Source organism: Tasmannia lanceolata, unplaced genomic scaffold (genome assembly GCF_043159265.1).
Source record: "Tasmannia lanceolata isolate RefF3 unplaced genomic scaffold, GAP_Taslan_0.1 ptg000013l, whole genome shotgun sequence".
NCBI lineage: Eukaryota > Viridiplantae > Streptophyta > Magnoliopsida > Canellales > Winteraceae > Tasmannia > Tasmannia lanceolata.
The window spans coordinates 45,130,173-45,392,500 of NW_027518690.1; the positions used below are offsets into that span (position 1 = coordinate 45,130,173).

The 262,328-nt window shown below is 38.7% G+C and overlaps 18 protein-coding genes, 1 long non-coding RNA gene, 1 other non-coding gene and 1 pseudogene across 28 annotated transcripts; 9 read left to right on the forward strand and 12 right to left on the reverse strand.

The window, feature by feature from the left end:
• Positions 1–1,066: 1,066 nt before the first annotated feature.
• On the forward strand, positions 1,067–10,262 carry LOC143890256 (uncharacterized protein ycf23-like). The gene is made up of 9 exons (XM_077394864.1): positions 1,067–1,311; positions 5,487–5,552; positions 6,779–6,853; positions 8,075–8,137; positions 8,296–8,355; positions 9,321–9,410; positions 9,515–9,622; positions 9,816–9,938; positions 10,053–10,262. Exons 1-9 carry the CDS (start codon positions 1,111–1,113, stop codon positions 10,179–10,181), a joined length of 915 nt encoding a protein of 304 aa, XP_077250979.1. The 5' UTR covers positions 1,067–1,110; the 3' UTR covers positions 10,182–10,262.
• A 2,598-nt stretch (positions 10,263–12,860) lies between these two features.
• LOC143889243 (HMG-box (high mobility group) DNA-binding family protein) lies at positions 12,861–16,810 on the reverse strand. Its single transcript, XM_077393417.1, has 5 exons — positions 16,430–16,810; positions 14,036–14,093; positions 13,888–13,932; positions 13,395–13,475; positions 12,861–13,125 (listed from the first exon to the last, which is right to left on the reverse strand). The coding sequence occupies exons 1-5, from the start codon at positions 16,591–16,593 to the stop codon at positions 13,063–13,065; spliced, it is 411 nt and encodes a 136-aa protein (XP_077249532.1). The 5' UTR covers positions 16,594–16,810; the 3' UTR covers positions 12,861–13,062.
• A 1,934-nt stretch (positions 16,811–18,744) lies between these two features.
• On the reverse strand, positions 18,745–35,211 carry LOC143890258 (uncharacterized). The gene is made up of 11 exons (XM_077394865.1): positions 34,839–35,211; positions 34,650–34,741; positions 34,001–34,167; positions 32,994–33,313; positions 29,342–29,492; positions 28,859–29,105; positions 25,283–25,354; positions 24,877–24,955; positions 23,157–23,274; positions 20,083–20,182; positions 18,745–18,997 (listed from the first exon to the last, which is right to left on the reverse strand). Exons 1-10 carry the CDS (start codon positions 35,107–35,109, stop codon positions 20,155–20,157), a joined length of 1,545 nt encoding a protein of 514 aa, XP_077250980.1. The 5' UTR covers positions 35,110–35,211; the 3' UTR covers positions 18,745–18,997; positions 20,083–20,154.
• A 2,320-nt stretch (positions 35,212–37,531) lies between these two features.
• On the forward strand, positions 37,532–46,590 carry LOC143890259 (DNA replication licensing factor MCM3-like). Its single transcript, XM_077394866.1, has 17 exons — positions 37,532–37,761; positions 37,843–37,955; positions 38,044–38,252; positions 39,747–39,877; positions 40,000–40,238; positions 40,330–40,566; positions 40,654–40,808; positions 40,894–41,102; positions 41,263–41,428; positions 41,516–41,718; positions 42,259–42,318; positions 42,417–42,509; positions 42,843–43,069; positions 44,182–44,262; positions 44,368–44,509; positions 44,615–44,703; positions 46,286–46,590. The coding sequence occupies exons 1-16, from the start codon at positions 37,696–37,698 to the stop codon at positions 44,669–44,671; spliced, it is 2,388 nt and encodes a 795-aa protein (XP_077250981.1). The 5' UTR covers positions 37,532–37,695; the 3' UTR covers positions 44,672–44,703; positions 46,286–46,590.
• Positions 46,591–49,364: 2,774 nt separating this feature from the next.
• Positions 49,365–51,638, reverse strand: LOC143889244 (F-box/FBD/LRR-repeat protein At1g13570-like). The gene is made up of 3 exons (XM_077393418.1): positions 50,661–51,638; positions 49,824–49,985; positions 49,365–49,736 (listed from the first exon to the last, which is right to left on the reverse strand). Exons 1-3 carry the CDS (start codon positions 51,564–51,566, stop codon positions 49,443–49,445), a joined length of 1,362 nt encoding a protein of 453 aa, XP_077249533.1. The 5' UTR covers positions 51,567–51,638; the 3' UTR covers positions 49,365–49,442.
• Positions 51,639–54,287: 2,649 nt separating this feature from the next.
• TRNAR-ACG (transfer RNA arginine (anticodon ACG)) lies at positions 54,288–54,360 on the forward strand. The gene has a single exon. It is a non-coding gene; the product is annotated as a tRNA-Arg (tRNA).
• A 2,156-nt stretch (positions 54,361–56,516) lies between these two features.
• On the reverse strand, positions 56,517–63,641 carry LOC143890260 (GDSL esterase/lipase At4g10955-like). The gene is made up of 2 exons (XM_077394867.1): positions 63,226–63,641; positions 56,517–57,927 (listed from the first exon to the last, which is right to left on the reverse strand). The coding sequence occupies exons 1-2, from the start codon at positions 63,339–63,341 to the stop codon at positions 56,934–56,936; spliced, it is 1,110 nt and encodes a 369-aa protein (XP_077250982.1). The 5' UTR covers positions 63,342–63,641; the 3' UTR covers positions 56,517–56,933.
• A 1,294-nt stretch (positions 63,642–64,935) lies between these two features.
• On the reverse strand, positions 64,936–69,787 carry LOC143890263 (uncharacterized protein At4g18257-like). The gene is made up of 3 exons (XM_077394871.1): positions 69,340–69,787; positions 66,537–66,854; positions 64,936–65,488 (listed from the first exon to the last, which is right to left on the reverse strand). The coding sequence occupies exons 1-3, from the start codon at positions 69,603–69,605 to the stop codon at positions 65,326–65,328; spliced, it is 747 nt and encodes a 248-aa protein (XP_077250986.1). The 5' UTR covers positions 69,606–69,787; the 3' UTR covers positions 64,936–65,325.
• Positions 69,788–71,451: 1,664 nt separating this feature from the next.
• Positions 71,452–77,987, reverse strand: UREG (urease accessory protein G). The gene is made up of 7 exons (XM_077394869.1): positions 77,806–77,987; positions 77,482–77,673; positions 75,546–75,606; positions 73,523–73,724; positions 72,361–72,482; positions 72,102–72,206; positions 71,452–71,769 (listed from the first exon to the last, which is right to left on the reverse strand). Exons 1-7 carry the CDS (start codon positions 77,865–77,867, stop codon positions 71,686–71,688), a joined length of 828 nt encoding a protein of 275 aa, XP_077250984.1. The 5' UTR covers positions 77,868–77,987; the 3' UTR covers positions 71,452–71,685.
• A 1,941-nt stretch (positions 77,988–79,928) lies between these two features.
• Positions 79,929–82,588, forward strand: LOC143890264 (myosin-G heavy chain-like protein). 2 transcript variants are annotated; one of them, XM_077394873.1, is made up of 3 exons: positions 79,929–80,217; positions 81,972–82,037; positions 82,122–82,259. In XM_077394873.1, exons 1-3 carry the CDS (start codon positions 80,043–80,045, stop codon positions 82,133–82,135), a joined length of 255 nt encoding a protein of 84 aa, XP_077250988.1. In that variant the 5' UTR covers positions 79,929–80,042; the 3' UTR covers positions 82,136–82,259. The 2 variants fall into 2 exon arrangements, with proteins under 2 accessions (XP_077250988.1, XP_077250987.1); XM_077394872.1 differs by having other exon boundaries at positions 79,935–80,217; positions 82,143–82,588.
• A 722-nt stretch (positions 82,589–83,310) lies between these two features.
• LOC143890262 (cytochrome b561 domain-containing protein At2g30890-like) lies at positions 83,311–86,283 on the reverse strand. The gene is made up of 4 exons (XM_077394870.1): positions 85,626–86,283; positions 84,834–84,995; positions 83,928–84,076; positions 83,311–83,816 (listed from the first exon to the last, which is right to left on the reverse strand). The coding sequence occupies exons 1-4, from the start codon at positions 85,764–85,766 to the stop codon at positions 83,513–83,515; spliced, it is 756 nt and encodes a 251-aa protein (XP_077250985.1). The 5' UTR covers positions 85,767–86,283; the 3' UTR covers positions 83,311–83,512.
• An 18,808-nt stretch (positions 86,284–105,091) lies between these two features.
• On the forward strand, positions 105,092–119,319 carry LOC143890265 (large ribosomal subunit protein eL20-like). Of its 2 annotated transcripts, XM_077394875.1 has the most exons (6): positions 105,092–105,405; positions 106,395–106,473; positions 109,638–109,752; positions 113,804–113,919; positions 114,123–114,186; positions 118,743–119,319. In XM_077394875.1, the coding sequence occupies exons 1-6, from the start codon at positions 105,225–105,227 to the stop codon at positions 119,082–119,084; spliced, it is 897 nt and encodes a 298-aa protein (XP_077250990.1). In that variant the 5' UTR covers positions 105,092–105,224; the 3' UTR covers positions 119,085–119,319. The 2 variants fall into 2 exon arrangements, with proteins under 2 accessions (XP_077250990.1, XP_077250989.1); XM_077394874.1 differs by lacking the exons at positions 105,092–105,405; positions 106,395–106,473; positions 109,638–109,752 and adding an exon at positions 113,342–113,495.
• Positions 119,320–125,033: 5,714 nt separating this feature from the next.
• On the reverse strand, positions 125,034–126,622 carry LOC143889246 (arginine--tRNA ligase, chloroplastic/mitochondrial pseudogene; annotated as a pseudogene).
• Positions 126,623–128,924: 2,302 nt separating this feature from the next.
• LOC143889248 (aspartyl protease family protein 2-like) lies at positions 128,925–131,242 on the forward strand. The gene is made up of 2 exons (XM_077393420.1): positions 128,925–129,092; positions 129,194–131,242. Exons 1-2 carry the CDS (start codon positions 129,085–129,087, stop codon positions 130,803–130,805), a joined length of 1,620 nt encoding a protein of 539 aa, XP_077249535.1. The 5' UTR covers positions 128,925–129,084; the 3' UTR covers positions 130,806–131,242.
• A 1,591-nt stretch (positions 131,243–132,833) lies between these two features.
• On the reverse strand, positions 132,834–144,510 carry LOC143890266 (persulfide dioxygenase ETHE1 homolog, mitochondrial-like). Its single transcript, XM_077394876.1, has 9 exons — positions 144,091–144,510; positions 140,225–140,353; positions 139,933–140,040; positions 137,930–138,064; positions 134,576–134,617; positions 134,410–134,469; positions 134,280–134,333; positions 133,301–133,325; positions 132,834–133,223 (listed from the first exon to the last, which is right to left on the reverse strand). The coding sequence occupies exons 1-9, from the start codon at positions 144,346–144,348 to the stop codon at positions 133,111–133,113; spliced, it is 924 nt and encodes a 307-aa protein (XP_077250991.1). The 5' UTR covers positions 144,349–144,510; the 3' UTR covers positions 132,834–133,110.
• Positions 144,511–160,139: 15,629 nt separating this feature from the next.
• On the reverse strand, positions 160,140–175,472 carry LOC143890268 (C2 domain-containing protein At1g53590-like). Of its 4 annotated transcripts, none has more exons than XM_077394879.1 (9): positions 174,954–175,467; positions 170,498–170,572; positions 170,212–170,353; positions 169,624–169,721; positions 169,358–169,489; positions 168,216–168,368; positions 168,069–168,110; positions 167,718–167,766; positions 160,140–162,552 (listed from the first exon to the last, which is right to left on the reverse strand). In XM_077394879.1, the coding sequence occupies exons 1-9, from the start codon at positions 175,077–175,079 to the stop codon at positions 162,464–162,466; spliced, it is 906 nt and encodes a 301-aa protein (XP_077250994.1). In that variant the 5' UTR covers positions 175,080–175,467; the 3' UTR covers positions 160,140–162,463. The 4 variants fall into 4 exon arrangements, with proteins under 4 accessions (XP_077250994.1, XP_077250993.1, XP_077250996.1 ...); XM_077394878.1 differs by lacking the exon at positions 160,140–162,552 and adding an exon at positions 162,585–163,421 and having other exon boundaries at positions 174,954–175,472; XM_077394881.1 differs by lacking the exon at positions 160,140–162,552 and adding an exon at positions 166,690–167,374 and having other exon boundaries at positions 174,954–175,460.
• Positions 175,473–177,831: 2,359 nt separating this feature from the next.
• On the forward strand, positions 177,832–195,272 carry LOC143890269 (C2 domain-containing protein At1g53590-like). Its single transcript, XM_077394883.1, has 12 exons — positions 177,832–178,208; positions 180,734–180,808; positions 180,953–181,096; positions 182,035–182,130; positions 182,265–182,393; positions 183,423–183,575; positions 183,681–183,722; positions 184,025–184,073; positions 192,548–192,640; positions 192,742–192,925; positions 193,578–193,701; positions 193,786–195,272. Exons 1-12 carry the CDS (start codon positions 178,083–178,085, stop codon positions 194,989–194,991), a joined length of 2,421 nt encoding a protein of 806 aa, XP_077250998.1. The 5' UTR covers positions 177,832–178,082; the 3' UTR covers positions 194,992–195,272.
• A 21,577-nt stretch (positions 195,273–216,849) lies between these two features.
• LOC143889249 (cytochrome P450 710A11-like) lies at positions 216,850–219,025 on the forward strand. The gene has a single exon (XM_077393421.1). It carries the CDS (start codon positions 217,255–217,257, stop codon positions 218,767–218,769), a length of 1,515 nt encoding a protein of 504 aa, XP_077249536.1. The 5' UTR covers positions 216,850–217,254; the 3' UTR covers positions 218,770–219,025.
• A 5,657-nt stretch (positions 219,026–224,682) lies between these two features.
• On the reverse strand, positions 224,683–232,013 carry LOC143890272 (uncharacterized). The gene is made up of 4 exons (XR_013255150.1): positions 231,786–232,013; positions 230,500–231,709; positions 228,066–228,363; positions 224,683–227,023 (listed from the first exon to the last, which is right to left on the reverse strand). It is a non-coding gene; the product is annotated as an uncharacterized LOC143890272 (long non-coding RNA).
• On the forward strand, positions 230,414–235,382 carry LOC143890270 (potassium channel KAT3-like). Of its 3 annotated transcripts, none has more exons than XM_077394886.1 (11): positions 230,414–231,304; positions 231,391–231,606; positions 231,774–231,929; positions 232,029–232,086; positions 232,177–232,494; positions 233,298–233,537; positions 233,647–233,745; positions 233,852–233,884; positions 234,039–234,230; positions 234,338–234,607; positions 234,952–235,382. In XM_077394886.1, the coding sequence occupies exons 1-11, from the start codon at positions 231,135–231,137 to the stop codon at positions 235,009–235,011; spliced, it is 1,812 nt and encodes a 603-aa protein (XP_077251001.1). In that variant the 5' UTR covers positions 230,414–231,134; the 3' UTR covers positions 235,012–235,382. The 3 variants fall into 3 exon arrangements, with proteins under 3 accessions (XP_077251001.1, XP_077250999.1, XP_077251000.1); XM_077394884.1 differs by having other exon boundaries at positions 230,419–231,304; positions 234,338–234,710; XM_077394885.1 differs by having other exon boundaries at positions 230,421–231,304; positions 234,039–234,224; positions 234,338–234,710.
• Positions 235,204–256,841, reverse strand: MNS3 (alpha-mannosidase 3). 2 transcript variants are annotated; one of them, XM_077394887.1, is made up of 6 exons: positions 256,550–256,841; positions 251,596–252,581; positions 249,833–250,094; positions 236,426–236,623; positions 236,150–236,298; positions 235,204–236,004 (listed from the first exon to the last, which is right to left on the reverse strand). In XM_077394887.1, exons 1-6 carry the CDS (start codon positions 256,625–256,627, stop codon positions 235,764–235,766), a joined length of 1,914 nt encoding a protein of 637 aa, XP_077251002.1. In that variant the 5' UTR covers positions 256,628–256,841; the 3' UTR covers positions 235,204–235,763. The 2 variants fall into 2 exon arrangements, with proteins under 2 accessions (XP_077251002.1, XP_077251003.1); XM_077394888.1 differs by lacking the exon at positions 256,550–256,841 and adding an exon at positions 254,369–254,493.
• Positions 256,842–262,328: the final 5,487 nt, after the last annotated feature.

The window sequence follows — 262,328 nt, forward strand, 5'->3', positions numbered from 1 at the left end:
GGCGTAGTAAAGTCCCATTATCCTAACCCTCCAATCTATACAGTCCGAAGGGTTAGGATCAACCTATAAGAAATGATTTTCGAGGTAAAAACCGATGTACGTTGTGGCCCGTAATTGTACGGTTTGGATCATCATATGAAGTGGGCTCCACTGTGATGTTTGAAAAAGTGAACTTTAGGCCGAGACACAGACACTACAACAAGGGATTTGCTAGCGTCCATTTTTGAATGCATTTCGCAGATGGGCTGTTGCATGTGAGAGGAGGCTCACTTTTCAACTGATTTTGTCTTTATTCATGAAACTCACCTTTCAACTGATTTTGTCTTTATTCATGAAGTGGCTGCTCTCAAATGCAACAGCCCATCCGCAAAATGCCTGCTGCAATGGACGCTAGCAAATACTACAAAACAAATATCTCTCTGTTTCTTTTCTTGTTCTCTTGACCATGGTTTTAATTTCGACTTAGCACCGAAACCGAAATGGGGAATACCCGAGATTGTACCTTATTTCAGCCGAAATTTTGTTTTTTCCCTGTTCTTCAACTCAAAAATCTCGATTTCTTTAATATATAATGTTCTCCAGAAATTTCGACCGAAATTTTGTATTAAATATAATTTTATTCTTATTTGGTGTATCGGATTTCGACCTGAATTTCAGTTTCAGTGAGGACAGAAACTCATTCCGAGACCGAAATTTGAAACCATGCTCTTGACGTAAGAGGAAAATCAAACGGTAAAAAAGAACTAACATTTTAAAATTTACCGCACACAAGGACTATAATGTGAATGGTAAATGGTAAATGGTAAATGGCTACCAAACTGGCAAACCATACCACGAAAGGAAAGTATGTCCTTTCACATGTATTTTTCTTATTTTGGTGCAACCAAACGGACTGTAAATCGCGTAGAATATTGTTTCCCATGCTAGATGCTCAAACAAAAGTAGAGTTCAGTGGCCAAAACCATCCATTTCCATAAAAGGATACAGATTACAAAGGTGGGTCCCATGAATTAACGGTTAGGATCTTTGTCCATTGCAAATGTTTTAAGCGGCACCATCTTATCTCCTCTCCACCCTAAGAAACAGAGAGAGAGAGAGAGAGAGAGAGCAATGGCCCATGGAATAGTCTCTGTACCCCTTTCATCCTCTCCTCACACCCTTCTACAACGCAAACACAACCCTCTTCTTAGCCTTTGTCCATCAAGCAACCGTTGTTCTGTTAGAAAAGCTATTTCTTTTACTACAAAAGCATTGCTTTCTTCTACAAAGGAGTCAGTTCTAAAAGATTTCCATCATCGAAGGGCTCTCAAGGTTGGATAACCCCTCTTCAAGTTCTTTGTTCTTCTTCTTTTTATATTTTTCTTCCTTTGTTTTAGTTTTGTGTGTATTGAAGATAGAGGTGGAAATATATGAGAAAAGAAAGGAGAAAGTAATTCATTTTCTCTTGATTGGAACAAAAAACATGGTCTGTTTGAAAGGGTTCTTTTGTGTTTTTCTGTTGGAAAAGTTATGGGAATTAGCTGATTTCTGTTTGAAGAAAAAATAGCAATGGAAATCGATAAATGATAGAGAAGAGGAAAGTAGCCTAGTGCGCCTAGTTTAAATTTCCTTGATAAGAAAAATAATAATTACAAGAGGAGGACATAGAAGGAACCTTGCCTCTAACCCATCAAAATGCAAGAAGAGAGAAAAAAATCCCCTAGCAATATTTAATTAGTGCGGATATAAGGGATACATAATTGATCACATCTAACAACTCCTCTAGAGTTTTTGGGTAGAGTAGCCCAATCCCAGTAAACTACATTAGTGTTATTATCACGAACATGATTGGTTTTATATTTATGCTATCAGCAAAGCTCGGCACTTGAAGTTGAGACAGAGGAAAGAAATTTGTAGGAGGGACGGGAATTGGGAAGGAGATTATGGCTGAGATAGAGGGGTTAGATTGCGCTTTTGAAAACAGTGTTTATGTCACGCCTCGACCCCACTGTGTAGATATTGTCCGGTTCTCGGTCATCTACCCTCCCCGGTTTTGTTTTCCAACAGCACTAACCGTGCCTGACCTACTCCGCGGGGCCCACCCCTTGGAGATGCTGAAAACGCGTCTACATAGGGATAGGGGAAATCCACATATATATAGCCCAGTAACTTTTCCTCCCTTTCTGATGTGGGATCTTTCAGTTTATATGGAACTTTTCATCCCATGAATTGTTTTGTCTGTTCATGCTTTTCTTTCTTGTATATATTGTATATTTTCTTGTCATTACATCATGGTGCAGAGAAGTTTATCAATGTCTCTTGCGCATAACAAACAAGTGGGATTGCATTCTTGTCAATAGTATGCAACCATCAACAGGTAGGATTGCATTTGGTTGCGATGATTTAAGGCCTGTTGATGGTTGCATTCTTGTCAATAGTATGAGATGACGGATAATATTTATGGAAGCTGTTATGGAATTTCTAAAGGTTTCCAAGTGTGTATTAATTGTACTAGGGTTGAAAACCTAGCAATATATTGGCCTTTTGAAGAAAATGATTGCTGGACGAATGAGATGACTAGCAATATATTGGGAATGTATTACTAAAAGCTAGATAGAATTCACTAGTGTTACACGCCTCTTAGGCTGTGGATAGGCATGGGATCTGCTTATTTGTGTAGAAGGTCTGTTGACCTAACAGAGAGAATAGATTAGGTATCGAGTAACATTTGTTGTCCCAATTGATGGTAAGCAGGAGAGTGATGGTGGGAGCTGGCTAATGGTAGTCAAAGAGTTCTAAGTAACAAATTCTAAAGAGTTAACTTCCAATCAAGGAAACATTGAGTTTTAAACTCTAGGATGCTAGGGAGATCTATCTTGTGCTGAATTCTGGTGTAGGCATGCTAGTTTATCTTGTTACTATCCAAGTTTTTCTATATTGGCACTGGGTCATTGATGAAGGGTTGTGGTTTGTGGTTTATATTGCTAGGGAAGTTGCATCATGAATTCTAAAATGTCATTTGATAATTTTTTGTGAGCAGCACTTTGGACAAAAGAAATTTCCTGTGTTATTGGTCTTTTATTCTTGGTGCTCTCTAAAGAGTGATAATGCTTTTGTGATTGTAAAGGAATACATTTTATCTGGATTGTCATCTATCAAGTTTCTATGGGAGACTGGTTATATAAAGGCATTATTTGCCTCTTGTTGTCGCTGGGGTATAATGACAGAGGCTAAAAAACAAGTGCTTAGTATCTTCAGAGACAAACACTACAATTCTTGAGGCATTACTAAACAAGCACTTAGTATCATCAGAGACAAACAATACAATTCTCGAGGCAATAGTGCTAACTATCATTTTTCTTTAAGGTGATATTTCCCCCTACAGAGACAATTCTATTGGTTGTAGAATGGTTTTGGCAAGTCGGTCTCTAGATCTAAGTAGCGCACTTCTCAACTGACTGCAATTCTCTTCACAAATTCAAAGAGAAAACACAGGATGTTTGATCAAATTCATTATGTGCAGATAAAACAGTAATCAGAGCATGATATAACACTAACCAAAAAAAAACTAGGAAAAAACAAGAATATTTTGCTTGTGAAAGAGCCTAATGACTAGATAGACTTTTGGGGATTCATTGATTTTCTAAGTATTACCCGATCTTTCTATAATCTTGTTATTACGCATTTATACAACAACGGGTGTCCCTTCCTGTGAACGGCGGTGTAGTCACAGCAACCCTTTTAAGCACCCTCCTAAACTGACCCAAACTTTCAACACATCTCAAATTCTGAATTGACACACATTTTAGAGGAAATATCTAAAAAAATTATTTGGATTTGAATTTCAAGTGAAATTAGCAAATTTCCTTTATATACAACTAAGACTTCTCCAAATAAATATTAAAAAGACTTGAAACCAATGCATCTTGCATAAAGAACAACCTAACCACTCTTCCAACCACACATATTATGGAAATATATTGAAAATGAATTATTTGAAAACTATTTTCCTAATAACACTAAAATCTTTGTAGTTTGTAAGGGATGGGCAAGGAATATGAATGTCCTTTGATCCTCATAAATATTCTCGTATAACGTGTCACGGGATGGGCAAGGAATATGAATATCCATTGATCCTCATAAATATTCTCGCGTAATGTGTCACCCTTTCATTTGGAATCTTTCATCATGTCTGTTCTCCTTTCACTGTTAAGCTTTGGTTGGTCTGGAGGCTTATTTTGGTAAACAAGTGATAAAAATGCTTTGGTTTCTAACCGTCTTTGCCATTGTCTGGAGGATATGTGAGGAGAACAATAGAAGCTCAGAAGGGAGTGTTTGATATTTATTGTGAGTGGTGGATGGTTATGGATATTTTTGAGATAATAGTACTACATTTTGACAGAGCCAGCAATTAGTGATTTGCTATATTAATTCCATCTTGGATGGACTTTAAGCCTATAGAGGCCCTCTCAAATTCTCAATACCTAGTCCATGACCTTCGCGTTACATTGATCTCAACTTTGTTTGTATTTGTCCACTGGTAGAGGTTCAGTAAAGCTCACTATTGTGGAGCTTCACCGACATTTTTGCATGGAATTCTTACCATCATTGTGCTGCTGTTGTTTTGTCAGTGCTATCTATTAATTGAGAGGTGAACGCAATTGAGTCTGACAAGCTCTGCTAACTCTTTTCTGAAGCCTCATTTAGTTTTGCTAACTAAGAGGGGCTTTCCCACTTGCAAAGTCCTCATCCTTTTGGAGGTATCCTTGCCTCAAGTGGTTTTCTGATTCATTTCTTTCTTCATGCTATAAATAGCTCTTTCTTGTTTGTAACAAAAAAATTTGCAATTTTCTTATTGGCATAGTTTTTAGCTGAATGCACTTCCAGTTACTTTATAATATCATTAGATAATTTTTTTTGTTCCATGACCTTACTGCAGTGACTTCATATACGGCAACCTGGAGAAAACCCACTCCAAACTTTACAAGTTAGTAATTATCATTCTTAGAAAACAAAGCCGAATCATTCAGGCCAAATCAGCTTTGCTATGTCCTATGTGTGAGATGTGGAAGCCTGCATCTGATCCAGACTCGGGAAATAGCATCAATATGAAGACCCTACAAAAGTTGACACATCAACACATTTGTACCTGATAATATTATAAGAGGCATATACAATTTTCAGTTCATATAAGCATAAATGTATGAAAATGGTACCCAAAATAAATAGATATATACTATGTACCATTGTATGCATACTGTACCGATAATAGCAGAAATTAAGAAAGAAATTATCTTTCAGTGTGTCAACATATTTTTGACATTTCAAAAAAAAAACCATATTTTTTGACATTTGCACCCAACATGTGCCTGCCAAGGATTTTAAGAAATGTTGCTATGTAGCTTCTATTTAGTGGATATTTTATGATGGTAAGAGATCTCTCCTGTTCTTAAGACATTTTCGTTTTTTAATCTACTGTATTGCTCCAACGTCGCTTTCTGTTACAGATCATCTCGGGCCTTCAAAATTTTGATAGAGACAATGTGGCATCAGTTGTTATTGCTGCAGATAAGGTTGGTATATCTTCTCAGTACTGATCTTGCTACTCCTGGTGAATGTCATAGTTTTGGAAGGAATTGAAACTCTATCATGTTTTCTTTGGGGAGAGAAGAAAAGATACGGTGCTCCATTGACGGAAACTAATTAGTATATCTAAATGTGAAACTCGCTTTGCTGAATGCTGAATGCTTTGAGATTATTTTACATCTACTATAGTCTTCTACACGCCCAAAGTGAAGGTTTAAGTCCATTTGTGGTAAATTGCTTGATTTGTCAGAGTTCAATTCACTCTAGCACTGCTGCAGTCACACCTTTGGAGTTTTAACCTTTTTCCTGTCAGATCCAGTTCTGTTCATGCCAGTTTTGAAAAATCTAAAGAAAATGCGGGTTTTTTATCCAAGGAAAATAACTTACTTGGTCTATGTAAATAGAGTTATAAATAATCATGGATAAAATATCCTCTGTAAAAGGTCAGTGTATGGATTGTATCAATAGATTGTATTTGGTGATCCGGTTTCTGGATTTGTATTTGCTTCAAAAAAAATGTGAATTATTCATCAGGCTTGTAATCTTTTTTGCAAAGAACACGATTTGTTGCTCACGTCTCCCTTGTGCAAAATAGCTACTTAGAAGTTTCATCCATTAAGATGGTTCTGTGACTTTTCTACCAAGACCAGGGAAAATTGGCACAACTCAGTTAAAGAGGTGAAACCAAGAATTTTACCAAATTATCAAGCACGGGGTTAGAAGTGGGTAACTTTGTGATGCTCTAATACCTGGGCGAGGCAAATTCCTTCATCCAAAAAAATCTTTAGATGGAGTTTCTTCACTTTTAATTCTTCACCTGGTTTCTATTAATTGGCCGCACTGCTGCTTAAAAACCCACCCTTGTCGACTCAGTTTTTCCCTTAGCCAAGTTCTTGTCCAAGTACGAGTTCTCAAACATTGGCCCTTACCTCTCCATAAATGACAAGTGGTGAGGAGCACGTGTAACAACCCTCTAGCGTACAAGCAGAGCCCAATGATTAATCTTGCAATAAGTTTTGTTTTTTTGAACCAATTAGCCCACCAAATGAGAAGGTTACTACATTAACTATCTGATTGGAAACCTTTTCTTTATCTTTGCTAAGATTCTGAAGCAGCTTCATGTTCTGGCTTTGTTGAAAGATAGTGTTCTCTATGGCTGATCTTGTCTCTGCTCGGTATAATTATCACTAATATCTTATTGGACACATGACAGGGTGGAGCAACCCATGTGGATATAGCTTGTGACCCAGAGTTGGTAAAGCTTGCTGTGAACATAACTTCTCTGCCAGTAAACTCTATACACTTTGAAACTGGACATTTATTATATTTTAGTTTGTTGATGCAAAGACACTCAATAGGAACTTTTTCTGTGATCTTTCTCGTGCTGATCTAAATTATGCACATCATAAACATGGACATAGTCACATGTGTCCACATACATAATTTTTTGTGTTCACATACATTTTACATACCCGAGATTGCAAAAATCCTTGCTCAATGCATATTTAGTCGTCTTGCTGCAAAAGTCCAAATCTCCATGCGTGCATACACTGAGTTGCCACACACATCGTACGTATTTGCATGAAAAATTGAATGCACATTTAATATTCTTCTATTCCATAACACCCTCTGGAAGAACCTTTCTGATGAATCTTGGGCATTTCTATCCTCTAGGGCACTCACAGAACATGATTTTTCACTAAATTTTATCAAAATTGAGCTTATACAAAAAAGTAAATATGATGTTCTAAAGTGCGTGCACACATGCACGTGCACAGGAAAGTGTAAAACAAATGATTGGAGCTCAACTCAACTCAACTCAACTAACCCTTTGTCCCAAACTAGTTGGGGTCGGCTAATGAATCCTTTAGAAAATTTTCATGAAGAAGGTGAAAGGATCTACCCGGCTCAAATTGACTACGTCTAATCTTGACACTAGTTGGGTTCGTCTACATGGATAAATTTCTTCCATTCTCTCCTATCCAAGGTGTAAAACAAATGATTGGAGCTATTATCAAAATATGGTAGTGTGCATATCAATCCCCTACACACACAGAGGGAGGGAGGAATGCTTCAGTAGGGTGTGACCTTGTAATACAGCGAGGCGTGCCCGCTGTGGCACAATGGATCTCACCTTTGACTGATCTAAACTGTCTATCTGATTGGCGTTGCATTGGATCTCCTATGACCCAAAAATCGCTCTAATCATGCAACACAAACATTCCAAAGCTGTGTATTTTTAGCCGTTGAATGTGAACTGTTGGATATAAATATTTCTCAACCATCCATGTTCAACAACAGAAATACACATTATTTGATGTTATAATTGGATGTCTGACTTGATGTTTGGGCCATAGGGGATCCAAAGCAATGCCTACCAAATAGATGGTTCTGATAACCAAAGGTGGGACCCACTACACCATCGTTGGTGCGCCTCGCCTCATATGTATATGTATATCTGTCAGTAGTTTCATTGATTGTTATCTGTGAAACATCTTCTCTTTTGCAGATTTGTGTTTCTTCTGTAGATCCTGAAGCATTCTTTGCGGCAGTTGAAGCAGGTGCTCTGATGGTTAGAATCATAAACTTTTAGATCATAAATAGTTCCATTCAAATCCTGAACCAGGTTCAATGTGTCTCAGTTGCATATGCATAGTATGCTACAGGAATGGTGAAGAAAACTATTGGACAATGTGTTATGCATATTCATAAAGCTAATGATATGTGCAGGTGGAGATCGGGAATTACGACTCATTTTATGACATGGGCAGGATTTTCTCTCCAGACCAGGTATTGGAATAGATTTTGGTTTACAACTTAATTTACATTTTTTCTTTTTATCGAGGACAGTTAAATAAGCAAGACCAGTACATGATATTTGTCAAGAAAGCTTATGTTTGAAACTTCTCTGAGAATCTTATGATGTCATCTGTAGTTTTTCATTCAACTGCCATAGTTTCAAATTTAAACTGGAGACAGGTTTGGTTACAGGCCTATATTTTCTTGTTACAACAAGAGTTAAATTTCTTGTGCATTATACTGGGAAATTTGGAGTATGTTTCACCTGGAAAAATTGGCAGTATCCTTTGCTGAGTCTCGTTTGTGTTGGAGCACAGTGCTTCATACATGTTCAGATTCTAGGGTTACTTGTTAAAGAGAATTTCTTTACATTGATCCTTCTTGATTGTCAAAACCAAAGCCTTTAAATTCTACCTACACATATGAGGAGTCCAATATCATCCTATCTAACTTTGATATTGAAACCAGGGAATATAGAGAAAGGGATTGCTTCTTTTTAAAGATATTTATCCGAGAAGTGAACATGAATAGCTTTCAAATAATGAATACTTCTTTGTGTTTGCATGTTTATTCTATGGTTCTCAACCATACCCTTCATGCCCAACATGTTTTTTTTTATCCGGGCTTTTTGGAACTATGTATGTTTTGGGGTTGTAACCACTGATAGAGAAATCTTTAATAGTGCTTGTTTGAAACATCCTTGCAACACGTTGGTTTTTAAGAGTTTTGGTGCCACTTTCCTATGACTTTTTTAATATAAATATGTACGAAGTTCTAAACAATGTAAATTTGTGAAGACTAGTGTTCTTTGCATCTCTCTAAATTAATTCATTTTTTCTTGGTTCACGTTTTCCTTTATATCTTTGGGGCACTGGAGATTTTCATATCGGTTGTTACTTTTTACAAGGGGTGTATTTTTTGTTCTCTTCTCTCAGTCCATGTAGTGATTTTTGCAGATACTGAAGCTAACAAAGGAGACAAAGAGGATTCTTCCATCCATTACACTATCGGTTACTGTGCCTCATAACCTAAGCCTCCCTGATCAGGTTATTGCATCCCACTTTGAGAAAATATTTTTCAGAATGTTTAGATCCATCTGAGCGTGTTTCCATGGATGTTTCATTTACAATTCTGTTTGGTTAGTCAACAGGTCAAGCTAGCGGAATTATTGGAAAAGGAAGGTGCTGACATTATCCAAACTGAAGGTGGAAAATGTTCTAATCCTTCAAAATCTGGTGTTCTAGGCCTCATTGAAAAGGTAAAGAATCTTGAAGGAAATTAGCTCTCACCAAACATTAGTTGCATGGAGATTTATAAGCTGAAATAGTTAATTTTTTAGGCCAATGGGTGCTTTTCTCATTCATGCTGATGTAACAAAGACACCCATTTTTCGGCTTGAAACAAACTTTTAGTAATTGATTTTTGTTGGTGGTTTTCATTGGTGTTACTAGGCAGCTCCAACACTTGCAGCTGCATATTCTATTTCACGAGCTGTTAAAATTCCTGTTATGTGTTCATCTGGAATTAGCACTGTTACAGCACCGATGGCCTTGACAGCCGGAGCATCTGGGGTGGTACGTAACCTTTTACCGTCATCGTTACAAACCTGTTTCCTTTGGCCTTATCTTTGGCTTTAATAAAGTTACCTTTTCTCCAAAAAAAAAAAAAATGTTTGCCTTTGAATGCAGGGTGTTGGTTCAGCAGTGAACAAGCTCAATGATGTGATTGCAATGATCGCGGAAGTCAGAAACATCGCAGATTGTTTAGGCCTGCCTACCCAGCTACTCTTCAATAGCTCTTCTGCATATTTTTCTTGATTGATCCAAATTCCATCTTCACTTTGTTTAACTTCAATACCGAGGAAACTATTAATAGTATCATTTTCTTCATTTTAAGAACTGAAATTTTGAATGTATGTTTTTGGTATGAGAGGATCCCATATGCTGGCTCCCAAACTGTTTTTCATATTAAAATAATCTGTGTATTACACTCCAAATAGCAAGTTATAGGCTCCCACCTCAGTTGGGCCTTTGCACACAACACCACCCCCCCCCCCCCCCCCCCCCCCCCGGGCCACCCCAAACCCCCCCCAAAAAAAAAAAAAATGCAAAGAGCAGACAATTCGAGTCATTCTGTGAATCAATGGTTTAAAGGGACAAATAAGAAGGTGATCAAAGTTCAACCATCAGCATCATATGCTGTGCAATTTTCAAGATGTGGCCAGTCCTTATGGGCCCACAATTTGGATGGACAATGCCTCACTGAATGATTTCATCAATCCTGTGTGTGCCCGTGGGTGTTGCATGGGGAAGCACCCATAGAGGATAAGAGATCACCAGGATTCTGTTGATGTTTCTGCTTTAAGTCTTAATGTGACTTTTTGAATTTTGATTGGTTCTGTTACCCTTTTCCTTGGTTGATGCTAATAATTTTTTCATGTTCGTCGTATAACAGCTGCTTTGTTTCAAAGAAATTTGTTGACCCCATAGAGAAATGAAATATAGCAGAGTACCAGACATCGATATCTCTTGAAATGCATTTCAAACCTTTTTAATAAGAAAGAGATTGCAACTTCTTTCGTCCTCGTGATAATTCTTGTAGATAATGTGTAGTCCATGGCATCAAAACTTGTCATTGTGTAAAAAGCCAGAGTGAAAGCCGCTGTTAGAGTGAAGTTACCACAGAGTAGGCTTGACATGTGGTAAGAGCTACCTCGAAGTCGGAGTGACATTTCATAGAGTGGGCTGCTGTTAGAGTGAAGTTACCACAGAGTAGGCTTGACATGTGGTAAGAGCTACCTCGAAGTCGGAGTGACATTTCATAGAGTGGGCTACAGAGGACGGCAGATGCAAAAGCATGGTGGAATGTGATGGTCTTAAGTGGGAGCATGCATGGGTAAGAGACTAGGTGGAACCAGTCGAGTATGAGATAGGTTTTAAGGGCCTAGCCTACCGCATTCCGTCAACTCTGGGGGTTTTGGATATTGGTTAGGTACGTAACGGTGTGACAAAATTTATTGAAAATAACCAAAATCTGCTTTGATCGAGGTTTATTAAACAAAATTCTTTTTAGTTTTTTTGTAATAACCAAAATCACCTCCAAACAGCCAAATGGTATAATGCCACTATTGATAATATTATTTTCTAAATTTATCCTTTCAAATAATTTAATTAAATCAATTAGATTTTTAATTGACAGGCATTTAATATAAGTATTTGTTAAATGTTTTTAATTGCTAAGCATTGGAGGAATGAAGTGAACACTATAACTCATCATACATCAAGTGGACCTACTATATTTGGGTGCTGGACTGCTGGTTTTAAATTTCCGTCAAAATATTTCCTTTTTTATGGGCAAGCTGGGGTTAGGCAGGACCCTTACCAGAACTTTAAAGGAAGTCAAAATATTTCGTTTCGGATGAAATATTTCAATTTCGGCTACGGCCAAAACAAAATCGACTTGGAATCGTTAAAAGAGATTTTATATAGTGCCGTGTAAGCCCTTATAGTCTATTATTTTTCTAAAAGTACTGTACGGACCACATCATAGGATGATCCAAACCGTTCGATCTAGGTTGGTCCCCAAAAATCATATCCATAGGATAATCCTAGCCCTCCGATCTATAGAAGTTTCTATAATATGCAGTTCCTCTATAGATCGGAGGGCTGGGATTATCCTAAGGAAATGATTTTTGGGGACCAACCTATTTGCGTTGTGTTCCATCGTATGCAGGGGCGGAGCTACATGTAGCATAAGGGGGGCAGCTGCCCCTCTTGAGTTGGGCCAAACCCCTTAATAGGCCCAACTCAATTGGGCCCAGCCACCTTTAAATTTTGAAGCCTGCCCCACTTATGTATAAATCCTGGCTCCGCCACTGCTCGTATGGACGGTTTGGATCATCCTATGATGTGGTCCATACAGTACTTTTTGGAAAATTAACGGACTATGAGGGCTTACACCATATAAAATCTCTTTTAAGAATCCCCGACAAAAATGAACTTCACTTGTAGAAAAGAGAAGAACAAGGAAATTCCTTTTAGATATTTCTAAAAAAAAATGACAAAAAATAAAAAGAAAAACTACTTGTGAACAATCTTACCAAAATTTCGGTTGAGATTTCGTACCGAAATGTTTCCATGATTTTACAAGATTTTGGCCGAAATTTCGTACCGAAACCAAAACCTAAACTGAAATTTAAAACCTTGGTTGGATACTGTCACTCATTTAAAATAGATGATTAATAGTGGAAGAAAAAACATTTAAAATAGTTAATGAATATTTGTTTGACAAGTTTTTATTTTCCCGAATGATAGATCATTCCATTAGGGAGAAAAGAGCATATTGTATCATACTGCAGGGGCCATATTTTTTCTATAAGTTGAGGTGATGATTCTTTTCATTATCGACTATCAAAGGAGTTTTTGAAATTCTCAAAAAATTAATTTGTTCTGATTGAAGTGGTTTGAATGCTAAGATCATTGGGCAGAATTCACCTAGACAAAGAAAAGGAAACAGAGACGTCTACATTTGAAATGGACATACAACTAATCTCCAGTTTTCCAATTGAAAACAGGCTCACCTCAAGAGGTTTGCTGCCTTGGAATGAAATTATAGACAGGAAAAAAAAAGGTGTCAACAAGATGAATTCAGTTTGAAGCTGAGAACTGGGTCAAACCCATGAAGGTAATATACATCTCTCTACTCCATCACGTCTTCACTCCCGTAGTCATCATCAGATACCTTCAAATCCTCACCGCTTTCCTTTAAAAGAAATAAAGAGCTGATAATATATATAATAATAGGGAGAATAAAAATATGCAGACATCAAATCATTTGCTGCTTTCCTATAAGGCTGTGTTTCTTTCGACTTAAAATGGGCATAAAACAAAATTTACACCCATTTTAAGTGGGAAAATGGGTGCAAAATTTGTCTTATGCCCATTTTACGTTGAAAGAAACTTATAAAAAGTTTATAATATATACAGTAATGGGGAAAATAAAAGGATGCAGACATTAACAGAAGGAGTTACCTTTCTCTTGACGTATGCTGCCGTAGCCTCCTCGAACTCTTGCCTTTTTTCCGTGGCTGTATCATAGTACTGGACCTTTTCCTGGTAAATAAGCCAGTAAAAAAAGGCTTATCAGTTAACATTACACATTGGTTCAGCCTCAGTAAAGGGATCATCTTTTTTTTTTTAATCTGGTCAGTAAGTGGCATGTAAAAGAACTTGCTGCCTTTGTATCAAAAAGATCAATTGTGACAACTTTGCCGTTGTACTACTGAGTTGGTTGTCACTTTGTCATAAAGTCATCCGGACATTTATGTTTTGTAGATCATTGGATCTATTCAATAATTTTCAAACTTGAAAATTTATACAGGAACATGGCCCTTTTAGGCAGAGTTTAAAAACCAAGAAAGTGTTTGTATACAGCATCCCAAGTCTAAAACTTAACACCGGTGAGAAAAGATAAACTTGGACACAATACAACAAATGTATCCAAAGTTTCAAAGAATTGGCAAACCTCAAATGTCATTGTTTTCCACTTCTCTCCACATGCCTTGCCTATCTGAAACATGGAAGCATTACAGATTTCATAAACTAAGCAAAGCAAAATAATCGAAAAGCCAAAATCAACCATACAAAACAAACAATGAAGTGCTTGGGCATACATCACGCATCGACTTCACCTCTGGATGCTCTTCCTGGTAACCCTTACGAAAATCTTCCCTTCAAAACCAAAATACAGTGTCAATTCAAAATGCATGTTCTTACAAAGATTATGATCTTTTTACAAAGTCAACATCAAAAGAGGAATTATTCATGAATCCCTTGTGTAAGACAAAATATCGTAAAACAATAACTAGTCGGATAGAGTACCTGTAGTTCTAGCTATAGGAAAATCAATCTGTTTATCGTTAATAGGGAAAGGATGTGTCACTCATTAGATAACTAAGAACCTTAACCGAGGAGAAACCTTTGGGCACTAACTAGCAAGTTTACAGACAACTATATTACTGTAATAATATAAAGGATGTCCACTAAAGAAAGGAGATAACAAAAAGAAGCCGCCTGCAACAAGTAGTCAAGTAAGCAATAACATCTTCTTTTCTCTATTGATAATTATAATTGTCGCAACAGCTGACTCATTTTTTTTCTTTTTTGCTAATAAAATATGCCATTCAATAAATAATATGGTTGAAACATTTGGGCTAGCATAATTTGATGGACCAAATTACTTAAACACATTTCTTGAAATGAAAAAACATGGCTATCACTTGACGACCTTGAGACCAAGTGTTAGGCTATATGGTGTGCAATTTTAAACCAGCGAAAACAATATTTAAACCTCCACCATTATTTCAGTATTAACGTTCCCCAAGATTTTCTAAAGAGTTACATGAATATTAAGTTTATGAACCCCATGCTCCCCAATCAAATCAACTAAGTTGATGTACCAAAACTTCTTACACAGTAAAGCCTAAGAGATAGTGATGCAGGGAGCGTGGAGCAGCAACACCAATATGAAGACCAACACAAGAAGCAACTTAAATAATCTCGTAGGGGGTTGAAAACCCATGCCACGGTTTGGAGAAAAACTCCAATATAACACGTGTAAGGAGCCAAGCTCCTTCACCGACGGAAAAGAGCTAATGCCCTCTTCACAAGAGATGTCCCAAAAATAAACTTTATTCAATCTATCTTTCTTTCCTCAAGTCATTACATTATATAGATAGCCAAAACCAAAAAATAGAACCCCTAAAAGCTTGCCAGACAATTATTCTTAATCTTCTGTCTAAAGCAAGGTAAATAAGAATTAGAACATGGCTAAAATATTCCTAAAATAGTAATCCTATAATAGACCTATACCACATCTGTAAAATGGCTATAACTTAGCCAAATCAAGTGATCTTAGGATCTTTAGATAGGTAATCGAAAAACCTTTCTAAAAATACCAAAATTGGGCCAAAAGAACAAGATTTGATGCCCTAAAAAACAAATACTGCAAATAAAATGACGAAAATAAAAAATAAAAGACTTGTTCAACTCCATGCGTTCCGCATCAGATAGCTAGCATGGTGTTTTTTTATCCTCTGATCCTCGCATTAATACCCGATGCCAACACTTGTTCATCTCCAAAAATTCTATTGTTTCACCCCACCCATAACTCCACACAAGATAGCCATGGACCAAAAGTCCTCCAAAGAACTCTCTGTACTCATAGGGAAGGCCAAAAGGGCCACAAAAAAGAACCACTCGACATATAGGAAATAACAAGAAAGCCACATATCAATGTGGCTACACATACGTGTAGCTAACTTAGCTACACCGACGGCTTAAAATACAGTGGGCCCACATTGTTTGGGTGATCCAAACCATTCATTTGATAGGCCCTCACATTGATAGGGTGTGCCCAAAAAATCAGCTCCATTGGATAATCCCAACCCTTCAAACTGTGGAGGCAAAAATGGACAGATTTGTGAAGGTTTTTACATGTCCATTTTTGCCTCCACAAATCGTAGGGTTGGGATGATCCTATGGAGCTGATTTTTTGGGCACACTATATATTTAGTTGCTACTCGGTCTTGTAGCTGAGCTTATCTACTCGGTCGGTTAAATACAGTGGGGCACACATTGTTTGGGTGATCCAAACCATTCATTTGAAAGTCCCTCTTACCTAGATAGGGTGTCCACAAAAAATCAGACCTACAATATGAAAAACTTCATAAACATTGGTTAAAAGACAACATGGGAAAGGGAGGGAAAAGAAAAAGTCTTTTTTCCCCAGTTAAGAGTGTATTAATGCAACCATCATCTAAGAACAAACGTACCCAGAATTATGCCCTAGAAAAGAAGACGAACACATTTATCTTAAAACCCAAAATCACCAAAATAAAGAACCATTCAAAAAAAAATATATATATATATATATATATATATATATATATATATATATATATATATATATATATAAAGAAAAACCCAAAACGAAAATCACATCGAATCCCTGATTAAACAAAGAGTCGAAAAAGGAGGGAAGAGTGAAGTAGAAATGGGGAACTTACAAGAAGTAGAAGAAAGCAGTAGGGGGCTTTTTGGGCTTGTTGAGATCCTCTTTCTTTACTCTCTTCTTTGCTCTGCTAGTCTTTGGCTTCGCTTTGGCCTTGGTCTTTGCTGGTTTTAGTTTTATTTCTTTTTTGTTAACCTTTCGCTTCGCCTTCTTCTTCATTCTCTCTCCCTCACTTTCCCTACCACACCTTTGTTTTTCTACAAATGACACAGATTAGGGCGAGTGCGAGTCACCGATCATTTACTAAACTTCAAAACAAAGAGTGTCATTATCAAAACAAGGGAATGCCATCTGAGGCCGGGCTCAACCCCCACTTGACGGGTTCAACCTGATTTTGGCACGGGTTGGGTTGGAATTTCTAGGGTTCAGGTAGGGTTAGGGTTCAGAAAAGCCAACCCGACTTAATTTTGGGTTGGGTTAGGGTTGGGAAACTCAAGCCCGTCCTCCTAATTTTAGGGAGATGATATTATCACCCCCTGTAGTACGCATGTCCCACGCCAAATCACGTTTAAAGGGGGGCGAATGCGTACTACAGGGGTGAAAATATCATCACCCTAATTTTATCGTGATTTCAAAATCTTTGGGTTATGACTTTTTTTTTAGGGCGGTGATAAATTCACCCCCTTCTATGATGAATTCGCCCCCTATTTTTCAAAATGGACGATATCGCCCACACCATAGAATGATCCAAACCGTCTATTTGATGGGCCACAATGTAGATAGGTTTTACCCTAACTATCATTTCAATAGGATGATCCCAACCGTCCGATCTATAACATTTCCATAATGTGAGTCCTTCTTTATATAGGAGGGTTAGAATCATCCTATGGTAATGATTTTTGGGGCACAACCTTGGCCCACAAATGGACAGTTTGGATCATCCTATGGTGTGGCCGGTACGGTCACTTTTGAAAAATAGGGGTGAATTCATCATAGAAGGGGGTGAATTTATCACTGCCCTTTTTTATAATTCTTTTTGTTTTTGCCCCGGTCCAATCCGAGCCCAATTCGTTCCAATCTGACCTATGAAATTTTCAGGCTGGATTAGGGTTGAGAGATTTAAAGGTGGGTTTGGGTTAGCGTTGACCCTTCTTGACCTGAAGCTCGGGTTAGGGTTAAGGTTTTGGGTCCTCGGTTTGGGCTAGATGGCCCCAACCCCACTATTGTCCATAGACACTAGAGTGTGCCATTATCAAAGCTGACGAGTTGCTTTCCTAGTTGTGATATAATGAAACGTGCCCTCTATGACAAGGTGGGTCCACCTCTGATTGATCAGAACTGTTCATTTGATAGCTTTGGCTGTGGATCTTGTAAGACCCAAACATCAAGCCGTTCATGTAATCTTAAAATCCAACAGTGTTTATCGTTGAATGTAAACCGTTGCTTATATGTATATCTTGACAACAACAAAAGTACATATAATATTAGTTGTTAGGATTGGCCGGTTGGCTTAATTTTTGGGCCACAAAAAGATCCAAAACAAGTCCTGCCAAGTTAACGGTCCAGATCAATCATGTTGTATACACTACCGAGTCGAGGTTTATTTTATCCTTGGATAGGTTTGCTATCCTACTCTTCACGACAATAACAGCACCAATGAGGAGGGTATACTGCAAGGCAGGATAGCTAATCTAGGGTTTTATTCAAGATAAAATTAGTCAAGCAAGGTAGGTGATCCCAAGAATAGGACCATAGACTCATCAAGACTAGAGTATCAACAGGCGAACCCACTAGCTATAAAGGTGTGACTTGAGGCAGGCCCATTTGACACCCATAAAGACAAAGGGTCTCTCTTTCTATCACATCAGAATTGGTCTTCATTTGCAAATAGAATGTCTTATTTCTAAATAGGAAATTAAATCATCACAAACCCATTAATTATATCATCTCTAAAACTATCCATTATTTGCAAATAATGGATAGTGAGACCCCCTTTGCCGCTGCAGTTTTGATAATGTAGAAAGAATGAAATATGCCAGTTTTGATTAGTTCATGAAGCTCTAACAGAACCTTGTTTCATATGTTAATGTCATTGTTCGAACATAAGCTGCATTGTAGTCTGAGAGAAGGCAAGTTCAATCTAGCACTAGTCTATGAATCATTTCCTTCATTGGAAAGAACAGTAGGTATGTGAAGCTCATAATAGGTATAGTAGTCTTTTTCTGAATGGTATGATTATATTAAAACTATAAACTCCCCCCCACCCCCTAAAAAAAAAAAAAAAAAACCCACCCACGCAACCACGCGCGCACACAGAGAAAAAAAGAAGAAAAGCAAAAAGAAATAAAAGAAAAGAAAATAACAACTGGGTAAGGTATACACCAATTGCATTACATCAGCTTGGTTACCTACATGGCTTTGTCCTTCAGGTACTCTTCTGGTCCATACATATTGGCAAACTGAATCTAAGGAAACCTCTCTGCCATTTCGTCAATTTTTACAACACCAGTCTTTTCTGTGATTTTCAGATGAAGATGGCAATACTGAGCTAACTTGATAGATTTAATCACACTTCCTGTGGAAATGCTCACCATAAGAACCATCAAACGATTCATCGATGCAGCTGCAAATAATCAACACCGATAAATAGCATCATCAAATTACAAAATGAAGCCAATACGATATTATATGGCTTAATAAAGAAGAGAATGACAAGCAAGAAAATACACGGTGAACAACTGGAACAAACTGGCCCAAGCATAACCATCAGAGAGGTCACACAGAAAGCCACATGACCCCTATCCCTAGCAGACATAAAATCTAACAAGTCAAGATCCTAAAATAATGCCACAGGTTAACTTGTGCAATGTAGATCCAAAAGTAAGAGTCTGAAGATGTTCAAGCTCATGTCATACACAAGATGAGATATTTGAAAAAACCATAACAATAAAACTGAACGAACTCAAATTAACGAACTCAAATTGACGAACTCAAATTTCGGTTTCGTAATGCGTTTCGTTCCTCACCGAAATTTCGGACGAAATCAAATAAACTAATATTTTATACCGTCCAAAATTTCGGCGCCGTCGGTACTATCCAACCGAATCCAATTCAATCGTTTACTCATTCAATGAGTAAATTTTCAAGTTTAACCAACCCTTTTTCAAATGAAAAATATCATATAAAAAAGTAGATGAATAAGAATCATGCTGTCATTGGATTTTGAGCCCTTTGCTCTCTTTTTTGAAAGGGCTCCTGTGAGTTTATAATCCCTCATAAAATTAATAAAACCATATTCATAATAAAGTAACAAAAGCACCACAAACAACTACATTTTGGTGTAATTAACTTAAATTTTATCTTAAGAACTAAAAAAAATGAGCAATTTAAAACAGCAAACAAAATTTAAAGGGTAAGCACACATACATAAAGTACACAAGTACGCCTAACATATACAAAATTGCAGAATATTCTAACCACAAACCAATGCATTAAAATGTACAACATTATCAGTTGTCAATTGTAATTGTTGTTCGAAAACATGGTATGCAGTATATTGCCGTCTAAAGTGGACCGAGAACAGAACAATTAAGATTCCTACGCTTAATTTCAGATTACTTAAATGTTCCTAAATTCTTCATTGATTTCAACCGCACAAATGTAGGTAATTGAAAACCTCATACGAGAACAGAAAAACCAAATGAGTACCTTCTAGTCTTCTCTTTATTCATCCGAAGCGGTACTTGAGAAAAAAAAAACATAGGTTTCTTGTAAGGAGGATCAGTGGACATGTGCAGCAAGATCCGACCTGCAATGGAACCAAGATATAAGTAACACAGAATAATGTGATGTTGAACTTGCAAGTCAATATATGAAGGTAAACTGAATCTGGCCGACTAAAATGATGTGCAAACAATAAATCCAGGACACAAGGTTCACATCCTGCAAAAGTGAACTGAACAATAACCTTCATAGTATGGAACACCCTCACAGAGACGAGATGAAATACTGCAATGGGCCAAGATATCTGCCACACTATTGGCACGCATCAATTTTTTTCTGGTGATAATGTTCACAGTTTCATGCAGACTGTTACAACTTTGAATGGAGTATATGCCTCCGGCCCATTCTCCTGATTTTTGGCCTCGACATAAAGCTAGTTTTCAATGGGAGTAGCAAAGAAAATATAGGTGATGCAGAATATGTTGATGCGCTACATTCTGAAGAGCGTTAGCTTCTTAAATATGCTAATCCTTTGGGAAAAGGGAATTGAGGATTTTCTTGTCGTGGGGTGGAGGTTTTGTTGTAGGCTTTATCACCTTCAACTGTTTGATCATATCCTTCAATGGATTGAAAGATACTCTCTGTTTCTTCAAAAAAAAAAAAAAGATTCTCTCACTGTTACTTCTTGGGTTAATGCCTATATGGCTATATCCCAACACAGATGGCAGTGGACATTTTTTAAGAGAATTTGGTATTATTCATGGATGGAGTCCTTTTATAGCTTCTCATACCCATAGAGAACTAAATTCCATGAGTTAACTTGATAGAGACATGCCTTCATCAGATCATAGAATCCCCTAATTAGTTTTTGTTTTTCAGAACTTCTCGTTTTGCAGCTTTGGACCTTTTCTTTATAAATTTTCAACCAATTTAATTAGAAAATAGATAATAACAGCCCCATATGATGATATGGATGGAAAGACATAATTTATTAGAAGTTTTTCATCTTTTTTCTTTCTTGTAAAATCTTGTAAAATGATGAAAATTCATTAAAATCAAAAGGATTTTACAAACGAGGAAGAGATTGATTGCCCCAATACAAGAGAGCTTCTATGGGTACGACGCTTAGCCAACATATCAGCAGTATCGTTGACTTCTCTCGGGGTATGAGAAAACATAACATTCCTCTATCAACCAATGTGCCAGAGTCCATGGTCCCAGACTATGGTAACACAGCCAAAAAATTGACTGCACATGAGTCACCTCCAACACAAGATCTAAATCAAAGCAGAAAGACCAAATCACAAGTAGAAGTCTTGAGTTGAATATGTTCAACTACATAGAAGCTTTTAGGAACTGCAGATTTATTGGGAAATTATTGCATTAATTTTTCTCAAAAAGGAATGAATCAGATCAAATCTATATCAACGTTCTTTCGTCAACCAATTTTATCGCACAAGGGGGAAAATGTGAAAATTCTCCAAAACCTATGAATTTTTTTGAGCAATAACAAGAAAAATAATATTTAATAAGAGGAAGCCAAACATATGAATCTTACAGAGAATAAACCCTTAAAAAGTATTTTTTTTAATGGTAAACCCAGAAAAAGTAATTGTTTTCATTCAGCGGAGAAATGGAAACACACACGCGCGCGCACACACACATGGAAGTGTTAGGATGATCCAATGGAGCTGATTTTTGGTACACACCCCATCCATGATGAGGCCTTTCAAATGAATGCTTAGGATCGCCCAAAAAATGTGGGCCCACCATGTTTTCTGCACTCGAGCGCGGATAAGCATACCTGCACTCGAGCGCAGATAAACTGCTCTCTCTCTCTCTCTCTCTCTCTCTCTCTCTCTCTATATATATATATATATATATATATATATATATATATATATATATATATATTCGAATAGCTAGCAAAAGGATTGATTAAAAGATTGATTTTATCAGTTGCATACATTAGAGGGTATTTATGTAAGTATATATGTTTCTCTGGTAAGATTAGACAATTGTTCATATTTGTTGACCCCACCTAGCCTATATAAGCAAGAGTAATGGATCTCTGCATGGGATGAGCCACTCCTTCCCAATTATCCAAAACAGTCTCTTTCTTCCCGTTAAATAATATGGTATCAGGAAAAACTAGGAACCTTCATTCATTCAGGGCTGATTCAAGGGTTTCATTTTAATCTTTCTTGAAGATCTCATCGCACAAGGACAAAAGGATTGGCTGCAGTTTTTGAGTGTGTGAAGCAGGGTGGGGCCCAACGCTAGATACTACAGCCATTTGACTGGCATCAACAGTGCGAAGTGCACAACTTCTGAAAGCTCTCAATTTATAGGTATTGTGATGGACCCTGTTTGGGTTTGTTTGATTGGTGTTTGCAACCTCTTTCTTGGACAGTTCAGAAAAATCCATAATTGGGATTTAGCAGTACTCCACTGTGATTTGTGGGAATTGATTGTCACCACGAACCTTGAAATGCACCAAATCAGATATCATGTAATTTGGAATCAAATTAACATTATTTTGACAAAGGCTTTTCTTGATGGTATACATGATTCCATCACGTATGCTACAGAATCAGGAGGTGCACCCTCTCCAGAAACACCTAATTGTCTCCTAAGATCATTCTCTCATGCAACCAAGCATGCAATGATCCAATGGCACCACAACCAACCATGCAAGTGTCTTATTCACTTACTCCTCCAATGGGCAACCTAAGATTTAAAATTTCAGGACTTAGCACCCATTTGGCCAATGATATGAAGGTTCTCACTCGGAAGACTATCTTTTAATGAATCACTAAACATGTTATTGGGTACAAAAAATGGAAATAAAGGAAAATTGATTCATGAAACCACATCGAAGTGCTAAAACTGTATGCATATCTTAAGAGATGAAACATTAAATAGTAAGAACCAAAAAGATTCATGCAGAATGGCAAATTATGAACGTAAGGGCAGAACAAAAGAAATTTCAGTTAAATTGTTCAAAGGTCAACCCAGAAAGAATGCATGTAGATTGAACAAAAAAATCACTATAATACCTGCATGGGCAGAAGTTCTTGCATAATTTTGAGATAACTTCACTAGCAGACATTCGAATTTCATTCCATGCTTCATCTAGATTGGAACCTTCATGAAGTAAGAGTTGCAAATTGTAGTCTGCGGAAAAATTTGTTAATATGACTATTCCAGAGACAAAATTGCGTGTAGCATGAAAGTTCTTTTGATTATAACTACAGAAAGAATACAAGACAAATTTATCAGCAGTTGCTATACACATAAGAGCAAATAACCATCAATGATGTTCCACCAACCATTAAAGCAACATAGCAGTGATGGAAAATAGACTTTATTGCAAATAGTTACAGAAGGTAATAGAAATATCATTAAAACAAGGTTATTGAACCAAGCAATCTTACTCACACTCATGCAGCCTGCCACCCCAATCAGGAGTCACGATTCTAATGGACACCCTACTTGTGTCAAATATGTACACATGGAGAGTGCTTTACAAAACCAAATGTCAGCTTAGTAGCAGTCTCATCAGATTAACCATCGTCATGTCATGTAAGATATTTTGGGGTGCAACTCAGGTCGTTTATTGGGAATTCGGGTTGAGTCTTACCATAATATTGGGTCGAGTTCGGGTTGATTCCAATTCATTTTTTAGTAAACACCCGGCCCGACCCAAGTAACAACTATTAGACTTTCTACATGAAGTCTAGGACACTCCTAAAGGTTAACGGTCATCCCAATTAATGAGTTAAGGGTCCTTTCAATTAAAAGTGTACAACATCTCATTCAGTTGCCATTCAAAAAAAAAAAAACATCTCATTCAATTAAACAAGGCACTCTACCATTAGTTATTTTGTCAAGGAGGCACTCTACCAATGGTTCTCCAAGTAGTAATCCTCTTATATGTTTTTTTATCCTTAGTAATCCTCCTCTATGTTTTAAGCATAGTTTCCATAAACTTCCTACTTGGATAGGAAGCTTGCTTCCCCAAAACTCGCCTCAGAAGTAAAGTTCTTCTCACAGCGCTTTCCAAACGTTTCCTATGTGTTTCCTCTTAATTAAGAGTTTGTTTCCTATTTAGGTGATTACATCTTCCTCAAAGTATTGTTCTATTTTTTGATAATGTTGAATGAGCGCAATTTTTTAAAAAAATTGAAAAAAAAAAAAACTTGAAAACTCATTTTAAGTTTCAAATAAAAATTATGTAAATCTTTTTCCAAAAACTTAACATTAAATATACATGAATAAAACATGTGAAACTGCAAATTCCTAAAATTTGTGCGGCTAATTAGTTCTGAAGTCTTCTTTCCCACTCGTAATCCCTACCTATATTAACCCTTCCTCCTCAACCTACCACAATCCTACTCTTTCTATGTACTTCTTGTACGCTTCCAATGAGGCTTCTTACATGCTTAATGTTCACTTTGAATGACGCGTCCCACACATTTTCTCTTTACTTTAAAGCTTTTCGCTTCCCGCATTTTCCTCTCTCTTTTTTTAAAACTCCTCGCTTCCCACTCTAGCAAATATGGTTTTAAGTGAATTTTAGTTTTTGTTAATATATAAAAACAATGGGACCAGGCAAATATTATTAAATAATAACTTGTACAAGTTATTAAAAGTCTCTACAGTTCCGTCACAAAATTCACTTGTTTTCAATGAACTCCCACATATGCTTCACAAAAATCAATGTTTTAAGAATTATGCAATTATCAGAAAATATGCTCCATCTAACCACAGGCTTACCTTGCCCAGAAACAGTAGCTGTTAGGAAGATTCTCCCTTTTCCATTAACAGCACGCATTAGAGATCCGTTCAGCTGAGACTGTACAAAGGATAAAACACATTACTACTTACTACAAGTTAGGTGTAGCAACTATCTCAAAGAAATAGATGATTTAAAAGAAAACCCCAATCTCCAATACACTACTACTTACAACAGTGAAAATTCATGCAAGAACAATGATTTTGGAAACTAGGTTACTCTAATACACAGTAAATGCCGGGATGAAAGTTTCCAACAACTTTCCTGCTCCAGCATGATTATTTCAGGTTTTGAATTCTTATCCATACAAACTATTTACAAAATAAAGCAACAGAATCAAATAATAATAATAATAATTAAAAAATAAAACTATATAAAAGTACATACTTCTTTTATTCCACGTAAAGGTGAACCTTTGAGGCCAAATATGATGAGTGGCTCCTTTTCTAGGCAAGGCTCCTACAAAACCATTTACCATAAATGCTTTGAAAGGAACATATAACCAAATTCATTCATGAAATAGAAAAGGGTCTATTTATATTGACAAGAGATTGATATGAAAGGAACATATAACCAAATTACCTGCTATCCATATTAACAAGAGATGATAAATGCATCACAAGTACGTTGTCAAGACCAAGGTTTTAAATTTTGGTCAAGACCGAAACCGAAATTGCCATTTCGGTAATTTCGGCCAAAAAAAATATTAATATTTTAATACTTTACAAAATTTCATCCAAAAATACCGACATTTCGAGGCCTTTTACCAAATTTCGGCCGAAACTTCGGGATTTCAGTGAGGACCGAAATTAACCCCGAAACAGAAATTTAAAACCTTGGTCAAGACAGAGAATGGGAAATGAGAAGAGATCCATTCATCAGAAACTAGCAGCATTAAAAGCATTCTTAAAAAGAAGTTAGTAGAGCTGTATAACTCTAGTTTGAACTTCCTAAATGAATCTGACCTTTTAAAGCAGTTTACATTTTACACTCTATTAGCCTGACCAGGAGTATCATGGAATGCTAGGTGGCAATAAAGAGAAGAAACATAAACATACAGTGGGATGTAAGTGGTCACCTGCTACTACCAATGCACAGCTTATATCTGGGACCTACCAGGCGATATGAGTAATACTCAAACTTTACAGCATGTGTGATACAGCTAAAGACGAAAGCTTCTACCACCTCGAGACTTGTCTTAGACCCTAAGGGATGGGAAGCAAAAGGGTCCGTAGAATTCAACATGGGAATGTCATGTAATCATTTAAAAGGGATGATTCGGTTGAGGGCTTCCCGTTCAGCATTCACAATGTACACCTTATCATTCTGTAGTCTGTACAAACTTGTGGCGTGGGAGCTCAGGAATACTATAACACACTGAGTGCCTTGGTATTAAAAACCTGGTTCCAAATCTTCCACCATAGATCTAAAGGAGCAGCATAAATCCTCAATCAGTGTCTAAGAATTAACCACTACAATTCTAAAACCAATTGAAACTAGCCACTAACAAAATAAAAACTGAAAGCTGATTGGCCCATCATCACGGGAACACCACAAAAGGGGCGTGAAACAGGCTTCTAAGTTATAAGGTATAATTATAACATATAAAATACAACCTAATGTCCACAAAAGTGTGATGCTATTCTAGCATCAACTTAGAAAACTCAAAACACTTGAAGCAAGGCCAAAGTGCATCCCTCTGCAGATGTAATAATTTCCACAAACATAATGCTTTCCCTGAGTTTTCACCCCCAACACTTAGAAAGTCTTGAAGCACAAGTTTCCATCATATCCATGTCATCAACAAAATTAGGCATCCAAAATTTCTACCAATTGACGCTAAAAATATGACAAGACCACTTATAATAAACTGAACATTAGCTCATCATTTCCACAAGGCACCTATCGACCATCATGGAAGTTGAGTCTTTTACTCTGTATGTGCTTTGCCATAAAGAATGTATCTCCTAAAGACAATTGCCCTTGCACCCTTTGCATGTCACTGATGTTTGTTCCCATATTAACCATCCAACCATAAGATAAAATCATGAGTAAAAACATAAGCCACCAATCCCCTTCATAATAACCATTAGGCTGGTGACAGGAACATCCAAGGGGGAACATTGAAGGCCGGAGAAGAAGGTTTCATTGGAATGTTACCGGCACATGGGTTGGTCAATCTTAAGATGGGGAGCCTGTTAGGCAGTGTACAAGCTTCAAAGGGGAATCAGGTTAAAATTCTTGACTTGTAATAGTTTATGAAAAAATTAGGGAGTTCAGATACATTAATGGAGGCCCTACGAACACTTATCATTTTTGTTCATTTACCAGCTTATGCACTGTGGGAATGACTCATTTGGAGTTAGGGTCCAGCTGCTATGCCAATGAATGCACTGCACAACACATGATGTCCGGTGTGGGCACAATCGCCCTTAAAAGTCTTGAGACCACGTGACTTCACTCCCAGAAGTACTCACAACCACGTCAGGACTAAAGGTGAAAAACCTCTACTTAGTGGAACAACATAATCAAAAAAGCCAGCAAAATGGATTCATAATTCAAGAAAGTTTTGCTCTAAGGGCTAGGCACTAGGGTGCTTACCCCAGACCTGTTAGCTGTCAATGGATTGGTCGACCTGCTTCCGCAGAAAGAACAAGTCGTTTTGTGCTTGCTGGGTTGGGACAGGCCACTAATATTTTCTTGCAAAGAAATCTTCAAGAATATACATCAAAATTTTCATGATATAAGAGATACAAGTGAACGGTGCACAAGCAATGAAAACGGCAATTTATTAGACCAACTCCCTTCCAGATTTCCATTTCCTAGCGTTTTCCATTAGAAAGGAAAATCACAAAAGTATAACAAAGTCTTGTAATTCAGATAGAATATTCACTTTAGACAGTCTCGTCCACATAGATGTTAATATAAAAATCACTTTCACATAGTCATTCGGGGCATATGGAAGGAACACATTACAGGATTGTTCAGAGGGAACATTAAATCTTTGGCTTCTCTCATCTTCAACATCAAGATTGACATCATTCGTTGGGCTAAGGATGCTGATCCGAGCTCGACTTTTACTGTGTGGAAACTATGAGAAAATGGTATGAAGTGGCTTGGGACAGAACTGGAGATCTGAAAAAGTTGGTGAGCTGTATTCCTCCTCACCCCAATATGGTGTAGCTTAATGTTGATGGAAGCTTGAGAGATAACCCAGGTATGGCCGACATCAATAGTGTGCTTAGAAATGAATTCACAGATATTTTCATATCCTATTCTAGCCTTACAGAATTTCAGATTCTAACAAGGAGAAAGTTAAGGTTCTTCTGGAAGGCCTTCAGATTATCTCGGACAGTCCCAGAGGTCTTTTTGATTGAAGGAGATCCCGCTAATGTCATTTCTTGGGTGATTAGAAAAAGAAACAGTCTCCCCCTCCCCCTCCCCCCCACCCCCCCCCCCCCCCCCCCCCGCCCAAACCCCCCAACCCCTCAGAGATATTCGTTTTATAATAGATTCTAGAATTAATCTCATTCCTAGATCTGCCAATATCATTGCTGAAGACCTTGCGAAAAGTGGAACTAATAGGAAAAGTTTAGTTGTCTCTAATTTTTATCCGATTCCCTAAGTTGATTTGTTGTGAGCACTTGGTGCTGCTTCCTTATATCACTAATTCAAAGAATGTCATGACTATATTATCAAGTATAGCTTTGAGATCCAAGAAACTTTCTGTGATGATCCATATTTGTATCCTTATATCACTAATTCAAAGAATGTCATTGCTATATTAGCAATTATAGTTATAGCTTTGAGATCCTAACTCCTAAGATGAGTATGCATCTCTTGAAGTTCAAAATTTAGATATACTCAAGAATGAAGATCATGGAACCCATATTTTACAATATTAGCAACTGATGTAAGTGGCATTTTTACTTTACAGCATTAGGTAACGCCAAGTTCAAATACCTTAAATCTTCCATCTTGTGCAACTATCATGCTAAAACTTTTAGCAGTCTCTTTGGAACCTTCAATATATGATGCTCTATGTGTTTGAGGATCAGCTGAATTTGATAGTTGTTCATTGATAGCTTCAAGTTCAGATCTATCAGTGCCAATAAACACAATGCAAGATTTTGGTTGACTTTCCCAAGGTCCTCCACTAACAGCTTCTACCCTTTTAACACCACTCCACTGAAAAACAAACCGATTTTCTCTGAAAAATGAAAGAAAATGGCTTGTCAGCTTCAAGTGATTCCTGTATACCAGATTACATTGATAGAATTTGTTTGCATAAATGGAAGTATGGGACATGAAAAAAGGATAAATTATTAGCTCGACTATTAGTCTTCTCAAGTCTCAACTACACAATAAAATCAGAGTGAGTAAGAAAAATTAGGACAATAGAAATGGACTGCTTGATACACAGACAACAGATATAGGAGCAGATACCTATCCTCCGCAAACCACAAAATGCCTTTAGCTCGAAGAAGTCCAGTCATGCTTCTCATTCTCGTCATGACTATTGACTGAAATAAGGCTAATGACAGGGGAACTTCACTTTCAAATGTAAAGGATGAGAAAGTTCCCACATGTGACAAACCTGAAAACAAAGGAGAAATTCAAAGCTAGTTAGTTAGGAAATGAAATCCTTGTGTAATAAACAACCAAAAACTAAAAAGAATTAGATGGACCCATGGAGGGACCTGTTCCGATTACAAGGGTCATACAACTAACTTGGCTTAAAAGCACCCTCTTCAGCAGTAAAATAAATATTTCAAATTTTATTTTGTACTCAAACTAAAACATTCTTGAGATAAATGGCGCATGGAACCAAGAGACCCTAGTAAACAGTCTGCAGCTTAAACAGCTAAAGATATGTCGTGGTACAATAGCTATTTCAGTATGAATCTGTCACAAAGATGTATGGAGACTAATTAAAAGATATGCAATTAACTATTAGAAAAATATGCAAATGGCTATTACAAAAATCTTAATACATTACATTTTCCATTATTCTGACCCAAAGCCAACTGATTTTATTGAACGTCTGGGATGACATACATATTATAATATAAATATATATATATATATATATATATATATATATATATATATATATATATATATAGAGAGAGAGAGAGAGAGAAGTGTATCTACTCGATCGAGTGGATAACTTATCTACTCAATCGGCTTAAAACACAGTGGGGCCCACATTGTTTGGGTGATGATGCAAACCATCCATTTGATGGGCCCTCGCATAGATTGGGTGTGCCCAAAAAAACAGCTCCATAGGATTATCCCAACCCTTCGATTTGTGGAGGTTTAAATGGACAGGTAAAAACAGTGACACAAATGAACTATTATTCCATTATAAAGTAGACCAATATTTTCAAAGCCCCAGACAACTAAAGGCAAGGGAAAATCCTGTATGTTTACCATTATTTCCAGGGCATTGTTAGACACTAACACTCATGAGTCATGTCTAAGTATGTTGACATGAAACTAGCTGAGAGATTTAGAGTTGAAAACTTCAACTTGCGTATCTCCCATTTATAGTTTTTGGACAACGCTTTTCGATTTGTGGAGGTTAAAATGGACGGGTAAAAACAGTGACACAAATGAACTATTGTTCTATTATAAAGTAGACCAATACTTTCAAAGCCCCAGACAACTAAAGGCAAGAGAAAGTCCTGTACGTTTACCATTATTTCCAGGGCCTTGTTAGACACTTACACTCATGAGTCATGTCTAAGTATGTTGACATGAAACTGGCTGAGAGATTTAGAGTTGAAAGCTTCAACTTGCGTATCTCCCATTTATAGTTTTTGGACAACGCTTTTTGATTTGTGGAGGTTAAAATGGAAGAGTAAAAACAGTGACACAAATGAACTATTATTCCATTATAAAGTAGACCAATTTATAGTTTGAATCCCCCTGGGCTTGCCTGATGCACGTGGTTTACTGGTGATTGCGCACATCCAGAGGGAATTAGTCCCACTCTACAAAGTGGGGTGGGGACACCCTACGTCCTTAGAAGCACGAAGCGGGGGCGGGGGCGGGGGCGGGAGCGGGGACGGGGAAGCGTGGGATCTAGAAGAGTCTAAGTTTGGGAGCGTCATGGGAGCGTGTATGTAATATTTTCTTTATAAATCTTTCAAAATTCAAATACATCAAAAAATAATAGTTTCTAACCATTTTCATATGTATCTTTCAAAATTTAAGTACATCTAAAAGCTAATTTCTAACCATCTTCACGATCTTCATTTGTGTGCACTCGTGCCTCGTGCCTTCTGAAGATGCACAAGCCTTTGTGCTTGCTCAAACGAAGTACTTTAAAGAGTTGGAGGAGTTTGATATAAGGAAGTTGGTGATGATGGGACTTATAGAGTAATAGAAGCAGGCTGGGAGCATCATTAGAGCGGTCCCGTCTCTCCCTAAGGTCGAGCTCCCTGGAAGCTCCTTCCTAAGGAGAGCCGAATCGAGGTTCCGAGGTGGGAGCGGCACCCCGAGAGGAGGTTCCTGCTTCTAAGTCTACGTCATAAAAAAATATTAAAAAATAAAGTAGACCAATACTTTCAAAGCCCCAGACACCTAAAGGCAAGGAAAAATCCTGTACGTTTACCATTATTTCCAGGGCATTGTTAGACACTTACACTCATGAGTCATGTATGTTGACATGAAACTAGCTGAGAGATTTAGAGTTGAAAGCTTCAACTTGCATATCTCCCATTTATAGTTTTTGGACAACGCTTCTGTATTGCAAAAGTCCTCCATCTAAAGTGCTCCACCCTTGTTATTAATTCTGTTCCAGTGTGCATTTCGTTTTGCTTATTTGAATGCCGCTGTTTCTTTCCAGAAAAAGTACCACAACATAAATGGTTAAAGTTTAAAAAAAAATCAAAAGAATGAAGAATATTTAGAAAAATATAAAAAACAAATGCATAAAATTGGCTCTTTGTAAGCCTAATTCTAATCAAATTCACTGCAAACACCAATAACCATAGTTTCAAAACTCCCCTCACGTCATCGTTGACTTGCCCGAGTCGACTCTTTTTTACCTTGGCCGCGTTTCAAGCGGAAAAAACAAAAGATCACTAAAAGAGGGTAAATAGTTAAAACCCAAAATGGGCAATTCTGCACTGCTCCATCAAGAACATGGTGCTTCACTCTGTTGTGTTTATACTGAAACATAACAAAGGTGGCCAGATTTCTAGGCAAGATGTTTCATTCTGTGTTTTGTTCTGTTTTCTGAAATGGGACTAAACGTAACAAAATCAATAACTATGGCTCCACCTGAAATCAATCCTGAGTTATTATGAAGTGGTGTTGGGGCAGCATCTAAACCTTCGAGAAATTGAGAAACATCAGCCACGGGCATCAACTTAAAGGATGATCTCTTACCTAATTGTGCTTGTTAACTTGGTTGTAACTTGTAAAGCAAGATCCTGAAATGTAATGAACAGCTTCCACTGCATTGATAAGCCTCCTAGAGCTCTATAGTTGGAATTAAATCATGAAAGAGTCAATTCCTCCCTTTTGGGGTGGATAACCTACATTAAAACTTTGGTACTAGTTTTGCAATCTATTTAATGGCCTCTTTCCGTTCCAGGATAAATGGTGGATCACTTGGAATGCATTAAAAGGTAGGTCAAATGGAATGGACGAAATCATACGAATTTCCATATTTGGAACCAGGAAGAAATTGGTAGGCACAGCAATTTCTAGAACTGAAGTGTTGTTGTCACATCTTTCACAAGATATTTTCCTCTGATGAAAGTCATCAAATCTAAATGATGTAGGTCAGATATTAAAGCAAAAGAGAATAACTTAGAACTGATAGTGAAAACAATTTGACACAGAACTTCAAAGCTCATGCTTGATGAGCTTAACACATCAAAAAAAGTAAATTCAACAAATGTTTCTTCAATTTTGCAACATCAGTCTAACAAGTAAATTCAATAAATAACACATCAAATAAATAGCAAATTAAAATAAAGTAAATTCAATAAATGTTTCTTCTGTACAAATGCAAATACTTCACATTAAGGGGAGTCATAAATTTACTATGTGACAAGAATAAAGAGAAGAGAGTAAGACCTACCATTTTGCAAATCATTTGACATCCGGTTTTTACGAACTATTGAAGATTGGTCATTGACATGGTCAGATGGCAAGATTCCTACAGATGTGTTGCCAAATGTATCTCCTCGGAAAGCCATCTTGGGCAAGGCTTCATGAGAAAGAACCGCAGGAGCATTAATGTCTTCTTTCGGCTCTGGTTGAACTTCAATCTTGCTAAAATCAATCACAAGTTCCAGAGGAACCTTACAAAACTGTGAACGCACAACCTTCGCACCACCCGTCAGTCCTTCTATAATATCTTCTGCATCAGAGATTTGACCAAGGGTGGCCAAATCACATCTGGATAACAGCAAATTGAAAGTGGCTTAGACTAGGAGGCTAAATTGACATGTTGTTCAATCATATGATAAAGGCAAGCTACAAAATCAACCAATAAAGAGTTTTCAGGGCGCTTAAACACGGCCATATTCTTGTGAGAGATGATGCCGTTTAAGATTATTATAATGGCACTTTCTAAATTCTTATAATCTTTAAAAGAAAGGAAGATGCCATTCAAAAAAACAATAAAGGAATGATAGGGTTTACTACATGTATAAAACTGCAACTGTAAGGTACAAATAATGGCCCACTATCGCAAGATGAATAGCAATATAATTTACTAGTGTACAAGCAACCTAGTTTAAGCATTACATAGTCAATTGACACGTTAAAAGAAAATCAATACCTTAAATGTACTTGTGACCGATAAGACATTGAAGCTTCATAGAACTTATTGCACAGATAAAAAATATAAAAACCTGACCAATTGAAGTAATACTGTGGATGCCCTCCCTCTACATTACCTCTTATCAATGTATTGAATCGAGAATTACTGGCTTCCATAGTCAATTTATCTTCAAGTATAAAATTTACCAGATATGCAAAGTAAATAGCACAGTACAGATAGGCAATTGCTATGCTGCAATATCCTCATCAATTGCCTTAAATGTCACTACTGTCAGAAGTAACAGGGAAGAAGAAAAATACTTGTTAAGCAAGACAAGATCCACATGTTGCAACTGCTGCTTCACGACATCTATGCTTAAGATCTTATCAAGTGATTCAGCGTCCACAACAGTGACTGTGAGATCTAAATGTATGCCAACTTCCTCCAGCTCTGCCACAAACTTATCCGGCGTTGCCAATCCCGAAGTCTACAAAATAAACTTGTTACTTCAGGTATGTAACTAACATTACTTTAATCATATTCTATTAACTTGTAAACCCATTAATAAAGCCCAAGCATCTAGGGTTCAGGCTTTAATCATCAGATAATAACCCAGAATAGCTATAACACCAGCCCCAATTAATCAAATTACGGCATAAGCAACAGAGGAAATGTCACAGAATTGGCGCATTGTTCAGAAGGTTTCCCACTAATATCACCTAGTCTGGCTACCTTAAACTAAAGCTACTGATATTGGCACTACCATGTTTTGATAATTGGACTAAATAATCTTGTCTTTTTATTATTTAAACAGCTGTCAAAAGTTAATACAGTCCCCAAAAAAGCTAAAAAACAAAATAGAAGCTGAGTTTGTGCAATTTCTAAAACATGGTAGTGCCAATATCAGCTGCCCAACCCAAATTAAGTAACAAAAATGTAATATTCTTAGAGAAAGAAGAAAAGGATTGCCTCGATGAGGAGGCAATCGAAGTTGTGCTTGCTATCAACGATCCGCTGTAGGGATTCTCTGAAGGGCCCGCTTACATTGCAACAAACACAACCTATTAATTCAGTAAAACAAATAGATAAATAATAAGAAAAAAATAAGAATATATAGATAGAGAGAGAGGAGGGAATTGGAATGAGGAGGGAATAGACCGTGAGTGAGAGAGACGGTGGAGAGATTGAAAGCGGCGTTGAGATTAGTGGAATTGAGGAGAAGGGAATCGACATCGGAATCGGCGAATTCGTTTACGAGAACGGCGATTCGGAGGTCTCGCCGGTGGTCTAGGATGTGTTTCATCAGTGTGGTTTTGCCGCTGCCGAGAAAACCGGTCACGAGGGTGCAACCCATCCGGCCCCCACCTAGACCGGATCTCCGGTTGAAAACCCGGTTCTCGAACGCTATGCTCATCTCGTTCCCGTTCATCTCTCTCTCTCTCTCTCTGATTCACACTGGGGCGTACTGCGTAATAACGACGCGCATATAACTCATAAATGAACTCGAAGGGGGGTCTGACCTAGGAAATAAAGAGTGGAGAATTAGAATATATCCCCTCCCTGACGCACCAAAACTTAGGAGATAGTGGATGTAGACAGTCGTATGGAGTATGGACCATCCGAATCCGAACTTAAACGGTCAGGATCTAGACACACAAATATCCATGGACATGTTTTGGATCGAGAGCCCGTTGGACAGTCCAAAATTCGATTCTATTATATTATTTTATGAAAATACCTTCCAATATTTTAGGGGAAATGATAAATGCGCCCCATTATATTTATTGGGACACCCAGCTGCACTTTATCTACGGCTGCAAAAGGCTGGCGTACATCATAAGCGATGGATTTCGGTGAGGAACGAAATTAAATGATGCCGAAACCGAAATTCCTTAAATTTATCAAATTTTGTTCGGAATTTCTTAAATTTCGGTAATTTAAACTTATGATAAAATAATATTATTTTATTGCGTTAAAGAATTTTAAACGAAATTTTCGATCTAAATTTCGTCCTAAAAAAACGAAATTTTGTGCGGCAATACCAGATTTCGGCTGAAATTTCAGTTTTGGATAAGTCCAAAATTCTAGCAAAAATCAAAATTTAAAACCATGGTCTCAAGCATGGTTTGAAATTTCGGTTTTGGCATAAATTTCGGACCTAGTCGAAACTGAAATTTCAGCCAAAATCCTGACATTTCGCCCGAAATTTAGTAAAGAGGTACGAAATGTCCACTTGCGTCGCCCCAGGTGCAGCTCGACCTTGTCTTCTGATGAGAATTTTAACCTATTAAGACACTCCGATAGATGGTCCAATTTAAAATGGATCGTGGTCAAGACATTAGAAGTGGAATCCTAATAACACTCCAAATTCGATCAGACCAATAAGTGATAAAATTAGAGGTTCTTACCAATCGTGGTTAATTTACAATGAACTAATGAGCAGGGGTGCAACTTGGGTTGAGCAGGTCGGGTTTTCCAAAACCCTACCCGTACCTGAGAATTGTCTCACGTCTGGTCTAATTTTTTACAGGAAAACCCAAGATTCATAAAACCAACCCTACCCAAGATAGTTTCTTGGGTCAGGTCGGGTTTTCATTTTTTCAGCGTAGGATAGTGACTTATTTTAAAGATTGTAGAAAAAAAACAAATCTTCATACAGAAAAATTCAAAATTTATGTGGGAAATGATAAATGCGCTCCTTTTCATCACATGGGACACCCAAGTGCAGTGCACGCGACAATCAAATCCGTTGAATCCTTTTGATGTGGAGTACATCAACCCTGTCTGCAGACATTGATACACTGATGATGGGTGTCCCGAGTGATGAAAGGGGCACATTTATCATTTTCCATTTATGTTATTAGTGTATAAATTTAAGAAGCACATTGTATGTTCACATAATAGAGATGATCACCTTAATTTTTTTTGATATGGTGACATGATCACCTTAATGAAAACAACTGTATCAATATATTGGAAAATAATTGCTATGTTATTCAAGAGATATTTAAGAAAGTCACAATTCACCCATACGAGTCGGGTTGTTTTTTTCTTATTCTTTAAACCCCGCCTTATACCCAAGACTGAGTCGGGTTTTCCAATTTAAAACCCAACCCTACCTGATACCTGTCATTTCTAAACCTGACCCATGCTATTTCTATCTCGGGTCGATGCGGGCAGGGTAAAACCCGACCCAAGTTGAAGCCCTACTAATGAGTGTTTAAATATAAAACTTAAGGGATTTGCTAGCATCCATCATTTAGAGTCCTTTAGGAGCCTTCCTCTGGATACCCGGATTTTGATCCCTGACTTTTGTAGTTATGAATCTCACAATTGAATTTGACTATTGATTTGATTCTATTGATAAATCAAATCAATGACCCGAACCTATCAGAAGGGAGAACAAGCACACTGGGAGAGCGCAGTACAATGGAGAGTTGCATGCTGCGTTCCGGAAGGCATTTTGCGGATGGGCTGTTTCATGTGAGAGCAGCCACATCACTAGTGAAGATAAAATCTGCTGAAAAGTGAGTCGGTGCGGCTGCTCTCGCATGCAAAAGCCTATCCATGAAATGCCTTATGCAATGGACGCTAGCAAATCTCAGCACTCAAAAGGATAAACATGGAAATGATTTGAGATGAGAAAGGAGAGATACAACATCTCAATGTGGGTCCCGTATGCTAAGGCAGGTGTCAGCAGGCCCATGTGTGCCACTCAGATGGGATCGAAACCGTTATTCCACAGACACACAAGTTCGGCTTATTTGTAATCTGATGATCCTGGGCAATTCTACAAGTTATTCTCGGGCAAGCGACAGTTTTGGGCCCCGCAAAGATACAATCGTGGCCGTTGGATTCCACAACTTACACCTACAGCTTCACATCTTTTCCCGCCAAAGCCCGCCAGAAAACACCATTTGTTCCCGCCAAAAAAATAAAATAAAAACCCAAGGTAAAAAAAGGGGCGAAGCCAGCAACCATCTCTCTACTGCAGAGCTCTCACACACAGGCAAAAATGGACATCAGTGAAGAAACCATGGCTACTCACAAGAGAGATTTCATGGAATTCTTAGATCAAGATGTAAGCCAAATCTCTCTCTCTCTCTCTCTCTCTCTCTCTCTCTCTCATTCTCCACTGATGTTTTTTCTTATTTGTATTTAGGTTGGAAAAGGTATTTACATGCAAGCTGTAAGGGACATGATCCACAACAAGCGCCACCGTCTCATCGTCGATGTCTCAGATCTACGTGACTTCCGCCATGATCTGGCCCGAAGGTCCTAGAATCCCGTTCTCTTGAACTCGATAGCTTTTATTTTTCATTTTGTTATCTAGATTTCTCAATTTCTATCCATGATTTTTCAGGCTAATTAGAAACCCTAGTGAGTGCTTGCAACCCTTTTCCGATGCACTTACTGATGTTACGCGCAATGTGGATCCTAAGTTTCTCAAGGAAGGGGAACAAGTGCTTATCGGATTCGAAGGAGCCTTTGGATTTCACAAGGTCACACCAAGAGATCTTCTTTCTGGATTCATTGGTACCATGGTCCGTGTCGAGGGCATCATTACCAAATGTAGGCAGTCCCCTCTCCTTGTTTTCTATTCTCTTTAATTTGCTTTTTTGTTTTTATATTTTTCGGATTTTATTGTTTTGTATGATGGGGTTTTTGTGGGTTCTGAGGCTTTTGATAGTGCATGTTGCAGTGAATTGAAAAGTTTGGCATAAATTGGGTTTTCTATATGCATAAATTGTATCATAGAATTCATCCTATATAGTGCTGAATCGTGTTTTAAAATCTTAATTAAGGGCCACAATCTTCTGCTTGTTTCTGCTAGGTTCTCCGATAAGGGCGGTTCAGTGCACGAGGCTCTAGCAGGGCTTCTGTGATACGTGCATATAATTATGGTGTTTCTGGGATCGGTGTAATGTATTTATTATGTAGTCGTGGGAATGTGTTTTAGGGTTGTGGGTGTTAGTTATTGCTTATTGTCTTGTAAGTTGGTCAATAGGGTAATGATGTGTCAATCCTTCGTGTTCGTATTTAAGGAGTTGTATCTTAATCAAAATTAGAGAATTTGCTACCAAAACAGAAACTAACGTTTTAGGAGAGTTATGGTTCCTCTTGAGGTCTGGTTGTTTCAAATCAACCTCTCTCCTCTTCCTTTTCTATCTTTTTCCTTGTTTCTTTGTGTTATGGCCAATTAGGCACGTACCGTTCTGACTAATTGGTGCATCTACTGTGACATTCATACTTTTAAACATAAACTCAATGTTGGCTGTTTTATAATTCCTATGCACAACTATTGTTGATTTTCAGTGAACATCAAGGGCTTTTAGTCAATGTCTCAGTAGTCCGGAATAACCCATTTCCTTGAATATCTTGTTTGCGTAGCTAATCTCCATTTCATTCTTATATGCTCACATTGAAAAGTTTGGCATGAATTAGGTTTTCTATATGCTTACATTGAAACACACAGCTTATTTGAAATAGTGCTGAATCATGTTTCTATATGCTGAATCATGTTAACTCTGAGTCTGATAATCGGTTTGTGGCTTACAATCAGTCGTCACAATCTAAACTGATCATGGTCTTAGGCCCTATTCGTTTTAGATTGTGACAGCTGATTGTGAGCCCCAAACCAATTATTGGACTCAATAACTCCGAGTCAATAATCGATTAGGGCTTACAATCGGTTGTCATAATCTAAACTAAGATTATGACAGCTGATTGTATGCCCCAAACTGATTATTGGACTCAGAATTATGCTTAATTCTGCATCCAATAATCGGGCTGGGGCTCACAATCGGTTGTCACTATCTAAAATGAACAGGGCCTTAGTTAAGGGCCAGAATCTCATGGTAGTGTTTCTGCTAGGTTTTGACTAATTGGTGCATCTACAATGGCATTCATACTTGTAAGCATAGACTCAATGTTTGAGTCTGTGTTGCAATTCTTATACACATCTATTGTTGATTTTGATAAAGCTTCAAAAGGTTTTAGTGAATGGCTTACCCTGAGTATCTTGCTTGTGTAGCTAATACAACATTCTTTTTTTTACTGTTGAAGGCTCTCTCGTAAGGCCGAAGGTTGTAAAAAGTGTTCATTACTGCCCTACAACAGGATCCTTCACAACCCGTGAATATCGGGACATTACATCAAATATAGGTCTTCCCACAGGGTCTGTGTATCCTACAAGGGTAATGTTGGGTTTCTTTATGCCATAACATGATATGCAATTGTTAATGTTCTTATATGTTAAGCAACAGCATGTATCTTTTTTCCAAGACAATAGTATCTCAACGATTGAATAACGGGCCAGGATGACAATGGCAACTTGTTGGTTACTGAATATGGATTGTGCAAGTACAAGGACCACCAAACACTATCCATGCAAGAAGTGCCTGAGAATTCCGCCCCGGGCCAGCTTCCAAGAACAGTGGATGTCATTGTAGAGGATGACCTTGTTGATTCTTGCAAACCTGGAGATCGTGTAGCCATTGTGGGGGTATATAAAGCTCTTCCGGGGAAAAGCAAGGGCAGTGTGAATGGAGTATTCAGGTTGCTTTATTTGAATTTTGTTGGTTCTTTTCATAGCCTCTTTATAGCAAAGTTAATTTTTCTTCTTTAAATCGTGGTTTTGGTATCATAGGACTGTGCTTATAGCGAATAATGTCTCTCTGCTCAATAAAGAGGCAAATGCACCAATCTACACTGCTGAAGACATAAAGAACATCAGAAAAATAGCAGAGAGAGATGACACATTTGATTTGCTTGGCAATTCACTTGCACCATCTATTTATGGGCATTCATGGATAAAGAAAGCAGTGGTTCTATTGATGCTTGGTGGCATGGAAAAGAACTTAAAAAATGGAACCCATTTAAGAGGGTAAGAATTCTTTTCTCTCTTGTATCACAATGATCCCATCTTACCTGCTATTAAAATCTTTTACCGTTTAATTTCTCTTATCTCTAGGGACATAAATATGATGATGGTTGGGGACCCTTCAGTTGCCAAATCGCAACTCTTAAGAGCAATTATGAATATTGCCCCTTTGGCTATATCAACCACAGGTCGTGGATCCTCAGGTGTTGGTTTAACAGCTGCTGTTACCTCTGACCAAGAAACTGGTAATGCACCACTCCCTAATGGGTTCTGTAGGTTATTATTATCTTGCAATTTTTGTTGGGTTTCTCAGGGGACTTGTATGATCAGGTGAAAGGAGGCTAGAAGCCGGTGCAATGGTTCTTGCCGATCGAGGTGTTGTTTGTATCGATGAGTTTGACAAGATGAATGATATAGACCGTGTTGCCATACATGAAGTTATGGAGCAACAGACAGTAACAATTGCCAAAGCCGGTATTCACGCTTCACTAAACGCTAGATGCAGTGTAGTGGCTGCTGCAAATCCAATATATGGGACCGTAAGTTGTTATTTGTGTGTTTGAATTGGGCTCTCCTATAACCATTCATTTAACTCCAGCTTTGTCATATGACTATATAATATGATTATTACTTTGTTCTTCTCAGGAAGAGAATATAATATATTTAATAACCCGATTATATGTTGGCTATGACATGCAGTACGATCGTTCACTGACTCCAACAAAGAATATCGGGCTTCCGGATTCGTTGCTTTCTCGTTTTGATTTGTTGTTTATTGTCCTGGATCAAATGGACCCTGATATTGACCGTCAAATTTCGGAACATGTCTTACGCATGCACCGATATCGTCCTGCAATAGATGGAGGTAGAACCGTGCTACAAAGAATATAAATACCCGATATTCTTTACTATAAATGATAAATCTGGCTTGAACTAACTCAAAATATCACAGGAGCACTAGATGGAAATTCTAGATATGTTGAAGAAGATGATGCCGATGATGATGCTAATGCATCAGTTTTTGTCAAGTACAACCGTATGCTTCATGGTGAGAAAAAACGAAGAGCACTTAAGCGTGAGACACTAACCATCAAGTTCCTCAAAAAATATATTCACTACGCCAAAAACAGGATTCAGCCAAAGCTGACAGATGAGGTAATATCTCATTATGTTTTGTCCTCTTACAAGTGCACGTCAACTGGCAAAGATTGCCCAACATACAAGTAATCATGCAAGGCCCCTGATTTGGCCAATCAATCTTCAAGATCATTGGCACTTCTAGGAATATGGACAATAGAAATAGATCCATCATCATACAATGTCAAAATTTCATCCAAAAACCTAGATAATCTCCAAGGACCTACACTCTTACCCGCCACCCAAGAAATAACATTAGACGAATCGCTTTCCACCTCTATGTTACCTTCCATTTGTTCCCTAAATTTGTGCATGCCAAGGTGGATAGCCCGAACCAATCTGTTAAACCTAGCTAATGTCATCCGGTAGGCGTCCCCGCTAAACCCCAGCTTACCATAATAAAAACCTAGATAATCTCCAAGGACCTACACTCTTACCTTACATATGTTGTATGTGCCTGTTTCAACTATCAACCAAACAAAAGTGGCATTTAGACAGCCAAATTCTTTCTTTATCATGCAAATTGTCATAACTTCTCTCACGATAATCTCTGTACAGGCATCTGATCATATTGCAACAGCGTACGCCGAGCTTAGGAATGCTGGCACAAATGCAAAGGTTGGCATTCTTGTTAATAGCCTACAATCTAATGAACTGTAACTAGCATGGAATGCACTTTCTCCAGATCATCTTTATATCTTATAATCCTTTTGTAGTCTGGAGGAGGCACACTTCCAATCACTGCCAGAACCCTGGAAACCATTATCCGTCTCTCGACTGCTCATGCCAAATTGAAGTTGAGCAATAAGGTATTATGTTTCATATTTTTGAAAGATTGTGTTCCTAATGAGCTATTACACTATGAAATTTGTGCCTATCGTGTCTTCAGTTTTCAGAAGTTATTGATCTTCTAGAATTTGAATATAAGATGGAGTATTACCAAGAAAAAGGAAGAACATAAGATATAAGGGAATACTCAATTAAGAAAGACATGTAATATGCAAACTAATCTGGAGCCATTTGGAATATATTTCTTATATTCTCCACTCTGCAACTTCCCATGTAATAGGACTTGATCACCAATTTGGCAATTTCTGCCATCTTTCCTCATTTTTTGATAAACATTCATTCTGTTGGTGTAGGTTTCGACTATTGATGTTGAAGCTGCTCTGAAAGTGCTAAACTTTGCTATCTATCATAAAGAGTTGACAGAAATGGAAGACCGTGAGCAGGAAAAGGAGAGGGAGTTAGAGAAGAAACGCAAAGCCGATCATGATAATGCCGACAATGACGGAGCTGACAATGGTAGGGGTGCTCCTAGGGGACGTAGGGGTGCTCCTAGGGGTGGTAGGGGTGCTCCTACGGGAAGGTGAGTGCTTGATATTAGAAATAGTGGTGCTATTCTAGATAGAGGAGCTCTAGCAGGACGCTCAGAGCCAGGATGACCACTCAAGGCACACGTGTGGTTAGCCATCTCTGACCAAACATGCCATGTGCAGGAAGTGGCCGTCCAGGACCTAATAACACCCTCCCTGCATGTCCTTGCATCATTTCCAGATATATGCCAACTTTTTTCTAAAATAAAACATTCTTCTCCTGGTTATTGAGTAGATTGAAAGCAAGTATCTCTATTTCTTTTCGGGCTGCCTGGGTTATATCATGTTGATGCACACCTATCAAGGATAGTTGAATGTTCTTGATTTTATTTATGATTGCATGCAAAAGGATCAGACATCTATGTGTGGAATCGGACATAATTAGACTGACTATAGTGTTTCAAACCGAACTAGTTACTATTTAATCTATATAGATGGATTGTGATAAGTTTATGATTAACATTGTTGCAGCCAAATATGCACCTTGACAAACTTTTAGTTTCTTTGACATGCATCCAACCAAATGAATATTAAGAGAATCACAAACTGATTTCTGTTCAGTATTTCATCATATCACCCTTAAAAACTCCATGCCTAGATAACATTCACAGGCTAAACTGGTAAACTGTGAATTGATCATAAATACAACCTCCATATCATTCTTCGTGGCAGTTTTAGTCAATCCAATCTCTATGAAGTTCAAACACAGTCATCAGCCTTTTCTGATATTAAACTCAATAAAGGGAATTGATATCTGCACTCCTTTGTTTCAGTAAAGGCACTCCATTCCCTGGCTGTACTTTTCTAATCAGCTTTTAAAGGCTGTTACAATTTCCAAGATGCTCTCAAGAACCAACCAAAATAGTAGTTAATAAAGTATGGAGTGCCATTATCAAAACAAGGGCGTGCAGTTATCATTTCCCTAACTAAATATGTAGTGTTTGTTGTAACTCTTAAATTAAAATTGAAAATTTCTACTTTCAAATCTAGGAAGTCATTTCAACTCTTTTAAATATCTTTGAAGAATTGTTCTTAAGATATCTTGGAAGAATTTGTCTAGTAATTCAAGTTCTCTGACTTGTCCTCTTTTTTTTTCTTGGTTCAGCGACCCTATGGAAGTTGATGACTCTTCTGCTGCACAAGCTGATCCTGCTGCACAACCTGATCGCGATATTTCTGCAGAAAGGTTTGCATTTCGTTTCTGCAAACACAGACTCTCTTTCAGTTCCATCATATTTTGTTCTAACTTCTAACAGTAGTTTTAAGCCTTTCCGTTTATTGTGGCTTACAGAGTGGAAACATTCAACACCATATTTGGTCAGCATATGGCCACAAACCGTTTGGATCTCATCTCTATTATGGAGATTGAACAAATCATTAATCAGGGAGTTGCTGTACCTTACACAAGGCAGGATGTAGAATCTCTGTTAGAGGTAATTATATTGATGAACGATGAATTACATTACAAAATTATTTCAGGCCTTCTAATCTTTAGATGATGTAAAAGGTTAAATCCATTTCCTTTTTTTTTTGGGCAGAAACTGCAAACAGATAACAGAGTAATGGTAATTGATGGAATGGTCCATATTATTTAAATGCGACCAGCAAGGGCATCTCCTACGCTAAGGTAGGATGAGCAACTTGTAATTACAAAAATCATTTCCTTTTCTTTTCATTTTATTCTCTTTTCTTTTTAAGCTTGTACCGGTTAAGAAAGGTAGGAATATAGAAGAAGAAATAATAGGCTTCTAATTCCATATCTTCCTGCAACATGGATGTGCTTATGTCAACTGGAGCCAATCTTCCAGCATATGGGCTTTTTTGCATTTAATTGGGTATTTACTTCATACAGAAAAGGGCGCAACATTTATTAATAGCAATGCTACTTACTTTTTACCTTCCCTGGCTCAGGAGTATGCTCCTGGCCAGGTATTATCGATACTATGTAATGCTAGATGGGACCTCTGGTCCCCAATGTATCTTTCACAGTACAAGAAAATAAAAAAATTTAGTAGCAATGTTAGGTAGTATGCGGTGTGCACAGTAATGAAGACAATAGATAGAACAATATACTTGGCCGCTTGACTCAAGTTTACTGGGTTGATTCATTTTGCTGTTTTTCTTAATTAAAAACTGAAATTTGAAGAAGACATATCACAAGAGCATTCATAATTTGAAATTAAGGTTTAAAGTGTCAGTTTCGGTATGTGTTTTGGTCATGGAAATAAAAACTGTCTGACTTCATATGAAAATTTTGGCATAAATATTATAAAATCAGAGAAAATGTATTAAAATGTATGCAAATAATGAACATTTAAGATGAAACTTTAGGAAGTGCTAGAATAAGTACAAATACACACTCAAAAACTACCCCATAAAAAATCCTTAATGGTATGACAATATCGAACGGCTAGTGACACGTGCTGTCATGCATGTCTGATAACTCAGCATGTTCCCCATTTCACATGTAATTCATATAAAATGTTATGCATAGTATGCACGTCACATTTCATATGCAATTCATACAAGGGATTTTCTAGGCAATTTCGCGTAAAGCCATTTTGTGGCTCTCTTTTTCAGGAGACAACAGCCACCTCGTAGCATATTCTGACTTACTCATAATTCAGCTGAGGTGTCTGTTCTCCCTTGAGAAGACGAGCTGCAAAATGGCTTTATGCGAAATTGCCTAGCAAGTCCCTTCATATAAATATAATAATGTAGCACGTGTTGCTAATACCACTAATACACTTGCAGTTTTGGTTTTGATTGGAATGACAACTAAAATATTTTGGTCTTTTTGTATCGGTTTCGATAAGAATTTGAGACTGTTCGAAACAACCATATCATCTAAAAAGTAGATGAATTATTTATACCCAAACGAAACCACCATTTCAAAGTGCAGCTGAGCTGCAACATGGAACTGAGTCTTTTTATTATTATTATAATGGGACTGAGGTGTTCTACTTTTTGAAGAATAAGGACTCACTTTTTACTGTCAACTTCTTTTAGTGGCTGGACTGACTGAGTAGTGAGTTTGAAAACAAGACTTAACTGTAGAAGTATACTGTTAATACACTAGTTCTTAAAGCTATATGTGTGTTGTTTTTATTTGTTAGATACCATAAAGTTTCTCTATTACGTATCGTTTTGCAAAATAAATTGTACTTTTTGAACATACAGATCTCATGCTTTAATTGCCTGACTAACAGCTATGGATTTCAAGGAGTTCAAGAATGCTGATTGTTGAAGCAGCTTTGGTGGAGGATCAAAGAATTCACCATTACGAGGAACGCTTGCACATAGGTTTCTAATTAGCAAAAACCAGAGACTGGACAAAAACAGAATGCAGTTTTCATTTTTAAACTTTTCTATGATGAACCTACTTGAAAATTTCTGATGCTGTACTAGTTCATGCTGTCTGGTACATGTTGAGAAATGACAAGTCATTACACTGAATGATACAAACATTCAAGGGCTTTTGGTCAGATCAATATATTTTTCTGGTACTTCAATTGAGGGAAGCTTTCTGAGATGTGTAAATATTTCTGAATAATGACTTGATGTATTGAACCATATAGTGGGTTCAATTCCCAGGCTGACAAAATATCATTCACAAGATAGAGACATGCAAAACAATCGATGACTTGGAAAAAAACTGGAAAGAATGCATTTTTCCTCACCCTTTATCAAGGGCCTAAGATCGTCCCTCTGATACTGTGACTAGAGACAATGGGCCAACCTTGTGAGTTGTGGTGCAAACAAGTACACAAACCCAATTACTGTACTTACTGGCATTTGGTCCATGGCGACAGCCACATTTTCTTCCCCTACTATATGGTTACCCATTCCAATTTGCAATAGACCTAGTAGTTTAATGTTGTGGACAACATACATGGAGTCATAAAGTTCTGTACAGATCTACAAGGTTAGCAACTAGCTGTCTCAAAGGGTGTAAGTGATAGAGGAACATATACAATAACTCCAGAAGAATGATAAAACTATATTTGAATGTAAAATCATTTTCCCTCAATAAATTGTAGGGTAAAAAAAGGGAAAAAAAATGTCTACCTATTCTATGTTAAAATGGTCCAGACTCTACTATACTGCCTTTGGAGTGAAAATGGAAACGGACTACAAGGGGGAAGAAGTTGCAATGAGGTTACTTTTTGCGGGCTTCTCGATAATTTTCTATGAAGTTAGGAGATCGGCCATTAGTGATGCTGATAGACTAGGAGTTGATCTTTGATTTCCTCTCTCTCTCTCTTCTTGACCTTCTCCATCGTTGGGTTTTCCCCTTCATTTCCCTAATAAAATGTCTTATAAATAAAAAAAACCTGTTTTGAAAATCTTAAAGTACTTGTTAAGTCTGAGCTAAGTTGAGGGTTGTCATAAACATCAACTGTTATGGGCAAATTAATAGTGATTATGAATTAGACATACATGGACTTCATTAATTGGGTTCACAATTTTCTTTTGAATGAAATTCTCCTTGAAATCCTTGTGGAGTGACTGCTCGGAGCGAGGTTATATTTCAAAAAACAGATCTAAGCAACCACAATCGACTTGTGACCATCCACCCTTTAATTATCAAATGGATAGAGTGAAGGGTATAAGAATTATAAATGGTTTTAGTTCTAAAGCAGTTTAAAGAAGGGGCTTATTTGCAGATAAAAATTATTTTTCTTATTTGCAAATATGACATGAAGGCCTCTTTGGAAGCCATGATTTCCAAATAATCACATTTAACTTCAAAACTTAGCATTTTGTTGTTGTGTGGTCAATGTATGCACGATACTCTTATACATCAATGAACAGGAAAAGAGGTAATGTATGCTAGTTTATAGATCATGAAGAATGCAATAGGTTCGTGCTGATTTTAGATTTAGTTAGATGGCATGATTGTCTTAGCTCAGAATCTTGAATGGGTTACATAAAAATCCGATTAAAGTTAGATTAATGCATATCAAGCTCTGTAATGTTGTGAGCTGCAGAAGGCTAATGCCAATTTCACTTCAGATACGTCAAATATAGGATGGAAGAATTTGAATAGGACGTATGGTAACACTTTCAAAAGGGAAAAAGCCAGTGCATGGAAGAGAACAAACAAGAATGGGAAGAGAACAAACAAGAATGGACAAACCTCTTGCGAGGCATGCATCAAAAATATAATTTACAGTCATAGTACCTTATACGGTATGGGACTCGATATGCAAAAGCAGGCAAATTAACTTAGAGCGAAGATCGGCTCCTGAGTTTTTTGACTTTCTTTCTCCTAGAGATTTGTAGTTTTATCTGAGTTTTTTCTCTTGTCCCTTTGTACTCATTGCAGCCTCAACTTTTTTGGTGCGTGCTTGCGTTAGAGGACATATATGAGGTTAGAGGCACTCTTGAATCACCTGTAATGCTCCTGATCCTTTCCACTTCACAATTCCCAAGTGCATGGTGAGCAATATAACTAATATGAAATATCTCTATCATTCATGCAAAAACCAAGCATCTCAAGGTGCAGCATTGTTTTTCCCCATCTCTTGCCAAACCTGAACTAGAATACCACCTCTTGGTCGGAAAAAAAATAATTCTGGCACTTCTTCCCCTGGTTTCAATCCCCTCCGTTCATTTATCTACATGATTCAAATATTTAAAAGCATCTCCTTGCAGTTCCTAAAGAGTGACCTTCTGATCATGGTTACAGAAATGGACAGCTCAAAAATGAGATGGCCGTCGCAACTCAATTTTAACCATCAAACCTATGCTGATCAATGTGATCACAAATGAAAGTTTTAAATAATAGACTTCAGCTTAAAGAAAGAAGCTATCACTCACGGTTTTTTCCTTCTTTTTTTTTTAACGGCAATGAATTTAGTGAAGGAAGAAGGGAAAATCGTCGGGACCGAGATGGACAGAATGGCCAAAACAAAAATGAAAAAGAAAAGAAAAAGCACGGCTTACATCTTACATGGTTATTCATTGCAAGCTACATACTAATGAAAATTTGAGATAATTTTGCATATCAAGTATAGCTCAATATGTTCATGTTGAATTCAAATGAGTAAGATGCACTGTTTTTCTTAACTCTAGAGTCTCATAAGGGTTATATACTTATATTTATCAAAATACTTAGAATCTGATCCATTAGATATAGTATGATTTATAATAGATGATTGCAACCACGCTTTGGTAGGGTAAAAATCTGCAGTGTTAGTATCAATTTCTTCCTAAATTTATCACAAACTGCATAAAAAAAAGCAAACAACTTATATGAACAAAGATTCTGACGAAGACATGTACTAAAGCGAAACTCAACATTTATTACTTTGTAGAAGAAGCATTGTGAACAAGTTTTTTAACAGATGGGCATTTATAGCTTCAAGAAGGCTTGATTGTCACCACAGCACAAGGAGAAGCCTTCCTCAAGAGTAAGAACTCAAATAACCGATCCTTGGCCTTTTCCCCTAAATGTGGGTAGTGACTAATACTCATTCTCTTGAGAACATGTGCACTCATCAATAAGTACTTTACAAACCCCATCACATAATCACAGTCTGGATACACCCCATCAATCTGAACTTTCTTAAGGTGATATATCAAACACTCTGAAGGCCTCTGTTTCTCCCAGTAATCAAGTTCAACAAAGTGACTTGGTGGGTCAAACATGGAAATCTGACAATATATCAAATACAGCAAATCAATTTACAAAATCATGCATTTACTTAAGAAAGGTATTTGCAATCATTGGGACTAACTAACCTCTATGACAAGATCCTCCAAACATGGACAGCTTCTAAGCAAGCAAGACAAAATAGAAGTAGCACTCACATCAGTCAAGTTCACTAGCATGGTTAACTTCTTCAAATTAACCAGCTGATATTGTGCAGGCAAACGTTCTGGCAATTTCTCACCCAACAAACACTTCATAAAGGAAACAGATAGTCAAGTAATAAACTGTGAAACAACCAGTTACGCCAAAAGCTTAAGCTGTTGGAGTTGGTGTTACTTAATCATTTAACACTCCCCCTCATGTGTGGCCCTTTTTTTGGGGTTGGCCATACACGTGAATTTTTAATATAAAGAAGTTGTTGCGTTTTGAACCTAGACCTTCCATGAGGCAATAGCTCTGATACCATGTGAAAAAACTAATCACTCCAAAAGCTTAAGCTGTTGGAGTTAGTGTTACTCAATCATTTATTATGCTTCAACACTCCCCCATCACGTGTGGCCTCTTTCTTTGGGGTTGGCCATACGCATGGATTTTTAATATCAAGGAATTGTTGGGTTTTGAACCCAAGACTACCGTGAGGCAATAGCTTTGATACCATGTGACATAACCAATCACTCCAAAAGCTAAGCTGTTAGAGTTGGTGTTACTTAGGCCCTGTTCATTAAAGATTACGACAGCTGATTATGAGTGCCAAATAGATTATTGGATTAAAAAATATGTTTAAATTAGAGTCCAACAATCAGGTAGGCACTCACAATCAGTCGTCATAATCTTAAACAAACAGGGCCTTAATCATCTATACTTCAACATAAACAGATGCAAAAATTTGAAATTTTGGATAGCGAAAATCGAAAATCTGAACCAACCTCAGCGAAACTTTCAACAAAATATAAGGAAAGACTCTGAACATGGTGCAGGCTCATCAGTAACTTCACAATCTGACTAACTTCATCAGTCCTCCCTTCTTCCACCTGATCCACCACCTCCTCCCCATCAACCACTTGATATCTCTTATATATAATCTTCGTACAAGACCACGCAAACCAAAAGGAAGCATGATCCAAACTAGAGACATCCTTCAAAGAAATCCCTATCGGGCTACGCGTATCGATCTCTAGGGTTTTTAGATTGGGAGCAGAAATACAAAGATTGCTTCCCCACACACAAGCATCCAATCTCAGTCTCTCAAGAACAGGACAACAAGAAATCAAACGCTCCAACTGACCATTGGTTATAGCAACACTACATAATTCTAGGGTTTTTAGGGTTCCAAACCGTTTAAAAGAAAAGGGAAGATTCACCTCACAATTCCACAATTCCAATTTTTTCAGAGAGTTACATAAAAACGCGTAAGGCGTGATTTTATAGAAATTGATGCCTGTGTTAAAGAGAATGAGTTCTTGAATTCCCTTTTTGCTTAAACAGAGTATGAAATTGTGAAAATCTAGGGTATAGGGTTCGACAAAATTGATTGAAAAACGACATTTTTCGATGGGATGTTGGTGAGAGAGGAGGATGTGGTAAACGACGGAGAGCCATCTGTTTAGGTCGATTTCGTAGACGTAATTGTCTTCGTGAGGTAAATCCATGGTGTCTGTGAGTTCTAAATTAGGGATTGAGTTCCAAAGATACCTCCATTTTTTGGATAGAATGGAAGTTCTAACTGCTTGTTCGATTGGAAGAAGAGAGAGGATTGATGTGAGAATTGGTTTTGGAAGATCACTCATTCGATCGAGGCTTAAAATTTTCTGAAATCTCTTACTCGTTGCCATTTCTCAGAGAGAGAGAGAGAGAGAGAGAGAGAGAGAGAGGATTAGAATTATAGAGGAGTCCATGGATTTGCTTCCGACTGATCCACTTGTATGTGTATCTGGGTCACCATCAATTCAGATACCTTGGTCGGATCCTTGTCGGATCCTACTTTCTTGGCCTGGATCATGTTTGATTTGGATACAGTAGGGGACCATCCACTATGAGTATATCTTAGGTCCGACTTACATTCTTCATGATTGAGGGCTTAGGCACTTTTTGTTTTGGATTTTGAGAACTGATTGTGAGTTCAAAACAGATTATTGGACTCAAAATTAAGGTCCTGTTTTATTTGAATTTTGAGAATTGATTGTGAGCCCGAAACCAATTATTGGACTCAAATGGGCCTAAAGCTAATTTTGAGTCCAATAATCAGTTTTGAACTCACCATCGGTTCTCAAAATCCAAAACAAATAGGGCTAGTGTTAAGGAGGAAATAGGGAAGGAACCGAAGAGAGAAAGGAGAATCGCCATTGGAATAAAAACCGAAAATATGAAATATTATGTCATTTTTGTGTAGGTTTTTAAATTCTACAAAACTAACTCGGGGTGCGACTTGGACCGGGATCAACTCAAACCTGATGGGCTCAACCCGGTTTCGGATAGGGTCGGGTTGGCGTTTCTGTAGGTTAGGTTGGGGTTAAGCAAAGCCAAATCTGATTTTAATTTCAGGTTGGGTAAAAGTTGAGACCTTGGACAACTAGACCCAGCTCTGTCCCTTAATTTTGTCATGATTTAATTGGGGAAGTAATATATCCGCCCCTTTTGATTACTTGGGACACCCAACAGCAGTGTATCAATCAGCCCCATTGAATCCTTCTGACATGAAGTACATTAGCCCCTCTGCAGTCATTGATACACTTGGGACACTCAGCAGCAGTGTATCAATCAGCCCCGTTGAATCCTTCTGACATGAAGTACATCAGCCCCTCTGCAGTCATTGATACACTGCTTCTGGGTGTCCCAAATAATCAAAAGCGGCAGACATATCACTTCCCTTTAATTGCAATTTCCAAAATCATTTGAGTATAGTTTTTGTGTTTTTATTTCAAATATGTGTCTTCACCCAATGCGAACCCAACCTGGCCCAATTTTGGAAAGTGGGTTAGATGGGTTGAGTTAGGGCGAGATCTAGAGACAGGCTGGGTTAGGGTTGACCTGAGGCTCAGATTGGGTCGGGTTATGGTTGAGGTAATGCTACCTTAGGTTGGGCTAGGGTTGGCCTTAACCCCGACTCAACTCGGACCCAGCTGCATCCCTGAAATTTACCTTTATAAATATACATAAATAATCGAAAATAAGAAGCGTACTATTGCACATTGGCACCTTCCATTCAAATATTTTTGGTCTCTTATTCGTATGATTCAACTGCGGATGAGATAAGCTACTTGGAAATTGAATGAAATACATCCAAAGAAAACTCAAAAGTCTAAATGGCGACTGCATTTATCATCCAGGGAATTTCGTGGAAAGGCATTTCACGGCTGACTTTTTCATGAGAGAACAGCCGCCTTAAGTGAATAAGACGCAGAAAAGTGAGCCTCTGTCCGTGAAATTTCCTAGGAAAACTTGGGTGGATTAGAGGTTATTTGAAACCTTATAAATGTAAACTTTCCTTAACTATTAAATATTTTATAAGGTAAATTTCTTCACACCTATTAAATACCTTATCAATGTAAATTTTTGTAGCTATTAAATATAGCAATTACATTGAAGGAAGCAATATATTATTGTATGTTATATTATAATGTGATTTCAGATATTTGTAAACAATTAAAATCCTTCCATCTGACCAACTGTCCTGATCATGAAGCACACATGCTACGTTTGCATTAGAACATGGGCATTTTCGTTCATCAAGATATTGTCTTGCTACTTGATCTCTTCATTTTCTTAAACCCGTCCCGGTCCGTTTCATACATCAGTGTGACTAGAGAGAAGTTTTATTTGGGTAGTTAGAGGCATGGTTTAAAATTTCAACCGAAATCCGAAATTTCGGTAATTTCTGTAATTTTGGTCCGAAATTTCGGTTTAAAGACATTATTTATTAAAATAAAAAGTGTTACAAAATTTCGGCTGAAATTTTGAAATTTGGGTCCGGAATTAGGAACCAAATTACCAAATTTCGGTTTTTGGTGGGGTCCGAAACGGTTACGGAAACCGAAATTTTAAACCTTGGTTAGAGGTAGGCCCTATTTGTTTTGGATTTTGAGAATTGATTTTGAGTCCAAAACTGATCCTTTGATTCAAAATTACGTTGAGATAGTTAATTTGACTAGAAACATAATTTGTATGGTTGAGATAGTCCGATCGCAGCAAGTTTTCAGTTGGATCATTATAAACATGTGAATATGACTTTCATAGGCGATCAGAAAATCATCTCCATAGGGTGATCTGTACCCTCCAATCTGTAGGGATTTCTATAATGTGCTGTTTCTCTACAGGTAGAAGGGTTAGGATAATCGTCGAAGATCACTTTCAAGCCATGGCCTATCCAAGTTTGGCCCAACAAATGAATGGTTTGGATCACCGTCTAATCATCTCCATGGATGGAAAAACATAGGTTCTGCTTTTAATTGGATCGCTGCTCATTGTCTCGCGTTTCTTCTCTGATGAAAGACCCATAAGAAGCACAGAATATTTTAAATATTATATATAATTAGTCAGAACCATTGTTCAAAAATGACTCTGTGGCCCAATGGATAAGGCGCTGGTCTACGAAACCAGAGATTCTGGGTTCGATCCCCAGCAGAGTCGTTCGGTCGCTTTATTTTTTTTAAATTTTTTGGTAGGTAAATGGGGTTAGGCAAGAACCCAACCAGATATCATATAAAACACAAAAGGATTACAATAAGAGAGCTACAAAACAGCCAGAACGAAGGGAACACACTCAGCTTCTAATCTAGGGGAAGATCTTGAAAACATCAATATCTAATATATATTTTTCCAGAGAAATCTTCAATGCAATGCAGATGGACAAAAGATCCTTTGGAAGGCTTTGCTTGGGGATGTCTTTTCCTTTGATCGGGCAGTCAAGCTTGGAGAGGAAATCATCACCTCAATTCGCTTCTCTCCATGTATGGGATATGATCCAGTTCTGAAAAGATCCTACTTCAGATTTTATCTGGTGCAGTGTGTGTTTTTTCTTCCAAATGCAGGGAATGAGGCCTCTAATGGTGTTAACTGCAGGGTGGGAATCAGACTCAATCCAAAGATTTGTTATGTTTTTTTCCCTTGCCAGCTTAATACCATAGAATATTGCATCGATTTCTAGATCTTGGATTGTAGCAGCAGCAGTGTTAATGGAGAAGGCAGTTAAGGGCTCTTCAGAGTTATCTCTCAGTAACCCTCCAATAGCAGCAAGGTCTCCTACCAAAGCAGCATCAGAATTTAGTTTACATCAGCCTGTTTCTAGAGGGGACCAATGACAGTATTTTGGACCAATGACATTCACAAAAAGAGAGACCTGAAGGTTCTGACAGAGGGAATAGGCTCTGGAGGAAGGGAGGTCGTTTAGACCCAGATGAATGCACCTTGATCTGATAATAAGGAGAATTTCATTGAAGACTGATTTCTTGTGCTGGAATTTTTGTTCATGAATTCTACTGTTTCGTTCTGTCCAAATGTGATAGATGGAGGCATTGAAAGCAATCCGGAGACCAGTTGCTGATTGGGTTTTTCCCCTGGTGGTTTGCCTGATCCATTCTTCTTCCAATTGTAAAGAATGAAGGGGTTCCCCTGGAGGTCGCCTTATTTTTCCCCGCTTCTGGGACTTTTTTTCCCGCTATTATATACAATTAGTAATGAGCCCATTGTTCAAAAATGACCCTGTGGCCCAATGGATAAGGCCCTGGTCTAGGGAACCAGGAGATTCTTGGTTCGATACGCAGCAAAAAGTCGAACGGTTTGGATCAATTCTATGAAGTGGGGCCACTGTACTTTCTGAAAACTATTGCAATTAATACCTTATTATATCATAAGCTATGTTGTTAAATAACAAACTCGAAATTCCTGCCCTTACTAATTCAGATTCTTTGCAGATCAACCAGAATAACCACATTTCTGAGGTATATTAAAGCTATAAGAAACTCCCAACAAATAATTTGAAAAACAATAGAGTACATGGTAGCTACATCCTTTTCATACATAATAATAATATGAGGAGGAAGAAGAAGAAACCAATACCCTTTTGAAATCTTAAACCCACAATTCAGAACAAAACCCTGCATCAATGTAAATCGAATTCGATTTCCTCTAACCGACTGAACACAATGCCTACAATGGAATATGGGCTACAAATGTCGCATATGAATAATTAACATGGAAGCAGTGCATAGAAACCATGTAAGTTGATTCAACCGAACAGCCCTAATAAGATAAATTATTGAGAAGGCAAATTTGTTTACAGAAAGGTATTCTAGACTGAAGGGCGCCCTTGTAGAAATGGGGTGAAAGGTACCGCCCCTTGCAGCCAATGGGGGCGCCCTTCAGTTTAGAATACCTCTGTTTACAGATATAAGAATTGCTTAAAGAAAATTAAGTCAATAGGGGTTAAATTGCAGATGTGGGGCCTGTTATAATTGACAGAGTGCATAGTACGCACAGTGGCATTCTGGCATGTGGTATCACTGGCCAACTCAATGATCAATTCAGTTAAAATACAAGTCATACCATGCTCTAAGATTTTGCATGGAAACTAACAGTAGAATGTGGTAACATGCAGAAAATGGGGTTCTCCCAATTTGGGAATTATCATTCGCCAACATTCGTAAAGTGTTCTATGCCAGATCAGTACAAAATGAGATAGGTAAACTCAACAAAGAACGAACCACAAGAAGATATGAACACCAAAGTAATCTCTAAAAACCTAGGAAAAAAAGAAGTCTTGCAATAACCACAAATTAGCTCAGGGAGAATACAAAAAAAAACTTTAACTGAACAGCATGCTCTTAGGACCAAATGCTGAGAAAAGTTTGGGAGGTACAATTCAAGTACTACATATAGTTTAAAAGGATGAAGTTGATCACTTTACAAGATAAAATCAATAAAAGAAGGGAACTCAAAGTAATTAAAGGGACAGGCAGATGAAGAAATAGTAAGTCAAACTCAAGAAGAGCTAAATAGCAAACACTACATACATAACCATATCAAAACATAGTAAGAAACTGGAAATGCCTTGAACTCAATTCTCAAAATGAGTACTGACATTGCAGAAAGTGGTTACCCGCCTTTGATACAGTTGATGGCATAAGGAATCTAAACTCAAGAGTTGCACAGCAAACAATGGGAGAAACAAAGTGAAAATGCAAAACCCATGAAAGCTGTTATTATTAAGGCTTTCCCTGAGTTGGTGGTGGGAGGTCGTACAAGGACCTAAGCTGCCTATTTATGAGCTTGCTATTGTGGACAGCCAGTTGAAGTTCCATGTCATCAGACCACCACTGCTCCAACCCATGAGCCTCAAGGAACTTCTGTGGACCCTTAGACGTCACAAAAAGCTTTGTGGACACATTTCCATGAGTGACAACCTTGACCTTTGCAGAAGGATCACCAGTGCTTCCATGGCTCTCAGAATTCTCCACCGGATTAGTGTAGTAGCAACATACGTAGTCACTGCTATTCACATATAGATGTGGGCCCCACTTCTCAATATCCGAACACACCTTTCCGACACTCCCAGCCGTCTCCTCAGTATTGGGAAGAATCCCAGCGCTCCTCGCAGGAAATATCGATTTGATTCTACTATAAACAATCACAGCTTTCTCTCCAATGCTTCTCAAACTCATAGCCAGAGAAAAAGAAGGTGGGTTGAACAGATGAGATTCTACAAACACCCCTTGTTTTGCCAATGCTTTACCCACTTGGAGAGCAAAGCCAGCTCCTAAAGAATGACCAGCAATGCATACATTGGAGCTTCCAAAGTTTTCAACCGCCGATTTTAGTGCCTCCAAAGCTACCTTAAATCTAACAGACCCCTTCAAGCTTTCCCATGCCAAAAAACGAAAATCATCCTCAAAATCCCTCCTAATAGTTTGGCTATTAAGTAAAGTCCCCCGGAGTGCTAGAACAGCCTTTGGAGCACAGCTTGGTCGGATTATTATGAAATCAGAAAGTGCAGCAGAACGGTCCCACTCTATAAGTGCTCCAAAAATAGAGCCATCTCTTTCATCAATGAGTGTTTTGGCCAACCTGTACTTGAAAGGCTTCCACCATTTCGGAGCAAGGCCATTTTCTTCTGTTTTATTCTCTTGTCTGTCAAGTTCAAGCAAGTATGCTGCCTGTATGAAGCATGCAATTACCATTCTTTTGTAGTTATCATCCTTCCTGTCATACATTCGTTCAGAAGAAAACTGAGATCATTAGCAGCTAGTTTATAGATAGATTTTCTGAAGGGGCAATTGTAACATGATTTATTAGCCTATCACAAACAATTCTTGCTGAAGGTGCACCTCATAAAATTCAAATTTCAATGTTTCATCACGAGGAAAATTAAACTGAAGGGCAGCCATGTAAAAACCCAGCCACAAGGGTGCCCCATTGGACCCATGTCACTCAACCACATTTACAATTCCTTTAATTTTGCATTCTTCAATGCTGTTATAATGTGGTTGGGTGACGTGGATCCAATGGGGCGCCCTTGCGACTGGGTTTATGCAAGGCCACTCTTCAGTTAGCATACCACTTTCGTCATATAGTATGATAGATATCAAAGAGAAACCTCGGTCAGAAGTTTCATGAATATTATCTGGAAGAGGAATTTAGACCAACTAATCAATAGACAATCAAGACACAACCTGTTCTATATGCAATTACTGGAACTACACGAGATAGATATCGAAGAGGAACCTTGTATTTCAGCTTGTTTTGAGATCTGCCAATAGTGAGGGTGGTCGGTTGGCTTGGTTGGGTACCAATAGAGCAGCCTTGAAACTCTTTCACTTCCTTCAGCCTTGATTGTGCCGGGCTGTATGATCTTTTGTATTTTTCCGTCTTCTTGGTTTTGGTTTTGTTATGACCATCTCGGTCCCAGGGCGTTTGGTACTTTCTTTTGAATGCATAGTTACCATTTAAAAAAAAAAGTAGTGAGCTACTAGTGGGGTATGGAGGTGCCAATGACATAAAACCAATGGGGACCATTGATAGAAACAAGTTATATGCTAGTGACAAGTGAGGCCTGCATGGAGGGCCTAATGGCTACAAAAATGGACCCCATGTGTATATTAATAATGATCTACTAGTGGGGCTAAGATGGAGGGTCTAATGGTAAAAACACTAAGAGGGGGCGGGGGCACAGATATTATAATAAGTTACATACCAATTACCAAAAACTAATGGACCCAACATGTGCGGATGTTGCCCAATAGTTGTTTCCACGCGGAAAGGAAAGCCGCATCCGATGAGGTTTTAAGACAGAAAACTATATGGCAAAAATTGGTGTTTTTCTTTTGGTAGGACATGTCTCTTTCCACCTTGGAAAGTGTTTCCTTACGCAACCAAACAAAGGAAAGTGGTGAAAATTTAGAAAAGGTTTTCCTCTCCATTAGTTTCCAACTTTTCATGCCAAGCAGATAGTCCCTTATGGTAAAACTATCAAAAGTGAATGTGAAAACACAGTCAACATCATAAGTAAATTGAGCAATCAATAGCAAATTTTTCTTAGTAGCTAGAACTCGCAATACATTGTATAACAAAATCGACGAGAAAGGTGCAGTAACATGCACAGTACCAGTGTGAGTGATAGGTAGCAACATGTCGTTACCAACTAATATCTGGTCAGAACCTTGATACTCTGGGCTCGTAGTTGGCACTTTGTGCAGCATTGCCCTCTCTGATTTTGTATTTGGGACATCTTGTCCCCATGCCATCATCTTAATAAAATTTATTGTTACCTTTCAAAAAAAGGAAAAAAAATAACCTTGATACTCTGAGTGGGAAAACAAGCTTTGGGGCTTGGTGGTCATGTTATTAGTGGCACATGTATCGAGGTACCACTGCTCATCATCAGTATTGAAGTTCATGGCCGCAAAAGATTGAGGGAGATCCTTAAGTTGATATGGCTGATTAAACATATTGGAGCGGTGGAGTGCAGAATGTCCGTGGCCAGAACATATCTGGGAAGTGGGCGGAGGTGGACGATTCTTGTTGGATGGGGACAGAAGGCCACTGATTGAGATTGGGTCAGGACTGCTTGTTGCGCATGAGCAATGAGTTGTTCATGATGTAAAAAGTGGAATGTATTTCCGAAAAAGGAGATCGGAGTGATTCTCATCGTCACAGTAGTTTCAAAGGATGAAATTTGGATTTGAGAACATTAGTAGCAAAGAGGACAAGATTCATAGGAAAAGCATTGAGAGAGGGAGGGGGAAGATAAAAAAACAGAAGATTTCATGGAAGCAAAGGTGGCTATGGATGGAACAGAAGGGTAGCAAGATGAGAAGGGAGAGGGATCGACTAAAAGAACAAAAAACCTTGTTCGTTCTTTGCAAGTTGTGACCATGTAAATAAACAATATGGGCAAGGTTTGAAGGGACTCTTCTCCCTTTAAGGAGACCGTGCGCAAGAACCAGATTGCTTTTGTCTAGCTTTATTCCAAGAATGCTGGGAGGTGGTGAAAGGAGACTTACTGGCTTTTTTCGAGACTTTTTATGATAATTTGGAGTATAATACAAGTATGGGTGCCACTTCCATAGCATTGATCCCCAAATACAATGGTGCCGATTGGATATCGGGTTTCAGACTGATCAACTTGGTAGGTTATGCTTATAAAGTGCTGGTTAAGGTTCTAGTGAATGGGATAAAAAATGTGTTACCCTCAATTATATTTCGTAACCAGTCGACTTTTATGAAAGGAAGACAGATCCTTGACGGAGTGTTGATAGCGAATGAGATAGTAGAGTATTTATTTATGTTTCAACAGAGAGGTATAATTTGCAACCTAGACATGGAAAAGGCCTACAACCAAGTGGGTTGGAGTTATTTAGTTTTCCTACTGGGGCAAATGGGCTTTGGATGCAGATGGCGAGAATGGATCTACAAATGTGTTTCTTCGGCGTGATTCTCTATCCTGATAAATGGATCCCATAAAGGTTTCTTCAAATCTGAGAGGCGTCTAAGACAGGGAGATCAGCTCTCCTCTTTCTTGTTCACGATAGCAGCCGTATGTTTCAGTAGAATGATGTGGAAGGCCAGGAGTACTTTAATTATGGTGGCTTTAGCCAACATCCCGATCCATCACTTGTCTCTCTTTTGGTGTCCAATAGGAGTTAACAACCCCATAGAACAACTTCAAAGAAATTTTCTCCAGGGAGATTCTAAAGAGAAGAAGAGATTCCACATTGTGAGGTGGGATGATGTGCGCAATTTGCAGGTGGTCTTGGCTTCCAAAATCTTAGAACAATGAATAAAGCATTACTTGGAAAGTGGCTTTGGAGATTTGCATACAAGAGGAACCGGTTGTGGACACCAGTAATTAAGCACAAGTACAGGTATCGTCCAAGGGATTGGAGTTCCGATGACAGATATAGGCAGAGTGGGGTGACGGTGTGGAGAGACATCTGAAAGTAGACATCTAATTTTTCTAGAAGGATCAGATACCGTGTGTATAAGGGAGATAGAGTCAATTTTTTGGAAGGAAAGCTGGTTCAAAGAGAAACCTTTGATGGGCTTGCTTCCCAATTTTATGTTGTGGCAGCAGATAAATTTAGCTTCAGTTAGAGACTCCTTTGATCGAGTCAGGGAGGAGGTGAACTGGAAAGTTTGATTCAGGCGGAATTTCTTAGACAGGGAGTTAGACAGGGTGGCTTTGCTCCTAGAATGGTTGGAGGTCACATATATTACGAGGGACGGCAATGACAAAAGGGTCTTGATCTAGAACTCCATCGGAGTGTTTAATGTGAAATCCTTGTACCATTATCTCCTTCCAACTGCGTTGCCAGCTAAGGTGAGAACAATGTGGGGCTTCCTGGCTCCGCCTAAAGCGTGTAACTTTGGTTGGATGGATGTGATGGATAAGATTATGATCGTTGACTCTCCCCACAATAGAAAGATGTTGATCGTGGACCATTGCATCCTTTGTTTAGAGGCGAGGGAAACTGTTGATTGCCTCTCTATCCATTGCAGAATTACTAGGGAGGATTGACATTGCATTCTTTGCTGGTTAGGTATGGTTTTGGGCCTTCTGTGCCTGGCTCATCTAACTGCTTGAAAGTTGGATATCCATCGCTTGGCCTTAAAAAAGGAAGGATTCTGTGGACACTGGTTCTGCTGGCAACAATGTGGGTAATTTGGAAAGAGGAGAGCAACTGAATCTTCAAAGTGTATTTGACCTGCATATGTGTGCAAGCTCTGTCATGTTTTAGAGATGCTTCCATTTATGCTTTGCTCCATTTTTGGATGGATGTGTGTGAGCTTGGAGAGGATTAATATCCATACTCCTACGTAGACCCCATCGAACCCCAAGGAGTTGAAGCTCAACTTTGATGAATTGAGTATAGGCAAGTTGAGCCCTTCAAAAATTGGAGGGATCCTTAGAAATGAGCATGGTCAAACAAAGTGAGTGTTTTCTGGCCCAATCGGAGTTAAGGACTACAATGAAGCAGAGGTGGACTATTTCACAGAGCATTAAGCTCACAAAAGGTGGAGATATAGATCGTTTGATAGTGGAAGAAGACTCAAAAAAATGTGATTAGAGGTTGGATCATGGGAGTAGAGATAATTAGAAATTTGATAATGCTATTGAAGAAATTTGGGATCAATTGAGAGGACACGAGACTTATTTTCAGCATGTCAGTAGATCGGCTAGCTGCGATGCAGATCAGCTAGCTCGAGCAGGAGTTGAGAGAGTCCACTTGGAGTTGTTTGATTTTCTTCCTCCTTGGCCTCTCTTACTTTTAGTTACTTGTTGTCATGCTGGTGTTTCCTCTGCTTTTGTATTTGAACATCTCGGTCTTGGGGTTTCCTCGCTCTTAATAAAATTTCTTCACCATTCCAAAAAAAAAAATCGTGGGCGCAAACCAATATTTATTGACTTGAGCATCTCCTAGAGATTGCAACAGGCATAATTACATGTAAAGAATAGACACTGGTTTGAAATAGAATCTTTGAGAGGTTGCTAAAGAAGAGATTACCAAGAGTCCAAGAGAAGAAAGACTTGCTAATATTCGCTTGGGAAATCACGTAACATACAATACTATTGAAGTAAAAGAGCAATAAACAAAAAGAGATACAAGTATTGATAAACCAAAGGAAATCAATAGAGGAAATTAGCGTTCCTAAACATTCAATCCCAGTTAAACAGGACAAGAATCCTTGCTAGGATACTAGTGTTTTTAATCTATTCTCCTCTTGTGAGCTCATTTCTATTTCCACCAAATGCTGAAAACAGTTAATCCAAAAGTTCGAAATCCCAAAAGACTGTTAAAAGTCAAGTCACTAAATCGTAGCTTATACCCTGAAGCTCTGTATGACCCTACATAATCTATACCACTAACTTAGAGTTTTATACGACTAGAATTCATTAAGCTTGGAAACCCAGTAATTTCAGATGACCCTTTAAACACCCTCAAAACCCCCAAAAACCCAATTTCAGAATGCACTCTAAAGAAGCGAGAAGATGGGTATTACCAGCTAGAATTGATTATATCCTTCCAATTTGGTAAAGAAAGGTTTCGAGGTCCTGAGACATGGAAATCATAGGGATGACCCTCTGCTGATGTCTCTTGCGAAGGCCGTGTTGCCATCAGACCTATGCTTCCTTTCCCTTTCTCAATTCTTCTTCTTTGCAACTTTTTACAACATAATTAAGAAGATGAAAGCTGAGAGAGAGAGAACAACGGTCCGAATTACAAATGAAAGAAGGGTCGCTCGTGAAGAAGAGAATGAGAATTTGCTTTTGCTTGGGAACTTTTCAGGATTCGATTAGATGCTGTTTTGTAGTGGAAATGTCTAGAAAGTTTTAAATTCCGGCTTCATATTTCGATCAGAAAGGCTCTGGTTTGTTCCTTCTTCTTCACAAAGCAAATTTTGTTTGGATGCCAAAAAAACGTATGGACAGGAACAAACACAATCATACAAATTTACCAGAAAACCCGTTACTGCCCTTAATCCTGCCAACGTCCAAGCTTATTCTTAATTAACAATATCAAGGGCATTTTGGCGACTAGATAAAAGCATTTCCACCTACCAAAAAACGAAGACATTTGGGTATTGATAATGCACCATTCAATTTGTTTTACACTATGTTCAAGGCTATTGATATTGCCACTACCCTGTTTTAGTGATAGTGACTGGCATTTTTATATGGTGTGTGGTATATAGACAAGTATTTTTCAAAAAGTATTGTACGACCCGCTTTTCGTAGGACTATCCGAAATGTTCATTTGTTGGGCCACAATGTAAATAGGTTATGCCCCAAAATCATTTCCATAAGATGATCGTAATCCTCCGATCAACTACATTATGGAAACCTTAAAGATTGGACGGTTAGGATCATCCTAGGAAAATGATTTTTGGGGCACAACTTATTTACGGTGTGACCCAACAAATGAACGGTTTGGATAATCCTACGAAAAGTGGGCCGTACAGTACTTTCTGAAAAATACTGGACTATACAGCCACACATTATTGTCTCAAATCTCAATTAGGAGTACCAATTTAGGGATTTACTAGCGTCCATCGCAAAAGGCATTTCTCAGTTGGTCTGCCTCATGTCAGACCAGCCACACAGTTAACGCAGGCAAAAGTTGTTGTCTCCCTTGCGTGGCTGGTCTGACATGTGACAGACTAGCTGCAAAATCCCTTTTGCGATGGACCCTAGCAATGGCCGCTAATTTAACTACCACTTTAGACCCTCTTTGAATTGCAGGAAAACGTTCTCTGCAGAAAATTTTTTATTAAAAAAATTCTTGTTTCCACGATTTAAAGGGGAATGATACGGTTATAGCTTATTTAGAGGGAGACAAATCATAATAGTGGTTGATATTTCAATTCCCTTGTTTTGTTTAGGGGTGCCAAACTGCCAATGGGCTGTATCCACAAGCTCATCAAAATCAAAAAATTTCCTGCAATCAGATCGGATCCCAGTTGGGGCTATTCATCTTTTGGCTAAACCCGTGATGAAGTCAGGCCCATTGAAATAATTTGAATTGTTTTTATTGGTTAGAAAATTCTTAAGTAGGGGTAGTTGAAGATACCAAAATAGTAGGATGGAGATATCAGCTCCTCCTTTAGAATAGGTTTCTTTTAGAACTTAAAAAAAGGTTGCATCTCTGTTAACCAGGCAGTTTTAATAAGTGTGAGTATGGTTCTGGTGTCATTGGAAGCAATCACATCACAGGACCAAATATGTGTTTCTACTAAAAGAAGAGGTACACATTAATGAAGCACATTTCTTTCGGTGTATACATAAATTGATGCATGATATACCATTCGCAGGCAGTGTCTGCAGAATGAAACATGTAGATCTCAAAGTCAGTGTAGGAGTATCATATCACCAGGTCATAAGAAGTGGGCCTCTCCTGATTTTAGCATTTAAGCGAGTGACGCGATCAACAGGGCTTCTTTGTCACCACTCACCAAGGATCAAGGACTACAATTACAAGGATTGCTTCCCTGTATGAGTTTCCCATAGATCATTGCCCATCTATTTATAACCCACCCAGCATGTTTGAAACAGGGGATTTACCTCTTTGGCTTTCACAGCCTTGCTTCTGATATCACCACCATTTACTCATTCGATTGTTGTGTATTTGCACCTTTCAATTTCTCCAGCTGTTTTCGGAGATAAGCCTGCTTTAGTTTCTCCCTATGCGCCGCCACCTGTGCTTGCCTACGCAACTTGAGGACAGATGTCTTCTCCCTTGCTTGGTTTGCCTCTTCATGAACTTCCCTGAACAAAAACACCCAAAAAAATAAATCAGAAGGGAATTAAATTGCAGATTGCAAGATGACAACCTTAACCATGTGAATCCATAAAATGTACCCATATGAGAGAAGGGGAACAACATCCCGGTAGTTTGATTTAAAAACTCAGACTCAGACGAAAACCTGGTCTGCTCAGGCCAGTCAATAATTAACAGAGTCAATTAATTTCTCATTAACTCGGATGAGTCAAAGGAGTTTTTTATTACACGACAGTGTAAAACTTGGACTCGGAGAGAGGCTAAGGTAAAACCAAGTTGACTCAGGTGAGCCGATAATAGAATTGGGGAGCTTTTAAACACTGATAGAAACACAAGCTGCTCCGTTTTTTTAGAGTATTTCTACAAAAGTTCAATAGATCTTCAAGGAATTGTGTGGTAGTAAAGAGATGTTACTACATAGCACATAATAGGAGCTTTCCCTCGCCTTCCTCTACAGTCTTCTATATATGAGCAACATTAAAATTATCATACTTCCATATCACTGACTCGGTCGCAATTCCATATCACTGACTCGGTCGCAACTCACCCGAGTGGGTGCTCCGTCGGTGGTTTTGGACATTGCAACAGAGAATATGCAGCATTGTTTTGTGTTCTAGAATTTTGAGTAGGGAGTAAAGAATTTTTGGTGGGGAGTAAAGAAATATGTACTACATAGCACCTAATAGGAGCTTGAAAGAAATGTGTGGGGAGTAAAGAAATCTGTACTACATAGCACCTAATAGGAGCTTTCCCCACTCCTTCCTCTACAGTCTTCTATATATGAGCAGCATTTACATTATCATACTCTCCATATCACCGACTCGGTCACAACTCGCCCGAGTGGGCACCCGTGTCAGTGGTGTTGGACATTGCAGCAGAGAATATGCAGCATTATTTTGTGTTTTAGATATTTCTATATTTCTTTTCAAATTGGTGAAAACAAATGTTGGGCTCAGGAAGGATTGAACCCAGGATAGAAAAAGCGTGATCTTCATTATATTATACATTTAGTGTCACATGGCTCATACGTCATACCTCACTATGCGCTTATGTTCATTATTGTCCATTGTAATGCTTGTCCGTCCAGGTCCCACTGGTATTGTGTTAAGCAATGCCTCATCAGTATCATCGTCATTGTTTTCCAGAGACACTCCAGGAGAAGCGTTTTGGTCTTTGGGCTGTTCAGAGTCACCCTGAATGAGATTCTTGTGGAAAAAATCAACGCAGTATTTCTCCTTCTCTTCCTCATCGGGGAGCTCTCCACTTGCAAGCTTATCATATAACTCAGCCTTCTTCTCTAAAGCCGCATAGCTAGCTGAACCATCCTTTACTGCTTTTAGCTCGAGTTTGTCCCTGGATTGCCACCAACAGTCCACGTTAACTGAGTCATTATCAATTCAGAAATTAGAGCTAAAGATCAGGATTCAACTAAGTGTTAGGAGGTAGACAGTTACAACTAAATTACAGATGCACGAAAATTGTATAGCAGAAATAATCTTTCATTGGCATTACTCAAAATAAAGGTATAGAAGTTGCTAAAAGCTTATACATGAAGGGAAACATTTGGAAATAAACTCCTCTATTTTTCTTAATTTTATGCTGTTACTATTATCTCATTTGGACTAGTCATTAGTCTGTACTCAATTTATTACTATTATTTTGTTACTATTTCTCTTAATTTTATTTTGTTAATTTGTCATTGAGCTCCTAAAATCCTGGTAGTTATTCGCGAGCCTCTGGGTTTGCACCAATCTCTATGCCCTGGACTTCAAAAGGTCGCTTCTTATGGAGAGCATCTATGCTAGCAACGATTTGGATCCTATGGAAGGAGAGAGATGCAAGGCTTTTCAAGAATCGCTCAAGAAGCCCTCTATTTTCAGTCACTAATACCATTCCCCTCGTCATATCTTGGGTGAGGATTCTCCCTTCAAATTGTATTATAGCCTATGATTTGGCCGACACTTTGAATTTATTGCTGGCACCCGTGTCCACACGTGTCGACACTCCTTTAGACACTTTTAAGTGTACTGCTAGAAGTGTCAGTAACTTTATATGTATGTACGTGTATGAGTGTGCCATTATTTCTAGATTTTTAGGGGTTTCCATGTCAGATACCTCGTATGAGTTTCGAAACTCGGCACATGAATCTATGTCCACACATCATGATTCTATGTACTTTCTATTTTAGCCGTGTCCCCGTTTCTAAATTTTAGGAGTTTGCCGTGTCCAACACTCAGTGTCGACACGCGACACCTGTGTCCACAAATCATAGATTCCAGCTCCGATCTCAATAGATGCTGGAAGGAGATCTGTTACACTTCAGAGAGGGAGGAGTTGCTTTCTCCTATTTGGTCGCTGCTCCTGGGTGGCTCAATTTAAATTTTGATGGGTCTAGCTTTGGCAATCTAGGGCCGGCTGGGGTAGGAGGTCATTTGAGGGATGAGGGAGGTGTGACCATATGGGTTTACTTTGGCCCAATTGGGACCAAGGACTCCAATGAGGCCGAAGTAAGAGCGGTGCTTGAGGGCATCCGGATCGCTGAAGATAGCATTTTTGACAGACTAATAGTTCATGGAGATTCCCTTAATACCATCAAGATGTATTGATGGGAGCAGACGAGATTCGAGATCGATTAGAAGGTCACCTTGTCTGTTTTCATCATGTTCGTCGATCGGAGAATAGAGAGGCAATGTTGGGCATGATCAGTTTAGAAGGTTGCTACTTTGATAGGTTGTTGCTATTAATTAAGAGAATAACATTATTAGGTAGCTAGTATGATCGATTGTTGCTATTAATTAGGAGTGATCTTATTTTTGAAGTCAAAGATGTGAAAGATCTTTCCTCTGCGGTAGGATTGTTTTCTATTTTATTGGTAGATAGAACGCTTGATTGTAATTGGAAGAGGATTATTGAATGAAGAAATCATCTTAGAATTTGTGTCAGTTTGCACAAAGAAGGACTGATCCTTCCCTCTAAGAAGATAAAATCTATTAAGAACCGATTTGGGTTTATAACAGATTATGTAAGGAAGAATTTAAAGATCCGTATTACTTTAGGAAATAGCAAGCGTTCTATATCACCGTTATCAACCTTTCATAGTTCACAACATTAACAAAATCAACAAAATATAGGTCATCAAGAGAGCAGAAAGACAACACATTGCAATTTTTAAACCCTCTGATGCGTACCTAGATGGGTTTAGCAATATAGAAATTGGCTTTTGATATTAGTGTGATTGTTGGCAATATTTTTAGTAGTTACCTATATTCAGTAGGAGATAGAGATTTGATAGATTCTTAACATATTGGCTACTCTTAGAATAATAAGCTATTATTTAAGAGAAAAGTGTTCCTGCGCTGCAGCGGGGGGAGCTTCCCTGCGCTTTAGTGGCTTATAAAGCCTCCTATTGGTTCGTATATCGTGTCCACCTTTGCGGGTTCACAAAAAGTGACGAATGGGAGGCTTTATAAGCCACTAAAGCGCGGGAACACTTTACTCATTATTTAATTAGAAAGTAGATTTGGGTAGGAGTCGTTCTCTTCTTATTATGTAGGAAAGTTGATTCTGGGATATAAAGAAGTTGTAATCTTCTATTTCATCAATTAAGAAAATATCCTAGAAATTGTGTGTTTCTGCACAAAGGAGGATTGATACTTCCCTCGAAGTGGATCAAGAGGCCGATCTTCCCTCTAAGAAGATCAATCTCGTTGCGAACCGAATCGGGTTCGTCACACCCTCATAAAGGAAAAGAAAGAAAAAGAAAAGAAAAAAACCACATAGACAATTGAATTGCAAGAAACGTAAGCAAGAAAAGAGAGAAGAGGAAGAAACCAAATACCTGTTAGCGCGGGCATCAACACCAGAATTCTTCTGAGAGAAGACATTATGGGGCACGATCTTCTTCTTGGCACGGTGATATTCAACATCGGGAGCCAAATCCTTGGCCTTCTTGGCCTCTTCTTGGGTTTTATAAAGCTGAGCTTTGAGTTCCAATATAGAAGAAGCTCCAACACCTTCGATCGCCTTATGCTTCTTCGGCATTACAGATGACTCAGTCAGCCATCCCATCGATTCCACCCTCTGCTTTTTCGCCTCTTCCACCATCTTGATTGAAAAAATTGAAAAAATAAATAGGGTTTTAGAGTTTCTTCTCTGTTTTTAGGGTATCTTCTCTTTGTTTTCAAAAGGAAATTGGAATTGCCCTATGTTGGAATCGTGGTCCAAATGTCCAATTATACGCACAAGATACCTAATTTCTGCAGTTATGTCTTCAATCATCCACAGACCTCTAATTTTATTTGAGGCCCAAGCCAACACGTTTGTGGGACCGACAGAAGATATACCTCTTGTGGGACCGACAGAAGATATACCCCCTTATACATCCTACCGGAAGGCCTTAAAATAATGGACCCCTCACTAAAATGGCCAGTACATGTGACTATATGACTTGATGCCTGAGTGAAAGGGGGTGATTAGAACGAGACGGTGGAATTTGCAGAACGAAAAATAATTCCAGGGCTGGGTTAATTTATATAGGATGCAACGAGTTTAACTCGGGACCCGAGAAACCCCTGTTTTTTTTCAACCCGAACCCGCCCTGACCCGATTTCCAACCCGACCGAGGAACCTTTTTCCAACCTGAACGCAACTGACCTGAGCTCAACCTGACCCAACCCGAGTTTTAAAGCCTACAAAAAATAAATTTCATAAAAATTATCTGGTTCCACTCGGGTCGGGTTGCCCGACGGGCAGAGCCACATGTAGCATGAGGCTGTTGAGTTGGGCCAAACTCCTTAATAGCCCAGTCCCCTGTAAAATTTGAAGCCTACCCCCGTTATGTATAAGCCTGCCCCCGTTATGTATAAATTCTGGCTCCGCCTCTTAGCCAAACCGTCAACCTGAATATGACCCTGACCCAAGCTTTTTTCGGGTTGAACTCAACCCAAATTGCACCCCTAATTACAATTGTAGGGAAATTTTTTTCCATGGAAAATGGATTTTTGAGCGTTAGGTTTTTTAACTGGAATTTTTTTCCAAACCCCACTAGACCCCAAGGATTTTTTCCCCATAATTGAAACGATGGTTACTGATATTGGCACTACCATGTTTTAATACTTGCACGAGCTCAGCTTGTCCTTTCTTTTTTAATTGGCTTTTGAGATCTTTTTAGGGAACTATAATAATTTTTTACGGCTCTTTAAATAATAAAAGACAAGATGACTTAGTTCAATTATCAAAACATGGTTGTGGTGATACCATTTCCCAAAACGACCCATGGTGTCGTCCGATCCGTTGATCTTGTTGGACCCACCTACAACGGTCTCACTGCAGTTGAATGACTGTAGGCACTTCATCAAAGGTGATAAGGAAAGATCTTTTGAATTTTTGCTTAATTGCAGATTGTTTGCACCCTATCTATGAGAGGGCCTTAAAAATGAATGGTTTGGATTACCCAAATAATGTGGCCCCCATTGTATTTTAAGCTAGTGTGTAGATAACTTATCTACACATGTGTAGAAACCGTTCTCTCATTTAGTAATCAAGATTATTGATTTCATAGGACACCATCAGGTGACGTTGTGGATCCTGGTTCCATGCTGAATTTACTATGTAAAGAAATAACTATGTAATCAAGGATTAGTTATCCTGGATAAGATAAGTTGCGAAGTTTTTTATTAATTCGTGAATAACCCAGTTCCAGAAAATCAAAACTAGTTAACACATGTATATGGTTATCAAAGGGGTCATTGGGTCAAGGTTTAGAAGGATAAATCCAAGACTAAATTGAGTTTAGCAAATCTTCCAACTGAACAGCTGAACACAAGCTCATCTGCATAGTTGCAGACAGTAATATAAGAGCCATCAAGTAGAAGAATCAGCCCATGCTACCATTCAAATTAACCCAAGCTAATGCTGATGGGTTAGTTTCAGGGACAAGGATAGCCAAATGAGTGAAATCGGCCGCTAGAGAATTTGAAGTAAATTAACACAGATTGTTAGGCCTGAGTTCAATCTCCATGCTTCGGAAGCCTGGTCATAATACTTATTTGTAAGAAAAAAAAACACATCCACCAAACCATTGAAGCCACATCTCTAGAGAGTTTTTGGCTTCAATTAAAACTAAGAGCGGTAATCTCAATGGTACAACACCTGATTCAGGAACAAAAGCAAAAAGCATAATGGGTCAGTGGCGTTTCTTCCCGGTCACAACTTCCCAAGCTTGTAATATGTGATTCACGATTTCTTGTACACCCAACCCATGCTTCACCTGGAAACACCATGCCACAAAAATTCACATCAGACACGTGATTGAAACTTAAAGACCTGAAAAATTCATCATTAGACGACAAATTAAGAAGGCTGGAAGATTGATGTATCAACGTCGGAAAAGTGTATATTTTCTTCTATTTGGGAAAATAAACCATAATAACAAACAGGCCTTCAAGAAACTCAAACCCAACGCTGCGGAATGACTAGCATGTTCATGAGATAACATCAGTTTAACTGACTCAATAAATTTTTTTTTTTTTTGGAAATAGACAACTTTATTAAAATGAACTAACAGACTCAATCTTCAATAGGTTAGCTACTCAATAAAACCTGAGCAAAGACAAAAGGCCCTCCATCCCGCATCCGAAGAGCATCACGCTCCATAACTGCCAAATCGGCCCCAACTGCTGGTGCAAGGTCAGTCTTGTTGATTACCTGAGGTTCAAATTTATAATTCAGATATATCAGAGAACCATGTAGTTCAGATGACTCTATGATGCAAAGATGCGACATATACAAATATAGCATCAAACATAAACATGCAAGATGAGAAGCCAGAGTAAGAGGTAGGGTGGTGAGATTCTCTTACAAGGAGGTCTGCTTGGGTGATTCCCGGGCCACCTTTTCGAGGTATCTTATCGCCACCAGAAACATCAATAATGTAGATGATATAGTCTGCCAACTCCCTGCTAAAGTTAGCAGCTAAATTATCTGCATGCATGAGTTTAAAAATGTCTTAACTTCTTGATCCTTTGTGTTCTTCAGCTATGCGAACTACTCATGGATAGTCTTGTCATCTTAATTTTTCTTTTCTAGAGCAAGTTTAAGGATATAATGTTCCTAGGCCAAGAAGACTATGACCCATAAGTCCAAAACTGCAATCATTATGCAACTCCAAAGAGTGGGCAGGCTTGAAATTAAGTTCTTGAATATGACACCTCTCTTATTAAATTATTGAACCTTCAAAAGAGGAAAAAACTTCCCTAGAAGACTAGGTAAGTAATTTACAGCACCTGAAATAGTTGATAATCACAAAATTCAATGTCCAGGAACAGCTCAGAGAGAGAGTGTGTGAAGTTTCAAAAAAACTAGCCTTTCTGTTTAAAAATTTGCCAAATCCACCATTGACTTGTCAAGTTTTTCAACACAGTTGGAAAATTCGCGACCTTTTGAAAACCAACCATTTCCAACCAATTCCAACTTGAGTGTGAGTTTTACAAAATCAGAAAATATCAATATAAGCATAATATTCAATGTTAAAAGTGTTAGAGAGAGAGAGAGAGAGCATTAAGTTTCTACAAAAACCAGCCCTTCCGTTTAAAAAATTGCCAAGTTTTTCAACACAGGTGGAAAATTCGTGACCTTTTGAAAAAAACTAGCCCTTCCGTTTAAAGATTTGCCAAATCCACCATCAACTTGCCAAGCTTTTCACCACAGTTGGAAAATTCGCAACCCTTTGAAAAACAATCATTTCCAGCCAATTCCAAGTTGAGACTGAGCTTTACAAAATCAGGAAATATCATTATAAGCACAATATTCAATGCTAACAGTGTTTGTCAAGGAGAAAAGATACTGTTTTCACGAGGTTGAAACCCATGACCATGGCCAATTTGACCAGATTTCAACCTCTACCAAGTAAACTTAGCCAATCATCTTTCATATCTAGCTCATTGCACCAGACTGCCCACTTACCAATTTCTATATATCACACAAGACTAAAATACCAAAAAAAAAAAAAAAACAGCAAATACCTCCTCCAGATTCACATAGAAGTATGTCTGCTTTGTATAAGTTGGACAGCTCCTCAAGAGGGCCCAGATTAATACTGATATCTTCACGGATTGCAGCATGCGGACAGCCTCCTGTTTCAACGGCACGGATCCTTTCTTCTGGAAGTGCCCCATGCTTCACCAAGAATTCTCCATCCTCTTTTGTGAATATATCGTTAGTCACCTGAAATGAGTTATGGAGATCATATAATAAACAGAAAATCCTCGATGATTAGGGGACCAATGTTGATGTAGTTGAAGAACACAGCTGCAGGCCCTCCAACACTAACTATTGATAAAAATAATTCTTCTTTGATCTAAAACTAAAATTTGACTAAAAACAGAATAAATATAATGGATACTGATAGCTAGTGTGAGGAAGTGCATGCAAAAATCATTGCTCGAAGATTGTCTACTAGTTATGCAATATGCACACTTAGGAGACAATGATGGTCTACTTGAAGATTCGAAGTCTCCATAAAAATCCTGAGTACATTTACCGAGAATAGTTAGAATATGAAACTCAATTCAACATAATGTTATGTCAATATGTTGGCTTTGATACTTCTAAGCTGAGAGAATTGGGCCCAACATCACTCATGCCATCCTATATTTCAAGCTTGTCATCTGCATATAGGAGCCAAAGTGTAGGTAGAAAACCACATATCAACCAACTGTAACAATTTTGGTTCCTAGGAACTCTTTGCCTTCTCAGCCTGGGGTGTCTACCTATGTATACATAACAAAAAACCTATTAGAAGAAACGAAAAACATACAGAAAGGAATATTATTCCCTATTGCCAATGATGGTCTAAAAATGCCCCCTCTAGTCAAATAGTCGGTCATATCATTGGCACCTCTTACAATTTGAAAGAAACAAAAATAAAAAATTCCACATAAATATCAAATTTCATTGATAATGTGTGTCTCAAATAGCCCAAGGTATGTGATGAAGCCAAGCAATAGCCATTTAAGAATCACCTTCCAACCAAAGTCTTCATCCTAAGCTACTGCTAAAAATCCTAACACCTATAAGTAGTACTCTTGCTTCGGCTTCATTAGAATCTTAAAAATATTTGGAGGGATGAGAGACCCTTCTCAGCATTTTATTTATGCACTAGGCTGGATTTAGATAATCTCTCTCCACTTTTGATAGAGATTCTTGCCAGAAATGGAAGATATTGATGCCAAAAACACCCACTTCATGTTTTTCACAGGACAATTCTTACACTGATATTTATCTATTTATCTCAGGATTTGTATTTTGTCTAAAACATGTTCAATTCAAATACTAGTATACTTTTCACAAAGGATTCATTTATTATCAACATATCAATTTGTTAACTTACGAACTTCTCCAAAAGCTCAAGCTGTTGGAGAAAGGCGTTATTTATCTTTTATACTTTAACACTCCCCCGCACGTGTAGCCAACTTGGCAAACACGTGGCACATGTGGTCCCACTTTGGGCCGACCATCGCATGTGGATTTTTGCTATCCGGGAGGTTTGAACTCGAGACCTTTGGCTCTGATACCATGTTAACTTACCAACTTCTCCAAAAGCTTAAGCTGTTGGAGAAAGGCGTTATTTATCTTTTATACTTTAACACAATTATTCTGTACTAAGTTTATCATTGTCAACGCTTGTGTGCATTTTTTTTCATGCACTTGTAAATTAATGACATTAGAAATAATTTAGCAGTAAGTCAGAATGTCATGTTACCAGCAAGGGTGTTCCATTTGAAAAACTCTAGTAATTCATAACTGAAGCCACCTAATCACTTCTTTCATATAATGGCAATAAAATGTTCAAATTTTCCCAAGGCACTCGACATACATAGTTAAAACCAAACTGCTCAAAAAAAGTCACTAAAGCATGAAACATGTCTCATTAAAACATACACCTTCACAGAAAATAAATGCAACCTTTTGAACAATTATAAAGACAGTCACAGAGAAATCCAAGGGGTCATGTATTTCTACAATGTTTAGTAGATGATACCATACCGCAGCAAGACTGTATTTGTCACGCAAGAATTGGCAGAGGGCCAACATTAAAGCTGTTTTCCTGAACAATATTAATGATACCAAATTAGTATGTATGCACTAAGTCTATAGCATGCCAAAGACACCTAAATGTTCTAGATACCAGAATGAAATGTTTTCAAGTAAAACTGGGTGTGCTAGTAACTTAGAAAAAACAATATACCCGATTCTTAGCTGGATAACGAATATAAACTATTGAACTAATTTGACCAAAGATGCTAGAAGTGATATACAAAAATGCCTAAAGAACTAAGAAAAACAAACCAGAAGTAGACATAACTGACTCCAGTAACTAAGGATTATATAAAGACATTGAAATTACACTTAGAAAATTTTGGGTGGATATAAGAATATCCAAAAACTAAAAGCCACCACAACTATTGACCAAGGGATACTGGCAGAAAACATAGGAATTTTACTGTGTTGGTGTGGCACTGCAAGCCACATCCCTTGTATATGCACCCTTAATCACAGCTGTGCCCTGTGCCTAAAATTGTACAAAGTGCATTAAGGTCAAGGATCAGCTTATAATTCACACCATTTCAAAAAAAAAAGAAAAGATCAGCTGATAATTCACTCATTATAAAGTTGTAAAGTGTCCATTTGCAACTAATTGAAAAATTCACTCCGTTTTTGGGGTTTCAGCATTCAGATTTTTCCATTTTAATTGACTTCCAAAAAAGCTGCACCCGGAAAAAACATGATTAAAATGCTAGGTATACCCATAACTTCAAAAAACAAAGAACTTCCCATCTACCAATCTTTTCATGGATTTAATAACACAAACATCCACCGATTGAAAATCATATACTGAAATAGAAAGAAAAAGATTGAAGATGCTATGCATAGAAAGACATAATAACTGTTGGGGGTTCCAAACAAAAGCAAGATCCCACATCGGAAAGAATGAGTGGATGTGGATGGGTTTATAAGGGAATGGGCACCCTCCCTCTAACGCCTAGATTTTAGGGGTGAGTTCTACCTGATTAAAATCCCTACAAAATGGTATCAGAGCTCAGGGTGTGGCAACCCCGATTTCCCTCCGAGGCCGGAAATGTCCCTCGGGGAAGATCTTGGAAACCCCGGTGCAGTATCTCGTGGTTCCCACGTTGCCACCGCGTAGAGGGGCGAGATTGTCCACGTTGCTTCCGCATGGAGGGGGAGATTGTTGGGGGTTCCACCCAAAAGGAAGAACCCGCATCGGAAAGAATGAGCGGATGTGATGGATTATAATGGAATGGGCACCCTCCCTCTACCAGCTAGCTTTTAGGGGTGAGCTCTACCCGATTAAAGTCCCTACAATAACAATGCTAGACAAGCCAACGATTGGCAATAAAAATATTGAACTATGATCTACCAATTTTATGTATGAACTTCTCCAGATTTTATAAGCCATCAAACATTGATACACTTGCAAGAAAATTAAAATAAATCTAAGACAAAGTAATAAATGATCAAACACCAGTTGCACCAATAAAGGTAACTCAATAAAATTGAGAATGCCATAAATCAAAATCCGTATAAATTTAAATTTGATAATAAAAACTCGGGACAAAAAAATATTAGTAAATTAAGGGAAAAAAATACTATGTAAAGCCATAAGAGAATAGGTAAACCACCTACAACTAAATAAAAAATTAAAATTTCCACCAACCAATCTTTTTCATATAAGATACCAAACAAACAAGAAACTTCATGCCAAACATTCTAAACTAAAGCACTAGGGCATAAAGATTTAAAAGTCACATCTGTATTCACTGTGTGTCAACCCAAGAAGAAGAAAATGTCAACACAAAACATAAAAAGAAAAGAAAAAAAAAATTGTAAATAATACAATAACCATTCAATGAATTTAAAAACAAAATACCCACAAACTAAAAACCAATAAATAGCATACCCAGTTCCAACAGGGCCACCAATTCCAATTGTAAAAGCTCGTTCATTGAAATCCCTAGTTTGAATTGGAGGTGCCCTTCTGGTAAAATACCCAGGAGAGTATATGGGTTCATGTGAATGGGGAGCCAAACCATCGTGAGAATGATAAACCTTTCCATCAGGGCCCACCCATGTTGATGTTCCATGAGACTCCCTAGCAAGAAAATGGTTGAGAAAAAATAAATAAACCCAGGAATAATTAATAGGAAAGGATTTTTCAAAGAGTACATTTGATTGAGGCCTAAAAAAAATTCCAACACAAGCATATAAGACTGATAGGGATTACTCATGGGGATGGTGGTGGTGGTGATCATGACTATGGTCATGATGATGATCTTCGGAGGCCATTGATGGGCTTCAGACTTGCTATTTTATTGAGCAGGTGGGTGTGAGGAAGCAACGGGATCGTTGCTTTGATGATGAGGGCTACGAAAGTGCTGCTGTAAAATGGCAGGAATGCCCCCTAAAACGGACCTCGGTCGGGTAGGGTCGGGAAATCAGTGCTGAACAGGTGGTCGGGTTGGGCTCGGTCGACCCGACCCGACCACCTGTTCAACACTGATTTCATCGCGTCGGGTCGAGAACCAACCACCGGGATTTCGGCTTGGGTTGGCATTTCGGAACCCAATGTGGCTAAACTGGACCCGATTTGGAGAAAAGAAAAGAAAAGGATATACAGATCGGGTTAGGGTTAAGAGATTTAGAAGCGGGTTGTATTAGGGTTGACCATCCTCAACCTTAGTGTCAAGTTGGATCAAATTTGGGTTGAGGGAATGCTATCTCAAGTTGGACTAGGGTTGGCCTAAACCCGGCCTGAGTTGCACCCCTACTTCGAAGGGTTAGGATTTAGGGTTCATAGGAAATCGCCAAATGCTGGCATCTGGCTATCCAGATAGCACGATCTCATACCACACTTTCTTTCCACACGGCCAAAAATTAAATCCCCAAGGCCCTGTTTGGTTGCCACAGAAACAGCGCTTGCCTAGAAAAGGAAAGTAAAATGATAGTCATTTTCCATTTTGCAGAGATGTTTGGCTGCAGGGGTTGGGCCTCTAGTTTAATCCCAGCTTACCTACCCAAAAAAGAGAGATGTTTGGATGTCATTCACTACTTTCCTTGTATTCAGGGAATATTTCAAATAGGTTTTATATGATGTGTGCTTATGAAGTTGAGTACTTTTTTCTCTTTTTTTGATGACGTAGGGTGTCTCCACCCCACTTTGTAGAGTGGGACTAATTCCCTCCATATGCGTGCAATCACCCGTAAACTACGTGCATCGGGTAAGCCCAAGGAGATTCGAACTCTCGTCTCTAGTGAGCATACCCAAGACTTTAAGCCAAAGAGCCACACCTGTACGGAAAAAAAATTGAGTATTTATCTTGGAAAATACGGTGGGGTCCATTTGTTAGGATGATCCAAACCATTCATTTGATGGGCCGCCATTTAAATAGGATTTACCCCGTAAATCATCTTCATAGGATGATCCTACCCCCCACCATCTGCACACACGCGAACCTTTCTAAAAAGGGAGTGTACACTATTAAAACATGATCGGAGGGCCAGAATCATCCTATGGTTATGATTTAAGGGGTACAAGCTATTTAGGTTGTGGCCCATCAAAGGAACAGTGTGGATCATCTTAAGAAGTGGGCCCACTGTTCTCTCCGAAAAATACATTATATAAAGTCTAGACTAGGTCTGCAACAAGGTCGGGTTTTGCAAAACCCTAGCTGCCATTATCTTAGCCCTGGCCCGTCCTGACCCTGAGTCAGGGCCGAAAATCATCAACCCAATGCCTGCCCTACAGGGTTCAGCCCAACCCTTGCCCGCCCTGATTGGCCCTGATTGGGCCGGGCCGGGCTGGCCCTGCTTGGGTCGGACCGAGCAAGGCAATTTTACATGTTTTCAATCCGTTTTATTGTCAAAAATCAAAATACTTCTACACAATCTATTATTCTAATTGATATATGATTTTTGGTGATAAATACATAACCAAAACCCAATAGATGGAGAAATGAAAAACAGAAAGGCTCAAGGGTGGGCCGCGGGTAAAGTGTAAACAGGGTCGGGTTGGTCAGGGCGGGCCGGGGTAAAGTGTAAAGGGGGTCGGGTAGGGTCGAGTTGGGTCGGCCCGGGGTATCAACCCTGAACCCGACCCGACCCTGAGTCAGGGCCAAAAAACTGTACCCAAACCCACCCTCACGGTCAGATTTTCCAACCCTGACCCTGTTGGGGCTCAGGACGGGTCAGGGCTCACAGGGCCAAACTTGCACCCCTAGTCTAGACCATGATATGGTCTCTGCCCAAAACAAATTAGATGCAATATTGTTGGCTGTTATTGCGTCTTTCAATTTCAATGACCAAACGCGTCTGAGCATATACATCTTCTGGTCACGTTACATTTTGAATTTGCAAAAGAAAAAAGAAAAGAAATTAGAAAAGCAATATATGTGGTGGTGCTGATTTTATCAGTGAGAAGTGAATATAGCCAATGGGAAGATTCGAGAGTTGCAGAGAAAATTCATGGCCTTGAATTTTGCAGCTTCCACTTCTTTCCCAGCACCTTCTCTTAGAGCTCCGGTTTTTGTGTTTCCAAAGCACAAGGCTACGTTTAATAAGCCCATTTGTTCAGATAAGCATCACACTCCATGCAGAGCTGCTCAATCAGGAGGAGTTACAGAGGACCCTGATTTAACAGGTATGCTTTTGATCTGTTTAAAACTGGAAATAAAAGGAATCTGTTAAATATGCTATACTCCTAAAATCAGACTAATAAGCTACATGTTGAGGATGTGAGCTCATTAATGTTATTAAGATAATGTTTATGAGCTTTAAGTGTTCAGAGTTGTCGGTAATTAGGTATAGTCTCATATATTGCTTACAATTGTTCACATCACTCCAAGTCCTCTGAGTGAAAGCTGTTGTCCTTTGTTTACAGCTGAGGTTCACCCATGACCCAACATAAGCTCCAGGAGATGGGAGATTTTTCACTCATAAAACATGTCTAGCCATTAATATTCCATTTGTGCTGCCTCTTGTGTTCATCATTTGTCTTGACTCTGGGAAATATATGCTACCTTCATTCGATCTATCTCATTGAAGACCAGAGCATCAGCCATCGGGAATTTTCGTGTATTTAAATGCTGCCAATTTCTTGATTCCATCAAACCCCCATCATCAAATTGTTTCATGGTTGCAGAATATGGATGCCTTTGCCTCATTTTAACATAGCCCAAAATCCCATCCATGTTTCCATAGTTCCAAGTTAGAATAAAACGGCTGAAAGGAATTTAACCTTTTTGGCATTAAATTTCCTTCAGATAAATTTGAAGCTGGGCAACAAGACAAAGATATGAAATGGGAAGCAGATATGACCGAGAAATGGTTAGCGGGGAATGTGATGTGTGGCAAAAGATGTTTGGGCATAGAATCGAGTCCTTGTGAATGGGCACAGCCAGGTGCTCTTATTTTATGACAGTAGGGACGATTGCTTCCATTACTGACCATAAAGACCAGTGTTTAAAAACTCATTGACACGACAAGGAACTCGCTTGAGTCGACAAGGATTTCTTGGCCGCATTCCGAGATGCACTACATCCGCATTCCACGTTTTACCCTATAGAGTCAATAAAAATTCCTTTGACTCTCCCGAGTTATGACCATGCCAACTGCAGCTGGGCAACAAGACAGAGACTGGAAATGGGCTAGCAGATGGGACCAAGAAATGGTTAGCAGGAAACACAATTATATGGAAAAAAAAGAAGAGATTCATTTTTCAAATAAAAGAGAGAGGGAGAGAGATTAGGATCTGGAAGCTCCATGGAAAATGGGGCAGTGGAATGACAATGACTTTTATTTTTGCCTACTTGCTCTCTGGTGATAAACTAACAAAACCATGTATGAAAAAATTTGTCCATGTCCAAATAGCAGTCGATTTCGAGTAAACGCAGAAGAAGATAAAATTGACATATGCTCTTATCATTCCAGACAAAAGCATGCTGGAAAAGGAATGATCCCCATAGGCTGATATCCTTAATGTCTTACACATAAAGAACCTTCAAATTTATTCCATCTAGTGATTGTGATTAGAACGCTTTTTGATGTAGTATAATCATCAGTGCTCAGGGATTGAAGTAACAAATGCACGGAAGAAGTTCAGTTCTAATAGAAAATAGGACTTTACATGCTTTTCATAATCAGTTTTGTAAATTACATAAAAAACAACCAGTTGCATCAGATGATTTTGTTTCTTATGTTCGAAATCTTGCAAGTTGCAAGTGTTACCCTGCTTCTGCATGCTTAACTCATGCCTTTCATTTTCCTTTAAACATGGAATCCAATTTATATATGCATGTACTTTTACTTATTTATATCAAATTACCCCTCACGTTCTTAACTTGCTTAATTCAAAATGTGATTTATGCACTGACAACTTTGTTGATTTCTTAAAAGGGTCTTCTGCACGCACTCAGTTGGATCTCTTGGAACAACTGACATCTACCAGCTCTTCTGGTGGTGGTACGTTTGGCTTCTTTCTGTTACGAGTGTCCTTCATGCATCTCATTTTTTAACCATTTTGAACTTCAAATTGTTCTAATGCAGCTGACTGGACTTAATGACCAGGTTATGAGAGTGACTTGGACTCACTTAGGCCTACAATCCGTGATCAACTTTCTCAATTGGTTGGAGACAGAGATGATGATTTCAGCCTTCCATTAGGTAAAAAACTGCAAGCAAGCTGGAAGTCTTTAACCATTTCCCAAAAAAGAAACATCAAACGACAGGCTTACCTGAACAAAGTTTCTCGAAGGAACGATTCCCGTTTCTTTGCAACAATTGGTGCATTTGTTATTCTTCCACCACTTGTCATACTTGTTGTGGCTGTATTAACTGGTAATGTGCAGCTCCTTCCCTGACCTTAAATATTTAGTCAATGGCAACAATAATCTATTAGTTGTGTAAGTCAAAGCACAAAATTCCCTGGATATGGTGAATGGATATCCTTCTTCCATCATGTTACTGTACAGTGTACACAGTGTTGCATAAATAGAATTTTGTTGTGGGTGGCATCTATCTCTGGCAGAAAATGAATTATGGGTTCCAAATTCAACCCAAATGGGCAAAGGTTCCTTTAGGAGCTCTTCTTCTTTCATCACTGTTCTTCATTTTGCTACCTCCCCACATCACCGCAGCTGCAGGGATGTTAGAAAGTGTTATTTGAGCAGAGCATTTACACAGCTCTACATAAAGGATTTGCTCTGGTTCTACCTGCGAACTGCTTATTTCTTTTGGAGAACGACTGCATAGAAAGTCACTTTTACGTATTAGGCAATTTTTGGGTCATATTTTCGACCAACTATGTTAAATCAAGACTGTTGATCTTGTAAAACATCACGAGGCAAAACATGTGGTTTTGGTCTCATACAAAATAAACATCTCAGCGTAAGATAAGCGAAAAAAAATAAACCGTTTAGCTTTTCTTAGTGGAACCAAACTCTGTTCAATGGGTCAAGGTCATAGGATCATCTGATCAAGACAATGGCATTGGCTTTATAGTTGCCTCAGATCAACCGATATGATCACCCGAGCCCCCTTGCGCCCTCTACCATGAAATCATGGGCTTCATAGAATACAACTGTTTTTACATACAATTTAACCAAAGTTTTAGGAGAATAATCATGATCAGAGGCTTTTGCTTTGTTTTCTTTTTTCCCTCCTTTACTAGGACCTGGGATAATTAAGAAACCCCATCTCATTACACAAGCCTAATATTATATTGCAAACCAGCAAATGCCAATCCCCATACTTCATTATACAAAACTATTATACAAAAATATCCCATCTCATTCTCATTCGATACACCAATGCCTTTTCTGCTCCAAGAACTAATATTCTCATATCTGAATAAGAAACCCAAAAAGGGGTAAAATAAAAAAGTAAAGGCAAAATACCAAATTTCAGTTTGAAAAAATCCTAGTACCCATTGGTTCTCATCAAGGCATTGTCAACTCCTTTTGGCTGTTTCTTGGAGAACTTATTTGTTCTGTTGGCTTGATTTGCTCATCACCCAAAATCACTCCTTGCTTCTGCATATACTCCCACCTATCTTGGAAGAGGTAGAGGAAAGCAATGAGAGAAATTTCAGCAGAGAAGAGAATGCTCCAAAGCCTTACACTTTTTGAGGTCTTTGTATGATAGGCATGTAAACCAGTATAGATGTTGATGATTCCCAATATAGAAACTCCAGTTCCAAGTATCCAATGTACAAAATACCATATGCTCCTTCTTTTACTTCCTCTATAGAAAAAGAATAAATTTAAGAGGCACCCAAAGAGGCCCACAGTAGAGTCCAGTAGAAGAATCTTTATGAGAGCTAGGGAATGGCAAGTGACAAAGTAAAGGATGTACCTTTGAGGCCTGCAAAAACCAATCAAGGGTTGCAACCATATGATGGCATAAAGAGCCAACCCTATCCTTTGATGAGTATTATTGAAGGAATTATCAAAGTTTTTGATAGACATAACTGCTCCAGCAGTGGCAAGAAGAACTGAAGCTAGCTGTTAACCCAACAAAGATCCATTTCCACATTTCAGTACAATAGAAAAAGATAGTCTTGTCTTAAGTAGAGCATTATTGACATGAAAACCTGATTTGATTATCTATTCATAGAAAACCTATTTAAAGATCTTTTCTTCTCTTTCCATTTTCGGAGATTGCCGTTCTTGAACTCCAAGTATCCTTTATAATCTTAGTAATCATCTTTTAATGGTCAGAAAGTTAAGTGGGGATAATATTTCAGCAAACTGTAAACAAAATAAAATATTTCAAAAGTAGGACTCAATTTTTTTACCATTAAGACTTTTGTAAGCAAAATGAAATATTTCAAAAGTAGGACAACTTTTTTATCTTTTTATGACTTTTTTTACTATCATAAAAAATTGTCAAGGGAAAATGATCATGGGTTTGATCATGATTCATGAATATGAAGAGGGCAATTTGGGTCATCCATAAAATTTGAAGATGATGTTGTCATTTGGGTTGTGGAACAGAAGAGAGACAAGCTAAAATATTTCAAAAGTAGGACTGATTTTTTGTACCTTTAAGACCTTTGTAAGCAAAGTGAAATATTTCAAAAGTAGGACAGAACTTTTTACCTTTTTAAGACTTTTTTTACTTTCATAAAAAGTTGATAAGGGAAAATAATCATGGGTTTGATCATGATTCATGAATATAAAGAGGGCAATTTGGGTCATTCATAAAAATTTGAAGATAATGTTGTCATTTGGGTTGTGGAACGAAGAGAAACAAGCTCACCTGCAGAATAACATGGCTGTAGAACAGAACCTTAAGCCTTTTCCCACATTCCTCTCTATTGGACATTCTAATTATAAGGATCCCAACAGGCATTAAAAAACCTATTGAAGCCCATAGGAAAAAGCCATGGAGAGTAATTTGGAATGAGAGCTGAGGGCTGAGCTGTAAACATAAGAAAAAAATCAGAAAGATTTAAGTCCCTTGGACCCTGTCTGGATTCCAAGAAAAACTTTTATGATAGAAAAAATTTTCTTAGAATTTTTTTGTCTATAACTTAGAGGGGAATGATATGATTATGGCTAATTTAGAGGGATATTATCATAAATTGATGGTCCTTCTAAGTAAAAATTTATTTCCAGAAAATTCCTGTTTTCCAAACAGGGCATTAATTAATTAAAATAGCTAATTTATTAAGTTTAAGACATGATTACATAGAAAAATTCTCGTATCCTAAAAATTATGAAATGCACAGCAAAAAAGCATATTTCAGAGCACAAATTGGATATGAAAATTTGGAGATAGACTTGAAATTTATTAGTTTAAGCTGCTACATGAGATTCTAAACATAGAGAAATAAAATTTCTTTTTTATTTTCAATTGTAAGTCTGAAATAACAAATGAGACTCTGGAGATTGAGGCTTGGAATTATTGTCTTCACAAAAGACATTAGACTCTTGTCATTCAGAAAAGAAAAGCCCACAATTCTCTTCATATGTTTGAAAGAAAGAAAAAGTCTGGGATTGGTATTTTACTAAAATTGAAGGAACATTTGGTTTATGATAAATTAAATACCTTATGAACGATATGCTTGTTGCTTTTGTGGCTGCCAACTGGTTTCTCTGGTTCAGGAGATGATTCCACAAATGGAAGAATGGCAAGAATAACAAAAGTTGCAGAGATTATGAGAAAAATCAGCCTCCCAAACACTGACATTTCCCTGTCTGTGATAAAAACAGAGAAAGTCCAATCAGAGAACTACAGGAACTGCTCCTTTTATGCTGTTGCAGCTTTGAATTTCGAACTCTCAATTCCAATACAATGACCAAACTACTTTTTGCACCCCAATGTGTTCAAGCAATGTAAATAACAGGATACCCAGTTCCAGTATAATAAAAAACGATCTCTCATAAACGGATAAATTCAAAGAAATCTCTACCAAAATCTTAAGCTCTTCATCCTTTCCCAATCTACAAATAAACCCATTTGAATATCTTCAATAGAAAAACAGACCCATACTATATAAATCCTTCATATCCTCTTCTCTTAAAAGTGCATTTTCTTTATGTCTAAAGAAGACCGAATGAACATGTTTGTCAATAAAAGATGCTCATAAAAGCAAACTGTTTCTGTCTTGAATTAGTAAAAGTACTTTTGAATGGATTTTGATGAGTTTGGTGAGGGCGTTTGAATATAAAAGAATGTGGGGATTGGATTTTCAGCTGCTGTTTGCTTTTTCAGCTTTTTGGTTTGATAGTGGTGAAAGGATTTGTAGTGTTGCAGGCTTTAATGTACAGGCAGAAGGAACATTTGTGGGAATACGGATTTGAAAATAGTGAAAAGTGGAGATACAGTGGAGTTTTGGAGTATATCCTCTGCATTCCCATTACACAAATGGGAGTGCCACAATAAAAAAAGCACCCCTACATAAATACAAACAGTATGCACTACATGTATCATATGCTATTGGATTTATTTAAATGTATGTATATGGTACAATGTACTTCACTTGTGTCTCTTCTGTGAAAAGAACCAAAATTAAGGAAATTTCTTATTTCAGCGAACTTATGCCCGTTTGTTTTGGATTTTAAGAACCGATTGTTAGTCCAAAATTGACTACTGGGTAGGGAATTTAACCGGGTAGAACTCACCCCTAAATGCTAGCCGTTAAATGAGGGTGCCCATTCCGTTATAACCCATCCCCATCCATTTCACTTATCCAATGTGGGACTAATTTGCTTTTGCGTGGAACCCCAACAATCTCCCCCTCCACGTGGGAGCCCAACAATCCTCCACGTGGAAGCAACGTGGACAATCTCGCCCCTCCACGCGGTGGCAATGTGGGAACCATGAGATACTACACCGGGATTTCCGAGATCTTCCCTGAGGGACACTCCCGCCCTCGGAGGCAAACCGGGGTTACCATGCCCTGAGCTCTGATGCCATTTGTTAATGGGTTACCGCGGATTTGCACCCCATTTCCGCAACATACTGGACTCAATTTTACGGTAGTACAGAAACCAATGCAAACCGGGCCTTTGGACTTTCAGAATCGATTTTAAGTCCAAAACTGATTATTTTACCCGGTGTACCCGGATTTAAGTCTATCATTCTACACTGCTTGAACGATATCATATAGGTGTGGCTGAACCCATATCCACCATCTAATCAAGAGGATCAAACATTGGTGAATGGTATATAAGACGAAAATACAGTCAAACTTTGTGTATCCACTTGCACTGGGTCCTATTTAGAAGTTAACTGGTTAGTGTGCTAATGCGACTTAAAGAACGAGGTTCACGTGCTTAGATGGGGCTCACTGATATGTAGGCTCTACAACAACAAAAATAACAGAAGGGCTCACAAGTCGAGAGAATAATTGCTGAGACATACGTCAAAATACGACCATACCCACAAAAGAACGAAATTACTGGAATAAGGTTACTGTAATAAGGTTACCACTTAATCACTTATCATCCTCTAACTGCTACTGTAGTCCCTGTTTTAAACTACTGATGCGAAGCTTTCCTCTTACCAACATAAACTATTAAGGTAAATAAAGCATCTCCCTAACAACTTAAAAACACAGAAGACCAAAATGAACAAGAAAAATGTTAAAAAGATAGTGTGCCACATGCACATGATTGGCTCCTTTGATCAGACTGGGGCCACAATTCTGACCCATTTCCTTTAACCCCACCTTAATCACATGATCCTAGCCTGTTGATCCATCAAGTCTTCTTTAGGGTTCCGTCAAGAAAAGTTGAAATGTTGATTTTGTAGGCTTTTATATTATGGATGGGGTGCCCATCATGATAAATGGTCTCAATTATACATGTAAGTCCCCATGTGGGATCATAATTGATTGTAAAGATTTCATGTACAAATATAAGCAATCTTTAATTACATATACATTTGATCATATATGTAGTAGAATAAATGGGTGATGATATTTTCACCCCCCTTCATTACTTGCACGCTCCCCTTATAACGTGATTTGACATAAAGTTGCCCACTTTTCAGGTCAAATCACTTTATAAGGGGAGTGTGCATGTAATGCAGGGGAGTGAAGATATCATCTCCCTTAATGACGATGATTATCAATGCGACGTATAAAAGCATATCTGGGAGACACATGTGCTAACTACTCTATGGTTCGGCCTTTAGCAGGTCTATTGATAGAGATCTTCCGTATGGTGACTGTCCATTTGATGGCTCTCCAAACTGTTCTTTGTCTAGGCCCCACAATTGATGTTTCAAATTGCAAATTACACAAGAACCGATCTTAACAGCATCCAATCTACTCCTCATGGGCAAGGCAAAAGGATCATTATTCAAACTCAAAAGGCAAAACGCCATTGATTGAAGTTGAACGGTTAGGATCCATAGATTTAAAGGTTAGGATCCTCCAATCGGGTTGATATTTTTATTGTGATCCATCCGATATAGGGCCTACTAAATGGACTACAATCGATATGGCAGAAACTAAAGCAAGCCACCAATTGGGGTGGCCCTAAAGACTATTGATAGCAATGCCTAAGTTGCCTACTGCTCTTAAAATGACAGACATGAACTTACTGCAGAAGCTATTTACTTGGAATAATAACATACCTTTAGTCAGCAGTGATGGTAGAAGAAAGACACTTTTGTACACTGGATTGATAGATGCAAAGGAACCCGAAAAGGTAGCTCATAAAACCTTTAATCTCCAATAGCCTTGCAGTGATTGTAGAAATTTACCCTACTTCAGTGGACCACGACACTATTTCTCAAGAAATATGATGATGTTATGAAAACTATAGCTTTTGATACATCTGTAAAAATCCATATCCTTAAGCTGATGGGGCCCGTGTCATCATCATCACTCAACACATTGGGGGCCACAATACTATTTCTTATGTTTTGCTGTTGACATGTGACATCTGGTTACAACACCCATGTCTACCATGAAATAATGAGCTTGAAAGAATACAAGCATTGGAATCACAAGTTTAATAAAATAGAAAAGGTACCCTCCCTTTTCACCAGGAGGGGAGAGAATATCTAACTAATGAAAGCAGACATTGACCGGTGGTAAGAAAGACGCTGTTAATGGAGGAGTTGGTTTGAAGAATAATCATGTCGTGAGGTGTAATTAAAAAGATGACAGATTTCTCTTTAGAAACATGACAGATTTCTCTAACAACCTCCAATTGAAAAAAGAAATCACCATGATTGTGGGTGTTGGTACCATTTTTCTACTCTCTAAATCAGAGGAATGTCTAGATCTGACAAGAAAGATAATCAAAAGAGTAACCCCACACACTCCATGATTCTACTCAATTATCATTGTTTTATTTTTATTTTTGGACAAACACCATGGGTTTGAATGGCTTGTTTCAGCAAAAAATGAATATATTAATTATAAGGTAGTATGTAAAACCCTTTTCTTGCATCATTATAATCGGCCACCGAGGGATTTGTACTTTACATTGGTGAAAATTTGAAAGGGAAATGATACATTCACCCTTTTTTACTTGGGAGAGCCCCATCTAGGGTAAAAGAGTAGTCATAAACATAGTTTAAAATTTTGGTTTCGGACCCAGAAACCAAAATTTTGAAATTTCAGTTTCGGTACCGGTTTTGGACTCCTGAAACCGAAATTTCAAAATTTCGGTCGAAATCTAGTACTCAAACGAAATGATTATTTTATTCAATATTAAAATTCGGCCGAAATTACCGAAATTTTGGTAATTTCGGTCGAAATTTCGGTGAAATATTAAATTAATTAAAAAAAACAGGATTTTTGGGTTTTTTTTAGAAAAAAATGAACTTTCGACCGAAATTCTGAAATTTCGGCCGAAATAAAATACCGTTTCGGTTTTTCGCCATTTCGGTGTCGGTCTCCAGACTCTCTCGGTCTCCAGACTCTCCACCGAAATTCAAAATTTAAAACAATGGTCATAAATACAATAGAGGGGATTGTCCCAGGTAAAAAGAAGAGGCGAATATTTCACTTCCCAAATTGAAAATATCAGCTACATTTTAGACATGTCTCTGACTAAGTTTATGCGTGACTGAGAGCGTGCTTGGCAACTGTTAGACCGAAAATCGGTAACAGGTACAGCAGTGACGTAAGAGTTGAGCTGGATAACCAAAGGAGCTGAGTCCTGGGGGGACCGGAGTGAACGAGTAGTGAAGTGGCTAGAAGCGAGTCCTGCTATGAGGGCTGAGTCCTGCACAAGGCAAGCGAGGTCAGAAGACCAACCCTAGTTTTACTCCGGACAGGCCCTTCGACACTCAAGTCAGTATGAGCAGGAGTGAAGGGGAGAAGTCTAAGAGTTTGGGTGGAGAGGGTTTTTCGCATTACCCGTTTTTCGTATTACCCGTTGGTTTGAGCTTTGATCCTCTATTTATAGGGGAAAACCTGGTGAGGTGTCCAGGACAGGTGGCGGCCTGTGAGAGGCTGGAGTTCACCTACTCCAGGACAGGTGGCGGCCTGTGAGAGGCTGAGGTTCACCTACTCCAGGACAGGTGGCGGCCTGTGAGAGGCTGGGATTTTTACACCCCATCAGCAACCATTTACAGGATTCTCCCCCATTTTAGGGGTGTAGAATGAGAAAAGCAATAATATCTCAAAAATCTCATTCGAGTATCTGACCCACTAAGCCGGTTTCCGAGTTTTTACCTTGTTTTTTTTTCATTTGAAGAGCATTTTTGTCTTCTTTTTCAACTTATAACCAGGATTCTTTGGAGCAGCTAATAGTCGCTTCCAAAGATTGTCATCAACATTTAATTGGGCAAGAATGAGAAGCCTTGCTGAACACGTCCTAAGCATATGCTGAAATACAATTTTTTTTTTGGCACTTCATTCTTTAAAGTCACCGTTATAGTTTTGCAAATTGTGGTGTAGGAATACCTTTTATTCATTTGTGCTGTTAAACAAAAAATGCAGGCTGTGGCGGGGAAGGGGATTGTGAATGATTAATTCAACTTTTCTGAATTTCATCTTACAGCCAAAAAATAGTTCTATTGGTAAGTTCACATGAATATGATTAGGGGAATTATCTTGGGTGATGATAAATTTGCACCCCCTGTAGGATAATTCGCACCCATTTAACGTGAATTGATAATTAGTTTTTGCACCTTCAACGGGTGCGAATAATCCTACATGGGGTGTGAATTTATCATCCCCATTATCTTTAGTCTTTAGTTAGGAAGGATGACGTATGGGTGCAACTCGGGTCAGGCGGGTCGGGTCTAATTTTTTACAAGAAAACCCGAGATTCGTAAACCCAACCCTATGCAAGATAGTTTCTTGGGTTGGGTTGGGTTTGGTCAGGCCGGGTTTTCATTTTTTAAGTAGGATGGTGACTAATTTTAAAGATTGTAGGGGAAAAACAAATCTTCACACCAAAAATCTCTAAATTTATGTCATCGAGTGATAAATTTAAGGATACTATATTTTCACATAACATATACATGATCACCTCAATGAAAACAATTGTATCAATATATTGGAAAATAATATGCTATGTTATTCAAGAGATATTTAAGAAAGTCACAGTACACACATATGAGTAGGGTCGGGTTTCGGGTTTTTTTTTCTTTAAACCCGGCCCTACCCAAGATTGAGTCGGGTTTTCCAATTTAAAACCCGACCCTACCCAAGACCCATGATTTCTAAACCCGACCCATGTTATCTCCGGGTCGGGAGGTTGGGTTTTACCAGATCCAAGTTGTAGCCCTAGGATGACGTATAGACATGTAGCATGTGAAAGAACCAATTACTCCAGAAACTTAAGCTGTTAGTGTTGGTGTAATTTAATCATATATACTTTAACACCCCTCTCTCACCCGTGACCCCTCTTTTTGGTCCCTCTTTTGGGTTGTGTGGACCCCGATCCGAGATAGGCGGCGAGGGAACGGGTCCCTACCACCCTCTGGATCATCCACGTGTGAAGGAGAGCTCTACCGAGGAACTCTCAAAATGGATGCCACCCTCATAGCATAGCACGAGTGGCGATATAAAAAGAAAGAGATATGTCTCGATCCGGAGCCAAGGCTCGAAACCCAGACATACCTGAAATAAACTCAGAGTCGCCATCCATGGATATGCCATGGAACCCTAAAATCAAATCCTCTGTGCAATGGATAACCAGAAATATATATGGGTTCGTGCCTGGTTACGAATGGGGAAGGTCTGAGAGCACCCCCAATTCGTCCGAGTGCAAGCACTTGGTCTCTTATGCCATTTTTAGTAACTCCAAAGAAGTTTGAATAAAAATCATATGAAATGGGCACAATCTTCAGGACTCGTCTACCTAAGCATGCATTTCCTGAGGATAAAAATAATAAACACATATAAAATAAAATGAAAGATGTGCTACCTAAGCAATGCTAGGTTATGAGTGACAAGCCTAACGGGTGTCTAAGTTCTGATGCGCAAACACATGCAAGCTATAGCTAAAGGTATAGGATCAGTACAAAAAGTAAGAAAACACATCAAAACATACGATGACTACACAACAAATCCTAAGACTCTAAATTATTAGCCCGAGTCCTCGGATGGTCTGGTATTCATCCAAAGAAGCCTACGTATCCCCGCCTCCACGAGAATCAAGGCAACGTAGTTCTTCGCACCTATTCTAAGCTAGGATGCCTAAGACACCTAAACCTCTATCTTAGACTCGATCTAAAAGACCGGACTAGTTATTAAAAGCTTCTTGTACGATTATTTAAATTCCAGTGAATTGTGAATTTTAGGACACCCTATATGCCCTAACTAAATGCAGGTTAGCCCTAAGCTAATGCAGGTGGTTCCTACAACCTATGTGTAACTAGGCTGTATTTCCTAAGGAAAACAATGGGATTACTAGCGCATTCTAGACCTAGTCATCAGTCGGCGATGTGAATCACCAACCGACCGGACGGAGGCGCTCCTATAACTCTAGGACAAACCCCTAACTCTAAAACAAGCACACAATAACCACAACAAATCAAAGACAAACCACCTAACTCTAAAAGAAACTCTTTATCTAGGAGAAACTCCTAACTCTAAAGGAAGAGCTTTTTGAAAACACAGTTTTAAAGAAAAGAAGGTTAAAATATATTTATTTACAAAGCTTGGCTGGACCTGAGATAAGAATCTCAAGCTGCACTACGTACCTCGTGGAAGAGGATCAAGCCAACGTAGTTCGAAACGAACTCTCAAATTACGCTTCTATACTCAACACTTTAGATTTTTTAAAGGTTTTTGATGTTTTCACCCTTTTGGTCAAAGACCGGAGGGAAAATACAAAACAACAACCTAGAGTTAAAAGGAGAAACTAGGCTCTAATAATACCATTATAAGAGCAAATGAGTCCAAGACTCTCTAATAGCAGTAACTGACGAATAAATGAGTCAAAGACTCTCTAATAAAAGCAACCGAAGGATAAAAGAGTTAAAGACTCTCCAAAAAGAGCAACTGAAGGATACAAGAGTAAAAGACTCTTCAAAAGAGAGCAAATGAGGGATACAAGAGTCAAAGACTCTTCAAAGAGAGCAACTGAGGGATACGAGAGTCAAAGACTCTTCAAAAGGAGCAACTGAGAGATACAAGAGTCAAAGACTCTTCAAAAGGAGCAACTGAGAGATACAAGAGTCAAAGACTCTTCAAAAAGAGCTGGAAACACGAGTCAAAGACTCCACTGACAACAACACAAGTCAAAGACTCCACTGATAACAACATCACACAAACAAATGAGTCAAAGACTCTCTTAAAGAAAAGGAAACACGAGTCAAAGACTCCACTAACGCCAACTAAAGGATAAATGAGTCAGAGACTCCCTAAAAGAAAAGGAACATGAGTCAAAGACCCCACTATTACCAACTAAAAGATAACTGAGTCAAAGACTCTCTAGAAAAACCAATAAGAGAAAGATTGAGTCAAAAACTCTTTAATAACAACACCTGAAAGACAAATGAGTCAAAGACTCTCCTACAATACCACCGAAAAGGCAAATGAGTCAAAGACTCTCCTATAACATCACCTAAAAGGCGAATGAGTCAAAGACTCTCTAATAACACTATCTAAAGGATGAATGAGTCAAAGACTCTCTAATCAAGGCTGACTCCTATGCGAATGGACTATCGAATAAGGAGAAGCTCACAAGCAAAAGGAATAAAAGACCTTGTGCATATTTGGCAAAGGTAAAACACCCAGCCGGGCCGGACAGCTACCTAGCCCTAGGATGCAACAAATGTGCAACCCAACACCCATAAGGGTAGGGGTATGAAGCCAAGCCGAGTAGGGTGTTCTCCCAAAACCAAACGGCGCACAAAGAGGACTAACGAGAGAATGAGACCGGGCGGGTCTCCCAAACACACACAAAGATGGGCTCCAAGTAACCTTATCATTGCCCTTGCAAGGGGGAAGCAAGGCTAAGACAACTAATTGACCAAATTGGTCTCTAATTAACAGAGGTACAAATTGAGGTGCAACCTCAGAGATGATTCTACAAATGAGGCCAAGCAGGCCTTCTAAAGGCTAATCATTTATCAAAATCAAAGCAACCTCCCTGAGGTTAAGCTAAAAATGAGGCTTGCCTCCAAAGGACGATCGCCTAACGAGACAAAGTATGTCTTCTAGTACAGGTTCTAGTATCTAAAGAAGTCTAAAAGAAATCTAGAAGACTGTGTTAGTCTAATCAAAATAGAGAAGAAAAAGGCTACCAGGTAATCTCAAATTTCCATTCAATTATTATAAAAACAAATCAAGTATTAGCAAAGTATGATTTACAACTAAAGAGTGCACAATCTGTAAGAATAGCAATCATAAAATGATAAACAACATTAATTAGTCCAGACCAGCCGCTGGATAGCCTAATAAAGTAAAAACAATATCAAACACTTCAATGCCAACCACAAACCCCAATACGGGGACTCCAATGAAATCAGATGATGCCAAAGTAATCATCTGATTTCCTACACGTATAATATTTCTACAAACCGCCTTGAAATCAGACGATATTCGTGTCAAGGACATCGAATAGTGCAAATCATCTGATTTCCTTCTTCAATTAAACAATTTATTTAAAATAAAATTAATTAGCCCAGACCAGCCGCTGGGTAGCCTATGACTTCAACATCTGAGACATGTTAGATAACACAAAGATCATTGTCAAAGATAACATCAGTCTTTACACCTTTGTTAACAGCATTAAAGCACAAGTTTCCACATTCCAGTTACTATCATTGCCAAAGTGAAATAACCCATATAGTGGATGCAAACAACATTATGAAATTAATCGCCTGAAAAAGAAGTTTGTAGGACAAAATCGTTGCAATCCCAACAAGATTTTCAAATGAAGCACTGATTTCTAACACAACTCAGAGAACATTAACAAACAATCAACGAAATTGGAATACCATCAAAAGACCATTTCAATGATTATTACATATTCTGAGGAAAATCATCTACACAATCAGAGAAATCAAAACAAAGGCATATAGTATGATTCCTAATTACTGTTGTATTCCACAAATAACCAAGAATTCAATATGATGAGGGAGATTCAATCTTAAGCTACCACCAGATTCTAAGGAAATCACTATAAAAATCACTGAAATCTAAGTAGAGCTTATAAAATCTAAGCATCAGGCTATGGTAATACCAATGAAATCACAGGAAAATCAATGGAGATTGAAATAGTGTTTGTACAATTTGTGAAGGGTATTTTTACCTGTCCTAAAAAAACAAAACTCAGAAATCCAACATGCAAAGCAACACATTTCTCATTTTAAATCAAAGAGATAAAAAATAAAAAATAAATAAAAATATATATATATATATATATATATACCTCATGAGATGATAATCTGAACTACTGAATGAGGATTAGAGCTAGATAAACAGAGCAAAACGCAAATGACCCCTAGCTTGCAGTTCATCAGAATTTGAAGGGGATTTGCCGGATTCGATGAGAGATCACCAGGGATGGTGATAGACTAATGGAATCTACTGATAATGGTAGATGTTAGGGTTGGTTGCAGAGAAATGGGTTTCGATATTCAGAAATAGAGGTAGGGATATGGAGTTAGGGCTTAGAGATTGGGATAAAAACAGAGAGAAGAAAAACTAAAGGAATGAGAACAAAGTCTTGTCGGAAATTGACCGGATCTCCGGCATGAAACGATCGGAGAAAAGGAGTTTAAGGAATTTAAGGATTTTAAATGATCTAGATGAATCTGTGGTGTAAATCTGGGGGAAATCACAGATCTAGTATTAATGGAAATAGAGAAGAGGATCGAAATAAACACACAGATCTAGGATTTTATAAAAACAAAGCTTCAGATCTAGGATTTGAGGCAGGAATATGGAGTTAGGGCTTAGAGATTGGGATAAAAGAGGAGGTATTGTGATCGGCAATGACGAAAATAGGTGCGAGTGTATAAACTTACGGAAGTTGGTGGCCGGAACTCCAAGAATCCGCCGGAGAAGATGAAGAAGCTTTCTCTCCCTTCTCTCTCTCTCTCTTACATTCATTCTTCCTCTCTCCCTCTTTTCTCGGATTTCAGATCTCAGATCTGGGATTTCAGATCTCAGATCTGGAATCTAGCAAGGATACGGCCGGAGCTTGGGTCACCGGAATCAATGGTGTTTGCCGAGGTTAGGGTTTGGATTAAAAGAAAAAATGGGTTTGCCAAACAGGGCCAGCATATAAGGATCGAAAGAGGAGAAGTTTTAACAGAGTAATGGAGGCCACGGCGGTGGAAATCGGGGTTGGAACTGAGCTCTGGCAATGTTGCCGAAGAAAATAGATCCAAAATCCCCAACTCTCTTTCTCTTTTACGCTCTCAAAGTGCAGAAACCCTAAAAATCAGATCTCTCCCCCCTCTCACGAGCTCTCTATCTCTTCAATATATAGGAAAATGAAAATTTTTTGAACCTCTTTTCCCCCTTGGACCACCTTATTTCAGATGTTTCACCCCCCATTCGCATCACAGATGCTCATGATGAGCTTGTCTACTTCCAGACTTCGGAATCACCCCTCAACTCGGCTAACCTACCCCTCTTTCACCATTAGACAAGGGAAATGATATCAGTTCAACCCAGCTTTGATAACGACACAAACTCGGCTTGCCTTTTCTGCCCATTTTCGTTCATTTCACTTAAAATTTTGCGGGTACACTCTTGAGACTCCAACCCATCCTATGGCACAAATAGGGACTCTAAAACACTCATTTGATAAGATTTTTAACCACATAACACTATTAAAGGTACGGTCAAAATGGGGTGTCTACAGGTTGGTCGTGGATTCTTAATATCAAAGAGTTGGGCTTTGAACCCAGAACTTGTCATGATGCAATAGCTGTCATACCATGTAAAAATTCAGGGAGTGTTGAAGTATAAATGATTAGATAACACCAACTCCAACAGCTGAAGCTTTTAGAGTAATTGGTTGTTTCACACAGCCAAAATGTACACTGAATCAAACATAATAATTGGAAGATCAAACTCATGAAGATACGTTTTAGGATATGGGGCTCTCTGCATTGGGCACCAACAAATGAATGGTTAAGATCATCAATAATGTGAGTCCCACTGCACTTTTGGCTGCACGTGTAGCTACTAAGCGACCCCCATGTAAAAACTGCAAAGGTCGTTCATTTTTTGTAGGACCCACCAGCAATGCATCATCCCTTGTAATCTCCCAAATCAATGGGTGCCCACTAGATCAAGCACCCTAATCACAATATCACTATTGAGGCTCATCAGTTTATATTTTAAGAGAAATTATATGGCGCACGACGGGCAAGTCCCGTGTTGGGGGTACGTCAAAAGTACCGCCTTGATATTCGTTCCAACAGCAGCCTCTTAAAAAGTGGGCTTCTATTGGATCAAATATCAAGGGCGGTACCGCCCACACAGGATTCAACGGTTAGATCTTCTTCTCTTTGTACCTACGAACAGAATTGTTAAATTATTACCAATGGAACGGAAGAAATATTAACTCTTGCTTTGAGATAATCCACTGAAAAGGCGAGGTCCATAGCATCAATCAGTCTTTTCCAATGCGATAAAGTTACATAGTGTCTATTTTTTCTTGGATAAAATAACGGGTGTTTCCACGGGTTTTCATTGGCATCGTGTTCATACCGTCGTATTGAATGATCCCGGCAGGTTACTTTCCGTATAAAAACTAACATTTTAAAACGCATATTTTGATAAGGTGAGGCCCATCAATTTTAGCCCCATCATAGATGCACGGGGTCTACAATTTTATACCCTTGAGTGGGCCATCTCCACTCAAATCCATGCAGAGTGGGGCTTACCTTTTTATACCTCATGCTTTGATACGGTAGGACCCACCAGATGGGAAAAGAAGTTGGGTGAAGTCCATGTGATAAGGTTTGTCTTCTTTAATGCGTGGGGAGATAATAGGGGCAAGAAGATGGTCAGTTATAGTGTTCAAAAAACATATGGCTGCTTGTTACAAGCTTAGCCAACCCTTAAATTGAATGTACACAGCTGAGTTTAGACCCAGTATTTATCCTGCAAAGGAATTTCAAGCTTGCCTTCATATGTCCTGCACATAACATAGGATGGGACGAAAGAAAATCTCAACCCGACTGATCCAAGTTGCACCTCTAGTCTCATCCTACATCGGATATATCATGCCTATGTAACAGACCACAAAAATATATGATTTAGCTTAACCTGGCAGAATAATAAATCAAAGATCATCCAATCAAGGTTTTTCTTAATTTTATTTGACGTACTAATTGTTGCCGTTCTGAGAGACAGACCCGATCATGTAAACGAGGGAGAAGTGGATTCCAATGAATGTTTTTAGGAAGGAACAAGTAAGTGACTTTCTTTTTAGCGTTTTGCTAATGGGTGCCATTAGGGCACTTGTTAAGCATCATTTAGTGGCCCTCGGGATGATGAATTTACACATAACGGATTAACGGGTGTAAAAGTATACAAAATCTCCAGAAAGGTGCAAAAGTATAAAAGTATGTGTAAAATCATGTTCCATTAAATGATTGCAAAAGTATAAAATCTGCAGCATTCCATATTCCCAAAGAAACGCTCAGCAAAATAGAAAAAATTCTAAGAGACTATATTTGGGCTGGATCTTCGTTCGAGAAAACCTACCACCCTGTATCATGGAATACAATTTGCAATCCTAAATCTGAAGGTGGTCTAGGAATCAGAAAGCTGGCGGATTTGAACCAGGCCGCTCAGATCAAACAGCTGTGGCGCATCTTATCCAACAGAGTCTCCCCCTGGGTTATATGGTTTGATCGCAAATACATCAGAGGCAGGAGCTTCTGGAGCCTCCCCATGCCTTCTTCACCTTCTTGGGCAGCTAGGAGCATTCTAAAAACCCACGACATTGCCTCCAATCATATTTGTTACATTGTAGGCTCTCAGGCCCCTCTCAAATTTTGGACAGACTCATGGCATCCTAATGGCTCCATTGCCTCCCAGATTTCATTCTCCATCATTAACTTCATCCCGCAAAATGCTTCTATTGACGAAGCTAAATCTCAGGGATGGTGGAGTTTGATCCAGGAACAACCCCTTCTCTAGGACCTTAAAAAGATCATCATTTCTGGTCTTTTTTTCCGAATCTGCAATGTCTTCTCCGATTTGGAAACCTGAATCTGATGGTAAATTCAGAATTATGAGCGCTTGGGACACCATCAAAACTCATAATCCTAAGCCTCCATGGGCTCCATCGATTTGGTTTATAGGACACACCCCAAAGTTCAGCATCTCCTCATGGCAAGCGATGCAAAACAAGCTATGCACCAGAGACAAGCTCCATTTCCTCAGCCCCAACCAAGACTAATCATGCCTCCTATGCAATTCCGCTCCGGAAAGCATTAACCACATCTTCAATTGCTCTTTCTCTGCATGGATATGGCGCTTGATACTTCGTCGCATCTCTACCAGGAAGAAGCAAATGAAATCTCTCTCTGAAGAAGAATACTAGATCAGAAATAAGTTCAAGAGGAAGGGGCAGTCATATTCTCTTGCCAGAACCCTTCTCACTGCTTCTATCTATTTTATCTGGTAAGAAAGAAATGCGAGGCTCTTTGAAAACAAAAAAACTCACAAACCGATCCTCCTAAACAGAATTGTCAGCTCTTCGAGGAACCGCATCTTACATTTAAACCTGGAGGATGAGGACTCTGAAGAAAATCGAAGAATTGCGGGTGCTTTCAACCTGCCTCTGGTCAGCAAATCAACTGAAACAAAATTTTGTCAATGGGAGCCTCCGGCCAAACCTGAAGCTAAGCTAAATTCCGATGCCTCACTCGTTGGAGATGACGCTTCTATTGAGTGTCTCCTTCGGGACCACTTGGGGAGCATTATTTCCCTCTTCTCGGTCAACTGTGACACCCTCTCAATTCAAGAATTAGAGATTGACGCAATCTTTCATGGGCTGAATCTTGCCGTCCTCCACCAAGTAAAGAACCTGTGGATAGAATCTGATTCACTCCTTGCAGTCATGGTTATTCACCTCCTATGGCCTTGCCATTCACCTCCTATGGCCTTGCCCATGGAGGAAAATCCCTTCCCTTGAAAAAATCAGATCCATCCTCAATTCTCTCGAGAGCTGGAAGCTTACTCACATTTGGCGCGAAGGCAACAGAGCTGCAGATTTTTTTATCTAAACCAAACTGTATTTGTAAAGGAAATCCATCCCTATTGACTCGGTCCCTGATAAGCTTCTTAATATTGTTTCGGAACACTTTTCCGGCATGGCTTACCCGAGATTGTAATCTTCTTTTGCTGTCTTCTGTAATCTTCTTCTTATTTTAATTCTCCCCCGGAGGCTATCAAATGGATGGTTTGGATCATCCTATGGTTCATGTCGTACAATAACATTAAGGCCCAGTTGTAGGCCCCACTTATATTTTTCAAAATGAAGTGTACGGTCCACACAATAGGATGATCCAAGCCGTCCATTTGATGGACCGCAACGTAAATATGTTGTACCCAAAATCATTTCCACAGGATGATCACAACCCTCCGATCTATAAGGTTTCCATAATATTTTGGGGTGTAACCTATTTACATTGTGGGCCATCGAATGGATGGTTTGGATCATCCTATGGTGGGGCCTATCTTGCTTGATGTAGTGTTGTATGACTGTAGAGTAGAGGGGGTGGTTTTATTCTAGAAGGGGAGAGAAAATGGGAGTGAATGCTTAGCCAGCAAAAACTAAAAAGTAGATCGGAAATGTGCTTTACAGTTAGTGGGCCGTCGGGGGGGGCAATATCAGTGCCCTTAGTTTAGACTTTTAAATTTTAAAGGGCCTTGTTTAATAGTCTCAATTATCTGAAAGTTGACAATTCATATTAACTCCCATGCTACACGTGGCATCTACACGATGATAAAAACGGGTCATCAAGTGGGCCATGACAGGATGGGACAGGGTTATGAATATGATATCTTTGATTGAAATGAAGCTCCCCCTGTTCGTTTATGATTTTGAGAATCGATACTGAGTGAATCGAGAGTCCAATAATAACTGGTTTTGGACTCAAAATCGATTCTCAAAATCCAAAACAAATTGGGCCTATAATAGGAGATGAGACGACCGAGTCATTCACTTGTGCAGCTAAATTGATTGAAAATGACCTCTATCTACAAAAAAAAAGGGCAATGATATTTTCCCCTCCCTGATGGATATTTTCACTCCCTTTAACAGAAATCGTTTATTAGAGAAATATTAAGGTTAATGTTAAAAACCCCATTCAAAAAATTAATAATGTAGATTACATATTCATTTATATTACCTATCGCATGGGAAATTGTGAAAAATACTGATCTCAAATCTTCTAGAAAATCTGTAGAAAATTTTACATATTCATCTATATTACACATTAATTTTTGTGGATGTCGTGTGCTAATGTCGGACGCGTATGGTGGCTGGTCTAAATTTTAGGTCCTAAAAACTTTTACCCAAGATAAATCTTTATTACATCGGAAGAAAAACATTTAGATGGAAAAAACAATTAGCTAGGCAAATGTCGTGTTTCCATGATTTAAAGGGAATTGATATGGTTATGGTTAAATTAGAATGATGTTATCATAAATTGAAGGTCCCTCCAAATAAAAATAAAATAGGGTTGATTGTTGATAAATATTTATTGGATTGCAGGAAAAAATTGGGGGAATTTCTTTTCCCCAGCTTACCTATCAAAAAACTATGTCCATATGATCATTCCCATATGATGATCCTACCCTACAATCTATAGAGGAATGGTATATTTTGGAAACCTCTATAGATCATTGGGTTGGGATCATCCTATGGAAATGATTTTTCGCACACAATCTATGGTGTATGTCCGTATAGTCAAGTATTTTTCAACAAGTACCGTACAACCTATACCATAGGATGATCCAAACCATCCATTTGATGGGCCACAATATAAATCAATTGTTCCCAAAAAAATCATTTCCATATGATGATCCTAGCCCTACAAACCTTGTCATACAATCTATTTACATTGTGGCCCATCAAATGGATGGATCGGATAATCCTATGGTGTAAGACGTATAGAACTTGTGAGTGCCTACAAACATCTAGGTTTTGTGGCCCACAATATCTTAATTTTTCTTTTATCCTGAGAAATTGTATGATGAAAGGCCGTATAAACACGTAAAGGTGGTACGACAGAGGTGCCACCCTTGATATTTGATCCAACAGTGAGCTTCCGTTGGATCAAATATCAAGGGTGGGATGATGGGTACATCATACCTGTTCATGTGGCTTTTCATCATATAATTTCTCAAACGGATTTTTTAAGATTTTTTTTTTGTATAGGAATTTGCTAGCCGCCATCGCCGAGGCCACCTGTCGGCTTGTCGTCCATCCGTTGCTGCAAAGATTGGGCGAAGTACGATTTGTGCAAAGGTGGCTAGCAATAAATAATAATCATTGGCAGAATACTAAGTTTTAAATGAAAAATTACAGACAAATGGAAGTGAAGTAGAAAAATTAAGGAAAAATACCAAAGCAATGTAGTAAAATATAACAATTACGGAAAAAACTACAAAGAAAAATCAACATTTATATGAGAATTATGGAAAAAAGGGCAGAATTAAAAGGAGACAGGTGCGTTTTTTGTCGTATTGTAGGGGTAAGAGGGTCAGGGAAATGACGAAAAAACCATAGAAACCAAGGAGATTTACAAAAGAATAGCTACCAACAGGCGGGACATGAGGAGAATTTAACGAAAAGAATGTGCCGAAAAATATAGGATTCTCCCTTTTAGACTTTTAGTATATTTAGGATTTGGAGTTAACGGTTCACCTCCCCCTTCATATATCCTAACAGTATCTGTTATGTATTTAAGGGGGGGGGGGGGGGTGAATATCCATCGCGGGGAAGGGGGGACCAAACAAAATTGGATATACAGGCATGACTTTCAAAGTAAATTGACGAAAATACCCTTGTACATGACGATAAGTCTGTAACAACATCAACTCGACCAAGCTGGCACCTATGACGACGTTCATAAGCGCTTATGGTCAAACGATGGCGGGCCTTGCAGTAGTGGCCCGTATTAATAAAACCATAGGGATCCGACAATCCTAGCCGTATGATGATTAACGACCTTTCAAATGGATAAAAAACAGGTTGGTCGACAGTTCACAATCTACATATACATTGTTATCAGACAATCCCGATCGTCTGATAAAAATGGACCCCATGGTGAGATTTGTGGGGGCACAATTTGGAATGTAACCGTGGGGTACCATCCCTCTGCCCATTTGAGACGAGACAGAGCAAGAAGCAAACCATCCACCTCAATGTACTTTATCGTGGTTGGTCCCTGAAAGGGCCATCTATCTCAATGAATTAAATGCAAGTTCCACATTCATAATTGGACGAAAGAATTAAACAAACTGAGCCAAAAGAGAAATTATGTGTACTCGAGCCCTTGAAGTTTGATCCACCGACAGCCTCTTATATCATAGATTTTTAGAGTTTTTATATGGTTTAAGACTTTAAGCCCTTATAGCCCCCTATAAAGTATTGTACGGACCACATCATAGGATGATCCAAACTGTCCATGTGATGGACCACAACGTAAATAGGTTGTGCCCAAATAATCACTTATCCCAATCCTCCGATCTACAGAGGAACATCCTGTGGAAGTGATTATTTGGGGAGCAACCTATTTGGCCCATCACATGGACGGTTTGGATCATCCTATAACATGGTCTCTACAGTACTTTTGGAAAAAATATAGGAATATAAGAGCTTACACCATATAAAAAATTGGAGCCATATAAAATCCCCTGTTTTTTATATGGTGCGTGGTTGTACAGTCCACTGCTGTTCAAAAAGTACTGTATTGCCCGCACCATAGGATCATCCAAACTGTCCATTTGATAGGCCACAACATAAATAGGTTGTGCTCCAAAAATCATGTCCAAAGGATGATCTCTACCCTCCGATCTATAGAAGTTTCTATAATATATATAGTTCCTCTATAGACTGCATGGCTAGGATCATCATATAAAAGTGATTTTTTGGATTTACATTGTGGCTCATCAAATGGACGGTTTGGATCATCTTATGGAGTGGGCTGTACGATATATCTTCCTCAGGAGATGGGTTCCCCCTAACCTCCTAAGGTTTGATAACACGAAGAGTCAACTCGGGACTATTCTGAGTCAAGTCTACTCGATCCCCCATGACTCAGTAAGGGCAACTTCGTCATTTAGGAAGACTGGGACCTTCCTCCCCTCCTTGCTCATCAGTCCGAAAGATAGAAAATCCAAACCGATAAAACCGGACGTGACTTTTCCTCATACCCACCGAGATTCGACGACGAAAATAACAACGACAACGACTAGACAGAGTGTCACCGTGGCGATCAAGGATTAACAGATATTTTTTTGGGTCCCAAGTGGCAAAACATTTATCACAATCATGGCCGTTGATCTTGTATACAAAATCATAATGGGGTCCACGTAGTCTCAATCACATCTCGAACATGGATTAAAAGCGTCAGATTAAGGTAACAAAAATCAACGGTTTATTTTTTATCGGGAGGAAATTGGGTTCAATAACAGCCTGTCTTTTTAACAAAGCTCAGGCTCTGATTAGGAAACACCGACGAGAAGACTACAGAGAAAGAGGGGGAAAATCTGCGATCAATTGATTGATAGGGAAGATGAGTGAAGAAGGAAAAAGCCGAGGAATCGGCGATCAACAACAACACCATTACGGAACGTTTCAAGGGGTTCCTCAGAGCTATCCACAACCGGCGATCGGATTTCCTCAGCCGATGCCACCGCCAGGTGTCGGTGCTTCTGCTCCTCCTTACTATTCTCAAGGCTATCAAGCCGTTCCTGGTATTTTCTCTTCTTATCTCAACCAAGGATAATAGATTCGTCTGATTTTTTGGTTAGTTTTATGGAGGATTTTGCAGCTGACAACTCTAGATTTCTGTTATAGGGAATTCTTGCTTAAGAACGTTATAGTAATTTTTGACATGTAGCGGAACTCTATTATTACCCAGATTTCTCTCCGATTTCTGTTTGATTTGGAACTTTTCTCAAAGAGGGAAGAAGACCTAGATGTTTCGGACCAACTGTTGATAGATACTAATGAAATTTTACAATTGACAAAAAACAAAGACCCGGACACAGGATCGTAGCCTAAAGGGAGCGTGCCCCCTTTTATTTAGGTAGTCGGATGAGACTTTGATCATTTATGCGGGTAGCAAGGCCATAAATTCATTTGGGTTTTTTTTTTTGGCGAATTGTATAAACAAGAATACAGAATCGTACTGATAAACTCAGGTAAAACAAGCTTGTTTGGGGTTTACAAGAAAAAAGTGAAAGGAAATTTGGTAACTTCTGTAAAATTTTATGAAAAGATAGGATGGTTATCAGATCCACCAGTTAATTAGTTTGTACTTGAAACCCAGAGAGAGTTCAGTTCCTAGGCTCTCAGTTTTCCTCTTTACTACCCATTTGTTTTCATAATGAATTTTTCATGTTAAAGCTATGATCACATTGGGCATGCAAAAAATGGCTTTGGGTTATGTGTCTTTGAAATCGAAAAAAAAAACCCTCAACTGTTTGGTACTGTTCATACATTTGTTAGTTCAAACAAGACCCATAGTTGATTTGATTTTTTTTATTTTTTTTTCCCGTGGATTTTGTCAGAATTTACTTTAACTGTCGATACCTCTTTGGGCATATTTATTTTGTATTGAAATAGAAAATGTTGAAAACTAGCCGTCGCTAGTGTATAAGATCAATGGTCTTGTTTTGTTAAATTTCGAGTCTGTTGTGCTTCATATGATTACCCATTCAATATTCTGATGGTATTCAAGGTTTTGCAGCAGTTGCTGAAGGAAGACCTGTAAGAGAGCGTCGCCTTCCATGCTGCGGTATCGGTCTTGGATGGTTTCTGTAAGTTCACTTCATTGTTTTTTTTAATTCTCACCTATATCTGACTGGAATGTCGTGTTATACAAAGATAGTTTCATGAATTTGTGATTCGCACTGTATTTTCATGCATGTGCTAGAGGCTTCTCTTTATTTTGTTATTTTGAATATGTGATTCTTGTTTGCCTGGATGAATGGAAAATATTGGTTGAATTTGTCATTGTCTTGTTTGTGATTTTGGTTTAGTTAAAACTAGTTAATGTATGTTGTTATAGCTAAGATAGAACACAAATGGTAGTGCTTAAATGGGCAATCCTAGAACAGCGGATCATAGCACTATATAAAGAATTTGAGTACATATGTGGTTAGCTCTCCTTAGGAGATTACAGAAATTCGTTGGTGATAGGAGAAGGATAGTTAGTCAAATAATGCATGAAGTGTGGTTGTTTATGTTGTTAATAGTTATCTAGACTCTCCAAGGGTGACGATTGCGTTAACACCCTCCCTAAAGCTAGACGCGATGGAACAACGTTCAGTTTGTCACAATTCTCAAAGCCATAGGAAACGTTTGATCGGGAGACTTTTAATGAAACCATTGGCAAGTAGATTTGAACTATTGACAAACAGAACTCGAAGAACTCCTTAGGCAACGCATTAATGGACAAAGTGGCAATCCGCCTCGATGTGTTTGATCCAAGCGTGAAGTACTGGCTTCGCAACCTGATACCTAGTGCTGATGTTACCACATAGCATTGTAGGCGGTCTCTTAAGGAAGAGACTAATCTCACGTAAGAGAGCTTGAAGCCGACATGAGTTGGCAGCACCAACCACAAGAGCTCTGTATTCAGCTTCCGGATCTGACCCACTCAGCATTAGAGTTATCAAGAAGATCTGTGGATGATGAGGCCCGAAAGAGAACTCCATAGCTACTGGTGCCTTTCAGGTAACAAAGAATATATTTAACTTCTTTTATGTGAACCACCATAGGTTTGTCCATAAATTGGCAAACCTGATTGACAGCATTAGGAGTATAGGACAAATCAGGTCATGTCATGGTAAGGTACTTTAAGAGGCCGACCATGGGAGTAGGGTTGGGTAAGGGATCACCGTCATAAGCCAAAAGTTTCGTGCTAGCTTAAAAACTCGGGTTGGGTCCGGTCCGGTCGGGTTGAAACTCATCGGGTTGGAGATTGGGTCGGGTCAGGTTCGGGTTGGAAAAATAGGTTCCTCGGGTTGGGTCGGGTTGGCCTCAACCCGACCGGAGTTGTACTCAAATCCATCATTACATTTACTATATGTATCAAACCAGTTTCTATTATGTCACATATGCCATGAGCATCCTGAATCTAAAATTCGTGAATCTGACCCTTTATAACAAGAAAGAAAACCCCATTTTCTATTACAAAATGAAACCACAAGAGAGAACCAAGAGCAACTCACCTTCTTGTCTTCTTCATTCAAGAGAAAACCCTTCCTCCTCTTCTTCACTTCACAAGAGGAAAAATCAAATGACCTTTTTCTTCTTCTCCACACCACACCTTTTCCCAAGAGATGAGACTCATCTCTAATCTCTTTCCTTCTCTCTTATCTCCATGGTTTTAAATTTCGGTTTCACCGTTTCAGCTAAAATTTTGGACTTATCCGAAACTGAAATTTCAGCCGAAATCCCGAAATTAGGTCTAGCAAATGAAATGCCTTTTTCAGGACGAAATTTTGACCGAAATTTCAGCAATTCGTATGAAATACTTTAACGGAATAAAATAATAATATTTTATAACAAATTTCGATGAAATTCCCGAAATTAACGAAATTTCGAACAAATTTTCCGAAATTTCGACTGAAATTTGATAAATTTCTGGATTTTCGGTTTTGGTCCTCACCAAAATCTGAAATTTCGGATTTTGGTCGAAATTTCAAACCATGCTTTTCTCATAAGAAAATCCGAACAACTGCACCTGTGTTCTCCACCCTCTTTTTCTCAAAGAGATAAAACTTTTACCCTCTTCTCATGAGGAAAAAACCCACATGAAGATAATAATAACTGTTAACGTGTTAATTTTCAAATTCAAACACCACCATTACATGTCTCTATGCATGTAACACAGTTTTAGAAGCAGTTCCCAACTGCTTTGGGAAACAAGCCAAGACACAACAGAAGAGATTTCCGGTCTCAACTCCAACTAGGAAGTTTTAAGGTCTACAGAGAACTGGAATATCATATCTTCCTACCCCTTAGGATCTGTGAATCCATGGGCATGATATTCCTACTTCGCTTCCTAGGGAAAAGACATGTGAATATATAAAAGCACATCACACATTCGTTTAGCATTACCCAATAAATATCATAAATATCATTATAATTAAAGTTCAATACAAGAATCACTAGCTTTTAGGGCATACGCTCTAATATTGACAACATGGTACATCTAGTTACATATTGTTGCTGCGCATTGTTGCACATGTCTTTTAATTCAATTCATATTATATGTCATATGCAATTCACATAAATATTTATACATACCATATACACCATATTTCACATGCAATTCATATAAATATAATTATGTAACACATTGATATAGAAAATTTTCATCTTCATGAAAATTTCTTTCCCCTTCTTCATGAAAATTTTCTAAAGGATTCATTAGCCGACCCCAAATAGTTTGTGACAAAGGCTTAGTTGAGTTGAGTATGTAACACGTTGATATAATAATATACCACTAATACACTTATTGTTTTGATTTCGATATATGTCTTGATTTCGGTATGCGTTTCAGTGGGGATGGAAATGGAAATATTTTGGTCATTCCATGTTGGTTTCGGTATAAATTTAAAACCATGAATACATTGTAGTGTGGTTATTGTTTTTAAGAGTCCATATATATCTAGACTTTTTGAGGACTACAATTGCATTAAAATGGCTTTTTTTGAGTGCCAGAAATCTGGATAAAACTAATCTAAAAGAGATGGTATCTTCAATGGTTTTGAAATGATATATTTTTTTTCTTAGATTAACTGGTTTGTTGCTGGTAAAAAAAAAAGTATTACTGGTTTGTTGATTTCCATTTTCTCAATACAAACTTACATATTTTATCCGTTTCGTGCTCTTTTATGTTGGACTTGAAAGGCATTACTATTTTTCAATCAATTTTTCTGATGAAAGCAAACCTGCTGTTTGTATTTGAAAGGTTCATTACCGGTTTCTTTCTTGCCGCTATTCCATGGTATGTCGGAGCTTTCATTCTGCTTTGTGCCCGAGTAGATTACAGAGAGAAACCAGGGTACACTGCATGCACAGTTGCTGTAAGTATTTATTCCTTATCCACCATTCTGTTTGAATTGGCTGTTTTGTCGAGGGCTGCCTTTTGTTCAGTTTGATTTTGAGTCTTCTATACTCTCTCTCCTGTTGCTCAAAAATTCAATTCTTTCATTTGTTACACACACACACACACACACACACACACACACATATAGGGATTTGCTAGGGACCATCACATAAGACATTTCACAGACCGGCTGTTGCATGAGAGCGCAACCCTATAGGCTCGCATTTCAATAGATATTGTCTTATTCATTTAATTCATCCGAGGTGGCTGCTCTCTCATGCAACAGCTGGTCTGCAAATTGCCTTCTGCAATGGTCCCTAGCAAATCCCTACACACACACACACTCATGATTCTTGGTACATGTGCTTCAAATGGTATGTAAGAATAATCTAATTCTCAATGATAAAAAAAAATTATTTTGTTGCCTTGTGGTATTGTTGAAAATGGGTGCTTTTTGTTGAATATGATGAAAAACTCAAGAATTACTCGGGGAAAAGGGTTTTGGTAAGATCTCTAGATCTCATGTGACCACCAGGAAAGGTAGTGTACTACTCTCAATCAGTTTCGTGCTTTGGTGGGAACTTTTCCCAGAGTGACAAAAGAATGGGGTGGATCAAAATCTGCTTCATCCACTCCTCGTGTTGATTCTCTCTTCTCGGGCAACCAAACTAGAGAAGCCACCTCTTCCTCTTCACAGATTTAAAAAAAAAAAAAACCCACAAACCCTCTCAGCCTCCTTTCGGTCTGCACTGTCACATTGGTCAGCCACCATTTCTCCTGACTGTCACGATGGACACGGTGCTCGAATTTGGCATCCACTCTCACACCTCTTCTGAACCATGCTCACTCTGTTTCAGTGCGTATGCATGTGCATTTGCATGCATATGCGTCTGTTGTGCTGAGTGTGTTTGAGTATTTGAAAAAAATCGTTCTTATTTCTGCGAAACTTCTGCGCTCTATGATATGGGTCCGTACATAGTTACCACCTGGAGTCAGGAGACTTGTATGTTCTTTCTTCAGACAAATAGGCAACTGGGAAGTGCTACTTGATCCGTAAATGTGACAAACAAAATGTAGGCAATTTTACAGCAGGAGTCAAATCAGGCAGCACTATCAACACCATACCTAGCTAAAGAATTTACTTTATCATCTTCCTTATATTGAATATAGGGAAATGATATCAGCGTAACCATGTTTTAATAATTGCACCAACTCAGCTTGTCGTTTCCTTTTCAATTAGCTTGTGAGAGCTTTTTGGGAACTGTAATAACCTTTTACAGCTCTTTAAATAATAGGAGACAAGAAGGGTTAGTTCAAAAATTATAACATTAAAGGGCGGCCCAGTGCACGAGGCTCCCGCTATTGTGGGGTCTGGGGAGGGCTAGATGTACGCAGCCTTACCCCCTGCTTTGTAGAGAGGCTGTTTCCGTGACTCGAGCCCATGACCACCAAGGTCACAATGGAGCAACCTTACCGTTGCACCAAGGCTCGCCCTCTAAATATATTATTACTGTTTGTTATTTTGATTAGGGAGGGAAGGGAGGTAGGTTAGTTGTACATTTGCTTTCATTCATGCACCTTGTTATTTTTATGCTTTCACTACTTGGAACTTAATCATAGTCGAAAGATGAACAGAAAGAAGAGAACCGTAACTCTTCCATTTTCAGCCACCACTCAACAATGTTTCTGTGATTTTTCATGTGCAGGCTGTTCTTGCTGCGGTTGCAATCGTTCTTGGGGTGACAAAGGGGACTCATACCTGGTGATCTATCTAAGCTAGTTTCAGAGACAACAAAAGGTTTATATATGTATACACTCTTCTATTTAATATGGCTCTGTGAAGGGTTGTAGTTATTCGTGTAACAGTTATCTTAAATCTCGTGTATCTATTTCTAAATGTGATTCTTCTTGGCTCATTTTACTTGCCTTTCCCCATCTTTCATGATTCAGCTGAAATTTGGCAAACATCTTCTATATATGATTCGTTTTCAATGTTCAGTAGCCCAGGTTGGTTAATAGAAGTCTATTTTAGATCATCAAATCATCAATTGTAAGAGGCAATTTTGGGTCCTACAATGGTGCATAGTGGGGTATTTGTGTGAGATCAAGACCGTTGATCTTTGTAGATCATCAAGAGGTGACTCACATGGTCTAGGTCCCACCCCAAAGGCATCCTTTGTGTAAGTTAAAGAACTGCAAAAATCAATGGTTTATTTTTCTCGGCAGAACCTGAAATTAGGCTTGATCTAAGATTGATGGATCAAGTGCCTAAGATCATTCAATCAAGGTTAAATGCGAAAATTGGATGAATCAAAGACCTAGGATCATTCGATCAAGGTTATCTCAACACCTTTTGCCGGGCCTTATGATCAGTGAATATCTGATCATGTAGTGGGACCTGATAAGTTTCTTTTACGGAGGAGCATTCACTGTCGCTAGTATTTGCATCGGTTTGGTTCCAACTTTCAAGCATGCTGATATAAAGAAAAAAAAGCAACGGTTTAGATTTTGTTGCCAGAACCCTAAGATCAATGGTATTTGGCTGGAATTGTGGTCCCCAGTCGGAACAATGGATCTGATCACATTGATGCACTCATTCACCAAAGGTGGGGCCTAGTGAGTTTCTGTTATGTGGGAGCCTAAAAGCTGGAGATGAAATCTGCAGTCCCTAGTTTTGAATAACATGTAACAACTTTTCAGATTGATAACTGCATATAGACCTGGCAAACGGGTGGGCCGGGCCGGTTTTGACACGACCCGTACAGACCTAGCAAATGGGTGGGCCGGGCTGGGTTTGACCCGACCCGTACAGTCTGGGTCAAACCAAAATTTACTGGTCACGAATCTTGGACCCGCACCCTGCCTGTACATGCCGGGTCCACCCGCGGGTTACCTGTGTTTTTAGTAAATTTTTGTTTTTCTGTTTTTATAGGTATTTGCTATCCACCTTCTCCAAAGGCTACTTCTCGCCCATCCTTTGCAATTGTATGTGTTGAGAGATTTGTCTTATTATACGTGATGAAAATTGCATAGAAATGGCATTTCTGGGAAGGTGGCTAGCAATAATAAGTACCGAAAGAAGCAAACAATAATAATAATAATATTAATCATAAGGGACTAAAGTTTTTGAGGAAAATTACGGAAAAAGTGCTATAAAATAGAAAAATTATGGAAAAGAGTACCGAAAATGGTCCACGGACCCGCCCAGTTTTGACGGGCTGGGTTCACCTGTGGGTCAACTTAGAAACGGGTCACAAACGGACCCGGAAATTAAGGGCGGGCCTGGTTGACCCGCGGGTCCGGGTTAATTCTTGCCAGGTCTAAGTGCATAAGCCCACTGGACTCTTTCCTAACAGCCATTTGTGGGCCCCACATCATCCATAGATCATGATTGGATAAGCTGATCCGACCATCCCATGGCCATGAACCCATCTTAGTCGGATAATCCTAGCCCTTTGATCATCAAGCCCCGTTTATGATTCCTCCAAGGCTTATTTTTGTGGGCGATTAACTTAACGGAGGAGATTGTCCGATTGGCAAGGGTGTACAAGAACAACAGTCTAGATTACACAGCAGTGGGACCCAGTAACTAATCGTTAGGATTGATATCAACGGCTTGGGAGTGTTTTCTAGTTCTTCTCCTCCCCGCCTATAAAATCTCAAAACCCTAGAACCCTAAAATCCTCGCCATCTCTTCTCGCAAAAATGGTGGCCTTCAGAGTAAGTTGCTTTTGGTTTCCCGTACTTTCATTTTGCAGATCCAACCCCCAGATCTCCACACATTTTGCAGAAATGATTATTTTGAGGGTGTTTTTTAACCTTCTTACATTACCGTTCGCTTAGATCTACGTTTACTTTCATTTCATAGGGTTTGGATTTTGATAATTTTAGGTTTTGATGATCGTGACATGTTTTTAGGGTTTGGATTTTAAGGATTTTAGGTTTTGATGATTGTGTGATGATTTTAGGGTTTGGATTTTGATGATTTTAGGTTTTGATGATTGTGAGATGTTTTTTCCCCTGTTCAGTTTCATCAGTACCAGGTTGTTGGAAGAGCTCTTCCCACATCAACCGATGAACACCCTAAGATCTATAGGATGAAGCTCTGGGCCACGAACGAGGTTCGAGCCAAATCCAAATTCTGGTAAGATTTTTTTCTTACAGTTGAATAAATCCAACTTCAGTACTTTAAATTTTCATATTCTTGTATTTTTTGGGTTTTTTTTGGTAATGGTGATGTTGTTAGGTTTTTCTTTTGTTGGATCTATCTATACTTTTTGGTTATTGGTTTTATGGTTCATATCATCTCAGTAGTTATTGTTTACCATTGTATTTGGTTGCGTTTAGGTATTTTCTTAGGAAGCTCAAGAAGGTTAAGAAGAGTAATGGCCAAGTTCTTGCTATCAGTGAGGTATATGCTCCCTTCCTATTTAGGCTGTGATTGTTGTTCCTTTCTTGTCTTTAGTGTCTTGCTCTTAGCAATGTTGAATGAAGCACATTTGTTTCTGTGAGTTCTTGGTGGATTTGCCGATCTGTTATACTTATCATTGTAGATGCACAGTTATTTGTAATTTGATCAATTATTCTAATTATTCCATTCTTCAGACAAATGCATATAAATGATCAATGGTTATTGCTTTTTGAGTTTTTTACTATGGCGAGTACAATTATTTCTTGTCTTTAGTGTCTAGCTTTTAGCACTGTTGAATGAAGCACATCTGTATCTATGGGGTCTTGGTCGATTTACTGATCTGTTATATTTATAATTGGAGATGTAGTTATTTTTTAATTTGATCAATTATTATTATAAATCTTCCATTGTTCAGCCAAATGCATACAAACGAGCAATGATAATTGGTTTTTGAGTGTTTTGCAATGGCAACTGCATCTTTATTTTATGATAAATAGAATGCACTATAATAATATGCAATTGTTTTCATCAATATAGCACGTAACCATAATATAGCAAAGAACTCACATACTTGTAGAACTACATGATGACCTCCTTTTTATAATGAGGGGAAAGAAAATAACCCATAAGAAACTCCAACCATACTGATTATCTTGTTGCATTTCTTAACTATATGCCACGTGTTAATGAGAAAAGTATGGAAAGCGCCCGATTTATTTATGAAACTACAGTCAGAGTGTCAGACACACTTTTAAAGCTTATTTCCTGACACACACGTTGTACAAAAAAAAGAGACTATTCTACCCTTTGGCACCCGATGGAAATGACATTGTACGATCTCTACCACTATATGAGTTTGTTACTTGACTCTCGTACTTTTTTCTCCTTCCCACTCTATCTATCTCTTTCCCTTCTCTCTATCTATGTCTCCCTTTATCTCATTTATCTTAACGTTGACTAGATCTGATATTATGGCGAATCAACTTGATATCAACTCCATGTACTATTTTGTTGTTGCGCCCCGATCTTTTGTCGATTTTACTTGATTTTGCCGATTTGATTAAATTTTTTGTCAAAAATTGTATGAAAGCCAATGGCATTCATATTTTATTATTATTTTATAAAATTTTTTTTTTTTGTATTGACCACAATATCCTCGTCTAAAAGAATTTCACAAAGACTGAACGAGATTAGGAACATTCACTCAATTGTATAAAAATGCTAAAATTTATAAAATTGCATGGAAACCTATGAGAATCATATTTTATTATTTTTTTAAAATCATCATTTTTTGTAAATGGACAAAATACTCTACTCTAATCTAATAGATTTTACGAAAAGTCATCAAGGAAAGCACTCAACTATATTAGGAAAATATTTAAAAATATAGAAAAAATACCAAAAAATTCAAAGATCTAAAAAATTGTACAAAAGCCTATGACATTTACACGTTATTATTTTTTTGATGACCAAAATACCTTAATCTAATAAAAGTTTCCAAAAAGTCAATGAAGAGAGCAAAATCTCAACTATAAGATGGAAAATCAAACTAGAAGATGAGAAACTCAACTAAAAGACTTAAAGACAATATAGAAAACTTAACTATAAGATGAGAAATTCAACTGCAGGATGTGAAATTCAACTACAAGATAGGAAACTTAACTAGAAGATAGAAAACTTCATTACAATATGAGAGTTCAAATACAAGGGGGAAGCTCAATGATGTGACACCCAACTATAAGTTGAGTTTACCATCTTGTAGTTGAGTTTTTCATCTTGTTGTCGAGTTTTCTATCTTATAGTTGTGTTTCTTATCTTGTAGTTGGGTTTCATGTCTTACAATTAAATTTCTCATATTGTAGTTGAGTTTTTAATATTATAGTTCAGTTTCTCATCTGGTAGTTGACTTTCTTATCTTGTGGTAGAGTTGTGGCTCACGTTGAGTTTTTGTGAACTTCTATGAGGTTATTTTGGTCATTAACAAAAAATAATTATATTTTTAAAATAAGGGAAATGCTAGCGTTCATCGTGAAAGGCATTTCACAGATGATCTGTCGCATCTCAGACCAGCCACAATGAATGAAGACAGTCCGCCGAAAAGTGATCCTATGTGGTTGGTTTGACATGTGACAGACCATCTGTGAAATGCCTTTTGCGATGGACGCTAGCAGATCCCTTAAAATAATAAGGAAATATAAGTGTCATAGGCCCATATAGTTTTTTTTTACAAGTCTCGTAGGCTCATATAATTGTTGAATTTGTTGGTATTTTAATATATTTTTAAATGATTTTTTCCTAATATCATTGAGCTTTTGTTCTCTAGTTTTTGTGAACTTCTATTAGATGGGAGTATTTTGATCATTTACAAAAATATTGATTTTTTATAAAATACTAAGAAAGCATGAGTGCCTTAGTCTTTCATGAATATTTCCTAATATCATTGAGCTTTTGTTCTCTAGTTTTTGTGAACTTCTATTAGATGGGAGTATTTTGATCATTTACAAAAATATTGATTTTTTATAAAATACTAATAAAGCATGAGTGCCTTAGTCATTCATGAATATTTCCTAATATAATTGAGCTTTTGTTCTCTAGTTTTTGTGAACTTCTATTAGATGGGAGTATTTTGATCATTTACAAAAATATTGATTTTTTTATAAAATACTAATAAAGCATGAGTGCCTTAGTCTTTCTTGCAATTTTTTGGCATTTTTCTTTATTTTGAAGTGAATTTTTCCTAATCTCGTTGAGTTTTTCCCCTCATTGAGTTTTTGTTAAATTCTTTTCCATGCATATTTTGTCAATTTAAAAAGCAAAATGATATCAGCATTACAATGTTTTAATAAGATGCCTGAAGCATCTTGTCTTTTAGTATTTAAAGGGCTTGTAAGAGCCTTATGCTTTCACGCATCTTATTAAAAGGTTGTAGTTTTGATATAATTTTCCTTAAAGTAATGTTTTTTTATTAAATAATAATAAATTATGAGTATCATTGGTTTTCAAATAATTTTTTGGTATTTTTATCATATTATTCGGCAAAATTTCAGTCAAAACGACAATCGGGTCGAATCAATAAAAGATTGGGTCGAGTTGGCAAAATATTGAGTTGAGTCGGCAATATAACAAGTCAAGTCGACATAATATCGAGTCTAGTCAATGTGGAGATAGATGAGAGAGAGGAGATAGATACGAGAAAAAATGGAGGGAGATAGAGAGAAGAGGGAGAGAGAGCAATTGAGAGAAAAAGAGAAAGTCAAACAACAAACTCATAGTTGCAGGGACGTATGCTGTAATTTCCAATGGGTGCCAAATGGTAAAATAGTCTTTTTCTTGTACGACGTGCGTGTAAGTAATTTTTAAAAGCGTGTTTGACCAAGGTTGCCAGAGCGGGAATCGAAAGCGGGAATCAAAACGGGAATTGAAAGCGTGAATCGAAGGCTCCAAGGAAAAAATCCTACTCAAGGTTGCCAGGTCGGGAATCGAAGCGGGAATCGAAGGCTCCCAGGGAAGAATCCTGCTTCCATGTGTTTGACAGCTACTTTTAGAAATAAACTGGGCGGATTACTTAATTTCCAATGGGTGCCATATGCATGCATCTAGATTGGGTCCTCATTGCTTCTGTATGGAAGAAACTTCTTTTTATTTGTACCCATAGTCATATTGGGTCTGAGTTAAGATGCATCTATGCACCCATCAATTATCTTGAATGGAAAATGGCTTCTAATATTCATGCCACTTACATTGATCTAGACTGTCCATGTACTGTTCCCTGTTTTAGCATAGGTATTTAACCTCAGGAAAATCATGTTAAACAAATTAATAAAAGGCTAATGTTCGTGCTAACTGCAATTGGTTATGCAAGCCACATGATCAGATCTGGACACCTTCATCACCAATGGGATTCTAATATCTTTTGCCAACGAACCAGGTTTCACTCATTACTTTCTTTCCATCCTTAGGGCATGAATCATTTGGCATATCCTTGGATTTTTTTATGAGTAAGCCACCTTCATCACCAATGGGATTCTAATATCTTTTGCCAACGAACCAGGTTTCACTCATTACTTTCTTTCCATCCTTAGGGCATGAATCATTTGGCATATCCTTGGATTTTTTTATGAGTAAGCCACTTCCTTGTTCCATGGATCCCAAGTGTGCTCCTTGCTGCCAGTTGCTTATTCATAGTTGGTGCGTGACCTATTTGCTTCTACCTCACTGCAAGAGGGTATGCGTTCTGTAACATCAAATCATACTTTAGTTTCCCAATAATGTGTCACCAACTTGGCCTGTCAGTAACACACCTCTTTTCGGACACATATACTACTAACTCTGGATGACATTGCTTCCTTTTTCCAATGAGGAATCTTTTTTCTTTCCCGGTCAGAATTAACTTATGCACGTTTCTTGCCCTTATTTTTGGTTGCTAGCAAATTCTCTTATGGTTGTGACTTGTGAGTGTGCTTGGAAACTCAAGTTCTGCTCTAGATGCATCATAGGTTACGTAGTCGTTGTCTACATTCTTCTGATATTGTATCTGATATGGATTTGCATTGTAGATTTTTGAGAGGAAGCCTACCAAGATTAAGAATTATGGAATTTGGCTGCGTTATCAAAGTCGAACTGGCTACCACAACATGTACAAAGAATACCGGGACACTACTCTCAATGGTGCAGTTGAGCAGATGTATAATGAGATGGGTTCTCGCCACAGGGTAAGGAATCCATGCATACAGATCATTAAGACAGCAACCATACCTGCAAAACTCTGCAAGAGAGAGAATACCAAGCAGTTCCATGATTCCAAAATTAAGTTTCCCTTGGTCTTCAAGAAGGTTAGGCCACCAAGTAGGAAGCTTAAAACCACATATAAGGCATCAAGGCCCAATTTGTTCATGTAATCTTGATTAGGGATCTTTGTGATTTTGCATTACCGGATCAAAATAGATGAGGAGCTATAAAGTTTAGTTGAAACAAATTATCTGGAATCTCGTTATTCCTGATATAAACTTTTGTTATTTGTTTGTTATTATGTTTTGATGACGTTTTGTTTGAGACTCTTGTGGACAGGATGATGGGGGCATAACTTGGGTTTTTGTGCCTCATTTGTTGTTTTACATCTATTCCGTTCATGCCTCTTTAATTGTTTTCAGTTAAGATTGTAGCGTTTACTACTCTTGAAATCTTTTGGATTTTGACTATCTTAGTTAATTTGCTCCTCTCGCTTGTATTGTTGGATCCTTTCATGGTGTTTCTTTTCAGCAACTTTAGTTTCAGAGGTCCAGAGCTAAGACCAGGTTTGAGTCGCAGAATGAATATTGCCATTGCCTTTTATATTCGGCAATGCATCCACTTTATGCCACATTTTTAAGAAGTGCATAAGTGGCAATGCATCCACTTTATGCCACATTTTTACGAAGTGCATAAGTGGCAATGCATCCACTTCATGCCACATTTTTAAGAAGTGCATAAGTTGTTGTATTATATCTTATAGAATATATTTGCAACCCCTTTATTTTTCGGTAGTTTAGATTTTGGAGTACCTATCCAAGCAAGTAAAAACACATTCTACTCATATGTTACTGCTCCAATACTGACATGCTGTTAGCTGGAGAGGCAACTTTGCCGAGGTGACTTGTCTCTCGTTGGTCTCCTCTTTTTCCCTGTTGCCTACATCATACATGGCTAGAGTTGGCTGCGCCTAATTGATTAATTTTTTTTCTATTTAGTCAATGAGCAATGCCCAAGCCTACATTACAATTTTCAATCTAACCAAAGACTAGGCATCTATCTCTGCATCTTTAGGTGACATCAGGTGATATCAAGTAATCAACTCTTTAACTACTTGATAGCGCATGCCCGCTCTACATGGAATGAATTTTTTGACATGAAATTCCTTTTAAATGGTGTTATGCACTGTTTAGTAACCCCTAAGTCCATCAACAACTTACCTGAGTCTACTAGATTTTACCTTTCCCTAGTTCTCGTCCTAGTCCGAGTTTTGACATGCGAGTCCTAGGTCATCTGAAAGCTATTTTGAGTCACCCAAGTCAAAATTCAAACTGACTACAATTCATTTGCCTGGCCATGGTGTCATGCACTGTTTAAAGATTCCCCCAGTTGACAAGCTAACCAAATCCGGAGTTCCGGCGAGGCTGGATTTGAGATGTACTCTTGGCTTTTACTGCATAATGATTTTCCTTCGTAATCTCTCTGTTTAGGCTCCGTTTCTTTCTACGTAAAAATGTGGATGTAAAATTTGTTTGATTAAATTAAACAAATTTTACGTCCACATTCTTACCTTGAAAGAAACAGAGCCTTAATGAAGTTCTGTTATCTTTGCTAAAAAAAGTTATATTTTACCTTGCCTAAGTTCTTGTCCGAGTCCGAGTTTTGATGTACAGAGTCAATTGAAAAACTCGCTGTATTAACAACCTCCAAAATTTGATCACTTAAATCAGTGACTCGAGTCGATTAGGTTTTTGCCTGGGTCTGAGTTATCGTCCTAGTCTGCTTTTATAAACACAGCGTTATTATGTCTTCAATAGTTGCATCCTTCTCATATAGTAAGAACCCCATTACATGAATCTTCATGAGACTGACCGCTTAGATCATTTTCAGTGTTTCACCTTCCACACATGTTGTAGCCTTCTTATCAGTTGGAGTGTTGGGGGATTCAATTTTAGCTTTTTACACTTTTGCTGCTTTAGGCTGTAGTTATTAATAATCTGTCATTGAGTGGCTAATGTGTGAAGTGTAATATGTTTCTTGTCTCTGTCTAGAAGCATCTGCAACTTGCAGTTCATTTTCTCCTCCAACTCATTCAAGTAGATTCTTCATTTCTCATTTTTGTGAATTCTAATTTAACAATTACTCAGTTCTTCAATACATATGATTTCGGTCCTCCTGGTTCTGCAACTTTCAGGTCAAGTAGATTCTTCATTTCTCATTTTTGTGAATTCAAAATTAACAATTACTCAGTTCAATACATTTGACTTCCGTCCTGGTTCTGCGACTTTCAGGTCTATCGATCTATCAGGCAATATGTAGATTGATATTCATTATTAATGAAATATTATGTAACAATATCCGGAATTTAATAAAATTAATGGTAAAATGAATTTTTGCTTGGAAACAACAGTATATAGTTATAGAACCCACCTTAAACAGTATATTGTTATAGATTCGCCTACAAATATAGTTATATGACTAATTAGATTATGAAATCTCTTCAATATTTGATTTTACTTGCTTTTTGTTGGCAAGTTGTTTCCTTATTTTTCCAAAAGGCTCTGGTCATTTGTTTTTGAATGGAAAATGGATGAGCATTTGGCCTCAGGTCATTCTCTGTGGAACCACACTATCATTTCACTTCGATCCCACCATTGTTGCTCATCTTTTCCTTCATTTTCATCCACCAATCACTGATTTCCATCACATAATTACCATTTTTATCCTCCATTTTCCTCTACACTCGTGTCTATTAATGCTTTATTTGTTTCATTTAAATCCACCATTTTATTTTTCTTTCAATTTCCCTGTCATGTATTTTGAGTTTTGTTACAGCTGTTATTGTTTCTCTTATGAGATACAACAGTAGTTCGTTTCTCTCCCCACTTCATTTCTTCTTTTCTTAGTTCACTTGGCAAATTTGAGTCCTTCATCTGGGCTAGCTTTTAAGGCTTTCATCAAACCCACCTTGGGCCATTCTGTCATGTGTGCTTCTCCTTAGATTATTCTGAAATGCTCTTATTCGTTGAACATGGATTACCCAAAACTATATGCAGTCAACAGTTGATGGCTTGTGCTTCTATTCTATCAATTATCATTTCAAAGATCAACTTCCTCCCATAATGGTATCTATAGTACCTAGTTTCACCATGATACCAGCCAATTTAATTTGTATGACTAACTCTTCTTTTAACTAACCGATGAATTTGCAAATTGATGAAACCCGGTGGATTAATTTTCCATCTCCAGAGAAAAACACCATACCATCCTCCCTCTTAGGGTGGGAAACTGATTGACATTTTGCCCTCCTTCAATTCTTCTTTGGTGTCACTTTCGCCTTCCTGATTCCATTGGTTTTTTTTTTTTTTTTTGAACCAAATGCAATAATCAGGCAGGATCTGAATGGAATTCTGACTCCAGCACCAGATTCCCCCACCTGCAATCTAAATACACCCTTGTAAGAATTCCCTATCTTGGACTTGACATAATATCTATTTTAAAAGAGGGTGTTGATGATATCATAATACACAATGTTCATGGAATTTCTTTATTGAAACCCCTACCACAAACTAATTTCTTGACCTCATCGGTTTAAGACTCTTTAAAGCACTGACCCTAAAGCTAGATTCCAAATGTAGCTCTAAACCGCTCATGTTTTCTCACCTTCCCCTGTAATGGTTCTTGTAAATTCAATGAAACATAGCATGTGCTATAACGAATTCACATCCTTGTCTACAGAATTTGACATAGGAGTGTGCATATCTAATTATCTACATTTGTAGTTGTGGAACAATGTTATGTGCATTTTCTATTTTCTTATGATGTATATGAGGTGTAGTTTTTATTTAGTTATGGCTTATGGGTTTTAGGGTAGAGGGTGTTGGTTGTTGGTTATGGCTTTTAGGTGGGAAAATGGGTAGCACACGTGTAAGTGTGTAACTACCTTTTGTGTTTGTATTTAATTAATCTATTTGAATGAAATGGGGAAGAAGAAGAAAATTTACAGCAAATGAGACTTTGTTTAGGAGAGTCATGGCTCCTCTCGAATCGAGCTGTTAGGAGGTCCGGTTGCCTCGAATCAACCTCTTTCTCCCTCTTCTCTCTTTTGATTTTAGTTATTTTCGTTACGCCCAATTGGACACGTACAAACAGTAAGATTTGAGGCACCCTTTGGAAAAAAAAGAAAGAAAGTCTCACCCCATGTGGATCTAATTAGAATGTGGAGTGCCAATTGATCTCAGCACTTAAAAAATGATAGCAAGTAGGCCCCTTTTACCACGCAAGGGAAATTATATCCACAGCTCCACACTACCTTGTTCTGATAATGGCACTCCTTGCTCTATTATGATTGGCTGTAGATAAGTCATTGGGACTTGTAATATCCTTGACAATTGGGAAAGGGAAAACGATATTTTCATCCCGCCACCATTTCTAGACCCTTTGCATTACCAGAAATATGCTCATTTAAAAAAAGTGGAAATTCAAACATTTTTTTAGAAAAAAGTTAAACAAAGAATGGTGAAATACCGGAAAAGGGGGAGGAAATATCATTTCCCTTTTTAAAAGTATAAATTTAAAATAAAGAGAAGAGTACCATTATCAAAACCAGGGAGTGCTGATATCATTTCCCTTTCCTCTACTATATATTAACCGGCAAACCAACTACTCAAAACTAATAAAATAAGGGATATAACTTGTTCATGGACAGCAAGGAATGTTTCAAAGTCCATCTATCCTAATTCCTTCCATGTGGTATGAAAACGAACAAAAATGTTATCAGCACTACTGTATTTTGATGAGGGCACTCCTCACTTTATTAAAAGTACGGTATGGCCTGCACCATAAGATGATCGAAACCGTCCATTATATGGGCCACAGCCTAAATAGGTTGTGCCTGAGAAATTATTACCATAGGTTGATCCTAACCCTCTATTTATAGAGGGTTAGGATCAACTCTCCAACATTCAGATCGGAGGGTTAGGATCAACCTATGGAAATGATTTTTGAGGCACAACCTTTTTAGGCTGTGGTTCATCTAATGGACGGTTTAGATCATCCTATGGCGATGGCCATACCGTACTTTTAATAAAGTGAGGAGTTTCCTCATCAACCTACAGTAGTGCTGATAACATTTCCCTTTAATAAAATATTTAGAGAGAAAAGATGGTTTGAGTTTTGCGTGATTTTGACGACAAAACCTCTTTTGAGACTTGAAAAACAAGCCACATTGCATATACACGCGTTTTGCTAAAGCATTGAACATGGGCCCTACCATGTGTGCCCCACCATATAAATTATTTTATGTTGTATGAGAAGTGATATATCCGTCCCCATTTTTGACTCGGGACAGCCCCCTCAAGTATAAAAGATTAGTCATAAATACACTAGAGGAGGCTGTCCCAGGTAAAAAAGGGGGCCAAATATATCATTTCTCATGCATTGTTCTAGCGTATTTTTTGTGGGCATTCACCAGTTCATACTAGATCAAGTTGCATTCTATTGGTATTGAGAGAATAAGCCAAATGAATTTCACAATTTTTCTTGCCCCATTTAAACTCATAAGAGATGCCAAATAATATAAAATTTCTTTCATTTGTAAGTAAATTCATATTTTTCCAAATCAAATTCAAATTTGATGAATAATTCTTCAATTTCTAATGTTTTTTTTTTGCAAATCCAATGACAAATTCAAAACTGTTGATTCTAATCTAGGTAATTACAAAATGCGCGGAATGTTATACCCAATGTTATAACATTCCGCGCATGAAACACCTAAATTACAAATTTGTAATATTCCAAACCCTAGGTAATTCAACCCCTTGTGGCTATATATGCATATCAAATTTTCCTAGCAACATTTTCTTCTATTAACAATTCACTACAATTTAATGTGTCATAATGTAAGTAATGCAGTACAATCTGGACACATTGTGATATGGGCCCACCCACTTGAAGTAAGCACAACCCTATTTTTTCATAGAAGAAAGACATCCTAATTATCATTCACGTTAAGCAACTTTTCCGGAGGCCCTAAAATTATTCAAACGTCACATGGGGATTCAAGCTTCCTTAGAAGGTGGGAATGTAAGGTCTTGAAATAAATTTTTTTTTTTTTTTGAAAGGTTACTATTTCATTTCATTTGTATAACTTTACATGTAAGCACATGGGACAAGCTGTCCCTTTGATATACAAAAACAAAAACAAAAACAACTCAAAGAACCCCCGTGACTTCGTTATAAAATATCTCCATATTTGGACGTATGGCACCTTCCTTTGCTAATATGTCCGCCACGGAATTCGCCCTCCGTCTCCTATGCCTTAATGAAGGTCTTGAATTACATATCCAAAGCCCAATTCCCTCCTTCTCCATCAATTTACCTTGACCCAAATTCATAAAATCCTCACCACTTAGGTATGTTTGCTTTGCTACAAAGAACAATCTCTCTTTTCCATAAATAAACTAACTGTAAATTTCGATATCCATGAATGTCAACTTACCAACTTCTCCAAAAGCTTAAGCTGTTGGAGATAGGCGTTATTTATCTTTTATACTTTAACACTCCCCCACATGTGTGGCCCACTTGGCAAACACGTGGCACATGTGATCCCTCTCTGGGCCGACCATCGCATGTGGATTTTTGCTATTCGGGAGGTTTGAACTCAAGACCTTTGGCTCTGATACCATGTTACCTGGAAGCCAACCAACACGTTTGGCAGCGCTGAATAGCATTTCAAAGTGCTGTGCCTGACCAACATCGGTTACGTATATTATCCAATCTGCTTTCTCTTCATTGAGTCGATACCAAAGATTTTCCTCCAGATGTACGCCCAGGCGCACATCGACCTGATCAAATTCCTTGCGGCTGATTTCACATATCTGTTTCCATGCCCCGCGATACTGGGCATCACCACCCTGCAGCCGGACCGCCGCCTGCTGTGCCCTTTCCTTAAAGGAAGGATCCTCATCAAACTTCTTTTTTGATGCCTTATAAAATGCCTCGAGATCTCCAATGGCTTGCTTCCCAGAATCCTCCCAGTTTGGGAACTCCTCAAAGAGGTATTCAATCAGCATTCCAAACTGTGTGCCCCAATCACCAACATGATTTCGTCGGAGAACATGAACATTTGAGAACTCCAACATTCGAGCAAGAGTATCTCCAATGATTGTTGATCTCAAATGGCCGAAGTGCATCTCTTTTGCAATATTGGGTGAAGAAAAATCAACTACTTCCCTAGTAATTGGGAGCATTGGTGCCCACATTCCAATGCCTTTTAATAGCATCTTCTGTAAACTCATAGCTATCCATTTGTTTGACAAAACAAGATTCACAAACCCAGCTGGTGCAACAGAGGGAGGTTCTATAATTTCAGATGGAGGAAGATTTCTCACAATGGCCTGCCCAATGGAATTGGGATTCCTGAATTCAGTTGATTTGCCTTTTATCTTGGACCACAGGCTCATAGCATTATTACATTGGTAATCGGCAAATTTTTTAGAAGCAGCAATCATCGGCTCTATGTCTAACTCTGGGAATGTGGTTCTAAGAGATGCTTTGAATAATGCAGAAAGTTGTTGCTTAACGCTTCCTACTCCATCTCCATCAGTATCAACAGCCCCTCCTTGCAAAGGAACAGAGATTTGGGTCTCACTGCTCATGGCTGATGGTAACACAGCTTTTCCCTTGGAAAGAAATCTTGTACTTCTTGAAATCAAGTAATCAGTTGAAGGGAGGGAAGGGGGGCGAGGGTGGAAATGAGAGAGGCGAGAGAAGGAAAGAGAGGTGGAGGCAGTAAAAAGGAAGATGCCCTGTCATTATGTAGACAGCCCATTTTGACCGAACCCCAATTAGGTGTGTTTGATTCCGGATCGGGGTCCACACATTATTGATACCCAAGCCATTGGAGATCTCCAGGCATTTTATGAGGCATCAAAAAAGAAGTTTGATGAGGATCCTTCCTTTTAAGGAAAGGGCACAGCAGGCTGCGGTCCGGCTGCAGGGTGGTGATGCCCACTATCGAGGGGCATGGAAACAGATATGTGTAATCAGTCGCAAGGAATTTGATCAGGTCCATGTGCGCCTGGGCGTATATCTGGAGGAAAATCTTTGGTATCGACTCAATGAAGAGAAAGCAGAGTGGATAATATACGTAACCGATGTTGGTCAGGCACAGCACTTTGAAATGCTATTCAGCACTGCCAAACGTGCTGGTTGGCTTCCAGTTAACAATGAAGTTCTAGTTTCTAAGCATATGGCTCGATATTTATCCATTTGTTGGGATTCAGATGGATGAACATTCGAGAGAAGTCAATGGCAGACATGGTGAAACCGATGGTGGGAAATAAGAAAAAAATTGAAGTTGTTTTTATTTGTTTCTTGATAGCGTTTTGGGAATTGTAACAGCCCTTTAACAGGCCTATATTAAGAGAGTGTCATTATTAAAACAAGCGAGTGCAGAGACTGCAGGCACTATTTCCCTCGAGTAGAAGTACTGTCAATGGACCCAGATGGGCTCATGGATTAAAAGGATCCCAACATCAATAGATAGGATTTTGGCACAGTAGATAGACCCGAATTGTGTTGGTTGGATCCATATCCTAACGTCCGAAATTATTTAGGATCCTGACCCAGGACATAAGCCACAGAATCTCGGATTGAGTTTCCTAAATCCCAATGGAGGGCGCCGATGTACGGACTTACCCTCTCTCTCTCTCTCTTGTATCTTTTCTCTCCCTCCCCTAACCCGAGGACCTAGTTGTGTACAACGTAAGTAGGACCTAGGACACTCAGATGTAGTCCGATTCGAAGTGGGTCATGACCTAGACTCGGAAATAGGATCCTAAAACCACTCTGAAAAGAATCAAACTGATAAGGGATTCGAACCGATCATGACCAAGACATAGTTGGATCCAATCACAAGTGGTTCCCTTCACACCCTAGGTGATTCATATTTTTTGGGAATTACTGAAATTAATAGCCTAAGGGGGCAATGTATGTTAGAAATTTAGAATCACCTAATTAATGAAATTTTTGTACTAGGGACCATCCATGATAGGGCCCATGAATTGGACAATGTAGATGAATATGAACCAGATGTGACCTGTATACGTATTGCAAGTCGTGTTAGCTATTGCACCTTGACAAGATCAGCAACTTATTAAACTAATAATTCAGTTAGAGCACTAATGGATGCATAATAAAATACTCTTTCTCTTAAAAAACACATGGTAAGGCCTATATATAAGTACTCAATTGAGACCAGAGTTGAATGATGCAAGCAGACTCCAAGCTTTTTATGGGAGGTCAAAACAAGTGTTTTGACTATTTGTTTTCTGCCACAAAATTATTCCTCCTTTCTGTGTTTTTCTTCTCGTATTAACAGAAAAAGTTACCAGTAGTCCTGTTTTTCAACTACCATGTGGCAAACTACTATTGTGGCCGAACGAGTCAGTAATTTTTCACAAAATACAGTGGGGCCCACCCACCTCTTAGGATGATCCAAGCCATTCATTTGAAGGGCGACAACGTAGATAAGCAGCAACTCGTGAATTATCTTCATGGGATGATCCTAACCTTCCAATCTGTAGAGGTTTCTAAAATGTACAAGTCCCTCTTCAGATCAGAGAGTTAGGATCATCCCATGGAGATAATTTACAGGCACGGCCTATTTATGTTGTGGCCCATCAAATGAAGGTTTGGATCATCCTAGGAAGTGGCCTACAAGATCAACGGTCATAATTAAGCATACATATCCCCTTGTGGGACCCAAAAATTGTGCATTCCCCCATCATTTTCCAAGTATTAGACTATTCTTCCCACCCACATTGCTAAAATCTAAATGGCTGCCTCAGATTTCGCCCATTGTTTGACTACATTTTTTTTTTCTCTCCTTCAAACCCACCACTTTCCGTTCTATGCCTTCGTTTCTGACTTTTTAAGTGGTGTGGCCCATAACAGAGAAAGTTAAAAAAGACGAGAAAAAGAAACTCATATCCTTTCAACTACCCAATTCAAGTGAATACAAAAAAGTTGACATTTTGTGTTATTTTCACCTAAAATTCCTGCCATCATTTTGAAATTTTTTTTCACTGAATTGGTTCAACTATGACAAAGGCCAAAAGGGTAGAATTCTAATTCAAGAGCAATGAAGCAGTGAGGAAGAATCCCAACATGACCAGGTAAACAAACATGCTCTCAGGACAGATACAAAGCTTATTTTTCTACTTCTTCCTCTAATCCAATTACTGATTTTTCTTTTTTCTCATTTGGTGTTTGGAAGTTCATGTGAGAAGAAAAAAACTCTGAAAACAAAAGGTTTAAGCAAGAAGACACTTATGTTGTTTTCCAAGATATTCATCTTGGTTCTCCTCTCCTTCTCTGTTTGTAAAGCCAGAGGGCTTAATAAAAAAAACCCAGTAAAATCCAATGGATCTCTCATTCATGGAATTGAATTTCCAAATCACCCAACCTTAAATTCAGTCACTTCTTCTTCTGGGTGTCGGCCTAGACCCGCACTGAAACTTCACCTGAATCACATTCCTACGAGCCCAGGAATCCAAAAAACCAAGAAGGAATCATTGAAAGAATCCACTCACAAAGATCTGACGAGAATTCATACCCTCCATAGAAGGATCACAGAGAGTAAAAATCAAAACAGAGTTTCAAGGATAACAGATCAGAGCCAGAGCAAATCATCAAAATTAATAAACGACGAAAAGGCGGATGAACAGATCATCAATAACCAATTGGTGGCGACACTGGAATCCGGTGTGAGCCTCGGATCAGGCGAGTATTTCATAGATGTTTATTTGGGAACTCCACCCAAGCATTTCTCTCTGATACTTGATACTGGTAGTGATCTCAATTGGATCCAATGCCTCCCCTGCCATTATTGCTTTGAACAAAATGGCCCTCCATACAATCCAAAAATTTCATCTTCTTTCCAAAATATAACTTGTAATGATCCGCGTTGTAACCTTGTTTCTTCCCCTGATCCCCCTCTCCCCTGCAAATCATCCAATCAGACCTGCCAGTACTACTACTGGTATGGAGATCGATCAAACACGACTGGAGACTTTGCTATCGAAACCTTCACAGTCAATCTGACAAAAGCCACCGGAGGATCAGAGCTCCGGCGAGTCGAGAATGTTATGTTCGGTTGCGGTCATTGGAACAGAGGACTATTCCATGGCGCCGCAGGACTACTCGGTCTGGGGCGGGGCCCGCTCTCATTCTCCTCTCAGCTCCAATCTCTTTATGGACACACATTTTCCTACTGTCTGGTTGATAGAAACAGTAATATCAGTGTCAGCAGTAAGCTAATTTTCGGCGAGGATCAGAGTCTAATGAGCCATCCAAATTTGAATTTCACTTCCTTAGTGACAGGGAAACAGAACCCAGTTGACACTTTCTACTATGTTCAGATAAAATCAATCATGGTTGGAAGAGAGACTTTGAACATTCCAGTAGAGACTTGGCAAGTTTCGCCTGAGGGCTCCGGAGGGACAATTATCGATTCTGGCACGACACTTAGTTATTTCACTGATCAAGCCTACATAATAATTAAAGAGGCATTTGTAAAGATGGTGAAGGACTATCCAGTGGTGACTGATTTTCCAGTTTTGGAACCTTGTTATAATGTATCAGGGGTTGAGAAAGTGGAGATGCCTGAATTTGCAATTGTGTTTGAAGATGGGGCTGTTTGGGACTTTCCGGCAGAGAATTACTTTATCCGGTTAGACCCAGAGGAGATAGTCTGTTTGGCGATGTTGGGGACTCCGCGTTCTTCGCTTTCAATACTGGGGAACTACCAGCAGCAGAATTTCCATATTCTGTATGATACAAAGAAGTCTAGGCTAGGTTTTGCTCCCATGAGGTGTGCTGATGTGTAGTACATGTAGGATGATGATGTGGATTCCCCGTAGGACTAGAGAGGGGAAGATGGACAGGTGTCGAGCTGACGTTGGCTTCGTTGTAGGATACAGAGGGAATTGGAAGAACCCACATGGAGTCTGAACTGGGTGTCTAGGTGATGGGGTTTGGTATGAAGGTGATGATGGAGGAGAATTTGTACAACTGCTGGGTTTGGGAGGGTCTTTTGAGTTTTTTCTTCAGTTTGTTTTATTTTTTTACTCCACAGAGAGGAAACAGTAAACTGGATACTTTTTTTTTCTGCAGTGACTTTTGTGTGGTTTTGCATCTGTAATTGAGGATTATACTTTGTTAAACAGAAACAAGGAGTTCATTCCTGCTGCAAATGATCAAAAGCACAAGGGGATTCTACAGGACCTTCTTTCCAAATGTAGAAGATCACCTCACATGCATGTTCTTGATTTTAGACTAGCAATCTTTCAAAATTTCTTTTCCAGAATTTGCTTGACCTTCAATTTATGATAATATCCCCCTATTTTGTAGAGAGAAAAAAAAAATACAGTATAAATTTTTTTATTCAAGAAATGTTACTTCTGAAATCCAAACAGGGACTAAGTAGAACCACACGACTATGTTTCATAAGTCTAACACGCTCTAATCTAACACACCCGATTCCTCCTATTCATATTGTGTCATCTTCCTAGATTACAGGCCTCTTTTGATTAGTCCTTCCTTACAATTGAGATTATTTGAAGTAAACATTATTTGCAAATTGGAGTAGCCCAGAAATCAGCCTTTCACTCTGTTAAGGGCTGAGAGTAAAAAAACATGTTTTTCCAGTGAGATCAGTCTCAGCCCTTCACAGAAAACGTGAAAGGCTGATTATAGGACAACGCACTTAGTCGAGGCTATGCAAAAGCCACCAACGATTAACTGATCATGGCTGTCCAGTTGTTAAATGGGGGAGAAAATCAGCACCAAAGTCACCAAAAACCATCTACAGGACTCTTTTGTACTTTCTTTATTTTTCTGGGGCACGTAATTACTTTGAGTGGACTCAAATGGCTGCTAGCAGAAGAGGTCACACTGACTAGTAACTAACACGATAGCAAATAAGAATGATGTGCAAAGAGAGCTAGTCAACTTCGTCGCCAATAAAAAAACGATGTGAACAGATGTAGGCAGAATCAATGCAACAAATTGATGGATACCAAATCCGATATGCCTCTTCTCTACCCAGTTATTTAAAGATGCGAATTACACACAATAAAAGAAGTTAGGCTTAAAGAAAAGAATTCCAATTATTAAAAAAGTTTGGCTTGCATTTCCATCCAAGCTCTGAAAATTGCTAAGGCCACGTTTGGATACCGGCAAGATTTCAATTTGGATTTAATTGATATTTTGAACCGGATCCGATCCTTAGATTTCCAAATCAGCTACAATAGTGCAAAAAAAAATAATTGATTTTCAAATATTTTCTGCGAGACATTATTTGGAAATCAATATTTGTGGCAACTTCCATCACCATCGCTGCTCCTCGACGTTGCCCTCTCCCCCTCTCTCTCTCTTAAAACATGATCATGAAGATGATTGATGTGTTTTGCATCCAAAACTCAAATCCAAATCAAAATACAAATGCATGAGGTATCCAAACGGGCCCTAAATTCCTAAATTGACTTGGAAAATCACCTAGCTCGGGAGATCAAAAGTAGGTAAAAAAGAGGAGACGAACTACTCAAATCAAAATTTCCTGGGTAAGTGATATTCCAAACCCCCCCCCCCCCCCCCCCCCCCCCCCTAACTTGAGCATCTCTGCCCACTTTTGGTTTGTTCTTCATGAAAATGCCTCTACTTCTAGACAAAACGGATGGAAATGCAGTCATTTTCAATGCAAGACAAAAATGGAAAAGAAGGGACTTTCAGAGAAGATTACCAGTCAAAAGGCTCAGGTGGAGAGGAAGCTACATTCACTTCTGTTGCAGATGGACTTGGTTCAAACAAGGTCGATAAGAAGAGCGAAGAACTCATAGCCAAATTCAGAGAGCATATCAGGCATTGGAGGATCGAATCAATCAAGACTCAAGAGTACCAACATACAGCGAAGTACTAGAGACAACTACTTTCCATACAATTTTCCTTGACAACCCAACACCTTAACAAAGTGATCTTTAAGTGGATTTCACTTCCATTCCACTTTCAATTCCTCCTCACTTTCCGGTATAGTTGATCTAAGACCCACTATGCCTTAGTAGGCACACCTTATTGGATTACAGTGAAGTCCTGCTTTCCATTATTTTTATACAGTATAATTCAAGGGAAAACCTTTTAGAGCGATCCAGCTAGAGGGAAGACAGTCTTTTCATCCAGATCTTGCAACCCGCAAACCATATTTGCCGGCACTGCAACGTCCATCATCTTCGGATATGGTAAATTCAAATCTACAAGACATGCATGCATGTTACTTAGTGGCTGTTTGTAAATGATGAAAAGCAATCCACAGTAAGAGTGTACTCACTTTCCATGACGTTCTGGAACGCTTCCTGCAAAAGGAATTCCATCATGGACATCGTTAGAAACAGCCAAATTTCAATCAATGTACCTCACGGAGCACAAAGAAGAACAGATCCTTTTTTTCAAGACATGGATATGGTTAGAAAGAACCCGGTTTCGATCAACGTACATCACAATGTACCTCTCGGAGCACAAAGAAGAATATATTAGGGAAGCTGAAGAAAATCAGATTTTGCTAGAGAGCTAAAAAAAATAGAAAATATTCTGGTGGAGAAAATTGCCTTTCCTTGCCATAGAACTTTTTTTTTGAATGGCTGCTATAAACTTAAATACCTGTATGAAAAATAAGTACCAGGATTTTTAAGGACTGTGGCTCCTCCAAACTAAAACAGAATGAATTTTCCCAAAATCCGTTTCTCTCAACATAAAATGGGTGTAAAACAAAAGTGGGTTTAAAATTTGCTTTACACCTGTTCATCGAAAGAAACGGAGCCTAAAGAAAAGATATTCTATCTTACTCCATAAAACCAACGATATGGTACAGTGGATTTGTTGTTTCTTTATGAAACAGAAAGTATATTAACAAAAATATCCTTGATTTTCTGTTAAATTGTAAAATATGTTTGCATCTTTCTCTACACAAATTGTTGCTGACATCCATCACTTTTCCCTGAAAAAAAGGTGCTATATTTAGGCATCTAAATTCTCTTCTCAACTCAACTCAACAAAGCCTCTGTCCCAAACTAGTTGGGGTCGGCATCTAAATTCTCTTCAGTAACATGGAAATCACAAGCCCCTAATTCACATCCACTCAAAACACAGTTGCATTCTGCTTATTTTGATAAGGGATATCTATCAAATGGTGGGTAGATTTTATATCTTTAAAAGTTAATTTTATGACCCATAAAAACAAAGAAATAAAATTGGTACTTGCTGCCATTCAAAAATAAAATAAAATTGGTACTTGTTGGACAGAAATTCACCTCATTCTTTGTCAAACGAGGATTGTAGAGCATCTCCTCTCCGACTGTACTAACCTGAAACACATCCAAAAGGTGGTATAAGCAGCTAGTACAGATATCTCATGAACAAGAGGCGTTAAGGATTTCTTACAGTGAAGCCTTTGTAGTCATGAGCAGGATATACCAATGTATCCTTTGGCAATGTGAATATCTGAGTGCAAAGGAAAAAAAAGTGACTGATACAAGGATACATGAGGCAAAACTCAAAAGTGTGTTTTTTCAGGAATAAACTTCTTTTTTGCATCTCATGCCCTTGCCTGTGAATGAACTGATTTGTAAAGCTGGTATGAATTTCCTCCCTGCAAGTGAAAAAAATCATATCAAACAATGCTATTTTTGCTTGATTGTTCGATGAAAATGGTGGATATCTAGCAAAGCAAACACTGAAATTCCCATGACCTTTCAAAAAATAGAAATATGTTACACTTCCCCACTTATGGACCAATACAGAAGAACAACTAAAATATCAGTTCTACGGTGACCAATAAAATAGACAATTCTAGAGAATACATTTCACAAACAACAAAAAGTAACCATATAGATATCAATAAAACACTCCCAAGCTGAAGTAGAAATGGCAGTCAGTTTCACTCAAGAGTGAAATATATCCTTTTTGGAAGCTATAGAGAAAATATCTGTCATTTGATATTTGACTGAACAAATATAAACTTTGACATTGCTACAAACACCTTGTCTCTCTCAAGGTGACAATCCTTCAAGACCTGCTTTATCATCTCAAGGACGGCTAGATTGGCTATGACAGGAGGAACACTGTGAAAGTAACAATTAAAATTCTCCATGAGTGATTAGAGTCACAAGAGTTTAACATCAACCACTTCTACCAAATATTTTAAACAAACCAACTCCCGTGAAGCAGAGTTGCATGGTTGAATAGTCGGATTCAATAGCATATTATGATTTATGAGATAACTAGTGGGGATAAGTTTGTACTCCTCCATGACACAGACACTCCCTTAAAGTGCAAAAGGAGTGGGGTAGCTTCCCTATAGAAAGAACATCAGCCCCAAACCCTTATGCTCTCTCTTTCTTAATGCATTCCCATATGATCCAAAAACATGAAAAAAAAGGCATTGAAAAAAATGCCCCATAATGTTGAATTGTCTAGGGTGGTAGTGGAAGGGGATTCTCTAAGTGTCATTAGATGGCTTCGTGGGTCAAAAGCGGTACCTTGGAGATTTGCCAGTTATTTTGATGAAATCAAGGATAGAATAGGGTCGGCTTCGATCACATTTGTGCGTGTTCGGCAGTCCGCCAACGGAGAAGCGGACAGGCTTGCAAGAGTTGGGGTGCACAAAGCAAGGTTTTAAATCTCGGTTTCGGTTTCGGTCATCAGCGAAACTGAAGTGTTTCGGTTTCGGTACGAAATTTCAGACGAAATCTTGTAAAAATTTCACCGAAATTTCCGAAACGTTTCACTGAAATTTCCGAGATTTCCGAAATTTCGGCCGAAACGAAACGTTTAGGCCGAAATTTTGTACTTTTCCGAAACTATGTGCATTTCGTTTCGTTTTCTGCCGAAACCGAAATATTTAGGCCGAAACGAAACGTTTCGGCCGAAATTTAAAACCATGGCACAAAGAGAGTCTTGAGCTATTTGATTCCCCCCACCCCACAGTTCAATTTGTTTAACGTTCTTCTCTTTATTGTAATCATTGTTCTCCTTAGGGACCTTCTCGGTCTCTGTGTTATTAATGAAATTTATTTGTCATTCAAAAAAAAAACCCATGTTCTGGAAAAGTTCAGAAAATAACGAAAATAGAAAAAAAATAAAAATTGCAAAAGAAATTTTAGTTCATTTTCAAAGCAAAAAAAAAACCCTCCAACATGCACTACATTAAAAGACTAATAAATCTGGAATCTAATATATCCTCTAGGTTGTTCTCCAACAGCTTCCCTTGCATAATGGCATAGTTTCTCCTCGCCACATAACTACCAGAATACACTACAGATCAACTCAAAACAACACTATCTATCTATATATATATATATATATATATATATGATTCATGTGGAAGAGATTAAAGGTTGAATGGAAAAATTTTGAGAAAAGGAGATTGTCTACTCACAATTCCAGTAAGTACTCATTCTCCACAAACTTCACATCTAACTAGTAGATCTTGATGAGAAAGCATATAGAAGTGACAGGTTTCAATTCTGTTGAACGGCTGGGAATGAATAAATATGAAAATAGCAGTTCTCAAAAGCCTAGCATCCCAACCCCCACATCCTCTTTTCTCATATGAGGCTATGTGATTTGTAAAATAGTTATTCTACTCACCCCTCCTAAATTAACTTAACCTCTGTGTAGGTTTAAGTCGGAAAAAAAAACAAAAAGGAAATTGAAAAGACGAATACAAGAAGTCATGATTTCTACCTCCGTTACATGTATTGGATGTATTGATGACACTTGTGCCTTCAATTTGAGGCGTACTTCTAAGTTGCTTCAGGTGTTTGAGGCTATGCCTTGGGAATATATATGCCTCAAGGCATTGAGACTACACCTCGTCTTGAGGTGTACACAAGAAACACCTTTTAAAACACGGATGTTCCATGAATTATCTGTGCTCCTTCATGACTTGATGCTAGAAAAACTGAGTCACCATATTGAGTGTGTATGTGGCCTAGGGAATCTAATGGCCGAGGAGTTCTCACAAGTCTCTAGACATGGCAACATCAATAAAGAGCTCTCATAATCTGTTCCGTAGAAAAGTGCCGCTCAATAACCTAGTCTTGGTTAGAGTTCCCAGTTCATAACTTTTTGTCAGAGTAAGTATTCACTTCCCAGAATATATTTTAATTTCACTAAAGTAAATTCTGTCAGGTAAATCTGTCAAAAAGATGCTGTCGTGGGCTACTTGCGCAAAAGAGAACGAAACAGCTGCGAATGAGCATTGCTGTTATGGCATAGCGGTTTCCAATCTACGTTGTGTGGAAATGAGAAGTTTGGGAAAAAGTAGTGAAGCAGCTGCCATCATTTCCAATGCCCATTTATCTTATAACTCAATCGTTAGTTTTAGGTCTTGTGTGAGGTGTGACATTAAGAGGCTGCTACACAGACGTTATGTAGAAGCTGTTATGATAACAAGATGTGAACTCCCGTGTGGTTTTGGAACACTATGTAGCTTTCATGCCTCATTAGCTAAAGCATGGGCTGGCTTTTCCGACTTGTGAAAATGAATAATCAACATCCCTAGTGCCACAATGTCATCGACGTGAAAATGAATAATCACCATCCCTAGTGTGCACAATGTCACCATGTACAGCCAATGAGACATTTTTAGATGAGGATTTATCAAGGAAAAATATAGTTGATTAATCCGATTACACGATACTCTAATGAACATTCTGAACAACATTTCTTTTCTTTTTTTCGGTTTAGCTAGGATCGAACCTGTGATCTTAAGGTCAACACACAAAGCCATGTTCACTTGACCTCAAGTTCTGAGCTTCATCCTGGGAGGTCGCTGAAGTACATAAGCTGCTTTTCTCAATCTCTAGATTACGCAACTTTTTGTGTGCGTAATTTATTTCCCAGCAGCAAATTTTACTTTCATGTTTTAGCACACACTTTAAAATGCTAAATCTAGTACCTGAAAATCTGTCCTTCCACAACCACGTATCAGTAAGGCATCCCCACAGAAAGCCATCATTGGGCGAGGCTGATCAGGCCCATCTCCCGTTACATATGTAACACAACCCAACGTATGACCAGGAGTAGAACGGACCTGCAAAAGGCACATGCTTCATGTACATTATTAATTTTAATTACTGAAAAGTACACAGTGCAATCTTCAAATATACAGTTCTGTGAATTTATTTGACAAATACACTGGAGAATTGTTGTATCTACTACATAGTTTAGCATGGGATACTTTTTCTAACAATTATAGTTTTTATAAACAAAAAGAGGAAGGAACTCAGATGTGCAAACATTTTTCCAATTACTACGGCTGTGGAATAATTAGTAGCAGATACATGAAATTATTGAATAAAGGATAAAGTAGTCATACTAATTCACAGATCATGGAATTGTGGTCAGTGAAAGTAATCCTTATCATACAACGCAAATAAAATCATCATGACAAATCCAGTGGTCCAATTTCGAAAAAAAAAAAAAACAATTCTCTTCAACACATGAAAGCAACCCAAAATGTGATCCCCATCCTTCTACACCAGAGGTCACCAGAATTTTTCAGATCCTGCCTGACTACCTGGCTGAAGTTAAGTTCAAAAATAAGAAGCATGCATGATCTATTAAGAGATGTCAGAAAGACTTTTCATCAGAGCTACCACAAACTGGAATGGTTTGAAAAATACTTCTGATAGTTCAGGGAATTGCTAGAAATGTAATATCACTAAATCAGGCACTAAAATTTATTAAATGATCCCCAATGGTCCGAGAAACACAGAAATGCCAAGAAAATTATAAAACACCTTGGTTGCAGAAAATTTTAAAAAAAAAAAAAAAAAAACCAGACCTGCAAATTTCCAAAAATTAAATTAGCAGATCTGGTTACTTGAGCTGGTCTAGTAATAAGACCAATTTGGCCAAGTTAATGCGCATTTGCATTCGCAGAACTTGTGTATTTGTGCTTTTTATGAGACCTAAACTACCCAACAAACATATAATTTACAACCTAGAGTATTAGACAAACTTATTTCCAGCCACACTGATTATGGACAAAACATAAGCAGTCAATAAAAGCTACATTAACTTGTTTTCGTAGTCACATTGTTTTCATTTATGATCAATAAAAATTGTTTGGCAACTTCATATGTTCTGTTCAAATAGCATTATTACATTATTTTGCTCATCCTTTTTTATCAACACAAGATATATTCACATCCTCCAATATATCCGGTTCCACAAAAGCAGCGATGAATTATAACATAATATGGAATTTACTCAGTTTCAGTGGCTTCGACTTATCAAGAAGAAATCAGAATAAATCAAAATAATGAATTATCACATATGATGGAATTTACTCAGTTTCCAATATCTCCTCTTCCACAAAAGCAGGGATGAATTATCACATATTATGGAATTTACTCAGTTTCAGTGGCTTTGACTTAACAAGAAGAAATTAGAATAAATCAAAATAATGAATTATCACATATTATGGAATTTGCTCAGTGGCTTTGACTTAACAAGAAGAATTCTGAATAAATCAAAATAATTCCATTATTTGACTCTTAAAATGTTACGAAGTCCATTAATTTCCAAATTAATTTAGGCTAATGATATTGGTGCTACCATGCTTTAATAATTGCAGTAACTCATTGTAATAACCTTTGACAGCTGTATAAATAATAAAAGAAAAGATGAGTTAGTGAAATTATTAAAAGAAGGCAGTGCCGATGTCAGTAGGCTTAATTTATATAGCTAAATATCAAGATACAGATAAACTATACCTCTTATTGGACATATTGTTTCCCTTATTTTGTGATAGTAGACCTTCACTTGACTCACAATTCTTCAAAGAAGTTACAAGAGAAAAAAAAGAGATAAGCGAGCAAAACTGGTAAGCTAGCATGAGAATACAGCTCATTCATCACATAGAGAATCAAACTAATTAAGTATATGCAACCCTACCTCTAAATAAAGATTGCCAAAGAATATTTTATCACCAGTTTCAACCAGGAGATCTGCTTTTGAAGTGCTTGCTTTTGAAATGATAGATTTCACACCTGGCATCCTATCCTGTAAGAAACAGCTCTTGTTGGTACTTGAAAATATGGTCATACCATGCAAAAAAAAGAAAAAGAAAAAAGATCCACTAAAGTATAATACTTCAAATGAACAAGACATGGGCTCACAGTTGTTTAGCAAATATGCTGCACTGAAAATTTGTTTGCTATGATATACTAACACAAAAGGCACGGACCTTTATCAAGCCAGTTCCAGTGACATGATCAGCATGAGCATGGGTATTCATAGCATAGATAAGCTTCAACCCAAGTTCCTTAATAAGGGAAAGGTCTCTATCCACCGTCTTGTCTACTGGGTCAATCAACTAACAAAGATAAATTCAGTCATTGCATACTCCAGAATTGGTGGTAAAAAAGATGGTAAACTTAAGAAGACATAAGTAAATATTTTTTTTTCATTCTTTTGAAAATGAAGACATAAGTAAATATACCAATCCAAAAGATGCTCAAAACAAGATGAGTTGCAGAACAATATATGTACTCATGAAAAAAAAGATTTATATGCAGGTGCAAAAGATAGCAAGTAAGATGAGTTGCAGTGACAATATATTTACTCATGAAAAAAAAGATTTATATGCAGGTGCAAAAGATAGCAAGTAAGATGAGTTGCAGTGACAATATATTTACTCATGAAAAAAAAGATTTATATGCAGGTGCAAACGATAGCAAGTACCAATGCAAAGATTAATTCAGTCAATGAATCCTCCAAACTTTGTGTCAAGAAGAAAGCAAATTAAGCAAAAATGAGTAAAAATTGGAATCCGAAAAGTGTGCGATACAAGATCAGTTACTTGTCATTTTAGACAACTGTCTGTCACAGTGCTTTGCTAATTTTTAGGTGTTTAAATAACATTATCCCTCCAGCGCAAATTGAAAAGTGTATAATAAAGAGGTTGTCAATATCAAAACAGGGAAGTGCATAAACATCTTTTTTTCTTCTTCCGTAGTAGTCCACTATTCACAGACTTGTGGCAAATCAGTAAGTACCCTTGTAATGGTGCTCTTTGGGTGACGAACTAGTACAATCAGTCAATCACCCACCAAAAAGACACACAAAAAACAATCAGGGCAAGTTTGGCTACCGTGATTTTTTTTCCTAGAATATTAGCTTACCCAATGTTGGTATGAAACCAACTAGGATGGAGGGAGAAGATGAGATTCAAGAGAAGAAGATTTTTCTCTTGATGCCACACACACAGAGAAAGAAGCTCAAGTTCTTACATTAGTCAAGAGACTTCGAATTTCACTAAAATGGCTTACAAAAGAAGAAGATACAAGGCCCAAAATATACCCTACATATCAAATCCGAGATTAACTTTTCTTAACTATACTTAGCTTTCCTAAGCTACCACTAGCACACTAACAAATGTAAAGTAAATGACTTACACAATTCCAAAACAAGATACAACGTCCCTTGAACATTAACTTCCAAAAAGTAGATGTCCAATGTAGTCAAGTCTATGTTGCAAGCTCCCAATATAGTAATCAATGGGTGCATGACAAGCTCCATGCAAGTAACAAGTTCCAAGAAAGTCAAGTGGTCAAGCTTATATCTCCAACAGCCCTCCTTAAGTTAGACCACTACCATGCAGAGTTTTATCTTCATCTTGATGAATGTATCGGACTTCAAAGCCTTTGTAGAAATTTCCGCAACTTGATCTTTAGTTTTACAAGAACAAACGTTCATGACTCCATCCTTGACCAAGTCTCGAATGAAATGGTATTTGATTCTTTTGTGCTTGCTTTTCCCATGAAGAGTTGGATTCTTTGTGAGTGAAATCGCCGAACTATTATCACAAAAGAAATTTGCACCACTTTTTTGCGGGTTATTGAGTTCTTCTAATACCCATCGTAGCCAAAGTGTTTGACAACCTGTTGAAGCTAAGGAAATGTACTTTGATTCCGTCGTTAAAAGAGCAACAACCGATTGCCCTTTTGATGTCCATGAAATTGCTTCCAAACCAATATTAAAAACATAGCTTGAAGTACTCTTGTTATCATCAACACTTCCACGCCAATCACTATCACAATAACTAACTAAGCTTGAATATTTAACTCTTTCATAACGTATCCCATAGTCAACGATTCCGCTTACATACCTTAAGATTCTTTTACCGGCTTCCTAATGACTTCTTTTTGGTAATTCCATAAATCTACTAATCATACTCACCACAACCATAAGATCCGGTCTTGTGGCCGTCAAGTACATGAGACCACCAACAAGACTTCGATAAAGAGTTGCATCAACTCCTTTCTCGTCATCATTTTTTGCATAGTTTGAAGCCAATTTCCATAGGTGTGCTAACATGTGTAGCACCTTCCATTTTAAATCTTTGATCTTTGGCGTGCTTCTTTTGAGAAATAAAGATAGCATCTTCTCTTTGGTTGACCTCAATGCCAAGAAAGAAATGGCGAAGACCTATATCGGCCATCTCAAATTCTTGCATCATATTTCTTTTGAATTCTTTACACTTACTTAAACTATTACGGGTAAAACTAGAACGCCCTATTAGGATTGCAGATTCCACTGAGGAGGAGGCAAGAGCCGTTTATCAAGGAATTAGGTTGATTGACCTTAACATCCTTGATCAAGTAATAGTGGAAAGGGTTCTTCTAGTTTTATTGTATCTATTGTACTGACCATCTCGGTTCATCTTTTGCAATAAAGCCGGCTATCATTCAAAAAAATTGTGGAAGGAGATTCACTGAATGTGATAAACTGGTTAAAGGGAACTCTTCCCCATCCTTGGCGATTTGTAAATTGGATTGATGAGATTATAGAACGAGTGGAGGGGGTCCTCCATCTCTTTCCATCATGAAAGATGATCGGTGAAAAGTGAGACAGATAGGCTAGGCCGGCTTTGGAAATGTTTGATTTCCTCCCCCCTTGATATGTGATCTGCTGTACTTTTTGTTTTTCTTTTTCATTCATGGGTTGTAGATTGATCATCTCGATCGAGAGGCTGATCCCCCGGTTCTTTATTCATTTTAATCTCATTATTTATCATTAAAAAATGATTTCCTTCAGGAAACAAAATATTGTGAACATTAAAGAGCTATATTAGACTATCTATGGTAACCAGATAAAAAATCACACCAAAAGGAGAGAAGTAATCACTGCAATGCCAAGCAGAAATTTAATCTAACAAACAGATAATAATTTCTGAAATCAACCAACATAAGCATCATAACACTCAAATCTACTTTAACTTTAACATCCCATTAAAAAAAACATATAAAAGAACATCCAAATCTCATGGGACGGACAAATAAGAAACATTCACCAGAGAATCTCCCAAGATCACACAATATAAACATCAAACAGCTCCAATCGACTCAAATCAACAAGCAAATCGAACAAATTCATTGAAAAACAACATTAATAATCGATAAAACTCAAATCTACTTAATTTAGTACCAAATCGAACAAGTATATTCAAAGAAAGCAGATCAGATAAAAGAACATCCAAATATCATGAAATGGACAAATAAGAAACATTCACCAGAAAATCTCCCAAAATCAAACAATATAAACATCAAACAGCTCCAATCGACTCAAAGCAACAAGCAAATCGAACAACTTCGTTGAAAAACAACACTAATAATCAATAAAACTCAAGTCCACTTAACTTTAGTACCAAATCGAACAATTATATACAAAGAATGCAGATCATATAAAAGAACATCAAAACATCATGGAGCAGACTAATAAGAAACATTCACCAGAAAATCTCCCAAAATCAAACGAAATAAACATCAAACAACTCCAATCGACTCAAATCAACAAGCAAATCGAACAATTTCGTTGAAAAACAACACTAAATCGATTAAACTCAAATCTACTTAACTTTAGTACCAAATCAAAAAATTGCATATAAAAAACGCAGATCATATAAAAGACCATATCGAACAATTTCATTCACAAACAATACAGATCATATAAAAGAACACATCGAACAATTTAGTTGAAAAACAACACTAATAATCGATAAAACTCACGAACAGAGACGAAAACCACAGATTTCAAGATCAAAACGCTTACCACAGCCGGTTTCTCAGAATGACTGAGATCTGCGAGCAGGTAAGTATACGTAGAAGATTCCCTCTCGAAAAGCTGTCGTAAAAAAAGCTTCGAGGATTCTGAAGAAGCACTATAAGCAGCCATTGCCGATCGAAGCTTCGTTTTGAAAATTGTAGGGATTGAGAAAGAGGGAAAAACTAGAGTTTTAGAAATGGAGTTGCTGACGGAGAGAGAATGATTTGGAGACAGAGAAAGACGAAGGAGATGGAAACGAAACATCTGTCTTATAGCTGAAAGGAGAAGAACGTGTGCTAGGGTTTCGAATTTTCTTTTGTTTTTTTTATTTTATTTTTTGTTACGCTTTGAGGATTTCGTCACCTTAACATTATCGCCTTCTCCAGTGATAATGGGATCCTGGTTTACGTAGCGAACCACGGGACGGATATGATATCCGCGATCCCATGTTTTGATAACACCACTCCTCACATGCCATTTCGACCCCTTTTTCCTAATCGAGTCGTTTGAGCCGTAGGGGTGGACATGGGTCGGGTCTAACCCGAAGAACCGAACCGGCCTATTTGGTTCAGTTCGGTTCTGGGTTTGGGGTCTTGGGACTCAGAATCGAACCGACGGTTCACTCTGCTTTACATTATAAAAAAATTTAGCATTTAATAAAAATGGTAAAAATGGCAGTGTGTGCCCTCCTTGATGGATAAAACCACCCCCTTGCAATTACACGTTCTGAGTCTCTTCACTTTTGTCGTTTTACAGAAGAAAAGTTGATAAAGGCACCCGTTTTAACTTTTAACTTTTAACTTACACAACAGAGCCCTAAAGTGCAAAAAAAGAGAGTCAAATCTCTCTTCAACTGTTGCTAAAATTGAAAAAAAAAAAAACCCTAGGTTTCATCTCTCTCTCTTTGTCTCCCTTCCCAACTCTTCAAGAGATTTAAGGAGAAGAAGAACAAGAGCCCCACTGTTTCGAATCTTTCATTGCCCTGTTATTCTTGGATTTTGGTAATCGAATGTGAGTACTGAGTATTGAGTAATTTTGAGGCCCTGTTCTTTTTGGATTTTGAGAATCGGCTGTGAGCAACTGAGCATGTTCTTTCATTAAGGCCCTGTTCTTTTTGGATTTTGAGAATCGGTTGTGAGCAACTGAGCATGTTCTTTCATTAAGCTCTGTTCTTTTTGGATTTTGAGAATCGGATGTGAGCATGTTCTTTCATTAAGGCCCTATTATTTTTGGATTTTGAGAATCAAATGTGAGTACTAAGTAATTTTAAAGCCCTGTTCTTTTTAGTTTTAAGAATCACATGTGAGCATGTTCTCTCATTAAGGCCCTTTCTTTTTGGATATTTTGGATTTTGAGAATCGAAAAATCTTAACGCCCTGTTACTTTTGGGTAAACCTAGAACCGAACATAACCGAACCGATCGAATTCGGTTCCGGTTCCAAAAATTGGGAACCGACATGGATCGGTTAGGTTATGGGTATACCCTAGAGCCGAACTGAACCGACACATGTCCACCCCTAGTTTCAGGTAGTGAGAGGCTGTGTGTTCTGTATCAATTGAATACAAAAATCAATGATTTAGGCCCTCTTTGTTTTGGATTTTTAGAATGTGAGTCCAAAACTGATTATTGGAATAAAATATGATTTAGGGCCTCTTGTTTTTGGGTTTTTAGAACAAATAGTGATTCCAAAACTGATTATTGGAATAAAATATGATTTAGGTCCTCTTTGTTTCGGAATCGGGATCTAAAGAAAAAGCACCATATTCTGTTCCACTTTAGCTGATGATACTCTATTGAGGTGATGAAAGATCTTGTTCCTTACTAGTCTTCAAGCTCGTTCAAATTGGGGATATTTCAGAGTACTTATTCTCAACCTCATATTAGTCGTGCCCTCTCAACTCTCTCCTCCTCCAACCTGCCAACCTATCTCTCACCACTTGAAGGTCTAAGACAACGAATTGCATAGGCCATTTCCTTGGACACGCGGAGCCACTTGATTGTAGCGTACTCTGTAGCTTCCCAAGGGATTGTAATACAATGAAGCGCGCCCACTAAGGCATATTGGGTCCCACCACCTTCGTTGATCTAAACCGATCATTTGAAAGGTTAGGGTAATACGGTGGGGCATGACTGCTAATGCTTCAGTGGGCATCATCTTTGATTGATCTGAACCGTTCATTTGTTAGGCCTTACTTGGGTAGCTAGGGTTGAATGTTGTTTATTTTCATTTCATCGAGATACAAAGCAAAGCCTGTCAAATGAACGGTTTGTATCAACCAAAGGTGGGACCGAACCATTATACAAGGGCTGCCTGCTAGCAAAACAGGATTTCGTTTGGAAAATAAAGAGGAAATAGTGGGTCCCACCTCAGCCTGATCTAAACCGTTCATTTGATACACCTTATTTGGATCTCGTACGACCCAAAAATCACTCTATCATGCAATCCTGACTTCCAATTTAAAGTGTACACTTTTGTCATTGGTTGCGAGCTGTTGCCTGCATGTAGGTTTTTTAGCTTTCATGTTCATTGACAAAGAATACAAATTATTGATATCAGGATTGGACGATTTGCGTGATTTTTGGGAAGGAGATCCAAAACAAGGCCTATGAAAATGAATGGTTCAGATCAATCTAACGTGAGCTTTCCTCTCTGTTCCCCCTTTCCCTGAAATGACAAAACTACCCTCTCACACATCTTAGCTACCAGCCTACCACATGCTCTCCCTCCTCCTACCGAGATTTTATATGGTGTAAGCCCTTATAGTCCCTTAGCCCTCCGATCTATAGAGGTTTCCATAATATGCAGTTCTCTATGGATCGGAGGGTTGAGATCATCCTATAGCAGTGATTTTTTGGGCACAACCTATTTACATTGCGGCCCATCACATGGACGGTTTGGATCATCCTTTGATGTGGTCCGTATAGTACTTTTTGAAAAAAAATAAAGGACTTTGTCATTTAAAATTTGGGATTTGCTACCGACCATGGCAGAAGGCATTTCATGGAGCGTTTGTTCCATGAGAGAGCAGCCACATGGGCTCAGATTTTGTCTTATTCATTCATTCATCTAAGGTGGCTGCTCTCTCATGCAACAGACCCTCAGCAAAATGCCTTCTGGGATGGTCCCCGGCAAATCCTTAAAAATTTATTAAGTTGCAATAAAAAATGAAAAATAGAAGGGGGCGTCCCATTGAAAAGACCCCGGATCATTAATCGCTCCATTCCTTTGATACTGACCCCGACTGCCATTTATGTCTTCAATGTGATCTTTATATTTGGTACGTAACCAGTAAGCGTCTCGACTTCAATGGGATCTTTACAAAGGTAAAAGACAAGAAAGGGGGTGTCCTAATAAAGAACAGCCCCTTAAAAGAATCTGGCAAGAAAGAGGACACAATTTACGAGATTTTATTAATGGTATGATTGAGCAAACGATCTTATATTCTCTCATATTTTTAGTCTGTATTGACCAGGCAGATTTTTCTTTTGTATGAGGATGATCTTCTACTATACAGCGATATAATCTAAGGCACTTTCTCTGTTTTTCCATTGCTCCTTTCTTGTTTAGGCAAAAGATAATGTTTCATTTGCACAATGAAAATCTCGCAGAGAGAAGCCAGTAGTAAATCACAAAGCAAATACATGAGATTAGTTCATTAATCATGAAATAAAGAGAAAATATTTACACCAATTACAGGAAAAAGTAAAAACAAATAACTCTACAAAAAGGGAAAATACTCTTGGGTAGGAAGGAATAAATCCCTTAAACATCAAAGATCAGTAAATAGAGATTACAGCCATGAATAAACATAACCAAAAGAGACTAAACCTATCATTTAACTTCAACATAACCAGACTCTAGAAACACAAATCTCTCTCTCTCTCTCTCTCTCTCTCTCTCTCTCTCTCTCAAAACCCATTTTAACTCCAACTAAAGCAACACAATGGTCTCTCTCTTGTGCACTGAACGGGGGCTATGCGTTTCTAAGATCCTGAGCAAGACCACACAGAGTAGACATAATCAGCGCATCGAGGTAGGGGGCTATCAGATCTTCAGAAAGGCTTGCTGGATCATCCTATGTTGCACCATTTTCAAGTGATAGACCGATACCACGATGCGGTGTATATGAATCAACTGCGCGGTCTTGAGCAAGATCTTTTAACTACACCACGCACCTTCTTCTTCTTCTTCTTTCTTCCTGCAAAAAGAAACAAAGAAAATGCTTAAAAGATAGAACCCAAAGCAAAGAACGGGCAGTACAACGTAGAAATGAAAAGGCCATTAAGCGGACAAAAGCACAGTGAAAAAACTAAACTTTTATTTTTTGGTGAGGAAATTAAGCTTAAGGTTAGCTGTATTTATAGAGGAAGAAGCACGGTAGAGAGAGGGAGAGATGCCCTAATTTTGCTTTTCCTCCTTTATGCTGAGGAAAGTTACACAATTGCCATTGGTTTTACGAATGCTATTATTTAGAATTGTCTTGCAAAATAATTTCTTCTCATGAGAAAATTTATGGTGGACGGCCCTACATGCACGTGCAGCCCAAAAATACAGTGGGGCCCACATTATTTAGGTGATTCAAACCATTCATTTGTTGGGCCCCGGTGTAGATAGAGTGTACCCAGAAAATCTTCTCCATAGAACCCCCACGTCCAACCCTTCGACCCGTGGGGGTTTCTATACTGTGACGTGAATTTTAAACCTCCACAAATCGGAGGGTTAGGATCATCCTATGGATAAGATATTCAGGGCCCAGCAAATGAATGCATGGTATGGAATCTTTGTATCACCCAAATACTATGGGTATGGATAGTTCTTTATAGTAACTAATAAATGAATTTGCACCGGACATTTTCAAGGTCATTAACAATTACGGGCAAGCGGAACAATACTATGATGGCATGCACTTAGTCAAAGTTCACATAAGATTTATGGATTGGCCCACGACCATGGAATCCTCAATTTAAACTGTTCATCTAGTGGGACCCATCTTAAATGGACAAAATTCCTCCAACCGAACGTCCAGGATTGTTTGTGCATCTTCTCTCATCACAGTCAAATAGGGGGCATTCCCATCAAATTCTGAGAATTATCATTCCACTTCTTTAAGTTAAGGAATGAAGGGTATTTTGGTCATATAGAAATCAAGGACAACGTTGCAATATGTCCACAGGGTGAGTTTTACGAGGTATAGGTCAATTGCAGGGGGTATCTCGATTGTTACCGATATTGATTTCTTCCCATGCCTTTCTATTCCTTCCTTTGTTTAACTTTTGAAAATTTTCAGCCTTTGGTTTGAATCGAGGGTCAGATGGTACCCTAAAAATAACATGTACTTGAACTGTTAGATGGGTCTTTGATTTTCCATATAAAAGCTAACATTAATGACAAAAACCAAATGATGCTCTATACATCACTTAAATGGCTATACAGATTAAAAGGCAAAAAGCGTTTTGCAGGCCTCCATTGGGAAACTTACCCATTTCATGAAGGCATAATACTTGGATTATTAGCAAAAACCTTCTATTTCAGTGACTAGCAGTAGCTAGCTTTAGAGGCGGAATGATGAGATGAGGAGGCTATTTAGTTGATGATTCCACTCTTATGCTTAAGCTCAAGTTGAATGGATTAGAGGGTAATTAGTGATAAATGCATTACAAAAGATTTGCCTTGTAATGGACAAAAAAGGAAACTGATATTGGCACCCACTCTTAATTTCCTTTGTTTTGAAATAAGGAACCCCCTATTTGTTTCAATTTCTAGCTAAAATGGTTTAATATAGGAGTATCTAGAAGTCCCAATGTCTTTGCAAATGAAAATGTTTTATAGGAAAATTTACTGTGGAATATCAATTCCTTAAGGCCACGTTTGAATACCGGAAAGATTTAGATTTGGATTTCTCACATTTGCAGTTGAGATTTGGAACTGGATCGGATCCTTCGATTTCCAAATCAGCTACAACAATGAAAAAAATAATCTGATTTTCAAATCTTTTCTACGAGGCATTATTTTTTAAATCCATATTTGTGGCACTTACCTTCACCATCACTGCTCCTCGACCTTGCTGCAGCAACAACAAGACATCCCTACCTCCATCGTACAACATGAGCATGAGGATGATTGGTGTATTTTGTATACAAAACTCAAATCCAAATCCAAATAAAAAAACATGAGGTATCCAAATGTGGCCTAATATTAGCTTTTACCTTAGCAGATAGAAAATTATTTTGAAATCTTTTTATTTGCTATTACCAACCAATATAAAAATTAAATAAAGAGGGGGGTGCCGACATCAAAACAAGGTGATGCAATATCAGAACCCAAAATGAATTATTGTTCATAATTAAATAAAGAGAGGGGTGCCGACACCCACTTCTCATGAAATTATTGTTCATAATTAAATAATGAATTATTGTCCATTTAAGATGGGTCCCACTGGATGAACAGTTTAAATTAAGGATTCCATGTGCGTGGGCCAATCCATAAATCTTATGTGAACTTTGACTAAGTGTATGCCATCATAGTATTGTTCCGCTTGCCCGTAATTGTTAATGACCTTGAAAATGTCCGGTGCAAATTCATTTACTAGTTACTATAAATAACTATCCATACCCATAGTATTTGGGTGATACAAAGATTCCAAACCATGCATCATTTGCTGGGCCCTGACATAGATAGGGTGGGCCCAGAATATATATCTTATCCATAGGATGATCCTAACCCTCCGATTTGTGGAGGTTTAAAATTCACGTCACAGTATAGAAACCTCCTTTTTTTTTTTCATGAGTAAATATCTTGTTTTGAGCATCTTTTGGATTGTAATATTTACTTATGTCTTCATTTTCAAAAAAGAAATTTTTTTTTACCTATGTCTGCTTAATTTTACCATCTTTTTTACCACCAATTCTGGAGTATGCAATGTGTTAGGCCTAAAATCGGTAACAGATATGGCAGTGACGTAAGAGCTAGGCTTGTGGACCCGGGGACCTGAAGTGAAGGAGATGACTCCTGCACAAGAGCACACGAAGTCAGAAGACCAACCCAGAGTCGTTACTCCAGACAGGCCCTTCGACACTCAAGTCAGTACGAGCAGGAATGCAGAGCGAGTTTTTAAGAGTGGTAGTTCAGAAGTTATTACCCTTCTCTTTGAGCCTTAATAGGCCTTTTATAGAGGGAGACCTGGGGTGGTTGGATTACCTACCCCAAGACAGGTGTCGACCTTTTACGGGTTTAGGTTTACCTACTCTTAGGTAATTACCGGACTGCCCCTGGGCCGACGCTGGATTTGTGGTGGGCCATCCTGGGGCCACGTGCCGACAGCTAATTAGCTGCTGTTTTTCATACCCTATCAGTTGTCCCCCAGTTCTCCAAGTCATTGTAGTGATTTAGGGAAGTGTGATGAGTTATATTCCTGAACGGGGGGAGTCTGTCCGGAAAATCTGGTCTGTCCGGAAAACTCTGTCCGGCCTGCGGAATCTATCCGGAAACCTCTGTCCAGCGGAGCCGTTTGTCCGGCTTGGGGAGTCAGTCCGAAAAATCTGTCCGGCTAAGCCGTCTGTCCGGCCTGGGGAGTCAGTTCGGAAAATCTGTCCGGCTAAGCCGTCTGTCCGGCCTGGGGAGTCAGTCCGGAAAATCTGTCCGGCTAAGCCGTCTGTCCGGCCTGGGGAAGTCTGTCCGGAAAACTCTGTCCGGCTAAGCTGTCTGTCCGGCTTGTGAAATCTGTCCGGAAAACCCTGTCCGGCGAAGTCGTCTGTCCGGCCTGGGGAAGCCGTCTGTCCGGCCTGGGGAGTCCGTCCGGAAACTCTGTCCGGCAAAGTCCTGTCCGGCATGGCCAGACTGATTTTTGTCGTGTAGCGGAGGCGTCATATTTTGTCCGGCTTGGGCCGGGCAGATTTTTGTCGTCTAGCGAATGAGTCATATTCTGTCCGACTTGGGCCGGGCAGATTTTTGTGACGGGCACAATCGTTTTAAAAGTTATCCCGTACACGAGCACCTTATGGATGTCCCTTAGCCCCTTGGAGATACGCGCGTATTTACTCACGCCTTTGCCTCGAAGTGTGTGTCCGTCATTAATGGAAGACACGTGGCATTATCTAGTTTGCGAATGCGAACCGCCTCAAGCCTAGAGGCTATAAGAAGAGGTTTTCAGCCTTCATTTCTCACTTTTAACTTTTTACTCTCACGTTTCTGCTTTTTGCTTTGCCTGTTCGGCTCGGGTAGCTCGTGGTTGTGACCGTTCGCCGATTAAGAGCTCTCTGTTCGGACCGGTAATCTTCTTGAACGCGTCTTTTATTCGTTTCTTTCCGCGTTCTTTATGTCCAGTAGTGCCTCAAGTCCCGAGTCCGGCTCTAGGTCTGATTCGGGGGAGTCCGGGTCTTCTAGTAGTTCGGCATCTAGCTTGTCGGAGAGGACTCGAACTATTTCGACCAGAATTCCCGGCCCCTATATGACGAGTCCTGAAGTTAGCGTAGAGGTCATAGATAGTGGGGACGAGGTGATTTTGGATCTGAATAATACTCCGCCCCCAACGGATAGTTACTTCCGGGCAGAGGCGAGCGTTGGTAGCAACGCCGCTGAGGCGTCCACAACATTCCTTCCGGGCCGGGTCGTTGAGGTCGTAGCTAGGGCCCGGATGGAAGCCAATCCCCAGTACAACATCCAGGTTCTTTACGAGGAGAATATCCTTGATGAGTCCAGGCTGGGGGACATTAGGGATATGTAATGTATTCTCCAGAGGTTTGGGCTGAGGGCCGCGATAGAGGGAGATAGGGCTTGCAATGTCAGCTCCGACGTCGGTATATACGATGAGTCGTTGAGGGCCGGGCTCAGGTTCCCTCTGCACCCATTCATCGTCGCGGTCCTCCAATATTACGGGCTGGCCCCAGCTCAGGCCGCACCTAACTCATGGAGGACGCTGGTCGGGTTTATGTACCTTGTCCAGGGCCGGCTTCAAAAAGGTTTGTCTGTGCCGTTGTTTCTCATGTGCGCGCACCTGAAGAGGCACAAGGACGGGGGTTGGATTTACATTAGCCAGCGCCCCGAGGTGAAAATGATCACTGGTATTCCGTCCTCCATACATTTATGGAAGAACAGGTTCTTCTATGTCGAGGACAGGGAGCCCACCGAGCCCTGGCCGGTTCCTCTAAAATGGAACACCCCTGACACACTTGCGCTGAGCCGCAAGCCGCTCCTTGAGGGCGAGGATGTGGGAACGTTCGCCCTAGTCTGTGAGGAGCTGCACCGGGAGGGCCTCATTCATTGTGCGGAATTCTCTGGGGAAGAGGTTCTGGTCGGGCTTGGCATTAGTACTGCGACCCCGCCACGTATGTGGCTAGTCTTGCTTTTAAACTCTTTTTCCTCTTTTTTGCTCCTGACCGGTTTTGTTCGTCCATGTTGACTTTCAGAGATGCAGAAACAGTCCAAGTTGGAGAAGGTGAGGCAAGGAGCCTTTGGAAGGGCCCAGCAGGGCTAGAAAAGGAAAGCCGCAGAGATTTCGAGTCCTCCTCTCACCCAGGACACGCCGCCCCCCAAGGGCAAGCCTTCAGTGAAGCTGGTCGGCGCTTACGGGGGGAGCCTCCACCGGAGCCCGTCCCTCCCGGCGAAGTCTGGGGATAATGTTTTCCGGCCCAACTGGGCCGTTCAGAAGAGCGACACTGGCCTGGGTGAGAGCCGGGTAGCCGTGGAGATCGTCACCAAGGGTCTCCTGAATAGAGACAAGCTCCAGGTTCTAAATGAACCTCCAGCTGCGGCCGACGAGACCATATTCTCTTCACTCTATCAGGTAAGATGGCCCGTATGTGTTTTTTTTTATTTTTTTTGTTTTTTTAACACTTGCCTGCAGATCAGACTGTACTATAATGACTTTCGGGAGAAGAGCCGGAAGTTTTCTGAGGCGATCACGAAGTCCGACGAGGAGAGCGACCAACTGATGCAGGAGGCAGCTGAACTCCAAAGATCCATCGGAGAGAGGGACGCGGAGGTACAACGGCTCAAAGATGATATGGCCGCCCAGAAACAAAAGGCCACCGAAGCTCTTAATGCACAGAGGGAAAGAGCCCGGGAAGGCAGACAGCGGCCGTCGAGGAGGCCGTGCGGAAGAAAGAGGACGAACTTATTAGTTTGTCCAGTGAATCCTACAAGCTGGGATTCTTTGATTGTCTTGAGCAGGTCAAGGAATCTAACCCGGCTGTGATCTTGACGGGCCTTGTCCTCCCCTATCCGCTGGTGGCTGGCGACGACGAGCAGGGCACTACCGCTGCCGCAGAGATCCCGGGGGCACATCCATCACGTGGTGGTAGTCACAGGGTGTCTTGAGCTCCCTTTCTTTCCCCTCTTGGGCACGGCTTCCTGACTCTTTTTGTAATGGCCCTTGGAGGCCCTACTTTTTGTAACGGCCCTTCGAGGCCTTATTTTTTGTAATGGCCCTTTGAGGCCTTATTTTTTTGTAATGGCCCTTCGAGGCCCCACTTTTTCATGAATAGAAATTACATTTCGTTGTCCACTGTCCACTTATGTCTGCCTCTGGCTAACAATGCTTGATTCTAATACTGTGGGTCAAAAATACTCCTGGCAGACATTCAAGCTTTAGTTGAACCGGGTCTTTGCAGAGGCGAACCGTAGTGAACTAACCAGCGAGTACCCTAGTTTTAGTGAACTGGGTTTCCAAGTAGCTTTGGTTTTTACTGTCCGGGCTCGTTCCTGACCCGGAGTGCGCTCCCGGTCTTTGTGGAGACGAGTCGAGGCGGCAAACCAAGCAACGAGTACCCTAGTTTTAGTGAACTGGGTTTCCAAGTAGCTTTGGTTTTTGCTGTCCGGGCTCGTTCCTGACTAGGAGTGCGCTCCCGATCTTTGTGGAGACGAGCCGAGGCGAACCAAGCAGCGAGTACCCTAGTTTTAGTGAACTGGGTTTCTAAGTAGCTTTGGTTTTTGTTGTCCGGGCTCGTTCCTGACTAGGAGTGCGCTCCCGGTCTTTATGGAGACGAGTCGAGGCGAACCAAGCAGCGAGTACCCTAGTTTTAGTGAACTGGGTTTCCAAGTAGCTTTGGTTTTTGTTGTCCGGGCTCGTTCCTGACTAGGAGTGCGCTCCCGGTCTTTGTGGAGACGAGCCGAGGCGAACCAAGCAGCGAGTACCCTAGTTTTAGTGAACTGGGTTTCCAAGTAGCTTTGGTTTTTGCTGTCCGGGCTCGTTCCTGACTAGGAGTGCCCTCCCGGTCTTTGTGGAGACGAGCCGAGGCTAACCAAGCAGCGAGTACCCTAGTTTTAGTGAACTGGGTTTTCAAGGAGGAGTGCTAGGAGATTTGCAAAGAGCCTCTATCATTCACATTCAATATATATTTACAAAGTCACTTTCGCGCCGGATGGTCTACTACTGATAGTATTTTCGGAGGTTCTTTGAGTTCCAGGCATGGGGTGGTAGGTGCTCCCCAAGCGTCTCCAGCTTATAACTCCCCGGGCGAATCACCTCTTTCACTTGTACGGTCCCTCCCAGGTCGGGGAGAGTTTTCTGACCTTCTTCGGTTGTGAGATAGCAGTTTTCCTTAGGACTAGATCCCCTGCTCGGAATTCTCTGGGGCGTATCTTCAAATCATGATAGTTGGACACTTTCTGTTTGTAGGCCGCGACCCGGATTCAGGATTCTTCCCGGGCTTCTTCCAGCAAGTCGAGATTTGCGCGGAGCCCATCTCCATTGAGTTGTTCATTGAAGTTGGTGACTCTGAGAGACGGGGCGCCCACATTGACGGGTATTACGGCCTCCGTCCCAAAGGACAAGTTGAATGGTGACTCCCCCGTTGATGTGCGCGGGGTGGTACGATACGCCCACAGGACATGATAAAGTTCATCTGCCCATCGGCCAGCCTCTTTTTGATCATCTGAAGCAGGATTCTGTTCATTACTTCGGTTTGCCCATTCGTTTGAGGGTGCGCTACTGAAGTAAACCTCTATTCGATCTTCAAGTCAGAGCAGAATTTTTGAAAGTTTCGGCAGTCGAACTGTCTGCCGTTGTCCGTTATCAAGACACGGGGTATCCCAAATCTGCAAACGACCGACTTCCAGAAGAATGTCTGCACGTTTTGCTCTGTGATCTGAGCTAGAGGTTCGGCCTCCACCCACTTGGTAAAATATTCAATGGCCACCACGATGAACACGCGTCTCCCGGAGGCTGGTGGAAAGGGGCCCAAGATGTCCATCCCCCATACTGCGAAAGAGAGTGGGCTGATGATCGGGGCCATAGATACAGCAGGTTGGTGGATTGTGGGAGAAAACTTTTGGCATCTCTCGCACTTCTTGACCAGGTCCAGTCCGTCTTGCCTTAAGGTTGGCCAGTACATGCCTCTCAGCAGCACTTTGATCGCCAGGGCCTTGCCCTAGGTGTTCCCCACAAATCCCTTCGTGCGTCTCTTGTAGGGCGTATGTGGCGTTGCTTGGCCGGAGGCACTTTAGGTATGGGAGGGTGTTCGACCTTTTGTACATGCTCTCACCATCGAGGGAAAACCTGGCTGCTCTCTGTATCACTTGGCGGGCCGCCTTCTTGGCTTCAGGAAGCTTCCCGCTACGTAGGTATTCAATGATTTCGTCCATCCAACAGGACTCGTGCTCCACCTGTATTACTTCGGCGGCCTAATTTTAGATATTGGATTTCTGAAGAAACTCCATACATATACTCCCGAGGGTGGTGTATCCGGATGCGGCCAGCTTAGACAACACATCTGCTTTTGCATTTTCTGTTCTTGGGATTCTAATGACCTCGAAAATTTTGAACTTGCTGGCTAACTGGCGGACCTTGGAGAGGTATTTGATCATACGCTCGTCGCGGGCCTCATAGACCCCCTGAATCTGGTTTGCAACCAGCTGGGAGTCGCAATACGCCTTCAGCTTTTGGGCACTAGTCTGGACTGCCAGGCTCATCTCGGCGATGAGGGCCTCATATTCTGCCTCGTTGTTGGACGCGCGGAATTCGAACCTCAGCGCATAATCCAGAACGAAGTTATCAGGTCCCAAAAGAACCAAACCGGCTCCACAACCAACCTTGTTTGAAGATCCGTCCACATATACTTCCCAGAGCGGTTCGGTGGTCGATGGATCCTGTTATGCCTGTACGGGGACAATTTCTGTTCTTACTGGTTCAGTCTCGGCTTCTGTTTGTTCCCCAGTTGTAGTTACCTTCTCCACAACCGGGGTTTGGGCAGTTTCAGATTTGGTGCTCTGCTGGGGGATGGTGCATTCAGCCACGAAGTCTAACACGCTCTAATCTAACACACCCGATTCCTCCTATTCATATTGTGTCATCTTCCTAGATTACAGGCCTCTTTTGATTAGTCCTTCCTTACAATTGAGATTATTTGAAGTCAACATTATTTGCAAATTGGAGTAGCCCAGAAATCAGCCTTTCACTCTGTCAAGGGTGAGAGTAAAAAACATGTTTTTCCAGTGAGATCAGTCTCAGCTATTCACAGAAAACGTGAAAGGCTGTTTATAGGACAACGCACTTAGTCGAGGCTATGCAAAAGCCACCAACGATTAACTGATCATGGCTGTCCAGTTGTTAAATGGGGGAGAAAATCAGCACCAAAGTCACCAAAAACCATCTACAGGACTCTTTTGTACTTTCTTTATTTTTCTGGGGCACGTAATTACTTTGATTGGACTCAAATGGCTGCTAGCAGAAGAGGTCACACTGACTAGTAACTAACACCATAGCAAATAAAAATGATGTGCAAAGAGAGCTACTCAACTTTGTCGCCAATAAAAAAACGATGTGAACAGATGTAGGCAGAATCAATGCAACAAATTGATGGATACCAAATCCGATATGCCTCTTCTCTACCCAGTAATTTAAAGATGCGAATTACACACAATCAAAGAAGTTAGGCTTAAAGAAAAGAATTCCAATTATTAAAAAAGTTTGGCTTGAATTTCCAATTATTTTGAAATCTTTTTATTTGCTATTACAAACCTATATAAAAATTAAATAAAGAGAGGGGTGCCGACATCACTGGGTTGGGTTTTTTCACGTTAACGCAATTTTTTAAGGAAAATTCTTATTTGGCAAGGCAACTCAACTCATAGAAACAGAAATTACACTTACATTACACTTGAATCAAACAATGATGTAATTACACTCACATTACACTTGAATCAAACAATGTTGTAATCAAACAATGTTGTAATTACAATCAAACAATGCTGAATCAAACACTTGAATCAACTCAATTCATAGAAGCAAAAATTACACTCACATACAATAACAGTGGGTGTGTGGGTTTTCACTTTTAACTTTTAACTAACAATAGAAAAAAATGTACATACTATAACTTATGTAACACGGGTCGGGTCGGGTTGGGCCCCTTCAAACCCGGCTCGACCCGAGATTCATGCGGGCTTTTGAATGCTCAACCCGGCTCGACCCGAAACCCATGAAACCTGAACCCAACCCGGGCTATTTTCGGGTCGGGTCGATGCGGGTCGGGTAAAACCCGGCTCGAGTTGCAGCCCTAGTGCCAACACCCACTTCTCATGAAATTATTATTCATAATTAAATAATGAATTATTGTCCATTTAAGATGGGTCCCACTAGATGAACAGTTTTAATTAAGGATTCCATGTGCGTGGGCCAATCCATAAATCTTAACTTTGACTAAGTGCATGCCATCATAGTATTGTTCCGCTTGCCCGTAATTGTTAATGACCATGAAAATGTCCGGTGCAAATTCATTTATTAGTTACTATAAATAACTATCCATACCCATAGTATTTGGGTGATACAAAGATTCCATCCCATGCATTCATTTGCTGGGCCCTGAATATCTTATCCATAGGATGATCCTAACCCTCCGATTTGTGGAGGTTTAAAATTCACGTCACAGTATAGAAACCTCCTTTTTTTTTCATGAGTAAATATCTTGTTTTGAGCATCTTTTGGATTGTAATATTTACTTATGTCTTCATTTTCAAAAAAGAATTTTTTTTTTTTACCTATGCCTGCTTAATTTTACCATCTTTTTTACCACCAATTCTGGAGTATGCAATGACTGAATTTATCTTTGTTAGTTGATTGACCCAGTAGACAAGACGGTGGATAGAGACCTTTCCCTTATTAAGGAACTTGGGTTGAAGCTTATCTATGCTATGAATACCCATGCTCATGCTGATCATGTCACTGGAACTGGCTTGATAAAGGTCCGTGCCTTTTGTGCTAGTATATCATAGCAAACAAATTTTCAGTGCAGCATATTTGCTAAACAACTGTGAGCCCATGTCTTGTTCATTTGAAGTATTATACTTTAGTGGATCTTTCTTTTCTTTTTTTCCATGGTATGACCATATTTTCAAGTACCAACAAGAGCTGTTTCTTACAGGATAGGATGCCAGGTGTGAAATCTATCATTTCACACCTGGTAGGGTTGAAACTGGTGATAAAATATTCTTTGGTAATCTTTATTTAGAGGTAGGGTTGCATATACTTAATTAGTTTGATTCTCTATGTGATGAATGAGCTGTATTCCCATGCTAGCTTACCAGTTTTGCTCGCTTATCTCTTTTTTATTTCTTGTAACTTCTTTGAAGAATTGTGAGTCAAGTGAAGGTCTACCATCACAAAATAATGGAAACAATATGTCCAATAAGATATATTGGAGGATGTGAATATATCTTGTGCTGATAAAAAAAAAGAAGAGCAAATTAATGTAATAATGCTATTTGAACAGAACATATGAAGTTGCCAAACAATTTTTATTGATCATGAATGAAAACAATGTGACTACGAAAACAAGTTAATGTAGCTTGTATTGACTGATTATGTTTTGTCCATAATCAGTGTGGCTGGAAATAAGTTTGTGTAATACTCTAGGCTGTAAAGTATATGTTTGTTGGCTAGTTTAGGTCTCATAAAAAGCACAAATACACAAGTTCTCCGAATGGAAATGCGCATTAACTTGGCCAGATTGGGCTTATTACTAGACCAGCTCAAGCAACCAGATCTGCTAATGTAATTTCTGGAAATTTGCTGGTCTGGGTTTTTTTTTTTTTTTTTGGAATTTTTTTTGGAATTTTTATAATTTTCTTGGAATTTCTGAGTTTCTTGGACCATTGGGGATCATTTAATAAATTTTAGTGCCTGATATAGTGATATTACATTTCTAGCAATTCCCTGAACAATCAGAAGTATTTTTCAAACCATTCCAGTTTGTGGTAGCTCTAATGAAAAGTCTTTCTGACATCTCTTAATAGATCATGCATGCTTCTTATTTATGAACTTAACTTCAACCAGGTAGTCAGGCAGGATCTGAAAAATTGTGGTGACCTCTGGTGTAGAAGGATGGGGATCACATTTTGGGTTGTTTTCATGTGTTGATGTATCTGCTACTAATTATTCAAGTCCTAGTTAATTGGAAAAATGTTTGCACATCTGAGTTCCTTCCTCTTTTAGTTTATAAAAACTATAATTGTGAGAAAAAATATCCCATGCTAAACTATGTACTAGATACATCCAAGACATGCAACGAAGGTAGAAATCATGACTTCTTGTATTCGTCTTTTCAATTTCCTTTTTGGTTTTTTTTTCGACTTAAACCTACACAGAGGTTAAGCTAATTTAGGAGGGGTGAGTAGAATAACTATTTTACAAATCACACAGCCTCATATAAGAAAAGAGGATGTGGGGTTGGGATGCTAGGCTTTTGAGAACTGCTATTTTCATATTTATTTAGTCCCAGCCGTTCAACAGAATTGAAACCCATCACTTCTATATGCTTTCTCATCAAGATCTACTAGTTAGATGTGAAGTTTTGTGGAGAATGAGTACTTAACTGGAATTGTGAGTAGACAATCTCCTTTTCTCAAAATTTTTCCATTCAACCTTTGGTCTCTTCCACATGAATCATACATATATATGTATAGTGTTGTTTTGAGTTGATCTGTAGTGTATTCTGGTTGCTATGTGGCGAGGAGAAACTATGCCATTATGCAAGGGAGGCTGTTGGAGAACAACCTAGAGGATATTTTAGATTCCAGATTTATTAATCTTTTAAATGTAGTGCATGTTGGAGGTTTTTTTTTTTTTTTGCTTTGAAAATGAACTACAATTTCTTTTGCAATTTTTCTTAATTTTTTTTCTATTTTCGTTATTATCTGAATTTTTCCAGAACATGGGTTTTTTTTTTTTGAATGACATAAATTTCATTAATAACACAGAGACCGAGAAGGTCCTTGAGGAGAACAATGATTACAATAAAGAGAAGAACGTTAAACAAATTGATCTAGGGTGCGGGGGGGAGGTAATCAAATAGCTCAAGACTCTCTTTGTGCACCCCAACTCTCGCAAGCCTGTCCGCTTCTCAGTTGGCGGACTGCCGAACACACACAAATGTGATCAAAGGCGACCCTATTCTATCCTTGATTTCATCAAAATAGCCGGCAAATCTCCAAGGTACCGCTTTTGACCAACGAAGCCATCTTAATGACGCTTAGAGAATCCCCTTCCACTACCACCCTAGACAATTCAACATTATGGGGCATTTTTTCAATGCCTTTTTTCACGTTTTTGGATCATATGGGAATGCATTAAGAACAGAGAGAGCATAAGGGTTTGGGGCTGATGCTCCTTCTATAGGGAAGCTACCCCACTCCTTTTGCACTTTAAGGAACTGTTTGTGTCATGGAGGAGTACAAACTTATCCCCACTAGTCATCTCATAAATCATAATCTGTTATTGAATCCGACTATTAAACCATGCAACTCTGCTTCACGGGAATTGGTTTGTTAAAAATATTTGGTAGAAGTGGTTGATGTTAAACTCTTGTGACTCCAATCATTCATGGAGAATTTTAATTGTTACTTTCATAGTGTTCCTCCTGTCATAGCCAATCTAGCCGTGCATGAGATGGCAAACACTTCAGCTTCGGAGTGTTTTATTGATATCTATATGGTTACTTTTTGTTGTTTGTGAAATTTATTCTCTTGAATTGTCTATTTTATTGGTCCATAAGTGGGGAAGTGTAACATATTTCTATTTTCTGAAAGGTCATGGGAATTTCAGTGTTTGCTTTGGTAGATATCCACCATTTTCATCGAACAATCAGGCAGAAATAGCATTGTTTGATATGATTTTTTTCACTTGCAGGGAGGAAATTCATACAAGATTTACAAATCAGTTCATTCACAGGCAAGGGCATGAGATGCAAAAAAGGCATTTTATTCCCGAAAAAACACACTTTTGAGTTTTGCCTAGTGTATCCTTGTATCAGTCACTTTTTTTTTCCTGTGCACTCAGATATTCACATCGCCAAAGGATACATTGGTATATCCTGCTGATGACTACAAAGGCTTCACTGTAAGAAACCCTTAACGCCTCTTGTTCATGAGATATCTGTACTAGCTGCTTATACCACCTTTTGGATGTGTTTCAGGTTAGTACAGTCGGAGAGGAGATGCTCTACAATCCTCGTTTGACAAAGAATGAGGTGAATTTCTGTCCAACAAGTACCAATTTTATTTTATTTTTATTTTTGAATGGCAGCAAGTACCAATTTTATTTCTTTGTTTTTATGGGTCATAAAATTAACTTTTAAAGATATAAAATCTACCCACCATTTGATAGATATCCCTTGTCAAAACAAGCAGAATGCAACTGTGTTTTGAGTGGATGTGAATTAGGGGCTTGTGATTTCCATGTTACAGAAGAGAATTTAGATGCCGATCCCAACAAGTTTGGGACAAAGGCTTTGTTGAGTTGAGAAGAGAATTTAGATGCCTAAATATAGCACCTGCATACCTCCACCAGATGGTTGGTTCAAGCTCAACTTCAATGGAAGTTCTATTGGAAACCCTGGGCGGGCAGGTATTGGCGGTGTCGTCAGGAATGGCAAAGGTCATCTTCTCGTGACGTACTCCGGATCAGCGGGGGAATGTGATGCAAATGAGGAAGAAGCGACGCCGCTTCTCTTTGGGTTGCAGTGGTACGAACGTAACAATCTTGGTCCTCTAATTATTGACGGCGACTCGGCAAACACCATTGCTTGGGCTAGTGGAGGGTAGACGCTGCTGTGGACCATGGAGGTTTCACCATATCACCAATGCCATTTGTGATTTAATCCGAATTATTCACCCTCGGATTAAGGAGATCGGCGAACGTTATGGCGGATCAGCTTGCAAAGGAAGGCGTCGACATCCCAATTACTCATGTTATTATACACAATGGGGGGGAGTGGATCACTGTGATTTGTCTTGTCTTTGTATTCCGGGGAAAATGTAAGACGTGCTGATTGTATTCCTCGTCTGGGGACGACTTGTCCCCTCTCTGTATTTCTCTCTCTCTTTTGGGTATAAAAGTCTTGTTATCTTTCAAAAAAAAAAAAGTTGAATATAGTCTGGCTCTATGTATAACCCACACGTTCCCAAGTTCCCTAACTTCAAACCCTAGCCTGTTATAGATGTGATCTGAATTCTAATAAACTTCAAATCGTGCAACTAACTACATATACAGCTGGACTCAAAGCATGCAAATGAATTCATCCATCAAAACAAAGGGAAATGGATGAGTAGTCAGTTTGCCTTGGGCCATCACAATATGACAGAATCTTAGTGGGAATCCTTCAGTTCTCAGTTATGCTTAATGCACACAATACCAATTCATGGATATAGTAATGCGTGCATAAACAATTGAACTCTCACACATGCACAGAATCAGTAATGCACATCCATAGTAATCCATGATTACTACTAATTACACTCACACTAAGGAATGAAGATAAGTGCAGTCACACACGCATATAATTTAATACAGACACTCGAGTAATATGACCTTGCCAAAACCCCCTCCGGGCCAAATTTGCAAATTTTTTTTTTGCCACTACAAACCGATCACCATGTCCATGAGCCTTTACCACTAGCTATGTCCCTCTCACCCCACCCCTTCCAATATTTCCCGTGAGTATGGATCTCCAAAGGGCATTCCTTTCCTTTCCTCTCCAACTCTCTAGAGCCATTTTCTTAAACCCCACCCCACCCCTTCACATATTTCCCCGTGAGCAAGACCCATTTCCCCTTTAGGTTTACATACATTCTCCCATTTTACTAGAAACTTCAGTCTTTTACCTTTCGCTTTTCCTTCCCAAGGAAAGACGTTGAATTTTCTCAATTCTTTTTTCCACTGCCAGCACCACCGCCACCTTGAAAAGGGGCATGAAATATGTTGGGGGGTTGAAAAGAGTCTCTTTTTGGAGAATTATCCTACCTCCAAGAGATAGATGAGATTTCTTCCAATGCGCTACCTTCTTCCCCGTTCTGTTCATAATCAGATCCATAAAGACTTTTATGATATGCCAAAACCAAGAGGAAGCCCCAACTAGGGGAATGGAAGTTTGCCAACCATATAATCGAAGGTCTCTGCCGAGTCACTCACTCTTCTCTCCTCCAAATTAATCCCTGCCAAAAAGTTTTTTGACAACTTATTTTGAGCCTGGAAACCTCCTGCAACCAACCGTCACAAAATTTTAATGTCTGTAAATTGAAGGTAGGTGATGGTATCCCACTCCTCTCCATTAAGAACCCCATGGTTAGATCCATCTCCTTGGCTCTAGTAATAAGTCTAGTAAGAGCCTCCCAGGCCAAAAGTGAATATGAATGGAGAGAGTGTCAGGAATAGATTTTGTTATTTAGATGCTTTCCTTATTTATGTTATTGCTATCTTATATTAGGTTTCCTTATTTCCTTTTTGCTATTCTATTGATTTCTATTTTCATATTTTGCTTTCCCTAAATCCTATATAATGTAGATGCCGTATGGCTTTTGAGCAAGGAATAATCAAATTTAGTGCAGTTTGCATCTTGGAGGCCGAGTTTCCTCGAATTAACTCATTGGAGGCCTGAGTTTCCTCGAATTAACTCACTCTTTCCCTCTTTCCCTATCATCTTCTTCCCTATTTTCTTTTCTGATAGAACGATGTTCTATCAAGTTGGTATCAGAGCCAGGTTTACTCGTGGATGCCGTTAAAAGAACGGGATTGGTATCAAAGATTTGAAGGCATATTCTATGGCTACAGGAAACAATAATGGTTTGTCCTTAGAAGAGCAAGCCTTGGAAGCAAAGTTGGAAGCGAAGTTGGTTGCAAAGTTCGATTCGTGATTCCAAGCTTTCGAAGATAAAATAATGAAAATGTTTAAAGAATTTCTGTCTCAAAATCCCAATCCTCCCCAGGTGATGGAACCGTCACCTGGTGTGAAGTTAGAGAGCCTCTAAGTGAACACTTCAATGAGAGCACCGTCGAGAAGGCTTACACAATAAAAAAGAAAAGACGAAACAGAAAAATGAGAGAAAAAAATCGGATCGAAGAAAAAGCAAAAAACCCAAAAAAAAAGGGGTTAATGATTATCAGCGTTCTCGAATCCAACAACGTCGACCCCGAAAAATTTGTCATGCCTCTCAAGCTTTTTAACGCCATAGAAAAGATCCTCACCTGAAACCATCCGTGAATCAATCTAAAAAAATACGTCAAAGAAGCTTTGATGAACGGCATGATGGGATCGGTTTGCAATTGGCCTCAACCCTTGATGATGGTGACTAATTACAAGACAAAAAAAAGGCAAGAAGGAATAGATTTTCTTATTTAGAAAGAAAAGAGAAGAAATTTGAAAAGTTCGGATCAATCTCCAACCTTGGGGACAAGGTTGAAATTAAGGGCGGGGGAATGTTAGGAATAGATTTTCTTATTTAGATGCTTTCCTTATTTATGTTATTGCTGTCTTATATTAGGTTTCCTTATTTCCTTTTTGCTATTCTGTTGATTTCTATTTCCATATTTTGCTTTCCCTAAATTCTATATAATGTAGATGCCGTATGGCTTTGAGCAATGAATAATCAAATTTAGTGCAGTTAGCATCTTGGAAGCTGAGTTTCCTCGAATTAACTCATTGGAGGCCTGAGTTTCCTTGAATTGACTCACTCTTTCCCTCTTTTCCTATCATCTTCTTCCCTATTTTCTTTTATGATAGAGCGGTGTTCTACCGTTCTATCAGAGAGAGGATCACCTTGTCTTAAGACTTTTTTTTTGTAGGTAAGCTGGGATTGAAACTCTGACCTCCAGGTTACATTGTCTTAAGACTCTTAAACCCTAAAGCTCTTAAAGAAGCCAACGGCTTTACTATTTATCAATATAAAGAAGTAGGAGGAAGACATACAACCCATCATCCAACACCTCCACCAGTTTCCAAAGCCTATTCTACCCAAAAGATTAGTCCATGGAATTCCAATCGACAAAGTCTTACGCATTTTTATATCCACCTAACAAATCGCTTTCAGCCTCCCCTATTTCTTCCTTGACTCTAAGAATTCATTAGCAGCGAGAACTAGGGCTGCAACAAGGTCGGGTTGGGTCGGGTTTTTCAAAACCCTAGCCCAACCCTGGATCCCATTATCTCGGCCCTGACCCTGAGTCAGGGCCGAAAAACCTCAACCCATTGCCCGCCCTACAGGGCTCAGTGCTAGCCCTGGCCCGCCCTGATTGGGCAGGGCCGGCCCTAATTGACCCTAGTGCAAATACCTGTTAAGAGTGCCAAAAATAAAGCAACCACTTATCATATAGAACAAAATGATCAATAAACGGAGAAAGGGAACAAAATAAGAAAATATGAATTCAACAACATGACGGGCAACAGAGACAATTAATAATAATAATCTAAAGAAACATCAATCCAAGATAATAGAAAACATTAGCAAAAGAAACATGCACAGATGGTTCAATTCTATAATAGAAAACTTAGGGTCGGGCCGGGTTATGGTACCCGAGGCATTAACCCATAACCCGACCCGACCTGAGTCAGGGTCTAAAAAAATGAACCCTAACCCGCCCTCAGGGTTGGAAAATCCAGCCCTGACCCTGTTCGGGCTCAGGGCGGGTCAGGGCTGTCAGGGCCAAACTTGCACTCCTAGCGAGAACCATGTCAAGGATTTGCAGACCTTCCACAAAGGTGTCTTGATTTGGAGACACCACTTCTCACATTACCATTTCCAATCATTCTAACATCTTTGTGATCATCTTATATGAACTTTTAAGTAAGCTTATGGGCCAAAGTTCCTTGGCTTCCAAAGTTCGCTCCTTCTTTATGGGCCAAAGTTCCTTGGCTTCCAAAGTTCGCTCCTTCTTGGGGATAAGGGAGATAAAAACAATAACTGCCTCTCACATACTTCCACCGGCAATAACAAGCAGACAAGCTGATGGGTGTCGTGGTCCAATTTCATCTGCTCCAACTTTGGAATAACAACTGTTCTAGTGGTTACCGACTAGTTCCTGAAACCTTAATTGTGTTCAGTTATCTATTGATAAACACTTTCTGAAATGATTTTGAAAACAAATTTGAAAGTGACAGTAAAAGAAACAATTCTATGAAAAATTGTCCGCAATATTTAACAAACAAGTTCGAAAATATGCATCCCTTGATTGAATGAAAAATGAATCATAAGGACCCGGAAACTAAAGAGAGAAGTGACACAATTTATGAGTTGTATTTATCCAAATCATGCAAGTTTTATAAGCTGAAATTACTAATATTGATGTACTTTTACTACATAACTCCAATGAATGAACCACAACTTTAAGTAGTAAAGCTGTAACCTGATAGAAATTCGTAAAGGGGTTACCTATTGGCGATGAAGCAAGTTTTTCTACATCCACAACCAGCATATTAGGCTGCAAGGGAATGCTTTGATCAGGAATGAATTAGCAAGCAAACGTTTCTGTTTCTGAAAACTAAAACTTATGAGCATTTGGTTTTAGGATTTCAACTTCCATGTATTACTGCTATGCTGTGGCTACCAGAGTTAATTTTGTGCACAAGAAGAAGCTGAAAACCAGAACATGGAGTATGCTTCTTTTTAACGATATGCATGTTAATACAAAAATGCCTTGAAAGTGGTTTCCAGTTTTAAGAGCTGCAAGGTCTATAACACAAAGTGACTTAGTAGAGAACCAACAGCTATAGCAGAACTAACCTCGACAAGTGTCTGCCCAAATGCAACATCCAGAATCTTATCCTACCAAAACAAGGGAAATCAAGCATTTAGAAAAGGTGGACTGAGATTCAGAAAAAATATAAAGTTGAACCACATTTAATATCTTGAGCTTTAACATTAGCTTACTAGCCATCCTGCAATCCCTGGAATTTCTGTGACATCAAATCCATGGTCGGATATCGGTTTCACTGTCATCTGAAAGTATGGTGGCTCAACAAAGCATACCCGTAAACGCCCAAGGAATGGCCACTGACGAAGAAATTTTACACCCACCAAGACCTACCAGAGAAAAATATACAACCCAATTGGTAAATCTCTGTTGCAAGATATCTACATAGAAACTCTGGATAAGTCTGACAATGTTACTAAAATAAAAGAAAGGTGTTTCTGCTCATAAAGTCACAAATTGGCTCCTGAACCTACATCTGACTCATAGGTTTTCTCTAAGCGGAAAAAGGTGATTATATCCATAATCAAATTGATGTTGTCAACCTTTCCATGCTAAAGTGCAATAATGATTAATTATATGCATCATTTAACTATCTAAAGTCATAGACATGAACATTTTCCCAGTAGAAAAGAAATCTCTAACAGTTATTAACCATAAAAGCAACTCTAGCATATATAACTTTAACTCTATATGGTTACAACCAAGAAATAATGACATAAAGCAGCATATATAAATCCATCAGTCATGTTTGTGACTTCCAATTTCCCACCAATAGTAATTCTATCGGCATGGCAATGTACAAGGAAAAAAAACAACAAAGGCAAGCAATGGTGTAAATTTAAGGATAAATGGAATGTTTCAGGTCATCTCAACCATGAAGTTAGCTCTCCGTATTTCCCTTGGACTAATATGCAACACACTCGCTTGACTACCAGTCATGCTGGAAGTCAATGGGATGAGCAAAATTCCGTTGCGACGTTATACTAATGCATTCAAGACGTAGTTTAAATATTTGACATGAATGTTAGTAGGAAAATGTATTCACAGAAGAAAATCACATCACGCCTATGACCCAAAGAATAATTGGTTGCGTTGAATTTAACTATTCCTTACCCTCTGTCTTCATATAATTCGTGTTTTAAATGTATCTTAAAATATGTGATGCTTCCAAATTTTGCATTATGTACCAGTCTTATTTTCTATTGTTTTTACACTTAATACATTGCATGGCTTGACTGCATATCGATTACAAAATAATTGGAAGTTAAACCTGGAGCCTGTAACCACTTTAGTTTCCAAACGTAAGTAACCTCTTTACCTTTCCTTCAATGTGCATTCCTGTCACATGCATCTTTGCCCACATGCCAAATCCTAATATTTTCCTCAGTTTCACCGCAAGTATTGCACTCATATCATGGGCAGAAAGGAAACTCATTCCCAACTCCAGAACCTGTAATAAGTTAATTTTCAATTACAGACAGTGAAAAGTACATAAATGGCAAGTTCAAAAGTTACATGGAATTTGTCAGTCCAGTTGATAGCTAAGGCGGAGATATGTGCAAAGATAGAGGACAAAAGACATACCAAGTGGTCATCATCAGCTGATTGACCAACAACCCTTATTTCTGTAAACATAGGTGGGTTTCGTCCCAAGAAAATGTGCTGCACAACTGCTTTCCGTTGTGCAAATCAAACAGTTAAAAAGATTGATATTCACATTACAGAAAGGAAAAAAAACCAGTCAGTAGATCAAGTTTGAAATAACTTCTTAAAGGAAAGATGATAACGCAATAAGCTGACGGCCAACATTTAAAGGATTAATATGGGAATAGTTACCGACAACAATAAAGAGATGTAGTGAAGTTTGAATGACGGAATGTTTAGTGGATGAAAATATTAACTGCAATGTAGTTATTCCTAATGTGAATGCTATCTGGATGTTTAAGCCCTTAAAACCCAAACAGCTAAAACCATCATGGCACAAAATGGTAGTACATGAGGATGTAGTGAAGTTTATTTAACATAATAATAGTCACAAATAATGGAGTTTTCTAAAATAAATACTTCAGATCCAAAACTCACAGTATGTGGATTAAATAAGTTATTACAACAAGAAAGTATATATTATAGGATGCATGGAGTACAAAACATTCAAAAGGCAAAACCATACAGCAGTCCATGGTTTGTACTTGTCCAAAAACCAAGGTATGATTGGCAGGAGAATATTCTGTGATGCAACCTGTTCCATGCATACTGGCCAAATCTTCTCCACGGCATGATTCAACCACTGTACTGTTTCTGAGCCAGAAAGAAGCTGACAAATAATAATAATCAGGGGCAAAATTTTCAAGTTCTTTATCTAAGCAGAAAATTAATACTACTTACACATATGGTATCACACCAAATGAAAATAATTAGAAACAGAACACACAATCATATAGCTGAATTCAGAAAATACCCTTCTCTGGTTTGCTTGTTTTCTTTCCTCAAAAATTAGTCTCTTTCGCAACCTCATAGTGTAACGCTCATTGACCTTCAGAAAGAGAAACAAAAATTCAGATACACAAACAACATTATCTCCAACTCAGAGAAAATTATCTAAATCAAGTTAATTCAACTCAGTATATGCGCAAACATGCCACTTCGATTATTTTATTATAACACTAAACAGAACAAGGAGGATGTCAATCAGAGATGTACAAAAGAAAATGATAAATATGAATAACAGAAGCATCTAACAACATTTAAACCAAAAAACCTCAAATCACATTAAAGATAAAATTAAGAAGATTTCCACTACATTCAATGCAAGTATCAGGTCAGTGCATCTAAGGCAGTGAAAATGAATCTCCACTAAATCAATTTGTATATGGGACATTTTTTTTTTGAATGAGTAGGACATTACAAATGAGAAAGGGAAACTCTTCAAGTGGGAACTCAAGAACAAACAAATATCGCAATTAACATCTACAGCACTCATTTATGCATACGGATGACTCCAAATTCTTTATATAATTCATGGAAACTTATTCCAACCAAATATGGAATGCGTTGCTTCTTTCTTTTGGGTTACAGTGGGTTATGCAAGGGGCAATATCGGAGGTCATTCTCAATTGGAATGGAGCTTTTCATGGCTGCCTAGGTGAAGATTTATGGAAATCTCTACCATTTGCGATAATTTGGCATATCTGGAAGGAAAGGAATAACCGAGTGTTCTCGGAGAGAGCTAAGGTATGGAGGCATATTGTACTGGACATAAAGTTATCCTTAATCACCTGGGCCAAAGCAAAAGGAAACATGCCGTATTCTACCGGGGTTGCATTGCGTAAGTGGAACGTGGTGCTGAGAGAAAGAAGATATCGGCCTTCAATTACACCGCAATGGAAAGCTCTGGCGGAAGGTTGGTTAAAGTTGAACTTCGACGGCAGCTCACTTGGTAATCCGGGACCGGCGGGTTTTGGGGGACTGATCCGTGATCATATGGGTAGAACTTTAATGTCGTATTCAGGACCGGTGGGAACAAGTGATGCTAATGAAGCGGAGGCGAGGGGACTGCTGTTGGGCTTAAGATGGTACTCTGAGCATAATTTAGGACCCCTTATAGTGGAGGGGGACTCATCTAATGTTATAACTTGGGCAAGTAATCATGGAGGCGGGCCATGGAGACTACACAATATTCTCGATGAAATACGAGACCTAGTAAGGAGCCTCCATCCACAGCTTACTCATAGGAGGAGAACTGCCAACACCCGTGCGGATATACTGGCCAAACAAGGGGTAACTTTGGCGGAAATGATAGTCAATTGTAATGATATTACGGGGAATTCATAGCCAATTCTGTGCCGAGAGCTGATATATACGCCCCTTTCAATTCTGCGGACACCTTTTGTGAAACACTTGTCCCGGCTAAAGCAAGTGGCCAATTACACGTAGGGATTATTTTGGAAAATGACCAAAACACCCATGTAGGCATCCAATATCCCATCTCGTTTCTGTCTCTCTCACCTACCTCTCGCCCAAATGCAAAGCCCAACTTCAGAAACCAAATCCAGCGCCCAAGTCTCTCTCATTATTCATTGGTGGACATGGGTGTTGGAACCAAATGCGATATAGAAACTAGCATAAAAATGGTATTCTTATGGCATGGGGCCATCGAAATTCTGTATCTAGAAAATCAGAGAAGTTTTCTCTGTACAAAGTTCCTTAGCTGCCTCAGGCTTGATGACCCTGGTGGTAAAAGGGTAAGTAAAATTTCAATTTGTGCAGAAAACTTGTGAATCATATATTGTGAATCATTCACAATTCTCTATAGATCAAAGGGTTTCGAAAGAGAAAACCATCAGCTCCCATAAATTGCCCAAATCTGACTCCAAGCTTATGTTTCTGTTAAAAAATCTTGCGTGGCAGTGAGAAGGGTGTCAAAATAGAAAAGCTGCTTCTCGTAAGCAGCAATGGTCTCTATCTTCCTCGTTTTGCTAGTGGGTTACAAATTAAGATGTTCTAAAAGAAGAAAATTTCCAGATTTGTTGATTTCTAGAGAGAGACCTAGGGCGTTTCTGCACTTCCTGGGGCATCTCTGAACTTGGGCTCCTATGGATTTGGGCGAGAGTAATGGGCAAAGATGCGGGATGAGTGTTGCTTGGCATTTTGGTCATCTCCTAAAGGACTAAGTATATCTAACCGGATACTCTCATTAGCCGGTCAGGAGGTTTTGAATCGGGTGTCCCTAGTAATGAAAAGGGGCGAATATATCAGCTCCCTTCTGTGCCTGACCCCAGATCGTTTTTCTGTATTGGGACGCCTTGTCCCTCCTTTAATTAATAAATCCTTGTTAATTCTCAAAAAAAAAAAAAATTCATGGAAACTCAACTTCTGCTTTGAGTGGTTATAATTTCTCTCGACTGTGATCCATGAATGCACTTAGTTTTAAAATTTCACCAATCTGGCTCATTATTTGAAAATATGGATGCGGGTCAAACTCGGCTAAAGCAAATCCTAGTCGACTCGGCACAACATGGTCGTACTCGGTTGATGTGGCTAAGTACTTGGTGGACGCGATCATAACACGAAAGAGTCAAGGAGTTTTGATTGATTTTATAGGGCAAAATGCGTACTCGGACAAGAATGCGGACAAGGTAAAAGGGATTCGACTCAGGGGAGTCTATTATGACACGGGGGAGTTTTGAAACTATGATCTAGCTTGCTCATTTTCTTATATAAGAGATCCCCGGTAGAATATTTGAGCGGAGGGAAAACATAAAGAGCTGTGGTTAAAGAAATTTAAATCAACATTCTTTGAACCAACTTTCTGAGGAATTGTCTCCTCCGCTTCCATATTTTAGATTGCCTTCTCAAAAGCACACTTATTCAAAACAAAATATTTACCTAAGATCGTTATCCTGCAATAAGGTACCGTGGCACAAGAACCACACAAATTGTTGAGGAAATCCGCTGGCAAATCCAATCTGATCATGCACAAGTAAACAGAAGAGTAGAAATAAAACAAGCCACAAAATGAACACCGAGATTTTGCATGGTTAGGCCAAGATGCCTATGTCCACGGGCGAGAACACATTCTTCACTATAAGGAAATAAAATTCAAGGATTCATTTTCAAACAAAAATAAAAAATAAAAAAAAATCAAGAATTACAATGGGATTAACCTGCAAACTCACAAACCAATAAATAGCAACCCTTTCCTTGTCCTCTCAACTAAGATTGTACACAAGGATAACCAAAGGGAAAAAAAACCACAAGAAAAAATATGAGACAACCCAAGAGAACTCTCTTCATATGTCTCTCTCCCTTTCCCTCTTTTTTTCTAAACTTGTTCTTGCGCCTCCCACTCTCATACCATTTAAAGAGAGTTTAGAGAATCAGTTTTTCCAAAACCTAAAAAATCGTTATCTTTCCTCTTTTAGTTCCCCACCTAAACTGGGTATCCTAGGAAACAAGGCAATTTTCCCTACAATCTCTACCTTGGCTTATTTCCTACCCACTTGAAGATTTTCTGTTGATGTCACCACTGGTCCGTAATCTCCGCAAACCACCATTGGCCTTCTAAAGTACCAGATAGACACCATCAAATCATCCTAGCTCTGACTCCACCCGACTCAATCAAAATGGTCAATGCACAACAGTAGCTTCCAACCCGTTGACTCATCCAACCAACCCTAAAGAGCTCGATCCGACCTCCTTATTACAGAACTACCACCTCATCACCATAGTTTGCAACCTGGAAATCAGTCTTTGCGCCAACTGCGAAAGAGACCCTACGCAAGTACTTGCCATTTGAGCGTCATTTTCAGCTATCCATCGAGATCTTATGAACACTAGTTATTGTGTCTCCAACCAGGCGTTATAATATGTCACACTCGGTTTCCGTCTTCTTCTAGACAAACTTTCTACCTCTGACAATCACTATAATCGTGACCTAACAACAACACCCATGATCGCTCCAACCGCACCCCAACAATCGCTCCAACCACAACCATAATCGTGACCTAACAACAGCCATCCATCGAGATCTTAGGAACACTAGTTATCGTGTCTCTCTCTCTCTCTCTCTCTCTCTCTCTCTCTCTCTCTCTCTCTCTCTCTCTCACCTTGTTCTTGCACCTCCCACTCCCTTAAGACTCTCTTAAGCTGTTTAACGATATCTTATACAATCGGTTTTTCCAAAACCCAAAAAACTGTAATCTTTCCTCTTTTAGTTTCCCACCTAAACTAGGTAATTCATATTCTAAAAAGCAAGGCAAGTTTCCCAACAGAGATGTTTAAACTAACTATAGCTCTAAACATTTGATCTTCACAAGATGTTTGTGAAAGTAACTTATCCGAACTTTGTTGATCATGAGTGATAAGAAGTAAGTAAAACAATCAGAATAGAATATTTGGGTTTGAATCAAACATACCAGGTACAAATAGATGAATGACATGAAGTAAAGAACAGTGTGGAAGAAACCGAAACAAGAACAAATCCAAAGCAGAATCAGCACAATGCCAATGTGATGTAGAATCGAAACCTCTGTTATATCCATCTCTATAACAAAAATTCAACACCTCGATTGGCTTCGGAAATTAACCTAATAACATTAATATAAAGTCCATCGCTTTGATTTTCGAATTCTAGCATCCATCAAATATCGAAACGCTGTAAGCACCGATTTAGGGAATTCGAATTGTAAATTCTCATAAGAATGGAGAGAATCTTCAGTCCTTCGATCGATAATGCTAATTCATAAGAAAATTTCTGAATCTGCAAATCCAACTCTTAAAATTTAGAAAGGTTGGATATGCTTTAGGGTTCTGAGTTCGGCTAGTGTTTTTATGAAACCCGGCTAGATTCGCACCCCCCTGTACGATAATTCGCACCCAGTTTAACGTGAAAAACGTTAAACTGGGTGCGTATTATCCTACGGGGGTGCGAATTTATCAGCTCCGGATTTTTTTAAGTGCGTGCTAGTGGTTGACGTGTCACGCTTGCCGCGTTTCAGACGTGTCGGTAAGGTCTTTTTGGATTTTGGTTTTTCTTTTTTAATTGGGTCTGTCTAACGTGCGCCGGGGGTGAGGCGATTAGCATGAACCAGACGAAGATGAGGTCGTTTTTCCATCCATCGTGTCTGAATAAGAAATCATCAGTTGGACGGATGCTTACCCCACCTCAGGTCGGCGAGCATTTAAATGGGAACTGGAAATCAGCTTTTCGAAAAATATATATAATAAATAACCCCCTCCCCCCACCCCCCTCTAAACGGATAAAATCCGCCCCCCCCCCCTCCCCCCTAACGGTTTCGGTGAGAGTGGTTCACTCCTTTAGGATAAATTCACCCTTTCAATGTTTTTCTTTTGCCTTTAAAACCCAACGAAAAACATTATTGTGTATCGATCACGCGTGCGCGGGGGGGAATCATTTCCCTGAATAAACATAGAGAAATTATATGATGAAAGGCCGTATAGTACATTATTTTTCGAAAGGTACTCTACGGAACTCCATAGGATCATCCAAACCGTCCATTTGTTGCCCTAGAAAAGTCCAATAGATTGGAGGGCTAGGATCATCCTGGGTAATTCTGGTCTTTCTTACCCGCTTTGTGGTATTTTAACCATTTTCGTCATCCAAGGGTATTCTTGTCTGCTTCACCTGATTTGAGGTATTTTTACCATTTTTGTTAACTCAAGGGTATTCTTGTCCTTTTTACGTGATTCGTGGCATTTTAACCATTTTTCTTGATCTATGGGTATTGTGGTTTTTTTACCTGAATTGTGGTATTTTGACCATTTTCATTAACCTGAGGGTATTCTGGTATTTTTACCTGATTTGAGGTGTGGGTTTTGTGGGTCTTGTTAGGAGTCATTACAAGAAAGAAAAAAAAAAAAAATTTTGGGGGGGGAGGGGGGGCTGGATATCCTTACTCTATTAAGCACTTCTTTGATCAGTTGATCCAATGGATATCCTTACTCTATTAAGAAATTTTTTTTTTTTTTGGGGGGGGGGGGGGGGGGGGGGGGGCTGGATATCCTAACTCTATTAAGCACTTCTTTGATCAATTGATCCAATGGGAGTGCAAATATCAATTATTCTCCAACAAACTTCCTGGAAAATAAAATCCCAATGGCAACCAATCAATTATTCTCCAACAAACTTCCTGAAAAATAAAAACCCATTTGGTATGCCATTGGGTTTTTATTTTTCAGGAAGTTTGTTGGAGAATAATTGATATTTGCACTCCCATTGGATCAACCGATAAAAGAAGTGCTTAATAGAGTGAGGAGTGCGTAGTGAGGATATCCAGCCTCCCCTCCATAGAATCACGTAAAAAGGACTAGAATACCCTTGAGTTAACAAAATGGTAAAAATACCTCAAATCGGGTGAAGCAGACTAGAATACCCTCGGATCAACGAAAATGATCAAAATACCACAAAGCGGGTAAGAAAGACCAGAATAACCCAGGATGATCCTAGCCCTCGAATCTATTGGATTTTTTTGGGGCAACAAATGGGCGGTTTGGATGATCCTATGGAGTGTCCGTACAGTACGTTTTGAAAAATAATGTATTCTACGGCCTTTCAACATATAATTTCTCTTTTTTTATTTAGGAAAATGATATCCACACACCCCTCCCCCCAATGGGTGCACAATAATGTTTGTCGTTAGGTTTTAAAGGCAACAGAGAAACGTTCAAGGGGTGAATTTATCTTAAAGCAGTGAACCACTCTGACCGAAACCGTTAAAGACTTAGGGGGGGGGGGGGGGGGGCATCAGCGCCCTTTTTTAATTATTATGTTTTCGAAAAGCTGATTTCTAGTTCCCATTTAAATGCTACCTGAGTGAGGTGGGGTAAGCATCCGTCCCTCTCGTTGGACTCTGAACTCTGTCTCTGTTTACTTGGTCAAAAGTTGGTGATCTCACTAAGATAAGATAGGCGCGACATATAACAGATGATTTCTTATTCAGACATGATGGATGGAAAAACGACCTCATCTTCGTCTGGTTCAGGCTAACCGCCTCACCCCCGGCGTACGTTAGACAGACCCAATTAAAAAAGAAAAACCAAAATCCAAAAAGACCTTACCGACACGTCTGAAACGCGGCAAACGTGACACGTCAACCACTAGCACGCACTTAAAAAAAAATCCGGAGCTGATAAATTCGCACCCCCGTAGGATAATACGCACCCAGTTTAACGTTTTTCACGTTAAACTGGGTGCGAATTATCGTACAGGGGGTGCGAATCGAGACGGGTTTCATAAAAACACTAGCCGAACTCAGAACCCTAAAAGTCATATCCAACCTTTCTAAATTTTAAGAGTTGGATTTGCAGATTCAGAAATTTTCTTATGAATTAGCATTATCGATCGAAGGACTGAAGATTCGCTCCATTCTTATGAGAATTTACAATTCGAATTCCCTAAATCGGTGCTTACAGCGTTTCGATATTTGATGGATGCTAGAATTCGAAAATCAAAGCGATGGACTTTATATTAATGTTATTAGGTTAATTTCCGAAGCCAATCGAGGTGTTGAATTTTTGTTATAGAGATGGATATAACAGAGGTTTCGATTCTACATCACATTGGCATTGTGCTGATTCTGCTTTGGATTTGTTCTTGTTTCGGTTTCTTCCACACTGTTCTTTACTTCATGTCATTCATCTATTTGTACCTGGTATGTTTGATTCAAACCCAAATATTCTATTCTGATTGTTTTACTTCTTATCACTCATGATCAACAAAGTTCGGATAAGTTACTTTCACAAACATCTTGTGAAGATCAAATGTTTAGAGCTATAGTTAGTTTAAACATCTCTGTTGGGAAACTTGCCTTGCTTTTTAGAATATGAATTACCTAGTTTAGATGGGAAACTAAAAGAGGAAAGATTACAGTTTTTTGGGTTTTGGAAAAACCGATTTTATAAGATATCATTAAACAGCTTAAGAGAGTCTTAAGGGAGTGGGAGGTGCAAGAACAAGGAGAGAGAGAGAGAGAGAGAGAGAGAGAGAGAGAGAGAGAGAGAGAGAGAGAGAGAGACGATAACTAGTGTTCCTAAGATCTCAATGGATGGCTGTTGTTAGGTCACGATTATGGTTGTGGTTGGAGCGATTGTTGGGGTGCGGTTGGAGCGATCGTGGGTGTTGTTAGGTCACGATTATAGTGATTGTCAGAGGTAGAAAGTTTGTCTAGAAGAAGACGGATACCGAGTGTGACATATTATAACGCCTGGTTGGAGACACGATAACTAATGTTCATAAGATCTCGATGGATAGCTGGAAATGACGCTCGAATGGCAAGTACTTGCGTAGGATCTCTTTCGCAGTTGGCGCAAAGACTGATTTCCAGGTTGCAAACGATGGTGATGAGGTCACAGTTCTGTAATAAGGTGGTCGGATCGAGCTTTTTAGGGTTGGTTGGATGAGTCAACGGGTTGGAAGCTACTGTTGTGCATTGACCATTTTGATTGAGTCGGGTGGAGTCAGAGCTAGGATGATTTGATGGTGTCTATCTGGTACTTTAGAAGGCCAATGGTGGTTTGCGGAGATTACGGACCAGTGGTGACATCAACAGAAAATCTTCAAGTGGGTAGGAAATAAGCCAAGGTAGAGATTGTTGGGAAAATTGCCTTGTTTCCTAAGATACCTAGTTTAGGTGGGAAACTAAAAGAGGAAAGATACCGACTTTTTAGGTTTTGGAAAAACTGATTCTATAAACTCTCTTTAAATGGTATGAGAGTGGGAGGCGCAAGAACAAGGTTAGAAAAAAAGAGGAAAAGGGAGAGAGACATATGAAGAGAGTTCTCTTGGGTTTTCTCATATTTTTTCTTGTGGTTTTTTTTCCCTTTGGTTATCCTTGTGTACAATCTTAGTTGAGAGGACAAGGAAAGGGTTGCTGTTTATTGGTTTGTGAGTTTGCAGGTTAATCCCATTGTAATTCTTGAAATTTTTTTATTTTTTATTTTTAAATGAATCCTTGAATTTTCATAATGAAGAATGTGTTCTCGCCCGTGGACATAGGCATCTTGGCCTAACCATGCAAAATCTCAGTGTTCATTTTGTGCTTTTTTTATTTCTACTCTTCCGTTTACTTGTGCACGATCAGATCGGATTTGCCTGCGGATTTCCTCAACAATTTGTGTGGTTCTTGTGCCACCGTAGCTTATTGCAGGATAACGATCTTAGGTAAATATTTTGTTTTGAATAAGTGTGCTTTCGAGAAGGCAATCTAAAATATGGAAGCGGAGGAGACAATTCCTCCGAAAGTTGGTTCAAAGAATGTTGATTTAAATTTCTTTAACCTCAGCTCTTTATGTTTTCCCTCCGCTCAAATATTCTACCGGGGATCTCTTATATAAGACAATGAGCAAGCCAGATCATAGTTTCAAAACTCCCCCGTGTCATAATAGACTCCCCCGAGTCGAATCCCTTTTACCTTGTCCGCATTCTTGTCCGAGTACGCATTTTGCCCTATAAAATCAATCAAAACTCCTTGACTCTCCCGTGTTATGATCGCTTCCACCAAGTACTCAGCCACATCAACCGAGTACGACCGTGTTGTGCCGAGTCTACTAGGATTTGCTTTAGCCGCGTTTGACCCGCATCCATATTTTCAAATAATGAGCTAGATTGGTGAAATTTTAAAACTAAGTGCATTCATGGATCACAGTCGAGAGAAATTATAACCACTCAAAGCAGAAGTTGAGTTTCCATGAATTATATAAAGAATTTGGAGTCATTCATGTGCATAAATGAGTGCTTTAGATGTTAATTTCGATATTTGTTTGTTCTTGAGTACCCACTTCAAGAGTTTCCCTTTCTCATTTGTAATGTCCTACTCATCATTCAAAAAAAAAAATGTCCCATATACAAATTGATTTAGTGGAGATTCATTTTCACTGCCTTAGATTCACTGACCTGATACTTGCATTGACTGTAGTGGAAATCTTCTTAATTTTATCTTTAATGTGATTTGAGGTTTTTTGGTTTAAATGTTATTAGATGCTTATGTTATTCATATTTATCATTTTCTTTTGTACATCTCTGATTGACATCCTCCTTGTTCTGTTTAGTGTTATAATAAAATAATCGAAGTGGCATGTTTGTGCATCTACTGAGTTGAATTAACTTGATTTAGATAATTTTCTCTGACTTGGAGATAATGTTGTTTGTGTATCTGAATTTTTGTTTCTCTTTCTGAAGGTCAATGAGCGTTACACTATGAGGTTGCGAAAGAGACTAATTTTTGAGGAAAGAAAACAAGCAAACCAGAGAAGGGTATTTTCTGAATTCAGCTATATGATTGTGTGTTCTGTTTCTAATTATTTTCATTTGGTGTGATACCATATGTGTAGGTAGTATTAATTTTCTGCTTAGATAAAGAACTTGAAAAAATTGCCCCTGATTATTATTATTTGTCAGCTTCTTTTGGGCTCAGAAACAGTACGGTGGTTGAATCATGCCGTGGAGAAGATTTGGCCAGTATGCATGGAACAGATTGCATCACAGAATATTCTCCTGCCAATCATACCTTGGTTTTTGGACAAGTACAAACCATGGACTGCTGTATGGTTTTGCCTTTTGAATGTTTTGTACCCCATGCATCCTATAATATATACTTTCTTGTTGTAATAACTTATTTAATCCCCATACTGTGAGTTTTGGATCTGAAGTATTTATTTTAGAAAACTCCATTATTTGTGACTATTATTATGTTAAATAAACTTCACTACATCTCATGTACTGCCATTTTGTGCCATGATGGTTTTAGCTGTTTTGGTTTTAAGGGCTTAAACATCCAGGTAGCATTCACATTAGGAATAACTACACTGCAGTTGATATTTTTCTCATGTTTCTAACTCTTTATTGTTGTTGGTAACTATATATATATATATATATGAGAAAACATTTCCTACACACTTGTGTAGGTAAGTTACCTACACACTAGCTTAAAATACAGTGGGGGCCCACATTGTTTGGGTGATCCAAACCATTCATTTGAATGGTCATCACAGAGATAGGGTGTCCACAAAAAATCAGATCCATAGGATCATCCCAACCCTACGATTTGTGGAGGTAAAATGGACGTGTATAAACCTTCACAAATCGTAGGGTTGGGATGATCCTATGGATCTGATTTTTTGTGGACACCCTATCTCTGTGATGACCATTCAAATGAATGGTTTGGATCACCCAAACAATGTGGGCCCCCACTGTATTTTAAGCTAGTGTGTAGGTAACTTACCTACACAAGTGTGTAGGAAATGTTTTCTCTCTCTCTCTCTCTCTCTCTCTCTATATATATATATATATATATATATATATATATATATATATATATTGATGGGCTAACTATTCCCATATTAATCCTTTAAATGTTGGCCGTCAACTTATTGCATTATCATCTTTCCTTCAAGAAGTTATTGCAAACTTGATCTACTGAATGGTTTTTTTTCCTTTCTGTTATGTGAATATCAATCCTTTTAACTGTTTGATTTGCACAGCGGAAAGCAGTTGTGCAGCACATTTACTTGGGACGAAACCCACCTATGTTTACAGAAATAAGGGTTGTTGGTCAATCAGCTGATGATGACCACTTGGTATGTCTTTTGTCCTCTATCTTTGCACATATCTCCGCCTTAGCTATCAACTGGAATGACAAATTCCATGTAACTTTTGAACTTGCCATTTATGTACTTTTCACTGTCTGTAATTGAAAATTAACTTATTACAGGTTCTGGAGTTGGGAATGAGTTTCCTTTCTGCCGATATGAGTGCAATACTTGCGGTGAAACTGAGGAAAAGATTAGGATTTGGCATGTGGGCAAAGATGCATGTGACAGGAATGCACATTGAAGGAAAGGTAAAGAGGTTACTTACGTTTGGAAAATAAAGTGGTTACAGGCTCCAGGTTTAACTTCCAATTATTTTGTAATCGATATGCCGTCAAGCCATGCAATGTATAAGTGTAAAAACAATAGAAAATAAGACTGGTACATAATGCAAAATTTGGAAGCATCACATATTTTAAGATACATTTAAAACAAGAATTATATGAAGACAGAGGGTTAGGAATAGTAAAATTCAACACAACCAATTATTCTTTGGGTCATAGGCATGATGTGATTTTCTTCTGTGATTACATTTTCCTACTACCATTCATGTCAAATATATAAACTACGTCTTTAATGCATTAGTATAACGTCGCAACGGACATCCATGTGAATTTTGCTCATCCCATTCACTTCCCGCATGACTGGTAGTCAAGCGTGTGTTGCATATTAGTGCAAGGGAAATACGGAGAGCTAAATTCATGGTTGAGATGACCTTAAACATTCCATTTATCCTTAAATTTACACCATTGCTTGCCTTTGTTGTTTTTTTCCTTGTACATTGCCATGCCGATAGAATTACTATTGCTGGGAAATTGGAAGTCACAAACATGACTTATGGATTTATATATGCTGCTTTGTGTCATTATTTCTTGGTTGTAACCATATAGAGTTAAAGTTATATATGCTAGAGTTGCTTTTATTGTTAATAACTGTTGGAGATTTCTTTTCTACTGGGAAAATGTTCATGTCTATGATTTTAGATAGTTAAATGATGCATATAATTAATCATTATTGCACTTTAGCATGGAAAGGTTGACAGCATCAATTTGATTATGGATATAATCACCTTTTTCCGCTTAGAGAAAACCTATGAGTCAGATGTAGGTTCAGGAGCCAATTTGTGACTTTATGAGCAGAAACATCTTTCTTTTATTTTAGTAACATTGACTTATTATCAGTTCAAATAAAAAGTAACATTGTCAGACTTATCCAGAGTTTCTATGTAGGTATCTTGCAACAGAGATTTACCAATTGGGTTGTATATTTTTCTCCTGTAGGTCTTGGTGGGGGTAAAATTTCTTCGTCAGTGGCCATTCCTTGGGCGTTTGCGGGTATGCTTTGTTGAGCCACCATACTTTCAGATGACAGTGAAACCGATATTCAACCATGGATTTGATGTCGCAGAAATTCCAGGGATTGCAGGATGGCTAGTAAGCTAATGTGAAAGCTCAAGATATTAAATGTGGTTCAACTTGATATATTTTCTGAATCTCAGTCCACCTTTTCTAAATGCTTAATTTCCCTTGTTTTGGTAGGATAAGATTCTGGATGTTGCATTTGGGCAGACACTTGTCGAGGTTAGTTCTGCTATAGCTGTTGGTTCTCTACTAAGTCACTTTGTGTTATAGACCTTGCAGCTCTTAAAACTGGAAACCACTTTCAAGACATTTTTGTATTAACATGCGTATCGTAAAAAAGAAGCATACACCATGTTCTGGTTTTCAGCTTCTTCTTGTGCACAAAATTAACTCTGGTAGCCACAGCATAGCAGTAATACATGGAAGTTGGAATCCTAAAACCAAATGCTCATAAGTTTTAGTTTTCAGAAACAGAAACGTTGGCTTGCTAATTCGTTCCTGATCAAAGCATTCCCTTGCAGCCTAATATGCTGGTTGTGGATGTAGAAAAACTTGCTTCTTCGCCAACAGGTAACCCCTTTATGAATTTCTATCAGGTTACAGCTTTACTACTTAAAGTTGTGGTTCATTCATTGGAGTTATGTAGTCAAAGTACAACAATATTAGTAATTTCAGCTTATAAAACTTGCATGATTTGGATAAATACAACTCATAAATTGTGTCGCTTCTCTCTTTTTTTTCCGGGTCCTTATTATTCATTTTTCATTCAATCAAGGGATGCACATTTTCGAGCTTGTTTGTTAAATATTGCAGACAATTTTTCATAGAATTGTTTCTTTTACTTTCACTTTCAAATTTGTTTTCAAAATCATTTCAGAAAGTGTTTATCAATAGATAACTGAACACAATTAAGGTTTCAGGAACTAGTCGGTAACCACTAGAACTGTTGTGATTCCAAAGTTGGAGCAGATGAAATTAGACCAAAACACCCATCAGCTTGTCTGCTTGTTATTGCCGGTGGAAGTCTGTGAGAGGCAGTTATTGTTTTTATCTCCCTTATCCCCAAGAAGGAGCGAACTTTGGAAGCCAAGGAACTTTGGCCCATAAGCTTACTTAAAAGTTCAAATAAGATGATCACAAAGATGTTAGAATGATTGGAAATGGTAATGGGAGAAGTGGTGTCTCCAAATCAAGGCACCTTTGTGGCAGGTCTGCAAATCATTGACATGGTTCTCGCTGCTAATGAATTCTTAGAGTCAAGGAAGAAATAGGGGAGGCTGGAAGCGATTTGTTATGTGGATATAAAAAATGCGTAAGAGTTCGTCGATTGGAATTTCATGGACTAATCTTTTGGGTAGAATAGGCATTGGAAACTGGTGGAGGTGTTGGATGGTGGGTTGTATGTCTTCCTCCTACTTCTCTATATTGATAAATAGTAAAGCCGTTGGCTTCTTTAAGAGCTTTAGGGTTTAAGAGTCTTAAGACAAGGTAACCTGGAGGTCAGAGTTTCAATCCCAGCTTACCTACAAAAAAAAAAGTCTTAAGACAAGGCGATCCTCTCTCTGATAGAACACCATTCTATCATAAAAGAAAATAGGGAAGAAGATGATAGGAAAAGAGGGAAAATGATAGGAAAAGAGGGAAAGAGTGAGTTAATTCGAGGAAACTCAGGCCTCCAATGAGTTAATTCGAGGAAACTCAGCCTCCAAGATGCTAACTGCACTAAATTTGATTATTCATTGCTCAAAAGCCATACGGCATCTACATTATATAGAATTTAGGGAAAGAAAATATGGAAATAGAAATCAACATAATAGCAAAAAGGAAATAAGGAAACCTAATATAAGATAGCAATAACATAAATAAGGAAAGCATCTAAATAAGAAAATCTATTCCTAACATTCCCTCGCCTTTAATTTCAACCTTGTCCACAAGGTTGGAGATTGATCTTGTGAACTTTCCATATTTCTTCTCTTTTCTCCTTTTCTTTCTAAATAAGAAAATCTATTACTTCTTGCCTTTTTTTTGTCTTGTAATTAGTCACCATCATCAAGGGTTGAGGCCACTCCAATTGCAAACCGATCCCATCATGTCGTTCATCAAAGCTTCTTTGATGTATTTTTTTAGATTGATTCACGGATGGTTTCAGGTGAGAATCTTTTCTATGGCATTAAAAAGGTTGAGAGGCATGACAAATTTTTCGGGGTCGACGTTGTTGGATTCGAGAACGCTGATAATCATTAACCCCTTTCTTTTTTGGCTTTTTTGCTTTTTCTTCTATCCGATTTTTTTCTCTCATTTTTCTGTTTCGTCTTTTCTTTTTTATTGTGTAAGCCTTCTCGACGGTGCTCTCGTTGAAGTGTTCACTTAGAGGCTCTCCTAACTTCACACCAGGTGACGGTTCCATCACCTGAGGAGGATTGGGATTTTGAGACAGAAATTCTTTAAACATTTTCATTATTTTATCTTCGAAAGCTTGGAATCTCGAATCAAACTTTGCAACCAACTTCGCTTCCAACTTTGCTTTCAAGGCATGCTCTTCTAAGGACAAACCATTATTGTTTCCTGTAGCCATACAATACACCTTCAAATCTTTGATACCAATCTCGTTCTTTTAACGGCTCCACGAGTAAACCTGGTTATGATACCAACTTGATAGAACACCGTTCTATCAGAAAAGAAAATAGGGAAGAAGATGATAGGGAAAGAGGGAAAGAGTGAGTTAATTCGAGGAAACTCAGGCCTCCAATGAGTTAATTCGAGGAAACTCGGCCTCCAAGATGCAAACTGCACTAAATTTGATTATTCCTTGCTCAAAATTCATACGACATCTACATTATATAGAATTTAGGGAAAGGAAAATATGGAAATAGAAATCAACAGAATAGCAAAAAGGAAATAAGGAAACCTAATATAAGATAGCAATAATATAAATAAGGAAAGCATCTAAATAAGAAAATATATTCCTAACACTCTCCCCATTCATATTCACTTTTGGCCTGGGAGGCTCTTACTAGGCTTATTACTAGAGCCAAGGTGATGGATCTAACCAAGGGGTTCTTAATGGAGAGGAGTGGGATACCATCACCTACCTTCAATTTACAGACACTAAAATTTTGTGACGGTTGGTTGCCGGAGGTTTCCAGGCTCAAAATAAATTGTCAAATTTTTTTTTGGCAGGGATTAATTTGGAGGAGAGAAGAGTGAGTGACTTGGTGGAGGCCTTCGATTATATGGTTGGCAAACTTCCATTCCCCTAGTTGGGGCTTCCTCTTGGTTTTGGCATATCATAAAAGTCTTTATGGATCTGATTATGAACAGAACGGGGAAGAAGGTAGCGCATTGGAAGAAATCTCATCTATCTTTTGGAGGTAGGATAATTCTCCAAAAAGAGACTCTTTTCAACCCCCCAACATATTTCATGCCCCTTTTCAAGGTGGCGGTGGCGGTGGCGGTGGCAGTGGAAAAAAGAATTGAGAAAATTCAACGTGACTTTCCTTGGGAAGGAAAAGCGAAAGGTAAAAGACTGAAGTTTCTAGTAAAATGGGAGAATGTATGTAAACCTAAAGGGGAAATGGGTCTTGCTATTGGAAATATCCAAACTAGAAATCGTGCTCGTTTAAGAAAATGACTTTGGAGACTTGGAGAGGAAAGGAATGCCCTTTGGAGATTCATACTCACGGGGAAATATGTGAAGGGGTGGGGTGGGGTTTAAGAAAGTGGCTCTAGAGAGTTGGAGAGGAAAGGAAAGGAATGCCCTTTGGAGATCCTTACTCACGGGAAATGTTGGAAGGGGTCGGGTGGGAGGGACATAGCTAGTGGTAAAGGCTCATGGACATGGTGATTGGTTTGTAGTGTCAGAAAACAAAAAAATGCAATTTTGGCCCGGCGGGTATTGGCAAGGTCATATTACTCGAGTGTTTGTATTAAATTATATGCGTGTGTGACTGCACTTATCTTCATTCGTTAGTGTGAGTGTAATTAGTAGTAATCATAGATTACTATGGATGTGCATTACTGATTCTGTGCATGTGTGAGAGTTCAATTGTTTATGCACGCATTACTATATCCATGAATTGGTATGTGTGCATTAAGCCTAACTGAGAACTGAAGGATTCCCACTAAGATTCTGTCATATTGTGATGGCCCAAGGCAAACTGACTGCTCATCCATTTCCCTTTGTTTTGATGGATGAATCCATTTGCATGCTTTGAGTCCAGCTGTATATGTAGTTAGTTGCACGATTTGAAGTTTATAAGAAGTCAGATCACATCTATAACAGGCTAGGGTTTGGAGTAAGGGAACTTGGGAATGTGTGGGTTATACATACTTACATAGAGCCAGACTATATTCAACTATTTTTTTTTTTGAAAGATAACAAGACTTTTATACCCAAAAGAGAGAGAGAGAAATACAGAGAGGGGACAAGTCGTCCCCAGACGAAGAATACAATAAGCACGTCTTACATTTTCCCCGGAATACAAAGACAAAACAAATCACAGTGATCCACTCCCCACCATTGTGTATAATAACATGAGTAATCGGGATGTCGACGCCTTCCTTTCAAGCTGATCCGCCATAAGGTTCGCCGATCTCCTTAATCCGAGGGTGAATAATTCGGATTAAATCACAAATGGCATTGGTGATATGGTGAAACCTCCATGGTCCACAGCAGCGTCTACCCTCCACTAGCCCAAGCAATGGTGTTTGCCGAGTCGCCCTCAATAATTAGAGGACCAAGATTGTTACGTTCATACCACTGCAACCCAAAGAGAAGCGGCGTCGCTTCCTCTTCATTTGCATCACATTCCCCCGCTGATCCGGAGTACGTCACGAGAATATGACCTTTGCCATTCCTGACGACACCGCCAATACCTGCCCGCCTAGGGTTTCCAATAGAACTTCCATGGAAGTTGAGCTTGAACCAGCCATCTGGTGGAGGTATTCAGTTGGGCGAGATCCATAGCGAGACTTTTTCTCCGAAATAACATTGTTCCAATGACGAAGCATTTCGCCCACCGAGTAAGGGAGTCCCTTTTTTGAACGATTCCACGCAATGATTGACAATTTAACATCCAACAGAACATGCTTCCATGTTCTACATTTATTTTGGAATATCCGGCCATTTCTCTCCAGCCATATATGCCAGATTATCGCATATGGAATGGCCATCCATAGGGATTCCCCAAGATATCCATTGAAGGCACCTCTTCAATGAAGTATAATTCTTGATATGCGATCCTGTATAACCCACTGTACACCAAAGGATTTAAACAAAGCCATCCAGATCCTGAAGGTGAAGGGGCATACCGCGAGTAGGTGATCCAGGGATTCCTCCGCATTCCTACATAGGATGCACCAATTTGCTAGATGCAAACCTCTTCTTATGAGACGTTCTCCCGTATTGATGTATCAAAGGACGACGGTCCATGCGAACCCTGTAACCCTAGGGGGAGCAATGTTACGCCATACGTTTACCCGCTGAGAGAGAGAGAGAGAGAGAGAGAGAGAGAGAGAGAGAGAGAGAGAGAGAGAGAGAGAGAGAGAGAGAGAGAACCGTATCCGCCACTTAGCTGACGGAAGGAGGAAAATTTTGGGCTTCCATTGTGAATGGAGCGCATACTGTCCAAGGCGGTCCTATTAGTGGAAGGATTTCAGAGTTGATCCTTGGTGGAAGAACAATAACCCATTCCTCTTTCACGAATCTTATTTACTATCTATCTATCTATCTTTGAAAGCTTCCCCGGAATGGAGAAACTCAAGCCATGGAACACCATATCGATAGATTGGATATCAAAATCCTTGAGTGCATGCTACCACTCGAAGCTTTCCAACTGGTTTATCAATGGTGTGGAGACAACCGGCATAGCACCAAAGGAGCCTGCAATGGAGCCTGCCGGGAAATGAGAAATCATTCAATTTATCTGAGGCAAAAAAGAATTTGATAGGATCTGAAACGAATATAAAAAAAGGCTTCGGTTGATAAGTTTTATAGGCTGGGGTTGCCCAAGGCGGGGCCTGGCGGGAGAAAGAGACTTCAGGGATCGAATTGGATAGAGAACCTATACCTTAAGATGTGTCAATTTCATAACGCAAGAAAGACTCAAATCCCGCCCAACAATTGCATGCACTGGGGTCATTTAGTCGGCCATCTTGTCTTTTCATGTTAATTTAGAATATCATAACACTAGTTATATAATTTTTTTTTTTTTGGGTAGCCAATTTTATTAGAAACAGGGAGACCGAGATGGTCAGAACCTGGTTACATAAATTTATAATGGGATAAAAAGAACTTAGATGCAGACATGCAGTTGTAGGCCTATGGACTTTTGATGGGGAACCATCCAAGTTGCCATGGAGAATCAAGGAATGATTCACATCAACCTTAATCAGATTCACTTGGTTTCTTGGATGAATGTTCTGAAAGAGAAAGAGGGCCAAAAAGAGAAAGAGGGCCAGGTTTTATTTATTCAATCTTGCGAGAAGATTTCCATTGAAATTAACAGAGCTGAGCATGCTTGGGAGGATGTTTTTGTTAATATCATTTTTTGGAGTTCTTGAATGTTGGGATTCTTCATTCTCTCATGTTCATATTCAGACCAGAAGAGGCGAAGGTTGTCTTTTGGATGCTATTTTGTGTGGTGAGGTGGTTTTTGCTATTCATTTCCTGCATCTCTATCGAACTATGGAGAGCCCTTGGCTGAAGTGATAAAATATCTCAACAGATCAAGTACTGGAATCTGCATCGGCCCTTGGATGTTGAGGAATTTTAGAGGGAGAGCCTTGTATCGGACTCTTGATCATATTTTGCACTCCTTGAAGGATGGAAGTTAAAGCATCTGAAAGTAATCAGCCCTCCAGGGTTTTTTTTGTCAGGATTTCCTAATACACTCATTGTGAGAGAGTGTTTAGTATAGGTTTTAATTCGATGTGGAACAGTAGCAGCTCCAAAGTCAGTTCAATTGGCTGTCCTCTTGGACTCAGGATGCTTGCTGACGATTGATAGGTTAAAATGGATTTTTTATGTACCGTTCTCATATGTTGACCCTTTTTAATTTCATGCAATGCAGTGCTACGATTCTTTGTATCGTTTGGTATGGTTGGAGATGGTTGCAAAATGAGGACTGTCTAAAGGTCAATTTCTTACAGCAGGACTCTGGATTTAGTTATTGTGGTAGATGACACTTAGAGAGCTATGCTCATTGCATGGCACTGTCCATCTTGGCCTGTAAGCCTCCTTTCTATTGCTAGGATTCTTGGAGCGGTACTGCTTTACTGCTTTACGCTCAAACTTAATGGCAGGAGCGGCCAGCAATCTGAGGTCACTTCAGGATATGTTTCCCATGACCAGGAGAAGACAATGTTTTCTGTTTCTAATGCCCAACTATACTCACAGAAGGAGTAACCAGAAAGCTGAGGTTGTTGGAAATGTTTTCCATTATAAAGAAAAGATAAGTGTTCCATGCTTAGCACTTGCCATTGTAAGGGCATTGACAAATTGAATTAGACCTCACAGAGGTGGAGCATTGAAGAAAACAATGATCCTGGCCTATGTAGCCCCCTTCCTATTGTTGGGGGCATTGAAGAATAGATTTACAGACCACAGAGGTGGAGGCATTGAGGAAGTGGCTTACCGGCTTAGACTGCTAGGCCATATTCTTTAACCTCTCTCGGCTGCGCTTCTGTGGTTTTTTCATTGCAGAGAACGAAAACAAATCAAGGATGGTGTTCTTCACCACCAACCCGTTCGGGCCTGTTTCTTTTATTGTGATTTTCGGACAGAAATTTCTACTGATTTGCAACGAATTCTGGGAGCAAAGCCTAGTTGCTCTACCAGATTCTCTTCCAACCTGTTTTGCCCCTAGAAAAAGGGGAATGAGAAGCATTGAAGAACACACACTTATTCTCCAACATGATTCACTGGACCAACAAGAGGCACCTTCTTCTTGGATTATATTTGTCTTTAATATTTATATTTGTCAATAATTCTCTGTTGCAATTCTTTTTTTTTATTTGATTCTCTGTTGCAATTCGCCGACCCCAACTAGTTTGGGATAGAGGCTTAGTTGAGTTGAGTTGTATTCTTTGTTGCAATTCATTGGGCCAATGTGGAGTAGCTTCATCCCTGGGAGACTCCGTTTTCATTTGAAATATCTTTAATATTTCTCTCTGCCAATTGATCCTTGGCTGCAATAATTAAAAGGAAATTGCTTTTACTTTCTGTAATTTATTCATGGTTGATGAATAAAAGAACTGTTTTTCTACTTTTAATAAGGAATTCTTTATAAACAGGATCGTGTTGAGAATTATAAAATCCAATAATAATGTGTGACTATTGTCTTGGGGATGGTTATATCCTACTACCACTTTCCAAGTTTCAGATGCAGTCTTTAAGGATTAGAGAGTGGTGACATTCCTATGTCATCACAATCGACACCTGAAACAAACAGGAACAATAGACTATCTTCAAGCATTTACTTGATGAGAGTTTATTGGAGCCCAGAGAGAATCTCCACCTAAATCACCTAGGGGAGGCAATCCAATTCACTGGACAAATTTTAATTGACACTCCCTTTCGAAATTTAAAGGATATTCTGGAAATATCTATAGGTTTCCAGATGTTTCCACCGATCATCTACCAGTAAGCTAGTAAATATCCTGTTTAATGCTTTAAGTGTGACAAGGTCTCCTACCCTGCTTTAAGCTAGTAAATATCCTATGATATCTCTAGTAGATTTTTAGTTATCACATATGGTTGGCTTTGGGGTTTTCACCAATGTTTGCCTCCTTTTCCCCCTTGGTTGCATGACTGAAAAAGATAAAATTCATGCTCGTAAAAAAAAAGATTGACAATTAACTTTGTCTTGGATATATGATTTCTGTTTTTTTGGTTAGTGTCTAATGATCTATGAAACATGTGATGCTTTAAAATTCATGCTCATAAAAAAAAGATGGACAATTAACTTTGTCTTGGATATATGATTTCTGTTTTTTTGGTTAGTATCTAATGATCTACGAAACATGTGATGCTTTAAAATTTTCAGAATCTTGGTTCTCCATGGATGAGAAACGTCCTATTGCTTTTGCCAAGGTGGAAATTGTGGAAGGGGCAGACATGAAACCATCTGATTTGAATGGTTCGTAATTCACTATTCAGATTATTCCATATTTTTGCTTCTTTTCCAGGAAACTACTTGCATGTTTAATTCTTGTGAGTTTGACCGAGGCTATATTCCAGGGCTGGCTGATCCATATGTGAAAGGTCAACTTGGTCCATACAGGTTCCGGACAAAGACTCAAAAGAAAACTTTGGCTCCCAAGTGGCTGGAGGAATTCAAGATCCCTATCTGTACATGGGAATCATCTAACGTGCTACTTCTTGAAGTTTGTGATAAAGACCACATAATTGATGATGCTCTTGGGTCTGCTCCTCACTCTGATTTAAAAATCTATGCTTCTTTTCTTATTATTATAATAGAAACACATTAATGAGAATAAAAGTTTCCTATAGATCATAGTTTCAAAACTCCTCTGCCTCATCGTGGGCTCCCGCGAGTCAACTCCCATTTTTCTTGGCCGTGTTATTGTCCGAGTCCGCGTTTTGTGCTACGAAGTCAATCAAATCTTCTTTGACTCTCCCGAGTTATAACCGCATCAACCGAGTACTCGAACGCGTCATGCCGAGTCGACTAGGATTTGTTTTGGCCATGTTTTGACTTGCATTCATGTTTTGAAACACTACAATAGATTACCAAACATATATGCCAAACTATGATGATGTCTCCTTTCATATAATCTAGAGCACCCTACCTTATATATCACTTTCTGATGAACAGTTTTTAAGTGTTTAACATTTGAAGGTCAAAGGTTTAAGCCTTCACATTAGATATTGGTTTGTTATGCTTCAATTCTAGTTTTGCGGGTTCAGGTATTATTTTTGTTTTTAGTTACCAGAGCCGTTTTCATTCTGCCATGTAAAAACACACATTTTTCTATTTTTCTTATCATGTAGCGGTTAACGTTATAAATGTGGATATGCACACTCTAATCATATCATTATCCTATTAATCACAGAAAATGTTCCATCAACATCAGCGAACTCAGGGGTGGGCAGAGACATGACAAGTGGTTGCCTCTGCAAAAAATTAAAATGGGAAGGCTGCATGTAGCAATAACTGTGCTTGAAGTAGATCCAAAGGTGCATGAATTTCAGTCCTTTTTAACATGAAAAAAAAAAATTGTTTTAGAGTGTTTGAGCTGAGCTTCAATAGTATTTAAACAGGAGGAAGAACATCTCAATGACGAGGAACAATCAAACACGAAAGAAAATTCAAACTCAGTGCCAAGTGAAGCCGCTCAAGAAGACTCAAATAACTCATCTCCGGAACAGGCTCCTAAAGCGGCAGATGAATTTGAACCCATCAGCATTGAAGGTCAAGAAAGGACTGGAATATGGGTCCACCACCCAGGATGTGATGTTTCCCAAACTTGGGAGCCCAGAAAAGGGAGGACAAGGCGTCCTGAGACCCAACTCAAAAAAGAGGAATATGATTCCATAGATGCCTCTGGATCAGTAGCATCTGGGCCACACGACAGTGACAGCAGTAGCAGCGGTGATGAAAATCCTGAAAGAAAAACAGGATCTAAAAGTGCAACAATCCGGAGGGGTCTACGGAAGATTAGTTCAGTATTTCAAAGGAATACCAGTAATGGGAATGACAATGGCAAAGATGTATCTCTTCCCACACCACGTGCGAATATCCGAGCAGTTGGTGAAAGTGCCAAAAAGGTAATACAGGTGAAGATTGTATTGGATGACAACAACTCTAGAGATATTAGAGACACAAAAGCAAGCAATGAGAGCCTCAGCCCTGAGATGGATGAGATAGATACCCCAAGCAAAGGCCACATGAAGGGGATGGCAAAAAGCTTTCTAAAACAGGCTGGAAAGTCAGCCCACGACCTGAAGCACAAAATGTCCAGGAAGGGTTCAAGCAAATTAAAAGGGGACATTGGATCGGCCGTGACTGGAAGAGAGAAATCTCAGGGATCGGAGGACTCATATGACGATGAATCTATGCCGTCTTCAATGGGTTACTCTCCAGGAGTTGAAGGAAGCATATTAGTTTCTGCATCCATTCCTGACGGTGGCTTGGAATCTCCCAATTTTAAGGAGAAAAGTGTTCAAGTGGGTCCTTTGGATTCTGAAACAGGAAACATGGAGTCTCTAGATAGGAAGGTATCCTTCCGTGGCGCAGACAGGGCAGATGATAATGTAGGAATCAATGGGGAATCCCTAGATAAGAGGGCGTCTTTTCGAGGTTCCGACCAGACAGATGATGATGTAGGAACCCACGGGGAATCTCTAAACAAGAAGGTGTCTTTTCGAGGTTCTGACAAGACAGATGATGATATCTCAGACATTCATGACCAAGGAGATGTTGAAGGGTCATCTACTTCCAAGGCTGGTGAGGGGATTTTGAAGTGATGCAATTTGCTTAGCATATCAAATGTGTGCTCATGGTTCCAATTTGAACATATCAACTATGCAACTTCAGTTTCTTCTTGATTGGTTTACCTTCTTATTTGTACCTAGTCGTCTGAGGTGGTCAGAATCTCATGGAGAATCTTATTTGTACCTTATACGCTTTGCAACATTGAACACAACATGCAAGCATGCAAACATGGAGTATCATGTACTTAATCAAGTCTTTTGTTGTAGAACTGCTATTGATCTTTCAAAAGAAATAAGGGACATCTGTTGCAGGAGTTTCTTGCTTCCAGGCGTAGGGACCATTGGGGCGGTTGCTCCTAATAATACTTTTTCACTATTGAAATTACTACGATCCTAAGTGGGGCGTGCCTAGGTATGGGGATAGGTGTGACCTAGTCGGACAGATTTAAAGGCCTAGTCTAATGTGTTCTATTGGCTTTTTGGTGGATTAGTTAGGTGTCTAACATTTGGTATTGGAGGCAAGTTCTACGTTATGTATTCAAGTTATGTATTCGAGTAACAGAAGGGGCGACTTGTGAGCTGCTGTGGAAGGGGCGACCTACGGAAAGAGTTACTAGGGAGAAAAAAAGGTCAGAGAAAGCCAATATAGAGTGAACTGTGGAGGATGGCGAATGGGGAAGCATGGTGGAATGTTATAATCCTAAGTGGGTGGGTGACTATACATGCATGAACCTAGGTAGGACCCAGGCTGATATATGACAGGTTTAAAGGGCCTAGCCTAACGTATTCCATTTGGTTATGAACCTAATATAAACAAGAGTACAAAACGTGAAGTTGGGATCATCTTCAGAATATCAAGTGACACTTTTCAAGCAAAATTTTGAGCATTAAGATGCCAGTTCATTCCATAAGCTCCTCAAACATACCTTCCAGCTGTTATGGTAAGGTGCAGAAGTTGCCCCATAAAACAATAAAGGGCCTAGAAACATCCCCTTTAGTAAGGGAGTCCACAGTTGCCTTGGCAGTGTGATCGGCGTGGAAAAAAATACAGGGGTTGATGCCATCCATTTATTCTCTCCATAATCCAATTTTTTGCACTAGTTCGCCTTAGCAGTTCCTGTTCTAAAAGCTATAGAACATCTTGATCCTACTATGGGCTTAGGTTCAATAGCTTTATGTCAGGCAACGAGCAATTGAGAGGGTGAAGATGCTTTTAAAATGGATTGAAGTGGTGTGAATCTCTTCCGAAATCGTACTTGGGCCTCCCTTTGGGTTTGGAATCCCCCCTTGGACTCAAATCATTAATTGTATGGAAAGAAAAAGCTAGCCAACTTTCCACAGGGAATCAAGTAAATTAAAGTTGTTCATGCCAACCTACCCACATACTGTATGTCCATATTTAAGATTCACACCTACTTGCAAAGATAATTTGGCATAGGCCATATCATCATGCAAAAAAAGCCTTGCTTGATAAATGACATTGGAGATTCAAAATGGAAAACATGTTCTATGAAAGAAATTAATTGTAAGGAAATATGGGTAGATAGGGAAGATGGGAATGCCAAAGATTTGGCTGAGTGTCTCAATTTATATGAGGTGATCTTTAATGCCTAAGTGCACCTGTAAACATTTAGTAAAATCGTAACTATTTCAAAAAAAAAGGAAGATGGGAAACTAAGAGATTTAGAGGTCGAGCATGAAGATCTATTTGTCAAGTTAAAGATGAGTTTATTTCATTTAGGGTCAGAGCTCTTACATATTGCTAGTGGAGGAAGACAAATTCATTTGGGCCGGACCCTTGAGGCACCTACTTAGTCTGTTCCTTGTTCAAGATGATGACTCATGGGCCCCTTCTTTGATTTGGGACAAAATCTAGAAAGCATCAATATCACCTCGGGTTCACGCTCTTGCATTGAGAAAAAAACATGTACTTATGCCTCTAGAGGAAGATGAATCAATGAATCAATTGATCATCTTTTTTATTCACGCAGTCGGGGTAGAAAAAAATGTGCCAGCGCGTTCTTAAGGTAATGTTCGTTTTGGATTTTGATAATTGATTTTGAGTCCAAAATTGATTATTTGACTCAAATTTGCGTTTAGTTTTTTAGATAAGTAAGATAAAGAGGTGGCGGAAATGCTGGGAAAGGGGGTGGAAATATCAGTTCCCTTGCATTTTCGTATCTTTTATTATGGGTCAGCTAGTATATTGACAAAGGGGGATGGAAACGATATTTTACCGCTAGTTTACCCTTATCTGTTTGGATGCCAATTGCAAGGGATCCTCAAGTAATCCCTAAGCAAAAAAAAATGCACTTTTTGGATTTCTTGGTGTGTTTGTTTGTCAAAGTAACACCAAAATCCTAGAGATTACCGGAAAACAAAAAGGTGTAATAATTGCATATCTGGTGACGTGGCATCACATCTTTTTTCACATGAAATATCTCAAAAAGATAAGATTTCATAGGTAATCCTCTCTCTCTCTCTCTCTCTTGGTTAACTTGCATCCAAACAGAATAAAGCTCATGGTTTCCCAAGGTTCACATGGCATCCAAAATCCTGCCGCTTTCCATAGACTATACTTCTCTGAAGAATGCTTAAGCATCCAAACAAAGGCCCTTTTTGGATTGCAGGAAAAATATTTATGACAGGAAATTTTTTTCCCTATGAATTTTTTTGTCCACAATTTAAGTGGAAATGATTTGGTTATAGCTTATTAAGAGGGATATCATTAGGGCTGGCAATTTCACCCCGGAAAGCGGGGATCCGCCCCCACCTGCCCCGCTTGGGGGAGGGGATTCCCCGATTTGAGTGGGGAAGGGGAAGGGGAAGGGGATGGAGTTGGCCCCGCCCCGCCCCGCTCCACCCCGTATTAATGCCATTTTTTTCTTGTATTTTGTAAGTGTTTTTTTTTTTTTTTGGAAAACTACTAGAAACCCCTTGGATCAAAACATATCTATAAGATTCTCCCAAAATTTTCATAATTTCCATTAGTACAGTTTTGTCCCTGAAATAGCTTTTTATGTTTTCTTTTACCCATAATCCATTGGGCATTGTCCCTTATTATATTAGTATATTACCCTTAGAAATCCCTAAAATCTCTCCATCGAACCATCATTGTAAGGCAACATTAAATTCTTTGAAAATCTCCCTCCCCCAAATAAAGGCAACATCTCTCTGATGAGTGATGAGATTTTATATGGTGTGCGCTAGTATAGTCCATTATTTTTCAAAAAGTAATGTATGGGCTACGCCATTGGATGATCCAAACCCTCCATTTGATAGGCTACAATTTAAAAGTACTTTACAGGCCACACCATAGATCATCCAAACCGTCCATTTGATGGGCCACAACATAAATAGATTGCGGCCAAAAAATGATTTCCATAGGATGATTGCAACCCTCCGATCTATAGAAGGTATCATAATATGCAATTCCTCTATAGATTAGAGGGTTGGGATTATCCTATGGAAATGATTTTTGGGCCACAACCTATTTACGTTGCGGCCCATCAAATGGACAGTTTGGATCATCCTACAATGTGCCCATCAAGTGGAAGGTTTGGATCATCCTATGCCTATGGTAGTATGGTGTGCCCATCAAATGGACGGTTTGAATCTTCCTATGGTGTGGCACGTACAATACTTTTTGGCAAGTGGGATTGGGAATTAGGGATCTGCTAGGGACTATTGATCAATTAAATGAATCTGAGAGCAACCACCTTTGTCCCCAGGTTAATAAAATGAATAAGACAAAATCTTAGCCTATGTGTGGGTTGTGTGGCTACTCACACATGCAATAGCCAAGCCGCAACATACTTGAAGTGATTGTCCCTAGCAAATCTTTAGTTTTAAACCTAACATTTAACAAAGTAAAGTGATTGTCCCCGAAGGATGCGGGGCGGGGAAGGGGAGGAGATGGGGATTAAATATTCCCCGTGGGGAGGGGAGGGGGATTCCCCACCATCCCCGCAGTGGGGAGGGGAAGGGGAGGGGGAAAATTCCCCGAAGAGGGGAAGGAGTAGGGGACCCCAACATCCGACCCCGCCCCGCCCCGCCCCGTTGCCAGCGTTAGATATCAACATAAACTGAAGCTTTCTGGTTTACGACTGATTACGTGTATCCATAGGGATTAGTCCCGCCCTAAAATGGCGTGTGGATACCCTATGTCATCAAAAAATAAATAAATTAATTGAAGCTTTCTATTGATCAAAATTAAACTGCAATTGTTCATGATGCTTTTCTTTATCTGTGTGATCAAACAATGAAAAGAAATTCTTAAGTGATTCTTTTAATGTCATTCGACGCTTAGATGCCGCGTTGTTGGTGTTTCTTTGACATGATTGATGAGTATTGGACATTGTTGTGGGTCGATCATCCGATTAGGGTTCCACCATGCACGGAGGTCGGCTCAACCAGAAGTTGATTGGCCTTCTATAGAGATATTTGATTATTTACCTCTGTGATTTTGAGTTTGTCTTCCTGTCCCTTATTGGAGCATTTATCTTTGCTCGCAAGAAGATTGGTTTTGTTGATTTTACACCGGATAATTTCTATGTAAAAGCCATGGGATCATGAATCTAAGAACGTGTTTTGAAATAGAAAAAAAAGTCTAGTCAACAATAATTTCTCCACTAGGATAATATGTGGGTTGGCATTCACGTGTACCCACAAACTATGTCTATTCCTTTTGCTTAACGTAAGAAAACATGCTTACCTTTTACGTAATTAACAATCAATAAAAGAAGAACAGAGACATGGAAGATCACGTCCTATATGTTTATGGGATTGTGTTCTATAAGAATAAATTAATCCAACTTGTACTATGGTTGGTTTAATAATAATTAGAACATGGTTTTGCTTGCTAATGAAGTGCCAACTGTCTTGGGTTCGAATCATCCACAGATTACTTTCAGATGTTAGGTATCTTCAACCTTGGATTATCGTTCCAGAATTATTTTTTTATATTGTGTTTGCTGGGTTGATAAACTAATGTATTTCTTTTTATGATTAATGGCGTTGCGTGAGACAAGGTAGGTGATGGTGACTCATTATCCATGGCCAAGCCAACTGGGAAAAGCACTAAATAATTCTCGATGGGTGCATCAGTGCATGATTATTTGAAAAATGCTCAAACATGATTCCATGTGGGTCATGACTCACATGAATGGTATGTCTCTAATAAATCCAAGGAGAAATTAAAATATTTGTTATATCGCTGTAGAATTATAATCTAATGCTCTACTTAAGATTGGGCTGGATTAGGTTGAGTTGAGGCCAACCCTACCTGTCTAACCCGATTTTCCAAATCAGGCCGGGTTGGACCAGATTGGCTTAGTTAGTTCCGGGTTAAAAAAAAAAAAAGTGTAATAAAAAAATTATGGGAAAATTACATTTACACCACTTCTAGTTTCTTACATATCCACTTCCACTCCTATAGTTTAAAACGTGACAAATACACCCCTGTAGTTTCAATTTGTTTAAGGTTTGCCCCCTCAGCTGAAGGTTCGTCCATAGATTGAAGGGTTAGGATGATCCGATGGAGCTGATTTTTCGGGCACACCCTATCTATGTCAGGACCCATCAAATGAACGCTTTGGATCATCCAAATAATGTGGGCCCATACCCAAATCCAAACTACCAAAAAATCATCCAAATAATGTGGGTCCACATTGTTGGATGATCCAAAGCGTTCATTTGATGGGCCCTGTCATAGATAGGGTGTGCCCAAAAAATCAGCTCCATCGGATCATCCTAACCCTTCAATCTATGGACGAACCTTCAGCTGAGGGGGCCTACCTTAAACAAATTGAAACTACAGGGGTGTATTTGCCACGTTTTAAACTATAGGGGTGGAAGTGGATGTGTCAGAAACTAGAGGGGGTGTAAATATAATTTTCCCAAAAATTAACGTAAGATTTTGAAAATCACTATTTGTCTTTTCTTTAAAATGATTTTATTTTCAGAAAAAAAGACAAATAAAAGAAGGTGGATATGCAACCATACTTTGCAAAAGACAACTAGATATGACATATCCCATTAGAAAATTAAGCAATGATCCACATCCAAGCAACAAGCAAAAGTATGATACAATTTTTTGGAAAATTAAGCAATGATCCACCCCCAATAAGCAAAAGTCCAATACAATTTTTCGGAAAATTAAGCAATGATCCACATCCAACAAGCAAAAGTCTAATACAATTTTTTGGGTTAGAATTACCTACCTGCAACTTGAACTATCCTTGTCAATGGAAACATATATTGGTAAGATAAGTGCGAAGTTGCCCAAAATAGTACACTGATTTTTATATTAGGAAAACACTTTTTAAATTTATTTAAAAAAAAAAAAAAACACTTTTGAAATAGGAAAAGAAAGGGGTGGCCTTACCACTGAGGATAGTGTTATTCTTAAGTTAAGTTCAGGAGTTCAACTTAGCGGACAATCATTATGAGAATCAATCCTATCTATCAATTTTCGGGGGGCCGACGGAGGAACAAGCATGTGTGATCGATGATACTATTGATCTTGTAGATCATAATGTGACGGACCCACGTAGTCCTGGTCCAATGCCAACCAGGCACCCAATTGTTAACATAAAAATCAACTGTTTAGATTTCATTGGCCGAACCATAAAACAAGATCAGATGGATCAAAGGTCTAGGATCATCTGATCAAGGTGGGGTCAACAGCAATGCGCTAGACTTGTGGTGGCCCGTACGCCGCGGGGCCCAAAAAAGCCTGTGTGAGACCCAAAAACATTATTTTTATTAAATTTCTCATTTCAATAAAATAATGATGAATTTTAGATGCTTAGGAGCTAAAAATGGTTGGTGGGTTCGTGGAGGCAGATCACATGGTGCAGATATTCACCACCCATTTAAGGATAAGGAGATTGGAAGAGATGAAAATAAAGAAGGCAACAGCACTACGGAAGGTTGAGTGGTCGCAATATGAGTAACATCCGTGCCTTATTCAATCCAATCACACCTTACCTTTTATAATTATTTTTTCGTGTCAACTACATCTTGCCCAAAAACCATTATACTTTTGCTCTCACTATTATAGTTGTCTATGTTTCCTGCCAAATGGGGCCCTCTGCTTCTCTCTCTCTCTCTCTCTCTCTCTCTCAAAAGATATCTCTAATCTAAGTGGGCTCCTCTCTCTCTCTCTCTCTCTCTCTCTCTCTCTCTCTCTCTCTCTCTCTCTCTCATTCTCTCAAAAGATATCTCTAATCTAAGTGGGCTCCATCAATGAGAGAATTAGGTGTACATGACTCTTCATAAAAGTTATCCTTGTGATGTACGTGGATGTGGGGGTCATGAAATGCCTACTTAAACCCTTTCCTTTACCTTCGTAAGAACAGGTTGTGTGAAACAAGTCTTTTTTCTCTATTCTCTTCATTCAACAACTTTTTCTCCTCTCTTTTGCCTTTCTTTCTTAGTAGATATGGCCTCTGTCTCATCTATGGGTTCGGATTTCATCTTAGAAGATGCCCTTGAGATTGATGGCGCGCTTCTCATGGCCTTACTAGAAGAGTCCCAAGTGGAGGACACCGAGGATGAACGGCTAGGATGCGTGATTCAATCGCTAGAAGCCGAGATCAATTCTAGTGTAGTTGGTGGTAGTGGTGCAATCCCGCTAGAGGGCGGGAATTACAATGATTTTGGATTCGAGGGTCACGATTGTTTGACGTGCCACATTGATGATCCGTTCGATTGGGTGGACATGGAGATAGTCTCCAGCTCCCATAGAGACGAAATGAGCAACTGGTACTTAGACGCTTGTACAAATGAGATTGGAATGGTTGAATTTGGTGATGTGAGAGACTACCCTCCCTTCTACTATGGGGATGTCCCTATGGAACATGATTATAGTCCCTTGTGGCAGGAGACTTATGATTTCAAGATGTACGGTTGAGGAGTCGCCATGTGTGTCATTGTGTAGAAGATGTAGTAATAGCCATTCGATGGATGTATGGGGATAGAGTTAAAGAAAAATGAAAAAAAGAAAAAAAAATTAACACTAGATTTTGATAGTGCATAATATCTTATGCCTTTACAATTTTTACTTTAAATTGCTTATGCTTTTGGTCTCATTTTGCTCTTCTGTTTGTGTAAGGAAATTAAGAAGGTTTAATTGTTAGGCCCTGTTTGTTTTGAGTTTATGAGAATTGATTTCGAGTCCAAAACTGATTATTGGACTCAAAATTGCTTGAATAACTCAATTTTGGACGCAAAATCAACTCTCAAAATCCAAAATGAAGAGGACCAATAAAGACTTGAGACTGATTATGAGAAATAAAATTTATGAAAAAGTTAATATGTATCTTTTTGGGGGGCAATGGTATATCTATATTTTAATAATTATAGAGTAGGAAGGCCTCATGTGTAGGGGTGCAACTTGGGTTGGGTCAAATTGAGCTTTTGGTAAAAAAATGAATTGGAATCAACCCGAACCTGACCCTATTTTAAGGTAAAAGCTCAACCTGAATTCCCAAAAATCGACCTGAGTTGCACCGCTACTCACGTGCAATGGAAAGGATGGGTCCATTTAAAAATTAGATGCAGGGATGAGTTTTCCAGCATTTGGCTAATTAATTTTCTATAAATAAAAAATCCAAAATTGAAAATTCTCTTGTTTTGAATGAAAATTGCATTGCATTCCTACTAGACCCTGGATTTCCCCCCCACAGATCATTTTTCCACAGTATTTTTCCATATATACAAATGGCCCATAAGGAAAAAAAAACCTAGGGTTCTTGGACAATTCAGCTAAAGAAAGAATTGGCCTATTTCACAACCTCCTTAAGCTGGAGGAAATCATCTGGCATAAGAAGTAAATAAGCGATTAGCTTCCTTATTATGAAGATAAAACACGAGAAATTTCAAAATAGGTTAGTGGATCATTGACATGATATCTGATCATTTTCAAGCAAGATGGTGTGAAACAACCAATTGCCCAAAAAAATCAGGATGCTACAAAGTTTAGTGTTATTTAATCATTTGTAGTTCAACACTTCCTCACAAGTATGGCCTCTCTTTTTTGGATTGGCAGTACAAGTGGATTTTTAATATCAAGGAGTTATTTTTGAATACACGTGGGTTTTTAATATCAAGGAATAGGAAAGGATCCTGCCGTGAGGCAATAGCTCTAATACCATGTGAAACAACCGATTACTCCAAAAGCTTAAGCTGCTAGTGTTGGTGTTATTTAATCATTTATACACTAACATATAGAGATCCCAACCTAGGTCATCTATGGCAGAAGCATGCGACGATGAATCTGATGGCTCCGTTCTCTTGATGAGGTGCTAAGTTTCATTCATTTCATCTCTTGTTAAAAGTTCTAGGCCAGATGCATTTCATGCAATATTTTCCAAGAATTTCGGGTTGCAGGAATTGTAATCTATTTTGACAGCTAGTTAGAAAAGTGTAAAACAAGGTGATCTGCCCCATTACCAAAACATAGTCTACTTTCTGTGTTTGCTGTGTTCAAATCGATCCTTATCTCGACAGTTTTCACAGGAAGATGCTTAATTAGACTATGTTTAGCATAGTATTAGTGAAATGATGTTCATGTTTACACAGAGGTCATTAATTAGGTTCCTAAACAAAACTCGTAGCATAGCGTTAGTGGGATATGTTTCATGTGGCTCTCTAATGTTCGTAGAATGATCTTTATGCGGACAGCGTACACAATCTTTACCCCTGACTCCATGTAAGTGGTATCGGAAATGGAATCCAAATGTACAACGGGCCCACTTGATGGATCATCCAAATGTACGACGGGCCCACTTGATGGATAGTCCAAATGCATGATTCATCCATCCACAGTCACACCATTTAATTCATCTTGGTAAATAAAATATTTTATAAAGATTCGTCAATAAATCAAGCCGGTCTGTTGGGCTTTCAAGCCTGAAATATAACACTAAAAAAGGGCTTTTGGGGCTTCGTACTTATGCCTGGTTTGGTGGGCCGGATAATTAGGCCCATAACACTAGTTTAGAGTCCATGGATCAAGGGCTAGTGGATAGAAATAAGTTGTTTGAGATTAGAAAGTGTGAGTGTTTTGCAAAGTTTATTTGGACAATAAGCATAGAAGCCTAGTAGGTTTAGTTTCTTCATTGCAAAGAGATTGAAACAATTTTCTTTTTATTGGAAACTTGGCTAGACTACATACTATTTTCAGTCCAATATGACCATGATGTTCCCATGTCTTTGAGAAGAGAGGAAAGCCAAAAAACTGGAGATTTTTCTCACCTCAAATCAGAAGCTATCTATGCTTTTGGACTCTTCTCTCGTTGATTAGGTGGCCTGTTTCCCTTCTCTGAAAGTAGCTACAAAGTTTGGACTCGGAAATAAATCGGCAAAACAAATGTTCAGAAACATTTTGAAAGTATCCCAGAAAAATATCAGAAAACCAATTATCCTACCCCACCCTCCCCTCCTTGGGGATATGTTGAGGGTTGTCATATTCAAAATATCTCTTCGGATCAGAGGCTTATGAGTATGATTATCCTATGGATATGATTTTTGGTGAACAACCCATTTGAATAAGACCCCAGTAGATGAATGGTTTGCGTCATCGAGCCATGTTGGTCCAGTATACATTTGAAAAAGAGAAAAAAAATATACATGCAAGTATGTGGACACCATATAATGTCGCGCGTTGTAATACAATGTGGTTTACCCACTATGTCATACTGGGGCCTACCCTTCAATGATCTGAACCGTCCAATTGATATGCTTTGCTTTGGATCGATCTCCTATTGCCAAGAAAAAAAATATATATATAAACTATGACGAGCATCCAATTTTAATAAAAAATAATGTGTGTTTTTTGCCGTTGAATAGACGAAAATATAAGGTATTTGATGTTTCAATTACATGGTTGGCTTGATTATTAGATGAAGGGTTTGGATCAATCAGATGTGGAACCCATTATATTGTAGTAGGTGTGCCACATTGTATTAAAATGAGGTCTCTCATATGAATGGCTTGGATCAATCAAACGTGGGACCCACTATACTTGAACCAAATTTGATTAGGAAATGTGGAAAGGGACATTTGATGAGTAAGTCTACTTTAGCTCGACAATAATGACTTGGATTTGTAGAAGAATTGATTAGAAAATGTGAAAGAAAAACTTTGTAGAACTAAATTGAGTGATGCCAAGGAAACCCGAGAGTGGAACCGAACAAATCTATTGACGCTACATGGTAGTTTTTTCATTTTAGGGGAAAAAAGCCAAAAAATATTGAAAAGAATGCTAACGTGTGAGAAGGCTATTTGTTGGGTCCACTCTCAGTTACCATATAAAATGGGTTCAAGGGTTCAACAAGATAAAACCGGACCTACCACTAGTATATTTTTGGGGAAACTGCTAAAGACACAAACATCAAAACTTATCTGCAAGGGCTGTTTAGAATCATTATAAAATAAATGGAGGTTTGGGTTTCTCTATTTAAAGATCTGAAAGACGAAAGAATGGCGTATGTTATTAGAGGGATGCTAAACTCAAGGGCGCCCATGCAAAAATGGGAGGAAAGTACGCCCTCATTGGTTGCACGTCAGCAAAGTGCAAAGCGCCCCCATGTCATGAAGCACGGCGGTGGCGGCCCTCTGATATGTGGCGCCGGTGTTTTTCAAGCCGAAGGGCATGAACCGGTAACAGTAGGTCCCCCACTGGGTGATGAAGGAAGAAGATATAACGATATAAAATCAAATCGGGAGATCATGAAGGATACATAGACATCTAAAGGGATGTCTATTCTCTGCCTCTTTCTTTTAGAGAGCAAAAACCAAAAGATATCTCGTTCCGGAGGAAGGTGGGGGTGACTTCAAGTCCATATGCCCTTATGGGCTGGGCCACACACGTGCTACAATGGCAATGACAATGGGAAGCAAGGCTGTAAGGCGGAGCGAATCCAGAAAGATTGCCTCAGTTTGGATTGTTCTCTGCAACTCGGATTTCCCCCTTATTGACGTAAGATTCTCACAAAAGCAAAAGTAGCGTAGCAAGGTAGGTGACTCTTTTTTATTTATAGAAAAGGATCAATTCTTCAGCTCAGTTCTTCTTTTTGCTGGTGAAACAGCAAATCCATGGTATTTGAACCCGAGTATTAGGGAAAAAGCAGAATATTAGATGAAAGAACAGGAGATCCTTTTGAACAACCTGTTATAATAGGAAAGTCCTATATCCTGAAATTAATTCATCAAGTTGATGATAAAATGCGCCACCCATTGGTTGCTATCACCTAATCTGTAAAGGTGAAAGAACATTAATTGCACTTTGGTTACGTGCAACCAATGAGGGTGCACTTTCAACCCATTTTTGCACGGGCGCTCTTGAGTTTAGCATCCCTCTAATAACAGACGTCATTCTTTCACTTTTCAGAGCTACTAACTTTCTGGAATTTTGGTTAAAAATTTCCAAGGAGAGGGGGGGCATGGCCACCCCATGCTAAATGACAGCTCTGCCGCTGGAATCGGGTAACTGCAAACTTGCCTTAGATACAATGAAGCAAGATCTTCCAACTATTGTCTATTGACACAATGCACTAATGGCAATAGATTTGATCTACGTAGAATTTGAGAAGCCTGATCAGATAATAAAAAAATTTATTCCTACAAAAAAAAAAAATTTGAATGAAGGAAAAAACAAAGCGAAAAACCATTGAGAAACTCTAGAAAACTCAATTTTAATCTATGTATTCATAGTGTTATTCCCCGAAGGTTACTAGTCTTTTGTAGACCTATTGGTGACCTTTTGTATGAAAAGACAGCCCTGGTCAGTATCGATCAATGCAGGCTGAATTTTGACTATTACATCAATTTTGATTGCAAGTGTCTGGTCAAGATCGTCCCAAGATCACACCCATTCGGGTTTTTGATCGTTGGACCATGATCTAAGCGTTGTTCAACTGTTAGTTCCCAACTGGTTGTGAATCTACTGTCATGAACCCCTAATAGCTAGATCTTGATTGTCCTCTACTGATCATCACCGGATCATATTTGATCAGTGTAATAGATTGGGATTAAGCCCCATCATTACTAACCTAGATCTCAATATGGAAATATTGAAGGCGCTTAATAATATTCTGCAATGAAGCCAACGGTGCGCCAAAATGCAAAATATGCGCCTCTATCATCCTACAACCCACATACGCATGCATATGCCTCAGCATATGAGCCTAAATCTCATGAAGTAAAACTCCATGGTGAGAATGTCCTTATATCTCTCTTCACCTTTTCAAAATTCCATTATCAGAAAAGATTTGGATACACAGATTTTAGAATATGGGATTTCTTCAAAATTGTAGCTAAGAGAAAAGAGATGAAGCGGACCGGCCGTCGTTTTTGACTCATTTTTTACTTCTCGCCCTTCTTTCCAACAGCAAGAGAGTAGCAGATCCTCCCATATTTCCAGGTTTTAGAAATCTTGGGATGCAGTAAGGATTTTTAAAACCTGAATTTCTCATTTAAAATCCAAGAAATGATGTCAGGACAGCATACAACTGCTTGATCATGAACCCTCTTTTACACTGTTTTCAAACTAAAAACCTGAATTCTAAAATCCGCATATCCAAACGGTCTCTTAGTCTCTACAAGATTTTTTACAAAAACACTTTGGAAAACCCTTTTTAAAGTACTGTGACAACCTCTTAAAAAATGTGCCTTTTTCAATGCAAAATTGCATGACACTCAACCAATTTTCATCTATGAGATATTTATTAGCTAGATGGAAATTTATATTTTAATTGTCACAGGAAACATTAAATTTATAAGGTTTTAAACAACCTTGGAACCACCAATATGTTTTCTTTTATAATATAGTTTACAAGCATCCCTCTAGGTGTACATGGCAATATAAGAATGCACGGCTGTTTGGGATGAACCTGACACAAGTGCGTCTTCAAATCAGTTTGCATAGAATAATAATAAGAAAATGCATCTAGTAGAGGGAAGAAAATAATAGGAAATTTAGGGCATATTTGGCAGCCATGAAAAAAATAGGGCAGTGATAAATCGACCCCCCAAAATGATAAATCGACTCCCCATGTGTCTATCTCTCTCCTCTTTCAGGAGAGAGAAAGACACATGGGAAGTCGATTTATCATCTTTGGGAGTCGATTTATCACTCCCCAAAAAATATTCTATGAATAGATTATTTGCGGGGTCCAACTGTGATCGTGGGGCAGGAGAGAGGGGAGAAGTGCCTAAAAATAGGGATAGAGAATACTTTGTTCTAATCAAGAAATTTTTTTCCTCAATTTTTTAGCTCACTTTCATGCCTTCCGTTCTCACTCCCTCTCAAATCCCTCTCTGCCTTCTTTCCTAGTCCATGTCTCACAAGTCACAACTAAATAGATTAAAATTCCATGATTTTTTTTTTCATGGTTAATTTCCAATCACAAGCACTGGGTTCATTAAAAGAGATGGAACTTGTAAGGTGATTTCGTCTTGATCAGAAAGCTTTGACTCATTATACATATGAAACACGTTTTTGGTGATCGGGACTGTTTATCTAAGAGGTTATTGCAAGACAAACAAGTACGATAAAACTTCAGCTATAAGAGATTCCATTTGCAAGACTTGTGGAATTTTTGCTAAAAAGTTCACAAGTTATCGCGATAATGACTACAACAAGTGTGTCGATAATTTTGGGCCCCTCCCCCCCCCCCCCCCCCCCCCCCCCCCCCCCGCGTTTCTTTTTACACTACAAGGGGTGGCCAGGCCGGGGAAGAAAAGTGGGCGAATATATTATTTCCCTTGTTCTTACATATCTTGTGTGTTTCTACACACTAGTGTAGATAAGTTATCTAGATACTAGCTTAAAATATAGTGGTGGCCACATTGTTTGGGTGATCCAAATCATTCATTTGATTGGTCCCCAGATAGATAGGGTGTGCCCAAAAAATCAGCTCCATAGGATTATCCTAACCCTACGATTTGTGGAGGTAAAATGGACGTGCATAGACCTTAAAAAATCTGTCCATTTTCTGCCTCCACGGTACGGATGGTCAAAATCCTATTGAGCTGATTTTTTGGGCACACTATATCTATGTGAGAGACCATCAAATGAATGCTTTGGATCACCCAAACAATGTGACTCCCACTGTATTTTAAGCTACTGTGTAGATAACTTACCTACGCTAGTGTGTAGAAATTATTTTCTCCTTTACTATACTGACTTATCATATACTTGTGCATTTTTTGTTTTCATTAGAAATCCACCATTTTGGGTTACTTTTTACTATTTTTCAATGTTGGAGTGTGGGAAAGGTTTAGCCACGGCATTATTTTGTCAAAACTGTCGTCTCTTTAGCTTGCAATGATTTTTAATAAAGTTGCAATTTTATTATGGGGAATGATATTTTCTCCCCTCTGACGGATAAAATCCCCCCCTCCCCCTCCCCCTCCCCCTCCCCCTCCCCTTTAACGTTATCCGTTAAGTTTTAAAGGCAAAGGCAAGCGTTAAATCGTTGAAGGGGAGGAGGAGGAGGGCGAGGGGGTAGGGGAAATCATTTCCCTTTTATTACATATGATCTAATTACAGGTGAACTGAAGTATTGGCCCATATAAAATGATACACTAGGAATCAGGAATCAGAGAAAAAGTGAAAAAACTAGACAAACACAGATCTTTTATTTCATCCATAAGATTAACGAGTCTCCAAGGAACCACGCTAATCCATTTGGACCATAAAACTATGTTAGAAGCTAGAGCCACTTTCTACTTCCAATCTACCTTCCATTTGCTTGCAATGAAAACTGTTGGAATTTTAACTGGGTAGAACTCACCCCTAAAAGCTAGCCTTTAGAGGAAGGGTACCCATTCCCTTATAACCTATCCACATCTCTACATTCTTTCCGATGTGGGATCTTGTTTTTGGGTGGAACCCCAACAATCTCCCCCTGCACGCGGAAGCAATGTGGACAATCTCGCCCCTTCACACTACGGCAATGCGGGAACCACGAGATCCTACACCAGGGTTTCCGAGATCTTCCCCGAGATGATTTTACCACGACCTAAGCTCTGATCCCATTTGTGGGGAACTTACCCGGGTAGAACTCACCCCAAAAAGCTAGCCATGAGAGGGAGGCTGCCCATTCCCTTATAAAAACTCTATACATTCGTACATCTTAGTATGGCACAAAGTTCTCTGCCTGTTGCTATCAGATTCAGACCGAAAACCAATAATTAGAGCCTTGTCAATCCACGAGAAGCATTGTCTTCATGCCCGAACGACAGCTACGCAGAATGGGGGTCCAAATCCCTAATGACTAAAAAAAAAAGAAGTCAGTTCTGGGTCCAAACAAAATAGATAAAATACCTCTATTTCATGTGTAAAATTTCAAAAGAATAACCATCAATTTTTGTAGCTTGATGTGACCAACATTGCCGAAATCTCTCTCCTAGGCAATTGGGTTCCGGAGGAGAGACTGAGTTGTGCAAAGGGTCTAGAATTCTCAGAATAAGTTATCCAAAATAATATCATTTTTTTTTCGTAGACAACCTTTCTTTGATCTTGCTATCCTCGGACGTCATATTGGCCAGGAGGAGAGACTCCTCTCCACGTTATCTCACACAACCACCGATGATGACATTTTTTTTTAAATTTAATCATTATATAAGGTATTTTTTATTATTTTAACCATAATTTTTTATTATTAAAACGGATCTTCATTTTGAAATCCTTAATTTTCCTACTTCAAAATATCAAATAAGAACAAATTTAATTCATCACACAAGTAGAGCATCACGAAGAGATTAAGGTTTTGACCATGGTTTTAAATTTCGACCGAAATGCGAGACTGACACCGAAATACACTTACCCGAAAATGGTACTTTATTTCGGTCGAAATTTTTTTTTTTCCCCAAAAGTTCACCCAAAAAACCTGTTTTTTTTTTAATTATTTTAATATTTTACTGAAATTTCAGTAATTTCGGCCGAAATTTTATATCAAATAAAATACTGTTTTTCGCCGGATTTCTGCTGAAATTTTGAAAATTTCGGTCGAAATTTCGTTTTTGGTTAGGTCCAAAACCGGTATCGAAACCGAAATTTAAAACCTTGGTTTTGACCCTTAATATAACCACTACTTAATAAGAAGAGCTGAGATAAGACATTTTATTTGAAAATGGAGATGAAAAATGTGATAATGAATTGGAAAATTTATTTCCTTACTATATTTTAATGCCTAATTAAAAAATGAATTGGAAAATTTATTTCCTTCCCAACAGTACCCCTAATAACCGGCGCACAAGACAAATGCACTGACATGAAAAAAAATTTCTTGAAAAGAAATAAAGGATAATCACATTTATTTGGACAAACGTTAATCATGTGAAAATACTTGTTTTGTTTTTATGAACATTAATTCTAACAAGGTAAAAAAAAAAAAAAAAAAGAGCGAGAGATTAAAATGCAACAGCCACACATCTTTCTTTCTTTGTTTTTTTTTTTTTTTTGATAGGTAAGCTTGGGTTTGGCGGGACCCCTACCAGTTTGTTAGAATGTGAATGATATTACAATCAGTATACAAAATACTAACCCTATCACAAGAATATGGGAGAAATTATATGGTGGCCGACCGTGTAATTTACAAAGGCAGAGTGTCAAAACTCTGCCCCTTGATTTTTCGATAAGGTGGAAAGTCAAAAAGGGGGGTTTGACTTGATCTATACTCTGTCGGTCGGCCACCATATAAATTCTCAGAATATGGATACAGACCACGAGAAAAAGAAAAAAATCTATCCTTAGAAGCAATATCTAAGGAAAGGTGAATATACTTTGTGCTTCCATATTTCCAATGATGTACAAAGTCTTAAAACATTGCCAAAAGTCTCTAAACATTAACAAAACACATGTAAACTTACATTTCCAATGTACTCGATTCCCAGTCGGTCTAGATATTTATCCGAAGAAGATAGATGTATACATGCATACCTAACCCTAACACAACACAGCTTGAAAGCGGGGTCTTTCATCTTGTTTGGTAAGATTGCAACGTGATCAACTAACTCTACCGAGGAACCCCTATCTGTTGTCTTGTTATCAAAACCCTTCATTTATATCTTCTAGGTGGCTGCTCTCTCATGCAACAGCCAGTAGCAAAATGCAGCGTTTCCACAGAAGTCCCTATCAAATCCCTATAAATATAGTGTCCTTCCACTCTTAAATATCTTATAATTATAAATTTTGTAATAGCTATTAAATATGCAGTACAATTAAATTTCTTTTTAACTACTAAAATCCATATAGAAGTTCCTTGTAATCAAGGTTTTAAATTTCGGCTGAAATTTCGGCAAAACTTTTGATAAAATATTAATTTTTATTGCTTTAGGGCCCGTTTGGATATCTCTCATTTTGTATTTGGATTTGGAATTGAGTTTCGAATACAAATTGAATAGATCCGACAGCTCATGTAGAGGGAGACAGAGAGGGAAGGGGGTAGTTCCTAGTGGAGGGGGGAGGTTGAGGAGCAAAGAGGGTGAAGGAAATTGCCAGATCTGTGGATTTCCAATTTCTTATTTACACAGCAAACTTAGAAATCGGATTTTTTTCACTGTCAGTTACTTGAATTAGAAATCCAACAATTTGATCCGATCTAAATTACAATGCAAAAAGGGCTACAAATGTGAGAAATCCAAATCAAAATATTCTTGGCATCCAAACGGGCCCTTACAGAATTCCAGCCGAAATTTCGGCCCCAATAAAATGACATTTCGAGCGCCTTTACCAAATTTCAGCCGAAATTTCAGGATTTCGGCAATTTCGGCGAGGATCGAAATTACCCCTGAAACCGAAATTTAAAACCTTGCTTGTAATAATATTTATAAGGTTTCTAAGAAACTTGGGCCACACTAGTTTTTCTAGTAGGAACTCTTGTGAGTAACTCCTGTTTCGATTGCAAGAAAAGCATTTCTACTGAAAAAAATTTACCAGATTGTTTTTTTCTTTTTACAGTTTAGAGGGAAATGATATGATTATGGTTATTTTAGAGGGATGTTATTATAAATTAAAGGTACAACTAAGCTAAGGTTTTAAATTTCGGTCGAAATCCAAAATTTCAGACCGAAATTCCAAAACCCGAAACGTTCCGAAACCGAAATTGCAGAAATTTACCAAATTCCGGCGAAATTCTTGATAAAATATTAATTTTTATTCCTTCACAAAATTTCATCTGAAATTACTGAAATTTCAGCCCAAGACAACGACATTTCGAGCGCTCCTACCGAATTTCGGGATTTGGGCTAAAATTTCAGTTTCGGTGAGGACCGAAATTTACAACCTTGCATCTAAGTTAAAAATAAAGATGGTTGGTTCGGGTTATCTTTTTTCATGTGTAAAAATGTAAGAAATTTTAGAAATATTTTTCCATTCCAAGCCTTTCCTGAAAATTCCTGCAATCCAAAAAAGTCCTTAGTAAAATATTTTCCATTATTTTTTATAGTGATGTGTCTAAATCATTAGATAGTCTGCACTCTGTACCCTCCAAAAAGTGCCCCCATGCGGTGATCTTAAACCTTCCATTTGTGTATGTTTCTAATACCCATTTATGTGGTCCCAACTCCCAGTGTCCTTTTTAATTGTCTATGTAGTTCATGCCCACTCATCAATAACAAGAGCAAAATGCTAACATGAAGGGTCCCCATAGCAAAAACCCGCCACAACGGCACCCCATTGGACCCACCTCACCAATGTGCATTTATTATTCCTTCTACATTTTGAAGTGCTATTATAAATGTGAATCGAGGATCGAATGGGGTGCCTTTGTTAGAATTTTTTCTGGAAAAAAATTATTGGATATCTTTTCTTGGTAATTGATATATTCGACCCTTTTTTCTTTCCAGGCCACCCCCTTTGTTGTATTTATGACCAAGGTTTTAAATTTCGAACAAATTTCGTTCCGAAATTTAGGGTTTCGGTCGTTACCGAAAGCGAAATTGATAATACTCGAAACATTAATTTATTTCGGCTGAAATTTAAGGGATTTCACCCAAAAAACTCGATTTTTGATAATTATTTAATATTTCCAGAAATTTCGGTTGAAATTATTTGGGAGAAAAAATAGCCGTTCTTTTGATTTCGGCTGATTTACGCAAAAATTTCAAAATTTCAGTTTTGGTGAGGACAGAAACGCATTTCGAAACCGAAATTTAAAACCTTTTTTTATGACAACTATTTTCACACTAGAAGGGGGCGGCATGGGGAAGAAAGAAGAAAGGGCGGCGAATATATCATTTCTATATTCAATATTTTGTAAACTCATTTTTCATAGATTTTATTTTCCAAACTTAAAAATTTTCTCAAATTCAAGGTAAACCATATCTCTCTCTCTCTCTCTACTTCAGCCATGACGCCTACGGGTAGCGAGAGACCATTATCTCTTCGGGAGGGGAAAATGCCGACTTCAGCCATGACGCCTGCTGGTCGTTTAAAGACCATTATCTCTTCATGAGGGGAAAATGAGAAGTTTGATTTTTATTTAAAATGGAGTTTAGGAAGTTCATACAAATTGCTAGTCTTCTTCCCACGTGGTATTGTTTGTGGGTCAAGCAACAACACATGGCAATTTTTCTTCATACTATCATATATTTAACCAGTTTCTATGAATACGAATGTACTTTCTCATTCTATTGAAACTTCTCAATCGCCCTTACAATTTTCGGATCGTTGTAAATTAAGGACTGCTTGAAATGGAGGGTCAAAGACGGAAAAGACTACATATTCAACAAACAATAAAAATGCATTGAATGAATGTGTTATGAACATCTAGTTGGCTTGAAATTTTGACCGTGTGATTTAAATGGCCCCACCAAATCGATAGTACAGATCATCAAATCCGTCAGCCATGTGAAAATCATGATGTTGATACTACGGCAATGTGGATGGCTGATGATCCCACCCCTCCAATCTGTACAGGTTTCCATAATATCCTGTATAGATCGGAGGGTTGGGATCATCCTATAGAAATTATTATTTTTACGATGTGCCCCATCACATGGACGGTTTGGATCATCCCATAGTGTGGTCCGTACAGTACTTTTCTCCAAGTCAAGTTATTATCAAACCAAAAATGCTAAATACATGTGGTTTTAGGCTCCAAGCAGCCATACTTTTTTCGGCTGGATGTTGCATGTGAGAGCGTCAGATGAATTAAGTGAATAAGACAAAATCTGCTAAAAGTGAGCCTAAATTGGCTGCTCTCAGATGCAGACTTTAATCGCTTTTTAAAGTCGACTCACGTTACAGTGGTGCGAATTATCCTACAAGGGTGCGAATTTATCATTGCCCTAGCCCCTAGCGTAAATTCCAAATCGGTTTCAAGATGAAACAAGGCAGAAAGATGAATAAGATGAAAACATAAAAAATGGCGACAGAAAGGTAAAATAAGATGAAATAACCAGCAGGTGGCGGTTTGGAACAGCTACACGACAAACTGCAACCGGTAAGAAAGCTGCAAAAGTAACAAAAAACAAAGGGTAATGATAAATTCGCAGGCCCTGAAGGATAATTCGCGTCCCTGATAACGTGATTTGGCGTAAAAAAGCGTCAAAGTCTGCCCGAAATTCAGGTTATAGGGGTGCGAATTATCCTAAAGGGGGTGCGAATTTATCATATATCCAAAAGTACTCGCCTGAAACCGATGCCTAACTGGATGTGGGCCCCATCTGTTCCCAGCCGCCTTTTAGAACTCTCCACCACTTTAATTTTTTAAAACTATGACCAATGATAGATGCAAGGGCTCCCTTGTATCTATCATTCCTCATTATACTACAAAGATAGAAAAGAAAACCAACACTCTATCTATCCATGTCTCCTCGTTCTGATTTTACGTTTAGCTATTCTTCCCTCTTTCCGAATCTTATGTTTGAATTGGGCCCTGACTTAGAAAGTTCTTTGTTTTGAACGGGAAAAATGAGCAAATTCCTAACCTTGGTTCCATTCATTCCAATCCCAAGACTTTCTTTCTATTCCAGATAGGTCAGAAAAATCTCGCTCCCCTCATCGCCTCTGACATTCTAACTATATTCAAATTTTACTAGAAACTTCTCAACGACCATTCAAATTCCACTATATATAGAACCAAAGCTTATATTTCCATTTCATGTATCCAACAAGAGAAAGAAAAACAATACAGAGGAGAGAAATTCAAAGCTATTCAACCAACTTCTTCATTTCTCTTTCCCAAAGCGAAGAAGCCAGAGAATTGGGTAAGAAGACGAATACAAAAGGCCAAGTGTTCCCACGTTTAAAGGGAGACAAACCCGTGAGCTATATACCTAATGGGTACCATCTGGTGCACGTTAGCATTAGCCACTCCTTATCTCATTTCTCTCTTAGCTTTCTTCATTCTCTTAGAACAGCTTAGATACCTTAGAAAAAAACGCTCTCTGCCAGGTCCTTCTTTAGTCTTTCCCTTCCTGGGCAGTGCAATTTCCATGGTCAAAGACCCCACAAAATTCTGGGAACTCCAAGCCTCCATAGCAAAATCCACCCCTCAAGGACTCTCTGCCAACTACTTAATCGGTAACTTCATTCTCTTCATACGTAGCACAGACCTCTCCCATAAGATCTTTGCTAACGTGCGCCCTGATGCATTTCAAGTTATAGGACACCCATTTGGAAAAAAACTCTTTGGAAAACACAATCTAATCTACATGTTTGGTCAAACCCACAAAGATCTCCGTCGTAGAATCGCACCCAATTTCACACCCAAAGCTCTCTCCACATACCTCTCTCTCCAACAAAAAATCATCATAAACCACCTCAAAAAATGGGAAAAACTCTCTTCAAAAATTCAAAATCCCATTGCACTTCGTATCCTCTGCCGTGATATGAACATAGAGACTTCTCAAACAGTCTTTGTTGGGCCTTATCTGAGATCAGAACAACTTGAAAACTTCAAAAAAGACTATAATTTCTTCAACGTGGGGTTAATGTCATTACCAGTAGATTTACCAGGATTCGCTTTCCGCTCAGCTCGGCTGGCCGTTAACCGGCTAGTCGAAACCCTAGCGGGGTGCGCGGCTGAAGCCAAAGACAACATTCGAGCCGGGGTCGAACCCTCATGCCTAATTGATTTCTGGATGGAAGATACAGTAAAAGAGATAGATTCAGCCTCTGCAGCCGGTTTACCGGAACCCTATCACTCCGGCAATATCGAGATCGGCGGCCATCTATTCGACTTCCTATTCGCAGCCCAAGATGCATCCACGTCTTCCTTGCTCTGGGCAATTACGCTTTTAGAATCTCATCCGGCCGTTCTTTCCAGGGTTCGAGATGAGGTGGCCGGAATTTGGTCACCGGAATCTGACACACTTATAACGATGGAACAGATGAGGGAGATGAAGTACACGGAAGCGGTGGCGAGGGAGGTCGTCAGATTCCGGCCACCGGCGACACTTGTTCCTCATATAGCAATGGAGGATTTTCCGTTAACGGAATCTTACTCCGTTCCGAAAGGGACTCTTGTTTTCCCGTCTTTGTTTGAGTCGTCGTTTCAGGGTTTTAAGGACTCGGACCGGTTTGACCCGGACCGGTTTATGCCGGACCGGAATGAGGATCAGTTATATAGGAGGAACTTCTTGGCTTTTGGTGCTGGGGCCCACCAGTGTGTGGGCCAACGTTATGCTCTCAATCACCTCGCGCTTTTCATTGCCTTGTTCGTGTCGTTATTGGATTTTAAAAGGTATAAAACGGACGGCTGTGATGAGATCTCATACGTGCCCACGATCGCTCCTAAAGACGATTGTCTCGTTCATCTCTCTCGTAGGTGTGAACGTTACCCTTCCTTGTAGGGTATTTATTTTTTTTACTTTTCTACCCCGCAGAGGGGTAGAATGGGGAAATCGAATTTTGCGTGAAATGGTAAGTATTTGGAATTAGGGTGTGTCAAGCTGTATAGATTGATGTAAGGATTCTTTCTCCTCCCTCCTCTCTCTCGCTGTCTTAAATTTGTATTGATTTTTGCATTGATGTCAGTCTGAAAAAAGAAAGCCAATAAATGTATTTGAATTTGTTTTTGAATTTGAAAGATGAACGGTTGGTGTTGTAGCTTGCATGTTAAACTACTGTGGGGTCCGGCATATCTAAATTTAACAAGGGCACATGTGCTTCTGATTAGGACAGAGGCCTTTTGGTATGGGTGATTTGGACTCTTCTTTTGTTGGTACCCAATTTCCAAATCCCGTCAAAAAAAAAACAGTCAAAGAGGGGGGGTGGGCTAGGGAAGAAAAGGGGGCGATTAAAGTGGACAGCTAACCTCAGTGGTAAGGTGGATAGGTCAAGTTCAAAAAGAAAAGGTACAAAAACCTCAAAATTTTTTTATCATATTACCAGTTATGTGATAAGGGATCCACATCAACGTCCATGTCATATAGCCTTCACAACAACAACCTCTGTTTGTTTATAATTTATCTCATTCATAAGAGGATATGAATCATGCCTTCTTGCACCCCTTTTAGTGATGAAAACCTTAGTTTCCATTTTACTAACATAGAGAGAATGATATAAAAAAAGATGAGCCCTCTTAATAATGACAATCGATATCGCAAGGACTCTGCGTGTCTTCCTAAAAATTATTGGTGAGGTTAGACAACTCATTTCCCACTCTCTTCATTACCGTGAGAGAACAAGCGAAATCAATTTCATGATCAACGGTAAAAAGATAATTTCTAGAGTTCCACATTAGGGCGTGTACGTAAAATCAAGATCATTGATGATGTAGAACCTCTATCAAGGATCACAAAAATCAACAATTTAGTTTCTCTTATAGGGATACCATGAGGCCCGTTTGGATGCCGAGAAGATTTTGATTTGGATTTCTCACATTTGCAGCCCTTTTTTATTTGTGATTTAGATCCGGATCAAATCCTTGGATTTCTAAATCAGCGACTGAGAGTGAAAAAAAACCAGATTTTCAAATATGTTGTCGAAATAAGTTATTGGAAATCCACAGATCTGGCAGTTTCCTTCACCCTCTTTGCTCCTCAACCTCTCCCCTCCACTAAAAAGTACTCCCTTCCCTCTCTCTCTCTCTCTACTCATTTTGTATTCAATATATCCAGACAAAGTCCTACACGAATCTAAATGGATAAGGACTTAGATCATCATATCAAGGTGTTCTCAACAGCATTTGGCCGGAATTATGGGTGCAGTTCAGATCAATGGATCTGATCACGACATCGCATAGATGAGGCAGAAGTAAGGTAAAATAAGATGGGAAAAAGAGTACTGGACCCTTTCATTTTAGTATTATCCTTATGGTCGAAATGACCACACCAAATCACTTGTGCCACTTGTCAACTACAAAATCATTCTCCCAAATCCCAATGTCCTAAAGGGTATGAACGCACCTGGAAAAGACAAAAGGATTTAGACATGGAGTTAGTTCAAGGAAATGACATATTAATTATTATCTGGAAGGATGGGAATGGTAGATGGGCAAGGAAGATCGGACGGGCGCAAAAAGGGAGGTGGACTGGCAGTGCCTTATTTGACGGATTAAGTGTAGAAGATGCCCTCATGCTAGACTCAATACACCCCCATCGTCATGGGGAGGAGTGGAGAGACCTTCAAGGAGACCTAATAATGGTAATAGATCAGAGCATGGTTTTGCTTTCTCCGTCAATACCTTAACTCTAGATGGAGGGATGATTGCCGCTGGTGTCACAAAACCAGAATCCCCTCTAAATGGATCTCTTGTTCTAGCTTATCATCTAACGCAGATTCCATTAGTGGGGATGTTGACCTTTGGCCGGATTCGGGTAATGTCTATCGCCACAAAAATTCAGGGAATCCAATTTTATCTATCTCAGGCAGAGAAGTGGAGGTTCGATTGGGCTCCCTAAAAGCCTGCTTAATGGGGGGAAAAAGAGACCACAATGAATCTTTGCAGGAGATTTGGCAATGGGCAAAGGAGCTCCGAGAAATTCCTTCTTTACATTGTCCATCTCGGCTGGCAAGAAATGATGTTCTTTTCATGTTTGAATTAGAATCTCAGGCCTCCTAGACCCTCACTAAGGGTTCTCTGGCCTTAGGTAACCATTTGCTCTCCCTCTCACCATGGAAAAATGATTTTATTCAATGAGAAGAAGCTCTCTGGGTTCACTTTTTTAGCATCTCACTACACGCTTGGGCTGTATCAACGATGGAGGGGCTTGCGGGCCTTTTTGGTAAGGTCGTAGAACTAAGATAGAAGGTTCTCATCAGAATTGTATGAGTTACATTTTGGCTAAAATTTTAGCTCCCCGATGGATGTTCCCTACCTCTGGTGTTAAGCTCAGGGTTTTAGATTAGACCTACACCACTGGGGTTGAGCTCTCGAAGGATAACCTTTCTTCGTCGGCGGATAGTGCTCCAGTGGCTGACAGGTCTTCCCCTTCTGATCCGGTGGGTCCCATTCGATTGGCGAATGGGGCTTCTTTGCTTGGCGTGCCGTTGAACCTCGTAGAGTTTTCGAATTTCAAATCTTCATATGCAAAAGTTTCTATGAGGGGCTCTGATTTGGGCAGGGCCCAGATTTCTTATTTGAAGCCCAAATCTCATAATCAGCTGTCTAATCGAAGTGGAGTCTCGATCGGCCTTCAGGGGGCGTCAAGGACAAGCTTCCAAAAGGTTTCGAAAAGCAAATCCAAAAGCATATAAATTGCTAGGGAACCTTTTCTGTAGTTTTTTGGGCCAAAATTTTAACCCATAGATTTCTTCTTCAAAGTTTGGCCTGTTCCGAACGTGTCAATTTCTGCAGCATCTGTTGGGTCGTCAGGCTTGGAGAAAAGCCCTCTCTCCCCTTTAGGTGTAGTCTTTCTAGGTCAAAAATACATCATAGGTAGTATAGGGCTCTAAATCGGTTTTTGGGATGTGTGCTCGAGGTAAAGAATAAGTACTACCTCGGTTTTTGCTACATTTGGCTTTTTCACTACCGTATTATGTTGTGGATTTAGGGAATAATACGGCTTACCAGATTTCTGTTGAAGAACATAAACAAGAAACAAACGATGTTAGTGAAACCTTTTTTGGTACGGCGAGATGAGGCATGGACTTTGTCGCTCTCTTTAAGGTGAATTTGCGCCTCTGCGGAAACTAATTCCGATACGGCAAATTACTGGCCACAATCACCCATAGGATACAACAGCCCGACTCACTGTCAATCTCCAAGAACTGCACGATCTCAGAGATTCGAACCACACGAACACTCCAGTAGCCCAACAAAATACGTAAAATAAACAGAGGAAGAAAGAAAACACTGTTTATAGTAAAGTAGAAAAGCAAGAAGAAAATAGTAGTTTTTCATTCTGTTGTAGTGTGGAAAAACACAGAGAACATCATATCCTCTTTTATAAAGCCAAACATGTCCGTTCAACACACCTTTTAAAGGAGTGAAGATGCCCTTTAAGAGAAAAGAGCCTTTAAAAAGCATCAGTCACAACGCTTAGGTACACCGACGCTATTCAGGTATGCTAGGTTACTCAAGAATTGCACCGTTATTTACCCAGTTAATGACGTTCCAGTAAGGTAGTTATTGACAAATTTGATTGTTTGTTATTAGAAACTTTTTGTCCCGTTGCACTGTAGCCGGCTCTCTCACATTAAGGGCTGTCTCGGACTATTTTTTCTGAAATTTTCGTTTCTATGGAAAATGAAATTTTAAGTGTTTGGTAAACTCATTTTTCATGATTTTTTTATCAAAATAATTTTTTTTCCTAATTTGTAAAGGAAAACTATAAGCCCAAGAATCTATTTTCTGCAAAACATTTTTTCCATGAGAAATGTAAGTTACCATAATTTTATTTTCCCTAGATCCAAACACATCCTAAGGGCATTTTTGGCGACTATGATTTTTTTTATATGATAAATTAGCTTCTAAAGTGGTGAGAGAGGGGTTGGGACTAGGGAGGATGGGAGAGACTCGAGAGGGCACGAAAGAGTAAAAAGGAGAGAAGTGACAGTGACTAAAAACACATAGAAAAAATCCATCATATTTTGGGTGAAGTTTTTGGTTTCCTTGTTTTTAGTGCTTTTCTTACCCTCTAGACATTCATGCCCTCTCAAGTCTCTCCATTTCCCACCCTCTCTCGCAACCTCTCGCAATTGGGTAAAGCCAATATTCCATGAAAAAAAAATCATGATAGCCAAACATGCCCTGGTCCGTTTGGTTGCCGGAATTTGTTTGGCTCTTGGGACTTTTGTGGAATTTCCGAAAGAAACCCACGTTTGGTTGCTGGGCCCAAAATAATCCCAGGAACCAAAATAACCCCGTACGAAACCCTACCCTGGAAAAAAAAAATACTCCCAGGAACCAAAAATAAGCTTGCAGAAGAATTTTTTTCTTCCCAACAGTTCAAGCAACCAAACAAAGCCATAGTTCGGTCAACCAAACATGGGAATTTTATTTTACCGGGATACTTCCAAGGAGTTTTTTGTTCCACCAATCTCCCAGGGAGTTTTTTATTCCACAGAAATCCTAAGAACCGGAATTTCGAACCGAAAAAATTCCGGCAAAGGTCTTTATTTGTAAAAGGGGGGAGATTCGCCAAAAAGAAATCATAGCTTTTCATGTAACGTAGAATCTCAATCAACAATACATCCAAAGCAACTTTCAGAATAAACATAATAAAAATTTGATATTTTCTTGCTCATCTTATACAATAAGAAAGCGGCACCCATTTGAGGATATTAGTTTTTAGCAACTGATATTGGCACTAAAATGTTTTAATAATTGCACAGACTAAGCTTGTCTTTTCTTTTTTAATTGGCTTGTGAGAGCTTTGTGGGAACTGTATAACCTTTTATAGAACTCATCTTATCTATCTATCTATCTATTATAATATAGCAGGATGGGGGTTTCACTGTTCACACTGACATGGACAGTCCTCACATCCTGCGTTCGAACCTTCGTGGCATCCTCTTTTAATATAACGCAAAAAAAAAAAAAAAAAAAAACACCAATCTCCTATTATCACTAATATTAGATTGTTTCCATGCAATATCGTGATTTGGGTATTAGTAAAAAATAAACACCAATCTCCTATTGTCGCTAATATTGGATTTTGTTTCATACAATATCATGATTTGGGTATTATTAAGAAACTCCTATAAAATTGTTTGGTACAATATTGACAGGATTATAAGGTATTCTCTCTGATATCATTGCAATTTTATTGACAGGACTGTGTAATTGAATTGCATTTTAAGTTTCATCTCAGCTTTTCAAGGAGTAACATGCTAATATTTTCTGCTTTTTTTTTTTTTTAACTCTTTTGATTCATGTTTGCACTCTTCTTCTCTTTTATTATTGTGTTTGTTTGTGTTACTAATCACTTATATACTGCTTTGCAGTTATGTTATTTGGAATGTGTTTCACTGACTAGATGAAATAAGTTATTTGAGCCGTTCGAAAAAAAATTATGTTTGATCTTATGAGGGGCAAATATCTAGCAAAGTAAGAAAGAAAGAATTTTAAAACAATATTTATCTGAAATGGAAACAAGTTCTCTTTCAAAAAGGAACAAAACCAAATATATCAGGGGAATATAAGCACTAATTACTCACCCAGTACAAACTAAATCAGGATAATATAACCACTCATTCTCACCCTCTATTTACCATAAGAACAGAAATTAATTTTACAAGCAATATTATGCATGAAGGGTAAGCAGGAAGATCAGCTATGAATCCCAATGAGTGCTTGTTAGTATAGACTATAGACAAAGAATCAGATAGCAGTGATTGCATAGTCATTCAGACCTATCCCAGAAGCTCGGCATAACTACAGTGTAGCTACACCAGGAGAAACATCTAGTCAAGGCAACCTGTCGTAAGTACCTGCTTTAGTTCATCAGCTTCTTCATATCTATCTTCGTCTAACCTAGTCTTTAACCCACAATTACAAACAAGTCGGCAAACAAAAATTCAAGATTAAAGCAGAAAAATATAGTAAGGTAACAACTGAAAAGACAGGAGCTCAGATGAGTAAGGGAACATCAAATCCTGCTAAAAATCAAGACATTGAGCTGCCAACAGCAGGAACTGGGCAACAGTCAACAGGTGCAGGATCATCCGCATGGTATCTTCATGGCCCCTATCCAGGCTATAAGTTTTTTTTTTTTTTTTTTTTTTTTTGAAATGGTGATTCTTTATTAATTAACAGGAGCCATGACCAAGATAGTCAGAGGCCCTCACACAAACACCAGGACAAGACAATACAGATGATAAAAACAAGATTTCCTTAAGGAGGAAGAAAATCGAAGAGCTCTAGCTCGGGCCTTGTGATGCAGGAGCATCCCCGTAGCCCACATCATCCCCTACATGATTCATTAGTGTAGTAGCTTGTTTTTGCTTGTTATATGTTGTATTGGTAGTGTACTTAGACATTTCCTTAATTGTAGTTGTCCTTAATAGTCCTTTTTACTTAGTAGGGGTATTTTAGGCATTTCATGTGTAATGGGCTGCCTATATAAAGCCCTTTCATGTGATTTTTCATAAGTTTTGAAATTGAAATTTTTGGAGAGATTCTCTTTTGAGAGAAATTTGAGATAGAGTTTTGGCTCTTCCCTTTATCCTTCATTTTTTTCTCTTAGGATTATGGGATTTAGAGATTAGTGTTCTAAATTCTAATCTTGATTCCATATCTTTCATTTCTCAATTTCTTGATGAATGCAAGAATGTTATCACTTCGAATTTTGTGTTTGATCGAGCTTGTGTGTCACCTCACCCGTGGCGTAGATCAAAGCATCCGACTATCCCGCGCTTGATTGAGCTCATGAGTCCCCTCGCTCGTGGCATAGATCGAGATCTATCATTCAATACCAAAAAAAAAATATATCAAAAAAAGAAGAAGTAGTTTCAAATCTATCCGATCTCCAAGATCGTCGAAGAACGCTTCCGGATCCAACTGCGTCACCTTGCCACATTCGCCGACCTTCTAACATGATGATGCCACACCAAATGGCCCTCAACCCTATTCCAGACTATAAGTTATGAGCAAGAAAAGTGTACCTCTACCGTGAAACTTTTAAAAAGCACACCCCACATTTGCATATATACAAAGGACATTAACAATAGATTTGCTAAAAAAATCCGGGTTTACAGAATGGCAAAACGACACCAAGAAAATCAAATGAAAGCCACAGGCATCAAACCCTAGACTGAAACTGAAAAGCCTCTTGACCCAATCCAGCCAGAAATATACATAAAAAAAGGGAGCAGGTGTTATATTTAGAAAAATAAAAAATAGCACATCCAAGTGCTAACAAGGAAAGCAATAAATCTTTCTAATAGATTGGAAAGTGATCTAAATCGCCTCTATTTATTCAGAAAAAAAGAACTTCAACTACGAAGCAAATTCCCCCCAAAGCTGTAACATATAATACTTAAGATGTTGAAAATAATACCATTAAAAAAAGGATGTTGAAAATATTAGTCAAGCATATGAAGGTGAAGGAAAAGAATGTAGCATTCAGCCAATGTTCATAAACTTGGAACTCTGTCAAAAAAAAAACTCAACTAGGGGAAACCAGGTTTACTTCGGCGAACTAATGATTGACTCAACGAGCTTTTGATTGAATCGAGTGAGTTAAAAAAGTTTCAGTTGGCTCAGTAGTACTAGAAATGGGTCGACTTGTGCTAGAATGATTGGCACAGTGACTTTTTTAAACATTGTGTAAGCAAGAATAGAACCATAACAAACCAATAAAGATGCTAGCCTCTGAATACAAAAGTCAAATCTTCATCATTTGAAAAGACGGTCAAAAAGATGAACATGCCTAAAGATTCATTTCAATGAGGAACTAAGGACTGAGAAGGCAATTGTGCCTGATATGTATTTTCTACTATATGCAGGCAAAGCCCTTCTCTGGCTACTCGGTTCAGAATAATATCAAGATTAGTGTGCATTAATGGAGAATGTGATTTCAGAGATAGCAAAGACTAAATTATTTAAACCAGCATTACGAATGATGATCACTACTTATCAAACCCTTCTTTGCCCTTCTTCACATATTACATCAGAAACTTGTCACCAGGCAGATTCTCATCGCTGAAGGAATATTCTACCTGCACAGAAGGCAAAATTTTCAATGTAATTCTGGAGAGAAGTTCGAAAACTTAAAAATTGGAATAGAAAAAACTACTGTGAACAACTTCAACCTCAAGTAGCATACTATCAATGTAATGACCATGAAAAGAAAACATGACAATGTAAAACAGTTTAAGAAACTCGACACGTAATTCTGGTCTTCATAATGGGCATTCACTAGCCTATTCATAAGAAATGCACCACATAAAGTCCTCATTAAAGAGAATCAATGTAATTGTAATACATGGAAGGTAGAGTGCTCTCTATTAGGGAAATTGCAGTCAAGATTCATGTATTTGAAACCGTTTACATGAGTATAATGTTTCTCTTAAAGGATTGAACTTTAAGATGTATGGCCATGGCCATACATTAGGATTGTTGTTTTCATGGTACCTAAAACCCAAGAGTCTTTTCTAAAGCCTAAGGGCCTGTTTGTTTTAGATTATGACAACCGATTGTGGAGTCCCCAACCGATTACTGAACTGAAATCTAGTGTAATTTTCAGTTCAGTAATAGGTTGGGGACTCTACAATCTGTTGTCATAATCTAAAACAAACAGGGCCTAAGTGTGTCATTATGGACAAGTAGAAGAATGTTTGATATGTTTCTCTTTTGGGTGGCCCACATTACCACTTATAGATAATCTAGGAGTTTTCGGTAATTAAAGTTAAATCCCATTAAGGGTCTACAATTAGAAAGAAAGTGGTGCATTAGGAGACCTAACCCTAATCTCATTGTCTATAAAATTTATAAATATGTGTCTGTTTAATGGGAAGAACACAATAAAAAGAGAAAAAGGAGATTTAAGATTTATGTGGTTAAAGCCCAAGGTTCCATTCATCTGAGCAACCAGACTTTGCCAGTAATCGACATACAACATTCAACGATCGGATTGCAAAGCATTTACAATTTGATCATCATAACCGAAGTATAATCGGTTTAGGGATTCGGTTTTGTTAATTAAGAAGGCTAAGAATCCCTTTTGGATTAAAGATGAAAGATATTGCATTGAGCAGTTACCTTTCTTACAATCTTGTCGCAGTGATCGTCGGAAAGAAGGAGAAGGAAGCTGGAAGAGGAGGTAGAAATGCGATCAGATGCTACTGCTTCAAACCCTAATCTTTTAATCAATTCCCTCTACCTCCCGTTGGACATTTGTGTCAATGAAATTACCAAAATGGCCTTCCCTGAATGATCTTGTCCATTCATTACATTGCAAGTAGATCACTAGTTGTGTCTGTGTCGCCGTATAATGACCAAACTGGCCTTCCCAGAATTAGGGCTTCTTTGGATACAAGCATGACATGAGGACTGTTGGCTGTAAAAAACAAAAAAATTGGGCACTTCAGAGTCAGAGGTGCACAGGAAAAATAAGGAAGAAAACTTTTAGTTTTTGGATTTGTTTTAGATTTGTAGCGAACCCTTTGGAGTGATCGCTTTCACTTTAAAATTTAGTACAAAATCTAAATGTTTTACCTCTAATGCACTGTTGGTTTAAGATTATGAAAACTGATTTCGCGCGCCAAACCGATTATTGGACTCAAAATCGCTTTTAAATGTTGAGCCTAATAATCAATTTAGCACCCACAATTGGTTTCCATAATCTTAAACATACAGGCCTTAAGAGTTAAAACAAAATAGAGAAACAGGCCGACGGGTCAAGAGTTACGTTTAATTCTTCATTTTCATTCTACACTAGCAAAGAATCTAAGCTAGAGAGCTGATGGAATGCATCAGGCAAAGCCCTTTAAACCTGTCCCATACCAAGCTGGGTCCCACCCAATCCTATACCTAGGCGGGCCCCCACTTAGGACTGTAACATACCACCACGCTTCGGAATCCGCCGTCCTTGATAGCCTACTCTGTGACGGCTTTCACTTTGACCTTTTTTTTTTTCCAAGTAGCCCTTTCCACAAGTCGCCCCTTCCGCGGCGGCCCACTCTATGGCAACTTCACTCTGGCTTTTCTACCAGGTAGTCATCTCCACAGGTCGCCCCTTCCGTAGGGGTGTTCGTTCGGTTGTAACCGAACCGAATAGACTGAAATAATTTCGGTTATCAAATTCCGATAACCGAAACCGAAATTTCCAAAAAATGAACAGAAACCGAACCAATTAAAAATTCAGTTATTCGATTATAACCAAATAACCGAATGGTGGGAGAAAAGAGGAAAAAAAGCAAAATCTCGGTTTGGATTGGAGGGCTAGGATCATCCTATCGAAATGATTTTTTGAGCACAACCTAATTAAGTTGTGATCAATCAAATGGACGATTTTGATCATCCTACGGAGTGACTATATATCACTTTTTTTTTTTTTTTGAGAAATAACGGTTTTTATCCATAATTTCGGTTATTTGGTTAACCGAATTTTTTTTAAATAACCGAACCCGAATAACCAAATTTCCCAAAAAAAAAAAACCAAAACCGAACCGAAAAGGAAAAAAACCGAACCGAACCGACCAAACCAATTCGGTTAAGTTATTACCGAATAATGAACACCCCTACGGGCCTTCCATGACTCGAACACAGGATGTGGTGGCTGCTCTAATACCAAAGTTAGGCACCTTACCATTACACCAAAAGTTCCAGAGCTGATGGAACGCGCAAGGCAAGGCCCTTTAAACCTGTCCCATTCCAGGTTGGGTCCCACCTAGTCCCATACCTTGGTGGGGCCCACTTTGGACCATAACATTACTCCGTAAGGTTAAGCTTAAACTGTTGGAGATGGCGTAATTTAATCTTTTATGCTTCAACACTTTTTTTTTATACGATCATCTTCCATACAAAATGCAGTACTTAACCATGAATCTCGTTAGTAGGAAGGTTTAAAAAAACGACATTTCAAGCGCCCCTTACCGAGTTTCGGCCGAAATTTCGGGATTTCGGCTAAAATTTCGGTTATGGATGGGACCAAAAATACCTCCGAAACCGAAATTTAAAACCATGCTTAGTAGTAGTTGACTCCATGATGAAAAGTAATGGTAACCTACTAAACTCGTTCTTCTTTCATCGACTTCTCGTGCTCTCTCTCTCTCTCTAAAGCTTGCCTAAACGAAAATAAAGCTTCTAACTCACAGGTGTGCTACATGTGACATACGTCCAGTCACCCCCTCCTCCCGTGACCTTCCTAGAAGAATCTAAACCGTCCATCTTGCAGAAAACCAACACTCTTCAATTGATCAATTCAAAACTGGGATTTGTGTAGAATATCTGGTCCATTAATTTTAGCTCCAAATGGATCTCAAATAAGAAAGGAGAGAGGTGGACTGCAATCTCACACAATCCGTGACCAGAGAGGACAGGCTCTGTAGAAACTGTCCCAAGTTGTGTAGATTTTTAGCTCCGATTTCAGCTGAATAACACCCAAATTCTCCATTTTTTAAGAAATCAAAGCTCTCTAATTTAAATTGAAAGAAATTGTAAAGGTTCTCGCCAGAAAATCCTTTTTCTTTACCCCTTTTGATGTCATATTCACAGGAAAAACACATCCACATCTTCATCAGGGTGCCTGGTTTTTAGTCTTTCTTCACCTTCATTCAATAAAGAAAAGTAGGAATGATAAGCTTCATACACTAGGAAAGGAAGGGTAGCTTCGGAATCCAATTCCCATTGATCCAAGTGGCATCATGATTTAATTAAATCTCTAACATCAAAGGCCTGTGTCTGTGTTACTTTAGGATATCAATTACTGAAAACAGCATTTCATTCATGAATTCCATTCTTCTTTATCCTTCAGAGGTTTATAGTCTTCTTAAAACCATCCCTGCGAATGGAGCTCCCACCATCATCCCAAGTAGTACACTTCTTCCTCAGAGCTCTAAAATACACTTTGCATAAAACCCATGTCCAATACCATCATTTCACTTCTTTCTTCCATTTTTCCAACACATGGAAATTTCGCCTTTTTCTCTTTTGATCTTTTCAACCCACAAATCGCTTTTCCACGGGAAAATCCTGCTGATCACATTCAAAGTACAAGAAACAGATATTGACCCAACGTCGGCCCTGCTATTTAGAACAGCTCAACCATAACTAACACAAAGGTTTTACATACTATAGTAGGCCTTTCAAAGCATTACACAGCAGAAGATGTTATTTTCTTGTGTGAAGTCCATACAGCGGTTCTGTAATGACGAATTCCAAATGCAAAGCAGCAGTAGCAGCTTATCCGGCAATCTATTGCCATCCCTTGGTGCCCGAATAAACCAGACGACCAAGCGTAGGAAATCCATAGTTTCTCCTTTCAATTCTCATTACAGGTTACACAAAACTACTCCTCGCTTTATTTTGATTCGACAAAAATATGAGAAGAAAATGACTATCAGTTGCATCTTTTTCTTTCCAGGTTATGGGAGATGTTTCTGATTCTTCTGGTTCTTTACTCGGCATGGATCTACCCATTCGAATTCGCATTTCTGAAGTACAAGCAAGACGCACTGTTCATCATCAACAATGTAGTAGATGGTTTCTTTGCCATAGATATTGTTCTCACCTTCTTCGTTGCATATCTTGACCCTAGATCTTATCTTCTGATCGATGATCCAAAGAAAATCGCAACCAGGTTAATACCGGTTCATTTTTTTATCTGCATCTCCTGATTGATAAAATTGCTATTAGCTGATCCTCTAAGTTCCCGTGAGTAATTCATTTAATACTCTCTGATTCTGTATAAGATGAAATTATGAGTTACAATTCTAACCATATAAGACTTGCATAATTTGAGAATAGGTACCTATCGACCTGGTTCATCTTTGATGTCTGTTCAACAGTACCTTGGCAACCTCTCAGCCTCCTCTTCACGAGACACAGCAGTGGATTTGGTTTTAAAATTCTTAATATGCTCCGACTCTGGCGTCTAAGGAGGGTGAGCTCTCTGTTTGCAAGGTCCATCACTAAATTCCAATCACAGGCTTTCATTTCTCCGAATTTCAAATAATTTCAGTCAAAGAACAATATCCACTAAACCAGTTTGCATTCTTACAGACTAGAGAAGGACACCAGGTTCAACTATTTCTGGACTCGTTGCACAAAGCTTATCTCAGTAAGTTTTCTGTAATTTTCAGTTTCCGCTCTCTGGCTCAACTGCACGGAAAATATTCTCCAAGTTAAACTTTTTTTTGTTGAATTGCAGGTCACTCTGTTTGCAGTTCACTGTGCAGGATGTATTAACTATCTAATTGCTGATAGATACCCAGACCCAAAGAGAACCTGGATTGGGGCAGTGACAGAAAATTTCAAAGAAGAGAGACTTTGGGACAGATATGTAATGTCAATATACTGGTCCATTACAACATTAACAACAACTGGTTATGGGGACTTGCATGCTGAGAATCCAAGAGAGATGTTGTTTGATATTTTCTACATGCTTTTCAACTTAGGTTTGACGGCTTACCTTATTGGAAACATGACAAACCTTGTTGTCCATGGGACTAACCGCACAAGAAACTTTGTGAGTTTTCTTTCACTCCCAGTTCAAGAAAGCTATCTGCTACTTTATTGCTTCGGCTTCCCTGCTAAAGGAACAGTTTGGAAGATTATGAAATATTTGTGCCTTGAAAAACAACTCCAAATTTCATTCAAATTATAGACAAGCAAACACAATTTTGCTGAAATGTTGAAAAAACTAAGCTACCTGCAACTTTGTTGCTTCGGCTTACCTGCTAAAGGAACAGTTGGGAAGATTATGAAATATTTGTGCCTAGAAAAAAAAACTCCAAATTTCATTCAAATTATAGACAAGCAAACACAATTTTGCTAAACTGTTGAAAATACTAAATTATCCCCATGGACAGCATCCCCATTCAATTTATAGAATACTTCAACATTTAAATCATGTTTCAGAAAATAAAAAGGTCTACTTACAACTGTTATTCAATAACTCCAAAAGCAGGCCTAACTATTGCCTAAACCAATAGTAGTCCTCACTTGAATAGTTGTTCTTGATTTCTGTTGTGATAGTTAACACCTTAGTTTTCACTAATAGAATACCAAGGTTTGTTGCTACTAACAATCATTCAAGCAAAAAAAGAAAAGAAACAAAGTTTGTTAAAGGTGGGGTTGGGTGGTGTTGCCACCCAGAAAAAAACTAGGAAACTGCTTTAGAAAAGAAAAAAAAAACAATTTTCCGGTTATTAAAGTACCGGGACTTGGTACAGCGACTCCCTGAGAAATTTGTATGATTTTCAAGACTTTAATACAGAAGTGTTCTACTTTGTTTCTTCTGACAAGTCTTCCTTGTGTTTGAAACTGTAGAGGGATACAGTCCAAGCCGCTTCCGAATTTGCATCCCGAAACCAATTGCCCCCACGCATAGAGGATCAAATGTTATCCCACATACGTCTCAGGTTCAAAACAGAAGGATTGAAACAGCAAGAGACATTGACTAGTCTCCCAAAGGCAATTCGTTCAAGCATAACTAACTATCTATTCTTTCCCATTGTTCATAAAGTCAATCTTTTCCAAGGGGTCTCTCTTGACTTCCTTTTCCAACTGGTATGACTTCAATATTCTCATTGAATTTGGATAGTTCTTTCACATAAATGGTGTGGTAACATCTCCCAAAGTTACATAAAGTTTGATAAAATCCCCCCTCCAATGAAAGATTTCAGAGATGCAGGCTGAGTATTTTCCACCCATGGAAGATGTGGTACTGCAAAATGAGACTCCAACAGATCTTTATATATTGGTATCGGGAGCAGTGGTGAGTAACAATTAAAATTACATAATGATAGAACGTTTATTAGAGACAAAAAATCTTCCACAATTTCTATTGTTGACTCTTGCTCGTGATTGGTCTGCGGTTGCAGGATATGATAGCATACGTAGATGGCAATGATAAGGTAAATAGTTCTCTTTTATTGTCCTTTCCAAGGGTAGGGCAGTTTTTTCTTTTTCGACATAGGGTATCCCCACCAGAATTTTTAGGGCGGGACTGTACCCTATGGGTAGGAAAGTGTGCATGCTGCGCCTAACTTTAACAGTTCCGGATTCCAGGTCGCTGGGACAGCAGTTGCAGGGGAAATGTTTGGGGAGATAGGTGTTTTATGCCACAGGCCACAGCCATTCACTGTAAGAACTCGTGATCTTTCCCAAATCCTACGGCTTAACAGGATTTCACTCGTGAACATAATTAAGGCAAATATGAACGATGGAAGAATTATCATGAACAACTTTTACCAGGTAGAGGTACATATTAGACCAGACAGCCCTATTCAATACCAGCCAACATGGTTTAATTGTTCTTCCACTTTTAGCAGAGATTTGAGCTAACGTTTTTGTGTTCAATTGTACAGAAACAAAAGGGAAGCTTAGATTTTGGAGAACCAGATATAGATCCAGGGTTTATGCTCAAGGAATGGCTTGATGGAGGACCACTAGGAGAAAGGTGCTTTTGTCATGTAGGATATCAAGAAGAGACAGTTAATCAAAGCAGGAACGATAAAAACCAACTTAGGAGAAGAGGGAGCCCCTATTTGGCCGACTCTTGGCTTGCCACAAATTCTGGTTCAAACAGTTCCAACCATTGCAATGATGTCAGAGGCAGGATATCGATCGACAAAAGGGTAACAATTCACATGCATGTCCAAAAGTCAAATAGATCACAAGAGCAACTACGCAAATTAATTATCCTACCAGAATCTTTAGAAGAGCTCTTCAGGATTGGAGGTAAGTCTCACTTGATATCTCAAAGATATTTACGGTAAACCTAAAAATAACACTATAGGAACTATGATTAGTTAAGACACTCAATGTTAAGCACATTTGGGTAAACAAAAAAATTAATGATGAAACAAACGAAAATATAACTTAAAAAACTTCAAATGCAACTAACCAAAATAAGTGAATCTGGAGTATTCTCTGCTACTTACAGATTCTCATGCATCATTTTGGTACACTGAAATTGCAGGTCAAAAGTTGGGGGGCCGCCATCCTACAAAAGTGGTCAATGGAGAGAATGCAGAAATAGATGACATAAGTGTTGTACGAGATGGGGATCATTTGTTTCTCCTTGAAAATGAGTGTGAAGGAGCACGTAACGATGTGACATAATGATTATTGAAGGCTCAATGTATCCAGGAGGCATATGCAACTTTTAAGCAGTGTATAATAACTGGTAAAATAAACCATATGTATAATAACTGGTAAAATAAACCATATGTATAAACCAAACTGGGTTCTTAAAACCAGTAATTGTATTGGAAACTTGAGTATTTCAATTACATTAGGCTGCACTTAGTTTATGATTGCCCAAGAAAGCCCCCATCATTAGACACAACATTAATGTGAGAAAATACATTAAAATTAAGTGTGGGGATAAGGGGAAAAAGTTTATGGGAGTATTACACAAGGGAAAAAACAATTCGAAGGAATAATGTTCTATGAAAAACTTAAACTCAACCGGAGGAATGGACCAAAAAGATAATGTGAGCTTTTATGAGCGCACGGGTATTGGAAGTCAAAATCTATCCCATAGATACTTTTCTCACTGAGGCCCACAAAGAGAGAGCACCCTTTCAGGACACATGCAACCTATCAAGAGCCAGTCTTTCCGTCTCACATGTCTAAGATGTCAGTCAGGCTACATCTATAATACCCCAACAGGGGGTCCCATAATAATGTGGGTCACATAATAATGTGAAGATCCTCGTGCTTTTCTTCACACGGTGTAATGAGGAAAACTGCAGCAATTGAAGTAGTCAATCATGCCTACTAAGTAGCTCAGTTGATTGGCAAAGGATGAGCTTCTGTGTTGAAAACAAACTTATCAAGAGGAAGAACGTTGTTTTCCCCGAACAACAAGTATAAATACTTTAAAGTTTCACCCAAAAAGAAGGTCTCCATCTTGTCTCTTCTATGAGGAGGCACTGTAGTGACATCATCCAATGAACTATAACCCCCAGAATCAACCTTCGTATGTTTTTCAAACGCCTCAAAGATCTGCCAACCCCATTCACGGTATCTGAAGAAGAAATGTTGAAAACAAGTAAACAATCAGAAAAGTTCTTTACGTTTTCATTTTTTTAGGGTTAACAAAGAAATTGAATATTAATATACAGATTAATGATTGATTTGAGAATGCCTCTATCAGAAAGTGCAGATCTTACTTTGGATCTTCAGTAATACGATGCAAAACAAACAATGATTCCACAGTTTCAGGGCGCAAAAGATTGTGGCGATCAGCGTGTTTAATTATTATATCATTCAAGTACTCGGAACTTTTGTTACCACCATCAAGGCCTCCATCAGAAACTCCCTGATTCAAAGGAAAGCAATAGATCAGTTCACAACACTTACCCAAAATAAATATCCAAAAAAAAAAATGGTGTTTGAAATGGACTGGACGTTTAAACAAGATTGTTTCCCTCATTAAACATGGTCACCTCTACGTGGAAGTAAGCTATTTCAGGAGCAAGACCAGTTGAGGTCACTGAGTACATCTGAAAGCATGTCTTTGCCAGTTCTTCAGCAAGTTTCAAATTTTCCAAGTCTTCAAAGGTGAGCAAATTCCCTTCCATCGCCTTTTTCTTCGTAATGCCTTTAGTGGCACCAAGAGCAAGAGTGCCAGGCAGGAAACAGACCTGCACAAGGGGTAAAGATACTCCTACATCAAGAAAGAACTCACTGTCGAGATTGCCAGTATGGAAGTCAGTAACAGTAGTTTAGGGTCTTTTATATCTATATTTTTGGGATAAAATATAATTTGGGATAATTTGGGAAATGTTTTCCACACTCCCTTGTTCTGATAATGACACTCAACACTATTAATCACCTCTTTTAGAGGCTGTTAGCAGCTTCTTGGGAAGTGTAACAGCCTTTAATAGCTAGGTACAGAGGTGTAAAATGGCGAGGATAGTGTAACTACTATAAGATGGAGAGCAGCTATCAATTCCCTATGATTCAGTTTATAAAATTTTAGAGTAGTCATATCATATCAAGCAAATCCCAAATGCCAAAAGTTCTGTGAACCCCAAAATGATAAAAGCAAAAAGCACCAAGGCAACTTCAAGAGACGCTTCATACGGTAAAATGGATTGTACCACAAAGATCACCAAGGTTGAACACGGGAGTGATTGGTATTCATTTACAAATATGTGGTTTCAATTAATCAGATATGACAACCAAATAATATGTAACATATAAAAGAATATCAAAGCTTCAAAAATATTCAATTTCAGCAATATGCATATTGGGAATAAAATGCTTCCCAATTGATACGGATGAAGATGATGTTCCAACTACCATTCAAAAAAGAAAAAGAAAAAAAGATGATGTTCCAATATAATTGACCGGATAAATGAGCATAGTGAACACCATATCACCAAATACATCAACTTAAAATTCATAAACTAGAACTCATGTATAATTAGATGAAATTGAAATATAGAGGTTACATCGGAAATGCATGCGGTAACAACAAACGAGTTAAATTTATGACATTAATATCCTAACTTGTTCTGCCATTTCAAACTATAAAAGATCATTCCATGTTCATATTATCGATCAAGGAGAGCCTCCATGGTGAAGTTATAGGCATTGACTGAAAGTCTGTATCCACCAAGGAGGATGGGAATGTGAACTCAAATTGAATTGTGAAACCAGAGTCAGCCTGGCTCACTTCCACAAAAATGAGCAGACAAAGTCCAAAACAAAAAAATAAAAAATAAAATTAAGAACAAGTCTAGTCCAAACTCCAAAGAAGATCCCCTCCTCATCATATAACAGGTTTAACGTGCTACAGTTAGACTATGATGGAATTGATGATCAGAATATGAGCATACTGGCAACCATTTCAAAAAAAAATCCATTTCAAATATATATATATATATATATATATATATATATATATATATATATATATATAGAGAGAGAGAGAGAGAGAGAGAAAAGTGTTTCTAGTCCGGCCGACTAGAGATCATTCTCTAGTCCGCCACCCAAAAACACATGGGTCCCACATATTTGGGTGATCTAAAGCATTCATTTGATAGGCCTCATCATAGATAGGATGTCCACAAAAATGCAGCTTCATAGGATCTTCTTAACCCTTCGATTTGTGGAGTTAAAAAATGGACAGATTTGTGGCGGTTTATAGCCGTCCATTTTAAGCTCCACAAATCATAGACCTAACCGCTGATGGGTTCCCAGACCACTCCATTCTTCAACCTGTTTCCAACGACAGTTCTCGGAGCATGGAACATTATAGGACTTGGGTACTCTATCAAGAGGGATGACATCTGTAATCTCATAAATCAGAAGCACATCCTATCATGTGTATGATGGAAACTAGGACCAAGGTATCTAGCCGATACGCAAATGAAGCCAAACCCCGTGTGCTTTCTACGTAAATTATTGCTCCTCCGATGCTGGCAGAATTTGGCTCTTACGGGATCCCAGGCAAATAAATCTCGTTGTTATGTCCACCTCAAACCATTCGTTCATACTTCGGTTGACTTACTTCCTACAAGATCGACTTTCTTTCTGACTGCCATCTACGGTATGAAGAACACGGATGCTTTTAAAAACGGTATCTTCAATAGATCCCTTTCTATAGGTGAAGCAATTGGTCCCAAGTATTCTAAGAACAATGAAAGCAATACTGGTCAAAAGAAATAATCCCAAATTTGACCGGGCCTCTGTCAATAAAGCTTAGATTCAAAACTATCTACACTCCTTGGTCGAATTCAAAAACCAGCTAATGTCTGATCACCTCGATTATCGTCAACTTTGGTGCCAAACATCCTTAAAGATCCAAACCATTGAGGTTCATCAACTATTGGCTTGGAGATCGTTCACTCGGCGTGGATGAAAATGCTTAGAATACTAAATTCAGAGGTAATCCTATGTTTCGTCTATCCTAGAAACTTAAAAGAGACAAAGCACCAACCAAAAAATGCGGAACAAAGATATCTTCAGCATAATTTATGTTCTCCTCCATAAAATCAGAGCTGATTTGGCAGAGGTTCAATCCTCTCTTGCTGTTGTCCGTCTCAACACTGCACTTATTGAGGAGGAGAATAGGCTATCTCTTGAAGGTGACACTACTTACAGAAGAGAAGAGTCTTGCTTGCCGAAGTCTCATCAATCACGCCTTAATCTTGGCGATGCCAACACAAGACTCTTCTACGCATATTTGAAATTGCGGAGGAACACCAACAGCAACCAAGGCTTGACGGATCCATGATGGATAATCCTATTGAAATCAGCCAGATTTTGTGTTTCTCCTTCTCTGATTTGTTGAACTCTCACTGCATTCCCAGCATGCAGATCCGTATCCCTTGTAGAAAAATCACAATGGAAAAACCAGCTCACCTCTCCAGACCCTTCTCCAAAGAGGAAATTAAGGGGACAATATTTCAAATAGATGGGGCCAAGGCGCAGAGCACCGATGGCTTCAATGTTATGTTCTTTCAAACCATTTGGTACCTTATAGCAGATGATCATTTTTTGCTCCTCTTAACTTCTTTAAAACAGGGAGATGCTTAATGAGGTAAATTCCACTTTTATTTCTCTCATTTCCAAAGTTCACTCGGGTTACACAACAAATTTCGTCCAATCTCTCTTTGTAAGTTTATTTACAAGATCAAATCCAACTCCATTGTTGACCGACTCAAAACTGCCATTGGCAATCCTATCCTTTCATTAAGGGAAGACAAATTTCCGATAGTATTCTTCTCTCCCATGACCTCATGCATAACTTTCCCAGGAAAGATGGTAGTGCTTCCATGTGCCTTAAAATCGATCTAAAAAAAAGCTTTCAACAGCATAAATCATGATTCCGTTATTGAATTCATCCATCATCAAGGTTTTGACCAGAAATGGTACAGTTGGATCACTCAATGCATCAACTCTGCAAAGTTCTCTATAATTGTAAATGGCTGTCCAATCGGACACTTCTCTAGCAGCCTTAGACAGGGAAATGAGACATTTTCTTCACAAATTTAAGTAGTATTACTATCACCTTCAAGTATGGAAGTTATTGTCGGAATTGATGCCAACACAATCAGGTCTGGAAGTTAATTCTAGAAAATGCGACATTTTCTTCACAAATTTAAATCAACATATTAAGGATCACATTTCCTGCATTCTCAAAGTAAATGAAGAACGGCTGTCCTCAAAGTACCTCAGTCTTCCTTTGCTCATGGCTAGCGTATCTGATTCAGACCACCAACCCCTCCTTGATAAGATTAGAGAAGAGATTACTTGATGGGGCTCCATTTATCCCTCACAAGTGGGGAGTGCTACGCTGATAAAAACCATACTCTTATCCCTCACAAGTGGGGCGTGCTAAGCTGATAAAAACCATACTCAATAGTTTCTAAATATAATGGTGTACAGTTTTCAATCTTCCAAAAGAGTTTCATTTCTAAGATTGAGAAAATGTTCAGAGACTTCTTTTGGTCTCGCAAGAAATTGCATATATCAGCTAGGATGCTACTTGCCAACCCAAGTCTGAAGGTGGGATTGCCAACCCAACAGAAAGTTATTGTGGTGTGATTGGGCATAGGCTAAATATAACACCCCTCCCCCTCCCTCCCTCCAACGCCCCATAGGGATTCCATAATATTCTGTGTGCTGGACCTCTCGTGTTGCCTTTCATCTGTCATCACAATGTTGCGTTGAATCGGTATGGGTACGAATGTCGGAATCAGTGTTTAAAAAGGTGGATGTGATGCAGAACGCGGCCAAGAAAAATCCTTTTCGGCTCGGTGTGGACGCAGCCAAGAACGCGGTTGATGCGGTCACAACTCGGGAGAATCAAAGGAGTTTTTGTTGACTCTCTTGGGCAAAACGCGGAATGCGGATGCGGTGCAACGCAGAACGCGACCCAGATAAAAGGGAATCAACTCGGGCGAGTTCCGAGTCAAGTCAGCGAGTTTTTAAACACTGGTCGGAATCTGACACAAGTATCGTGTGACGGATTCGGAAATCCTCAAAAAGAAAGATTCGTAGATTTGCGAATATATATATATATATATATATATATATATATATATATATATATATATATATATATATATATTTGAAAGGTAACAATTTCAATTCATAAGTATAAGATTTACATATTAACACACGGGACAAGCTATCCCTGTGAATGTTGTAAAACACATACTGTTAGGATGGGTAAAACTCAAAACATGCGGTAATTGTAAAATTGAGGTAGTAGTATGCAGAAAAAATAGATAAAAGACATCTAGAAGTATTGCAGAGAATCCTGTAGTAATGGAATCCGACACGGCTACGTCACCCATTCAGAAGAATCCGTGTAACATGGTCTCATCATATAACAGGTTTAACGTGCTACAGTTAGACTATGATGGAATTGATGATCAGAATATGAGCATTATGGCAACCATTTCAAAAAAAATCCATTATATATATATATATATATATATATATATATATATATATATAAGGTTCTGTGGAATGAATGGGTTGGAGGAGTGAAACAACTATGGGAGATAGTGTTTATGAGCTAGAGCTCACAAACACCATCTCCCATATATACTAGGAAAAGGGTTATGAGCTAGAGCTCCGAAACACCATCTCCCGTAGTTGTTTCACTCCTCCAACCCATTCATTCCACAGAACCTTATATATGAGTAAACAGTTTCTACACACATGTGTAGATAAGTTATCTACACACTAGCTTAAAATACAGTGGAGGGCATATTGTTTCGGTGATCCGAACCATTCATTTGATTGGCCCTCACATAGATAGGGTGTCCATAAAAAATCAGCTCCATAGCATCATCCCAACCCTATGATTTGTGGAGGTAAAATGGACGTGTATAAACCTTCACAAATCTGTCCATTTTTTGCCTCCACGGTTCTAAGGGTTAGGATGATCCTGTGGAGCTGATTTTTTGTGAACACCCTATCTATGTGAGGGCCAATCAAATGAAAGGTTTGGATCACCCAAACAAGGTGGGCCTCCACTGTATTTTAAGCTAGCGTGTAGATATCTTATCTACACATGTGTGTAGAAACCTCTCTCTCTCTCTCTCTCTCTCTCTCTCTCTCTCTCTCTCTCTCTCTCTATATATATATATATATATATATATATATATATATATATAGAGAGAGAGAGAGAGAGGAAATGAAGTATGTGCAGCTACACAGATGAGCTATCTGTGCATGGCTCACAAACCATATTGGGGGCCACATTTTTGGGGGATCCAAAGGATTCATTTGGAAGGCCCTTCCATGGATAGGGTGTGTACCAAAAATCATCCCTATAGGATCATCCTAACCCAATCAAAGTTGGAGGGGAAAATGGACAGACACTGTTTCTGCCCATTTTTTCCCTTCACAAATGGCAGGGTTAGGATGATCCTAAAGGGCTGATTTTTGGTACACAGTACACACCCTATCCATGGAAGGGCCTTCCAAATGAATGCTTTGGATCCCCCCAAAAATGTGGCGCCCATTATGGTTTGTGCAGCCATGCACAGATAGCTTATCTGTTCAGCTGCACATACTCCATTTCCTTATATATATGTGTGTGAGGAATGATAGATGCAAGGGCCGGAGAAGGGCCCTTGAATAGATCCCCACGTCATTTTTAAAGTCGGTTGAGAAACTGAATTCGGTTGCACTTAATGACGTGGATCTATTCAAGAGCCCTTCTCCGGCCCTTGCATAAAGACAGCCCTTGCATCTTCCTCATATATATATATATATATATATATATATGAGGAAACTGTTGGTGCGCTTAAGCTCACCAAGCTTATGGTGCGCTTAAGCGCCCAATCACATGGGTCCCACATTTTCTGTGGTGATCCAAACCATTCATTTGCAAGGCTCTATCGTAGATAGGGGGTGTACCAAAAATCAGCTCCATAGGATCATCCTAATCCTCCATTTTTGGAGGACAAATATGGGCAGATTTGTGGACAAACAAGGTCTGTCCATTTTGACCTCCACAAATGGATGGGTTAGGATGATTCTATGGAGCTGATTTTTGGTACACCCCCCATCTATGTAAGGGCCTTTCAAATGAATGCTTTGGATCATCCTAACAAAGTGGGCCCCCATGTGATTGGGCGCTTAAGCGCACCATAAGCTTGGTGAGCTTAAGCGCACCAACAGTTTCCTCTATATATATATATATATATATATATATATATATATATATATATATATATATATGAGAATAGAGTTCCTAAGGTGTCACCTCATATAGCTTATATGAGGTGGCGCTTAAAAACATAAGGGGCCCACTTTGTTTGGATGATCTAAAGCATTCATATGATAGGCCCTCACATAGATAGGGTGTGCCCAAAAAATCAACTTCATAGGATCATCCTAACCCTTCCATTCGTGGAGGTTGAAATGGATGGGTATAAACCTCCATAAATCTGCCAATTTTTAACCTCCATAAATAGAAGGGTTAGGATGATCCTATTGACCTGATTTTTTGTAGGCATCATATCCATCTAAGGGCCTTTCAAATGAGTGGTTTCGATCACCCAAAAAATGTGGGCCCCTTATGTTTTGTAAGCGCCACCTCATATAAGCTATATGAGGTGACACCTTAGGAACTCTATTCTCATATATATATATATATATATATATATATAGAGAGAGAGAGAGAGAGAGAGAGGAAATGGTTTGTGAGCAGCCACTTAGATAAGCTTATCTGAGCAGAGCTCACAAACCATAGGGGGGCTCACATTTTTTGGGGGGATCCAAAGCATTCATTTGGAAGGCCCTTCCATGGATAGGGTGTGTACCAAAAATCAGCCCTTTAGGATCATCCTAACCCTGCCATTTGTGGAGGGAAAAAATGGGCAGAAACAGTGTCTGTCCATTTTCCCCTCCAACTTTGATTGGGTTAGGATGATCCTATAGGGCAGATTTTTGGTACACACCCTATCCATGGAAGGGCCTTCCAAATGAATGCTTTGGATCACACAAAAAATGTGGCCCCCACTATGGTTTGTGCAGCCATGCACATATAGCTTATCTGTGCAGCTGCACACAAACCATTTCCTCAATATATATATATATATATATATATATATATATATATATATATATATATATATATATGAGTAAAGGGTTCCTGTGCTCGAGTGTAGATAAGCTTATCTGCACTCGGCTGCAAAAACCTGGGTGGGGCCACATTGTTGGGGGGATCCAAAGCATTCATTTGTGGGACCCTTTCATGGATAGGGTGTCCACCAAAATCAGCTCCATTGGATCACGATAGGGTGTCCATTTGTGGAGTGAAAAAATGGGCAGATTAGTGGACAAACAGTATCTGTCCATTTTCACCCCACAAAGGGGCACCCTATGGTGATCCAATGAAGCTGATTTTTGGTACACACCCCATCCATGATGAGGGCTTTCAAATGAATGCTTAAGATCCCCCCAACAATGTGGCCCCACGGATGTTTCCAGCACTCGAGCTCAGATAACCTATTTGCGCTCAAGCGCAGGAACCCTTCTCTCTCTCTCTCTCTCTCTCTCTCTATATATATATATATATATATATATGTATATATATATATATATAGAGAGAGAGAGAGAGAGACAAGGGTTCCTGCACTCGAGCGCAGATAGGTATATATATATATATATATATATATATATATATATATATATATATATATATATATATATATATATAGAGAGAGAGAGAGAGAGAGAGGAAAATGATTGTGAGCTTGAAGCTCATATAGCTTATATGAGCTTGAGGGCCCCAACACATGGGTCCCACATTTTTGTGGTGATCAAAACCATTCAATTGCAAGGCCCCATCATAGATAGGGTGTGTACCAAAAATCAGCTCCATTGGATCATCCTAACCCCTCCAAAAGCGGAGGGCAAAAATGGGCAGATTTGTGGCAAACGGTGTCTGTCCATTTTGCCCTCCACTTTTGGATGGATTAGGATGATCCTATGGAGCTGATTTTTTGTACACACCCTATCTATGTAAGGGCCTTTCAAATGAATGCTTTGGATCATCCTAACAATGTGGGCCCACATGTGTTTGGGCCCTCAAGCTCATATAAGCTATATGAGCTTCAAGCTCACAATCATTTTCCTCATATATATATATATATGAGCAATGATAGATACAAGGGAGCCCTTGCATAAAGAGCCAAAAAAGGGCTCTTCATTGGATGCACGTCATTTTCAGTTACAATTTAAAATTGGTTGAAAAAGGAATCAGTTACATTTGATGACGTGGATCCAATCCAGAGCCCTTTTTTGGCTCTTTATGCAAGGGCTCCCTTGTATCTATCATTGCTCACATATATATATATATATATAAGGAAAGTGTTGGTGAGCTTAAGCGCCCCAATCACATGGGTCCCACATTTTCTGTGGTGATCCAAACCATTCATTTGCATGGCCTTATCATAGATAGGGTGTGTACCAAAAATCAGCTCCATAGGATCATCCTAACCCCTCCATTTGTGGAGGACAAAAATGGGCAGATTTGTAGACAAATAATGTCTGTCCATTTTGACCTCCACAAATGGATGGGTTATGATGATCCTATGGACCTGATTTTTGGTACACACCCCATCTATGTAAGGGCCTTTCAAATGAATGCTTTGGATCATCCTAACAAAGTAGGCCCCAATGTGATTGGGCGCTTAAGCTCACCATAAGTTTGGTGAGCTTAAGCTCACCAACACTTTCCTCTATATATATATATATATATATATATTCCCAAGAATATAACCAATTACTCCTCACATCGTCAATGGGGAGTCAGGGACCTAACCGCTGATGGCTTCCCAGACCACTCCATTCTTCAACCTGTTTCCAACGACAGTTCTCGGAGCATGGAACATTATAGGACTTGGGTCCTCTATCAAGAGGGATGACATCTGTAATCTCATAAATCAGAAGCACATCCTATCATGTGTATGATGGAAACTAGGATCAGGGTATCTAGCCGATACACAAATGAAACCAAACCCCGTGGGCTTTCTACATAAATCCGATGCTGGCAGAATTTGGCTCTTATGGGATCCCAGGCAAATAAATCTCGATGTTATGTCCACCTAAAACCATTCGTTCCCACCTCGATTATCGTCAACTTTGGTGCCAAACATCCTTAAAGATCCAAACCATTGAGGTTCATCAACTATTGGCTTGGAGATCATTCACTCGGCGTGGATGAAAATGCTTAGAATACTAAATTCAGAGGTAATCCAATTTTTCGTCTATCCCAGAAACTTAAAAGAGACAAAGCACCAACTAAAAAATGTGGAACAAAGATATTTTCAGCATAATTTATGTTCTCCTCCATAAAATCAGAGCTGATCTGGAAGAGGTTCAATCCGTTGTCCGTCTCAACACTGCACTTATTGAGGAGGAGAATAGGCTATCTCTTGAAGGTAATACTACTTACAGAAGAGAAGAGTCTTGCTTGCCGAAGTCTCGTCAATCATGGCTTAATCTTGGTGATGCCAACACAAGATTCTTCTACGCATATTTGAAATTGAGGAACACCAACAGCAACCAAGGCTTGACGGATCCATGATGGATAATCCTATTTAAATCAGCCAGATTTTGTGCTTCTCCTTCTCTGATTTGTTGAACTCTCACTGCATTCCCAGCCTGCAGGTCCGTATCCCCTCTAGAAAACTCACAATGGAAAAACCAGCTCACCTCTCCAGACCCTTCTCCAAAGAGGAAAACAAGGGGGCAATATTTCAAATAGATGGGGACAAGGCGCAGAGCACCGATGGCTTCAATGTTATGTTCTTTCGAACCATTTGGTACCTTATAGCAGATGATGATTTTTCGCTCTTCTTAAGTTCTTTAAAACAGAGAGATGCTTAATGAGGTAAACTCCACTTTTATTTCCCTCGTTTCCAAATCTCACTCGGGTTACACAACAAATTTCGTCCAATCTCTCTTTGTAAGTTCATTTACAAGATCAAATCCAAGTCCATTGTTGACCGACTCAAAACTGCCATTGGCAATCTTATCCTTTCATTACGGGAAGACAAATTTCCGATAGTATTCTTCTCTCCCATGACCTCATGCATAACTTTCACAGGAAAGATGGCAGTGCTTCCATGTGCCTTAAAATCGATCTAAAAAAAGCTTTCAACAGCATAAATCATGATTCCCTTATTGAATTCATCCATCATCAAGGTTTTGACCAGAAATGGTGCAGTTGGATCACTCAATGCATCAACTCTCCAAAGTTCTCTATAATTGTAAATGGCTGTCCAATCGGATACTTCTCTAGCAGCAATGGGCTAAGACAGGGAAATGCGACATTTTCTTCACAAATTTAAGTTGTATTACAATTACCTTCAAGTATGGAAGTTATTGTCGAAATTGATGCCAACACAAACAGGTCTGGAAGTTAATTCTAGAAAATTCGACATTTTCTTCACGGACATTTTCTTCACAAATTTAAATCAACATATTAAGGATCACATTACCTGCAGTCTTCCTTTGCTCATGGCTAGCGTATCTGATTCAGACCACCAACCCCTCCTTGATAAGATTAGAGAAGAGATAACTTGATGGGGGTCCATTTATCCGTCACAAGTGGGGCGTGCTAAGCTGATAAAACCCATCCTCAATAGTTTCTAAATTTAATGGTGTACAGTTTTCAATCTTCCAAAAGAGTTTCATTTCTAAGATTGAGAAAATGTTCAGAGACGTCTTTTGGTCTCCCAAGAAATTGCATATATCAGCTAGGATGCTACTTGCCAACCCAAGTCTGAAGGTGGGATTACCAACCCAACAGAAAGTTATTGTGGTGTGATTGGCCATAGGCTAAATATAACCACCCCCCCCCCTCCTCTCCCTCCCTCCCTCCCTCCAACGCCCCATAGGGATTCCATAATATTCTGTGTGCTAGATCTCTCATGTTGCCTTTCATCTGTCATCACATTGTTGCGTTGAATGGGTATGGGTACGAATGTCGGAATCAATGTTTAAAAACGTGGATGTGAAGCAGAACGTGGCCAAGAAAAATCCTTTTCGACTCGGTGTGGACGCGACCAAGAACACAATTGATGCAGTCACAACTCGGGAGAATCAAAGGAGTTTTTGTTGACTCTGTAGGGCAAAACGCAGAATGCGGATGCGGTGCAACGCAGAACGCGGCTCAGGTAAAAGGGAGTCAACTCGGGCGAGTTCCAAGTCGAGTCAACGAGTTTTTAAACATTGGTCGGAATCTGACACGAGTATCGTGTGACGGATTCGGAAATCCTCAAAAAGAAAGATTCGTAGATTTGCCAAAATATTTTAATAAGTTGTCAAATTTTATTTTTTAAAAAAATAATATAGTTATACTGAGTAATATTTTGAAAATTCTAATCAGTTAAGTAAATATAATGTTTTTTTCCAATGTAAAACACATACTATTAGGATGGGTAAAACTCAAAACATGCGGTGATTCTAAAATTGACGTAGTAGTATGCAGAAAAAATATAAAAAAGACATCTAGAAGTATTGCAAAGAATCCTGTAGTAATGGAATCCGACACGGCTACGTCACCCATTCAGAAGAATTTGTATAACATGGTCTCATTGGGGATGGAAGCGACACTGATTTCTGGATGACTCATGGCATCCCGAAGGCCCTATTATATATCTTATCTCTGATGGAGATTGCCTCACCAGCATGCCCTATTACAGTAGACTCTGCAATCTGATTTGTGATGGCATATGGAATGAGCACCGATTCTCAATTCCGCCCCATTTGTATATTTGGGACCCTTCCCCTGCTTTGAATTTGTTCCCGGTTCTAAAGATATATTGGTCTCTCTCTCCCTCCCTCTCTCCCTCGCCCTCCCTCCCTCCCCGTATCACACCATATGGTTTAAGGGTCATATCCCTCCACATGCCCTAAAAGTGTGGCTATGTGATGGCATATGGAATGAGCACCTATTCTCAACTCCGCCCCATTTGTATATTTGGGACCCTTCCCTTGCTTTGTTCCCGGTTCTAAAGATATATTGGTCTCCCTCCCTCCCTCCCTGCATCACACCATATGGTTCAAGGGTCATATCCCTCAATATGCCCTAAAAGTGTGACAAGTCAATCACAGGCAGATCAACACTGCAGAGCAATTGATCTCCTTATCATTGTTAGCATAAGCATAATTTGTGATAACCCTATGAAGGATCCAACAAGCTTGTTTAGAAAGGATGTTACCATTGTTGTCATAAGCATAATTCATTAATTTGAGAATAATTCATGAGGAATCCAATTTAACAGGTTGTTAGAAGGATGCATCTCTATATCTTCCTTGTCAAAGACCATGTTATTGGGCCCAAGCGAAAGTATAGAAACATGCTTAATGGCAAGAAACTTAACCACTTGGGAAATATGTGAAATGTGGTCTAGCATGATGAGCGAAAAAAATGAAATGCCCTGTTTCAACAAAATCATGAAAGTGAATTCACATATTGGGCCAGTTGTTTACTGTGATGTCAGAATAAAGAGCAGTTGACAGATGAATTATTTGCAAATCCTGCATTATTGTAACTTGGGTTATCATTTGTCAAAACAATTGACTACATGCCCCATGGCTAAGAAATGGTTCAAAACTTCTCATCTCGTTTACAGCCTCCAAGGCAATGATGGAATTATCAGTATGAGTAACCAAGTCATAGAAAAGTTTAAATAAATGAAGTTTTCAAATCATATCATATCAACAAAGATTGCGTTAAAATTAAAAATCTAAAGGACTTTAATTGCATGTGAAAGCTCTCAAATTTTCATAGGTCATGTTGGCATGCAATGGATTAGTTTTAATCATCTTAGTGAACATCATAAAAAAGAGTAAGTGCTACGTACCAGGTGATCCATTTTGGGACTAAAGGCACCATTGGATCCATAAGGTAGCTCCCCCACAAACACCAATCCTTTTGGAATAGATTTCTGAACAAGAAGGTGCTTGACACCCTTCATTGCTTCTTCGTACATCTCATGTAAATACTTCAAATGACCATCTCGATCTTTTCCTTGCTGAAGCCAAACTTTTATCAGGTACTCATAGTAGCTGTCACCGCGAGATCCTAGTCGAATATTTTCTCCACTGAACTCACCTGAGTGAGGACTGCCAATACAAAGAAACAATAATAAATATTTCCATTGCCATCACAAACAAATAATAAGAAAAGCATGGAAATGTGAAAGGGTTAGCTATTGCAATTACAGAAAAGCGTAAAATGTAAAAGGGCACAAGAATATATAAAAGAAATAAAAAAATATTCATTTTAAATTTAGCTCAACCAAATTTAATATTTAGCGGTACATAATAAGAGTATATTCCGCACCCATCCATATAAACACGTATAATGTAAGTGTTCTTTGACCAGCTTGATCATTCTTGACTTATAAAATTTGTTATATATATATATATATATATATATATATATATATATATATATATATATATATGAGGAAAAGGATTGTACGCTCGACCGTACCTAAAGTTAGGTACGGTAGAGTGCCAAATCACATGGTCCCCCATTTTTGGTGGGCATCTAAACCATTCATTTGCAAGGCCCCATCATAGATAGGGTGCATACCAAAAATCAGCACCATTGAATTATCCTAACCCCTCCAAAACTGGAGGCCAAAATGGGCAGATTTGTGGACAAACACTGTCTGTCCATTTTGGCCTCCACAAATGGATGGGTTAGGATGATCCTATGGAGCTGATTTTTGGTATGCATCCTATCTATGATGGGGCCTTGCAAATGAATGGTTTAGATGCCCACCAAAAATGGGGGACCCATGTGATTTGGCACTCTACCGTACCTAACTTTAGGTACGGTCGAGCGTACAATCTTATTCCTCATATGAGGGATTTGCTAGGGACCATCGCAGAAGGCATTTGGCAGATGGGCTGTTGCAGGAGAGAACAGCCACATAGGCCAACTTTTTGTCTTATTCATTTAAACTTACAACTATGACCTACAGTGTCTACAAAATGACAATCGAGAAATTATGATTTAGGCAAAGTTACAGAATAACTTGACAGTCAGCAAAAACAATATTGTCTCCTACGGGAAAGGTAAAATAGCAGCCAGCATGACAACTAATTGCCAAGCATTTGGCGACGGCTAAAGTGGAACCCCAATAACCTTGTATGATTCAGAGAAATAAACTGGCTACCAAGATTGAAGAGCGATTGGAGCTCCTTAGTGACTTTCTGGCATTCTTTACTTACTTCAGAAGATAAGCTAATTCAGCGGCAGATTTGTTGGTGTGTGATGGCATAGGCCGAGTGGGGTTGGTGGTTAATAATCACTTCCTAATTGATGATGAGTGCTAATAGGTTCCTACAGCACGTTTATTTTCTAGATTTTCCTTCAAGGAAGTGACCACCTGGGTCTTGGCCTGGGCTCTGTATTTTTCTCTTTGAACAAAGTTGTTGCCGCTCAAAAAAAAAAAAAAAAATGCTCTCTATCAAATTAAGGAATAAACAGTCAACTATAAGTTACCAGGTCTATGATTTTACAAGATACTAAACTGATCAGAGAGAGGAACAATTTAAAAAAAAAACAATAATTTGAGTACCATTACAAAAAATTTGATGGATCACATAGTACCTGATGTAGATAGGGACTAGTCCTTCCACCTTAGGAAGAGTCCTCAAATGCTCCAAAACTTTCATAGCTTCCATGCCATACTTTGGATCACCTGAAATGATACTGAGGTAATTAAACTCTAGCTGTAGGGTAGAAACTTCTGAAGTACTGCTCAATCCATCAGGAGCCAGACGTGCTGAGTGATCGCGAAGGAAGACATCGCTAAAAGGAACAGGAGTTGGACTTGAAGTAAACGCTGATAGAAGACGGTCAGCCAAGTCTTTCGCCGTTTCTAAGTAAACCTCAGATTTAGGCCCTTTAAATGTAATCGACGATCCCCAATCTCCACTCATTCCCTGTTCTCCCATACTTAGATGATATGCACTAAGAAGACCACCCAATACACGAATAGTAGTTTCAAATAAATTAACCTGTCCTTTTTCAAAAATCCGTTTTGAGAGGTGCTTTTCTACCCATGTTCCAGCTTCAGAAACAATTTCATCAATACCCATTATCATGGCTGTATCTAGAGAGTCCACAATGGTAGCCCCTAGACCTCCTAAGCCATCAACTCCTCTCCGGCTCAATGGCATAAGTTCATCATAACCCATCGCGTAGTTTCTATAACCAGACCATGCATGGATGAATGCCTCTTTAACCTTCCCTTGCCTGGATGTCCATTCTGACATTGTATTTAGCTTGTCTGAATCAAGAATAGAACTGCCATTATGACCTTTTTCAGCAGGTGAAAGCCGTGGAGGAAGCCTTGGTGGTTTTATCCAAAGTCTTCGAAATTTGCTAGTAACTTCCGTCACAGTCATATCTTTTCCATTAGCAATACCTTTCACAAGTCCATTGGAAGCAGAAGGGATGGGGCCGCTGTGTGTTAGCATTAGAAATGCTAAACCACCAATCATCAATAATGCGAGAAATTTCCCTGTACTACAACTTACACAATCACGCCTAATGCTACTCCTAAGCAAAGAATGAGAAATCACCTGTACAAACTACAAACAAAAAACAAACGTAATAACGGAGGATAAGTACATAATTGGAAATCGTTTCTTTCTCTTTTGAGAAATACAGGTCTTTATTGTATTCAAGCTAAAAGCAATTTATATACATAATAAAAACATAAGAAATCAAATGTCCTGAAAAAAGGAAGACAAACCCTCACATTGGAGATGGAGACAATAATTTCATTACCCTCCCTAAGAACATACGAGAACACAGTTCAGTTTTGAACCATGGCCACACAATAAGTAATTTCAATATGGATTCTAGGATAGTTCTCATCCTCTTATATCAAATGGCCTTTATAGCATCCCCTAGACCCCTTCAACATATAAAATAAAAGGAAAGGACTTCCTCTAGTATGAAAATGCTAAAAGGGGCAACCCTAATCACAGTTGTGCAGTAGAATCTTCAATGGCAAGCATTCAGACCAGAAAATCATTTGGTAGTAAAAAAGATGGCCAGAAACAAATGTATCCCTACATTTACCCATGTACGGCTAGCTTATACAATTTACTGGTCAAGACTAAAGACTTAATAAGTGCTTCATAAAGACCATTAGGTAACTGGAAATCACCAAGACAAATCGTGCAAAATAAGCCACAAAAGATATCCTCATCAAAATCATGTCAGTTTTGAAGTTAGACATACCTTCTTCTTTTTTTTGAAATGGTGAAGTTAGACATACTGCTAGTAGAACTTTAGGAAATATAATTTTGAACCTGTTTAAGATGGATAACTTTGACAACACTAATCAGTTGATAGAAGATTTGAAATTCAGGGAAGGTTAAAAATTGTGCCTGATGTAATTTAAACATGAGTAACTGATCTCATTTAATGAAAGAGTGATAAAAACTAACATTTATATGACATCAACTTACCAAAGATAGGGGAATGGACATTTCGAAATCAAACTAGACTACCACAAACCACATCTTAAGAGAATGCAAGATGTTTTTAGAGTAGTCACATCTCCATATACTAATTTAAAGATTGCTCTAAAGTTGATGAAAAAGGTGGCGAACCTCTTAAGTTGCGTCCAAATCCTTAGAAGCGTGCATTGTCAAGGATATCCCCATCCCTGCAACATCTATAATCTATATGGATGCAAGGGAATTATTGAGGGCAAAGATGGCAATAAGGAGGGATGTCGAGTACAACAAAACTATTAGAAAATCACTAACATTCAATGGGAGACTAGGTTGCAACATGACTTGCACGCAGCCGGTAATTTAATAGTTACAGTAAACCCTTTGTAAACTTATATCATCTTAAGTTACATCCAAGACAAAGATTGTGAGGATGAAGCGCTTTGCTCTCATCCACACAAAATCGATGAAGAAATCAAGTTCTATGGGGTTGTGCAAATATGTTTAGTCAGTACAACATGAGGTTAAGGATTGATCATTTGACGAGATAGCCATGTGGGTTTAATGGCCTCGAGGTTGCCTTCATGATCCTTGGCTGACAATTTCACCTTCAACTTGTGAGAGAAATGAAGAACTTTTCTCCCATCCAGACAAATCTGATGTGTGAATCAAGTTCTATGGGGTTGGGGAAATGGGTTTCGTGCACTATAACATGAGGTTAAGGGTCGATCACTTGACGAGATAGTCAGAAGACGACGAAAACTTCACACTCAATCAACTTGGATTACGCACTTGAAGAAGATGATCCATTAAACCTACAGTTGAAATAGAAGGATAGACCAGTGCTGGTGGTCGTAAAATGAATCGTTAGATTACAATAGCAGAAGACGTGAAAGCATCGACGCAAGTACCTCACACTAGAGATGAGCCAACTAATGGGGATGATGAAGCAGAAGTAGCCCATGTTAGTAGCAGTAGCTCCACCCCTGTTGCAATTCCACATGATGGTTCACCACATGATGGTGGGGATAATGCTGACATGTCTGCACCTGTTTACAATTATGACAAAAATTATGGTAGTGGGCACAAAAGAAGAATATGGTTCTGGTAGACAACAATACATCTATCACAAAGATGACAACAATGATAAGGGCCGGTGGACATGAAGTTGGTAGCAGTAGTGTAGGAGCACCTTCAGATATTGTTGATAAGACATGGAGGGGAGAGTGTGGATATGGCAGATATGGGTATGGGACCGATGGGTATAATCCTTCGGATTACTGCCCTAATTAACGATCAAAAAATTCCTCATCAACCCCTTAACCTCCTCAAGGCTATAGATGTGGAAGAATTGATGATGATAAGAGTAGTTATCAGCCCTCCTGCACCGTTCTGGAATTTTCGATTTGATGTCAATAACAAAAGTATACAGTAGAGTAGCTCTTTGAAATTTTAATATTCATCTTCAACTCATGATTTATCATGTGTAGTGTAGAATGTAGTACTATTAATATATGTACCCAGTGTTGTGCCGTGCGACTTGCCAACTTGTGTAGTGAGACCCATTAGTAGTTATTTAATTGCCTACCTGTGTTAGTGTTTTACCTATTCTTATTGTTCATTTGATCATTTCTTTAGTTAAAATAATTGTTTCTATACATTTAGTGTTTTACCTATTCTTATTGTTCATTTGATCATTTCTTTAGTTAAAATAATTGTTTCTATACATTTAGCTCAAGTAGTAAAAAAGGAAAAAAAAAAACTTTGGACAAGATAGATGGCAGCCATATGCTCACCAATGCAATTCATATCCAATAAATCATACTAAAATTATCAAATCAAAAACTTTAGTTGAACAAAATATGCCAAAGATCATTAACAATAGAAGTAAATACAAATGTGGCTCAGAATTGTTTATCGCTCTGTTTCTAAAACCATGAGAACCCATACCACTCGATTCATGGGAGTATTGCCTATACAATTGATAAGTATTGTTTTGGAATCCACCTGACAAGCTAACTGACATGGATATTATGAACTTCGGGTTCATTATAAATCCTTCAAATCGCATGGTTCTTGGAAGGGACAAAATCCTCTGTTTCCATATGGCCAAAAGCAGACCCCCATTCGCTGCAATGGTACTTCCAATCCTACACATTAAACCTACCAAGTATGTGGTGTACTCCTAAGTAGAGCACTAGAATTCAAAAGCTAAACTTCTAGAACAAAGAATAATAAGACAAAGTACCTTCATCAAATGAACAACACACTATGGTATCTGGTTGGTTGATTGTTCAGATAAAACACCTTGAACCAACAGCTAAACAAAAGCTATAAAATCAAACATAAGAGGTAAAGTTCGGTAGAAATAGTGATAAAATCCAATTATTGGGTCAAGAGTATGTATGCTGACCTGAACTCCCGCAACTTGGACAAAATTCAAAAACATAATTTTATTGGGAAATGATATCAGCACAGCCATGTTTTAATAACTGCACAAACTCATCTTGTCTTTTATTATATAAAGAGGTGTCAAAGCTCATTACATTTCCCAAAAAGCTCTGAAAAGCCAATTTAAAGAGAAAAGACAAGCTGAGTTTGCACAATTTTATTTTTATTTTTATTTTTTTTGAATGATTTAGCTTGCACAATTATTAAAACATGATTTTGGTGATATCATTTACATTTTTTTGGAGTATGAGAAATACATGAGCCTGATTTGAATCTCTAACATTCACAGAGCAAAATGAAGAAATTCAGGAAGTCAAATGTAAGGATCAAATCAAAAAGTACCAGCAAATCTAACATAGAAAAAAAATATATTAACTGGAGAAAAGAAAGATACAATTCATCTGAACAAAGTAAACAAAATCCACGATCGAGATTTCTAGCTTGATTTCCAATTCATAAAACCACGGATTCGAATCACGTAACGAAACAAATAAAAACACATTTCGATCTCAAATTAACCTAAATCACGCCACGATATCAACCTAGATAGATTTGATCAATAAAATTTGCATCAGTTTCAGGCATTGAAAGGAAAAAACTAGAAGAAAATCGAGATCTAGAAAGAAGAAAAATAAAAGTACCCTGAAGAAAGATCGAGGGCGGAACTTTGCGTTGTCGTACTCGAGATCTTTCATTGAATATGGTAGAGACTTCGACATGCTCTTCCTCTCTATTGATCGCTACCGATCTAAGGAATTAGGGTTTTTTTTTTTTTTTTTTCGTTTCTATGTGAAGAGACGAGAAGCCTTGAACAGAAGCGGAGGGAGAGAGAGAGAGAGAGAGAGATGGAGCGTGGGATTTGGGTTTTTAGGAGAAAATGAAAGGGTGCTCTTTACGCAATTGGCGTATTTTAGGAGTAGTCCTGTCTGATTCAAATGGGAAAGGAAAAGTCCACTCGAGACGGCGAGAGAGAGAGGGCCAGAGACGTTTGTTTTGGATGCTGGGAAATGGGAATCGAGTATAGGAATCAGAATCTGATTCCAATTCCGCCTGTTTCTAGTTTTTGGGGGCCTGAATTGGAATCAGGAATCGGTATTTCAAACCGCTTTAAGGTGATTCCAGTGTATGGATTCTTTTTACTAATGGAATGGGAAACATTGCTTGACTCCCGGCGGGAAAAGTAAGGGAATATTGGGCGCAATTTGATACCCGCCTGGATGGGTGGTATTCTGATTTCCAGAATTGGAGAAAAAAACGGCGTCAATAATCACTCGACATTTGCTCTTTTTCTCGATTTTCTTTTATTAGGTTTTAGATTATCGCCCCTCTCAAGCTTCCAAGATAACTCGCCGTCTTCTTCTTCTCCTCTTTCGTTGGGTTCCATTGCAAATCAATCCAGGTATGCATCTCTATCTCTCTATATTGTTTTGTTGTTTTTCCATTCCTCCGATTTTATGAATCAATCTCAAATAGATTAGTTGCCATCTCGAAATTCTCTCTCTCTCTCTCTCTCTCTCTCTCTCTCTCTCTCTCTGGGTGTTCAAAAACCATCAATATATATGGGTTCCGTGGGAAAAATAGAGGAAAGTAAAGAGTATAGACGAAGAAGATGAAGTAGGAATCCGAGGAGGGAGAGATCGAAGTCAAGGTGGCAAACTGGCCGTCCCGTGCCGGCACAACACGAAAATTCTCGGCCTAGCGTGGCCCATGGGCCGTGCCGGCACGTCACGATTTGGTCACAGGCCGTGACGGCACGCCAAAAGGGTGGGGGTTAGGCACAGCACGGCCCACTCGTGGCATGCCTTGGCGTGCCGGCTCGGCACGTAACGGTTATTTTTTTTCAAACAAGTGAGTTCCGAGAAAAAATCCAGTAGAAAAAAACATATTCTCGGAATTCGAGAGTGCACTTGTTGGAAAAAAATTGGAAAATTTTGCAAGTCATTACAAAAAAATTTACACGTCAAATTACAAATAATTTAAAAACAAAGATTGATTGTGCCCGGAATGTTTATCTAGGAACCAGGGCGGCACCTTAAAATTTTGTTAATATAGAAAATTATTAGAGGAGGACATAGAACTTGCCTCTAACCCACCAACATACAAGAAAAAAAGAAAAAAACGAAGTACAAATACATTGTTAAGTATAAGTAGAAATTAACGACTTAAAAATTCGAATCTTCATATTTCTTCAGGTGAGTCGGTTGAGTCATCTTCTCTTCTGTCTTGTGCTCTATCATCTGCATCCAACCAGTCCTTGAGGCACACGCATACCTCTACTGTTTTTTGTGACATTCTGCTTCGTGTGTCATTTAAGACCCTGTTACCTGCACTAAAAGCAGACTCCGATGCTACTGTGGACAGCAGGGGGTTAGTAGATTACGTGCCATGGCAGATAGTACTGGATAACTTTTTCATGTTATTTTCACCATGTCAAAACATCAAAAGTCTCCCATTCATCAGGATTAAGGTAGCTTGAATAATCATTTCTCAGATATAATGATAGCTCATCAGAAGATGTACTAGCACTATTTCTAGGTCTTTTTTTATTTATTAGTGACCAAAGTGGGTTATTTCTAGGTTGGTAGTTTTGTGAAGAACTCGGTCTTCTATGTCCATGTTCTGTCTCATACAATGCATACATAGAATGTAATAAATTTATAATCTCATTTATACTAAGCCCAGATCCAATACCTGCATTTTCATTGCATGCATTTAAAATGACCTTTAAACCTTGTAATTTGATCCTTGGGTCTATTATTGTACTTAAAAATATATAGAGGAGGAATTTCTTAAAAATATTTTCTAAATTTATCCTCCATTCTATGAAGTAGACTTCCATTTCCCAATCTTGATATATTGTTTTTAAAACAAATAGTAATTTATATATTTGTCCCAAAATTAATTGTGAAGTTGGATAGTAAACACTGGAAAGAAGATTACTGCATTTAAAAATACTTATAATAAATCTGCAATAATTTCACAATTGTTCCAATATTTTAGAGATATAGTATGATTGCAAGGTAGAGGCATGTATTCTTGGCAAAATGTTGTAATTATAGTTTTGAACTCAAATGATGCTTTTAACATTTTATAAATTGAATTCCACCTAGTTTTAATATCTAAGGGGATTTTTTCTGTAGTTTTTTTCAAAAATTTTACATAAAGCTTTAAATTATTGTTTTCTATACCCTGAAGACTGGATAAATTGAAGACAATTCTTAATAATCTCTATTTGTAGTGCAATTTTCGATAAACCATCTTGTACAGTTAAATTTAAAATATGGCATGCACATCTAATATGAAATAGTTGTCCATCTAAAATAGGTTTCAATTGAGATTTTAATAACCCTATTGATGCAGTATTATTACTGAAAATATGGTCATTTGAGTCAAAATCTAAAGACCCAACAATTGGGCGGGAACCAACCTGAGAAGCAGCATTTGAAATTTTAACTTTTTCTGCATCTTCTGCAACAGGATGATCAGAAGCTACAGGGGGGAGGACAGGATTTCAACAGGTTTTCTGTCTTTTCTGACATCTGTAAGTTCCCCAAGCTGAGAAACATTTGAAATTTGCATTGCTGGAGTTCCTACATCCCAAAGATCAGTTGCACTAGGACAGAAGTCTACAAGACTCTCAGCTGTAGGCCCATGAGCAATAAATGCAGAATGCAGAGTAGCCTTTACTTCTTCTGATTTTTCAGAGGCCATCAGATTGCAGATGTCTACATCAGAGTGGCTCAAACCAGGTAGCTGAATACCAGGCAATGAGTGGAGGAAAACCGGAGTGGTTTGTTCAAAACCAGTAGCTGAAAAAGAGGGTTGGGCACGGTTTGGTTGCAGGGTGGTAATGGGGACATTTTGGCCAGCATTGGTGGATGGTGACTTCAATAATAAAGAACTTCCAGCTGGAGAATCATTCGTGAGGCTCATAACTCTGGATTCATATGATATAAATTCCTCTTCATCAATGAGTTGCTTGAAACTTGTAATAGCCTTCTTCCTAGACTTCTTTGATTTCTTTTTAATAGAGCTGCTGGACTCACTCGTGGAGGAGGAGGAACCTGTTGCTGGTGGTAAATGAGAAATCTCATCTTCAACTTCTTTGAGGATCTTCATCTTCTCCTTTACAGACAAATCCTTCTCAAAGCCTCCAGAAATTGCGGTTTCTCTCGCTTTCCTCAGATAATCATTGAGGTGGGGAGCACCATTAATCTTGTTACAAAGGAACTGGGAGAAGGTCAGGAGCTGGGGGGATTCAGGAAGGCTATTTTCTGAATGAAGGAGTCCAGGAGACCAATCTCTCCTGAGATATGGGAAAGGGTTTGTTTATGATCTAATGACCCATGCTTTGCACTACAACCAGCGGAATGCCTTGCCAAGTGCCATGTTCTACCTTTACTCTTACAACTAAAATCTTTTTTACATAATTTACAAATAGCCCTATCTTCTAAAACTCCCTTAGAATCCTTCTTTTCTTCAATGGTAAAGAACTTCCATACTTGTAAAATCCTACCTCTAGATGTTTTAGTACTAGGAGCTTGACTCCCACTAGTACTACAAAGTTCTTCGGTAGGTTCAGGAGCAATTGGATATTCGGATTCTGGAGTATATGTATCATCATTCCAAGGTTCTACACAAGCCTCCAGTAATTCATCATTTCCCATGATTTCATTTGGTTGAAAATAGTGGTCACTTGAATCGTTAATTTTAAAAAAATTACAAAGATGGGCTACAAGTAAATTTTAAAAAATAAATTCTAAATACCCCAACTTTGCTTGAATCGCCAACGGAGTTGTTAAGCGCCTTCTTAAATACTAATTACCGCAAGTTGTTAAGCACGTCCTTAATCCCTTCTTCTTAATCGCTAATCGAAGTGAGTAACAGAGAGAATGATTAGAGAGAGTAATACGAGAGAATGATTAGAGAATTGGATGTAATAAGAGAATTTGATGTAATTAGAGAGAGTAATATGAAAGAGAGAGCAATAAGAGTGAGAGTAATTGAGGGTGAGAAATGAAGGGGGGGGATATTTATAAGACTTGTAATATAATGAGTTACCAAGGGGGTTATTTTGGTAAAAACTAGGGGTGGACATGGTTCCGGTTCAAACCGAGGAACCGAACCGAACCGGCACATATGGTTCGGTTCGGTTCGGTTCCATTTCTATATGGTTCGGTTTCGGTTTCGAAATCCGGGAACCGGTGCAAATTCGGTTCGGTTCTGGGTTTGGGATTCTGGAACCGAGAACCGACCCTCAACTTTAGTCCTTAAATTCCATACCTCCTCATTTGATAAAATCACCCTACGCCCATTTTAATTCACCCCCTTATAAGTTTTAATTCATGCAGGGGATGGAAATATCATTTCCACGAGATTTTATAGGGTGTGGGGTGTGGCCCTAAAATCTAGTATTTTCAAAATAGTAATGTACGGCCCACTTCATAGGAATATCCAAACCGTTCATTTGTTGGCCCACTTCGTAGGAATATCCAAACCGTTCATTTTTCTGCTTTTTCATGCCTTAATCAAATGTAAAATGACGACCAAAAACAATAAATATCACCCAGGTTGTTACTAGCCCACTACTATTATTGTTACTATGGTTTGCGCCTTGTCGCATGACACATGTAGATGTTTAGCAGAATGGACATCTACTAAACACTAAGCAGGGGTTACAGGGCCATTGGTGAAGGTTGGGTAAACCCAAAACCGAACCGATTATATATGGTTCTGGTTCGGTTCGGTTCCATACATATATGGTTCGGTTCTGGTTCCAATTTTAGGGAACCGATTATATATGGTTCGGTTCTGGGTTTAGCCCAAAACCGAACCGAACCGAACCATGTCCACCCCTAGTAAAAACATGTGTAATCCCTAAAGTACCCCCAAATATAGTTGTTGGGGGGTTATTTTAGTAAAAACATGTGTAATCCCTAAAGTACCCCCCAAATATAGTTGTTGGGAAGGGTATTTTTTGTAAAAACATGTGTAATCCCTAAAGTACCCCCAAATATAGTTGTGGGGGGGTTATTTTAGTAAAAACATGTGTAATCCCTAAAGTATCCCCAAATATAGTTGTTGGGAAGGGTATTTTTGGAACACAAGAAATTATACAATGTAATTTTCGAAATTACCTCCCTCACTAGCTGTTTTTTCTAACTTTAAGGGGTATTTTTGAGAAAACACAAAAAAATTCAAAAAAACACAAAAAAACACAAAAAAATAAAGGCAAAATTGCCAGTGGGCCGTGCCGTGCCGTGCCGCGGGCCGGCACAGCCTACGCCTTCGTGCCGTGCCGGCACGGTCCACGTCACTGTAGCAATCGTGCCGTGCCACGCCGGGCGTGCCGCGGGCCGGCACAGTCCAATTGCCACCTTGAGATCGGAGTGTGTAAAAAAAGTATATGTTGGCTTTTGG

What these genes read in the sequence shown, in the direction of transcription:
- LOC143890258 (XM_077394865.1), bottom strand. Translation starts at nt 35,109, where the DNA reads ATGAACGGGAACGAGATGAGCATAGCGTTCGAGAACCGGGTTTTCAAC. An exon ending in TTGTGGTTTGCGGAGGATAG is followed by an intron (nt 29,106 to 29,341) that starts GTATCTGCTCCT and finishes TTCATTTTTCAG; the next exon opens with AGAAAATCGGTTTGTTTTTC. An exon ending in AGCTACTGTTTCTGGGCAAG is followed by an intron (nt 23,275 to 24,876) that starts GTAAGCCTGTGG and finishes ATTTTTCCGCAG; the next exon opens with ACTACAATTTGCAACTCTTA.
- LOC143890263 (XM_077394871.1), bottom strand. Translation starts at nt 69,605, where the DNA reads ATGGTGGAAGAGGCGAAAAAGCAGAGGGTGGAATCGATGGGATGGCTG. An exon ending in GTTGATGCCCGCGCTAACAG is followed by an intron (nt 66,855 to 69,339) that starts GTATTTGGTTTC and finishes GTGGCAATCCAG; the next exon opens with GGACAAACTCGAGCTAAAAG. An exon ending in GAACATAAGCGCATAGTGAG is followed by an intron (nt 65,489 to 66,536) that starts GTATGACGTATG and finishes GTTTTTGTTCAG; the next exon opens with GGAAGTTCATGAAGAGGCAA.
- LOC143890265 (XM_077394875.1), top strand. Translation starts at nt 105,225, where the DNA reads ATGAGTGAAGAAGGAAAAAGCCGAGGAATCGGCGATCAACAACAACAC. An exon ending in ATCGGTCTTGGATGGTTTCT is followed by an intron (nt 106,474 to 109,637) that starts GTAAGTTCACTT and finishes TGTATTTGAAAG; the next exon opens with GTTCATTACCGGTTTCTTTC. An exon ending in CGAGCCAAATCCAAATTCTG is followed by an intron (nt 113,920 to 114,122) that starts GTAAGATTTTTT and finishes GGTTGCGTTTAG; the next exon opens with GTATTTTCTTAGGAAGCTCA.
- LOC143890259 (XM_077394866.1), top strand. Translation starts at nt 37,696, where the DNA reads ATGGACATCAGTGAAGAAACCATGGCTACTCACAAGAGAGATTTCATG. An exon ending in GGTCTGTGTATCCTACAAGG is followed by an intron (nt 39,878 to 39,999) that starts GTAATGTTGGGT and finishes ATAACGGGCCAG; the next exon opens with GATGACAATGGCAACTTGTT. An exon ending in ATGCTGGCACAAATGCAAAG is followed by an intron (nt 42,319 to 42,416) that starts GTTGGCATTCTT and finishes ATCCTTTTGTAG; the next exon opens with TCTGGAGGAGGCACACTTCC.
- LOC143890269 (XM_077394883.1), top strand. Translation starts at nt 178,083, where the DNA reads ATGGATATAACAGAGGTTTCGATTCTACATCACATTGGCATTGTGCTG. An exon ending in CATTCATCTATTTGTACCTG is followed by an intron (nt 178,209 to 180,733) that starts GTATGTTTGATT and finishes CTCTTTCTGAAG; the next exon opens with GTCAATGAGCGTTACACTAT. An exon ending in AACAAGCAAACCAGAGAAGG is followed by an intron (nt 180,809 to 180,952) that starts GTATTTTCTGAA and finishes ATTATTTGTCAG; the next exon opens with CTTCTTTTGGGCTCAGAAAC.
- LOC143889249 (XM_077393421.1), top strand. Translation starts at nt 217,255, where the DNA reads ATGGGTACCATCTGGTGCACGTTAGCATTAGCCACTCCTTATCTCATT.
- LOC143890266 (XM_077394876.1), bottom strand. Translation starts at nt 144,348, where the DNA reads ATGTTTCGTTTCCATCTCCTTCGTCTTTCTCTGTCTCCAAATCATTCT. An exon ending in ATTCTGAGAAACCGGCTGTG is followed by an intron (nt 140,354 to 144,090) that starts GTAAGCGTTTTG and finishes TATCTTTGTTAG; the next exon opens with TTGATTGACCCAGTAGACAA. An exon ending in TTGGCAATCTTTATTTAGAG is followed by an intron (nt 138,065 to 139,932) that starts GTAGGGTTGCAT and finishes TGCCTTTTGCAG; the next exon opens with GTCCGTTCTACTCCTGGTCA.
- LOC143890270 (XM_077394884.1), top strand. Translation starts at nt 231,135, where the DNA reads ATGTTATTTTCTTGTGTGAAGTCCATACAGCGGTTCTGTAATGACGAA. An exon ending in CTAACCGCACAAGAAACTTT is followed by an intron (nt 232,495 to 233,297) that starts GTGAGTTTTCTT and finishes TTGAAACTGTAG; the next exon opens with AGGGATACAGTCCAAGCCGC. An exon ending in ACAACTTTTACCAGGTAGAG is followed by an intron (nt 234,231 to 234,337) that starts GTACATATTAGA and finishes TCAATTGTACAG; the next exon opens with AAACAAAAGGGAAGCTTAGA.
- LOC143889244 (XM_077393418.1), bottom strand. Translation starts at nt 51,566, where the DNA reads ATGGCAACGAGTAAGAGATTTCAGAAAATTTTAAGCCTCGATCGAATG. An exon ending in TTGTTGAAAGTTTCGCTGAG is followed by an intron (nt 49,986 to 50,660) that starts GTTGGTTCAGAT and finishes TCCTTTATGAAG; the next exon opens with TGTTTGTTGGGTGAGAAATT. An exon ending in TGGAGGATCTTGTCATAGAG is followed by an intron (nt 49,737 to 49,823) that starts GTTAGTTAGTCC and finishes ATATATTGTCAG; the next exon opens with ATTTCCATGTTTGACCCACC.
- UREG (XM_077394869.1), bottom strand. Translation starts at nt 77,867, where the DNA reads ATGGCCTCCGAAGATCATCATCATGACCATAGTCATGATCACCACCAC. An exon ending in CACCACCACCATCCCCATGA is followed by an intron (nt 77,674 to 77,805) that starts GTAATCCCTATC and finishes TTTTCTTGCTAG; the next exon opens with GGAGTCTCATGGAACATCAA. An exon ending in GGCCTTTTGTCTTTGCTCAG is followed by an intron (nt 71,770 to 72,101) that starts GTTTTATTGAGT and finishes TGGTGTTTCCAG; the next exon opens with GTGAAGCATGGGTTGGGTGT.
- LOC143890260 (XM_077394867.1), bottom strand. Translation starts at nt 63,341, where the DNA reads ATGGCAACACGGCCTTCGCAAGAGACATCAGCAGAGGGTCATCCCTAT. An exon ending in GATATAATCAATTCTAGCTG is followed by an intron (nt 57,928 to 63,225) that starts GTAATACCCATC and finishes AATGTATGACAG; the next exon opens with GAAGGATGATAACTACAAAA.
- LOC143890256 (XM_077394864.1), top strand. Translation starts at nt 1,111, where the DNA reads ATGGCCCATGGAATAGTCTCTGTACCCCTTTCATCCTCTCCTCACACC. An exon ending in ATCATCGAAGGGCTCTCAAG is followed by an intron (nt 1,312 to 5,486) that starts GTTGGATAACCC and finishes TTTCTGTTACAG; the next exon opens with ATCATCTCGGGCCTTCAAAA. An exon ending in TGAACATAACTTCTCTGCCA is followed by an intron (nt 6,854 to 8,074) that starts GTAAACTCTATA and finishes TCTCTTTTGCAG; the next exon opens with ATTTGTGTTTCTTCTGTAGA.
- LOC143890262 (XM_077394870.1), bottom strand. Translation starts at nt 85,766, where the DNA reads ATGTCAGTGTTTGGGAGGCTGATTTTTCTCATAATCTCTGCAACTTTT. An exon ending in ACAGCCATGTTATTCTGCAG is followed by an intron (nt 84,077 to 84,833) that starts GTGAGCTTGTTT and finishes TTGGGTTAACAG; the next exon opens with CTAGCTTCAGTTCTTCTTGC. An exon ending in GGTTTTTGCAGGCCTCAAAG is followed by an intron (nt 83,817 to 83,927) that starts GTACATCCTTTA and finishes CTTTTTCTATAG; the next exon opens with AGGAAGTAAAAGAAGGAGCA.
- LOC143890264 (XM_077394872.1), top strand. Translation starts at nt 80,043, where the DNA reads ATGGCCTTGAATTTTGCAGCTTCCACTTCTTTCCCAGCACCTTCTCTT. An exon ending in AGAGGACCCTGATTTAACAG is followed by an intron (nt 80,218 to 81,971) that starts GTATGCTTTTGA and finishes ATTTCTTAAAAG; the next exon opens with GGTCTTCTGCACGCACTCAG. An exon ending in TACCAGCTCTTCTGGTGGTG is followed by an intron (nt 82,038 to 82,142) that starts GTACGTTTGGCT and finishes CTTAATGACCAG; the next exon opens with GTTATGAGAGTGACTTGGAC.
- MNS3 (XM_077394887.1), bottom strand. Translation starts at nt 256,627, where the DNA reads ATGTCGAAGTCTCTACCATATTCAATGAAAGATCTCGAGTACGACAAC. An exon ending in CTAGTCCCTATCTACATCAG is followed by an intron (nt 250,095 to 251,595) that starts GTACTATGTGAT and finishes TTGTATTGGCAG; the next exon opens with TCCTCACTCAGGTGAGTTCA. An exon ending in CGTATTACTGAAGATCCAAA is followed by an intron (nt 236,005 to 236,149) that starts GTAAGATCTGCA and finishes TTTCTTCTTCAG; the next exon opens with ATACCGTGAATGGGGTTGGC.
- LOC143889243 (XM_077393417.1), bottom strand. Translation starts at nt 16,593, where the DNA reads ATGAAGAAGAAGGCGAAGCGAAAGGTTAACAAAAAAGAAATAAAACTA. An exon ending in AGGTGAAGTCGATGCGTGAT is followed by an intron (nt 13,933 to 14,035) that starts GTATGCCCAAGC and finishes TCCATGTTTCAG; the next exon opens with ATAGGCAAGGCATGTGGAGA. An exon ending in CAGCATACGTCAAGAGAAAG is followed by an intron (nt 13,126 to 13,394) that starts GTAACTCCTTCT and finishes TTTCTTTTAAAG; the next exon opens with GAAAGCGGTGAGGATTTGAA.
- LOC143890268 (XM_077394878.1), bottom strand. Translation starts at nt 175,079, where the DNA reads ATGGATATAACAGAGGTTTCGATTCTACATCACATTGGCATTGTGCTG. An exon ending in CAGCTGATGATGACCACTTG is followed by an intron (nt 169,490 to 169,623) that starts GTATGTCTTTTG and finishes AACTTATTACAG; the next exon opens with GTTCTGGAGTTGGGAATGAG. An exon ending in ACTTGCTTCATCGCCAATAG is followed by an intron (nt 163,422 to 167,717) that starts GTAACCCCTTTA and finishes TTTTTTTGAAAG; the next exon opens with ATAACAAGACTTTTATACCC.